At 46.8% G+C, this 285,927-nt stretch overlaps 5 protein-coding genes and 3 long non-coding RNA genes across 20 annotated transcripts; 4 read left to right on the top strand and 4 right to left on the bottom strand.

The window, feature by feature from the left end:
- Nucleotides 1–65,808: 65,808 nt before the first annotated feature.
- ARID3B (AT-rich interaction domain 3B) lies at nucleotides 65,809–122,393 on the top strand. 5 transcript variants are annotated; one of them, XM_058737058.1, is made up of 9 exons: nucleotides 65,809–65,955; nucleotides 68,528–69,159; nucleotides 101,385–101,456; nucleotides 101,660–101,732; nucleotides 114,584–114,767; nucleotides 115,857–116,137; nucleotides 116,236–116,490; nucleotides 117,885–117,983; nucleotides 119,826–122,393. In XM_058737058.1, exons 2-9 carry the CDS (start codon nucleotides 68,605–68,607, stop codon nucleotides 119,981–119,983), a joined length of 1,677 nt encoding a protein of 558 aa, XP_058593041.1. In that variant the 5' UTR covers nucleotides 65,809–65,955; nucleotides 68,528–68,604; the 3' UTR covers nucleotides 119,984–122,393. The 5 variants fall into 5 exon arrangements, with proteins under 5 accessions (XP_058593041.1, XP_058593044.1, XP_058593043.1 ...); XM_058737061.1 differs by lacking the exon at nucleotides 65,809–65,955 and adding an exon at nucleotides 66,071–66,133; XM_058737060.1 differs by lacking the exon at nucleotides 65,809–65,955 and adding an exon at nucleotides 66,117–66,138.
- A 3,372-nt stretch (nucleotides 122,394–125,765) lies between these two features.
- On the top strand, nucleotides 125,766–126,457 carry LOC131516264 (uncharacterized). The gene is made up of 2 exons (XR_009263961.1): nucleotides 125,766–125,950; nucleotides 126,148–126,457. It is a non-coding gene; the product is annotated as an uncharacterized LOC131516264 (long non-coding RNA).
- A 7,545-nt stretch (nucleotides 126,458–134,002) lies between these two features.
- LOC131516263 (uncharacterized) lies at nucleotides 134,003–143,622 on the bottom strand. Of its 3 annotated transcripts, XR_009263960.1 has the most exons (5): nucleotides 142,452–143,622; nucleotides 140,004–140,250; nucleotides 138,144–138,264; nucleotides 136,427–136,557; nucleotides 134,003–134,959 (listed from the first exon to the last, which is right to left on the bottom strand). It is a non-coding gene; the product is annotated as an uncharacterized LOC131516263 (long non-coding RNA). The 3 variants fall into 3 exon arrangements; XR_009263958.1 differs by lacking the exon at nucleotides 142,452–143,622 and having other exon boundaries at nucleotides 140,004–141,490; XR_009263959.1 differs by lacking the exon at nucleotides 142,452–143,622 and having other exon boundaries at nucleotides 136,427–136,552; nucleotides 140,004–141,490.
- CLK3 (CDC like kinase 3) lies at nucleotides 142,008–156,048 on the top strand. Of its 2 annotated transcripts, none has more exons than XM_058737055.1 (13): nucleotides 142,008–142,136; nucleotides 145,624–145,775; nucleotides 146,393–146,609; nucleotides 148,442–148,538; nucleotides 148,816–148,882; nucleotides 151,218–151,334; nucleotides 152,018–152,184; nucleotides 153,384–153,478; nucleotides 153,569–153,698; nucleotides 153,949–154,031; nucleotides 154,446–154,525; nucleotides 154,823–154,913; nucleotides 155,553–156,048. In XM_058737055.1, exons 2-13 carry the CDS (start codon nucleotides 145,624–145,626, stop codon nucleotides 155,727–155,729), a joined length of 1,473 nt encoding a protein of 490 aa, XP_058593038.1. In that variant the 5' UTR covers nucleotides 142,008–142,136; the 3' UTR covers nucleotides 155,730–156,048. The 2 variants fall into 2 exon arrangements, with proteins under 2 accessions (XP_058593038.1, XP_058593039.1); XM_058737056.1 differs by having other exon boundaries at nucleotides 142,097–142,184.
- Nucleotides 143,711–145,629, bottom strand: LOC131516262 (uncharacterized). The gene is made up of 2 exons (XR_009263957.1): nucleotides 145,342–145,629; nucleotides 143,711–144,147 (listed from the first exon to the last, which is right to left on the bottom strand). It is a non-coding gene; the product is annotated as an uncharacterized LOC131516262 (long non-coding RNA).
- A 355-nt stretch (nucleotides 156,049–156,403) lies between the features above and the next one.
- EDC3 (enhancer of mRNA decapping 3) lies at nucleotides 156,404–217,080 on the bottom strand. 5 transcript variants are annotated; one of them, XR_009263956.1, is made up of 8 exons: nucleotides 216,923–217,060; nucleotides 198,692–198,873; nucleotides 195,163–195,482; nucleotides 178,518–178,853; nucleotides 164,206–164,359; nucleotides 161,539–161,756; nucleotides 156,697–158,886; nucleotides 156,404–156,611 (listed from the first exon to the last, which is right to left on the bottom strand). XR_009263956.1 is itself a non-coding variant. In XM_058737054.1 (7 exons), the coding sequence occupies exons 2-7, from the start codon at nucleotides 198,853–198,855 to the stop codon at nucleotides 158,552–158,554; spliced, it is 1,527 nt and encodes a 508-aa protein (XP_058593037.1). In that variant the 5' UTR covers nucleotides 198,856–198,873; nucleotides 217,024–217,080; the 3' UTR covers nucleotides 156,404–158,551. The 5 variants fall into 5 exon arrangements, 4 of the variants coding, with proteins under 4 accessions (XP_058593037.1, XP_058593033.1, XP_058593034.1 ...); XM_058737054.1 differs by having other exon boundaries at nucleotides 156,404–158,886; nucleotides 217,024–217,080; XM_058737050.1 differs by having other exon boundaries at nucleotides 156,404–158,886.
- A 13,668-nt stretch (nucleotides 217,081–230,748) lies between these two features.
- LOC131516259 (cytochrome P450 1A1) lies at nucleotides 230,749–237,205 on the bottom strand. The gene is made up of 7 exons (XM_058737049.1): nucleotides 237,072–237,205; nucleotides 233,390–234,254; nucleotides 232,716–232,842; nucleotides 232,535–232,624; nucleotides 232,327–232,450; nucleotides 232,095–232,181; nucleotides 230,749–231,943 (listed from the first exon to the last, which is right to left on the bottom strand). The coding sequence occupies exons 2-7, from the start codon at nucleotides 234,227–234,229 to the stop codon at nucleotides 231,658–231,660; spliced, it is 1,554 nt and encodes a 517-aa protein (XP_058593032.1). The 5' UTR covers nucleotides 234,230–234,254; nucleotides 237,072–237,205; the 3' UTR covers nucleotides 230,749–231,657.
- Nucleotides 237,206–252,850: 15,645 nt separating this feature from the next.
- On the top strand, nucleotides 252,851–260,175 carry LOC131516258 (cytochrome P450 1A2). Of its 2 annotated transcripts, none has more exons than XM_058737048.1 (7): nucleotides 252,851–252,964; nucleotides 254,060–254,887; nucleotides 255,434–255,554; nucleotides 256,031–256,120; nucleotides 256,300–256,423; nucleotides 257,591–257,677; nucleotides 258,403–260,175. In XM_058737048.1, exons 2-7 carry the CDS (start codon nucleotides 254,069–254,071, stop codon nucleotides 258,698–258,700), a joined length of 1,539 nt encoding a protein of 512 aa, XP_058593031.1. In that variant the 5' UTR covers nucleotides 252,851–252,964; nucleotides 254,060–254,068; the 3' UTR covers nucleotides 258,701–260,175. The 2 variants fall into 2 exon arrangements, with proteins under 2 accessions (XP_058593031.1, XP_058593030.1); XM_058737047.1 differs by having other exon boundaries at nucleotides 252,859–252,964; nucleotides 254,057–254,887.
- Nucleotides 260,176–285,927: the final 25,752 nt, after the last annotated feature.

Raw genomic sequence — 285,927 nt, 5'->3', positions numbered from 1 at the left:
CTTTGTAGCTGGGTGGCTGACTTAAGTCGATGAGGCTGAGCTCTACTATTTAATGAGGAGGGGAAAGGCAAATAACATTTCATTTGAGTATCTACAACTAAAAAATTTTAATCTAGTTTATTCTTTTACAAAAAGTAGCAAAGCCCAGATCTATAGGAATAAGAAATATAAAGACTACAGAAATGGAGCCTCCTGGGTGGCTCAGTCGGTCGGGTGTCCAACTTTCGGCTCAGGTCATGATCTCGCAGGTCGTGAGTTGGAGCCCCACATTGGGCTGTGTGCTGACAGCTCAGAGCCTGGAGCCTGCTTCAGATTCTGTGTCTCCCTCTCTCTGCCCCTCTCCCACTCATGCTCTCTCTCTCTCTCTCTCTCTCAAAAGTAAGTAAACATTAAAAAAAAAATTTTTTTTAAGACTACAGAAATGAAAATAAAATCAGGTTGGTCAAAGTGTTACCTTGATTAAGTATTACCTCAAGTTTTGTTAAGTCCACTTTATTTAGAAAGAATTTGTATACAATAAAACCTACCCTTAAAACAAATGGTCCTGGGGCTGGTTGTAAAGCAAATATAAATCCTCTTCGGAGCAACACTACCAAAACCCATGCCATCCAACAAGAAAGAAGAAAGCTAAGCTGAAGATTTCACACAAAGAATTAGCAGACATTCATGGAAATGAGCCATTGTAAGAAAGAGCAGAAGAACAAAAAGAGTCACAACAACAAATACTTCAGATATTAGGAAGTCAATTTTAGAAAGGGACATAAGAGGTGCTTGGGTGGCTCAGTTGGTTGACTGTTAGTTTTGGCTCCAGTCATGATCTCAGGGTTGTGGGATCAAGCCCCATGTCGAGCTCTGCACTAAGCACAGAGTCTGCTTGGTATTCTCTCTCTCTCTCTCTCTCTCTCTCTCTCTCTCTCTCTCTCTCTCTCTTCCTCCCTCCCTCTGCCCCCTTCCTTGCTTGCTCTCTATTTTAAAAAAATAAAAAGGGAAATAAAATAAGCAAGATAACCCACAGCTACATGGTCAGCTAACTTCCGACAAGGCAGGAAAGAATTTCCGATGGAAAAAAGACAGTCTCTTCAACAAATAGTGTTGGGAAAACTGGGCAGCAACGTGCTGAAGAATGAAACTGGACCACTTTCTTACACCATACGCAAAAATAAATTCAAAACGGATGAAAGACCTAAATGTGAGACCGGAAACCATCAAAATCCTGGAGGAGAACACAGGCAGCAACCTCTTGGACCTCAGCTGTAGCAACTTTTTGCTAGACTCATCATCAGAAGGAAACAAGCAAAAATGAACTGTTGAGACTTCAAGATAAAAAGCTTCTGCACAGCAAAGGAAACAACCAACAAAACTAAAGGTCAGCCTACAGAATGGGAGAAGATAATTGCAGATGACATATGAGATAAAAGGTTAGAATCCAAAATCTGTAAAGAACTTATCAAATTCAACACCCAAAAAACAAATAATCCATTTAAGAAATGGGCAGAGGAGGGGCGCCTGGGTGGCGCAGTCGGTTAAGCGTCCGACTTCAGCCAGGTCACGATCTTGCGGTCCGTGAGTTCGAGCCCCGCGTCAGGCTCTGGGCTGATGGCTCGGAGCCTGGAGCCTGTTTCCGATTCTGTGTCTCCCTCTCTCTCTGCCCCTCCCCTGTTCATGCTCTGTCTCTCTCTGTCCCAAAAATAAATAAAAAAATAAATAAATAAATAAATAAAACGTTGAAAAAAAAAAAGAAATGGGCAGAGGACATAAACAAGATAAAATTTATTAAAGACATTAAAGAAGATAATCAAGGCTTTAAGAAAGAGTAAGACATGATGAAAAAAGAACAGACATATTTGAGAAGAACTTTGAGAAATAACTCTTGTCACTGAAATTAATTCCTTGTCAAGAATGTGTATTGTGCAGGGTACCTCAGGGGCTCAGTCAGTTAAGCATTAGACTCATGATTTCAGCTCATAGTCTCAAGATTCATGAGCTCAAGCCCCGAGTTGGGCTCTGTGCTGACAGCACGGAGCCTCTGTGGGATTCTCTCTTCTTCCCCTCTCTCTCTGCCCCTCCTGTTCATTCTTGCTCTCTCTCAAAATAAATAAATAAACTTTAAAAAAGAATGTGCTTTGCGAATATCCTTCCATTCAGTGGCTTGCTTTTTTACACACTTAAGGGTGTTTTTAAGAATTTTTTAAAAGTCCAATTTATGGGGGCTCCTGGGTGCCTCAGTCGGTTAAGCATCTGACTCTAGGTTTCAGCTCAGGTCATGATCTCATTGTTTCATGAGTTCGAGCCCCACATAAGGCTCTGTGCTGACAATGCAAAGCCTTCTTGGGATTCTCTCTCTCCCTCTCTGCCCTTCCCCTGCTCACACTGTCTCTCCTCTCAAATATAAATAAATAAACTTTAAAAAACCTTTTTAAAAATCCAATTTATGGAATTTTATTTTGTTGGAGAGTGCTTTTTATGTCCCATTTAAGAAATCTTAGCCCTAATTTTGAAGCTATTTTCCTTTTATCTTCTGTAACTTTTATCTTTCATATTAAGTCTGTGATTAATTTCAAATTAGTTTTTAGGTGGGAAATGAGATAGGAATCAAGGTTTTTATTTTCCATATGAGTATCAATTGATCCAGCACTACTCTTTTTTTTTTTTAATCCTGTCCCCACTGAATTTCAGTGGCAGCTTTGTCATAAATAAAGTGACTGTTTTGTATGGGTCAATTTCTGACTGTATTCCATCTCACTGATGTGTTTTCCTCTCCCTGTGCCAATACCACATGACTTGATTTCTGCAGTTTCTGAATAGGTCTTGATATCTGGTAGCATACATCCTCGAGATTTGTATTTGTTTTGTCTTAAGATGGATCTATTATTAACTTGAATAGTTCCCTGTATGCTCAAGTTGTCTTTGAGAACATGACTTTTTTTTTTTTTTTTTTTTGAGAGACTGAGAGAGAGGGAGGGGCAGAAGGAATGGGAAACAGAGAATCTTAAGTAGGCTTGGTGCCCAGCATGGAGCCCAATGCAGGGCTTGATCTCCCACAACTGTGATGAGATCATGACCTGAGACCAAATCAAGAATCAGATGCTTAACTGACAGAGCCACCCAGGTGCCCCGAGTTTTTCATTTTTATTTAAAAGTTTTTCTTAAGTAGGCTTCACACCCAGTGTGGAGCCCAGTGTGGGACTTGAACTCAGGATCATGAGTGAGATCAGGACCTGAGCTGAGATCAGGAGTTGGATGCCTAACTGACTGAGCCATCCAGATGCTCATTTTTATTTAAAACAATTTGAAGTTTACAATAAAGTTGCAAAAATAATACAAAATAACTTGCTTTCAACCTTCATCTAAAGCCCCAATTGTTAACATTTTACATTTACCTTTTCATTCTTTTTCATCCTCTCTAGATATATATTCTCCCACCTACATCCCAAGCCATTTGAAGGCAAGTTGCAGATATGATGCCCCATTACTCTTAAATGTTTCAGAGGGTATTTCCAGAAAACAAAGACATGCTTTCCTACATAGCCACAATACAACCCATCAGAATCAAGAAATTAATACAGTACTACCATCTAGAATTAATCCACAGATGTAATTCAAATTTCAACTGCTCCAGGTAGATGGAGGCTGATCACCTCATTGCTGTTTTCATAAATTATGTGGGAAATGTTGACAGTGTGTCCTGTCAGTCATTAATCCAAACAGCCTTGGTTTATTTTAGTAGAGAATTGTATTTAGAATCCAAGTTTAGATGCTAGGTGTGTTTATTGCCACTGGGATGTCATTATTTCTAGTCCCTCTCAGTGGACATATATGAATGTTTACACACGCAAACCTACTCGTCTATATTTCTATTTCATATAGAAATATGTGTGTGTACGATATGTAAATAAAAATTATATGGGTTTTTTTGTCACTTTTTTTTTTAAATTTTTTTTTCAACGTTTTTTATTTATTTTTGGGACAGAGAGAGACAGAGCATGAACGGGGGAGGGGCAGAGAGAGAGGGAGACACAGAATCGGAAACAGGCTCCAGGCTCCGAGCCATCAGCCCAGAGCCTGACGCGGGGCTCGAACCCACGGACCGCGAGATCGTGACCTGGCTGAAGTCGGACGCTTAACCGACTGCGCCACCCAGGCGCCCCTTTTGTCACTTTTTAAAATTAATTATTTTTTCAATTTACATCCAAGTTAGTTAGCATATAGTACAATAATGATTTCAGGAGTGGTTTCCAGTGATTCATCCCCTATGAATAATAACCAGTGCTCATCCCTCTTACCCATTTAGCCCATCCCCCCCTCCCACAACCCCTTCAGTGACCCTCTGTTCTCCATATTTATGAGTCTCTTCTGTTTTGTCCCCCCCTCCCTGTTTTTGTATTATTTTTGTTTCCCTTCCCTTATGTTCATCTGTTGTGTCTCTTAAAGTCCTCATATGAGTGAAGTCATATGATGTTTGTCTTTCTCTGACTAATTTCACTTAGCGTAATGTCCTCCAGTTCCATCCACATAGTTGCAAATAGCAAGATTTCATTCTTTTTGATTGCCGAGTAATACTCCATTGTGTATATATATGTATATATATATATATACACACATATATACAATATATATATATACATACCACATCTTCTTTATCCATTCATCCATGGATGGACATTTGGGCTCTTTCCATACTTTGGCTATTGATAGTGCTGCTATAAACATTGGGGTGCATGTGTCCCTTCGAAACAGCACACCTGTATCCCTTGGATAAATACCTAGTAGTGCAATTGCTGGGTCGTAGGGTAGTTCTATTTTTAACTTTTTGAAGAACTTCCATACTGTTTTCCAGAGTGGCTGTACCAGGTTGCATTCCCACTAGCAGTGCAAAAGATACCATCTTTCTCCACATCCTTGCCAACATCTATTATTGCCTGAGTTATTAATTTTAGTCATTCTGACTGGTGTGAGATGGTATCTCATTGTGGTTTCAATTTGTATTTCCCTGATGGTGAGTGATGCTGAGCATTTTTTCATGTGTCTGTTAGCCATCTGGATGTCTTCTTTGGAGAAGTGTCTATTCATGTCTTTTGCCCATTTCTTCACTGGATTATTTGTTTTTTGGGTGTTGAGTTTGATAAATTCTTTATAGATTTTGGATACCAACACTTTATCTGATGTTGTTTGCAAATATCTTCTCCCATTCCATCGGGTGCCTTTTAGTTTTGCTGATTGTTTCCTTCACTAGGCAGAAGATTTTTATTTTGATGAGGTCCCAGTAGTTCATTTTTGCTTGTCTCCCTTGCCTCCGGAGACGTGTTGAGTAAGAAGTTGCTGTGGCCGAGGTCAAAGAGGCTTTTGCCTGCTTTCTCCTCGAGGATTTTGATGGCTTCCTGTCTTACATTTAGGTCTTTCATCCATTTTGAATTTTTTTGTGTGTATGGTGTAAGAAAGTGGTCCAAGTTCAATTTTCTGCATGTCGCTGTCCAGTTTTCCCAGCACCATTTGCTGAGGAGACTGTCTATTCCATTGGATATTCTTTCCTGCTTTGTCGAAGATTAGTTGGCCATACGTTTGTGGGTCCATTTCTGGGTTCTCTATTCTGTTCCATTGATCTGAGTGTCTGTTTTTGTGCCAGTACCTTGCTGTCTTGATGATTACAGCTTTGTAATACAGCTTGAAGTCCTGGATTATGATGCCTCCAGCTTTGGTTTTCTTTTTCAGGATTGCTTGGCTGTTTAGGGTCTTTTCTGGTTCCATACAAATTTTAGGATTGTTTGTTCTAGCTCTGTGAAGAATGCTGGTGTTATTTTGATAGGGATTACATTGAATATGTAGATTGCTTTGGGTAGTATCGACATTTTAACAATATTTGTTCTTCCACTCCAGGAACATGGAATATTTTCTTTTTTGTGTGTGTCTTCTTCAATTTCTTTCATAAGCTTTCTATAGTTTTCAATGTATAGATTTTTCACCTCTTTGGTTAGGTTTATTCCTAGGCATTTTATGGTTTTTGGTGCAATTGTAAATGGGATAGATTCCTTGATTTCTCTTTCTGTTGTTTCATTATTGGTATATAGGAATGCAACTGATTTCTGTGCATTGGTTTTATATCCTGCGACTTTGCTGAATTCATGAATCAGTTCTAGAAGTTTTTTGGTAGAATCTTTTGGGTTTTCCCAAAAGAGTATCATTTCATCTGCAAAGAGTGAAAGTTTGACCTCTTCTTGGCTGATCTGGATGTGTTTTATTACTTTGTATTGTCTGACTGCTGAGCTAAGACTTCCAATACTATGTTGAATAACAGTGGCAAAAGTGGACATCCCTGTCTGTTCCTGACCTTAGGGGGAAAGCTGTCAGTTTTTCCCCATTGAGGATGATATTAGCGGTGGGTCTTTCATACATGGCTTTTATGATCTTCAAGTATGATCCTTCTATCCCTACTTTCTTGAGGGTTTTTTATCAAGAAAGGATGCTTTATTTTGTCAAATGCTTTCTCTGCATCTATTGAGAGGATCATGTGGTTCTTGTTCTTTCTTTTACTGATGTGATGTATCACATTGTTTTGCAGATAGTGAACCAGCCCTGCATCCCAGGTATAAATCCCACTTGGTTGTGGTGAAGAATTATTTTAATGTATTGTTGGACCCAGCTCGCTAGTATCTTGTTGAGGACTTTTACATCTATGTTCATCAGGGAAATTGGTCTGTAGTTCTCCTTTTTAGTGATCTTTGTCTGGTTTTAGAATCAAGGTAATGCTGGCTTCATAGAATGAGTTTGGAAGTTTTCCTTCCATTTCTTTTTTTTTTTTTTTTTTTTTTTTTTGGAACAGCTTCAAAAGAATAGGTGTTAACTCTTCTTTAAGTGTTTGGTAAAATTCCCCTGGAAAACCATCCAGCCCTGGACTCTGGTTTTTTTGGGAGATTTTTGATTACTAATTCGATTTCTTTACTAGTTATGGTTCTGTTCAAATTTTCTATTTCTTCTTGTTTCAGTTGTGGTAGTTTATGTTTCTAGGAATTTGTCCATTTCTTCCATATTGCCCATTTTATTGGCATATAATTACTCAATATTCTCTTATTGTTTGTATTTCTGCTGAGTTGATTGTGATCTCTTTCATTCTTGATTTTATTTATTTGGGTCCTTTCCTTTTTCCTTTTGATCAAACTGGCTAGGGGGTTATCAGTTTTTTTAAATTCTTTCAGTGAACCAGCGCCTGGTTTCATTGATCTGTTCTACAGTTTTTGTTTGTTTGTTTGTTTGTTAGTTTTGGAATTTTTTGTTGTTTTTTTGTTTGGTTGGTTTTGATAGCATTGATTTCTGCTCTAATCTTTATTATTTCCTGTCTTCTGCTGGTTTGGGGTTTTTTTAATTAATTTTTTTTAACGTTTATTTATTTTTGAGACAGAGAGAGACAGAGCATGAACGGGGGAGGGGCAGAGAGAGGGAGACACAGAATCCGAAACAGGCTCCAGGCTCTGAGCCATCAGCCCAGAGCCCGACGCGGGGCTCGAACTCACGGACCGCGAGATCGTGACCTGAGCTGAAGTCGGACGCTTAACCGACTGAGCCACCCAGGCGCCCCTGGTTTGGGGTTTTATTTGCTGTTCTTTTTCCAGTTTAAGGTGTAAGGTTAGGTTGTGTATCTGAGACCTTTCTTCCTTAGGAAGGCCTGGATTGCTATAGACTTCCCTCTTATGACTGCTTTTGCTGTGTCCCTGAGGTTTTGGGCTGTGGTGTTATCATTTTCATTGGCTTCCAGGTACTTTTTAATTCCTCTTTAACTTCCTGGTTAGTCCATTCATTCTTTAGTAGGATGTTCTTTAGTCTCCAAGTATTTGTTATCTTTCCACATTTTTTTCTTGTGGTTGATTTCGAGTTTCATAGTGTTGTGGGTATGCATGGTATGATACCGATCTTTTTGTACTTGCTGTAGGCTGATTTATGTCCCAGTATGTGATCTATTCTGGAGAATGTTCCATGTGCACTCAAGAAGAATGTGTATCCTGCTGCTTTAGCATGTAATGTTCTGTATATATCTGTTAAGTCCATCATGTCCAGTGTGTCATTCAAAGCCATTGTTTCCGTGTTGATTTTCTGTTTAGATCTGTACATTGCTGCAAGTGGGGTGTTGAAGTCTCCTATTTTATGGTATTATTATCAATGAGCTTCTATATGTTTGTGATTAATTGACTTATGTATTTGGGTGCTTTCAGGTTGGGAGCATAAATGTTTACAATTGTTAGATCTTTTTGGTGGAGAGACCCCTTAATTATGATATAATTCCCTTCTTCATCTCTTGTTAAAGTCTTTATTTTAAAATCTATATTGTCTGATATAAGTATGGCTATTCCAGCTTTCTTTTGGTGACCATTAGCATGATAGATGGTTCTGCATCCCCTTACTTTCAATCTGAAGGTGCCCTTGGGTCTAAAGTGGGTCTCTTGTAAATAGCATATAGATGGATTTTGTTTTCTTATCCATTCTGTTACCCTGTGTCTTTTGATTGGAGCATTTAGTCCATTGACGTTTAGAGTGAGTACTGAAAGATATGAATTTATTGCCATTATGTTGCCTGTAGAGTTGGAGTTTCTGGTGGTGTTCTCTGGTCCTTTCTAGTCTTTGTTGCTTTTGGTCTTTTGGTTTCAGTTTTGGGTTTTGTTGTTGTTGTTGTTGTTGTTGTTGTTGTTTGTTTCGTCTTTACCCCCCTCAGAGAGTCCCCCTTAAAATTTCTTGCAGGGCTGGTTTAGTGGTCACAAACTTCTTTAGTTTTTGTTTGTCTAGGAAACTTTTTATCTCTCCTATCTTGAATGACAGTCTTGCTGGATAAACAATTCTTGGCTGCATGTTTTTCCGATTCAGTACATTGAATATATCCTGTCACTTCTTTCTGGCCTGCAAGTTTCTGTGGATAGTTAGGTCTGCTGCAAGCCTGATCTGTCTTCCCTTGTAGGTTAAGGACTTTTTTCCCTTGTTGCTTTCGTGATTCTTTCCTTACCTGAGTATTTTGTGAATTTGACTGTGATAGGCCTTGTTGATGGTCAGTTTTTGTTGAATCTAATGGGAGGTTCTCTGTGCTTCCTGAATTTTGATATCTGTGTCTTTCCCCAGGTTAGGAAAGTTTTCCACTATGATTTACTCACATAAACCTTCTACCCCTTTTTCTTCTCTTCATCTTCTGGGACCCTATGATTCTGATGTTTATTCCCTTTTAATGAGTCACTAAGTTTTCTAATTCTTATATCGTGCTCTTTTGCCTTAGTCTCTCTCTTTTTTTTCTGCTTTATTAGTCTCCATATGTTTGTCCTCTATAGAGCTGATTCGATGCTCTGCTTCATCTATCCTTGCCTCCATGTCAGCCATTCGAGATCGCAGTTCAGTTATAGCATTTTTTATTTCATACTGACCAGTTTTTACTTCTTTTATCTCCACAGAAAGGAATTCTAATGTATTTTCAACCCCAGCTAGTATTATTATCGTGATTCTAAATTCTGGTTCAGACACCTTGCTTGTATCTATGCTGATTAAATCCCTGGCTGTCATTTCTTCCTGTTCTTTCTTTTGGGGTGAATTAATTTCGTTTCATCATTTTGAAGGAAAAAAGGAATTAATAAAGTATAAAAACATTAAAAATTAAGAACAACACAGAAAAATCAAATAAAGGATGCTAAATCCTAGGTGAATTTTGGTCTGGTTGTTGAAAGAAACTTGATAGAATAGAGAAAAAAGGGAAAGAAAAGGAAAAAAAGAAAAATGTTTAAAAATTTGAAAAAATGAATACAATAGAATAAAATGAAATGATGAAAGTAGAATAGAATTTAAAAATTTTACAAAATGAAAAATATAGTAGAAAAATTAAGGAAAAATCTTTTTTATAAAAACAGAAAATAAAAATAATTTTTTTTCTCTTTCTGTATTCAAGAATAAGAAAAGAAAAAGGAAAAAAAATTGAATAGATGGACCAGTGAACAGAATGAAATACGATTGAAATTGCATCCAGTTTCCCCTAGAAGTCAAACTATTAAGCACTTTATAGTCTGTAAGCTAAGCAGACAGAGAGATTTGTGGTATTCCTCAAGAGCGCCATTTGCCCAGTTGAGCGGGGCTTAGTGTAACAGCTCTGTTCTCCACTAGATGGCGCTGCTTAGCTTACTGGGGAGGATTGTTGTGGCACCTGTAGGTGTGTATGTGCATTTGCGGGAGGGGGTGAAAATGGCATCACCCAGCTACCCAGTCTCTAGTTTCAGAACTCTGTGTTCTCCCCAACCAGCAATCAAGCACTCTTCCTTTGTCTCCATCTTCTGTCCACTCCCTACTTTTACACTGTCCATGACCAAGCTGTCAGGCTGCCAGGCAGCACCTCCATCCCAAATTTTACCTCAGATGGGTCTGTGTTTCCCAACCCCTCACTTCTGAGGGAATGCAGCTTTGACCCGCTCAGACCCTCTGGGAGAGGGTCTCATGGAACAATGGCCAGGAGCCGGCCTGCCCCCAGGAACATTCACCTGACCATGCTGCTGCCAATGTCCAGAGACTAAGGCCAGGTGCAGCCTGCCACAGAAAAAGTTCACACAATCATGTAGCATCAGTGGTTCAGGGATTATGGTGAATCACCTCTGGGGTCCACTGGGACCTTTGCCTATGGCGAGGCCACACAACTTCTACCAAATGTCCTCTGAGCAAGGGAACCGCCTCTTCCTGTGTGGCCCCAGGACCCATGGACCTCACTCTCTACTCCTTGGGATTCACCCTTCCCACAAGAGCACTGCCAGGTATCAAGCTGTGGAGTTTCAGACTCCGCTCCCCCTATTTATAGAGTCTTAAAGGAATTTAAACCCTCTCCTTTCTCCTTTCTCCCTCTTTTGTTCAGTCCCTTGCAGCTGTTTTTATTCTTCTTCTTTTTTCCAGCTGCTTTTGGGGGCGGTGCTTTTCCTGTACTCTCTCCTCTTCTCCATCCTCTCTCCACAAGCAAAAATAGCTCCCTGTGCTCCGTGGCTTCTCTCTCCTCCAGTTCACCTCTCCACACCACATACCTGCCAAGTTCTGTGGGTCAAGTTGTGTAGATTGTTGTGTTAATCCTCCAATCAGTTTTCTAGGTGTGCAAGATGGTTTGGTGTTGATCTGGCTGCGTTTCAGGAATGAGAAATGCAAAAAAAAAAAAAAAAAATCCATGCTGTTTTGCCGTCTTGGCCCCCTCCCTGAGAAAAGTGTTCAAATTATTACTTATTGTATAACAAACACACCCCAAAGTTAAAACTATTTTTTGTCTCACACACTCTTGTGAGCTGACTAGGCTCTGCTGGGCAATTTTAGCTGTGGTTGGATTGATCAAAAAACTTGATTGGCTGAATATTCAAAGTGGCTCATTCACATCACTGGTGGCTGATGCTAGCTGTAGGCTAGGAATTTAGTTGGGGCTGTCAACTGGAGTAACTACATGTGCCCTTTCCATGTGGCCTGAACTTAGTATAATGGCTGGGCTCTAAGAGGGAGTGGTCCAAGTCGCTCAGGTAAAAGCTGTCTAAATTATATATGTTTTAACACCAATACTTCTGGAGCACCTGGGTGGCTCAGTAGGTTAAGCATTCAGCTTTGGGTCAGGTCATGATCTCAAGGTTCATGAGCTTAAGGCCTGCATCAGGCTCTGTGCTGACAGCTCAGAGCCTGGAGCCTACTTCAAATTATGGGTCTCCCTCTCTGCCCCTCCCCTTTCCTCCCTCCCTCTTTTTCTCTCTCCCTCTCTCTCTCCCTCTCTCTCTCTCTCTCTCTCCCTCCCTCAAAATAAATAAAATTTAAAAACTTTTAAAAAATTGTTTTAATAAAAAAAGATTATCGACAGATTTCTCATCAGAAATTTTGGAGGGCAGAAGGCTGATATATTCAAAGTGCTAAAAGATGGGAATGCAAGCTGGTGTAGCCACTCTGTAAAACAGTATGGAGGTTCCTCAAAAAACTAAAAATAGAACTACCCTATGACTTAGCAATTGCACTACTAGGCATTTATCCAAGGGATACAGGTGTGCTGTTTCGAAGGGACACATGCACCCCAATGTCTATAGCAGCACTATCAACAATAGCCAAAGTATAGAAAGAGCCTAAATGTCCATCCACAGATGAATGGATAAAGAAGATGTGGTATATATATATACAATGGAGTATTACTCGGCAATCAATAAGAATGAAATCTTGCCATTTGCAACTACGTGGATGGAACTGGAGGGTACTACGCTAAGTGAAATTAGTCAGTTAAAGACAAACATCGTATGACTTCACTCATATGAGGACTTTAAGGGACACAACAGATGAACATAAGGGAAGAGAAACAAAAATAATACAAAAACAGGGAGGGGGACAAAACAGAAGAGACTCATAAATATGGAGAACAAACTGAGGGTTACTGGGGGGGGTTGTGGGGGGGGATGGGCTAAATGCTTAAGGGGCATTAAGGAATCTACTTCTGAAATCATTGTTGCACTATATGCTAACTAATTTGGATGTAAATAAAAAATAAAAATAAAAAATAAAACAAATTAAAAATTTTTTTAAAAAGTAGGAAATCTGGGAGCTTAAGTGCAAAAATAAAAATTAAATAAAAACAAAGTGCTAAAAGAAAAAAAAACACCATCAGTCAAGAATCTTATATCCACAATTGCTTCTCAGCCTTTTGGCTAAGATCAAGTGAAGAATCTTATATCCAGTAAAAACTATCCTTCAAAGGTGAGGGGAAACTTAAAACATTCCCAGATTTAAAAAAAAAGCTGAAGGAGTTCATTACCACTAGACCTGCTGTTTAAGAAATGCTCAAGGGAGTCCTGCATGGTGGAATGAAGGGACACTAGACAGTAATATGAAGCCATATGAAAAAAGAAAGATCTCAATAAAGGTTAATATGAAGGCAAATATAAAAGCCAATACTGTAGTAACAATGGTTTGTAAGTCTACTTTTTGTTTTATACATGATTTAAGAGAGTAAATTTTATTTTATTTTATTCTATTCTATTTTAGAGAGAGAGAGGGAGTGCAAGCAAGGAGAGGGGCCGAGAGAGAGAATCCCAAGCAGGCTCCACACTCAGCCTAGAGCCCAACTTGGGGCTTGATCCCACAACCCCAGGATCTTGACCTGAGCTGAAATCAGAGTCAGACCGATTGAGCCACCCAGGTGCCCCAAAAGTAATTTTTTTTTTTTTAACTATGACACTAAAAGATGTATTATAACTTTGGTTTGTAACTCTACTTGTTTTCTACATAATTTAAAATGCACTAGTCTTTAAAAGAACTATTAATTTAGTTTTAGGGCACAGAATAGATAAAGATACATGTAACACCAATAAGAGGTAGGGATAGAGCTATAAAGGAGTAATGTTTTTTATGTTGTTGAAGTTAAGCTGGGTTAAATTCAAATTAGAAGTTTATAACTTTACAGTAAGAAGGGGCGCCTGGGTGGCGCAGTCGGTTAAGCGTCCGACTTCAGCCAGGTCACGATCTCGCGGTCCGTGAGTTCGAGCCCCGCGTCGGGCTCTGGGCTGACGGCTCAGAGCCTGGAGCCTGTTTCCGATTCTGTGTCTCCCTCTCTCTCTGCCCCTCCCCCGTTCATGCTCTGTCTCTCTCTGTCCCAAAAATAAATAAAAAAAAAAAAAACGTTGAAAAAAAAAAAAAATTTAAAAAAAAAAAAAAAAAAAGAAGTTTATAACTTTAGGATATTAAATGTAATCCCTGTGGGGTACACACACACACACACACACACACACACACACACACACACAAGCTATAGAATATTTAAAAAAGAAATGAGAAAGAAATTTAAACATTCCATTGCAAAAAACTACACTCAAAGGAGTAAAGCAATAGATAAAGGGGAAAAATGGGGCACCTGGGTGGCTCAGATGGTTGAGCATCTAACTTCAGCTCAGGTCATGATCTTGCAGTTTGGGAGTTTAAGCCCCATATCAGACTTGCTGCTGTCAGTGCAGAGCCCACTTCGGATCCTCTGTCCCCCCTCTTTCTTCCCCTCCCCGGCCTGCACTCTCTTCTCAAAAATAAATAAACATTTTTTATGTAAAGGGGAAAAAGTAATAAAGCATACAGAAAACAAATAGTAAAATGACAGAAGTAAGCCCCTCTTAATCAGTAATTACTTTAAATGTAAATGGGTTCAATTCGCCAATCAAAAGACAGAGACTGGCAGAATGGATAAAAATACATGATCAAACTATATTCTGTCTACAAGAGATTCACTTGAGATCCAAAGACAAACTGGTTGAAAGTGAAAGAGAGCAGGGGTGGCTCTAACTAACATCAGACAAAATAGACTTTAAATCAAAAACAGGTATAAGAGACAGAGAAGGACATTACATAGTAATAAAACATTCAATACAGCAAGAAGATACAAAAGTTACAAACACTTAGCACCTAATGACAGTCCATCAAAATATATGAAGCAAAACCCAACAAATTCAAAGAGAGAAATAGCTCCATATTAGTAATTGGGGATTTCAATACCTGACTCACCACAATGGATAGAACAACCGACAGAAAATGAGTAAAGAAATAAAGGACTTAACACGATAAACCAACTAGAGCTAATAGACATACACAGAAAGCTCCACCCAACAGCAGCAGCATACATTTTTCTCAAGTGCACATGGGACATTTTCAGGATAGACCATATGTTAGGCCACAAACTAAGTTTCAATAAAATTACAAAGATAGATACCATACAAAGCAGCATTTCTGATCACAACAGGATGAAGTTAGAAATTAATAACATACAGAAAACTAGAAAATATACAAAATTATGGAAACTAAACACATTTTTAAACAACCAGTGGATCAAAGAAGAAATCACAAAGGAAATTAGAAAACAGGAATGAATGAAAATTAAAAAACATACCAAAACTTAAGGGACACAGCAAAAGTAGTTCCAGCGGGGAAATTTATAGCTATGAATGCTATAGCTATAGCTATGAATGCTAACAAAGATCTTAGATCAGCAATCTACTTTGCAAATTAAGGGACTCAAAAAAGAAGAACAAACTAAACTCAAAGCTAACAGAAGGAAGGAAATAATAAAGATTAGAGCAGAGATAAATGAAATACAGAAGAGAAAAGTCAATGAAACCAGAAGTTGGTTCTTTGAAAAATCAACAAAATTGACAAACCTTTAGCTAGAGAGACTAAAAAAAAAAAGAGAAGACAAATTACTCAAATCAGAAATGAAAGTGAGGAGGGGTGCCTGGTGGCTCAGTCAGTTAAGCATCGGATTTTGGCTCAGGTCATTATCTCATATTTGTGAGTTCAAGCCCTGCATTGGGCTCTTTGCTATCAGCACAGAACCTGCTTTAAATCCTCTGTCTCCCTCTCACTCTGCCCTTCCCTACTTTCTCTCTCTCTTTTGTCTCAAAAATAAATAAACATTAAAAAAAAACATTTAGAGGAAGCATCTGACTTCAGCTCAGGTCATGATTTCATGGTTCATGGGTTCGAGCCCTGCTTCAGATTCTGCTTTGGATTCTGTGTATGTCTCTCTGCCCCTCCCCTGCTCACATGCTGTCTCTCTCTCTCCTCAAAAATAAATAAACATTAAAAAAATTTTTTAAACATTTAGAAATGAAAGTGGGCACATTATCACTGATTCTACAGAAATAAAAAACTGTAAGAGAGTACTGTAAGCCATTGTATGCTAAAAATTGGATAACATTGATGAAATGGACAAAATCGACCAAAACTAAATCATGAAGACATAGAATATCCGAATAGACCTATAACTAGTAAGGGGATTGAATCAATAATCAAAAATCTCCCAATATCTGACAACTTATTGGTGCTGTGAAGTTTTGAATAGCACACTTTGCTTTAAAAAAAAAAAACAAACAAAAACAAAAAAAAACAAACAAAAAAAAACTACCAACAAACAAAAGCCCTAAACTTAATGGCCTCAGTAGTGAATTCCACAAAACATTTAAAGAACTAATACTAATCCTCAAACTTTTCCAGAAAACTGAAAAGGAGGGAACACTTCCTAACTCAGTTTAGAAGGGCAGCTTTATCCTGTTACCAAAACCAGACAAAGACACTACAAGAAAACTGTAGACCAATATGTGTTACGAGCACTGATGTGAAAATCCTCAACAAAATACTAGCAAACAATTCAGTAGTATATTAAAAGGATTATACACCATGACCAAGTGCGATTTATTCCTGGAACGCAAAGATAGTTCAACATACAAAAAAAATTATTAATGTAATTTACACCACATCAACAAAAGGAAGGGGGAAAAACACATTAGCATTTCAGTATAGAAGTTGAAATGACAATTGACAATATTTTACACTCTTTCAAGATAAAAACACTTAACAAACTAGCAATAGAAGGAAACTACCTCAACAAAATAAAAGAGGCTTTTGGGGGGGGGGGTAGAGGTGAGGGTTAAATGGGTGATAGGCATTAAGGAAGGTACTTGTTGGAATGAGCACTGGGTGTTATATATAAGTCATGAATCACTGGGTTCTACTCCTGAAGCCAAGACTACACTGTATGTTAACTAACTTGAGAATGAATGAATGAATGAATGAATACCAGGCCTTTTAATTATATCCCCCTCCACTCACATTGAAATGAGTTTGGATTTTCTGAGACTACATCAGCTGGCTGGGGGGAGGCAGCCCAGAAGGCTGCTGGTTTGGAAAGGGAAGCAGAGAGGGACAGAACGAGGTGGAGATGAAAATTCTGTGTTCTCCCAGCAAAGCAATGATGGGGTGCTGAGCACTGAGTGAGGATCATGGACCCTCTGCCCCTCTCGTCAAGCGAAAGCATCTTGCCCTTGCTTATAGGCTCAGAAGCCATGTCCCCTCAAGCCAGCCTGTCCTCTGAGAACCACAGCTTTCAGGGTCCAAATCACTTAGCTGGCCATTAGTGAGTTGCCTGGCACTAGACTTGTCTGTGCCCTGGGAGAGGTCCTCCTCTACTTCTAGGCCAAACCTTTCACGGGGTGGAGAGGAGTGGATCTGAGGCCAGAGAGGGGACAGGGCCTGCCACCACTCACAGAAGTCCACAGTCTGTCTTGTACGCCTCCACCGGGGGTTCTCTTCATGGAGTTACAGGTGAGCGGGCGCTGAAGGTTCCCCGGAGACTGGCACCGCTCGTTTAGGGTGAAAAAGGCTGCGAGGGGCGTGGTGGGGTCAGGCGTTTGACTCTCCTTCCTCGCGCGGTGACCAGCCTGCGCGGGACACCGGTTTGTCCTGGCTGCTGGGTGCCTGGCTGCTGTTGCTCCAAGTACCGGGGATAACACCACCTCTGCTCAGATGCGCATCGCCCAGACTCTGCTCCCTTGACTCCCGGCCAGCGGTCTAGGTCCCGGCCTCTGCTGCGGCTGCTGCTGTTCAGGTCGGCCCGCAGCCGCCCAAGGCCACCCGAGGAGCGGCCCCCGCATCTCCGCTCTCTGGAAAGGTAGGTGGCCCCGCGCGGCTGGTGCGGCTCAGGATCAGACGCGGCGCGGGGCGGGTGTGGAGAGTGCGGCAGCGGAGGGGGTGCGCGCGCGGCTCTGCGGGTCCCGGGCTGTCCCCGCGGGGAGCGTGTGGGTCTAGCGGAGTGTGTGAGTGTGCGCTCTGGCACGCTGGAGCGTCTGTAAATGGCTCCAAGTCAGTCCCCAGCAGGGAACCGCAGGGTCGCCGGGGCGCAGGGGAGAGAGGGCCCCTCTCTCCACCGAGAGGCGTTTTATTGCCCGTCTCAGTGCTTGAGCTGTCTTCACTGTTTCCTGTGCTCCTCACAGGGAGCCTGGAGGCTGAGTGTCATTTCTGGAACTTGTCATAAAGCCAGTACGTGGGAAGGACAGCGTTCAAACTCCTGTGGTTCTCTATAAACCTTGTGGCCATGGTGCACAGTGAGGAGAACAGGAGCAGGACCCGTGGACAGCTTGTCTTTTCCGTTCCATCTTCCCCAGCTGGAAGCCTTTCACTCTGCTCTCCAGCTCAAGAGCTTTCACTGGCTCCAGCTGGCCTGTAAAGGAGTCCGCGTGGGTTTGGGTGGTTTTTGAAAAACACTGCACACCTCACCCTTGCCTGCCGGCCTCTCTGAATTTGTGTTTCATCCCCACTGCCTTCTCCTTCCCATGTGCGAGGCCCTACACTGGAAGGAAGCCTTGAAATGTCAGTTTTAGAGTCCATACTGACTAGACTGCCTTAGGTCCCTTCAGACCTAAAGTGGACCCCTTGCCTTTAGCCACTGTTGGAATGGGTGGGAGAGAGTCTCCCAGTTTCAGCTGCTGTTCTGAAAATGGCCAGGGCTTTCCAGTGAATACCTGTTGACTATTTATACAAATTCCTATTCTCAGATCTATTAGATGTTATTACCATGCAAGTCTTGTGATTACCAATAGTTGGTCCTCACCAACTTGTATTTTGGAGTTGATGGGAATACTGTTATCTCGTACATTATTCTTGTAATGATGCCATGAAAAAATACCACAGATTGAGTAGCTTAAACAATAGAAATTTATTTCTCCCAGTTCTCAAGCCTGGAAAGTCCAAGATCAAGGCCCAGCAGGGCTTGGTTTCTAGTGAGTACTCACTTTCTGGTTTGTAGATGGCTGCTGTGTCCTCACCTGGCCTTTCATTGGTGTGTGTTCATCTCTCTCTCTTTTCCTCTTATAAGGCCACCCATCCTATTGTATTAGGGACTCCTGACTTCATTTAAAGTTAATTACCTCCTGGGGCGCCTGGGTGGCGCAGTCGGTTAAGCGTCCGACTTCAGCCAGGTCACGATCTCGCCGTCCGTGAGTTCGAGCCCCGCGTCAGGCTCTGGGCTGATGGCTCGGAGCCTGGAGCCTGCTTCCGATTCTGTGTCTCCCTCTCTCTCTGCCCCTCCCCCGTTCATGCTCTGTCTCTCTCTGTCCCAAAAATAAATAAAAAACGTTGAAAAAAAAAAATTAAAAAAAAAAAAATAAATAAATAAAGTTAATTACCTCCTAAAAGCTCTACCTCCAGATAATGTCATATTGGAGTTTAGGATTTGATGTATAAATTTAGGGGGCAAACAGTTCATAGCATTTAGTATTGTTATAAATATTGTCTTTGGAAAAATTTTTAAAAAGTTCGGGGGAGGGGGCACCTGGGTGGCTCAGTCGGTTGAGTGTCCAACTTCAGCTCAGGTCACGATCTCATGGTTCATGGATTTGAGCCCCGCGTCGGGCTCTGGGCTGACAGCTCAGAGCCTGGAGTCTGCTTCATATTCTGTGTCTCCCTCTCTCTCTGCTTCCCCCCCCCCCCCTTCATGCTCTGTCTCTCTCTGCCTCTCAAAAATAAATGTAATAAAAAAAACTTATAAATATTGTCTTTGGGTTTTTGGGTTTGACCCTAGTTACTCTGGTGTTTATTCAATTCTATTCTATTCTATTCTATTCTATTCTATTCTATTCTATTCTATTTAATTTCATTTCATTTATTTTTTGAGAGAGAACACGCATGCACATGCAAGGAGAGACGGATAGAAGGAGAGGGAGAGAGAGAATCTTAAGCGGGTTCCATACCCAGCTAAGAGCCCAATGCAGGCCTCAATCTCATGACCCTGGGATCATGACCTGAGCAGAAATCAAGAGTCGGATGCTCAACTGTCTGAGCCACCCAGGCAACCCAGTTGTTCTGTTTTTAATTGGGGATCTAGAGAGATTAAAAAGCCTGTCACCCATTATGCTAAGTGAAATAAGCCAGTCACAACAAGACAAATATATGATTTCACTTATATGAAGTGCCTAGAGTAGTTAAAATCATAGAGACAGAGAGTATAAGGGTGCAAGCTAGTTATAGAGTGTTTACAAAGTACTGGTGCCCATACCTAGGTAGAATTTATTTTGCATGTAAAAGGAGCTAGTCACTTTATAATAGTCAAAAGGTAAGGCAACCCAAGTGTCCATCAATAGGTGAATGGCTAAACAAAATGTGGTATGTACATATAATGGAATATTATTCAGCCTTAACAAGGAAGGAAATTCTGACATATACTACAACATGGATGAACCTTGAGGACACTATGCTATTGAAATAATCCAGTCACAAAAAGACTGTCTCATTCCCCTTACGTGAGGTACCTAAAATAGCCACATTCATGAAGACAGAAAGTACACTCTGGAAAACAGTGTGGAGGTTCCTCAAAAAATTAGAAATAGAGCTACCCTATGACCCAGCAATAGCACTGCTAGGAATTTACCCAAGGGATACAAGAGTGTGGATGCATAGGGGCATTTGTACCCCAATGTTCATAGCAGCGCTTTCAACAATAGCCAAATTATGCAAAGAGCCTAAATGTCTATCAACTGATGAATGGATAAAGAATATGTGGTTTATATATTCAGTGGAATACTACTTGGCAGTGAGAAAGAATGAAATCATGCCATTTGCAGCAATATGGATAGAACTGGAAGGTATTATGCTGAGTGAAATAAGTCAGTCAGAGAAGGACAGATATCATATGTTTTCACTCATATGTGGATCTTGAGAAACTGAACAGAAGACCATGGGGGAAAGGAAGGGGAAAAAATAGTTACAAACAGAGAGGGAGGGCGGCAAACCACAAGAGACTATTAAATACAGAAAACAAACTAAGGATAGATGAGGGGGTGTGGGAGAGGGAAAATGGGTGATGGGCATTGAGGAGGGCACTTGTTGGGATGAGCACTGGGTACGATATGTAAGGCAATTTGACAATAAATTATATTCGTTAAAAAAATAAATAAATAAATAAATATAAATAAATAAATAAAAGACAGAAAGTCAAATGGTGGCTGCCAGGGCCTAGGGAGGGCAGGGAGAATGGAGAGTTATTGTTTTTTTTAATTTTTATTATTTTTTAATGTTTGTATTTCTTTTTGAGATGGAGAGACAGAGCATGAGTGGGGGAGGGGCAAAGAGAGGGAGAGACACAGAATCCAAGGCGGGCTCCAGGCTCTGAGCTGTCAGCACAGAGCCCGACGTGGGGCTCGAACTCACAGAGTGTGAGATCATGACCTGAGCTGAAGTCAGACGCTTAACCGACTGAGCCACCCAGGTGCCCCGAGTTATTGTTTAATGTGTACAGACAGAGTTTCAGTTTGGGAAGGTTACATTCTAGACATGGAGGGTGGTGGTAGTTGCACAATAATATGAATGTACTTGATGTCACTGACTGCACCCTTAAAAAAAGTTAAAATGGTAAATTTCATGTTATATATATTTTACCACAATTTTAAAAAACAAAGAAGACCCCCATCACCACCAACCCACCCAAAACAGGAACGCATCAAAATTTGAACGATCCCACCCATCAATCATTGGGTTGGAACTCCTCCACCCCTGCACTTGACAGGAGACTAGTCTATGAATTGAGATTATGAGCTCACTGAAATGACTATAAAATATAAAAACAAGTATTACCGGATATGTGGGGCTCTTTCTTCCTGTGGAGCCTGAAATAAATAAGACTATGGCTTAGTCTTAACGTTTATGGCTGAAAGTTAATTTCACAAGTGTTCAAGGGCCTGTTTTATGCAAGGCATTATGCCAGGAGCTGTGGTGAATGTGCAAATGAAGCATATTCAAGAAATTCATAGTCTGGAAAGGATATATCCATGTATAAATTTTTTCATGAGTAATTCAAATATGAGATAAAACATGACACATTCCCCTTTCTGTGCCCTTAAAGCACCCTGTACTTCTCTCAATTATTGTTTGTGTTTCCCGGTATTGTCATTAACTTCAAGCTTTTTTTTCTTGCACTGTGGGAGATCGTGTTCATGGCCCAATTCTCCACCCCTGTATCCATGCTCTTTACCATGCAACTGTGCAATTCCTGCCTACCATCAGTAGAGTGACCTGCCTGCCCTTTGATTCTAGTTTCCACCATTTGACTTGCTTTGGCCAGTGGAATGCTAGCAGCTCTGATGGAAGCAAAGGCTTTATGTGGACTTGAACATTGGGAGCTACCCTTTTTACACCTCTGCCATCACCATGAGAACATGCCTGGGCTGGCCTAAGGAGGATGATAAGCACATGTTGCAGAGAGCTGAATCTCCTGAACTGCCCTAGCAGAGACCTAACAGACAGCCTAGGTGGCTGTTAGATGAACCTCCAGATATGTGAGTGAGCCCAGCCAAGAAAAGTGTACAAATTATAGTTGTACAACTTGATGAATTTTCACTAAGTGAACACATCCGTATAATCACCACCCAGATCAAAACCCAGAACATTAACAACCCCTTGGAAGCACCTTGCCTGCCCCTTTCTAGTGATTACTCACCTCTTCCCCCAAAGATAACCATTAGCTTGACTTCTAACACCATAGATTAGTTTTTGCCTGCTCTTGAACTTCTTCTAAATGGAATCATACCATATATGGTCTTTTGTGTCTGGCTTCTTTCATTCAACCACATGTTAACAAGATTTTCTCCTGTTGTTGTGAATAGAAGTAGTTTCTTCATTTGCAGTGCTCAATCATACAATTGACGGTGTGAATGTAACACAATGTATTTATTAATTCTACTATTTAGGGTATTTCTTAGAACTATTAAGAATGGTACTGCAGTGCATGTTCTTATGCATGTCTTTGGATGAGCATATGTATGCATTTCTCTTGTACACATAGTTACGATAAGTATATATAGGATATATAGGATAAGTGGATATAGGATACAGGATAAGTGTATGTTCAGCTTCATACATGTTGCCAAACAGACTTCCCAAGTAGATGTACCAGTTTACATTCCCAGGAGAAATGTATGAGTCCCACTTTCTCTACTTTCTGGCAAACACTTGGTATTGTCAGTCTTTTTCATTTTAGTCATTCTAGTGGGTATGTAGTAGTAGCTCATTTTGGCCTTGTAAAAAAAATTTTAATGTTTGCTTATTTTTGAAAGAGAGAGAGGGAGACAGAGTGTGAGCGGGGTAAGGGCAGAGAGAGAGGGAGACACAGAATCAGAAGCAGGCTTCAGGCTCTGAGCTGTCAGCACAGAGTCCAACACGGGGCTCAAACTCACGAACTGCGAAATCATGACTTGAGCTGAAGTCAGATGCTTAACTGACTGAGCCACCCAGGCGCCCCACATTTTGGCTTTAATTTACATATCCCTCACAACTCATGAACGTGAATACATTTTCCTATGAATACTTGAATATCCTCTTTTCTGAAGTGTCTGTTCATGTAAGATTTAAGTTTGTGCCTCATAGGCTTCTGCTATAGGGCAGCTAGGCAGGTCATGAAGCTCCCAGCAAGAGATCCTGAAGATAAAAAAGAATTTTGCATCAGCTCAAACCCAGCCTTATCAACATCAGGAATAATATGGTAGGATTCCAGCATAAGACACTGAATGCAATGAAGCTTCAAATAAATACCCTGAGCAGGTGAAGGGTTGGACACATGACACATGACAATGGCTGGTTGCTGATAGACTCACACATTTTCAGATATCTTGGAAACACCAGGACTTCAGGGTCTGATTCTCAGCCACACAGGCTCAGAAAGAAGCTTTTGCAGACACAGTGAGTGAAAAATTAATATAAAACTCAGAATGCTGATGTGTTAGTTCACACTGTGAACCAGAATTGCCATGCATTCCAGTCTCTGATTACGGTACTCTCTCCCTATAAGAAAATAATTTGGGAAGTCAAACACAATCAGAAGCCTGCATGGCGAGCTGGAATTAGAACACCAGGATGAGAGATGGGGGCTGGTAATGACAAGAATGTGCTTCCAAGACTTTGACAGTAAAAAATGGATCTGCCATTGGAACTGGACAGGATATGACCTTGGGCCAGGCCTCCCTCTTCCCCACCAGTACTTGGATAAATGAATGCTGTCATTGTTCCTTCAGAGACTTGCTAAATTTTTTTTGTCCCATGCAGCTCCTGGGATGATTCCACCCCAAATCTAGATTTGGAGCTTGCCACCTAGGCAGAGCAATCAGCACATTCCATCCTCTGAGCCCAGGGATGGGTTTAGCATGTTAGTTGCAAATGCCGAGATCCTGATACTCTCCATTTCCTAGTGGGCATGAATGAGAAAGCCTGTAGCCCTGGGAGCCATCTGAGGACCACAAGGGGAGTCAACCTCAGATTATTCTGAGACGGAAGAAGACAGACTGGAGATCGAGCAAACACAGCCTCTGGACTTTTAGTTACTTGAGCCAAGGTATTCCTTTTCTTGTACAAACAGTTTGCATTGGTCTGGCAGACTCAGTTGACTATCCAAAATATATTCTCCTCTTCTTGCTTACTTACAGAACCAACAGTTTACTCATAGTTTAAAAATATCCATCTCCCCATATTCCCCTGGAGCTAAGGGTGGCAATGTGGCCAATAAGATGCAAGTGAAACTCACTAAGAATATTGATTCTGGAAAAGTGATTGATTTTCTGATTAAAAAAAAAAGAGGGCAGACTCAACTGGAACATACATTCTGCCTTCCTCTACCCTTCTCTTCTTGCCTACAGAGCAGATAAAATATCCAGAAAAATGACAGCCAACTTGTGATTACAAAGCCAAAAGATACTAAGGATAGCAAAAGAAGATAGAAGATGCCTGGGTGGCTCAGTCGGTCTGACTCTTGATTTCAGCTCAGGTCATGATCCCAGGGTCATGAGATTGAGCCCCACATTGAGCTCTGTGCTAAGTATGGAGCCTGCTTGGGATTCCCTCTCTCTCTCTCTCTCTCTCTCTCTCTCTCTCTCTCTCTCTCTTTCTGTCCCCCTACCTCTCTCCCCAATCTCTCTCTCTCTCAATCTCTGAAAATTTTTTAAAAATAATGATAAAATAAAAAAAGAAGATAGAAGGAGCCTGATTCCTTAAACAGTTGCACCAGCCCTGGACTACATATCCCAGACTCCTCGTAACGTGAAAAAACTAAACCCCTTATTGGGTTAGCCACTGTGTTAGTTTTCTGTGAAATGCAGTCAAATGCAATCACTTAGAGAATTCAGTCCATGAAACATGGACTCAATAGAGGGATGGAGATGGGGCCTTGGGCTGTGAGGGTACAGATTTTGCAGACTGGAATGCCCATGACCTCATTATGCAGTGGTGAAACATTGCTTTTCTATGGAAGATACCCCACATGCCAACCAAGTGTGTTGTGTTAGGGAAAAATAGAATGTTGGCACTTGCAGACTTGCAGGTGACTTCATTCCACTTTCAACAAAGTCCTGAAAGAGACCAGTGTACTAGAGTTTTCCAGGCTGAAGGAAAAAGGGAAGGAAATTCTTGTTTACAGAGCTCCTTCACTAAGGAAAAACACTCTGCCTAAGGCCTGCAAATCTTTGAAGGAGCCTCTCAGAATTTGGAGATTTTCAGGGCTGAACAAGATTGTTCTTTCTGTTCTCTAAATAGGTAGGCTGCCAAGCAATAGTCTAGAAGATGAGACTGGTGTCCTGGATCTTTCCTAAGTACCTTCCTTTAAGAAAAACCATTCAACAGAGGAAATGAGGGCTGACACTTTGTTTTGTTTGTTTTCAAAACAGTTGTTTTGTTTTGCTTTGTGTTCAGTTGTCTCAAATCAGTAAACATCAAGTTGAAGGCTAGAGGGATAGGGTAGAACACAGAGGCCAGATGGTTATAGAGGAGGAGTCTCATATTTAAAAACTGTGGCTATAATGAAGATAGATAAGATGGATAAAGAAGATGTGGTATGTATATACAGTGGAATATTACTCGGCTATCAAAAAGAATGAAATCTTGCCATTTGCAACAACATGGATGGAACTGGAGGGTATTATGCTAAGCCAAATTTGTCAGTCAGAGAAAGGCAAATATGATTTCACTCATATGTGGAATTTAAGATACAAAACAGATGAACATAAGGGAAGGGAAGCAAAAATAATACAAAAACAGGGAGGGGAACAAAACATAAGAGACTCTTAAATACAAAGAACAAACTGAGGGCTGCTGGAGGAGTTTGGGGTGAGGGGGGATGGGATAAATGGGCAAGGGGCATTAAGGAGGACACTTGTTGGGATGAGCACTGGGTGTTATATGTAGGGGATGAATCACTGGAATCTACTCCTGAAAACATTATTGCACTATATGCTAACTAACTTGGATGTAACTTGATAGATAGGTAGATAGATAGATAGATAGATAGATAGATAGATAGATAGATAGATAGATAGATAAATGCCATGGCTATGTAGGTGTTTTGGCTGTGGCTAATCTCACACATAGGACTGAATAAGAGATAAATAGACTGGAACCTTACAAAATTTTTGAGGGGATCATATCACCAAAAATGAGACTCTAAGAATCTAGCCAGCAACACCTTATCATTTTTCAGCCCAGGCCCCTGAACACACATAATATAACAGGCCTCCTCCCCAAAGTTCACTTCAGATATGACTGAGAGAGGATACTGAACGAGAAGTCCTCTGCAAAGAAGATGGAACTTGGACCATGGAGCACAATCAACGAGGGATATCTTCTCAGAGAGTTGGTTGGCTGAGTAAGGAAATTACTGTCAGGGAGGGAGTCCTGGCGACTCCTCTCTAGTAGCATCTGGTATTTGCTGTAGATGTACTTCCCATTCTTCCCTTTCCTGTGTGGGAATTGTATTTCATTCCTTCTCCACTATTATATATGGAATATGTTGGGGAAAGATAACTTGCCTTTTAGTTTATTGGACTCTGAGGATTCACATCAGGGTTACATGGAGAAAACTATTGATTGACTAGAGATCTGGGCTTGTGAGATGTATGCAATGTCTGGATGAGACCTTGGCACTGTCCCCATTAGGGAGGGTGTATATTCTACCTATGGGAGGATGGATAGCCAACAGGGTGGACTGTAGTATTGACTGCTTTTTCCTATCCAATGACTCTTCTCCTTTTCTTCTTTATTAGCAGAACCTTGAATTTGTTCGGAAAAGCAACATGCCCCGCTAAAAACAACACCAAAGTTTTCTGGCCACTGAGACATAAGGAAAATTCTGCCAAGGATATCTGGAAAAGCTTTGCTTTCTGGCTGCAGGTATCACTCTTTTTCTCCTTTTCTTTTCCCCTTTTCTTGCCTGGAACCAGATGGAAACTTGAATCTTCAGAGCATCGGAAATGGTAAATACGTCAATAAATGTCAAAGTCTCTTTATTCCTCTTGGTTTCTTTACATGCATGTGACTACTTAAATATAATGTGGGAGTTTCCCTTTTCCACATTCTGGAACATTCTAAGTAGCTTGGAAGGTTTAGGAAATTCTCCTATGAACTGATTTGGGTCTTGTGTCTTTTGAAGAGTAATCCTTTGGGGCGCCTGGGTGGCACAGTCGGTTAAGCGTCCGACTTCAGCCAGGTCACGATCTCGCAGTCTGTGAGTTCGAGCCCCGCGTCAGGCTCTGGGCTGATGGCTCGGAGCCTGGAGCCTGTTTCCGATTCTGTGTCTCCCTCTCTCTCTGCCCCTCCCCCGTTCATGCTCTGTCTCTCTCTGTCCCAAAAATTTAAAAAAAAAAAAAAAAAGAGTAATCCTTTCATTTATTTAAATTCTTTATGTTTACTAGGGTCAATTCGGGTGAATGATATTCTCCTAGGAAATCATCATTGGTTTTCAAGTGTGTTGGTCTAGACTTGGGAAAAGTAGTATCTTAAGATTTTTAATTTTTCTTTTGTTTCAATGGTTATTTCCTCCCTGTCATTTCTTATCTTCTATATTTATGCCTTTTCTTTTTTTTTTTTTTCCTGATTAGGTTAGCTAATGCTTTGTCTATTTGATTGATTGGATTGATTAGGTTTTTTTAAGAACTGGAGGTTGGATTTATTTATTCTTTTTACATATTTTTCTGTTTTCTAACTCATTAATCTCTGCTTATATCCTTAATAATCCCTTCATCCTGCTTTATGTCAGTTTACTTTTTCATTTTTAGCCTTTTTTAAACGTTTATTTATTTTTGAGAGGTGGGGAGGGAGGGAGGAGCAGAGAGAGAGGGAGACAGAGGAATCAAAGCACGCTCTGTGCTTAGGGCAGAGCCTGATGTGGGGCTCCATGCAGGGCTTGATATAAGACTCCATGTGGGTCTTGAACTCACCAGTCATGAGATCGTGACCTGAGCCTAAGTCACATACTAAACTGACTGAGCCACCCAGGAGCCCCTTTAACTGATGTTCAATTTTGCTGATACAGGTATTTCATGTAATATATTTCCTTCTAACAACTATTTTTGCAGTATCTTATAGCTTCAGATAAGCTATGTTTTCATTATTACTATTTCATAAAATTCTGCAATTTTGGCTTGTTTTGCCTCATTGGCCCATGAGTGGCTTAATAGACAGTGCTTTAAATTGGCGGGTCTTTTTGCCTTTTAAAAATAATTGTTTTTAGGCGCACCTGGGTGGCTCAGTCTGTTAAGTGTCTGACTTCAGCTCAGGTCATGACCTTGCAGTTTGTGAGTTTGATCCCCACATCGGGCTCTGTGCTAACAGCTCAGAGCCTGGAGCCTACTTTGGATTCTGTGTCTCCCTCTCTCTGCCCCTTCCCCATTTGCATGCCAGCTCTCGCTCTCTCGCTCTCTCTCTCTCTCTCTCTCAAAAATAAATAAAATCAAAAAATTAAAGCATTCTTTAAAAATAATTATAAGTAGGCTTCACGCCTGGTGCAGAGTCCAACTCAGGGCTTGAACTCATGGCCCTGAGACCAAGACCTGAGCTGAGATCGAGAGTCAGCTGCTTGGCAGGGCACCTGGGTGGCTCAGTCAAGTTAAGCATCTGACTTCAGCTCAGGTCATGATCTCATGGTTCACGAGTTCAAGCCCCTAATCACGGCTCATGGGTTCTAGCCCCACCTTGGGCTCTGTGCTGACAGGGAGGAGCCTGGAGCCTGCTTTGGATTCTGTGTCTCCTCTTCCTCCCCCTCCTCCGCTTAAGCCCTCTCTGTCTCTCTGTCTCTCTGTCTCTCTCTCAAAACTAAATAAACATTAAAAAAAAAACAGTTGGATGCTTAAGTGACTGAGCCACCCAGGAGCCCACTTTTTGCTTTTAATTTGTTATTAATTTATAATTTTATTGATTTGTGATCAAAGAATGTTGCTAATGCTATCGCTATTTTTAAAGTTACTGAAATTTTTTTGTGTGACCCAATGACTCATCCATTTAATGACTGTTCCTTTCAATTGCCCACTAGCCCATGTTCTGATCCACCAGGTGTCAGACCTGTCCTCAGTATCTCCCCTCACAGGATGGAACCCTCTCCTAGCTGATGTTGTTGGCATTGGCCTCCTCTAGGAACAGCTGGACTCCTCTCTTCCACATACCATTCCTGCCCCCCATACCTCATTGCTGATGTGAGCTCTGGAGCTGGCTTCTTGAGTTCCAGATAGTTATCTGCCCATTTACATGTAAATTGGAATTTGAGGTATTCTCTGTCTCCTAGAATGCTGTAGGTGAGAGCTGGGGTGATTTAGTTTGCTTTCATTGTGGATCTGTGTGGTTTCCGGAGGACTGTGAAAGGGTTTAGGAATCTGCCATTATTGTACAGGAGTCAGGGAGCTCTGTGCTTTCCTTTTATCATACCTACTCTGCTGTTTTTTCTTCAATCCTGCCTTCCATTGGCTTAAATATTCTCTGTTGCCCATCCTTCTTCCCTCAACATTGAAGTCACATTTCTTTTTCTTTTTTTTTTTAAGATTTATTTGTTTTTGAGAGAGGGAGCGTGAGTGGGGGAGGGACAGAGAGAGAAGGGGACAGAAGATCTGAAGCAGGCTCCACACTGACAGCAACCGGCCGATGAGGGGCTCGAACCCACAAGCCATGAGATCATGACCTGAGCTGAAGTCGGACACTCAACCAGTTGAGCCACCCAAGCTCCCCTTGAAGTCACAGTTCTACTTCCATTCTCTTAATGGTAACCGTGAAAACGGTAGCATGCACATAGCAAAGTCTAATGTTAACATCGCTGCCTTCCTTCCCAACAAGGTAAGGGCCTTAGGACGTGTTGACTCCTGTCATCTCCCTCTCATGTTGCCGTTCATTCACCAAACAATTTTGAGTTGCCATGTGCCAGGTTGATAGAATAATGAACAAAAGTTTGGACGGGGGAGAGGGTAGAATCCCTGTTTTAAAGGATTTACGCCTTAGTGGGGGAGAGAAACGAGAAACAAATTTAAAATATGTAACATGTTACATAATAATAAGTACTAAGGAGCAAGAAAAAAATTAAGCAAGGTAGGGAATGTGAAATCTCCCCTGTGCGTGTGTGTGTGTGTGTGTGTGTGTGTGTGTGTGTGTGTGTCTAGCTAGCCATGCAGGTATCTTGGGGAAGAACATTCTAGACAAAGAGAATATCAGGTGCAAAAAGCCTTAAAGGACTTCTTGACAAGGAGGCCTGTGAAGCTGAGTGAAGTGAAAGGGGGAAGAGTGGTAGGGTTTGAGGTCACAGAGCGAACAAGGAGACCAGAGTAGGACCTCACAAGGACTACAGTCTGGACGACAGTCCACATTAGGGATTTTGGCTTTTATTCCAAGATGGGCAGAGGAATGACATGGTCTGACATATGTTGTAGCAGGACCACTCTGGTTATTGAGAACAGACTGCTGAGGCTGAGCCAGTTAGGAGGTTACTGCTCCACATGAGAGAAGATGATGGCTGGCCCAAGATAGGACACTGGGAGGTGAGGAGAAGTGGTTGTACTCTGTGTGTATTTTGAAAGGTGAGCTGACAGAGTTTGATAACTGACCAGTGTTAAAAGCAAGGCAACAGGCCCAAAATGAAGTCGCTTATGCTAAGCCCCAAGTCACCAAACTGAGACTTAATTGTAGGTTTGGCCCCTCCCAGAAGTAGAATCTTAAGTCAATTGATCAGGAATCACCTGGTCGTCACTAGCAAGGTAATCTGCCTGCTAGACCCCTGTCATCCCCTAAAGGAAAGTGACCTTGTCACAGCACTCCGCTTTTTGTTGGTTCCTTGTTCCCTTCTGCCTGTAACAGTTTTTCATTTTGTGCAGCAACTTAGAGCTCCTTTCTCCCTGCTAGATGGGATGCTGCCTGATTTATGAATCATTGAATAAAGCCAATAAGATCTATAAGATTTACTCAGTTGAATTTTTTTAATTTTTTTAACGTTTATTATATTACTGAGAGAGAGAGACACAGAGCTTGAGTGCGGGAGGGGTAGAGAAAGGGGGAGACACAGAACCGGAAGCAGGCTCCAGGCTCTGAGCTGTCAGCACAGAGCCCAACGCGGGGCTCGAACTCACAAACCGGAAGACCGTGACCTGAGCCGAAGTCAGACGCTTAACTGACTGAGCCACCCAGGTGCCCCTTGAATTTTTTTAATGGCAGTGAGGTGTGAGGGAAAGCAAGAGGACAAGGATGACACCCAAAACGTTGCCCTGAGCAACTGAAGGATAGAGTTGTCATTAGCTTCCTATTGCCTGGCATTTAGTCACATGCTGTAGGAAGCTGAGTTCTGAGAATGCCCTCAATGCCCCGTGAAGTCCCTACCCTTTGAGTGCGGGTGTGATCTCATCCTGTGATCATATTTTGTTACATGGCAAAAGGAAGGCTCTCCAGGTGGGCCTACTCTAATCCCAGGCCCTTTAAAAGCCCAGCTTCCTCCTGCTGGTGGGCAGAAGAGGAAGTCAGAGATTCAAAGCCTGAGAAGGACTTGCTGTACTGATGCCGTTTTAGAAATGGAGAGGGCCACCCGAGGAGGGGTCCAGGCACCCTGGAGGAACAGACAGCAGGAAATGGGACCTCAGATCCATGGCCACAAGGATCTGGCTTCTGCCAACACCCTGAATGAGTTCGGAAGAAGGTTCTTCCCCAGAGCCTCCGGACAAGAGCCCCGCCCAGCTGACACCTTGATTTTGGCCTTGTGGGACCCTGAGCAGAAAACAGCCAAGCCCAGACTTCTGACCTACAGAACTCTGAGACAGTAAATCTGGGATAAGCTGCTAAGTTTGTGGTAGCTTTTTACACTGCAAGAGAAAATGAATCCTCATGGCCACACACAACTCATAGGGGGGCTGGGAGATGGTGTCCCCAGCTGGGCAATCACGTGCGTTGTTAAACTTGAGGCTGGGGGTGTGTGTCTATAATAAAAGAAAGAGAAGAATGAGCGCTAGGGGGATGATACGATGTTCTTGCAGGGACTGTAAACCTGCAGGGCCCAGTACAGCAGACACTGACCACAGGTGGACATTGAGCACCTGAAATGTGGCCGGTCCAAACTGAGACGGGCCATAAGTGTAAAATATCCACTAGATTTTGGAAAAAAAAAAAAAAAAAGGGAATGTAAAATATCTCATTAAGTATATTTTATATCAATTATATTTTGAAATGATAATATTTTTCATATATTTGATTAAATAAAATACATTACTAAACTTAATTTCAACCTGTTTCTGTTTACTTTAAGAAAACTAGGGGGACAGGCACCTGAGTGGCTCAGTCGGTTAAGCATCGGACTCTTGGTTTCCTCTCAGGTCATGATCTCACAGTTTCATGAGTTTGAGCCCCGCATCAGGCTCTGTGCTGATAGTGTGGAGCCTGCTTGGGATTCCCTTTCTCTCTCTCTCTCTCTCTCTCTCTGCCCTTCCCCTACTCATGCTGTCTGTGTCTCTCTAAAAAAAAAAAATTTTTTTAATTTGGTCACGTGTGTAGCTGAAAATTTCAAATTATATCTGTGGCTCCCATTGTAGTTTTATTGGGCAGTAAACATCTCCTTCATTTTCGTCACATGCCCGTGAATTTAATTTTTTAAACATTGGGTTTTTTTCAACATTACAGATTTAAAAAGGCAATGTTCCCATAAGAAATAATGGCAAAGAGAGGAGTTCCTAGTCGCATTCAGCGAACCTGTTTTCCCAGACTACACAAATATACTAGTTGATGCTTGTACATGTATGTAGGAGGTGGGATTGATGAAGGTCACGATATTCAGCGGCTGCCATCATGGAGATGGAAATATTGCTTATACCATCATGATTCATCCCTTAAGGCTGGGCACACACAGCCCCAAATAAAATGTAAGTTCTAGCAGCAAAGGCGGAGGGGTGGTTGTTACATAGGTAGGTAATCACAACCTACCATAATGGGAGGGAAAGGAAAGGACTGTCTGTCGCGGCTTTGTCTCTTCAAGACACATGTTTACAGCCCCCTGGTGGACTATGGCGGCACTTCAGTCAGGCCAGTCAGAACTCCCTACTTCTTAACCGCCTCCACCCTTGTCCAAACCATCGCCTCAGGCAAGCATTATCCTAAGAGATTCCTAATGGGTCTCCCTCCTTCCCCTCCTGTCCACCAGAATGAGCTTTAAAAACCTCATCAGGTCATGTTACTCTTCTGCTCAGAACTCAGGAGCAACTTTCCTTCTAGTCAGAGTTAAAGCTAATGTCTTCACTTCCCCTCTTACCCATCCACCCCTCACTCCATGCTAGCTGTGCAGTCTGCCTGTGCTTCCTCTGTCAGTGTAACACATCGCGCGTGCACCTGTCCTGGCAGTTGCTATCAACATCACCATATCACCTTATCACCCTAAATAAATAAGTTGAAAAAAACAAAACATTAGTCCACCATTCTATACCATTCTATATACCCCCTTAGCTGGATTCTTTTTTTTTTTTTTTTTTTTTTTGGCCGTAGCGTGTAACAACAAGTGACCTATTGCGTCTTTAGTTGTTATATTTATTATGCATTTGTTTATTACCTGTCTCCCCCACTGGAATGTACCCTTCAAAAAGGCAGGAAATTTGTCTGTTTTGTTCACGGTTGTATCCCTCCCCAGCATTTAGAATAGGGCTTAGCATGTAGTAGGTGCTCAGAAATATTTGTTAGGTAAATCAATGAAACAAGATCTGAACAATGAATAAGCATTGTATGGCCTTCATTGTTTTATCCTAGGATGATTTGTGACTTAATGTCACTTAATGTCACAAAAAAGTCCATTCCATATATTTATATATGACTTAATTATAAATGGCTATATTTATATGTGACTTAATGTGATTTAATGTCACAGAAAAGTCAATTCCATATATTTATATAACATTAATTTTTTTTAACGTTTATTTTTGAGACAGAGAGAGACAGAGCATGAACGGGGGAGGGGCAGAGAGAGAGAGGGAGACACAGAATCCGAAACAGGCTCCAGGTGCTGAGCTGTCAGCACAGAGCCTGACACGGGGCTCAAACTCACGGACTGTGAGATCGTGACCTGAGCGGAAGTCCGACGCTTAACCAACTGAGCCACCCAGGCACCCCCCTCGGGAGATACAGAATCGGAAGCAGGCTCCAGGCTCTGAGCCATCAGCCCAGAGCCCGACGCGGGGCTCGAACTCGCGGACCGCGAGATCGCGACCTGAGCTGAAGTCGGACGCTTAACCGACTGAGCCACCCAGGTGCCCCTATATAACATTAATAAAATTCCAGGGGCACCTCACTGGCTCAGTCAGAAGAGTATGTGAGTCTTGATCTTGGGGTCATGAGTTTGAACCCCATGTTGGGTGTAGAAATTACTTAAATAAAAAACCTAAAAAATTTTTAATAAAAATAAATTAATAAAATTCCAATTAGAATCTCCACAGAGTTATTTTTTATTGGACTAAATTATCTTAAAATTCATTTGAAAAGAATAAATGACCCATGATAGCCAATAAATGTAGGAAGAAGTACACTAAGGGTAACTTGGCTTCCCAGATATTGGAAGACCCTGTAAAGCTACCATAAGAAAACCCATATGATATTGGCATAAGAATAGACAAATGAGCCAGTGTAACTGACTAGAAAATCCAGGAATAGATAATCTGTTTATAAGAACAGAACATATTAAAGGCGAAATTCAGTGATAAAAGGATGACTATCTAATAAATGGTGTTGATGTTATCTACCAGGGAAAAAACTAGACCTCCATTTTATACATTTACAAAAACAAGTGCCCAGTAGATTAAATGCTGAAATGTAGTTGGTACTTAGGGAACTCTAACATAAATACAGAATTGTGTTAATTTTGTCCTCATGCCAAACGAAGACATATGGCCGATTTCACCACAGTCAGAATTTATAGTGCATATTCTTAATCCCTTTGCTTTAATAAAAAAAAATCCTATTTCATGACTGGGCTCAGGGTATCAAAGCCCAAGCAGAGTGAGGAGAGAGTCTGTGGTGGGGAGAGGTGGGTTGGTGATGGCCAAGGACAAAGACAGGGACATGGCAGTAGCCACCCAGTTGGACATCTCAGAGTCTAAGCCAGGTAAGGAGAGGGCTCATGGAGGGGCAGGACAGTGGTGACATGGAAGATACAAAAAGGGATTTATCAAACAAGTAAATATTTCAAGGATAATTAGGTAAAGGGAACCACATTTCTCACTATCAAAAACAAAAGGTCAGGGGTGCCTGTGTGGCTCAATCAGTTAAGTGTCCGACTCTCAGTTTCGGCTCAGGCCATGATCTCACAGTTTTGTGAGTTCGAGCCCCACATTGGGCTCTATGCTGACAGTGCAGAGCCTGCTTGGGGTTCTCTCTCTCTTCCTCTCTCTCTGTACCTTCCCAACTCACGTGGTCTCTGTCTCTCTCAAAATAAATAAATAAAACTTAAAAAAGTGAAAGGACAAACTTAATAATGGAGAAACTAGAAAAAGCCTGTGGTGCTGGATGGGAATTGGAATGGTTTCCATTTCATATAGATAGGTTATAACAATGTATGTATCTTGTATGGATGTATATCTAAAACATAAATTCTCTTGATCTGTCCACTGAGAAAGACTGGGAACAACAACATCCTGAAGCAAGGAGTCTTCTTAGCACTGAGATCTTTGATTCTGAGTGCTGAGAAGCCTGGAAGAGACCATCTTAACCAAGTAAATCAAGGAATCAAAACTAACATCACAATGCACCAAATTGAAATTGCATACCCCTGATAAAATGCAATGGGAGTATATTCCTGCCAAAGTGCACAACTTGAATCTAGACATGACAAAACATCAAACAAACTCAGATCAAGGGACAGTCTACAACATACCTGGCCTGTTACCATCAAAAATGGTCATACATGTCGAGGAAAGTCTGAGGAAATGTTCCAGACTAAAGGAAACGAAAGAGAAGTGAAAACCAAAAGCAGGGTGTGATCCTGAGTTGGATTATTTTGCAAGGACATTTTGGGGGCCATTGGTGAAATGTGAATGTGCTCTGGGGTTAGACTGTAGAAACATATCGTCATCAGCATCCTGGCTGTGATGGTTGTGTTGTGCTTATTTAAGAGAATGTTGTTGTTTGTAGGAAATACGCACAGTAAGGTCCTTGTGTGGGTAAAAGGGCATGTTGCTGGCAACATGCTCTTAAATAGCTCAGGGCAAAAAATGTTCTTTGCACTAGTCTCGCAATTCTTCAAGTTCGAAGTTATTTCAAGATAAAAAGAAAGGGAAAATCTTACTTTAACCACTGATCCAATAGAGGGGGAAAAGCAACATAAAGCTGCACAGGTACAACTCAAGTTTACAATTTTAGGTGCCCGTGTGCATACTTCAATACAAAATAATTGGCAACTTCTAGAAATAACGATTTCATGTATTTCTGGAAAGAAAAGAGTAACTGGCATGGAAAGCCAATCTATGGTTACCCATAGTAGTAGTCCTTATTATCCATTCTAGCATGATTCCAAATACCTGTGGCACACCACTGCTGCTATACTGATTCAATGAATTCTCTATGTCCTGGAGAATGGCACCTTATCTTTGCAGAGTATTGCCTCTGCCTTCAGCAGACTGCCCCAACACTCTATTGGACAAGCGTCTCCTTGCATCAGGTACAGCACAGGACATGACCATCAATACCATGGCCATGGGCCTATTCCCACAACACTTTCGCTGCAAAGTGGGCCCCCGACCTGATACAGTTCTGTGGGATTCTATGATAGTGGATCAAATATTTCATAAGCCCTCTGTGAGTGGTGCTGGCCAAGACCTTGTGGGGAGGACAGGCAAACCCATACCTGGAATATGTCTGTTCCTGTGACAATGAACTGTTGACACTTCTGGGATGGGAGGGATCCACTGTGCTCTGGGCCTGCTTCAGGCAGCACTCAAAGCTGTCAGCTTCTCCCACTGTAGACTGGAGCAGTATCCCTAGGTGTACAATACGTTCACTCTAGAACCCTCCAGGTGGTGTGCTTCTTTCTTTGCGGTAGATGTAAGATGGCAATAATTTGTCTTTTACATTGGAAGGGAGTCATCATGCCCTGATGACTGGACTCATCAAAATTTTATGCATGTAGAAGGCCCTGAATTTCACAGAGCTCCCTCTGGAGAGTATGTATCTTACTAAGGCCTCCAGTGTATTGTCCACTCTTGTTCATCTGGCCCATGAATGTGATGCCATCGATGTGGTGTATCAGTGTGGTACTCTGCAGTATGTCCAGATATCTGAACCTCTTCAGACTATGTTATGACATAGCATAGGAGACATAACCCGGGGGGGAGCTTTAAGTGTCTATTGTTGTCCATTCAATGTAAATGCAAGTTTTGTCTGCCCCTTTTTATCTGATTGGGATTTGCCAAATCAATGGTTGCATAGCATGCACCTGAGGCCAGACCAGTTGCTCTAGCTAATATGCCACATTGGGCACAGCAGCTGCAGTCAGGGCTACGGTACCTGGTTGAACTCATCGGAGTCTACAGTCACCCTCCAGGGTTCTGGGTTCTGCAGGGGTGAGAATCATGAATTAAACAGAGACGTGATGGAAACCAGCATCCCTGCATCTTTTCTATCCTTAAGGATGGAACTAATCTCTGTTATCCTTATGCCCAGCACTCTTCTTTGTTGACCCCCAGGAACAAACCAACCCCTATTATATACTCAGGGGCTGGGAAATGACCATTGAGTGGGTCCAAGAACCCAGTGGACCCACTGTAAGCCAAACCTAAGACAGGATTCTGCTTATTACCTGGCTCCATGTGCCTCCCCAGCTGTAACTGGGAGCAGGCAGCTGCTACTTCAGGTATCCAGTATCAATGTCAACACACACCCTGTCTTAAACAGACCTTGATATGTCAGGGTATTCTTCCTTTCGCAGTGCAGTTGCCCAGGTAAATGGCCATAGATCTCTTTGGGAGAGGGCTGGGGGAATCATTAGCATATATTCTTGCTATAGTGTTGAGGGTCCTTCCTCCTACGGGCCCAGCCACTTCTTCAGTCATGGTTTGAAAACTGCCTCAAGTCTGGACTCTGGGAAGGAATTGTGAATTTTGAGGGGAGCTAGTGCCTTCTGTCTTCCAGTCACCTACACAATTTTTTCTGCTGGTCAAGCTAAGTAGTACCCATGACAGTTACCCATCTATTTTGCCTCTAAGGATGCTTTGCTCTATTAACCATCTCCATAACTCCCTGTGGGCCAAGTCCCCCTCGCTGACACTCCAGGCTTACCAGCCATTATGATAATTGTCATTCCCTCGCTTCTGGAAGTTAAGCACTGCCACTTGGCCTTTGTCGTTTCAGGGTCCAGTTGTCCCCATTGCTGTCAGTGAGTCAAATTCTGTAACAGTCTCTTCCATCGTCAGCCCTGGTCTTTGGAGGAGAGCCATGATTTAACCTTTTTAGAGATTCTGGTGGTCACTCACCAGTAGATTTTTATGGTCTTGAAAAAGTGTGTCTTTCAGTTCTTTCCATGGAACATAATTGTCTGGTGGGCCTTCTGGTTATCCTTAGTCTATTCTGGCATACCCACTTCCCTGAGTGTTGTAATCACACTGCATCATCTTCCAGAGCAATTCTGATACTTAAGCTCTTTAGCATGGATCATCACTTTTTCCAGGCTTTTTCCACCCTGGTGGTGAGTTTGCACCATCTTCTGGTTCTTGCCAGGATATTGAATTGTGTAACTCAAGAGAGAGATCTCAAATTTATCCCTGGGTTGTGATATTTGCAAATCAATCAATGTGTTACATCGCATTAATAAAAAATGATAACAACCATATGATCATTTCAATAGATGCAGAAAAAGAATTTGACAAAGTACAACATCCATTCATGGTAAAAACTCTCAACAACGTAGGTTTAAAAGGAACATATCTCAACATGATAAAGGCCATATGTGAAAAGCCCACAGCTAATATCATCCTAAATGAGGAAAAAAACTGACAGCTTTTCCTCTATGGTCAGGAACAAGACAGAGATGTCCACTGTCACCAATTTTATTCAACATAGTCCTAGCCACAGCAATCAGACAATGACAAAAAAAAAAAGGCATCCAAATTGACAAGGAAGAAGTAAAACTTTTACTATTTACAGATGACGTGATACTATGTACAGAAAACCCGAAAGACTCCACCGAAAAACTGCTAGAACTGATAAACGAATTCAGTAAAGTTGCAGGAGACAAAATCAACATACAGAAATCTGTTCCATCTTATACACCAATAATGAAGCAGTAAAAAGAGAAATTAAGGAATCAATCCCTTTTACAATTACACCAAAAGTAATAAGATACCTAGGAATAAACCCAAGAGGTATTAATAAACCTAAGAAAGACCTGTACTTTGAAAACTATAAAACACTGATGAAAGAAATTGAAGATGACACAAATAAAGGAAAGAGATTCCATGCTCATTGATTGGAAGAGCAAATATTGTTAAAATGTCTATACTACCCAGAGCAATCTACACATTTAATGCAATCCCTATCAAAATACCAACAGCCTTTTTCACAGAGCTAGAACAAACAATCCTAAAATGTGTATGGAACCACAAAGACCCCAAATAGCCAAAGCAATCTTGAAAAAGAGAAGCAAAACTGGAGGCATCACAATTCCAGACTTCAGGTTATATTGCAAAGCTGTAGAATTCCAAACAGTATGGCACTGGCACAAAAATAGACATAAAGATCAACATAAAGATCAATGGAACAGATAGAAAACCCAGAAATGAACCCACAACTATATGGTCAATTAATCTTCAGTAAAGGAGGCAAGAATATCAAATGGGAAAGAGACAGTCTCTTCAACAAACGGTGTTGGGAGAACTGGACAGCAACATGCAAAAGAATGAACCTGGACCACTTTCTTACACCATTCACAAACATAAACTCCAAATGGATTAAAGACCTAAATGTGAGACCTGAAACCATAAAAATCCTAGAAGAGAACACAGGCAGTAACTTCTTTGATATTGGCCATAGCAACTTCTTTCTAGATATGTTTCCTGAAGCAAGGGAAACAAAAGCAAAAATAAGCTATTGGGACTACATCAAAACAAAAAGTTCCTGCACAGTGAGGAAAACAATCAACAAAACTAAAAGGCAACCTATGGAATGAGAGAAGATATTTGCAAATGACATATCTGATAAATGGTTCGTATCTGAAATATATAAAGAACACATAAAACTCAACACCCAAAAAATGAATAATCTAATTTAAAAATGGTCAGAAAACATGAATAGACATTTTTCCAAAGAAGACATCCAGATGACCAACAGATACATGAAAAGATGCTCAATATCACTCATCATCGGAGAAATGCGCATCAAAACTAAGAGTTATCACCTCACACCTGTCAGAATGGCTAGAATCAATAAAGAAACAACAGGTGTTGGCAAGAATGTGGAGTACCACTTTTTTACCACTTTTGCACTCTTGGCAGGAATGCAAACTGGTGCAGCCACTGTGGGAGACAGTATGGAGTTCCTCAGAAAGTTAAAAACAGGGGCACCTGGGTGGCTCAGTTGGTTAAGCATCCAGCTTCGGCTCAGGTCATGATCTCATAGTCCATGAGTTCGAGCCCCACGTCAGGCTCTGTGCTGACAGCTCAGAACCTGGAGCCTGCTTCAGATTCTGTGTTTCCCTCTCTCTGACCTTCGCCTATTCATGCTCTCTCTCTGTCTGTCTCAAAAATAAATAAACATTAAAAACAATTTTTTTTAAGAAAGTTAAAAACGGGCACCTGGGTGGCTCAGTTGGTTAAGCATCTGACTCTGGATCTCAGCTCAGGTCTTGATTTCAAGGTTGTGCAAGCCCCGTGTTGGCCTCCATGCTGAGTGTGGAGCCTACTTAAAAAAAAAGAAAGTTAAAAATAGAACTACCCTATTATCCAACAATTGCACTACTAGGTATTTACCCAAAGAATATAAAAATACTAATTCAAAGGAATACATGCATCCCGATGTTTATAGCAGCATTATCTACAATAGCCAAATTATGAAGACAGTCCAAGTATCCCTCAATTGATGAAAGGGATAAAAAAGATGTAGTGTATACATATATATATATATATATATATATATATATATATATAGTATATATATGTAGTATATATATATAGTATATATATGTAGTATATATGTATATACTATATATATAGTATATATATATGTAGTATATATATATATAGTATATATATGTAGTATATATATATGTAGTATATATGTAGTATATATATATGTAGTATATATATAGTATATATATATAGTATATATATATATATACACACATACATACACAATGGAATATTACTCAGCCACAAAAAAGAAGGAAATCTTGCCATTTGCAATGACCTGGATGGAGCCAGAGAGTATAATGCTAAGCGAAGTAAGCCAGTCAGAGAAAGACAGATACCATATGATTTCACTCGTATGTGGAATTTAAGAAAGAAATGAGCAAAGGGAAAAAGAGAGAGGGAAACCAAGAAACAGACTCTATAGAGACTATAGAGAAACTATAGAGAACTGAGGGTTACTGGAAGGGAGGTGGGTGGAGAGATAGTTTAAATGGGTGATGGGGATTAAAGAGTGCACTTGTGATGAGCACCAGGTGATGTATGGAAGTGTTGATTCACTATATTGTACACCTGAAACTAATATTACACTGTATGTTACCTAACTGGAATTTAAGTAAAAACTTTCCCCCAAAAAGTAAATAGTTGATCCAAAATTGGGTACATGTGAAAACAAAATGGGGGGGGGGGGAGAAAAAGAGAGAGAGAAATCCCAAGTCAAATAACCCTTCCTTTCCTGATTTTATGTTCCTTCCCCTTCCAACAAGCACCCTCAGAATCCCGTTCCACATATATCCCCTCTGGCTCCTCCAGTTCATACTGGCTAGGCCTTGCCGCTCCTATGGGCAGAGTCCCTTTCCTCTCTTTTCAGGCCCAACACTCGAATGCTGGGTTATGCTGCAGCTAACCTGGTATAGGCCTAGTGGCTAGGAGGAGAAGTGGGCGTAGATCCTGAAGGGGTACCTGTTGCTTTATGAGGGAGAGCTGCCTGCACTGCCTCCCAGTGGAGAGGGAGTGCTGGCTCTCACTAGGGAAGGGTGGGCTACTTCTGCAGGCTCAGAAGATTCAGAGGAATCTGTGGAGTTAAAATCTTCAGAAGCATCCACCCAGATATCTCCATTCCATGTGTCAGAATCTCAGGTTTTTCCAACTAGGACCCTGACTTTAGCCTAAGAGATCTGCCTTATTTGGCGATTTAACTGCCTTTGAAATCAGTCACTCAAACTATTGAGTCCTGGGCTTAGTCCTCAACTTCTCTGCTCTTCCACTGCAGGAGACGTGGGCTTTGTTGTATGGGCCAAAAGGGCCCTCTGGGTTTCATACCTGACTTTTCCTGGCTAACTGTTCACTATCCTGCGGCACGTCCGTGACACTTAGCAATAGCCATCCAATTCCATCATCCTTACGGCTACTATTTCCTCCGTACATCTCAAGCATCTGCTACCTTGTGCCCTCTAGAGCATTCCATTCTATTCGTTCACTCTCCCAATTCACCACTGGGTATGCTCCACCTACCTCTAGTAATGGGGTCCTCTTTGTAAGATGGGTGGTGACCCAGTTCCAAAACCCCATCTTCTCTAAACCCACTTTCTCGTCCGCTTCTGATACCAACTGTCGGAAGGTCAGGTTCTCAAGAGTTGAGGCTGAGTTGGAGTTTGGGATGTAAAATGCTTGTTAGAGATCCACAGCTATGAAAGGAGGGGAACGAAAGCAGGATTTGGGCTGAAGGAAGTCTGTGCTGTGGAGTCACCGTCTCAGCCAAATAGCAGTTAACCCTGGAGTGAGAAGTCCCATCAGCGTCGAGTCTAAATGGCTAGACCTTTATACCCCTGCTGTGTTCAGTCACCAGATGCAGCCTGCACCAGGAAGGGCATGACGTTAGACAAGACAGCCCCCTGCAGGCTCTGAAGGAACGGACACTGGAAACTGTCCGCTAACCACTGTCCCTGCAGCTGGGCAGCTGGCCCTTCCTTGAAACGGGATCTGGGCAATACATCGCCGTGTGTCCCGCAGTAACATAAAAGTGCATAAGTCCTGCGTGTACAGCTTGGTGAACTCACCCAGGTACAATCGGCCAGCTCAAGAAACAGAATTTGCCCGAACCACAAAAAAACCATTTATCCCTCTTAGTGTTTCTCCCTCAAGGTAACTATCTTTCTTCCATCACCATAGACTCATTTACCCGAGGTTTTTTTTTTTTTAACTGTGGTCAAACACACACCACATAAAGTTTACCATCTTAACTACTTTTTAATGTTTATTTATTTATTTGAGAGAGAGAGAGAGAGCGAGAGAGAACGCAAGCAGGGGAGGGGGAGAGAGAGAATCCCAAGCAGCTTTTGCACTGTCAGCCCAGAGCCCGACAGGGGGTTCAATCTCACAAGCTGCGAGACCATGACCTGAGCCAAAATCAAGAGTTGGTCACTTAACCAACCGAGCCACGCAGGCATCCCTTAAATATTTTTAAGGGCACAATTCAGTAGTGTTAAACATATTCACATTGCTGTGCAACCAATCTCCACAACTCTTTTCTTCTTGCCAAACTGACCCTGTCTCTCTATATGTGTATGTACCCATTAAACAACTTCCTGTTCTTTCCTCTTCTCACCCCCTGGCAGCCACCATTCTACTTTCTGTTTCTATAATTTTGACCACTCTAGATACCTCATATAAATAGGATCATACAGTATTTGTCTATTTGTGCCTGGCTTGTTTTACTCAGCATAACGTCCTCAAGTTTCGACGTTTTAGCATATGTAAAATCTCCATCCTTTTAAAGGCTGAATGATACTCCGTTGTATGGGTATCCATTCATCCATCAACAGACACTTAGGTTACTTTCACCTTTTGGCTACTGTGAATAATACTGCTATGAATGAGTGTACTCCTTTACCTGCTTTTGAACTTTATACAACAGAATAAATTAGATCATGGGTATTCTTTTGTGGTAAGTTTCTTTCCTTCAATGTTAATGTTTGTGAAATTCATCCATCTTATTTGCATATAACAATATTTTTTCTCATTGATGTATATTATTCCATTATATGATCACACCCTAATTGGCTCATCCATTCACCCATTGATGGATATTGACATGGTTCCCAGGCTTTAGGATTTATTTATGAATAGTACCACTATGCATATTCTTGCTCATGTCTTCTAGTAATACACATGTATGCATTTCTGAGGGTATAGACCTAGGAGTTAAACTGCTGAGTCATAGGTTATATATGTTCAGTGTTAACTACATTCTGCCTCATAGTTGTCCAGTGGGCTGAACTAATCTCCCCTCTCAGGAGCACTGAATGAGAATTCCAGTTATTTCACATCCTTAGCAACACTTGCTCTCATTGTAATTTTAGCCATTCTCATTAGTATAAAGTATAGCTCATTGTGGTTTTCATTTGTCTTTCCTGATGACTAATGAGGTTGGAACACTTTTCACGTTTATCAGTCAATTGCATATCCTCTTTTGTGAAGTGCTTGTTCATGTCTTTTACCCTTTTCTCAATTGAGTTGTCTTTTTTCTCACCGATTTTTAGCTTCGTAGGATTTGCCAAAACGTGTTTAATTCTCCATTGCAGATGGCGCGGTCTTGTTCCAGAACCTCAGGGATCTCTCTGGAGCTTGTCACAAATTATGCACACTATCTTCTCCCATCTCCCACCACTCTGCGTGTGTGTTCTTGATAAGTGCCTATTGTTGGATATCGCAAATATATTCTCCCTCTTTGTGGCTTACCTTTTTGCTCTCTTCATGGTGTCTTTGATGAACAGTGGTTCTTCATCTTAATAAGTTTGAATTATCAATCTTTTTCCTTATGGTTAGTACTTTTTGTGTTCCACTTACTAGTTATTTTTTAAGTTTATTTTTATTTATTTTGGAGAATGAGAGAGAGCAAGTGGGGGAGGGGCAAAGAGAGAGGAAGAGAGAGAATCCCAAGCAGGGTCAGCCATGTCAGTGCACAGCCCGATGTGGGGCTCCATCCTACCAACCGTGAGATCACGACCTGAGCCAAAATCAAGAGTCGGATGCTTGGGGCACCTGGGTGGCTCAGTCGGTTAAGCATCAGCTCAGGTCGTAATCTCATGGTTCATGAGTTTGAGCCCCACATTGAGCCCTGCTGACAGTATGGAGCCTGCTTGGGATTCTCTGTCTCCCTCTCTCTCTGCCCCTCCCTCGCTCGCTCACTCTCTCTCTCTCTCTCTCAAAACAAATAAATAAACATTAAAAAAAAAAAGTCAGCCGCTTAGCCAACTGAACCACCCAGGCACCCCTAATTATTTTAAACTATGCGTAAGAATAAATATGTAGCTATTGAAATAAGAATCTCCTTTTGTGGCCTACCTAAGGTTATGTTGTGGGACACCAGTGGTCCTCAGCGGCCCACTGGATGAAACCCAGATTGGCTAGCATGAATCACATTATCCCAGCCCTGGCCAGGCTTCCCAGGCTCCTCTCAGTGCTCCTTTCTCTGCACTTCCCCCTTCAGCTATTTGCTAACCAATTGTATCAGCAATTCTGGAAACGATGTGTCAGGAACTGTAGCAAACGCTCTTTCTCTTTCCCAACAGGACACTGACTTTTTATTTATTTATCATATTTTTAAAGTAATCTCTACACCCCATGTGGGGCTCAAACTCATAACCCCGAGACCAGGAGTCGCATGCTCCACTGCCTGAGCCAGCCAGCACCCCCCCCCCCCCCCCACAGTATCCTGATTTTGTTCAGGCCTCCACCCTCCTCCAGGTGGCCCTGTGCATCGGGGGCCCTGAGCTACAGGAGGGGGCATCCCGATTGCATAATCCAATCATGGCTCTACATTCCTCCTGCTATGGACAATGGGACCCGATTCTGGTTAAGGAAATGTGCACAGCTCCTGGGAAAGTCATCTTTGCTCCTGTCAAAGAGAACAGGAAGAGGTGCCTTATTTCTTACTTTGGAAGTTATGGGGACTCAGAGCAAGTTCCACGGGCCTTTGATGATATTGGGCACCTGTGGCCAGCATGTGCCTGAAGAACAAGCTTCTGCCAGTCTGCATTTCCTTCCGATTTAAGCCAGTTTGCATCAGGGTTTCAGTCCTTTCAACAGAAAGCACCCTGCCACATTGAGTGAATGTGAACATCCTTGGTGGATTGTGATGTGCAGGGCCAGCTTCACTGGTGTGTGACTAGCTGTCACACGAGGCCTCGTGCTTGGTAGTCCCCCTCCCCCCCCCAACCCCGCTTGGTTTACTGTTCTGTTGTTACTGTTCTGAAATTCTTTTTTTTTTTAATTTTTTTTTTTCAACATTTTTTTTATTTATTTTTGGGACAGAGAGAGACAGAGCATGAACGGGGGAGAGGCAGAGAGAGAGGGAGACACAGAATCGGAAACAGGCTCCAGGCTCCGAGCCATCAGCCCGGAGCCTGACGCGGGGCTCGAACTCACGGACCGCGAGATCGTGACCTGGCTGAAGTCGGACGCTTAACCGACTGCGCCACCCAGGCGCCCCACTGTTCTGAAATTCTTAATAACTTATGATCAAGGGGTCCTGCATTTTCATTTTGTGCTAGGCCCCCCAAATCGTGTAGCTGGTCCTAGCGATGCCTTGCCTGTAAAACCCACCAGCTTCACTGTAAAATGAAGAGGTTGAACCACTCATCAGCTCATCCTTCTGGATACTCTCCAGCACTGTTAAGAATTCAGCTTTCCCCCAACCCATTTTGGTGAGTAATGACTTTTCAGCACCCCCAAAGTGTCCTGTACAGGCAAAATCCAAGCCCCCTGGCCTAGCACTCACCATCTGATTCAGTAAGTTGTTCATGTCTCTGTTTCTTTTAAAAAAAATTTCTTTTGGGGGCGCCTGGGTGGCTCAGTCGGTTAAGCGTCCGACTTCAGCTCAGGTCACCATCTCACGGTCCGTGAGTTCGAGCCCCGCGTCGGGCTCTGGGCTGATGGCTCAGAGCCTGGAGCCTGCTTCCGATTCTGTGTCTCCCTCTCTCTCTGCCCCTCCCCCGTTCGTGCTCTGTCTCTCTCTGTCTCAAAAATAAATAAACGTTAAAAAAAATTTTTTTTTTAATTTTTTTAATGTTTATTTACTTTTTGAGACAGAGAGAGACAGAGCACGAGCGGGGGAGGAGCGGAGAGAGAGGGAGACACAGAATCCGAAGCAGGCTCCAGGCTCTGAGCCGTCAGCATAGAGCCTGACACAGGGCTCAGACTCAGGAGCCATAAGATCATGACCTGAGCCAAAGTCAGATGCTTAACCGACTGAGCCACCCAGGTGCCCCATGTGTCACTAGTTCATCCTCGACTTCCATTACTCTCCAATGGGAATCATCTACTTCAGTCAAAATGAAAACAACAGGGGGTGCCTGGCTGGCTCAGTCAGAGGAGCGTGTGACTCTTGATCTCAGGTTGTGAGTTTGAGCCCCATGTTGGGTGTACAGATTACTAAAAAAATAAATAAATAAAAATTAAAAAAAAAAAGGAAAACAACAACAATAATGAAAACAAGGCCTGTGATAGTGGTTTACAGACTACATTAACACATATTGTAACATTTGGTCCTTGCAATAGTTCTGTGAAACGTAATTTTAAAATTACCCTGTACCTTCATTCTATTACAACTAGAATCTGCTGATCAGCTTATGTGTAGTGCAAAAGTCCTCAAATTTAATTAGTATAGTTACTAGTCACTTTTTTTTAACTTTAAAAAAAATTTTGGGCGTGCCTGGGTGGCTCAGTTGGTTAAGCAACCGTCTTCAGCTCAGATCATGATCTCACGGTTCACCAGTTCGAGCCCCGTGTCGGGCTCTGCGCTGACAGCTCAGAACCTAGAGCTTCAGATTCTGTGTCTCCCTCTCTCTATGCCCCTTCCTCTGCTCGTGCTCTGTCTGTCTGTCTCTCTTTCTCTCAAAAATAAATAAAAAACATTTTAAAAATTTATTTTTGAGAGAGAGAGAGCACACACTCGAGTGGGAGAGAGGGAAAGAGGGAGAGAGAGACAGAAAGAGAGAAAAAAAGAGAGAATCCCAATCAGGCTTCCCAGCACTGAGACCACCACAGGGCTCAATCCCACAACTCTGGGATCATGACCTGAGCTGAAATATAGAGTCAGATGTTCACTGAGCCACCCAGACGCCCCAGTTACTCATCACTTTTAATGACTTTTTATTTTGAGAGAATTTCAGACTTATAGAATGGTTTCATGAAGACTACAAAGACCTACCACATACCTTTTATTCAGATTCCCAAAATATCAACATTTTATCACATTTGCTTTATCATTCTTCATATATATATATATATATATATATATATATATATATATACTCATACACATATATATTCATTTAGGGGGAAAAAGGCTATCTGCAGTTTATTCTCAAATGGTCAAATGGTTCAGGAAATAGTTATATAATTATATATATTATTAGTTATATTTTTATATGTTTAAAGCTATGTATATATATATATATTATACATTAGTATGTTAATATATAAAAATGTATTCGTTTCATTATCTATATGTTTCCTGAACCATCTGAGAGTAAATCGCAGGCATGATGCCTTTTTACCCCTAAATACTTGAATATTTCCTGAAACAAGGTCATTCTTGACATAACAATAGAGCAATCATAAAATCCAAAACCTAACATTGATACAATAATATTATCTAACCTACAGATCTTATTCAGATATTATCAGTTGTCTCAATGATGTCCTTTAGAGCAAAGAGGGAACAAAGGATTTTTCTGGTTCAGGACGCGATCCAGGATTACATGTTGTGTTTAATCGACAAATCTCTTCAGTTTCCCTCAGTCTAGAATAACTCCTCAGTCTCTCTTTGCCTGCCGTTAGCTTGTCACTTGCAGAATACAGGCCAGATATTTTGGACAAAAATCATTCCATTAGGTTGTTTTCCTCGTGATTAAGTTCAGGCTATTCATTTTTGGCAGGAATACCACACACAAAAAAATGATGCTGTGTTCTTCTCAGTTAATCAAGAGGCATGTGATGTCTATTTGTCCTATTACTGGTGGTGTTAATTACCTCTGATCCCTTGGTTAAGATGGTCAGGTTTCCCACCGTAAAGTTATTATCATTCCATTTGTAATTAATTAATAAGTATCATGTGAGGAGGTATTGTTATCCTTTATCCTATCCCTCATAAAGCTTTCACCCATTAATTTTAGTATCCATTGATGCTAAAGTTTCTAATTCTATTTTTGTAGGATTTTATTTGTAAATGGTCACACCCCACACAGGGCTCAAACCCACAACCCCGAGATCAGGAGTCACATGCTGCACCAGCTAAGTCCCAGTCACCAACCAGGTGCCCCGAGTTCCTAATTCTTTTAACTGGAAAAGTATCCATGACCCAATGGTTCAAAAGCTCCAAATAGCATATGAACATCGTGAACAGTACAGTGAAAAGTAAGTCTTCTGAGATTAGATTTCAAGTTTAATATGTGGCGACAACATGATTAGTTTATCCTGGTAAAAATTTTCTTAAAATGTTCCTCGTGGATTAAAAATACGTATTTATGCATCATTTTATTGCCTGTAAGTCGGTATATTATGAAATATTCTATATCTTCCTCTTCTTACCTAACAACACCTTTGAGATTTTTCTACATCAGAATGTATAGGTCACTCTTTTGAAGAGTTAGGGAGTGCTCTTTTCTGTGAATGTACTTAAATATATTTGCAAGGTCCCTTTCTTCAATTTAAATTTCTGAAATAGCTACTGCATACATATCATTTGAAAGCAGTTCAAAGAGTATACGTGAAAAATTCTCCCTCCCACGGCTTCCCTGAGCCAACACATTTCCCACAAGAGGTAACCAGTATTTCCTGTTCCACATGTATGCTTCCAAAGATACGTCACACATAGGTTGTGTAAATGAAGCTTACGTAGTAAGTCTCCGGTTTGTCTCAGATCCCAAAACAATAAGGTCACATTCAAAGTTAACCTGCAAATCCACCACCACAGGATTTACAGCGGAAGATTGTAGAAAACCAGTTTTTCACTCTCGGTTCCCCCCCCCCCACCTCCACCCTATAAAAGATGTTGGAGAGGGTGAATCAAACAGGAGATTCAAGGTCTTTAGAGAAAGCTGTTGGGGTCCTGACTCACTGCCACACCCCTAACCTCATCATAAGGAACATGTGCCCATCACCTCACACTAATGGAAGGAGTTTTGCTGGAAGCACCCGGCAATATATCATATGTGTGTTCCTTCCAATCTGAGAGACACAGTGGCCAGTGTCTGAGTTATGCCTGGAGTATGTGAAAGGTGAAGGGCTGACTCGGGCATCCTGTGGGGTAGAGATGAGACTATGGTTGGGGGTGACCCAACAATGGGTCAAATGAACATGTTTTGTCTAGTGTAGATATGGTGCCTACATGCAAGGGGTCCAGAGATGCACTGTCCTGGATCCTGTTCAAAAAACGCTGCCCAGAGGGGCGCCCGGGTGGCTCAGTCGGTTGAGGGTCCGACTTCCGCTCAGGTCGTGATCTCGCGGTTCGTGAGTTCGAGCCCCGCGTTGGGCTCTGTGCTGACAGCTCGGAGCCTGGAGCCTGCTTCGGATTCTGTGTCTCCCTCTCTGCTCTTCCCCCACTCATGCTCTGTCTCTCTCTGTCTCAAAAATAAATAAACATTTAAAACAAAAAACAACGCTGCCCAGAGAAGTGACTGGATTTCAGCGGGAGGAAGGTGGAGACACATCACCGGAGGCCCAGAGCCTTGAGAAATAATTAAACAAACACCTGTAAAAGCAATACACTCATCTCCATGAGAGAAACCGCAGAGGTGAGATCCCCACTGATGGAATGAGGGAGCTCTCAAGAACTAAGGAATACAGTCCCTTCCTCAGAAAGAGCAACCTTAAGTGTCTGCGAACTCCAGAGAATGCCAATGCCACTCGTGACAGCGCTAGTCAAAGGCAAACTTGACTGTCTGGCCTACTGCTTCCTCCACATGCTCCAACTTCAATAGGCCTTATGGTTGTGCAAGTTGAAAGGGGTACGAACTGGGGGGCCGCAATCCAGCCTGCTTTCCGTGCTCCAAACCATACGCCCTGGCAGGGGGCGTGTCTTCTGGGAGGAAGAATTGCCTTTTTCTTCTTTACGCAGAGGCACGGTACTCTCCCCACAGGGTTGCACCCATCCACAAGGGGAACCGCTTTCTGATCTGCACCGAGACCGCACTTGAACCGGCAGCCACCCAGCTTGGAGGGCTCAGAGGCAATCGCTAGGGAGACGAAGAAGGGAATGGAAGCATTGACTGAGGAAGGACTGGTCATACAGTCCTTTTCCACGGGAGGCGACCCACCTCACAGAGGCCCAAGCTGGAAGGGAGGGAGAGGCCTCAGTTTTAAATCATTTTTTAGAAAAATGTATTTATTTATTTTGAAAGAGAGAGAGCATGCACATGATGGGGGGAGGGACAGAGAGAGAGGAGAGAGAGAATCCCAAGCAGGCTCTGCACTGTCGGCACATGGAGCCCGATGCAGGGCTGGATCCCACCAACTGTGAGATCATGACCTGAGCCGAACCCAAGAGTCAGATGCTCAACTGAGTGAGCCACCCAGGCACCCCCAAATCAGTTTTTGAGTGATGGCTATCACAGGGAGCTGGGCATTTTTCTTGCTTAACTGATGCTGTTTGGGAGGACTTGTGACACGTAAGAGTGACCAGCAAAGTTGAGGGACCTGACCAAGAGTTTATCGAAAGGGACAGTAGAAAACTAGAACCCCAGGGAATAGATTAAAGGGCCCGTGGAAAAGTTGTACCCTCTAGCTCCTTACCAGTACACATTGTCTCCTTCAGGCACAAAGCGAGGCAATACCTCCCAGTGTCCCTTGCAATCAGGTAGACTCTTTAGACTAAATTCTCTCCAATGGAATGTGGACAGGTGAGGGTTAATCTGATGGGCACCACCTCCAGGACTGGCTTAGCAACAACCCCTTCCCACTCCCTGCCATGAAACTCTTTTCTTTCCTCTTCTGCTAACTAGATACAGATGGTGACAAGGACACCAAGGGTGATGGACAGAAGGACCTTGGGTCTGTGTAAAATACTTACTAATTACAAAGGGACAAAGAATGACTTCACAGTGGAGAGAACTGGCAGACAACCACCTTAGCCAAGTGGTCAAAGTTAACATCACCATACTCTGTGCCTGCTGATATAATGCACTGAAAACCAACAACACCACCTCTGCGGTGTTCCTTCCAGAAATGCACATCCTCACATCTGATCAGGCAAACCCAAACTGAGGACAATGAACAAATCAATGGGCCTGTACTCTTCAAAAATGTCGAAGTCATCAAAGACAAAGACTGTAGATTAATTATTTAAAGGGAAATAAAGAGACTTGACGATTTTAAATGCAATGTTTGACCCTGAACCAGAAAAACAAGTTTTTGTTTTATTTGGTTATAAAGCCTATTTGGGGGATATTTAAAAAACTAGGAGTACGATCTGTAAGTTAGATAACAGTATGGCATCAAAGTTAATTTCCAGATTTTGGGAATCATACAATGGTTATGTAGGAGAATGTACTTGTATTTATGAAACACACACCAAAATATTTAGGCATAAAGGGATGTTGTGTCTGCAAATTACTCTCAAATGGCTCATAGAATATAGTAATAATACGTATACAGAGAGGGAAAGAATGGTAAGGCAAATGTGGGAAAATGTTAACCTTTGCAGAGTCTGGGGCAGAGTATATGGGAACTCTTCGTACTAATTTTGCAGCTTTTTTATAAGTCTGAAATTATCACCAAATAGTTTTTAAAAATTTTTTAAGTTTATTTATTTCGAAAGAGAGCGGTCGGGGGAGGGGGGGTGGGAAGGGCAGAAAGAAAGGGCTCTGTCGGTGCAGAGCCCTACTTGGGGCTCGAACTCGCAAACCATGAGACCATGACCTGAGTCAGAATCAAACAAAAGTTGGACGCGTAACTGACTGGGCCACCCAGACACCAAATAACTTTTAAATTATATAAACCTGAACACCTAGAATGGAAAATTCTGGCCCCTAGGATAGAGAACAAAAGCATGGAAAGCAGGGCATGTCAGTGAGCGGTTCTCGGGTAGAGGCTTAGCACTTCATACAGTCATCAGCTTGCTGCAGGGTTCTTGTGTTCAGTAGCAACTTCTAAGGGTCATCTGCTTTCTGGCAGCTCTCTAGGAACTCGAGTTTAAAATTTCCAGTAAGTGCAATTTTCTGATTTTTACTGCTGTATAACAGATAATGTCATCTTAGCTGAGTAACATGAATCCAAAGATCAATCCTTTGGAGTTTGACTGCTGTGATAAGGCCCTCTTTTCAAGCAAGGTTTAAGTTTCTCGGATTTTTCCAAAACGCCCAATCACCTGGTCTAATAAGGGCATTTAGAAGAGGGTCAGTGGCTGGCAAGGGCATGTGGCATGTGCCTGTTTACTGATCAGACTAAGTTGATTCGGTTAATCCTTTACAACATGCAGCCAGCTCTGCCTCTCAGAGGTTAGAATCCACTATAGGTAGAGAGATTCCTAGTCACATGGGCCTGCCTACCAGGTACCACTTCGTAGGAAGGCAATCTGTGAGTTCCTGAATGGCAAGGACATGGAGTCTTAAGAACCAAGGACAGTACTTAAGGCCATGGGAAGTCAAGCGTGTCCACTAATTCAACTAATTGAAGTATCAATATTCGTTTTGTTCTCTCTTCTTTTCTAGGTGATTAAGAGTGATAAGGGCAGTGAGACTTCTACGTGAGAGGTGATACTTGACAAAACTCAAGAATAATTGCCCCAGTGAAATATGTTCCTGTGTCATTAAACACCAAGCTGGAATATCTTAAGCAGTGACTGCAAAGTGCAGTCAAAGTGCAGAACTGTGAGCGCTGTGGCTTTTTGACAGAGGCAGGCTTCAACTCACCCAGAAAAGAAACACATGATTACCATAAGTATCCATAACTCATACAGGGAGGTAATTGGGTGGAGTCTCTTTGGAAATATTCCAAGGATCTCTCAGGGCAGGATTCCAATATATGCCTCACTCTTTTTTTTTAATTTTTTTTAACGTTTATTTATTTTTGAGACAGAGAGAGACAGAGCATGAACGGGGGAGGGGCAGAGACAGAGGGAGACACAGAATCGGAAGCAGGCTCCAGGCTCTGAGCCATCAGTCCAGAGCCCGATCCGGGGCTCAAACTCACGGACCGCGAGATTGTGACCCGGGCTGAAGTCAGACGCTTAACCAACTGAGCCACCCAGGCACCCCTATATGCCTCACTTTTATAAGGTTTCCTGGGTTACCTTGTTCACAGGTGAGGCGTGCATTGACCATGTCTTCTCCTGTCTCAGGTAAGTTTCCCCATCCATGTTTAATATCACGGCCACTCTGTCCCCTCTGTGGTGTCCAGTGTCCATCTGAGGTGTTCTGGTGTTATTGGAGGCTGGCTCCCTGGATCCTGCAACCAACCTTTTTCATGTATGATGGCATTCTTGAACCTCTCCGTAGGCTCCTCATCCTGTTTTTAAAAGAAATCACTGTGTAAAGACTTCAGTTAGAACAGCTTGTGAGCATAATGATTTATAAAGCATTTCCTCTAATTTGTGTATGTGTGAGCCTCTACTTAATGGAAGTAATTTCCAAGACGTCAAGAAACTCGCTTATTTGGTGTCCATTTTTTTTTTTTTCAACGTTTTTTTTTTTTTTTTTTTTTTGGGGACAGAGAGAGACAAAGCATGAACGGGGCAGGGGCAGAGAGAGAGGGAGACACAGAATCGGAAACAGGCTCCAGGCTCCGAGCCATCAGCCCAGAGCCCGACGCGGGGCTCGAACTCACGGACCGCGAGATCGTGACCTGGCTGAAGTCGGACGCTTAACCGACTGCGCCACCCAGGCGCCCCTGGTGTCCATTTTTAACAAGCACACCTGAGGAGGTAAAAAGAAGAAATACTCTCTTTCTTTCCATGGTGTTCTGAAATCATGGGCCGTGAGTCAGAATGTCAGAATGTACTGCTTGTTCCTTGCTGTGTTTAACAAGATATTGTAAGAGGTAAGCTCAGGCTAGAAGGTCCTGGTTTGCAAGCAGAAATGAAAAGGAGCCGACAGAGCCCAGAAGTAGGGCCTTACGCCCGACCAGCAGGAAAAAAGACGGAAAAGGTTTTGAGAAACAAAGGTCCACGAAGATATTTCAGTTAAACAGAGGAATTTTTCAGCACTAGTGCGAAGAACAGCTTCAAGGCTTTCCTCCCACCTAAGCCTCTCATTTCATATGGCTTCACTGTAACTGCCATTAAGTTGGGAAAGAGGCATGGAGTAAAGAAATAAATGAAAGTTGATACTTCTATCTTGAAAAAAAAATCTCTTGGCCATGATTTCTGGCACAAGAAGCTGCTTAGAAGCAAATAGATCTGAATTTTCTGAGGGAGCTGTATTGCCAAAAACCCACAAGGCTGGCCTGAATAAGCAAAGGCAGAAAACAACCCTTGGATCTCCAGACTTGCACCAGCAGGAAGCGGACTGTTGAGGCTGTAATGTCCCCAAGGAGGGCATGCTCCCTGCTTCCTATGTAGCCAGGGAGAGCGATGGCTGAGGGCAGTACCAGGGTACAAAGAAAACAAGGACAAGAGAATTTTCCCTAAAGAGAAAAATTGGGTCTAATCTAGGAACTTCTTTCACTGCCAGGAAAGGGAGTCTTCACTATGTAGTAGGATTCCACGATTGCTCTGCATGTGACTTCGTGTTTCCCATTCTCCCTTTTCCAAATAGTTTTTATTGCAGTTTTCCTGCCCCCTCTGTCACTGTGCAGTGGGGTAGTGATGAAGTGGCAATAACTTGGCTTTTAGTTTGCTTTTTTTTTTTTTTAAGTAGGCTTCACACCCAATGCAGACCCAGCGCAGGGCTTGAACTCATGACCTTGAGATCAAGACCTGAGCCGAGATCAAGAGTTGGATGCCTAACCAACCGAGTCACCAGCCAGCCCCAACAACTTGGTTTTTAGTTCATACGTTGTTAGACCATGAGGAAATTAATCCAGGTCAACTAGAGAAGACTGCAATCCAGATTTTGATATGAATGCCATAATTGGATGGGACTTTCTGTCATCTCCCTTAGGGGAAGGGTGAGTCTATTTGGTGGTCAGAAAGACTGACTATAACAGAGACCTCTTGCTGTCTTGTGCTCTGTAGAGCACAAGATGGAAGGGGCCTAGGGTCCAGAATGATAGCAATGAAGGAGCCACCTCCCTGACCTGAGTATCTGCCCAGGACTGTTAGGGTGAGCAAGAAATAAGCTGTTTTGCTGAGTCATGTTTGGGATGTAGTTGTTGCAGAAGTTTAGAGACCTACCCCATGAGTCATGCTTGTTCAACATAATGACCACACACGGACACCGTTTGTAAACACAATTATTAATGGTAACATACTAAACACCCTGTAACGAACCTTGCTTTTTTCATTTAGTGTCCTGGAAAGCGTTCCATATCAGTACATCAAAGACTTCCTCATTTTTCTCTTTCTTCTTTTTTGCTTTTTGATAGCTCAGGTACAACACTATTTAACCAGTTCCCTGCTGGTAGACATTTGGGCTGTTTCTGATCTTTTGCTAGTGTCACATGCTCAAGTTCTTTCCATTGGTACCCTGCAAACACAAGATACAGATCAGCCTCATGTCCAGCATGATCTAGTTTCATTCTCTGATGCATGACGTTACTTAGTTTCTTTTCTCCAAATTGCAGAGCTAATTATGTGACAATGTTGATTGTCTGTGGTACACTTATAAACTGTACATTGAAAAATACACTCTGGGCACCTGGGTGGCTCAGTCGTTTAAGCGTCCAACTCTGGATCTCGGCTCAGGTCTTGATCTCTGGCTTATGAGTTCAAGCCCTCTGTTGGACTCCACACTGGGCATGAAGCCAACTTAAAAGAAAGAAAGAAAAAGAAACTCAAATGGTTACAAGTCAAATATTGACACCGCTGGGAGGAATATGGCATGGTGGTTACCAGCATGAATTATAGTCAGACAGCCCTGGGTTTTAAATCCTAGCTCTGCTCTCTATAACATGTAACTTAACTTGGGGCAAGTTACTTAACTCCTGTGAGCATGTTACCTCACTTGTAAAATGGGGCTTATTATGAGGATTAAGTGAGAAGGTAAGTGAAGTGCTTAGTATACAATAACTACTGGTAAATAAATACTGTAGATTTTTTCTTAATACAGCATTTTTCTAATTCCCAAGGAAAGCAAAAATTAAACTTGAATCTAAGGTTAGGACATGCATCCTAAGTGTCTTTCTTCTTTTTTTTTTAAAAAATTATTTATTTATTTATTTATTCAGAGAGAGAGAGAGGGATAGAGAGCACGTGAGCACCAGGAGAAGGGCAGAGAGAGAGAGAGAGAGAGAGAGAGAGAGAGAGAGAATCTCAAGCAGGTTCCACGTTCAGCACTGAGTCCAACGCAGGGCTTGATCTCAAGACCGTGAGATCATGACCTGAGCCTAACTCTAGTTGGATGCTTAACTGACTGAGTCACCCAGGCACCCCATTAAGTATCTTTATTCTTTTTTTTTTTTGAATGTTTATTTTTGAGAAAGAGAGAGAGTGGGGGAGGGGCATAGAGAGAAGGAGACACAGATCTAAAGCAGGCCCCAGGCTCTGAGCTGTCAGCACGGAGCCCGACGCAGGGCTCGAACCCACAAACTGCGAGATCATGACCTGGGCTGAAGCCAGACACTTAACTGACTGAGCCATCCTGGCACCCATGAGTATCTTTAGTCTTAAGGTGGGAATTGGTTTTCAAAAGATTAAATCATCATTCGATTTTTTTTTCAAAATGATTTTCTTTTACATACTTTCCTGCAACTTGGTAGTTTCTTTTTAAATTCTACCACTGACATCTTCCCATGTCAGTAGAAAGTATTGACTTCATTGTTTTTAGTGGCCATAACCATTTTTTTGATAGCTATTCATTTTTTCATAAAGAGAAAGCCCTCAAATCTTGTGACCACTTATTTGAGTTTTCTATCTAACTATTAGAGTTCAATTACATTGGGTCAAGGCTTATATACTGCAGGTTCAGGAAATTCACTTGTTACCATGTCATAATTAACGTTAAAACAAACAACACAGAGGCCTCATTGCTTTGGGGAGTGAGAAAGAGAATGGTAGAAAATGCAGGCAAGTGTAAATGCCATTCTCCTAGCACTTGAATTCCAGAAGTGAAACTGGAGGGCTGAACTGTCCATATTAGGAAATGACTGGTTGCTTGATGGCCAAACAGTTAAGCTAAGTGTTTTGCTTTTGGGGGGTGGGTGATATGGAAGAGAATTGGTTGGGAGGATATCAGATCAGTTAGCTTCATAACCGCCCTATTCTCTTTCAGCATAATCTCAGTGGTTAGAAGCATTATAAAATCAAGCTTTCGCTTTAATTGGAGAGACTTGAAAACCCAGCTCATTTTTTAAAGATGACGTTTCTGCATCAGTTTCCTAAATGAGGTTATGTGTTATTGGCTGAAATTGCAGCAGGTTAAAAGCCCAGGTTTGAATCGGGGCACCTGGGTGGCTCAGTCAGTTGAGCGTCCTACCCTTGATTTTGGCTTGGGTCATGGTTCCAGGGTCATGGAATTGAGCCCTGTGTTGGGCTCTGAGCTGAGTGTGGAGCCTGCTTGGGATTCTCTCTCCCTCTGCCCCTCTGCCTTCTCCCCCACTTGCTCTCTCTCTCTCTCTCTCTCTCTTTCAAAAAAAAAAAAGACAGGTTTGAATCAAAGCATTCAACACACGCTTTTGCTATGAAGTCGTAAATGAAGGCCTAGGACACAGACAATCCTTTCAACCTCTCTGGCATTGAATGTATTTCACCCTGATAAAATATCAGGAATCCCCATTATATTATACTCAGTTTTCTTTAGCTAAGAGTCAGGGATAAAAGGGCTGTAAACTGGCAATGGGAACATGGCTGTGCCATGTGCTTTGTGGGGGCAATAAAGACATGATGAGACCCAAACACCTCAAACCTAATAAAACAAGTGCTCTCCACGGTCTGCTTGAGAAACTCCTTTTCTCCACCCTAGATTTAGGAAACTTCTTTTCCACTGAAGTTTCTCTATGATACCTTGCATCCTCTGAGCCCGTGTTTCCAAAATACTTACCTCCGTAAATTCTCTATACTTACGTCCTGAAATTGACTTTTTTTTCTTTAATTCAGAGAGGACAAGAGTCCTGGTCGACCTTAACAATAGGAAAATGCACATTACTGCTCTTGGTAATTCAACATTCAGTGTTGGTGCTTAGAAATAAAGATTATTTTGATGGATGGAAAGCCCCTGGGCATGTGTAGGTGTCTGTGGACACATTTACAGCAACCGGTTGGCTCTATGATTCTCCCAGCCGACCAACTTCAGTTCAGGCGCCCTCTCCTCTTAAGACTCGCTAGCACTTGACAGTGTCTGGCTTATCACAGCTCTGTCGGGTGGAGGGCCAGATGGCTCCCACAAAGCCCCGACCAGAGGCACAGACCTGTGACCAGATATCTCGTTCTGGGACGGATGGCTTGAACTGCCTCTTGCTGCCTTTTGCTCTACCGGTCTGCGGGACTGCCGAGAGCTAGAGCCACCAAAGAAATCTGGATGGAGTTTGCAAAGACAGCTTTCAATTAAGTATCAAGGAGAGTGAGATGATCTAATGTTTTCAAAGGTGAGTGAGTCACTTAGGGATTGGCCTTTTTATTTGCTTTAGAGGTCTGACTTGTTCCATTCCCAAGTGAGGGAAAGAACAAAATAGTCAAGGCAGTTTATCAGAATGTTGGCAAAACCCAGAGCCACCAGATTGGAAAGGACTTTTGCAGTGGAAGCAGGTCGAAAGGGAATGTGGCAAGACAGCAGCTGCCAGCAGGAGCCCTTATTACTTTGAAGAATGTTCTCAAAGTTCAGCTTTAGGCCTCAGTGATTAGGTGCGGGCAGTCTCCCAGGCTTGACTGGCTTATGGAAGCTGACACGTCATGTAACCCAAGTCATCAGACACCAAATAACCATTTTCTGATTCAAACTATAGAACTATAGAAACAGTTCTGTAAAAGAAAAGCCTGAAGAGTCGGCCTGATGGGCATCCCCCCACCTCCCATAGGAAAATCCAGTGGACAATGAAAGCCCCATCAGGCTGCAGACAACATCACTGGTGCCTCCACCTCCGTGATGAGGTCCCCTCAGGAATGTGTGGATTTGATCCACCTCCTTTCACACCCTCTTGGCCAGTCACGCTCTTTCTTTACACACGTTAATAACATTTACTCAGCAGAGGCTGTACACGTGCTCATATATAGCTCCTGAGGCTATACCTTGATCTCAGGACAAGAGGAAGCCTTAATCATCTGGTTACATTTTAGTTGTCCATGGCATTAAAGGTACAGTCACTGCAGAACAGTCCCCTCCTGCCTTACTGGTATCATTGTGTCCCCGCCCCCCCCCTCTTGTGGGGCCAATGCAAATTGGAAATGTAATCACTGGTAATTTCAATGGGAAAGCATTTTATGTTTCTTGAGTCCCCAGACTGACACCCACTCATGCTAAAATACCAAATCTCATTAAGAGAGACACAATTACGTCAGTCATTAATATTGGCTATCAGAAACACAAACTGAAGCCATTCTTCCCTTTACTAGTCATGACTAATTACATTATTATTCTATAATATGACCATTTCTCTGTTGTTTCTTAGTTTTTATGCCCTGTACATTTAAGATTAAATTTCTAACAACATATACATACAAATGATACCCAATATTTATACAATTCAACCTTTATTTTTAAAAAGAGAGTAATAAAATCAATGAAAACCAGGCGAATGTTATTAGTTTTACCGAATGAGTTGAAATACAACAGACAGGATGCGTAAGATCACCCCTGCTGTAAATAAGCAAAACAATGAGAAATTAGATGGGAGAACATAAGGTAACATAGACTAACTAGGTGATGATGATGCATGATGGCTACCTTCTGCAGGTGCTAAGCAGCTCCAAGAAGTACACCCAAACAAATCCAGCCCAACAGATACAAAGAAATGCCCTGGGTATCTGTTATCTTTTATTGCAAAACAAACCACTTCACAACTGATTGCTTTAACTTTAAAACAATAAACATTATTTTTCACTGGTCTCTGGGTTCACTGGAAGTTTCTCCTGGTCTAGGCCAGCACAGCTGGACTTGGATAGTCTACAATGGCCCAGCTCACGTGTCTGGTGGTTGGCAGGTTAGTCGATCCAATGAGCCACACTCGTATGTTTGGCAATTGGTTAGACATCAGACAAGGTGTTGATCTCGTGTTTCTCATCACCCACCCATCAGGTTAGCCAAGAGTTTTTCACAAGGTGGTGGAGTTACCAGCACTGAGAGAGCAAACTGCAATCGGAAGCACTTTTTAAGAATCTCCTTGTACCAAAAAGAAGAAGAAGAAGAAGAAGAAGAAGAAGAAGAAGAAGAAGAAGAAGAAGCATCTCCTTGTATCAGATTTGCTAATGTCCCATAGAACAAAGCAAGCCTCGAATGAGAGACTAGGGAGAGACTATACCTGTTGATGGGAGAAGCTAAAAAATACCAAGGCTATTTGCTTCAATCTACTATACCTTGGAAGCCAAAATAGAGAGATTGAATGTTATTCTTTATAACCAGAATAGATGGTTATCTCAGGGTTGAAACATATGTCTATGGGGAGGAGGACTTTTCTGTTTTAACTACTGAGGTCATCTAGGAAGTCTGCCCTCTTGGGTCTGCTACTACACCTGAGGCGAAGAGATGAAACCAAAGAGGTAGCAGAGGTTAGGGCTCTGTAGGCCACATGAAGGAATTTTGGTCTTGATCCCAAGAGCAATGGGACCCTAGAGCACTTTAAGGAGAGATAAGATCACTTGGGCTGCGGTGAGGACAGTAATTCTAGAAGCTTTTCCAGGAAGGGGAATAGTGAGATAAGCCGTTCGTCATAGAATATGGGGTCAAGAGAAAGATTTTTTTGTGTTTTGTTTTTTTTGTTTTGTTTTAAGCAAAAGATGTTTGAAACTAGAGCTTGCTTGAATACTGTTAGAAGGATCCAGTATTCAAGAGGTTAGAGGGAGAGCCCTGAGAATTGAGAAAGGAAACTCGAGCGCACATGCAATGTTTGGCTTTTAAAAAATCATATAATAAAATTGACTGTATTTTTTTACATACAGTTTCTATTTTCTATTGTGTAGTTCTGTGGACGTTAACACCTTCACATAACTGCCACCACAATCAGGATAGAGGAGTTCCATCTCCCCAAACCCAAACCCTCCTTTTTGCTGTCCCTGTATTATTTTATTTGACAGAAAGAGAAAGAGAGACAAAGAGAGCTGGAAAGAGAGGAGAGAGAGGGAGAGAATCTTAAGCAGGCCCCATGCTGAGTGTGGAGCCCACCTTGGGGCTTGACCCCACGTCCCTGGGATCATAACCTGAGCCGAAACCAAGAATTGGATGCTCAACCAAGACACCCAGGAACCCTTTGTTGTCCCTTTATAATGACTCCTCCACCTCGAATTCCTGGCAACCACTGACTTATTCTCCACCACTGCGTGTTTATCTTTCAAGAGTGTCATTTTGAGACTAGCTTCTTTCATTCAACGTAATGCCTTTATCATTATGTTATAATGCCAAGTTGTTGGGTAGATCAACACTTCACCCTTTTTTGTTGCTGAGTAATATAATATCCCATTGGGGTCAGCTTCTGATAGCATTCCCCGGGTCAGTAAATGGTTTCACCATTCTACCAGTTATGTGGGCCAAAAACCTTGGCTTCATCCTTGATTCTCTTCTCCAACCTACACGTCCAATCCATCAGTAAATCCTGGTGGCTTTACTTTCAGAATAGACCTGGAATCTGACTACTTACCAGCTTCTTTGCTGTCATCTAGTTCAGGCCACCAGCATGCTCTGGAGGACAAGTGCTTCCACTCTTACCCCTCCACCCTCAGTCCACTCTCCACACAACAGCTAGAATGAGCCTTTTAGAGGCTTAAATCTGATCAAGCCACTCTTGTGCTCAACTCGCCAGTGGTTTCAATGTTAACAATCCAAATTTGTCACCATGGCCTAAGGCCCTGCATGATTGGGCCCCTGGCTGCCTCTCAGATCTCTTTTCCTGCTGCTTTCCCCCTCATTAATTGTGTCAGTTATAGGAGTCTCTTTGCCATTCGGTTAGCAAGTCAGGCATGCTCCTGCCTCAGAGCATTTGAATTTTCTGTCTCCTCTGGAACACTCCTTCCCTAGATATGCACAAGTCAATTCCAGTTTCTGCTGATCAGTCCTTCTCTGACTGACATGTAAAATAGCAGCTTCATGACACCACTGTCTAACCCTTAACTCTGCTTTGTTCTTCATATAGCACATATATATTTGTTTTTCTGTCTTTCAACACTAGAAAAATCTTTTAGGACAAGGAATTTTTTTGTTCGCCACTTAACAAGCACCTAGAGGGGTGCCTTGCCTGGCAGAGAGTGGAAGTTCAACGAATATGTATTTTTCAATGTTTATTTATTTTTGAGACAATGCGAGAGACAGAGTGCAAGCAGCGGAGGGGCAGACAGAGGGAGACACAGAATCTGAACCAGGCTCCAGGCTCTGAGCTGTCAGCCCAGAGCCCGACGCAGGGCTCGAACTCACGAACTGGAGATCATGATCTGAGCCGAAGCAGGACACTTAACGAATGGAGCCACTCAGGTGCCCCTTCAACGAGTATTTTTTATTTAATAAGTCATAGGCAGAAAAGACAGAATGGAAACACCTGTAGATCTCTAGATTTTAGGACACTCTACATTTATTTCATTTTAATTCCAATATAATTAAAATACAGTATTAGGTTCGTTTCAGGTGTACAATACAGTGATGGAACAATTCCATACATCACCCAGTGCACATCATGACACATGCACTCCTTAATCCTCATCATCTATATCATCCACTCCCCCACCCACCTCTCCTCTGGTAGGCATCAGTTTGTTCTCCATAGTTAAAAGTTTGTTTCTTGGTTTGTCCCTCTTTTTTTCCCCTTTACTCCTTTGTTTTGTTTCTTAAATTCCACATATGAGTGAAATCATGTTGTATGTTTTTCTTTGCTTGACTTATTTCATTTAGCATTATACTCTCTAGTTTCATCTGCATTGTTGTAAGTGGCAAGGTTTTCTTTTCGTGGCTGAATAATATTCCATCGTGTGTGTGTGTACACATACCATACCATATCTTCTTTAGCCATTCATCTATCAATGGACACTTGGCTGTTTTCATAATTTGGCTATTATAAATAATGCTGCAATAAACATAGAGGTGCATGTATCCCTTTTAATGCTTCTGTATTTTGGGGGTATAGGGCATTCTACACTTTGTGACTTACACAGTAAGATAATCAGGGGAAGGTGTATGGGAAGCGTAGGGTTACAGATTTGCAGAGCTAGTGGACAGCGAATTAACTAGAAAAATATTATAATGAAACTTGCAGGCACTAAAAAATTTCAGAGCCAATTTATGGTTGAAATTAATAAGCTAGTGATGGCAGTCTGTTCAGCAGGACAATTTTCTATGACCAGCTACAGGAATAGAGAGGCATGTTGGTCCACCTAGGGTGGAGGACTTAGTTGGAGAAAAAGGGCATGGCAGGCAGGTTTAGTAGTAAGAGCCAGATTGTAATGGTACACCCTTGTACCTAAGACGCATAAGAAGGGAAGTGAAGAATGCAGACTAAGTGGAGGCTTTCAACGGATTAGAGGTACTGATAAAGTGAAAAAAAAGTTCTGAACAAGTTCTTCAGCAAACTGAAAGGACATCAGGTTGCAATTGGAAGGATGTTCCAATTACTAATTTGTGACACAACAATGTTTCTGGTGACAAGGTCCAGGCTTTATGCTAAGATTGGGAGGCTGATGTCAGGGTCGCTAAAGATGAGGCCCAAGATGGTTCAGGGTCAGTTTCACTTTAATTATCAAGATGGAAGATAGAGGAGAGAAAATTAAAACACGGAGCTGGATGCACAAATAAACAGATGGTTTCTAAGAGGCGGTTACATAGGTGGCAAAGTCTTAAGTGTCTGAGAAGCAAGAGTTTTTACAAGAGGTGACCGGACTCGGCACATAGCCCCCCACCTTTTGAACTTCGGAAGTGAGAATACTAATTCATGGGAGGGGGTTCCAGAGGATGCAGCATCCTCGGAACACAACCAGGTCCCAGTTCAAGAGGTTCAGAGAAAACTGGTCTGGAAGAGGGCATCTCAGAGGCAAATCGGTTTGAAAGCAGGTGGTTGGGAAGGGGACGGAAGCAGAAAAAAACACGGACACCTCTCGTCCTTTATTTACCTTCCTACCAACCTGACGCCGCGCCACACCTCCACAAACAGAGAACACAGAGAAGACTGAATGCAGCCCATCTCTTTTCAACTCCGCGCGGAAGCCCTCACACCGGAACGCCGCGGAGTCCAAGCTCCCCATTGGCGGAAGCTTCCGCCAGCTTCCATCCGCTTCCGCCAACGACTCAGTCGGGCGGAGCCGTCCCTAGAAGTCACTTCCGCTTGACCCCGCCCCCTCGTTCCCATTTTGGCTGCTTCCGGCCTCGGGCCCCGCCCCATCCAGTGTGGCCCCGCCCCGGCCCCGCCCCGGGCTCGCGGTCCCGGCCCCGCGGCGCCGCTTCCGGTGCGGGCCCCGCCCCGGCTGTGGCCCCCGGCTGCGGAGGAGTCCGAGAAGCAGCTGCTGCGGCGGGGCCTGAGTGGCTGCTTTCACCCCCCCCGGCCGGACCCGGAGAGCTGCGCACAGGTAAGCCGCGTGGGGCCCGGCTCCCTCAGTCGCGCGGGAGAGGGGGCTGTGGCAGGTGGAGGTACGCGAGGGGAGGCAGGTGTGTGGGGGGGAGACGCGAAGGCGCGGGCCGGCTGAGCGCGGGGCCGCGGCGGAAAAGTGAGAGCGCCGGGAGGAGACCCGAGGCGCCCTGCAACCAGTAGGGTGATTTGAGATAAAGAGATGGGAAGAGTAAGGGGCCCCCGGGAACTGAGGGCGAGGATAGGTGGGGTTGGGGCGATCGAAGAAGAGCCAGCGGATTGGCTGAGAGGGCTTGGTGGAGGTAAAAGTGATAGGGTGCGATTGGGGGTATAATGAAGGGGGGGGGGGTGTGCTGGCGTAACCAGGGAAGGAGGTGTGGGGCTTGAAGGGGACCGGGGCCAGAGGGATCCGGCAGCGAAGGTAGCGGGAATGGTAGGGGAGGCCGGGTTCAAAGCTACAAGCGGTCCGTTGCGCCGGGCATGGTGGTCCGGGAACTTTAGTGGAAATGGGGGAGGGGGCCGTGTGAAGGGATGAACTGGCTTAGATTTCTGAGACACAAGTTTTCTAAATACAGGCAGGTGGCATGATTGTTTGGATCTTTCTGCTTAGGGACAGGAGGTTGATGGGCTCTTGGGGGAGGGTGTGTGTATTGAGTTGTGGAACTGAGTCATTTCAATCTTACTAAAGAGGCTGTGAGACACCTCCCCCTCTGCTGGGGACAGCATACTAAGAAGATGGTGCCACAGGACAAGAAGCAGTTGTTCAATGGCTGGCAGGACTCAGTCGAAAAATTATTCTCTTGTAACTGATTGACTGCAGTGATTGTAAGGAAAATTAAAATGACCACCGAATTATTTGCTTTATTCTTTTGTTTAATTTTTTTTTACGCCAGTTTTTATCCTAAATGCATACTTTTGCCAACTGGATTTAATGTGGGTGTAAGTCTTTTCATGTTCTGTTAACTATAAAAAGGGCTAAAGCTGCAGGCGTAACTCACACTTTCTCAAGTGCCAAGAGAGGAAGTAAAGGCAGTAAGAGGCAAATTGGAATTTGAATCTTCCACCAAATTCAAAAGGCAAAAGCAGTGCTTCTCGGATAAACCGAAAATGAGAATTCTTATCTCTGCTTTTTTGCCTAGCTTTAAAAATTGTACCTTTTTCCTCTAACCCATTAAAAAATTAATAACACCACACAGTTTTTATTGCTAGGGATGTGATTACTTCCCCATGAATTTTTGAAAACACTGAAGGCATTTAGTTTTTTTTTTTTTTTTTAATCTTTATACTCCGTTCTAAAACAGTGAAACAATGCAAATATCAAGTCCCAACCTGTGCGAAGCAGCTTCTTCTTTCATGTGATGACAACATTGTACGCCATGTTGCGAGTCCTGTTACCTAAAATTTGCCCGTGCGTAGTAATTCAATCAGTTATGGGGAAACATAACTCAAGTGAGGTTTGTTGGGGGTGGAGATCTGGAGAGGAGGACAGGAAAGAGGGAGGGAAAGAGGGAGCTAGCGGAGAAGAGGGTGTGAAAGGGGGATGTGTTTGGAGACGGATTGGTAAGAATGCTGATAAACCTGTCCCTAGAGTACTTTTGGCCTGAAAGCCTTTTCTTTTTGGTATTTGTCTTAGAATATCATAGTAGAAGTGAATCAGAAAAAAAAGAGATGTGAAGAGATTTACTTGGTGGTTTATAAAAAAGAAGCATTACCTTGTTGTTGAGACAATATTAATATCTGTTTCAATTTAATTAACTGTAAAATCTCCAGAGGAATTCCCCCACTGTTTGTTTTTTGAGTGACGACTGCAATTTGAAACTCTTGCCTCCTTGTGTATTTCTTTCATGTTGTTGAAATTGGATTCTTTTTGAGGCCATAATGTACAGTTAACATGGCTTAGCCCACTTGAAGAGCAGGCTGGCAATTTGATCTGGGAAATTTGAAAAGTTTAAACCTAAAAGCCGTTTGCTAGGTTCTGTTTTGGTACGAGAGAAATCATTCTGTCTTCCTGATTGCTCTGCGTCTGGCTTGGATGGTACTTCTTTCTCTGATGGGCCCGGGAACGTAAACAGTGTTCCCTCTTTTGTAGGCAGGACCTTCTTTCCTTTATTCTTGAGGTTTTCATACTCACCACCTTTGTACAGTGCAAACCCAGTTGCCTTTTCAGTAATAAACTGGCTAATGTTCGATAATGTTGAGAGAGAGAGATCAGAACACAGAAGTTCACAGTAATAAACTGGCTAATGTTTGATAATGTTGAGAGAGAAAGGTCAGAACACAGAAGTTCACAGGCTAGGTATTGTCTGGATTTACTTCTTTTTAAACCCACGGTAGTCCACCTCTGCTGAGACTCATCCTGTCTTCACACCGTTCACTACGTCCCCTCCAACCTCCCTCCCCCCAAGTCCACTCATTCCTCTTAAAACCCAGGCTTAGGAGTGTATGTTTAGTGTTCAGAACTTTTCAGAACACTAAAGTGTTCCCTTTAGTGGAAAAAAGAAAGTCTTTTAATACCTGTTTTACATTTCCCCCCCTTGTCTCTCCTTCTTTGTGGTTTCTGTTGATCACTTAAGGTTCAGACCCAGTGTGCCCACTGGGCTGTGCCCAGGTTCAGAGCCATGCCAATCGGTGGGTGAAACTCGAGGCAGCGATGGAGCCACTGCAGCAACAGAAGCAGCCGCCGCCGCCGCCACCGCCACAGCCACCACACCTGGCTCCTCTGCAGATGGATGCCAGGGAGAAGCAGGGACAACAGATGAGGGAAGCCCCATTCTTATATGCCCAGAAGTTGGTCGCGCAGCAGACTCTCCTTTCCGCCACCCCTGGGAGGTCTTCTGGCAGCCCTGCCCTGGGGCCCTTAGCCAGAGTTCCACCAGCCACAGCAGTGGCCCGAGTGTTTGAACGGAGCCACGTGAACTCAGAGCCTGAGGAAGAAGAAGGAGGTCTGGAAGATGAGGATGGGGATGATGAAGTTGCAGAGGTGGCTGAGAAAGAGGCCCAGGCTCCTTCAAAGTATTTTCATGTGCAGAAAGTGGTTCGCCAGGACCCCAGAGCAGCACCCGTGTCCGGTCTGCTTCCAGCGCCGGGGCTCCCGCCACGGGGACAGCAAGCTAAAGAAGACCATACCAAAGCTGCTTCCAAGGCCCCACCTTCCGTCTCCACAGCTGGGCAGCCGAGCTGGAATCCGGATGAGCAGCTCAAGCAGGTCAGTCTTTGTGGTGCAGGGGGTCATTTGTCCTTCCTAAAGGCTGGCTGAGAGGGGTACTGCCAGGGCCGGGGTCTCCCCCAGCGTGTGCCTTCTCGCCCCGCTTCAGTGACCCAACGGTCTCACCGTAAATAGACTTTGAATTTTTTTTCCCCATACTCGTTTCTTGATTACAGCAATGAAGTGTGTCCTCCGAATATAGTTTCCAATTGGATGTGAAAGAATGTCAGTACAATCTCTTTTTTTAAAAAGGAAGGATGAGGTTGCAACAGTGTTCTGAGGGATATCTAAATATATGCAACACGCGACCCTAATTACAGTTCTTGTACATTAGTAAGAGAACAGTCTTGCCTAAGACCATTTCATAGCCCCAGGCTAACCCAGGATCGTACTCTTTAAGGACAGTTTTGTTGTTTTGCAGTTAAGTGTAGCTGACAAGAAGCACCTGTGTTGTGTGTGTTTTCCAACGAAGAGCACTGTAGACATGATTTCATTTCACCCTTATACCACCCCCTTTGAAACAGGAAAAGGTAGACCTCAAAATTCCAATTTTAGCCAAGGTAAGCTGAAGTGATTTTCAAGTGGCGTTTGTTTGTTTGTCTGTCTGTGACAGGGGTAGGGGCAGAGAGGGAGAGAGAGAATCCCAAGTAGGCTCCACACTCAGCACAGAGCCCCACATGGGACTTGATCTCACAGACGTGAGATTGTGACCTGAGCCAAACTCGAGAGCTGGACACTTAAACGTCTGAACCACCCAGGTGCCCCACGCGCAGGTGATTTTCAAACGTGGCTGAGCATCACAGTTATTTTGTAAGCTTTAAAAAATACAGATCCCAGGGTCTTAAAAAATTATATTTGGGGGGCACCTGGGTGGCTCAGTCAGTTAAGTGTCCGACTCTTGCTTTTGGCTCAGGTCATGGTCTGTGAATCCCAGCCTGGCGTTGGGCTCTGTGCTGACAGTGCAGAGCCTGCTTGGGATTCTCTGTCTCCCTCTCTCTCCTCTTTCTCTGCCCCTGCCCCTGCTTGCATGCACTCCCTCTTTCTTTCAAAATAAATAAACATTAAAAATAAAAATGAATTCTATTTGGGTGGAGCCCAAGGAATCTGTGTTGTCAACCAAGCCTTTGGCTTCTGATTCCTCTTCCCTTTCTGACCTGCCATGCAGTTTTTCCTCACCAACAGAATGGGAGTGTTGGTGGATTGTTCCAGGTTAAGTGACTTGCTGGGGCTTAGGGAGTTGGTGATAAAGCTGGTAGTATCTGGGTACTCCCCACAAGTACATGCTCTTCATGCGGCCCAGTGGTGCTTTGCTCTTTGGAAATAAGTTGTAAAGAGCTGTGGGTGTTCACAGGGCAACTGAGAAGTCCTGTAAGAAAGGTCCTTTGGAACCTGAAAAATCAGTGGCTTTGAATACAGGAGCTCTGTGTAATTGATCTGCGTTTGACCCCAGCAGTGTTTGCAGTAGATTCCAGAGCTAGCAAAGTGGGGGGTTCAGTTCCCATTTCTTCCATTTATTACCCTTGTGATCCTTTAGTAGGGCTCTCAGTCTGTGAGCCTGCATCCTTTCGTCTGTGAAGTGAAAACAGGCGTACCTCCCAAGGGTGTTGTGAGGATTGACTGAGCTAGCACGGTAGGTAGGAGTGCTCCAGACGCTCTTTTATGCACCGTCCTCCACCTCCTCCACCGCAGCCACACAGGCCCCGGAGCAGGCAAGAAGCCGAGGTGCACCGAGGTTTTCCCTCAGATCACCAGGAGGTAGTGGCAGAGCTGGGACTTGGATCAGAGAGTCCCCGCTTCCACGACAGCGGCAGCCTGGCCGCCAGCCCAGACCCGCCTCCTGGCTGATTGCTTTGGTTTAGCAAAACATCTGTGAGTTGCCTGCAGCCCCCGCGCTGCCTTGTGGCTGGCAGAGTTCCATGCCGGCCGCTGAGTCAGCTCATAGCGGGATCCCGCCCTGACAGCACTGGGAAAGTTCAGGCCCGAGGCGGCTGGGCTGCCCCCGCCTTGGCAGCTGGCCAGCCTCTGCGTGTGTGCGGTCGTTCCTAGAAAGTGCAGCCGCGTGCGAGGAACAAGTGGAGCTCCAGAGCCTGTCTGTCTTCAGGAAGTGTAGCAGGTGTTGAGGTCAAGCCATGAGAGCTTTGAAAAAAGAGACTCTCCCCAGCCGGCGTGTGCATGCACACACGGATGCACGGTAGCGGGCACCCAGCGCCGTGTTCTGGGCGGAGTGGCCCCAGGACTACACAGCTCAGTGCTCAGGGGCTGGCTGATGGTTTCTGAAACCCTTTGAGTTCGTTTTAAGTTTCTGAGGCACACTCACTAATTATAGACTGCCTGGCAGAGAGCACCTGCCAGGATGTTTTATAAATGCCCGCGTAGCTGAGGCCTAATCTCACGCCCCAAATTTCCCTTCCCCTTGGATTCGGAGACCAAGAACTGGGTTGGGGAAAACCTCAGATGCACACCTTTTCCTTTAGAGTTTAATTTTAGAAAATTGCTTTGGTCTGTGCCCTCCTCCTCTTTGCTTGTGCTCCTGCCAAGCAAAAAGAAAGGAGACAGAAACAAGAGTGTGAGTGGGGGAGAAAGAGAGAGAGAGGGAGAGAGAGAATCTGAAGCAGGCTCCAGGCTCTGAGCTGTCAGCACAGAGGTGGACGCGGGCCTTGAACTCACAAACTATGAGATCATGACCTGAGCTGAAGTTGGATGTTTAACCGACCAAGTCACCCAGGTACCCTTAATCTTTTAAAGAAGTAAATAATGTGCTTGGGATTTAAAAAAACAAAACAAAACAAAACAAAAAACAAAACAAAACAACTTTTAAACAGCTGTGCTTAGGAAGGGGGTGCTGAAAAACTATACTTGGGGAGAGCCTATAGGAACCATCACAGAGCATGAAATTAGCTTTTTTATTGTTCACAGTCTTCTGTTTCTGATGCAGTTGACTTGTAGAGAGCAGGAACGGGGTATCCTTTGCTCCAGCAATAGTTACAGAGATCTTCTACAGGTAACACAAAATGATCTCATTGTTAATGTGTTGCAGTATCCATTTTGGTCTTTTACACAACAGACTTTGTAAAAGGCTTCTTTGCAGGGAGGGACTGGGCTCCATGGACTAACTGTGGGCTTCCCTCTCAAGATGCTCACAGTCTAAGCAGAGGCCATGTGGAAACCTCCAGGAGGACTGGGGCTTGGGCGGCAGTAATTTAACTCTGTCCTAAGTCAGCCGAAGCCCAGCTGCCCAGTCATAGCAATGCTGCAGATATTTTAAACGAGGTTTTGTTTCGGACATTCGCACACCAAGGTAAAAAAGTTAATTTTGACAACAGCATGGCTAGCACAGCTTGGGAAACCAGCAGGAATACTCAAGTTATTTTACAAGACTTTGGGGACTTGGGTCAGCAGGCATCTGCCAAGCAAAAAGCAAAATTTTAAAAGCCTAAGGATTCCACAGATTATCTTTTGTTCTGTAGCACTTTTCTTAGAACATGGGAAGTCAAGATAATTTTATGGATTCTCCTTAAAGAAACTCTTAGAAAAGAATTGCTTCTTAAGGCCTGGATCGTTAGACAGAATGTAGTATTCTCTGACACCAGAGTGATGGGAAAATAGATAATGCCATTGAACCAAGCATTCTAAAGCCCATCAGATTTCGATAGGCAGAGTAAATAATTGTAAAACAAGGCAACAGACAAAGAGCTGAGTGTCCCTTCTCTCAAGGGAGATCAGTAGAGCCCTGTCAGCATACAACCAAATGGGGGGTGTTACTGGCCTATTAGAGGTGGTCTTCTGCCCTCCTGGGAAGAGGGTAGTTCAGGCAATACAGGCTTTGTCTGTCTTGAGCCTGTTAGTGGAGCCAGAAGGTTTCCAGAAGGGTGTAGACTCCCTGCCAGAGAATAGAAAGATGAGGAACGGCTTGGTAGGCATGGGGGAGCCGAGTGTAGGTGTCTGATTTTCGGCCTGCTTTGCTGGTCACCTCGGTCACCAAGTGTGGGAAGGAGGAAGGATGGCTGACTGCTTGGTCTGTAAAACCTATTACTAAGAGTTCCTCTAAGTAGTAAGGTGCCGTTTCTTGGACTAGGCCTACTTTTCTCGGTACATGCTACCTGTCCTTGGAACATTTGATGCTTTTTGTAAAGACTGTGCAAACTGGTGCCTGAAAAAAATAAGGTCATAAGCTTTCCTCGCTTTTTTTGTAGGTCTGTCTTGTGTGCCCTTAGCTTCTGCCATCACAGTGGAACCAGCCAGTGGTTGGTTCTGAATTGAGGTCAGTCTCCCTCCACCCTGCTCCCAGAGGTTGTTTGACAACGTCAGGAGACACGTTTGGTTGTCGTGACTGGGGTGTGGGAGATGTGCTACTGGCATATAGTGAGTAGAGGCCCTACTACTAAACATCCTGTACTGCACAGGACAGTCCCCCACGACAAAGAATTTCCTGGTGCAAAATGTCACTACTACCGTGTTGAGAAACCCTGCTTTACGTTGTGTGATTGGAAACAGAACGTACGCCGTGCCTTCCTCGACGCCGCCCTAGACTCTGTTTCTTTGCGTTTTGGTCTTGGTCTCTGAAGAGTTTGTCAAACTTAAAGTTTTTGTCACTTCTACTTTCAATGTCTGTGTTGAGTTCATGTCTTTCCCCACAGTCACCTGGGAGACCAAACTGTCACGGAGGAGAGGATTGAGACCCAGAACTTGTACTGTCTCATCTATTTCTACCAGTGGTGCTTCCAGCCTGGCATTCCATAATGTCTAAAAATGTCTGTGGTGATTTTTAGACTTGGTTGCCCTTTTATACATTAACCCTGAAAGGTTAAGCCATAAATATTCAGCAAACTTGTTAATTGGTAACAGATTTAATTAGTAAATCGGTATTGGTTTTGGAGCCAAAAATGTGGCTTTAGATCCTAGCTTCGCTGCTTGCTTGGGGCAGGTGTCCTAGCCTGCCATTCTGAACCCATGCATCCATCTATCCCACAGGATGGTAATCCTCTCCTACTGTGTTCAGTGAGCAATTGTAAAGACATTACCAAGGTGGGCAAAGAATAGAAGTGAGAGACCTTTGTACAATTTATACCGTCATACAAGGGTTGGGTCAGATTGTCATTAGCACTGAGATACTTTTGTTTTTTTTAATGTTTTTTTTTTTTAATGTTTATTTATTTTTGACAGAGAGAGAGACAGAGCATGAGCGGGGGAGGGGCAGAGAAAGAGGGAGACACAGAATCCGAAGCAGGCTCCAGGCTCTGAGCTGTCAGCACAGAGCCCGACGCGGGGCTCGAACTCACAGACCGCCAGATCATGACCTGAGCCAAAGTCGGACGCTCAACCGACTGAGCCACCCAGGTGCCCCTGCACTGAGATCTTTTTGAAGCTGTAATCCTTTAGTCTTTACTACCCGTATAAGTAAGATGCTCCATAAATCTTAGATACTGCTCTAAAACAATTTCTTTTCAAGTTTCCTAGAGCTGTAACCAAACTCTAGTATTCTGGAGTTCTGTGAAACATTTCAGGTTTATGTCAGCTGAAACCATTGCACTTTTTTTTTAGTCTGCACCTTTAAAAAATTTTTTATTTTCTCCTTGTTGAGAAACCATTGCACTTTTGAAGCTGCTTCTTTCCACATTAAAATAGGGATATGTGGGGGGACGCCTGGGCAGCTCAGTCGGTTAAACATCCAGCTCTTGATCTCAGCTCAGGTCTTGATCTCAGGATCGTGAGTTTGGGCCCTGCGTTGGGCTCCACATTGGGCAGGGACCCTACTTAAAAAAAAAAATAGGGATATGTGCATATTTCTTCTTTAGGTGGAACTAAGCTTTATTTACATTGAATTCTTATAAAGGCATGGTCGCAACTTAAGTTAGTTCCTTACAGTTCTTACCAAACATTGATCCCTTTACATGTGTCTGAGATCCCATCCCCTCCTAATTCTCAGGGACTTGCTCCATCAGAGAAAGGACTATTTCTTGGGACCCACTGGCTTCTGAAGCTTTTTTCCACATTCATGTGCATTCTGCTATCTCCCAAATTTAAAAACAACAACAGCAAAAAGCTCCTTTAATCAGTAAGTCTGTCTGATTCATTTGTTACAAGGGAATGAGAAGTCACTTTTTAAAAACCTTCCCTTGACTGGCCATCTCCTTCCTGCTTGGTCCTCATTGTCTCCCCTCCCCACAACAGAGCTGCTCAGAGGAATTGTTGGCACTCCCCACCTCCACTTTGTCATCTCCTGCTTACTCCTCAGTGCACTTCAGTCTGGGCTCTGTCTCTTCCGTGTCCCTGAAGTTCCTCTTGGTGAGGCCTCCCAGTGACTGCCATGTTGCTAAGCCCAACCTACCCTCACCTCACTTGATTTCTCAGTGGTTCCAAATACAGTGGACCCCTCTCCTTGAAGCATTCTCTTCCTTTGCTTTCCATAGCCCCTCCATTGGCTTATTTTCCTTTCTCTTCTGTGCGACTGCTAGAACCCCAAGTTACCCCGGGCTTGGGCTTAAACCTTCTCTCTATAGGCTCCCCTGAGCAATTTTCTTTCACTCTCATGGTTTTAAATACTGCCCACAAGCCATGGACTCCCGTATGCATTGTTTGAGCCCATTTTTCCATTCTGAGCTCAATTGCTGTATCCCCAACTACATTCCTGAAATGTCCACCTAGGTATTTTCCTCGCATCTCTTGCTTTCCAACCTACTCCCCTATAATTACTTCCTCCTTTATTTTTCCTTCTCTGAAGTGACATTTCTCTCCACTTGGTCTTCATGTCAGAAACCTCAGAGTTGACCATCTCTCATACCTCCTTACTCTGTCACTCCATTTGATAGCCATCCAGTCCAGTGCCAAGTCTTACCAATTCTCCCATTGAAATGTCTAGAATTGTGACTCTTTTCTCCTTCTCCACTATCACCTACCTAATCCAGGTAGCCTACCTACTGCTGGAGCTATCCACAAGTTTCTGTCTTCCCTCCCCCATTCTAATCCATTCTCTACACAGCAACTAGAATGATCTTCTAAAAAATAAATCCGATTATGTCACTCCGTTAATGCCATCCAAGTGTGGTGTCAGTTGCTCCAGTTGCAAAAGCCAAAATCTTTATAATCTGATCCCTGCCTGTTTGTCCAGCCTTATTTTTGTGAATCTCCTGATCTATCATTCTACTCCAACCACGCTGGCCTTTTCGTATGCTAGTGTTTCTGCCTAGAACATTCCTCTCGGCTCTTATCCCGCCTTCAGTTCTCACCTTAAACATCTCTTTCTCAGAGGCACTGTCTTCACCTTTGCTGTAAATCAGGTTATATGCTGTCATTGAACATTATACTTTTATATTCGTGTGGTTGCTTTGTTTGTTTGCCATCTGATTCCTATACTAGGTGTAAGCTATAAGAGGACAGGGACCATATCTGTTTTGCTTATCATTGTATCTCTGTACCTAGCAGAGTGATAGCAGATAATAGGTGCTGAATAAATATTTGTGTCTTCCACTGTCTTTTAGTTTGCCCTGTTTTTGTTTTTCTTTTTTTTAACGTCAGTGGCGTTATTTCTTTTTTTTTTTTTTTAGAGCAGTCTTAGGTTTGCAGCAAAGCTGAGTAGAAGGTACAGTGATTTCTTGTATAGTCCCTGCCCCAACCTACACACAGCCTCTCCCACTGTCAAAATTCCCCACTAGAGGGGTACATCTCCTGCAATCGATGAACCTATATTGACACATCATTATCACCCTAAGTCTGTGGTTACATAGGGTCTACTCTTAGTGCTGTACATTCTGTGGGTTTTGACAAATGTATAATGACATGTATCTTCCACTGTGGTATCATACAGAGTAGTTTCACTGCCCTAAAAATCCTCTGTATTCCACCTGTTCATCCCTCCTTCCCTAGCAACCACTGATTTTTTTTTTTTTTTTAATTGTCTCCATAGTTTTACCTTCTTTAGAATATCATATAGTTGGGGGAGCCAGGGTAGCTCAGTAAGTTAAGTGTCTGACTTGGGCCTAGGTCATGATCTCACGGTTCGTGAGTTTGAGCCCGAGTCGGGCCCTGTGCTGACAGTTTGGAGCCTGGAGCCTGCTTCGGATCCTGTGTCTCCCTCTCTCTGCCCCTTCCCTCCTCATGCTCTGTCTCTCTCTGTCTCTGAAAAATGAATAAAGTTTAAAAAAATTTTCTTTTTAATAATTTAGAGAGATCTCTGTACACTTTGTCCAATTTCCTTCAGTGGTAATATTTTATAAAACTGTAGTATACTCTCGCAACCTAAGTATTGACAAAGACTTTATCCACTGATCTTAGATTTTCTAAATTTTACTTGTACACTGTATGTGTCTATTTCATTTTTTTTTATAAGTTTATCTATTTTTGAGAGACAGAGAGCAAGTGAGGGAGGGGCAGAGAGAGGGAGACAGAGAATCCCAAGCAGGCTCCACACTGTCAGCGCAGAGTTCCATGTGGGGCTTGATCTCACAAACTGAGATCATGACCTGAGCCAAAATCAAGAGTCAGGACGCTTACCCGACGGAGCCTCCCAGGTGCCCCTGTGTCTATTTTGTTTTTAAGGCTAATTGATTTTATGTTTAATATAGCTTCTGAAATTCTTGTTAATAAATGCATTTGAAGCTGTAGATTTCTCCCAGGGTTGCACTTTTGCTGTATTCCACAAATGTTGATATGTAATGTTCTCATTGGTTAGTACTAAACACTTCATTATTTCAGTTGTAATTGCTTCTTTAACCCATGGGTTGTTCAGAAGTATTTTTTAGTTTCCAAGTATGTGGGTTTTTAAAAAATACTAACTTATAGCTTAAGTATGCCACACATCCAGTGTGGGGCTTGAACTCACAACCCTGAGATCAAGAGTTGCATGCTCTACTGACTGAGCCAGCCAGCCACCCTCTCATTTAGCTTGTAATTAAGTTCTAGCCATTGTGGTTACAGAACTGGCATGATACTAATTTTCTGGAATTTTTTATGATGTCCTTTGTGTTGGCCTTATGTATGATCAGCTTCTAGATATTCTCCATGTGCTTGGAAGGAATGCCAGTTTTGTTTTTGATAGATGTGGCGTTGTGTATCTAGTGGATCAAGCTTATTAATTGTGTTATTCAGATCTTCCTTATCCTTACTAAGTTTTGTGTGTGTAATCAGTTTCAGAGAAGTAAATTAAAGTATTCCAGTGTAGGACTGGCTTGCTTTGGACTAGTGTTAGTATGTTTTTTCCTCACACAGCCCACAATCTTAATTTTATTTATTTATTTTGTAAATGTTTTATTATTTATTTTTGAAAGAGAGCTGGGGAAGGGGCAGAGAGAGAGGGGAGGAGAGGATCCCAAGCAGGCTTTGTGCTATCAGCACAGAGCCTGATGTGGGGCTTGAACTCATGAACTCTGAGATCATGACCTGAGCTGAAGTCAGATGCTTAACCAGCTGAGCTACCCAGGCGCTCCCTGAGCTGAAATCAAGAGTTGGACGCTTAACCAACTGAGCCACCAGGTGCCCTTGACACATTCCAATTTTTACATTTTAAGACCACATATAAACAGGGCGTCTTAAGTGCCTCAGTCGGTTAAGCATCTGATTTTCTATTTTGGCTCAGGTCATGATCTCACAGTCATGAGATCAAGCCCCAAGTTGAACTTCACTCTGAGCTTGGCATGAAGCCTGCTTAAGATTTTCTTTGTCTCATGTGCCTGGGTGGCTCAGTCGGTTAAGCATCCTACTTTGGCTGGGGTCATGATCTCACAGTTTGTTAGTTCAAGCCCCGCTTCCCTCCCTCCTTCTCTCTCTCTCTCTCTCTCTCTCTCTCTCTCTCTGTCTCTCTGTCTCTCCCCCTCCCTCTCCAACCCTCCCTCCCTCTCTGTCTGCTCCTCCCTTGTGCATGCTTGTTTTCTCTCTCTCAAATAAAATAAATTCTTTTGAAAAGACCTATAATCTCTGCCTTTTTATTAGCTTTATTTGATCCATGTAGTTATTAGGATGGGTGATACACTTGGATCTATTTCTACCCTCTGTCCTTGGGTCTTCAGTTCGACCATAGTTTTTCTTTGCTTGTTATTTTTTTCTCTCCTGTCTTTTGTTATTTGATTGGGGTTGTTTTTCTTTTAATATTTTTTTTAATGTTTATTTATTCTTGAGAGAGAGACAGAGCATGAGCAGGGGAAGGGCAGAGAGAGAGACAGACAGACAGACAGACAGACACAGAATCTGAAGCAGACTCCAGGCTCCAAGCTGTCAGCACAAAGTCTGACGTGGGGCTGGAACTCAGATCATGACCTGATCCAAAGTCAGATGCTTAGCTGACTGAGCCACCCAGGTGCCCCGAGGTTTTGTTTTTGTTTTTTTTTTTTAATTTATGTATTTTCAGAGAGAGAGAGAGAGAGAGGAAAAAAAAAAAAAATGAGTGGGGGAGGGGCAGAGAGGGATGGAGAGAATCCAAAGAAGGCGCTGTCGGCACAGAGCCCTACGTGGGGCTCGATCTCATGAAATGTGAGATCATGACCTGAGCCAAAATCAAGAGTCAGACGCTTAATCAACTTAGCCACCCAGGTGCCCCTTGATGGAGTTTTTAAAATTCAGTCTTTGTCGGGGCGCCTGGGTGGCTCGGTCGGTTAAGCGTCCGACTTCGGCTCAGGTCATGATCTCATGGTCTGTGAGTTCGACCCCCGCGTCAGGCTCTGTGCTGACAGCTCAGAGCCTGGAGCCTGTTTCAGATTCTGTGTCTTCCTCTCTCTCTGCCCCTCCCCTGTTCATGCTCTGTCTCTCTCTGTCTCAAAAATAAATAAACGTTAAAAATAAACGTTAAAATTCAGTCTTTGTCTCATCTACTGGTTTAGAAATTAATTTCTGTTTCTGTTCTTTTTTTGGTTATGTTTAGCTTTTAACTTGCATTCTTGACTTTTTATACTATCAAAAAAAATTAGCACCTTCAAGATTCTAGTTTTAACATTTATTCTCCCATCTTCCAGTTTATTGTGTCTAGTATTTTAGTTGCAGTTTGTTCTAACCCCTCCCCTAAATTAATTTTTTCCCTTAATGATAAGTATTTATTTAGACTTCCCAACAAGCCTATCCTTTTCTTTCCTCTCCATGACTTCTTACAGCCCACTCTTTCCCTTTGGGCTTGGTCTTTTTTTTCCTTTTTTTAGTAATTCTTTTAGCAGAGATTTGTATGTAGTAAAATCAGCCTTGGTATGTATGATAAAAAGTTTTTAATTTATATCTTCATTTTTCCCATACTCTTGTATGATTGTTCATAGTTTTAAATTCTAGATTGACCTTGATTTTCTTTTCTTTAGGCTCCACACCCAGCATGGAGCTCAACGCAGAGGTCAAACTCAAAACATTAAGACCTGAGCTGAGATCAGGAGTCAGTCACTTAACCAACTGAGCCATCCAGGTGTCCCAGACCTTGATTTTTCTTAACACTTTGATGATATGATTCCATTGTCTCCTAGCAGCTATTTTTCCGTTGAGTAGTCTATTGTCGGTCTAATTGTCACTTTTGTGATTCCTTTTTCTCTCTTGTGGCTTTTAAGTTTATTTGTTTTGTTTTTTTTTTTTTTTTTTTGCCTCTGCTATTTTTCACTTGTACTTCAGTATTCTAGGTTTGGACTTAATTTTTTTTTTCCACTTGGGCCTTTTTCTGCTCCTTCGACCTGATCTGTCTCCTTTTTTCCTCTGGCTGCTATTTTTTTTCTTCACTACTGTTCTAACAGAAGTATTTGGACCTTCTCAATCAGTATTCTCTGTATCTTTTCTTGTATATAGCCTTATCTCTTTATGTCATTCTCCTGCATTCTGGAACATTTTCACATTCTATTTTCCAATTTTAAATTCTGTCTTCAGCTCTGTCTATTCTACTTAATAACTTAAAAAATTGTTTATCTTACAGGGCACCTGGCTGGCTCAGTCGGTAAAGCATTCAACTCTTGATCTCAGGGTCATGAGTTGAAGCCCCACAAAGGGCATGGAACCAATTTAAAAAAATTTTTTGTGTGTTTATCTTAATGTTTAATTTCTGTACTTTTTTTGGCTTTTAAAAATCTGCCTGTTTTTACCAATTGGCTTCTGTTCCTTCCTTTGAGCTCTTTGAACATCTTGAACTTTTTTTATTAATGTTTCTTTTTTTAATGTTTGTTTATTTTTGAGAGAGAGAACTCATGCCCAAGTGGGGAAGGGGCAGAGAGAGAGGAAGACAGAAACCCAAGCAGGCTCCACCGTGTCTGCGCAGAGTTCAATGCGGGGCTTGAACCCACAAACTGTGAGATCATGACCTGAGCGAAAATCAAGAGTGGGACTCTTAACCAACTAAGTCACCCAGGTGCCCCAGACATCGTTAACTTTTTAAAAAACTTTACATTATGGAATTTTTAAGACTTTTTATTACAGAAATTTGCAACATGCAAAAGAAAAGAGAATGGTAATGAACTGCCTGTGTCCTTTACCCAGCTTTCACCAATTACTAACATTCCGCCATTCTTTTTTAAATTTTTTTTTTTTTTAACGTTTTTTTATTTATTTTCGAGACAGAGAAAGACAGAGCATGAACGGGGGAGGAGCAGAGAGAGAGGGAGACACAGAATTGGAAGCAGGCTCCAGACTCTGGGCCATCAGCCCAGAGCCCGACGCGGGGCTCGAACTCACGGACCGCGAGATAGTGACCTGAGCTGAAGTCGGACGCTTAACCGACTGAGCCACCCAGGCGCCCCATGCCATTCTTTAAACATGCTTATTTTAAAGATGCTTTTAGATTATTCTGTTATTATCTTATCGTTGGAGTACAAGTTCTTTTGTTACTCTCCCATATGATGGTTTATTTCCTCTTATGGTGTTTTTGTTTTCCCAGTGGAAGCTCATTTTGAGTTGGGATTTGTTTCCATGGGAGTCCCATGTGCTCTGGATTATGGAGGCATTCCTAAGGGGAGTTTTGTTTTCTCCTCTGCTGGGGCCCTGCGAGTTTAGCTAGTTGTCATTACTTTGGAGTAATGTGTATTTGGAGTCTCCATCTGTGTCTGGTGAGAGTCTGGGCTTCTGTTTCTTATGGACTCTATTTTTCCATGAGGGCCCTGGCAAAAGGCTAGTTCCCTTACTTCTCCAGGCTGGTGTGCAATTTTTTAAGCCCCATCTAATGAGGGGTGGAAATGTATTCCTTCATGGCCTCTGGCTTTATGCATGTATCTCAGTTCTGGTTCCTGTCATGCAAGGGACCTTCAGCCCTTGGGACTCCTCTCCCTTGGGATTAAGTCCCCAGCCCTCAGCCCTTAGATGTTAAGAACTATATCCAGCTTCCTTTTCCCTTGAGTCCTACAGCTTTGGCACCTGCTCACTGTTGGTTGATTCCTTTTTGTTCCTTGCACTGCAGGTTCGGCTTTCACTCTTGGTTTCAGCTTAGCTATATGTGTAAGGAGTGGAGGGTGCTGACTTTTATCTAGCATTTCTAGGTGAGGTTTTCTTGTCAAAGGAGGGAGGTAGTAGAGTTCATATCAGACTGTCCTTAATCATGGTTTGTTTGCTGCTTTTGTTTTTTTTTTTTAAGTTTTTGATTTTTAATAGCTCAGACTTTTTGACTTCTTGTATGCCAGGTACTTGCCTTATTTCACTGAGTTGTGTGAGGCAGGCCCTGATATCATCACCCTTTATGTGTTTGTTTTATAGATGAAGAAAGAATTGTGGAGTGGGCTCCTTGTAGTCTCACATTTGGGAAGCTGGGCTGGGGGTTCTGACTTCAGCCTCCATGCTTTACCTCTTCCCGTGCTCCCTCTCACTCCTTTCCAGATGGAGCAGGGCAAGGATAATCTTCCTTCAGTGCTCCATTACTTTGAAAGTAACTTTGATTTATTTCTTCTGATTGTCACAGGGATTCGCATTCATTTTAGAAAACATGGAAAATATAAACATTTGTAAAGGAGAAAATAAAGTCACCATAACCACATAACATAGGTGTAACTGTAAACATTTTCCTGTGTAGTTGACCCTTGAACAACACAGTTTTGAACTGGATGAGTCCACTTATATGTGGACTTCTCCCCCATAAAAACAGTACAGTACTACAAGTGTTATTTTTTCTTCCTTGTGATTTTCTTAACAGTTTATTTTTATTTATTTGAGAAAGAGAGAGAGAGAGAGACCGACCAAGTGTGAGTGGGGGAGGGGCAGAGAGAGAGGGAGACACAGAATCTGAAAGCAGGCTCCAGGCTCTGATATGTCAGCACAGAGTCCAATGCAGGGCTCAAACTCATGACCTGAGCTGAAGACGGACGAACAGTTTCTATTCTCTAGCTCACTTTGTGTAAGAATACAGTATATAATACATATGCATAATATGTGTTAATCAACTGCATGTTATCAGTAAGGCTTCTTTTGAGAATCAAAAATTATACTCAGATTTGCATGCGGAGTTGGCATCCCTGACCCCTGTGTTGTTCAAGGTTCAACTGTATTTCCTTTGTGGGTTTTTTTTAATAATTTTTTTAATATTTGTTTATTTTTGAGAGAGTGCAAGACAGTGCAAGCAAGGGAGGGGCAAAGAGAGAGGGAGACACAGAACACGAAGCAGGCTCCAGCCTCTGAGCTGCAGCACAGTGCCTGACGAGGGGCTCATACTCACAAACTGCGAGATCGTGACCCAAGCCAAAGTCAGAGGCTTAACTGCCTGAGCCACCCAGGCGCACTATTTCCTTTGTGTTTTAAAAATAATGCCTGCGATAGGTATCTTATATGTAATTTTGTGCCCACCTTTTGTCACCTAGTAGACTATGAGCAATTTGTATCATTAAAATTTATTTTAAAGGATAATTTTAAAATGGTCTAAAATTTTAAAAACGTATTACAGAAGTGCTATTGACTAAAATAATTTTAGAAATATAAAAATGTATAAAATAAAAGCCTGACTTTCAGTTAGTCTTTGTTAACAGTTTGGTGCTCTATACTTTTTCAGAACTTTTTTTTCTTTTCAGAAACATTTTGCTTGTTTTTAACAAAAAATAGGTACTTTACACATTATTCTGCAATGTATTTTTTTAATGTTTATTTATTTTGAGAGAGAGGGGGAGAGAGTACACGCACGTGAGCAGGGAAGGGGCAGAGAGAGAGAGAGGTTGAGAGAATCCCAAGCAGGCTCTGTTAGCGCAGAGCCTGGCTAGGGGCTCAATCCCATGAACCGCAAGATCAAGATTTGGGTGGAAATCAAGAGTCAGATGTTTAACCAACTGAGCCACCCAGGCACCCCTGCAACATATTTTTTTATTCAATGTTGTGGCTTTCTTTCCATGTGTGTTCATAATGATATATTTTATAATCATTTATCTCAGAATTACACCAGCAGTATGAACGGATGCTCAGGAAAATTAAAACCACCTAGGAAAATGCAGAATAAAAATTTTATAGTTTAAAAAAATACAGTGTTGTGTTGCCTATGCTGCACCCACCCACCTATCCCACCTCACAGGAGGCCACATTTGGCATGAATCAGCTTGTAGGGCTGTTTCTGTATATTTACCTACTTAACTGTGTAGTTACAGAATGTATTAGAGAGTGTATGTATGTGTGTGTTTAGTATAAATGTAAACTATCTTTGTAGATGCTCTATAACCCCTTGTCCTTGTGTCTGTATTTCTATGGCAGGTTACAGTATCCGAGAGATTGAATTTCTTGTATCAGAGGGTATATGTCTATTATTATCTTTTCATAAGTTTGCCTTTTGTATTTGTTCTTATCCTGCTTGTAGCCTTTGTCCATTTTTCTTTTTTTAAATTGTGAAAAACATATAAGATTCCCTCCTAAGAAAATTGTAAGTGTATAATGCATATTGTTAACTACAAACACAATGTTGTACAGAAGATCTCTAGAACTTTTTCATCTTGCATGACTGAAACTTAAACCCATTGAGCAGCCATTCCATTTCCTTCCCATCCCCCAAGGCTCCCAGTAACCATCATTCTGTTTCTGCTTTGATGAGTTTGACTACTCTAGATACCTTATAGAAGTGAAATCATGAAGCATTTGTCCTTATGTGACTAGTTTATTTCACTTTAATTAGATTTATTTGACTTTTTATTGAAATGTATACAGTCAATATTTAACATCTTGCTCACCAGGTTCATCTACGTTATCACATATTACAGAGTTTTCTTTTTTTAATGAGTGAATAATATTCCACAATTGAGTATAGTTGAGCCACAAAGTTCCATTAGTTTCAGGTGTACCACATGGTGCTTGACTGAGTCTGTACTTCATGCTGTGCTCACTATAAGTGTAGCTGCCATCTGTCACCATGCAACAATATTATAATATCATTGACTCTGTTCCCTCTACTGCACCTTTTATCCCCATGACTTATTCATTCCATAACTGGAAACCTGTATCTCCCACTCCCCTTCACCAATTGTGCACATCCTACTGCCTCCCTCCCCTGTGGCAACCATCAGTTTGTTCTTTATATTCGTGGGTCTGTTTCTGCTTTTTCTGTGTGTGTATTCATTTGGTTTTTTTAGATTCTGCATATAAGTGAAATCATATGGGTTTTGTCTTTCTCTAACTTATTTCGCTTAGCATAATACCCTCTAGGTCCATCCATGTTGTTGCAAATGGCAAGACCTCATTCTTTTTTATGGCTGAATAATAGTCCGTCGTATATGAATACCACATCTTCTTTATCCATTCATCTATCATTGGACCCTTAGGTTGCTTCCATATCTTGGCTATTGTATTTTTTTTTAAGTTTATTTATTTATTTTGAGAGAGAAAGAAAGAGAGCACGAAGTGGGGGTGGGGGGTGGAGAGAATATCCCAAGCAGGCTCTAGCTGCCAGCACAGAGAGCGGCACGGGGCTCGATCCCACAAACTGTGAGATCATGACCTGAGCCAAGGTCAAGAGTTGGGCCCTTAACCAACTGAGCCAGCCAGGTGCCACTGTATCTTGGCTATTGTGAATAATGCTGCGGTAAACATAGGAGTGCACATGTCTTTTCGAATTGGTGTTTTTATTTTCTTTCAGTAAATACCCACTAGTAGAATTATCAGATTCGTATCATATTTCTATCTTTAATTTTTTGAGAAACCTCCTCACTAAGAGTGGCTGCATCAGTTTGCATTCCCACAAACAATGCAGCAGGGTTCCTTTTTATCTACTTTCTCGCCAACACTTGTTATTTCTTGTCTTTTTTTTTTTTTTTTAAGGTTTTTATTTTTAAGTAATCTCTGCACCCAACATGGGGCTTGAATTCACAACCTGAGATCAGGAGTCACATGCTCCACTGGCTGAGCCAACCAGGCACCCCTTGTCTTTTTGATTCTAGCCATTTTAACAGGTGTCAGGTGATATCTCATTGTGATTTTGATTTGCATTTCTCTGATGATTAGTGATGTTGAACATCTTTTCTTGTGTCTGTTGGCTATCTGTATGCCTTTGGGAAAATGTCTATTCAGGTCTTCTGCCCATTTTTGAACCAGATTATTTTTGTTTTTGGTTTTTTTGGTGGTGAATTGTATAAGTTCTTTATATGTTTTGGATATTCCTTATTGAATGTATCATTTGCATATATCTTCTCTCATTCAGCAGGTTGCCTTTTCATTTTGTCGATGGTTTCCTGTGCTGTGCAAAAGGTTTTTATTTTGGTGTGATCCCAATAATTTATTTTTTCCTTTTGTTTCCCTTGTCTGTTGAGACATCTGAAAAAATGTTGCTAAGGCTGATGTGAAAGAAGTTCTGCTTGTGTTCTCTTCTAGGAGTTTTATGGTTTCAGGTCTCACATTTAGATCTTTAGTCCATTTTGAGTTTACTTTTGTGTATGGTGTAAAAAGTGGTCCAGTTTCATTCTTTTGCATGTAGCTGTCCAATTTTCCCAGCGCCATTTATTGAAGATACTATCTTTTCCCCATTGTATATGCTTGCCTCCTTTGTTGTAGATTAATTGAGCATATAAGTTTGGGTTTACTTCTGGTATACCACATTTTCGTTATTCATTCATCCATCGATGGACGCTTAGGGTTGATTCCATATCTTGCTTATTGTAAGCAATGCTGCAGTGAGCATGAGAATGTGGATACTTCTTCAAGATCCTGATTCTAATTTTTTTTTTCCTTAGTTGTGACAGATGACTTTTTATTCAGTATTTAAGCCATGTACACTTGTAGATGGTAGGATACGAAGGCTATAACAGCATTCTCCTTAAGATGTAAAGTTTAGTGTAAACATTGGAAATTTTACACATAGCACTGAGCACAATACTTGAATTCTTTTTTTTTTAGTTTAAATTCAAGTTAGTTAACATACAGCATAGTATTGTTTTCAGGAGTAGAACCTAGTGATTCATCACTTCCGTTAACACCCAGTGCTCATCCCAACAAGTGCCCTCCTTAATGCCCATCACCCATTTAGCCTACCCCTCATCCAGCAACCCTCAGTTTGTTCTCTGTATTTTAGAGTCTCTTATGGTTTGCCTCCAACTCTGTTTTTATCTTCCTTCCCTTCCCCTATGTTCATCTTTTGTGTTTCTTAAATTCTATATGTGAGTGAAATCATAAGATATTTGTCTTTCTCTAACTGTCTTACTTTGCTTAGCATAATACACTGTAGTTCCATCTACATTGTTGAGATGACGAGATTTCATTCTGATTGCCGAGTAATATTCCATTGTATATATGTATATATACCACACCTTCTTTATCCATTCATCAGTCAATGGACATTTGGCTTTTTCCTTAAGTTGGCTATTGTTGATAGTGCTGCTATAAACATTGAGGTGCATGTGCCCCTTTGCTAATTCTAATTCTTTTGGATAAATACCCAGAACTGGGATTGCTGTATTATATGGTAGTTCTGTTTTTATTTCTTCAGAAACCTCCATACTGTTCTCCATATTGGCTGTACTATTTTACATTCCCACCAACAGTGCACAAAGATTCCAGTTTCTCCATATCCTCTCTGATACTTGTTATTTTCTCTTTGTTTTTATAATAGCCATCCTAACAGATGTGAGGTGATCTTCATTTCCCTATAATGATTAGTGTTGTTGAGCATCTTTTCACAGATGTCCTGGCCATTTGTATGCCTTTGGAGAAGTGTCTGTTCTAGTCTTTGCCCCTCTTGTAATCAGGTTGTTTGTTTCTTTTGCTGTTAAGTTGTAGGAGTTTCCTATATCTTTTGGATATAACCACTTGTCAGATATATGGTTTGCAAATATTTTCTTCCATTCTGTATGTTGCCTTTTGCTCTGTTGATTGTTTTCTTGACCGTGCGAAACCTTTTTTGTTGTTGTTGTTGTAGTTCATTTGTCTATTTTTACTGTTGTTGCCTGTGCCATTGGTGTCCTATCCAAGAAATCGTTGCCAAGAGTAATGTCACAAAGTTTTCATCCTATATTTTCTTATAGGAACTTTATAGGTTCAAGTCTATTTTTAAGTCTTTTATGTATGGTATAAGCTAAGGGTCAGTTTTCATTCTGTGCATGTGGATATTCAGTTTTCCCAGCACCATTTGTTGAAGAGACTATCTTTTCCCCATTGTTTATTTTGGTACCCTGACAAAGATCAGTTGCCCATATGTGTGTGGGTTTATTTCTGGACTCTGTATTCTATTCCATTGGTATATAATATCTGTCTTTATGCCCATATTGTTTTGATCACTATAGCTTTGTGATATGTTTTGAAATTGGGAAGTATGAAGCCTCAGCTTTGTTCTTTCTCAAGACTGATTCAGCTGTTCAGAGTCCTTTGTGGTTCCACATGAATTCTAGAATTGTTTTTTCTTTTTCTGTTAAAAAAATGCCACTGGGATTTTGGTTGGGAGATGCATTAAATCTGTAAATCTCTTTGGGTAGTATGGACATTCTAACAACGGTAAGTCTTCCAGTCCATGACCATGGGTTGTCTTTCCATTTTTCTGTATCTTCTTTAACTTCTTTCAGCAGTATTTTGTAGTTTTAAGTGTACCAGTCTTTTGCCTCCTTGATTAGATTTATTTTATTCTGTTTTATGCCATTTACGGGATTGTTTTTTCTTAATTTCCTTCTTGGATTGTTTATTGTTAGTGTATAGAGACACAACGGATTATTTTTTATTTTTTATTTTATTTTTTATTTTTTTAAACATATTCATTTTTTGTCTCTCAGAGAGAGACAAAGCATGAGTGGGGGAGGGACAGAGAGAGAGGGAGACACAGAATCCAAAGCAGGCTCCAGGCTCTGAGCTGTCAGCACAGAGGGTCAGCACGGGGCTCAGACCCACAAGCTGTGACATCATGACCTGAGCTGAAGTCAGACGCTTAAGCAACTGAGCCCCACAACTGATTTTTGTATGTTCATTTTGTATCCTGCAACTTTCTAGAATTCACTTACCAGTTCTAACAGGGTTTTTGTGTGTGTATGTATGGAATCTTTAGAGTTTTCTACATACAAGATCTTGTCATCAGCAAACAGATAATTTTACTTCTCCCTTTTCAATGTGGATGCTTTTTTAATTTTTTTCTTACCTACTTGCTCTAGCTCGGACTTATAGTACTGTGTTGAATAGAAATGTTAAGAGTAGGCATCCTTGACTTGTTCCTCACCTTAGAGGAAAAGCTTTTAGTTTTTCACCATTGAGTATGGTGTTAGCCGTGGGCTTTTCATTCATGGCATTTAAAAAAAAATTTTTTTTTAATGTTTTTATTTTATTTTTGAGAGAGTGTGAGCGGGGGAGGGGCAGAGAGAAAAGGAGACACAGAACCCTAAGCAGGCTCCAGGCTCCAAGCTGTCAGCACAGAGCCCCACATGGGGCTCACACCCACAAACTGTGAGATCATGACCTGAGCTGAAGTCAGACACTTAACTGACTGAGCCACCCAGGTGCCCCTCATTCATGGCCTCTAAAATATTGAGGTAATTTACTTGTATTCCTAGTTTATTGCGCATCTTTATCATGAAAGGATGTTAAATTTTGTCAGATGTTTTTTTCTGCGTCTATTGAGATAATCATGTGATTTTTACCTTCTATCTGTTAACGTGGTATATCACATTGGTTGATTTTTGTGTGTTGAATCATCCTTGCATCCCATGGAATCAATCCCATTTGGTCATGGTAGATGATCCTTTCAGTGTGCTGTTGATTGTGGTTTGCCAGTATTTTATTGATTTTGCATTGTATTCATCAGGTAGCTGTCTTGTAGTGTCTTTTTCTGTCTTCGTTACCAGGGTGATGCTGGGCTCAAAACATGAATTTGGAAGTGGTCCTTCCTCTTTAAGTTTTTAGATGAGTTGGGGAAGGGTTGGTGTTAATTCTTAGTTAAATGTTTGGTAGAATTTACTTGTGAAGCCATCTGGTTCTGGGCTTTTCTTTGTTGGAAGGTTTGATTCTGATTTAATCTTACTAGTTATAGGGCTGTTCAGATTTTCTATTTCTTCATGATTCAGTCTTGGTAGGTGTAAGTTTCTAAGAATTTGTCCTTTTCCAATTTGTTTACATATAATTATTCAGAGTAGCCTCTTATAATCTTTTTTATTTCTGTGGCACTGATTGTAACGTCTCCTCTTTCATTTCTGAATTTAAATAAATTTTAGTCGTCTCTTTTTTCTTAGTTTAGCTGAACGTTTGTCAATTTTGTTATCGTTTCCAAAAACCATCTGTTAGTTTAGTTCATGTTTTTCTGTTGTTTTTTCGAGTGCCTGTTTTGTTTGTTTCTGCTCTGATCTTGATTATTTCCTTCCTTCAGCTAACTTTGGGCTTAGTTTGTTCTTTTTCTAGTTCTTTGATGTGTACAGTTAGGTTGTTTGACATTTTCTTTTTTAACGTAGGCGTTTATTGCTATAAACATCCCTCTTAGCACTGCTTTTGTTACATTCCATGAGTTTGGGTATGTTGTGTTTTGTTGCCTTAGCCCATTTTTTATTCTGTTATCTTTGTCACATTGAGCTGTACTAGCTCTTATGCATAGGTCCTTGTCTTTATGTTGCAAGCATTTTTCAGTTGTTGGTCTTTCATCTTGTAGTCCTTTCATCAGGTAGGAGTTTAAATTTTGATGTAGCCATATCAGTTGATCTTTCCCTGTATGGTTTCTCTATTTAAAAAGACCCTGTCTCCGCAGAATTATAAATATATATGTATATAATTATTATTTTATGATTATGTTTTTATTTGTAGGAAATATATACCACATCTTCTTTATCCATTCATCAGTTGATGGACATTTGGGCTCTTTCCTTAATTTGGAATTAATGGGAAGGATATGAAGTGGGGATTGAATGTTTTAATTGCACGACGTCTGTCACATGGATAGCACCTTCACGAGTTGCCTGTAAATGTCAGATATCTAGGCTATTTCCAATTTTTTGCTATTATAAATAAAACTGACTGTATTTCTGGTTATTTAGGGTAGAATTGGAGAACAGAATTCTAAGATCAGGAGGAGACTAGATAGTGAAGCAGTTAAAAGCAGAGACTTAAAGATGTGTTGCCTGCATTTGATTCTCGACTCCTCTGTTCCATTGCTTTGCAACCTTCTACAAGGTGTTTCCTATACCTTCCTTATGCCTTGGTTTTCTCATCTGAAAAATGGAAGTAATAATAGTACCCCCACTCCCTCAGAATTCTACTGAGGCTTAAATGTTTAATACACATGAAATACCGGAACAGGGCCTGGCACGTGGTGAGTACTCAATTACTGTTAGCGTTAGGGTTTAAGTTTATTTATTTTAAGAGAGAGAGAGAGAGAGTGCGTGCATGTACACTTGAATGGGGAAAGGGCAGAGAGACAGAGAATCCCAAGCAGGCTCTGCCACTGTCAGCACAGAGCCTGATGCAGGACTCATACTCATCAACCGTGAGATCACGGCCTGAGCTGAAATCAAGAGTCAGATGCTTAATGGACTGAGCCACCCAGGCACCCCGTGATGGCATTTTAAGACAAGTGACTTTCTGGAAAAGTCCTGTTGTTTTTATATTTGTATTATGGGAATAAAGGAGATCCCATTGCCCCAACCCCTTGTTATCATTGAGTTTTATCATTAAAAACAATTTTTTTAATGTTTATTTATTTTTGAGAGTGAGAGAGTAGGAGAGAGACAGAGGGAGACAGAGGATCTGAAGCAGGCTCTGCACCATCAACACAGAGCCCGATGTGGGGCATGAACTCACCAACTGTGAGATCATGACCTAAGCCAAAGTTGGATGCTTAACCGACTGAGCCACCCAGGCGCCCCAAATCTTATCATTTTTTAAAGTTTTGCTAATTTGTAAAATTGAATATGTATAATGGGCTCTTATTATTTTTTTTAATGTATACACTTCTGTTTTCCTCTTGAACCTTAAAATTAAACTGCTGACTTTAGGAAATGGTTTCTATTGCCTTCTAGGTCCCTTTTTTAGAATTACATTTTTAGAACTTGAAGCCCACCTTCTTTTAAGTATTTGTTTCCCCCCAGTTCATCACTTAGCCTGTGGGGATCCTCCTAAGTCTATGCCTGTGGCTTGTTCTTTGGGCACTGACATTCATTTGAGCCCCTGCCACCTGCCGGGCCCTGTGCTGGTGCCCTGGCCTCACAGAGGAGCAAGTTGCTGTGTATGAGAGAAGACAGCTAGGAGAGGTGGCAGGCAGCACGGGGCAGCGGGCATCAGAGTCAGGACGTGTACACATCGTGGTGCCACCCCCCCCCCCCCAAGATGGGGCTGTGGGGTTGGGAGAACCTTAGGAGGAGTTTTCAAAACTACACGTGGGGCCGACTTTTGAACACAAAGTGCAGCTGCCTTTGGTGTGAGGAAACCCACTCCGTGGAATACCAAGCTTGAAATGAAAGAAGTTTTCTTTTTTTTTTTTTTTACTTTATAAAATAATTTGTCATAGCATTTTTAAAAAATGTGTTCTTTCTATACATTTAAAATATGTTGCTTGGAGGCACCAGGCTGGCTCGGTTGGAGCGTGCGACTCTTGATCTCAGGGTTGTGAGTTCAAGCCCTGCATTGGGTGTAGAGATGACTTAAAAACAAAATCTTTTTTTTTTTTTTAATGTGGCTTTAGAGGCTCCTGGGTGGCTCAGTCAGTTAAGCGTTCGACTCTTGATATCAGCTCAGGTCATGATGTCACAGTGTCATGAGTTCAAGCCCTGCGTCAGGCTCTGTGCTGATAGTGCCAAACCTGCTTGGGATTCTCCCTCTTCCTCTCTCTTTGCCCCTCCCCTGCTAACACTCTCTCTGCTCTCTCAAAATAAATAAACTTAAATAAAATAATAAAATTAAATTTAAAATGTAGCTTGAAAAAAGTTTCATTTAAAAAAGCATTTCTGAAAGCACTGATCTTGGGTATGTTTCCTAACGTCTTCAGATCTCAATTTTCCCTTCCATTAGGAAGGTCAGATGAGGTGTTTTCCTCCATTCACAACACTGCTGGCTGGCTGAGCTCTGTGGTTTAAATGGATGGCAGGAGCCAGTATGGAAGTTCAGGGGGCAGATAGCTTACAGGGCGGAATGAGCGTGCGGAACTCTGCTGAGAAAAGGAGCTGGCAGTTGGCTCTGTGGCAGACTTAGACTTGGCAGGGCCGGTCCGCTCTTTGGCATAGGGGTATCCTCATCGCCAGCACCGCACTTCCGAGTTTCTTCCTCATTTTGTAGGAACACCCCATTTCTGGGCACTCTTAAGTATTGCCTGGAGGGATGGTGTGCCTAGATGGCAAGGTAGGACTGCTGCCCTCTCCCCTCCTCCCCTCCTCCTCCTTTCTACTGCTTAATCAAGAAAGTGACCCTTAGCTCTTTTTCCAAGCCACCGACTTTCAATTGATCTTTGCTGCTAGTAAGAGGAGGGGAGGTACTTTCTGGTTCCTGCTAAAGTTACCTGACAGCGGAAGGTGTGCATCTGATAATTATAACTCTGGTGTTTCCAAGGCCTGAGCGATTTAGCTAAGAGCAGTAATCCTGATCTTATCAGGAGGGTTTTGTAGTCCAACAGTGTTGCTTATAACAATATCTGTTTTACTTCCTGGGGCTTCAATCTCCTTTTAGGATTCTCGTATAATCCTGCCCATTACCCCCTTGTGCATGTCTCATTACCTCCTGGAACCAGTTAAAACTGGTGCGAGGGCAAAGATGTTTTTCTTTTCTTCCTACCAAGATCTGGGAATTGAGCTTTTAACATTCCAGCAACATCAACCTGGCCAGCAGTAGAGCAGTCACAGTGAGCATAGATGATACCTGCAGAGCCAAGGGCTAGCCAATGAAAAGGTAAGTTGCTTATTTAAAAAAAAAAAAAAAAAAAAAAAAAATTACAATAGTAACAACAGCAATATTCAGCCCAAGTACTTTAGTTACATTTTATATTTCAAAGCAATTAAATAGTATCCATGAGTTTTTGAGATCAGCCCCTTTGAAGTCTAGTTATTTTCCTAATGACTACCTTGAGATTCATCCCCCAGGAATTTGCCCAGATCCTTGACCTTGGGGTTCAGAATCTATTAGATTATAGAGAGTAGACAGAAAGGAAACACATTACTGTTCTGTGTCTTTAGAGAACACTCAAGAATCTCTGCAAAAGTTATCTGAAGTATGTATGAAGGACATGACAGTTTCTTGGAGGTTTCAGAATATGGGGAGCACAGATGAAGAGTTGGTGACTTAGCCTCTGCACTTTAAACCTGAAGGAAAGGGTTAACTCTTGCCTTGGGGAGGAGTGAGGAATGGGAACTAAAATTGCTTTGGACATCTGAGCTGTGCTTTAATAAGATATTCCAGGTGGTCAAGGAGTAATCCTAAAATAGCCTAGATACTTAATTGCTTTTAAAGTCAGGCGCTCCTGTCTCTGGGGAGGTACAGCTCTAAGGAATGTAGTGCTGGCTCCTAAGATCTTGGAGGCGTGGTCTGGTTGGGCTTTTTTTTTTTTTTTTTTTTCCTTCCTTCTCCTTCCAAATCCCAGTAAAAAGAAAGGCTCAAGGTAGCCTTCTTGGGTCAGGAAACACTGGTTGAATTTCTCCCTTTCTCCCCACCAGAAGCTGGCTCTTGCTGGTGCCAGCTGCCATAACCTGGCTTGTTCCAGGGTTGTGGAATATTCTCTGTCTTCTCTCCCCTCCCCCCACCTTTCTTTCCCGCACACTCTCACCACCAGCACCAGAGATAGTGGTCTATTCCTGTGTGATTACTTGCCCAGCGTCTTTCCATTCCCATTAGAACCTTTCTTAGGATAAGGTTCACATTTATCCTTTCCCTTTTGTCCCCTTAGTCCAGATCCAGTTAATTCTCTGACTTGGCTGCTTCTTCCCAAGACTTTTCTTTTCTCCCTGGTCCTGCTGTCCCCTACCCCTACCCTAGGCTCTCTGCATGGACTACCACACAGCCTGCCACCCCCTGTGCTGGCTTTCCTCTCCGGTCTTCCGGGCATTTTACAAAAGTAGTGTATCTGCATTGCAAAACGTAATGCGGGCCAAAGCATATTTTGTTACGTGAAGAGTCATACTGCCCCCTTACTAGAAAGGCTAAATATTGTGAAGGTGTCAGTTCACTGAACTATTCCATAATTTCAGTGCAATCCAGATTTTCTTCATTGGGGTCAAGGGAGAAGGGGGGAGAGCAAGTGATGGGTCTTGCTTGACACATCATTCAAAAGTTAATCTAGAAAAAATAAACAATTGTTTTTTTAATCATCTCTCCCTCTCCATTAGACTGCAAGCTCCAGGAGGTCAGAGGCTCCTAACTGTCTTGCTCTTTTTGCCTCAGAACTTTACACAGTTTCTAGCATATCCTAGGTGATCACATGTTCGTACGGGAATGATATAATGAAAAATTGGAAAGTGAAAATCCCGCATAGTCTCAACCCGATTAGGTGTCTACATACGTTTTTAGATTTCTATTTTTTCCCAACCAAAGTAGGCCATTAAAATCTTCTAAAACACTGGTTTAATCATTTATGTTCTGCTCAGAAAACATCACTGCCTCCCTCCTGTTCACAGTTCAGAGTTTAAATTTCCTCCTGGTATTCAAGGCATTTCACAGCCTGTTCCCACCTCAACTATTCAGACTTGAATCCTCCCTGCCAAAACATGCCTTGTTTATCCCCCCACTCTGTGCTCATTTACACTGTAAATCTCCCCTCAACCCATTCTTCCATGCCGGCTTTATCTCCACCTCTGAGGAGCTCTCCTTTCTTCCACCTCCTGGGCACTTTGTGTTTTGGTACTTTGACTTGCTCTGCTCAATGCTCTGTGTGTCCAGCTTGTTTTTCCAACTCCATGGTAAAACTCCCAGCAGGGAGAATCACTTTTTGGGGAGTAGGGGTATTCTCAGCAGCTTGCACAATGCTCTCCCTGGGCTGGGTTCTCAGGAAATCAGTGTTGAATGAGTTTGTCATAGGGTCTTTGCTGCTCAGGACAGAAAGGGCCCCTAGAAGCCCTCTCATCCAACCCTGTCCCATGTTGGATTCCACAGCGTGACGTCCCAGACAGATGGCCATCCCGGGACAGGAAGCTGCCCACCTCCTGAGAAGACCCCCTCCGTTACTGGGCAGTTCTGATTGCTAGAGAAGTCCTTCTTCTGTCGACCTGGGTAATTTCTGCCCCGTAACTGTAGTTCTGCCCTCTGGGGCTTTCTGGAAAAAAGGAAAAGAAAAACAACAACACCTTGCGTCCTCTTCTCCAAGGCAGCCTTTTAGATTTTCAAAGAGTGAATACATTGTCCCTCTGTCTTCTGGATCTTCCAGGTTGAAGTGTTGGGGAAGCACTGTTTTAATTTTGAGGAGCAGTCAGGTTAGACTTTGATTCATTATTGTTTGAAGGCCTTTTATGTGCACGTTCACAGTGCTAGGTGCCATATTCTGCCGCCCTCTCTTTCTCTTTCCCCTGGTGTCCTGTACCCTGGGGGAAGATGGGTCCCTTCCTACCCAGGATGTTCTGTTTTGGAGGTAGTGGTGAAAGGTTAGCAGTTCTTATCCCAGTACCCCCAGATAAGTCCCCCGGGCAGGTGATGCCTGAGGGCTAGTTTCCTGGCTGGCTGCACTTGCCAGGTGAAACCTAGGAGATGGGACTGGGACTAAAAGGGCCATGACTTGGCAGTGTAGGCTTCTGTGACCAGAGGATTTTCTTCTTCTTCTCCTCCCTCTCTCCTTTCCCGATGTCACACCCGGAACACTCTCTGCTGTTTCTTCCACCCACAAGGCAGGACGGCGTGACAAAGAGAGCCAGACCTGTGTTTGCATGTTGGCACTGCCACTGGGAAGCTCTGAGACCCTGGGCCACTTAAGCAGCTTGCTCTCTTTGAGCCACTGTTTTCCCATCTCTAAAATCACTACCCCTACATCATACAATTCAGTGAGAAAATGCTTGTTAAGCCCCTGGCCCAGTCCTCGCTGCACAGAAGATGCCCAAACATTAGCTTCCCTTCCTTCCCCCAGCCTTCTTCCACTCCCATTTTTGAGGGATTTAAAAGCACGACACTGTGCTTCCCTGGGAAAAATAAACTGAATGTGGATATAGCAACCACAGCTAGCCTTGGATGGGTATTTGGGAACAAACTGTCAGTTTCCTGTGAGCTCCTGGTGAGATCAAAGCTTTTAAGAGAGGTCTTAAGTAGGAGAGGCTGGGAAGGTTGTAAATGGCAGTAAGTGACCACTCACTACTGCCTGCAGCCCTCATGGTAACAGAGCCTGTTCCCCTGGCCGGTAGCCTTGCATGCAGCGGCCCTTCAACTGAAATGCTTTTCTCGGGGACCCCCCTAAACTGTGGAGCTAGCTCCTTTTGGATGTGTGTCCCCCACGCTCACCTCTGCCACTCCTCACTCTCCTCCCCACCATGCTCAGCATCCAAGACAGAAGGCATCACTGGGCTTCGAGCAGTCACACCCACAGCCTGGTGAGAGGCCAAGAAACCCACACGTCAGCTTGAAGTGAGCTATGTTTTTACAGTAGTTGATCAGAGTGCTGAAGCCTGCAGTCCTCCCCATGAAAGGAGGAGAGAACAGAGGAGTTGTGGGGTTGGAGGTCCCATGGGGGAGCCCATTCCTGCCTTTCAGTAAACGTGCCCATGCTTTCTCTGTACTAGAGGCTGGGGATACCCTGATGGGATGTGCACAGACTCGAGGGGACACACACAGACTGGGGATGTAGGCGGGACACAAGTAACCAGCACATCCGGTGATAGCCCAGAGGAGAAAGGCATCAATTCTGCCTGGTGGGCAGAAGCGAGAGTCTTCGTGGAGGAACAGCATTCAGGCTAGACTGTGAAGGGCGGGCAGAGCCAGGAATTACTCTCACTGCAGCCAGAAAATCTTGTGAAGTAGGGTTTAACTGCCCCAAGACCAAGAGAGTCATGCAAAGAGAGCGGACATTTTCTCCTCAGCCCCAACTGAATATTTTAAATTAAGTAATGACCCATCCCAGCCTCGGACAAAAGAAAACAACTCCACTCCCCTGGGGGTTTTTTTGTTTTTTTGTTTTTTTGTTTTTTTATGTTTATTGAGAGAGAGAGCACACACGCATGCTTGCACATGAGCGAGCAGAGGAGGGACAGGGAGAGAGAATCCCAAGCAGGCTCCCTGCTGTCAGCGCTGAACCCGACATGGGACTCGATCCCACAAACCATGAGATCATGACCTAAGCCAAGAGTCGGATGCTTAACCAACTGAGCCACCCAGGTGCCCTTCCTGTGCTTTCTTTAAATCATAACTAAAATTCCTATCTGTGGAATGGGTCAAATGGTAGCATTGCCCAAAGAGTTGAGTGTCCTCTTTCCGTCCCGTTCTGGCAAATTTCCCTGTCTTCTGTGGTCACTGAGCTAGGGGTGTTAGGCTAAAATCCCATAGCTAAGCAGATTTGCAAGTGTTTCATATTTAGTGAGCCACAGCTAGTGCGAGGTCTGATTCTCCCACCACTTGGGTTCTGATGTCTAAGCAGAGCTGGAGAAAGCCAAGGGGTCATGACAACCCCCAACCCCCACCCTTCTCCTCTGTTCCTGAGCTGAGCTCTCGCACTTGGGTGTTTATTTTCACACGTAGTCACACAGTGGTTGTACTGATGTGCTTGTTTTTACACTCCTCTCCTGCTGTGGAAAGCCCTGTCTGAATTCTAGGTTGTGGATTCTGTCCTCCTCACCCAGCTGAGTGTTAAATAGTTTCTGAGTGAGCATTCTGAGTGTCTGGAAGTTATTGTAATTAGCAAAAAACTGTGTTTTCATCTCTCTTGGTGACTGATAGAGAAAAAATCCTCCTGTGCTTCAGATCTCTAGCTGGAGAGAGTTGGGAATTGAGCTGCCACAGTAAACAGCTGACATAACAGAAGCGGCAATGATCCCCCATTAAATGTCTTTCAGCCGATAGGGGCTCCCGGGATAATTGACTTTCCAGCAGGAATTACTGGCTCAAACAAAATCACTGGGCATTAGGGCAACCTACTGCATCTTTTGAAAGGGGGACTGTAACTCTGTCTGGGTTTGCTGACCTGACAGGCATAATTCATCTTGATTATTCATTGTGCTGGTTCCCACCAGATGATACCAGATTTCTGTTGACTGTAATTACAATGTGGGGCTGAATCTTAGCTTTTTTTTTTTTTTTTTTAAATAGTGTTTCTCCCGCTTGGTTATTGGCTTCCCTGAGCCAAAGAGCTGTAGAGAGATCTCTAACAACGTCTGCCTGGGGAGATGATGAGTGCACAGTCAGATAGCATTTACTGAGCACTTCCTTACACACATCTTTTGTGAGATAAGCAGGGAAACAATTTGGTGTAGCCTGTTTCATTTCAGCTGACAGAGTGTCACTTCTTCTTGGTTATACTTACCTCACGGTGTACTAAATTGCTACTGTCAGGAAGTGGGTCTACATCTCAGAGCCCTCTTTGAGTAGGGGAGGCAAAGTATGGTCCCAGAATATAACTGAATAAATAATACCTCCTGCTTTCGGGCAAGCTTGATTAGAGGGGAAGATAGAAAAGAAGGGAATTAGACCAGGCTTTTATGTTACTGACAAGGTTTTACAGCGAGATCCCTATGCAGTCCAAAGAATGTCCTCCCAGGAAACCCCTGCTCCCCATCCCCGGATGCCCCTCCCCAACCATTTACATGCCCCAGTGCCTGCGCATGCGCCCGAAGTCCTCCGGGAGAAATGAGAGAGTGACAGGCTTGGTGCATCCAGTCCCATCCACTGGGTCCTCCACTGACCAGTGTAGACTTCTACTGTGACATTTCATATTCCCCACTGGCAGAGGGCCTGTTTGACTCTTCTGTATGGTATGTGTGTATATTTTTTGAGGAGGTGCCTAATTGACTCAAATAGCCAGTTAAGGCCTTTTAGTAGTGATTATAGTTCATCAGGCATTCGCTGGGGCCTGTTAAGTGCCAGCAGTGTGCTCTATGCTGGGGGTACAAAGATGGATGAGAAACTTTTGCTTTCAAGGAGCTTACGATAGGGTGAGGATGATAGATAATTCCAAAGTATGTTAAATTCTAAGCTCAAAATGTATAGCGATTTCTTCCAGAATACTTAGCGCAGCCGAGAGTGAAGGGAAGGCTTCCCCCAGAATATGTTGCCTAATCTAAGGAGTAAGAGTTACCCAACTGAATAAAGGCAGGAAGCAGGTTCCAGGAACATAAACAAAGGTGTATTTGCTATTTCCTCCTAATTGGCTGAATGGTGTTGGTTTAACCCAATCAATTAAATTAGGATTAGGTTTTCATTATTTCTCTAATGGAAATGAATTTCATCCTAGGGGCACAGTCTGTATACCCTGGGAATAACGTCAAACTCTGAAGGCTGTCCTTTCACTAGGGAGTTCTGGTCACTAGACTTCCAGCTTCCAGTGGTGAGGTTTAGTGGAGAGACCAGAACTTCAGGGCCTGCCATCTGTGATCCTTTATCCTCCACTTCGAGTGGTCACGTGGCTTTACAGCATGCTATGTAGTATACAAACGTGCCATAAAATCATACAAACACACATGCCGTGTAGAACCTGAAGAAAAGTGGGACAGCTCAGAGTGATGGCTTCGGGAGGATCAGCTAGGGATGAACAGATTCTCAGAAAGTTGGGCCTTTGTCTCCTCCTCTTCTAGGATTATCAAGGATAAGTAACACCCACCCTCCTCCAACAACTGGACCTGATTCTTCCACCTGACTCCCTCTTACTTTGGAACCATTACTGAAAGCGAAAGAACAAGATGTCCCTGTAAGAGCAGCAGAGGCGGTTACCTGAGGAGTCTTTTACAGTCTGAGCCAAGATAGCACAATTGCTCAGGGTCTTCATCTTTGCCCTAAAAGATTGCCTTGTCCTCCATCACTCTCCTATTCCCTTCTGAACTCTGTGCTTTGTTCTCCTTTAGAATGGTGGTTTGGCCTGGAGTGATGATGCAGACGGAGGCCGGGGAAGAGAGATCTCTCGAGATTTTGCCAAGGTCTGTAATGTCTCCTTTGTGATAATGAATGGGGCAGCTCTGCAGTGGGTTGTTAAATCTGATCCCCAAGGAATAAGGACGGGAATGGCCCGTGAGTCACATTTGTAGTCATACAGATAGATGGTTGTGTATCTCTGGTGGAAATCTTCCTGCATTAGACGGAATTTTTCATTGTGTTTTTTTCTGGGGGACCGGGATTGCAGCTGTATGAACTGGACGGTGATCCGGAAAGGAAAGAGTTCCTGGATGACCTCTTCGTCTTTATGCAGAAGAGGGGTGAGTGTGCAGTCTCCTCAGTTTTTCAACTCCGTGAATATTAATTGAGTGCTTACTGTGTGTAAGTCACTGTTAGCCATTCTCCCTGCAGAGTGCTGGCATCTTAGCCCAGGAGAACAAGAGGCACTTACTGCTGAGTGGTTCTGACCTAGCAGAGTAGTCGACAACCAGATCGAAGAGGACAGAGAGGGCCTTGGCAGAAAATAAATGGAATGATCCATCTAAATTTGGTCCTGCCTTATTTTTGTTGCTCTCTTCTGATTAACCGGCCTCTCTGGTGTTATTTTAAATTCAAATGTACTTTTTTCTTAGCCTCATAGCAACTTTGGGCATCACTTAAACTAGTATGTCAGGTTTCCTCTTGGTGTACCTAGTCCTGCAGACACTGAGAAAGGCCAGTAAAAGACCAGAGGTCCCTCGGGATTTGTTGAGAGGGTCTGAAATGATCCGTGAAAAGGAAAGGCTAACTCGTTTTTTCTTATCCATTGGCTCTGGTTTTTGCACCCCGTGGCTTGGTTTGGGGCGCTCTGCATGGGCACCTACTTTATAATGCGCCTTCTCACTTCTCTGTCCTTCTCTCCTTCTCACTCCCACTCCTCACCCCAGCCATCTCCACTTTGGACCCTGGTGGGACTGAGTCTTGAGCCCAATGACTCAACTTCCTGGCTTTATGTCCTGTCATAGCAATGAGTTCACCAGCCAGGTTAGCCCTCAGGAAGCATGGCCAGAAAGCCAGCCTCTCTAGAAGGTCCTCAGCAACCTGTGTAGTTCCACCTTCATCACCCTCAGGACAGAGCCACACAGCACAGCTGTTCCCACCAGCCTCCTGCCTGGGACCCTGCCTATGTCTGATTGTGTATCCCTTGGTTTCTGTGTCTGCTCCTTTATTGAGACCCGGGAATGAAATCTTCCTCTTTATCCTAGGCTAAGCTATAATGGCAGCCCCCAGCAGGTACTATTCTGCGTTAACTCCTTCCTCTCCCTCTTCTCCCCCGACCCCCCAGCACACCCTTCCCCCTCTCTCCTCCTTCCTCTTCCTTTACCTTGTAAAGCCTCACTGCTGTCCTAGTAGCGTGCATGTTACTGCTGGTTTGCTTACAGAGGTAGTAGGAAGTTTGGTGTCTCCGTGTCCTCCCATCTCCAAGCCTCTCAGAGCCGTCCAGGCAGCCCACAGTTTACTCCTCCAGCTGCTATCTGGAGCTGCATGTGCCAATGCAAAACAAGAATATAATCCCCAAAGATAATGTGACTGGCAGCAGTGAAACTCCCTGGTTGCCCTGAGAGCGAAAAATCCACTTAATACTTTGGTCTCCCTTCCAATTACCTTTTAATTATTTACAAGCTCCACAAGCCCAGCTGGTGCAAACCCAGGAGCTGATCTCGTCTCAGAGGGGCTGCCACAGCAATATAGATTTTAATCAGCAGTGTGGCTCCACTGCTTTCTTTTCTACTTTATTGTCTCCCTTCCCAGAAGGATTTTTAAAGGAAAATGGAAGTTAGATCATCCTCGCCAAGAGTGAATGTCGGAAATTATTTGTTTACTACTCTGTGTCCCCAGTAGACTAGGAGCTCCTTGAGGACAGCCACTTTATCATTTCTTTGTGTCCCCGGTGCTCACACAGGACCATACAGGGAGGTGCTCAAGATGTGTTTGGCGTGCAAGCAGTCCTAACTCAGGTTTTCTGCACTTAGCTGGCCCCACGCAGGAAGGCTGAGCTGCCCCGCTCTGGGTAGCCGCCCTGTAATCTGAAGTCAGCAGTAGAAAGCAGCGTGTGCCGAGAAGCCTGCCATGCTGTGGCAGCTGGGGACTGCCACAGTGCCATCTAGGATATTTCTCAGGGACCCTGAAACAGGGGACTGCCACACTGCCATCTAGGATATTTCTCAGGGACCCCGAAGCAGGAGTGAGTGACTCCCTTTGATCGTGTCAGTTTATGGTTATTCAGGCTGGGCAAATCTTTTTCTTCTTTCTTTCTTTTTTTTTAATGTGTATTTTTTGAGAGAGAGAGAGAGAGAGAGAGGAGGGAAAGAGACAGAGCATGAGTGCGGAAGGAGCAGGGAGACACAGAATCTGAAGTAGGCTCCAGGCTCTGAGCTGTTATGACAGCACAGAGCCCGACGCAGGCTCTCACAGTCCAGAAGATCATGACCTGAGCCGAAGTCGGGCGCTTAACCGACTGAGCCACCCAGGCGCCCCTGGGCAAATCTTTTTCTGTCCTCACCACTTACGTTAGGTATTTCACTGTTTGCTGGCATCACCTGTAGGAAGGAAACAGTGGAGTCCATTTTGCAATTTGTTAGTTACCCAAATACAAGGTTTCTCAGCCTCAGCATATTTACTTTGGGGACTGGACAGTCCTTTGCTATAGGGGCACCCCCCCCCCCCCAAGTCATGATAACCAAAAATATTTCTAGATATTGTAAATGTCCCCTGGGGAAGAAAACCACGCCTTCCCCATTGAGAACCACTGCTAGAAAGATGGGAAAGAGGGTGAAGTTCTAAAATTTCCTTCACAGAGAAATTCTTTATGCAAATCGTCTTCCCTCCACTCGGGTAGCCCTACCTGAGGGTGGTGGGGGCCTGTGCCAGGCAATATCACAGGCGCCCCTCCTGTGGCCAAGTGCCGGAAGAGTGCGTGCCGGGCCCCTGTTCTGGGCTGGGGTACAGGGGAGGCCTCTGCACCTCCACCGCATTGGAGGTAACAGGTGGAAGACCCACACAGGTGGAGGCAGAAGCGTGGTGGCACCCATGGGCCAGGCACAGCTGGAAGAATCCTTCATTGTCTGTGGCCTGGGTGAGTCAACTGACACCAGATTGTGAAGAGCCGTGGCTGGCCGAGAAGTTAGCACTTTAGTCTGTGGACATAAAACATGGGGCACGTCACCAGAGCTGGGCCTTCAGGAAGCTTGCCGTGTGTGGCAAGCAGGGGTGATGGGGGCAGAGAGGGGAGAATGAGGCACAGAGACATTATGGAGGTTGTTCCCTTTAAACTCACAGTGGTCTCCTCTCTGGAAAACTAGCATCTAAGGCTATAAACTAGATTGTGTGGCCCAAGACGGCTCGGAGCAGATCACAGTTTTATTCATGTGACGCTTGCCGTCTTCCCTCTTCACACAGTGGTGAGACCAAGGGCCCTTAGACATTTGTGACTGGTTTCGTCACTCCCAAATCGGAGTGTCTGGGACACTCGGGAGCCAGGTATCGTTAGCTGGGTCGGAGGAAAAGCCTCAGAGATCCCGGCAGCAGGGCAGCGACTCCTCCTCCAGGGCCAAGGGGAAGGACAAACATAGATTTCACAGGAGCCACTGAAGATGGCCTGGGTTTGAAAGGCTTGGTGACTCCCACCTGGACAGTGAGTGGGGCCGGGCAGCTTTGACACGGCAGGCCGCACTGCAGGGGAAGCAGACAGGGCTGCAAGGGAGGCAGCGCCCAGCAGGCTGCCCAGCGAGTGCAGCTGCAGGTGATAAACGGCTGTCCAGCGGCAGAGGGGCCAGGCCGTAACTGCTGCTTTGTGCAGCGTCTCCCTCGCTTGTTAACGTGTTCGGGTGAATTGACTGCCACAGATGGGCCTTTCAGCTCCGGGCACCTTGGTTTCTGGGCCGATGGTCCCCTCCCCCACCAGCAGAACAAGCTGCCCCAGAAGGAGCCTGAGAAGAGGCCGAGGCAGCGCCGCGTTGTCGGGCTGTCTCCTGCCTGCCTTGGGAAACAGCCGCTGTGGCCCTGTCGGCAGGCACGTGTCAGGGGAAAGAGCTGTAGACGGGGTGCAGGGCCAGGCTCGCGCCCCACCCATCTCCATGATCGGGAGCAAAGCATTCTCCTTCTGGGGGCCACAGATTCCTTATGTGTAAAATGTGAGGGTTCAATTCGAGTTAATCTGGAAGCTTCTTCCAAGTTCTGTGTTTTGTATCATGTCCATGATTGTGTCTTTTGCACTACCAACAACAGGTCACCCTCACTTACCAAAAAGATAGCAATTTTCTGTCGAAACAGTTGTGTAAAAACAATACTGAGGGGGCGCCTGGGTGGCTCAGTTGGTTAAGCGTCCGACTTTGGCTCAGGTCATGATTTTGCTGTCCATAGTACGAGCCCCGCGTCGGGCTCTGTGCTGCCAGCTCGGAGCCTGGAGCCTGCTTCGGGTTCAGTGTCTCCCTCTCTCTCTGTCTCTCCCCTGCTCACGCTCTGTCTCTCTCTGTCTCTCAAAAAGAAATAAATGTTAAATTTTTTTTAAAAAGTATTTAAAAAAGAAAACTATACCGAGGACCCCCCAAAAACAAGTACTTCTCCCCTTTCCATGCCTAAGCCAAATTGAATTAAACAAGTTGCTTTTGATCTTGACCCCCACCCGTGTTTCTCTGGAAAGACGGGTTAGATTTCAGAGTTCTGATGCCCCTTCTTGCTTATTACCTTTTGCTGTGTGCACACACACACGCCTGTCTATGTAGAAAATACACACGCGTTTCTTTGCAAAAAATAAAGCCAAATCATTGTAAGTAAAATTCTCTGGCTAATTGAACTGACTATGGATGGTTTCTGAGATCTCATTCCGTGTTAGATTTTCCAGGGGGAAGTCTAGGTAGGCTGGAGGGGGACTAATTTGGAAGTCTGATAAGCAAGGGCTTATAAACAGTTCCATTCTCCGACAATGAGGAAGAAAAGCTTGTTCCCTAGGTGGTGAAACAGAAAGAAATATGTCATCAAAGAGGAGAAAGAGGATGATTTTGCTGTTATTTTTATTATCCCATGTGTTTTATAGACCCCTTTCAACCCATTTTCTGATCTGCCGCTCCGCACAGCTCTAGCTCTGAGGGGTAGCGAGAGCAAAAGTTACCAGGTTAAGTGACTTGCCTAAGGTCACAGAGCCGACTTAGCACTTGTCCCCCAACTCCAGGCCAGTGTTCTTTCCCTCTCTTGCAGCGCCTTTGAGAAACAGCCCCTTGTGCCAGCAGATCCGTCGCTTCCTGTTCAGGCAGCGGGCAGGCTTTGTCTTGCTTTCAGCCTTCTGAGCCCCACAGAGAATGCTGGTCTGCCTCCGCAGGCCAGTGTGTGGTAGAGTCTGACAGCATCTAGCTGATTAACACGGGGGTAGGACTGTTCGCGTGAGAGAGGTCTTCATCTCAGGGTAAGGCCCGCCTCTCAGGGAAGGGCAGATGTGACGATTCACAGTAGCACAGAGGCTGCCATCTGTCAAGGCAGGATGGGGGGGTGGGGGGCACGGGAGAGGGAAGGTCTAACGCATCTTACACGCACCCAGAGCACCCCCGAACAAGGCTCTGCTCTCCCTGCCCTAGCCAGGCACACCAGGTAAGTGAGCTGCTTAGTCACATAGAGGACGAACTTTGTCAAGCCCTCACCCGGAGAACTGCCCTCCTCCCCCAACTAGTTCTGTTCAAGGCTGCAAACTGACCTTGGTTTTCCCAGATGGATTGTTGAATCTGTTTTTGATGTGTATATACAAAGAATTTACTGTGGGAAAAGGGCTTGGTCTGCCTCAAAGTGCGATTTGAGTGTTTTTCCTTCTGTTGTGTGCTTATCTATCCATCTCAGGCAAGGAAATGTTCATGACATATATCGCTCTGCCTTTTGGTGGAAGCAGTTTCTCATATATTCTTTGTAACTTGCAGTAAATGGTCTATGCCATGGACACTCTTCCTGATAGACTAAAATACGTGTCTCTGTCAGATGAAATAGGCTTTGGGGCTTCGTTTTCTAACTTTAGCACCAAATGAAAGTCTAAAATGCAAATATTTGTCTCATGATTGGCCTTTGAAGCCAAATCTTTTTCTCTCCCCAGGTGTTCCAACTATTAATATACTGGGTTTTTTCCCCCTTTTTTTCCCACTTAACAATAGTCATTTAATATCCTATATCTATTCAGTTATTCCTAATAATAGGAAGGGATCCTGGTTTTTGGAGGGCATGATTAATTTGAAGAGCCCAATTTTGTCATTAAATTCAGCCTCTTCCCCTCCAGATCTTTTACTGATACTTTAGCACTTGGTAAAATTGAGTTGATAGTTTGCCCTTCTTTGTTCCAAGTGAGCTAATACTTAATACCTCATTCAAGGGTTGATGTAGGAATAGTCTAAAGCAAGGATTTGGTCCACTTACATGGTGAGAAGATCTACTGAGCATTGAGAAGCCAGTGGCATGGTTTGGCAATAGGAGACAGTCATGAACTGCCTAGGCCAAAAGGCCCTTGAGTTCTTGTACCTTTCCCCAGCCAACTTTTCACCCCCTCTCCTGGAGACACCAGCTAGGTCTGTTGGTCAGCAGCAGTCAGAGAAAGCAGAGAAGACATGATGATCCACCTCCTTCTAACTCCTTGACCAACTTCTCTGAACATAGTTTTTAAGGAAGGAGACAGCACGGCCCTGACCTTACAAGCCATAGTAGAACACAGCATTGCACATTGAACTTCACCTAAAGCAATTAGCCTGAGCTAGAGTATCAAAAAGGGTGAGGAGTTTGGGGCACCTGGGTGGCTCAGTCGGTTAAGCGTCCTGAGTCTTGATTTTGGCCCCAGGTCATGATCTCACGGCTTGCGAGTTTGAGCCCTGAGTCAGGCTCTGCACTGATATAGCTTGTGGAGCCTGCTTGGGATTCTCTCTCTCTCTCTCTCTCTCTCTCTCTCTCTCTCTCTCTCTCTCTCTCTCTCTTTCTCTCTCTCTCTCTCTCTCTCTTTCTCTCTCTTTCTCTCTCTCTCCCCTTCTCCCTGTCCCTGCCCCCTTGGCCCTCCCCTGCTCCCACATGCATACTCTCTCTTAAAACAAATAAACTTTTTTTTTTTTTTTTTTTTTTTTTTTTTTTTAAGTTGAGGAGTTTAACATTTAACCTCTCAGGTTGTGGTCCCTCCAGTACTCCCATGCGTTGCTGCTGGCAATATAAATGGGCATAACCACTCTGGAAATTTATTTGGTAGTGTTTACTGTAGCTGAGCATATACCAAACCCTGTCATTCATTAATTCCACTCGTAGGTGTATTCCCAAAGAAATGAATGCTGTGTTCACTGAAAGACATCTCAAGAATATTCAGAGCAGTACCATTTATTAGAGCCAAAAACTGGAAAGAACCCCAATGTCCATCAGCAGTAGAACGGACAGATAAATGGTGCCATAGTCACACAGTGGAATAGTGCGCAGCAATAAAAAGGAACGAACTGCTGTACGCACTGGAGGGATCTCATAGGCCTAATGTTGAGCAAAAGAAGCCAGAGACACAAGGGTAGATATTACGTGATTACACGTATGTAAAGTTCAAGCATATCACCTGTGGTGGTGACACATGTCAGGGTGATGGCTACCTCCTGGGAGAGAAGAGGTGGGGAATGCGTATTGATTGGGAAGGGGCATGAGAATTTTCTGGGGTGCTGGAAATATTCTGTATTTAGATCTGAGAAGTGGTTACAGGGGTGTACACAGAAGAAATCCAGTGAGCTGTGTATTAAGATGAGCGCACTGTGGTGTGTATCTGCTGGACCCACTCGGTGGGAAACCAGAAGTAGAGCTTAAAGATACCTGTCAGTCCAGGACTGGGACGCTTGAGCATCTTGCCTCTGCTCTGTTTTGGGGGACAGTCAGCCACACGCTGCACCGAACGCTGCCAGACACGGCTGCCCCGTCGCCTGGCGTGAGGTATTTTCTACATAAACAAGTTGGGAGAAAAATCACCCGTCGTTTCTTTGCCTGTTCCTGGGCGGCAGGACCAGAGAAGGAACGAATATGCAGAGGAATGGGCAGGAAGCCTGTCCGTCTGCCCGTGCACAACCCCGCTTAACACGGGCCTTAATTCTTTTAGGCTCTCCAGTCGACCGCCCGGCTCTCTTGACAGGCAGTGGAAATGATTAATGATCATTTTCAAAGCCAGGAAAAAACAGCGAGGGTCCTTGGCAGGGCCACGTCCTGGGTCCTGGGCCCTCACCCCTGATCAGCGGGCGGGAAGGCAGCCATGTGACCGTCTGGGGTCCCCGCCCCTGACTGCGTCTCGTCTTCGTTGGAACAGGCCCATTTTCTGTGGTGGGGTGGATGTGCCACCTCCCATCTTTGTCTCCAGCGCCCAAGGAGGCTGTCTCCTCCCTCCGCCCTCACCCCTACCCCTTCCCCCTGTCTCCGCAGTCTTGAGTGGCAGGAAGGAGAGCGAAGTACCAGGGAGCAGCTTTTCTTTGGCTCCATGTGTCTGGAAGTTCCCAATGACAGCTTTGGCCTTGCTAGTGCCGTGCCCCAGCAGCGTTCCCACCACCCAAGGGTTAAAGCCCCAGGAGCCCCACAGCCTCTCTGGGTCCCTGGCCCTCATAAAAGCCTTTCTGCCTAGTCCCTTGGGCTGCCTCAGGCTCCCTGGCTGAAATCTGATAAGGGCCCTCTTTGTTGGAACTGTCAGTCTCCTTTATTGAGGAGGGAACTGGAGACCAGCGGCATTTCTTGGGGTACAGATAAGGCCCTGGATTCCTGTCAGAGGGAGCATGATTAATTACCCTCAATCCTAGCTCCTGCTTTGATAGCAGTGACTGACAGTACACAGGCTCCCCCATCAGGTGCTCACGCCCCCTCTGGGAGGCCTGATGGGGGTGGAGATTCAGCCTCCTGCAGGGCCAACGCTAGTGACCCACGAAGCGCTCTTGCAAAGGCCGTTTGCCTCCTTCCTGGTTCTCTGCAGGTTGTTTTTGCTCTTATTGTGGACAGAGATCTGTTACCTTCCAGGTGAAGAGCCTCCTTAGAGGAAGATATAATCCAGCCCAGAGAGCAAGCCAGAGACACCCCTCTTCCCTGCAAGGCTGGGGGAAGAGCGTATGGCCGTGGTCCTTAGCCACACAGGGGCCTCCATAGGACAAGTTCCTAAACCATCCACCTAAAGTCACTTGGCAACATTATTCCATAATTCAGGCAAGCTCCTAAAACCAACTCACCCTCCCTTCGGCAATAATCACAACTATCCATTTTTGTTTTAAGTTTTTATTCATAGACTCATAGGACTGAAAGGCATCTAGCCCAAATTCCTCATTTCACAGATGGAGACACTGAGACCCGAGTATGTCAGTCCCTCGTCCCCACTCCCCAGTATGATATATTGGTCCTCTTTCTTGTTCAGAAGGTAAACTCCACTACAAGGCCTTCCCCCATCTCTCTTCATAGCTGAGTCTCCTTGAGGCAAGGGAGATGGCTGCCAGGTCCGTTAAGCACAGGGCAGCCTGCAGAGACAGACCAGTCTGAGGGTCCTGTTTCTGTCGTTTGTCTTGAAGCCAGCGCAGGTTTTGTGTATGGATTGTCTGGACAGTGTGAGAAAACCATACCATCCTCTACAGCTAGCACTCAGAATAGTCTCAGCTTTGTTTCTGACAGTATCGGGGTGCCTCCTACCCTGGGAACTATTTTCAGCAGTTTCACCGAGGGCCAGACTCTGGGAAGATAGCACCCTGCCCCCTTACCCACTCGTCTCTGCACCAGGGTGCCAGCTGTATCCCAGACCTGTGCTTTCTCCCCAGGGGTGCTGGGACGAGGTCACTTTTTGGTTAGATTTACGGCCTATGACTTCACATGCCACCGTGCCCCTTTCTTGTCGCCTCAGCTCCTATACCTACCTCTGTTTCCCCTGCCCTGAACAGTTCTCAGCCTCATGCAGTCACATTCTGTGTGACTATCAAAACGCTAACTTTTCATGAAATTTCTACATCTGTAATGTTGCCTCTCAAAGAAGCCATGTCAAATGGCTAGACAGTCCAGTGATGACTAGGGAATAGCCTCCAGAGGCCATGTGAGCTACACCTGAGGACCTTTCATGGTTCATAGCTACACCTTATCTTCAAACAAAATCAGTATAAACAGCTTGGTCACTTTCTATTCTCCTGGCTTGCCTCCATAAATGACCGTATCCAAAAGTACAATACACTGTTTACGTTTGAAGATTTACCAGCATCGGAGATTGTAATGAAAATCGTGTAAATTATGAAGGCCATTTGCAAATGGATTTCGAAAACCAGATACATAGCTCCCATCTGTGACGGTTGGAGGACAGCACTCCCATCAGCTGGGCAAGCCCTGCCTTGTGGTTGGTTACACACTCAGCCGCACCCGTCTGTGTATAGCCCAGACCCGGCTGCCCTCCACTCTTTAACACATGCTGCCCCTTCTCTTTGACCCCACTGAACGTGTTCATGGTCTCTTTACCTTCTCAAAACCACCCCCCCCCCCAACTCTCCATCCATCCTTCTGCTGCCTGTCCACTTTTCGTGGGACCTGGACGCAAAGACCTTAATAACCCTGGGCTTCCATTCCCCCAGTTTGTTTACTAAGGGTCGTGACCCTAATGAGCCCGCTGGGACCTGAGGAGACAGTGACTTCTGTTCAGGGTTGTCGGCCTCAGACACCTGACTTGATGCTGGTGACAGGTCTGGCGCGGGCGCACTGCAAGCATTACGGAAATGCATCTGAGATGCCAAGTTGGGTAACCCAGAGCTAGTAGCTATGACTCTGAGGAGCATTTTTTTTTTTTTTTTCCAACCTGCACAGTAGTTTAACTTATTACACACTATAACATTTAAGAGATGGTGAAGGAGAAACAGTCTCTGCCTTCACAGAGCTGACAGTCGTCCTGGGCTACCCAGTGAACATAGGTAAAATGATCAGAGACTAAGTATCGCTGAACTTGTAGGCGTCATAACAGGAATTCGGAGAGAGAAGAAATCCCTGTGAACTAGGATAGCTAGAAGATTCTTCCTGAAGGCCACTATGGAGAGGACTTGAGCAGAGGCAGGTCATGTTAGGCTTGATGAGGGAGAACACCAGACAAACCATGGAGGAGACATGGGCCTGGTTTGGGGAGTATCATGAGGGGGCCCAGCTAGTGAGTGAGAGTGAGTTGTTGGGATGCTTGAAATACTTTGTAGGTAACCTTTTAAGGGGTGTTGGGGCCCCAGGTGATGAGACTGGGCTTGTGGGGCGGGATGGGCAGGCACAAGAGTCTGTAGGTGTTGAACAAGGATGCCAGGGCTGTGGTGGCAGCCGTGCTCAGGGTGAACGCATGGGTAAAGAGGCCGCCGTGGGCTGGGAAGGCAGATACGTTTGAGAAGTGCCTCAAAAGAAGGATCAGTGGAGCCTCCTAACAACCTCAAGAGGGGCGATAGGGGAGAGAAGAGGAGCCGGTGCTGCCCAAGACTTCAGAGGATGATGGTGGTGCTGGAAGGAAAAGGAAGTGATGGGAGAGGACGGGCTGGCCTGGGGATAAGGGTAAGCTCAGTGTGAACATTCTGACTTGGAAGGGAACGGGTCACTGTGAAGATGTCCAGGAAGCTTCTGCAAATGCGAGGGGGCCTTGGGAGTGGTCCTTCCAGAGTCTGGGCGATGCCATGAGGGTGTGAACTCACCTGGGCCATGAGTGTGCTTCGGCAGACAGGCCTCCCGAAGGACGTGGACCTTAGCCCTGTCCTTCCAGGAGACCAGTCCTGCCATACCAGGCTCTCGTGTTTACGTCCGGAATCAGGTTCACTGCCCAGAACACAGGGAGAAAAAGTGAACCAACACAAACTATGTGTCTTGGCAGTGTACCCACAGTCCTCTGCATATTTTACCTGTGAATCTTTGGATCTAACACTATGACCCCTTTTGTTTTGACCCTCTAAGGACCAGCTGATCAAGACAAAAGTTCTTCCAGACCTCCTGCCCCCTCCCCACACTTAGAAAAGAGGCCTGGTGCTGCCGTCCAGCTCCACATACATGTTCGTGCTCAGGCTGTTTGCTCTTCGTGCCTCTAGCTTGCATTATCCTGTAAAAGAGTTGATGAGGCCAGTGTTCCAGGGCTAGGAAGAAAATGGCATTCCTTGAGGGGAAAGAAGCAGGAAGAGCTGAAATAAACAGCACTTCTCGAAAACCAAGCTGGCTCACCGTCCCCCAGGCAGGCAGTGAGAGCTCAGCAAGACTGGGGCAGCGGGAGGGGGCCAAGGCAGAGGAGAGCAGCCTGTGTACAGTAAAAGGAGTTTGCCATCAAAAGGCAACAAGTCTCATACCCTGCCCTGGACGGTGACCCTTCCCTGCGGAATTCTCCCCTCTGACCTCCAGATCATTAATCCTGAGGCTGCCAAATGACAGTCATCCATCACGCCTCCTGACGAGCATCCCAGCCGCCTGTGAAAGGACCCCAGCCCCGCCCTCCCTGCCGTCCCCTGGTGCTCATTAGTGGGCCTTCCTGCCTGGTGCCAGGTTTCCTAATCAAGTCCCTGGCTCCTCTCACTTCCCTTCGGGGCCAGTAGCGGAAGCTGCTCTGACCCTCCCTCTTGCAGAGGCCAGGGAGGGGGTGGAGTGATTAGTGGGGAGAGAACCATTGAGTGGCTTTTTATCCCCCTGGAGACTTGTGTGTCCAGCGGCTCCTTTGACTTGGTGGGGACCCAGGAGAGAAAACATTTCTCCATCCTGCCACAGGAGAGGGGGAAGCAGGCAGTATGCAAATGAAACACTGTTATAAAGTGCATGTAGAGCTACGAAAGAGACACCCAGGGAGCTGTGCAGGTAGGTGGTGGGACAGCCGAGTGGCTTCTGAAGGCTCGAGAGGACTGTGAGTGGCCACATCATTAGGAAAGAATCTGGACTCATCTTGGTAGCCAAAAAAATAAAAATAAAGGGAAAACATACCCAGAAAGACTAATGTCTTAAGCAAGACCACAAAGCCTGTGAGATGGACCTGTCTGCTCATCCCAAGGAGAACTGGCAGCTAGTCTGTCTGATAGCTTCCAGCTTTGGGAGTTGGAGTCAGATTAAAGCAGATTCGTGAACATATTTCTAACTCAGCAAAAGGTGGGCCCATGGATATGTCTTCTTTCTCTGTTTGATAACACAACTCTCTGTTTCTCTATTTGGACAATCACAGGGACTCCCATCAACCGAATCCCCATCATGGCCAAGCAGATCCTGGACCTTTATATGCTGTATAAGCTGGTGACGGAGAAGGGGGGCCTGGTGGAGATCATCAACAAAAAAATCTGGCGGGAGATCACCAAAGGCCTGAACCTGCCCACATCGATCACCAGCGCCGCCTTTACCCTGAGGACCCAGTGAGTGGCCAGGGCCCTAGGGAAAGGAAGCTGAGGCTGGAGAACAGGGATGTTTTAACCTAGAGGAGAGGAAGGAAGGAAGGAAGGAAATTCCACTGTACAGTGAGCAAGATGAGAGGAATTCCCAACGCAGCCAGGAACTTTCTGAGAGGAGTCCCTCTCTAGACCTAAGTAAGGATGAGAGCCACCATTTCCCAAGTATGTTCCTAGGCTACTTTGCCATTCTCTTTCTTTCGGGCCTCACCATTAACTCCGTGAAGTAGGTGTTAGGCCATTTTTCAGAAAACAAAAACAGTCTCAGAGATCATAGTTGAGCTGAGATTCACCCCTGGGCTTCTGGCCCCGCATCCACTCCTTCCGGGACATCGTCTCCCCCACGCACCCCCACCCTAAGCCTTAGCCGTTCCTACCTGACATTCTGCGCGCCTGGCCACAGAGGACCGGGATGTGGGACCCGTTTTTGCAACCGTGTGAACTGATTCCGAGGGTAACAGGAGCAGGGGAACCAAGAGTAGCCTGAGGGGCATCGATTCTTTGGAGCATGCTGGATGTTGCTCTCTAAAGAATATGGAATGAGCATCTGTGAGTCAGTACGTCATAGCCTTGTTGAGAAGTGGGAGGGCTTTATCTTTGGAACTCTTCCAGCAGGAGTCGGGGACAGCACTGTAACCAGTACAGCGGTCCTTCTCTTGAGGCTCTTGGGACATCTGATGCAAGGACGGACAGCACTTCCGGGTCCACGCACAGTGGGACAAATCACTCCTATCCGAGCAGCATGACTCAGAATGGTTAGGACGTCCCAGGAGCCAGGAAGACATTGCAAAACCTTTCTCCCAGGGTACTAACACAGCACCAAAACACACATGAAACATGAGTGGAGATATGCTTTATTTCCCTGAAAGAATGGTGCCTCTGAGTGGAGCAGAGATCAGGACAGGGTTGAGTAGCAGCTGACGGGCCCTGGACCTTTCTCTTCTGCCAAGTGACCCTGTGTCCTAGAGGCCTGCCCCACAGAGACCCAGAAACTTACACTGGGCGGCGTCTGGAGCCGTTTTGGATTATTCTCCTCTCTTGCTTCCTCTCCTCCAGGTACATGAAGTATCTCTATGCCTACGAGTGTGAGAAAAAAGCCTTGAGCTCCCCGGCCGAGCTCCAGGCAGCCATCGACGGCAACCGGCGGGAGGGCCGGCGGCCCAGCTACAGCTCCTCCCTCTTTGGCTACTCGCCTGCTGCTGCCACTGCTGCCACCGCCGGGGCCCCCGCCCTGCTCTCCCCACCCAAGATCCGCTTCCCCATCCTCGGGCTGGGCTCCAGCAGTGGCGCCAATGCCAGCAGCCCTCGGATATCCCCAGCAGCCACTCTCAGGAAAGGTCTGCAGGGGCCAGGGAGGGGGGAGGAGGGGGACAGGGAGGGAGTGGGAGACCCGTCGTCAGGTGCGAGGTCTGTGCCGCTCTGGTGCCTTTGCCAGGTGATGGAGTCCCAGTGACGACGGTGCCTGTGCCAAACCGCCTGGCTGTGCCCGTGACCTTGGCAGGCCAGCAGGCCGGGCCCCGGACGGCCGCGCTGGAGCAGCTGCGGGAGCGGCTGGAGTCAGGGGAGCCCCCGGAGAAGAAGGCCTCCCGGCTGTCGGAGGAGGAGCAGCGCCTGGTGCAGCAGGCCTTCCAGCGCAGCCTGTTGAGCATGGCGCGCCAGCTGCCCATGAAGATCAGGATCAACGGCAGGGGTGAGCCCCTCCTCCGACTCCACTCTCCACTCCCTGCCCTCCTGCTGAGGGCCCTCCTCCCGGCTCCACTCAGGCCCACCACGCCCCAGGACTGGGGTGGGGGCCCCTCCGGGTTCTGCCCTCCGGGTACCCGGAAGGGTCTCAAGGCCAGAAAGCCACACGGGGCTTTACCTTCACCAAGCTGACTAAAAACTGCCGCAGGCAGTGCCCTGTTCTCTGTCAGAAAAGAAAAGCATTTGTTCAAGGGGGAGGAGCCAGAGACCTTCGGGCACAGCTGCTGTGCTTCTCTTCCTCACCAGCCTTTTGATCTGTCTAAATTAAAGGGCTCAGCCTTCACCCTGGTACCTCCCCGGATGTAGATCTGGGCGGAAGATGGCATCTCCATTCTGAGCCTCCAGGAGCCTCCGGGAGGGCCCAGGCTGCCTGTGACCCTTACAGAGGAAAGAGGAAATACCAGTTTGGCAGCATAATTGACATCTTTCCCTTCCCTTCCTCATTTTTCAGGTGCCCTACCTTCTGGACTCCTGAATCACACACTCCATGCCCCTTGTTCCTTTCTCCTCTCCCCCCACCCCCCACGTTTTCTTGGCCATTCTTGCCCCTATTCTGTCTCAGAACAAACTTCAGCCAGCATGTGGTGGGAAGTCAGGTGTGAAGGGAGCTGTGTGCATTCGAGGGCAGCACTCCCTGCCCCACTGTCCCCAGGTGAGGAGCAGGACGCTGGGGGCGACAGCCCAGACGGCAGGGCTCTGCTCTGTTACCTGCACAAGCCAGACACTAATAGCAAAGCAGCTCACCCGGAAGAAGTACTTGGCTGCGTGATGAAAGGGCAGAGTGTAGGGTGAACGAGGCAGAGCCAGAGCCTACAGTTTTCTACAGACCCCGGGTGGTCAGGTGGAGATGGGTGCCAGGTGCCGGGCCACATGCTGGGCAGGTAGACCCTCTACCTGAGGACCACCCAGCCCGGTTAAGGGCAAGAAGAGGTTAAGGGCAAGTCCTCAGAGGCAGGGACTGGGGCTTGCTGGTCTCTGGTTCCCCAGCCTGATGGATAGTGGATGCTTAGTTAGCATTTGCTGAAACACTGAAAGTGGCGGTGCACAGCTGTGAGTCAAGGTCAGTCTTTGCAGCCTGTGATCCCTTTCGTGGGAGAACAGAGGGAATGGGGGAAGTGAGTGGCTAAGCAGGGAACAGAGAAAGCCAGCGATAGGACCTTGGCAAGCCTGGGTTCTCCTGCTGCCTGACCTTACGCTCAGGGGAAGGTTATCCAGATACTTTCTAGAACAGTGGGAGGCCTCGCCTGCTCTGGTCAGTCCGGGAGAGTGGGAGAGCCTCGGAGAGGACACTGCAGTGTTGGAAGTCCTAATCAGGCCCGCTGTCTCCCTTGTCCCTAGCAGAAGACAGAACAGAGGCCTCGGCCGCAGCGCTGAACCTGGCCACAGGCAGCATCGGGAGCATCAACATGTCCGTGGACATCGATGGCACCACCTACGCAGGTGAGGCTCTGGGAGCCCCGAGGGAGGCCCACAGCCAGGGCCCCTCCTGTCACCCTCCCATCTGAACAGCTTCCCAGGGGTGGCTCTCTTGTATGTAGTCTCGAGGTTCCAAAGGTTAAGTGGTTTTTCCAGACTGGGAGAGGCTGAGGATTGCCAGCAGGATGATGGATCCCCCCCCCCCCCCCACCTTCGACAGAATGGTGGAGACCCTTCATCTAACCCTTTTGGACCAATGGTTGACTCGCTCGCATTTGCTGTCATGGACCTGTGGCGCACAGGGCTCCTTGGAATGGTTCAGCTCCACTCTCTCTAAACATTGCCTGTCATTGCCTTTCTTTAAAACGGACCAAGGACTGACACGCAGGCAAAGGAATCTGAGTGTAGCGGAAATCCGCCTGTTTTTACGATTCCGCCCAGTCCTTTAAAGTTATTGCTGTCTACTTGAGCAGTAGTTTGTTGGCTAGTTGGGTTAGCATCTCTACCAAGTCTTTTCAATTGCTGGAAACCAGTCCTTTTCCCGCTCCCATTTCTTTGGTTTAGGGGTGAGTTTGGGAACAAGCCCCACCAAGTCTTACTAGTAAGCACGGCTTGCTGAGTGCGGGCCCGAGAGCCCGAGGGGTCCAGAGGAGGGGCTTTAAAGGTACACCTTCCATCAAACTGGTGCTCCTGTTCTGGCGGCGCCACCCTGTGGGCCTCACGCTCTGGCTCTGCCGGCCACCAGCTGCCAGCATCAGGGTTGCAGCCAGGGAAGGGACGGAGTTCCTGGAAGCAGCCTACGGAGAAGCAGCGATGCCACATCACCTTACCGGCCACCACATGACTGGTGCTTTGGAGGCCACATTGAGAAGTCTCAGCCTGACATGGGGGCCTCTCAAGGAGACCAGACGAGACAACAGGCAGGGCCTAGGTGCTCTTTGCCATCTGGTGGTGCTTGACGGTCTAAGAGGATTGGGGGCTGGGGGTGGGTCCACGGAGAAAGCAGGGAAGGACGAGATCAGTGTCTGGAAAGTGGGAGATAACGCCTCCTCACAACATGGGGAGCAGTCAGAAGGGAGGTGAAGGCACCCCAGACCTCACCTGCATCATTCTTGTCCCACTTGTGCCCTTTCTTGGTGGGCGTGCATGTCGCACAGGCCAGGAACTGGGAAGTCGTTCCCAAGAGCCCCTCACCTCTGTCCTCACCCCCGGAGCTGACAGACCCCGCTCCTCTGCTCTCTCCCCTTTTCTGCCACCCCACAACCCCGCTGCCCTGGTTTGGGCCTCTTTCCTTGTGGGCCTCTGTCGTCCCTGTTCCTCCCAGCCCCGTGGAGAGCATTTTAAAACCCATATCTTATCGTGTCCCTCCCCTTCCTAAAAGCTCCAGGGCCTTCACGACCCACGCAGGGTAAAACCTGCCTCCTAAGAGGCACACAGGCCTCCCTTCCCTCATCTTCCCATCCGTCCAGCCTCACCTGCCATGCCAGCCTCCAGCACATTGCCACCTCCCTGCTCCGGCTCTTCCTTTGGCCGCTCTTTCTGATAGCCCAGGCATGCTCTCCCCCTGAGCCTTTCCTGACCAGCTTGCCCCTGCCTTCCACCACCTTCTCTTTGTTCCCACAAGCCCCTAGAGGAGGGAGCAGTGCCCACAGAGCACTGGTTACATCTCCTCAAAAATCACGGTTTACGTTTCTGCCCCCTGGCCGGCCTGTCAGCACCTGAGGCCGGACAGTATTCAGGACTCTGGTCAGCGGCCAGCACGGTGTCTGGAACGGAGCCTTATACAGGGCTGGGCACCCGTAGCGGGGACAGAGTGCAGCTGCCCGAGACTCTTTGCTCACGCTCGTTCCCCCCCTTCTCCCCCAGGTGTGCTGTTTGCCCAGAAGCCCGTGGTCCACCTCATCGCAGGGTCTGCCGCCCAGAGCATGGGCGGCAGCGGCAGCGGCAGCTCTCACTGCTCAGCCAGTCCTACCTCGTCCCGGGGCACCCCCAGCGCCGAGCCCTCCACCAGCTGGTCCCTCTGAGGGGCAGGACCCAGCTCCCCATGCCCCGCTCTCCTGTCGAGAGTGAAGGAGGTTGATGCACAGAATTTACCTCATCTCACGGAGCCCACGTCAAACACCATGTGGCCAGATGTTGAGAGTTTGGACATGTCCGTCTGTCCGGGCTCCGTTTGGGTCCTGCTGTACTCTGGGGACAGGGAGAGGCTGCAGGGGCAGGACAGGGCAGCGTTGTCCAATCAGGGATTGTGCTGGAGAACTGGGCGGGGTCTGTGGGCAGCCAGCTTCCTCCGGGGTTCCCAGGCCACCTCCCGTCCCGGGCACAGTGTATCGACAATCTGTAAGCCGGCACAGGGCTGGAGGCCCTCCAGAGCCCTTCCCCTTAATTTATTTCCCTTCCCCTGCTTTCTGCCGTGACCCTGGGGTCACTGGCCTCTTCCCCTGCTCAGCCCTTCCGTCTTTAACTCCCATGTTGGGGCTGCTAGGGGCCAAGACAATGCCTTCATGGCCTTTCTCTGCTGAGCATGGGATGGGGCCCTCCTACCCACCTCACCTACCATGTTTGGTTCCAGGGGTGTGGGTCCCTCATATTCAAGTCTCGAAGCTATCCTCAGGGCCCCATGTCCCTCTTTTAATGGTCCCAAGAAAGGACACACGAGGGCAGTCCTCAGGCCCCAGAGCTTACTGGGTACCTGCTGAGGGAGAGGCAGAGCCTCAGGGGGCTGCCCAGGCAGGCCCTGGCACCCGCTTTCACACTGACCCTTTTCTGGCCCTCCCAGACCTCACGCTCTCACTCGCCCTTTTGGCCACCTCTCCCAGGAACAGCCCACTTGTCCCTCGGGCCCTCCCTTCTCATGGGGTCACCTCAGCCCCAACATCCCCAAACCTGCTGATGTCAGGTTCATTGAAATACCTCAGATTTGTAATTGTTGATGTTTGATTCTTCAGGAAGTATTTGCATCTCTGATATCTTTTATATGTGTTTTGCTGACTTTTTTGTTTTTAATTTTTATTGTTGTTATTGTAGCACCAAAGAAATGAAAGCAGATCACCCCTAAAGCCGAGCAAACCTTTGGTACCCCAGCCCCTCCGGCCCTTCGCTAAGACCCCAGTGACGAGGCGGGGAGGCAGGCAGGGCAGATGACTCAGGGATCACGGTGGCCGGGGAGACGGTGAAGCGAGAGGCCCTTGCTCATGCAGGTCAGGTCCGGAAACCACACGGTTCTGAAGATGGTTCCTGACCCATTTGCTGCCAGAGCAGGACTGGTCCCACACCCCTACCCCCAGCTCCCCAGGGTGGGGACAGAATGGCTCCCCTTCACTCAGCATTGCCACCTCAGGGCAGGGGCAGGCCGGGGAGGCCCTGGGCCTTGTAGAGGCCTTGTAGAGCCATCCCAGGGATAAGGGGATGCCGTGAGCTCCGTCCTCCCTTGGGCCTCTGGGCTGGAGCCGGCCGCTCCCATGTTGGGAAGATGGGGTGATTGTCACACCAGGCTCATCTCTGGTTGAGTCCACCCTGCAGAGCTCACAGAACACTGTTCACTGTGACGTCATCGGGCTGTGGTGGTGACAGGCCACGCTGGCACGAGCTGTCACACGGCTAGCATTCGGCCCTGTCTGTGAAAGGAAAGGGAAATCAAAAGCTGGAGCACAAAACAGCTCCCTCAGCCTGGTAAGCTGCACTCTGCCGGACGCATCTTCTCACTCCCTCCCCAGCCTTCCACACACTTGCTCACTCACACACACACACACACACACACACACACACACAGCCCCACCCAGCGGGGTCTGACCCTCTTCTGGCCTCAGGAGCCTTCCCGCCTTACCCACCAGGTAAGCGCAGGAGGTGGGCAGAGAAGAGTGTCTGGGATCCGGTGCCAGGAAGGGCCTGGTTGGCTGGCGCTGGGCCCACTTGAAAGTGTCGCAACGTTTGGCCAGTGTGTCTTTCTCAGGGGTTTGGTCACGAAGGATGGACTCTTCTAGCCGGAGGACACAGGGACAGTGCACTGTGGCTTTCTGGTCATTGGATCCTCACCCCTTCCCCAGGCAGCTTGCCCAGCCAGCTTTGCCCTCTCAGCAAACCCTTGCTGCCCTCGAGGACAACAGCAGGGTCTCAGCCCAGAAGCCCAAGAGTCAGGGATGCCAGCAGGTGCCCCAGGAGCAGGGCCCTGGGCAAGAGAAGCTTTCCCTGAAGGTGCAGTCCTGAAGGCCACAGGGCAGGCGGTGGGCCGGGGCTGCTTCGTCCCCACCCCTCCCTCCCCTCCCCATCTGTGTACTCTGACCAGGAAAATGTGCTAGCACATGGATAGCCTAGGCAGTGGATAAATACCTCAGATGTCCTCTTGCAGCAAGTGTCTGTATATGTTGTGGTTATTTTCTATCTTACATGTTCTCGAATGTTTATATTTCAATAAACCTCTACCTCTTCACACAAGCAGGTCTCTCAGATGCTTTCAGTGACCCTCCCAGTGGGCAGTGATCGGGATGAGGGAGCGGTGAGAGCCTTGAGAGTAGAAAGGACCCGCTCCTCTGGATCCCTGGGTTTTCCTGAACCTTTTGCCCTTTACTGCTTATCCATTCTCCAGAGTGCTCACTCTCAGCCTGTTTCTGGCTTGGCAGGAAACCCTAGGTATTGCCTGACCACCAGGACCATCTCCAGTGGTTCCGCATCAGTGTCCTGGCAGGCACGGGGCCAGGGGACTGCCTCCATTTAGCAAGGCTTTTTTGAGCTCCTGCCGAGTAAGTATGGTCCCCGTGCTTATGGAGCTCACAGTCTTGTTGGGGAGGCACACACAATTATTCAATCAAAAATTGAAATGCAGTGTGACTGGGACAGTAGGCCATTGATGGCAGATGGATGCTGGGGCAGCTCACTGGGGCATCTCTGGAAAGCCTCCCAGAGGTGGCGATCTTTCAGCTGGAAGAGTGAGGTTGCCAGCTGGAGATGTGAGGAGAAGCATTCTCGGCAGAGGAACTGATCTATGGAAACTTGGTGGCCTCAGAGGACCTGCCCTTGGGGAATTGTGGCCAGGACCTGAAGTTGGAGGGGTGAGGAATTGGGGAGAAGTATGGCTGGGTCCAGGATGGATCCCAGGCTAAGGGATGTGGGTGCCATCCTTTGAGCATCAGGGCACTGCTGACACGTTTTAACCAGGACCTAGGCTTAAAAAGAGGCTTTTCTGGAAGTGTGATCTGGAGTCAGGAGACATTCTGGACATTAGACCTCTGGGATGCCACCGCTGGAACTCGGGCCTGGACCCAGAGTGCCCAGCCTTTTTTTTCCACCATGATGCACATCCTATGGCTACAACCCAGTTTTGGTGAAACCAAGAAAAGTGGGCAGAGAGGAAAAGCACTGGGGATTTGTAATTGCCCTCCTCCACAACAACAACGCCCCTCCCCAGTCTGTGCAGTCCTCTGAGGCAGGCAAATGCAGACCCTTTGCCATGCTGAAGTGCTAGCAAACGAAGAGTGACCTTGGGACAGGCTTGAGCCTCTCACTGGTCTCTAAACACCTTTTGAAAGAAATGACCAGTCCTTTAGTAATTTTTTTAAGTATTCTCTACACCCAACGTGGGGCTCAAACCCCCCAATCCGGAGATGAAGCGTCACATGCTCCACTGACAAAGCCAGCCAGGCACCGCTAGCCCTTAGTGCTTTAGTAACTGGTAACCAGTAGTTGGTATCACACCTCACAGCTTCCTGTGGCGCAGCAGGGGGCCGCCACACGGAGGTGCAGCAGGCCTAGCCCATGGGGGTGTCGGGGAGGTGAGGAGAAGCAGGGTCTAGAGACCTCTGAGGCGGAAACGGTGCATCGTGACTGCAGGGGGTGGTGAGAGGAGAAAAGCTCCCGACGGACGTGGAGAATCTAGGAAGAACAAGGCACCAGGCCGCTGCAATTCCTTCCCGTTTCAGTTTAACAAGACCTATAGGAGAATATCTTCCAAGACCTCGAGAAAGGGAAGAATTTCTCCAACTAGACCCTCCAAAAGAGTTTATCAAAAGATCCTGGTATTTTGGGATACCTGGGTGGCTCAGTCAGTTAAGCATCTGACTCGATTTCAGCTCAGGTCATCATCTCACAGGTTCGTGAGTTTGAGCCCCACATCCGGCTGTGTGCTGACAGTGTGAAGCCTGCTTGGGATTCTCTCTCCCCCTCTCTGGCCCTTCCCCCTCAAAATAGACAGATACAGGTTTTGGGGGCACCTGGATGGCTCAGTTGGTTAAGCTTCGGACTCTTGATTTCGTCTCAGGTCATGATCACACGGGTTGGTGAGATCGAGCCCTGCATTGGACTGTGTGCTGACAGCTTGGAGCCTGCTTGGGATTCTCTCTCTCTCTCTCTCTCTCTCTCTCTCTCTCTCTCTCCCTCTCCCCCTCCCCCCCCCCGCCCCCGCTCACGTTCTCACATTCTCTCTCTCAAAATAAATGAACAGTAAAAAAAAAAAAAAAAAAAAAAAGATACTGGTATTTAGAAAGACACACTGGGAGAGTCCCCTGGATGGCTCAATTGGTTATGCATCCAACTCTTGACTTTGGCTCAGGTCATGATCTCATGGTTAGTGAGTTTGAGCCCTGTGTTGGACTCTGCACTGATGGCACGGAGCCTGCTTTGGGTTCTCTCTCCCTCTCTCTCTGCCCCTCCCCTGCTTGTGCTCTCTCTCTCTAAATAAATAAATAAACTTAAAAAAAAAAAAAGAAAAGAAAAAAAAATAGATGATACTTGAAACATAAAACTAACAGCCAGTGTGTGTGTGTGTGTGTGTGTCTGTGTGTGTTAATGCTTATTGTTAAAAGCAAAAGGGGGAGGGGGGGTTGGAAGAGGGGGCCAAGTCATGAACAGCTGTTTTGCAGAAGAGGAACTATAAATGGCTGGAACTCACTGGGGCCAGGGAAATGCACAGAAAACCATTCCACACCATCAGATTGGCACACACTTTGGTCTTACAACACCAGGTCTTGGCAAGGATGGGGAGCAATGGGAACTCTTGGAGACTGCTAGGGGAGTGTAAATTAGTCTAACCACTTTGGAAAACACTTGGGCATTACCAAGTGGCACATGCAATTCTCCTAGGTTTGTACCCCAGAGGAACTGCATGTGTGCTCCAGGAGACCTGACAGCACTTAGCTATGAAACTATCGATTTCTGAACACTGGTGTGGACCAGGTGCTGTTTTAATTTCTCTGTGTTAATTCCTTGGATTCTCTACACATATGAGATGGGACTATGATTCCCATTTTACAGATGAGGAAACCGAGGAACAGAGAAGTTGAGTTACTAGCCTGAGGTCCTATAGCTAGTGAGAAGAGCTTAGGGGTTCTAATTCGGTAGCTAGGGAGTCCAGAGTCTGCCCTCCCAGCAAGTACTAAGCATTCTATACACGCTTACTTCCACTCCACCCACACCCCTATGAGGCAGTAACTTCGTTCATTTTACAGATGCAAAAACTGAAAAGCAGAAATGTGCTCGAGGTCACATATGTAGTGAATGGCAGGGCTGTGAATGGACTCCAATCAGCTGCCCTAAACTCTCCTGCATGTGCCTCCCTTCAGTGAGGGGCAGGGGCGACCCAGCCCGGTGACAGAAGGAAGCAGAAGTTGGAGGGGGTGTCTGGTCGTCCCAAGTCTTCGTTCGGCCCATGTCCCCCTTGCTGTGCAGTCGGGAGTCACTTGACAGTCCTGAGAGGATCCAAGATTCTCCTGGACCAGCCTTCCCGGCTCCGCGCCACGCCGCAACCTCCCCCCACCTCATTGGCCAGGACTGGCCACGTGCCCTCCGTATAGCCAATGGGGGGGGAGGGGGCGGGGCGCGGGAGGGAAGCCCGGACGCCTACTGCACCTTCTCCTGGGAGTCTCCGCCCTGAAAACGGGAGTTGGTGGCTTGCGGCTTCTGAGAGATCGGAATCACCACTGGAGGGAAAGGAAGAAGGAACCGACCAGAAAAGCAGGACCGGGACGAGTGCGGACCTTGCTGCGCTTGGAGACAGAGAGGTACCGTCTCTCTGGAGGGGGGGGGGGACGCCATCTGTGCCAGGAAGCAAACAGGAGCCGGCCTGAGGGAGTGAGCGGCTGGAGGGTGGGTGCCCGGCCTGAAGGGAGGGCCCTCCGGGGAGGGCAGCGCCCTGGTTTGGAGCGCACTGGGGATGCGCCCTGGCAGGGGTCCCAAACCACTCATCTCATGTGAGCAGAAAGGAGAAGAATTTATTTTCGGAGTCTGGGGGAGCCCAAGGACAGCGGGGCGTGGGACTGGCCTTGGCAAGTGCTGCCCTTGGAAGGTACTCCTTTCCTTCTGAAGACCAGCTCACCATGCTGCCCAGGCCACAGAGCAACGTGAGATGACCATCCTAAAGGTCAAGTTTATGTCTTCTCCATACAAGAGACCTCCTGGGATGAGCTAAAGTATCTCCATCCAATTCCACGTCCTGGGACCTGTCGGCTCCATTTGCCCTCACTGAAATCCAGCTTTTGACACCAGGAAAAACAGGGAAGTTAACAGTTCCCAAGTTTTCCGTGTCCAGTCTTCAGCCCCGAGAGACTACGATTTTGTCTCAAGTCCAGTGATCAGGACAGGGCCACTGGCTCTGTTGGGCTCAGGACCCAGTGCTGGACCCATCAGCTGGGAACTCTGCAGCTCCCACAGCAGCTGTGTGAATGGCAGGGAGGGCAGAGAACATTTTGCAGGAGACGATGCTGGAGAAACAATCTGAGAGCTGTTCTGTCCTTCCATCCTGCCAGGGTCCTCCTCTGCCAAACTCTGCTTAAGTCAGTAGATGGAGGGAATGTTCAGTGACAGAGTTGAGGGAGTTTCTGGAAGCACGTGGCCCAGCTGACGGAGCTCTGTAGGGGAAGGAAGTACACAGCAGGGTGGGGAGGGAAGTTCAGAAGGAGAAAAATGGCCAGATAACCTCAAGGGGGACAACTCTAAGCCAGCCTTGCCTGTGGCCATCAAAGATGGCCATTGTATCAAGCTCAGAAACGAGAAACTACCTTTCTGGAACAGGTTAAGGGACCAGGGGGCTTAGCTGCCGTTTTGCTGTGTGACTTTGGGCACATTACTGCCTTGTCTGGGCAAGTTCCCTGTGAAATAGGGACTATAGAGTGATGTGAGGCACAAATGTATCAGAACTCACTTTGAAAAGTCTAAAGCCCAATACCCAAGGCCTTCACCAGTAAGACAGAAGGTTTGTGGTCATCATTGTGCTGGGACAGGGCAGTGAATGGACCAACCAAGCCCCACAAGGACCTCAGCGCCCCACTGGCCGCTCTCTGCCCAGATCTACTTCTAGCCACAGGGTCCCTCTGGGAAAGGGCAGGTGGCCTCGTCCACTAAGAGTCAAGAACCTTGTACTAACATGGGCATTTCAGGCAGGGGACAGGGAGGCTTCTGACTGCAGCCACCTATGACAGGTCCCCTGCCTCAGGCCTGACAGAAACCCTAGTGGGGGGGGGGGGGCGGGGGGGGGCCTCCACTCTCCCCAGGGAGTCCTTGCCCACCCTTGGTTCTTGAAGCCTGACAGTCTGCTGTCAGCTCACTGGGGGCAAAGGGCTGACCTCGGTCTCTTGTGCAGCAGAGTGAGGCTATAAACCTGGACCCTGGTGGCTCTGGGCCTCAGTGGGCACAACACCTTTCTCCTCCAGCTAGGGCACTGCCCCAAGTGCCACCGTTTCTCAGATGCTCCTCTCCTCCATGGTTCTTGGGCTATGGCTGACACCTGGGGACAAATGAAGCAGAAGCTGACCCCACAGAGGGCAGAGAGGCAGGGCAGGTAACCAGGTATGGAGTAGTTCCGGTTCTAGCCAGGGAAAGGGAGGCCAGCTGAGGAATCCATTCAGAATCGCCAAAGGCCCACGCTGGAAGGAACTTGTGGGCCTCTGTCTCCCCCCACTCTGGCTTGCAGATGGGGAAACAAAGGCAGAGAGAGAAACAGGGTCTGGGTCACACAGGGAGGCAGGGGTTACTCTGCCTGTTCCTCTAGGGAGTCCCCAGGTGTCACCTTCAGGGGTTGAGAGATGGCTGGAGGCTCCCGCCCTCCCAGTGCTAGAGCCCTCGATGCTCAGAGCTACACCAGCTCCTCTCCCTGGGGACACAGTTCTCAGCCTGAGAGTCGGAACTCTTGGAGTCTCCCAGGTCTCACTGGCAGATGTGACCCCATTCTCTAGGGGTCCCCAGAGAGAAGCTCAGGCAAAAGATAGAAGTCCGCACCCCATCAAGCTCCTCCACACAGGGTCATAAAGATGAGGACCCGCGTCAAGGTGAAATGGTATTCAAGCCTAAAGCAGGAGCTGTTCCAGGCCGTGGAACGTGCTATATTGTCCATCACTGGCGGCCCACTTTGTCTCCTGAATATATTAAGTGCAAATAATGCCTCATTGATAGAATACCGGACAAATAGACTTTGCGACTAAAGCCCTATAGGCAGGTGGTCTTGGGCCCACCTCCATGGTTTTATGACTTTAGTACTTACTCACTCTAACTGGACCCCAGGTATAGGGAAACTCAGGGCCACCAGCCAGGCACACTGTCTCGTGTAATCCTCACATCATCCTTTGAGATAGGTACGATAGGCAGTCCCCCTTTTACAGAAGAGCAAACTGAGGCCCAGAGAAGGCAGACTTGCTCACGCTCGCTGAGCTGGTCAGTGGTGGAGGTGACTTGAGCATAAGAAGGCCACTCTCCTTCCATCCATGACCCCAGGCCCAGGAACCCAGAGGTCCTAATCCCTGTGCCTCCAGAGCCCACCCAGCCATGCCCCCTCCTGCTTCTTCCCCGTGTTCCGTTCTTCTGAGAGAATAAGGCAGACCAGGAGATACATCAAGTTCCAGGCCTGGCAGTGTCCCCCCTGGGATTCTCTTAGCATGTCCCTAAATGCCCTCTCCCATCTACCCCCAAATCCTCACGGGAAGGGGAAGAGCTGTGAGGGTCTCTGTGAAGGAAGGTGGTTCCTCCCCACAGAGCCCCTCAGATCCGGGTGCCCCTCACTCCATGGTCCTCACTTTTCCACCAGCTCCTGCTCAGAGCCCTCAGCTGCTTCCAGCCTCAGCTTCTCAGCAAGCCTCTCTGCCACCTTGGGGAGGAAGGCAGAAAGACAGTGAGCACATTGTAGGGCCTGGGCTCTCCTGGTGGCAGTGCGAGGTTGGGAGGGATTTGACTGAGTCCGGGGAGGGCAGGTCAGTGGCACTGGGGACTGGGCACAGGGAACCGTGCCCCCCCCCCCTGAGGCATGCAGGCCTGGCAGAGGCACAGAGGCAGAGGGATGCTGAGCACCTGGTTCTGGGCACCTCCGGGGCCGGCTGGTGAGCCTCCAGCTCCGGGTCCCGGATTTTCTGGAGCCCAGCTCGCATCTGGGCCAGCTCCAAGCCTGCCTCCTTCAGGGAAGTCTGGGAATGGGGGGAGAGTCTGAGAGGGAGTCAGTCACTGGCTCCTACCCTGATCTGGTGCTTCAGGACATCGCCCACCCTGGTTCTCGCGGGGGCCTGCCTGGGACTCTGCCTTGACCCAAACAAGGGGCATAATAGCTGTCGGGCAGGGAGAGGCAGGTAGAACAGCACTTGGAGGAGGGAGCAGGACAGCCTCTGCCTATCCACACCGTACAGGTGACTACAAATTCCCCTGAATACAAAAATATGAATGGGTGATACTCCCTCAGTGCTCCCTATGGGGCTACGCTGCTCAGCCCAAGGGCTCCCCGAGGGCAGGCCAGGTCTCCGAACCCTCTCCATCTCCAGATCATCCCCTGTCTCCCTGCATGGGGTCCCTGTGCACTTAGCCCTCGTGCACTTGCTTTGCATTGATTGGTGAGCCTGTCCTGTGTGCCTGGGCTCCTCCCAGGGCCACCCTGCAATAGTACAAGGTCAGGGCCGCCTGGGGCTCCAGCCTAGAGTGGGTCTAGGCTCTGCTCTCGGCCCTCAGTGAAAACACCCTGATCCTGACTCACGGGCTCCAACAAGTTAGGCACCTCCCCTCCCCACCTTCACCTCCCTGGGGGCCCTTGGTCTCAGCTCCTCCCACCCCTGGTCACAAGGGCCCAGTGTGGGATCAGAGCCTTGTCCTCTGCTTGGGAGGCCCCGTCTCTAGCCCTGCCCCCACCTTGATCTGAGGGAGGGCAGCCAGCACCCCAAGCTAGCTCTCACCTCCTGTGGGGGCTGGAGCAGCTCCCACCCTGCCTGCCCGTGAGCTCTCCCCTCGGCCTCTGGTGGGGCCCACGCTCGACACTCCTCTGGCTCCTCTGTGGTCCTTGGCTCTGGCAGCTCCTGGGGCCTGGTGGGGACAGCAAGACCTGTACCTTCATCCCCACCCCCATTCTAACATCACTAGCCCAACCAAGGCGAATGGGCCACTCGGCTGGGGCATCGGCCTAGTTCTTAAAAGCTGGAGAGAGTGCGACCCAGGGACAGTAACCCAGTGGGTACACCGAACAGGGTCATAGGACCAATGAAGATCAGAACCCCTGAGTACTGCCAACACCACTCCCAGTCTACAGATGGAGACCTGAGCCAAAACAGCAAGGGCCACCAGGCCACCATCCCATCTGTGTCCTTTGGAACCCAGCTTCCTGAGAGGCCCAGGGAAGATTCCACAGTGGCCTTCCCCACAGGCTGTGTCTGGAGGCCGAGGGAGTGGGCTTGACTGGTGCCCACTCAGTAGGTGGCAGTCTGGTCCCCAGACTTCCACAGGGTGGGGAGCCCACCCTCCACGTGCAGACTCTGAGAGCTTGCCTGGGGACCCTGCTGGGGGAAGAGGGTGGGCGGCTAGGACTCTGGGACTGCTGGCCTCCCTTCTAGGCTGGCTGAACTGTCCAGGTTCTCGTCCTTGTTCTGGGGTGTGGGCAGGCCCAGGCCTCGCTGACCCGAGGGCACCTGGCCCTGCGGGTTCCGGTGTCAGCTGCGCCCAAAGTCCTAGAGCTTCCCGGCATCCAGCTCAGCCAGGAGTGCAAGGCTCTTGTCCATTTGTGGACAGATGGGCTGCCCAGGGCCCCACAGCCCCGCCCCTGAGCCCCTGGGTACGACAGGGGCCAGGGCAGGGAGTTTGGGACTCTTTGGGACAGGGAAGCTGAGATCTCTTGAGGGGAAGTGGCTGGTAACTGGCAGAGCCTGGGCCTCCCACTCTTTTGCACCAGGTTCCTGATCTCGGGTTTGGGAAAGACTCTAGGGTCATCAGGAAGGGCTCCTTGGGGGCCCCGATCCCAGGTGGGCCCCATATCATCCCAGCCTCGGGCAGCCTCCAGCTCCTCGCCACCTGCCACTTCTACATCCTGGCAGCAACCTGGCTGTTTTCCTTCTCCAGAGTCTGCATCTTGCTCTGTTGCCGGCCAGACAGAGGGCGGCCCTCACCCCATCTTCTCATGCCCACAAACACTCACACACGCTTGTGTGTGATCTCCATCCTGGCCCCTCGCCAGCCTCTGCCACCCAGATGCGGACAGGCTGCCTGGGGGCTCACTAAACAGTGCCCACCCCTCCTCACAGCGGCCGATCCTGTGGCCCCTCCAGCCTTTCTGCAGCCGTGTCAGGGCCTTGGGGCTAAATGAGGGGAAAGAGAAGACGGAACAGCTGGGTCCCCGAGATCCCAAGTCCTACCCAACCCACCCGACAGGAAGGTAGCAGGATGCAAATTGGGAGGTATAAGCTATGTTTGTGTTCTAACCCCTAGTACGTCAGAATGTGACCTTAGAGATAAGGTCTTTACAGAGGTAATTGGAGAGAGCTCTGATCTCATCTGGCTGGTGTTCTTACAAAAGGGAAATTTGGACACAAACACGTGCATAGGGAGAGCACCCTGTGCACGTGGAGGCAGAGGCTGGGGTGATGCGTCCGCAAGCCAAGGAACATTGGGGACTGCCAGCAGCCACCAGAAGCCCGGGGAGGGGCAGGAACAGAATCCCCCCCTCAGGGGGATCCACCCCTGCGGCACCTGGAGCTCAGACTTCCAGCCTCCAGAGCCGTGAGACAGGAAGTATCTGCTGCCGAAGCCCCCTGGTTTGCCCCCTGGTTTGCGGTACTTTGTTCTGGCAGCCCTGGCAGACTGCCAGAGGGCAAGTGACATGGAGCCCCAGTGGATCCCCGGTTGGAAAAGGCGATTTTCGCCGCAAAGCGGCCAGGCCAGCAAGCAGCGTGAAGTGTATAGTAACAGGAGCGAACATTTCCTGGCTGCATGCCGACACTGCTCTGAGCCTTCTACATGCGTGTCCAGTTTACCCCTCTTAGTGGATGGGGGAGAACCATAACTGTTCTTGGTTTTGGGGTTTCTTCCTTACAGATGAGGCCCAGAGAGGTAGAGTAACTTGCCCGAGGTCACGTAGCAATACACTGCGGAGGCAGGATTGGAGCCCAGTACTCGGGCTCTGGGGCCCACGGTCTTAACCACTGATCTGGGGACAGTGCAGAGCACAGAATCCTGGGCTGGCGCAGAGGAAGAGAGACTGAGACAGAGACCGGGAAAGGGTCAGGGTGGAAGGAGCTTGAGGTTGGGGATGAGACTGTAGGTGGAGAGTGCCGGAGGCCCCGGGAGCCCCTCGCACCCTCCTGCCAGCCAGATGTTGCCCAGTTTCCCTGAGAGCCCCGGGCCCTGCTCCCCAGAGGACCCCTGCCCATGGCCCAGGGTGGAATTCTAGATCACCCTCCCTGGACAGGCGCAGGGCCTGGGGCACCACTTGCTCACAGAAGGTGAGTCCAGGCCGGGCCTCCCTGGGGACTGGGGAGAGAGAAATAGCCTGGGCAGTCCCTGAGAAGCAAAGGACTGGAAGGCCCTCCGGTTGGGGCCCAAACTGACACTGGTTTACGGGTCATTTGCACGTTGCTTTCGCAGGGCTCGCTCCGCACCACTTCCTTCCCGGCACCTGAATCTGCGCAGAGGTCCCAGCCCTCAGTCACCACGCTTTCTCGCCGGAGTTGTCCGCCCGCAGGCCCCCGTCCTGACTGGGGTGCACACCCCATAAAGAGTAGTGTCTCTCCAGGCCCTGAGGAGACAACCTCCAACCCACAGGGGTCTGGGTTGATAAACAGACAAAAACTGAGATTTCTTTCTGTACAAATGCGCAGTTGCAGACGATCACTGCAAATCTGCTTCCTTGAGGAGCTAACAGCCCTCATGGAGCAAAGCTCTGGACCCCAGTTTGAGACACCGATTTAGACCAACTCCACCTTTCGTGAGGCCTAAGGCCAGCTAAGCACTGCTGCTGAGACCCGCTCTCACGCTCCTTCATCTCACGCAGACGAGCCCCACTGCGGCAGAGCAGGACCCCCCTCCTGGGTCCCTGCAGCTCCACATCCCTGGGCCTCCAGGGCGCCTCCTTGCTGACTCTGTCTGTGTCCGTGTGCACACATCTGGGAACATGTGCGTGTCTCTGGGTGAGTGTCTCGCGTGTATCCTGGTGGGGGGGAGGGAGTGTCCACCAGTCCGTCTGCTTGTGCATGTACACGTTTGCCCTAGACACTAAGGGAGGGCACTGGCTGGGAGGAGGCCGTCACCAAACTGGACTCGAAGTCTGGTGGACATGGCCCGGGACACCCAAGCCCTTGCCCTGGCCCCTGTCCCACCATTCACCCCCTTGCCCTCTCTACTCCTCATCTGGGTCAGGGACTGTTCTCACTCTGCCACCTCCACATCTGTCCTCTCTGGGCCTCTGCATGTGCCCCTCTCTCTTGCTGAAGTGCCCTTCATTCTTTCACTGAGGATGCCCAGTTCATCCTTCAGGGATGGTTCAGAGGCTCAGAAACCCCTTCAATCGGGAGGATTCACCTATCCGCTGCCCCCCTCCCCAACTCCTACAGTGCCTTTCCCCTCATCAGGCATATATTTTTTTTAATGTTTTTTTAATGTTTATTTTTGAGAGAGAAAGACAGAGTGTGAGCAGGGGAGGGGCAGAGAGAGAGAGGGAAACAGAATCTGAAGTAGGTTCCAGGCTCCACGCTGTCAGCACAGAGCCCATTGCGGGGCTCGAACTCACAAACCATGAGATCACGACCTGAGCCGAAGTCGGATGCTCAACCGACTGAGCCACCCAGGTGCCCCTAAAAAAATTTTTTTAATGTTTATTTTTGAGAGAGACAGAGAGACAGAGAGACAGAGCGTGAGTGGGGGAGGGTCAAAGAGAGAGGGAGACACAGAATCTTAAGCAGCCTCCAGGCTCTGAGCTGTCAACACAGAGCCCGACACAGGGCTCAAGCTCACAGACTGCGAGATCATGACCTGAGCCAAAGTTGGACGCTTAACCAATTGAGCCACCCAGGCGCCCCAGACATATATTTTTAAATGTTGATGTATTTATTTTTGAGAGAGGAAGAGAGAGAGCAAGCAGGGGAGGGGCAGAGAGAGAGAGAGAATCCCAAGCAGGCTCCGTGCTGTCAGCATAGAGCCTGACGTGGGGCTTGAACCCACAAACCATTATCATGACCTGAGCTGAAACCAAGAATCAGATGCTCAACTGACTGAGCCACCGAGGTGCCCCTCTCCTCATCAGACGTATTAAATTGTAATGGCCCACTTGATGACTATGTGGCCCCAAACCATAAACTTTTGGGGACGAGGAGTGGTCTGATCTGACTTTGGTTCTCCTGCACACAGAAGAGGGCCAGACATGCAGTAGATGTTCAGGGAAGGTATGCTGGGTGAACGGGGGGGATGGAAAGAAGGATGGGTGGGTGGGTGGATGGAGCGTAATGAGGAAGAAGCAGGAGAAAGGAAGGAAGTGTAGGATAAAGCTAGTGGGCAGCCTAAGAGCAGAAAGACCCTAAATGGCTCGCAGTAGGAAAGACTGGACAGTGGGGAAGAGAAGGAGGAGAGGGGGCACGTGGGGAGGGAGAGGAAGGTGGGCAGAGAGCACCCAGCTGGGGAGACCAGGCCTCAGTCTCTGTCTGGGGTCTCTGCAGTTCTTTCAATTTCAGAGCAACTACCACCTGGTGCCAGCGTGCCTTCCAGCACTCAGCCACCTTCTCTTGAAGCCTGGGATGTGATTCTTCCTTTTCTAGCTCTTTCCTTAGGGGCACTGGCACCTCCTGGACCTAGAGTGTGCTAGTAGAAATGGACACAGTATGGGCCCCAGATGGCCCCCAACCCATTTTCAATGGTTTCTTTCCAAGTTGCATGCACGTCCTCACGGTGTCTTACTGGCTGGGATGGGGACTGGGGCAGAGACGCCTCCTCTGTGGCCCCTACACACACAGAGCCCTCTGTCCTGGGCACTTCCACTCCCAAGCATCCTGACTTGAGCCCAGCAGCTAAGGTCATCTTGCCTCCCCCCAGCCTGGCCCTGGGCCAGCAGGAAAGGTTTGGCCATATGTGGCAGAGACAGGACTTGTGGAAGCTGAAAGATTTCCCCCGTGCTCCCCTAAAAGGGCCAGAATGGGACACCCAGGAGTGTTAATACCCAGGGAAGGGAATCTGGGAATTTGGCCACATGATTCAGGATTTGGGGACAGAGGCTGGCCCACCTCCTGCCCACAGGGCCATCTCACCCAGTGTGAGACGATCTGAGGGTGGGCCTGAGTGGCTACTTGCCAGGCCTCCGGGGGGCACCCCCAGTGCTGCTCGCCACACCACCCTCTCCACACGTAGCCCTGGTGCTCTGCCCCCGGGGCCTGCACGGGGCCCTCTGACACCGTATGTGCTTTCCTAGAGGCTGTGGAGACCAGCCTCTAGGCTGCTCTAAGCAGACCACTGGTCACCGGGGGTTCTGCCCAGCCCTTCTGAGAGTCTCCTGCTCACTTGTGAAGACCCCCCTTCCCCCCACTCATGGCTCGGCCTCCACCAGGACTGTGGGGCTCACCTGGCTGGGATCAGTCTGCTCAGGCTAGCCACCAGGCCTTTACCCTCTCCCAGAGCCCTTTTTTCCCTCATCCTCTGGGACTCAACTCTTCCAAGAGGCCTCCTCTGACCTCCCCAGCCCCCAAGGGACTTCTCCAAACCCCAAGCTTTCAATCTGGACCAGACGGGTTAAGGCAGGCTGTGTACCACCAAAGGGCGCTTTCTGGGGCCACAGTAGGAACAGTACATGCTGGAGTTGCGTTGTGTGGAGGCCCTGCTCCAATCTGTTCCTCCTGGGCATTCCCTTTTCCATGGTGTCCCTAGGCCCCTCACCCAACTTTGGAATCCCCAAGGTCAGGGCCTAGAATCCCCTGTTTCTCTGCCCCCCTGGTATAGGTGGGCACAGGCTGGCTCAGCTGGTGCCCTGGATTCCCTGGGGGGGGGGGGGCACGATCCTGCCAGCTGTCTTGGGCCACCTGACCCAAGGATCAACAGCTGCTCCTGCAGGAAGGCTATATCCTGAGCCTGGGCAGGGGTCTCGGCTGCCCCCATCAAGACGTCATCCGGGCCCTAAAGTGCCCGGGCCCTGTCCCCATCGCAGCTCAGCTCCTGGCCCTGCAGGCCTGACACCAGCATCTCCTGCAGGTACATTCGGTCCAGGATCCTGAGGTCTCCTCACAGCCTCCAGACCACATTGTCTGGAGCCTGAACAAGTTCTTCCCTACCTTCTAGGCTTTGTTTTCCCATCTGGACCCAGAGGGGAGTAGGCCGGGTGATGGCAGCGTCTTTCCCAAATGTTGAGGGGGAGGGAACTGAACAGAAATCTTCACACTGCCCTCCTCTGCCAGCTGCTGCTCTAAGAAGGAAGACCAAAGAATGAAGTAGAAGGCAGGCCCGGTGTTCAGCGCCCTGCCAGGCACCCACTTAGAGAAGGGCTCTGGCCCACGGGGCCCCTGGCTCCTCTGGTCCAAACACAGCTGGGCTTTTTCCATTTCCGTCTGCAGTAGCACGATCTTGCCCATCCTCTGCCACCATGCCCTTCACCCATAACCGGGCGCCCTGACCTGTCTTGTGTGACCCAGTCTGGCCTCCACTCCTGTCTCTGGGATCCCTGCAGCTGGTGCCTCTCCTGCGCCAGGTGGGCCAGGGAGCTTTCCACCTGTTGCCAGGAGGGCTGAAGGCAGCACAGAGCCCCTGCAGAGAGCCATCCCTGTCCCCAGGCCCGGCAGTGTCTGTAGATTTTGATAAAGCAGGCAGACTCCACAAAGCCCACAGACTCCACCGCTGTGATAAGCCCCACCAAGGGCCCGGCTGCTAGCCCAGCACAGACCCGAGTCCTGGCTTGTACGCCTGGGACTGTGCCCCACAGCTCTGAGGGGCTGCTGTAACCACTATAGGCTCCAGACACGTAACCCTCCACCTCCAGCTGGACCTGAGACAGCACTCCTCCACACTAGCTGCTGATGGCTTTGGAGCTCCAGCAAAAGGAGTAGGGATGCTGTCATGGAATGCTAGAGAGCTGGGAGGCAGGAGCAGACAGGTGGGTCCCCAGGGTCACCCCCAGCATGGTAGGGAGCAGGAGCTCTAGGAGGGTCAGCTGTGGGCTGAGACCCCCGGTGACTAAAAGCTTAGGAGCCTAGGCCATCGCAGTGTGGTGCTGCCCACATGGGGCAGGGGTCCCGGGGGCCTCCCCTAGAATCTTCAACTTGCATGAACCTTCACCTTCCTCACTCCCTGGGGATTGCAGCTTTCGCCAGGGGCAACTGGGCCTTGGAAACTTTTCTATCCACTGAGCTGAAACCAGCTGCCTCCCTCCCTCTGACTCTCTGGCCGGGGGGTGGGTGGGTGTCACAGGGACCCTGGCCCTTCCTTTGCCTCCAATCCAGTGCCCCCAGCCACACCAGATAATGCACTGCACACCTCCAGGGGCGCCATCACAGAAATGACACTATTCACAGAAGCTCTGTTGGGGGACTCGATTCCTGTTTCGTTTGGATGCCCCAGACCTTGACAAGCCTTCCTGAGAACATGACCCCAGATGTGGGCAACCAGCCCGGAGCATTCTAGAGCTCTCGGCCTGGGAAGAGGATTTTCTAGCTCAGGGGTGCTCCCTGGGCCTGCAGATAAGCAAGGAAGACCAGGGAGAGAAGGACGGGAACCTCACTATGTGCCCCAGAGTGAGGAGCTCACAACAGGGCCCTGCAGAGTCCCAGCTCGCATCCCTGCATCTGCGGCGCCTGTACTCGCTCAATAGGGCCTCCAGCGCCGTCCACAGGTGGTCAGCCAACGCTGCCAGCTGCGCTCTGCCAGCCATACCCGCAGGTCCTTCTCTGACGGCCTCCAGTCCTGCTCCAGGGCTCTGTCTGAGCACCTGCCAGGAAAGAGGAGCCCAGCCTCGGCTTGGGCCTCAGGGGCTGCTGTGCCCACCTTCCCCACACTCACTTGCACCCTTCAGTGGGGCTTGGTGAGCAGGCATAGTCCAGTGGCCAGAAGTTACGGGAGTGCCAGGGAGAGCAGAAGGGGCCAGGCATCAGGTCCACGGGGCTCTGCCTCAGTGTGGGTCCTGAGAGCAGGACAGATGGGAAGCCCTGGAGTTGGGGCAGTCCTGCCTTCCCAGAGCATCAGCTTCTGAGACCCCTCTTCAGACATGGAAACTGAGGGCCCGGGGCTGAACATGCACCTAAACCTGTCAACCCCAACCACTTGGCCTCGACTTTTCCCTGATGATTCAGACTACAAATAAACACCAGCCTCAGCCCCCCTGAAGTTTTCGGTTCCAACAGCTTCTATGAGCTGTGATGCTGACCATGGCCTGGCCGCTTGCTAAACAACCAAGCTCATCTGGCGCTCTCCATCTTGGACAGGGGGAGCTGAAGCTCAGAAGGGCTCACCCGTTGCCCCAAGGTCAAGAAGGGAGTCCACTGTGAACTGGGCCCACACTCCCCCACCCCTGCTGCTCCCCTTCCCAGTGTGGGAGTCTGGAGATGGCAGGGGACAGGGGAACATCTGGGGGACATGGTAGTTTAGCTCTAATGTGGGGGTCAGAGCCCTTAAGCCAAGTTACTGCTTCACTGCCCTCTTTGGCTTCTATAGCCTCAGCTGTAAGGTAGGGGCCCTGAGCCCTAGGCCCCACCAGTTTGGTTAAGGGGCCTCATGGGGTCGATAGGGGCTGCACACTCCACTTGTCCTTATGCCCACCCACTTCACCTCCAGGGTTTGGGCTTCAGAATCCTAGCACTGTCTCTCTACCCACACCCTTGGGCACCAGGCACCCTGCCCCAGCTCTGTGCAGGCACAGGGAGAAGGTGCTCACTGAGGACAGCGTCACTGGGCTGAGCTCCCCCACCCCCTAAGTGACTTGCTCACTCCTCACATTCCCAGACCCGCCCCCTGTTCAGGACGGCACTGGCACCCACCAGCCCTCTCCCCTCAGACACCTTGCCGATCTCCTCTCCCGTCTCCAGACCCACATTCTTGCAGCCCCTCCGGAGCTGTCTCTCCACATTTCCTCTCCAAAATGGACCATGAAGACTGGCCACCGCCCCGCTCTCCCAGGCCCTGGGGAGCACCCACAACTCCCCTCCCGCTGGGTGCCCTGTCTTCCCACTAAAAACAGGCGCTCCCCACGGTAGCCCCCAGCGCCCCCTGAGAACCCGAACTCTGCCTGGCTTGGTCGTGGAAGGGCTCGTGGTCTGCCGGAGTAGGGAGTGGCACACACCAGATGTTGAACTTGCAGAGCCTGTGCAGAGGAAGGCACGGCCCTCAGTGCTGTGGGAGCACAGGGAAGGGGAGCCTGACTCCCCCTTGGAGCACCCAGGAAGGCTTTCCAGACAGGTGATCCTACAGCCGAGGCCCAAAGATGAATTAACAGCCCCAGAGAAGACAAAGATGGATGTGGCAGTCAGGGTGGGCAGGACAAGGAGGGGATCAGAGGAGCTGGGGCCTGGAGGGGGCAGCACGCTGAGCTAGGAGCCCAGCAGGGCAAAAGGGACATCAAGAGGGACAAGAGTTGCTGGGGGTGTCAGGTGGCTGGCAGCACGGCACAGGGCAGGGGCATTTCCCTGGGGCCTTTGAACCAGGCTGCAGTTCTCAGCCCACACGGAAAAAGACTTGGTGCGCACAAGGGTAGAGGCCTGGGGAAAGAGGCTGGTCCTTGAAGGTCAGAGGATGTGGAACAAGGTTCCTGGAAAGGCATGGAGCAAGGCTCCTGGAGACGACCCACTGGCTTGAGCTCCCCAGGCGAGTTCCCAAAATCTCAGCCTTGGAGGGATGAGCTGAGAGGGTTGGGGGTGGGAGAGTTACCTTTACTTCACCTCAGGTCAGATCTTTTTCCAAGTGCCTGATACTCTGCCTCTTTTTCTTCTAGGTGTGATTTCTTTCTGGAACAAAAAGACAAGCTCTAATGAAAACAATGAAGCTCTGATGGTAGAATCTGAGGCACGGACAGCTACTGAACTGCAGATTTTGGAGAAGGGGCTGGGAGATGGCTCCTGTTCCATTTCAGAAAATGAGATTGGCTTCCTTACTGGGAGGCAGGGCTCCTGGGTTCCTAATATGGAAAGGGATGGTGGGAAGATGGGCCGGCTTAACCCTTAAGAACCTGGCTCCCAGGGCAGGGCTGGAGACGGGAGTTCCCCTCTCAGCTCCTCCACCCTCAGCTGCCCACGCGGTCCTGGCTTCCAGAAGCCTTGGAAACCGCGGGCAACGCGACGCGGTGCGGGGAGGAGACACAGAGTCCATTCACCTCGTGTGAGTGGATGAAACCCCAGACGAAACCAGGCTGGTGTGGCTGCGGCCTGTGGCCAAGCACGGGGGCCGGGCAAGAATGGCAACTCATTGCCTCCAGCCCTGAGGCAGGATTCTAAGGGATCGGGGACAGCAGGGCTCTCGGTGACCCACAGCACAGTCGAAGCACCTCCTGAATTTCTGTATTGGGGAGGCGGGTGCCTTTGGTTGGAAGGGGACCGGGAGCCGTTTTGAGGCTGCGTTAGCGTAGCAAGCCTCCCGTTTTCCCCTAGCTTCGGTTGTTTACTTCGGATGGGGGGGGGGGGAGAGCATCTAACATAGAATTGGGGGGATTAAGCAGCCCCTCGAGCCACGCCGTCAGTTTAAGGGAACGCCAGTGACAGAAGGCGAGGTGAAGCACCGCGCCTCTGGGAGGGGTGGCTCCGCAAGCACGGCGCCTGCGGGGGCGGGGGCGCGACGCCTCGCATCAGGGGCGTGCCCAGCCCTCATTGGGGAGCGGGCGCGGCCTGGAGGCGGGAAGGCGGGCGGCCCGCCCTCACAGAGCCGTCCCGGGAGGGGCGGGGCATCGTGCCGTTCAGGCCCTGGCGTGGGATGGGGGCAGTGAGGGGCCGCAGCCTCCCGCTTAGCGGGGCGACGCTAGCGAGGGCCCTGGGGCGCGAACTCTCACAAACCGTGAGGTCTCCTCAAAGGACCACACCTCGGTTTTTCTCCCGTGGAAAAGTGGGGTCTCGTCGTCCCGCCCTCACCAGGGGCGGGGCAGCGGGTGGGAGGGCCTTCAGCGATCCTGTCCTCGCGACCTCGGCCCAAGGGGGCGTCGAGTGATTCGCAAAAAAAGGCCAGCGGGGCTTGGCCGCGGCCGGGCGCGGGCTTTCCTCTGGCGGGGGTCTATTAAGCGGAGACACACTGCGAGTCCGCTCACTGCGCCGCTCAGGGAGAACGAGACTCCCTTTCCCCCAGACCCCGTGCCTCCAGAAGCCCCGCCGACGTGGCTCTCGGCTATCTTCCGCGAATCTGCTCTACATGCACATGGGAATGTGGGCGTGCCGCATGTCTTTAACCTCCCCGCACCCCCCCCCCCCACCCGCCACACACACAAAGAATAAGGTCTCATTTGCTTCTTCCACAAAACCGAGAGTCGCGACCGCCTTCCCGAACCTCGGGACACAGACTTCCGTCATCTCTGGCGCCCTCCGAGGTCCCGGGGCCAGGCGGGCGCTCAAGGCCCGTCCGATTTTCACTGAGGCGTCAGCGAAACAATGCCCGCTTCTCCGCGCGCAGGAAAGGGTTGGCGGGCACGGGGGGGGGGGGTCGGGTCCGACGAGCAGGCACGATCCCCGGCCGGGTCGGGGCTCCCAAAGCCCGCAGCGCGGAACGGCACCCTTGCGGAGCCCTGGGGCCTACGTGCGTCGCGACACGGCGGGGGGCGGGCCGCAGTCGGGGACGTCCCCTCTGCCCTCCCGGAACCAGTCTCCACTGCTGTCGCCTGGACCAGGACGGCGAAGACGGGTCCTCCAGAGCCTTCGAGTCGGGGGCTAGAGCGACCAGACCACCGAGCGAGGTCGAGCGAGGACTGGCGACGGCTGCGTCACGCGAGGGGCGGGGCCGCCGCGGGCGGAGGCCGGAGCCGGAAGCGGAAGAGGCGCTCGGAGCGGGGAGTGGGGCCTAGCCGCAGCCGGATCCTGGGAGACGGTGAGTGTGGGCCCAGGCCCGCGACGGCGGCGGCGGCAGCGGCGGGGGGTGAGTTGGTGAACAGGACGTGCTGGGTACGGGTCCCCGAGTTCCCGGTTCGGTCTCGGCCTACTCTCTTTCTTTCTCCTCGTCGGCCCGCCTCTGGCCGCGGCCCCGACCTCTCACCCCTGACCCGCCGCTTCTCCCCCGGAGGGGCGGTCACCACAGACCCCAACCTCTGGATCCCGCGGTGTCGGAATCTGAGCTGCCTCTGAGGCCCCTGCAGGGATCCAGTTTCGGCCCTGCACCTCCCGCGGAATGGGGTCGGGGTCCTACCTGGGAGAGCCTGGAGGGGCCTTCAGACCCCTCCCATACCCTTGGCTCGAGGCTGGGTCTGTAGACTCCTCCTCCCCGCGCGGCCTGGAGTTTGATTCTGGCTCAGGCTGGCCGTCCGCCTGCCCCCGGAGTCTCCCCTGGCCGCCACTGGCGGCGGTTATGGGGGAAGGGGCTCAGGTCTCTAAGACCCAGGGCACGTCTGGAGGGGACGCGAGCGAGAGCCGCGGGCCTCCAACGCGTTTTGTTGTGATGATGGAGCCGCTCCAGCCCGGGGGAGGGGCCAGCCCAAGTTGACAGTACAAATGCCCGGGCTGCTCCCTGGTCCGGGAGTCCCTGTGTGCTTTAGTTCCGGGTGCGGGTGCCCTGGTGTGGACCTGGGGTGGGAGTTGCCTGAGCCAGGCCCCCGTCGAGGCGGAGTTGGCGATCTTCCAGCTTCCCTCCTCCATGCCCTTGAAAAGGAGGAGCGTTTCACCCGGTGGTGGCGGCTTGTAAGGTGGCAGGTTTGAGGTTGCAGTGGTGGGGCAGCGTCAGCCAAAAATAACCATGGGGCGCTGGAGTGGCTGGGAACCGGGAGGGCAGACGCTGACCTGGCTGGCTGCTCTTCTCGTCAACCCAGTTCTCTGGCCAGGAACAGCAAATGAGAAGCCGACTAGGCCTATGCTTAGAGAAAAGCTGGCATCCTTGGCCTGGTTTCCTTTACGTTATCTCTTTCTTCTTTGTGTAAGAGTAGAGCCTTCCTGAACACAATTGTGACCCTTAACCTCTTTAAATAATCTATAGGCTGGCATTTCAGAGAATCAGAGGTAATTGATGAAAAATGGGACCTAGAGCCCTGACTAGGAAGATAATGAGGGATATCTGGTATTTCCAAAATTTCAGCTGCTCAGAATGTGTTAAGGGAGAAGTTATCTCTGCTGTGATTACTTTATGTGGTACTTAATAGCTCTCATACCTGTCATCTCCTTTGCCAAGTTGGCTGGGAGGTGTTATCTCCAATTTTCAGGTATGGTAACCGAGGCCTAGAGTGACTTATGTAAGGTCACAAGGCCAGTAAGTGGCAGCACTGGGATTTAGTTCAGGGTTTTCTACCCAGAGCTCTCTCTCTCCTTGGAGGAAGGGTCTTAAGAGGGAAAAAAAAAAAAAAATCCTTTATGCCCTAAGGCATTTAACATAGACCCAGAGGTGTTACCTTGAAGTTTTTTTTTTTTTTTTTACGAAAAAGTTGACTTCAGTAAAGCATTTGACCTGAAAGCATGTGCTAGGCATGTTAAAGAAGTGGCATGATTTAATCTTTGCAGAGCCCTGTAAGAAATTACTATCCCCTTGTTGCAAGAGGAAGTTGAAGGTCAGAGTAGTTTATTAATTTGCCTGAAGGCACACAGCTAGAAGTGGCACAGTGTCAGGATTCAGCCTGACATCTGTCTGACTCTGAATCTGTGCTCGGTCTACTAACATGAACACGTGCGGACCTAAGAATCCTCTAGGTCTCAGGAGGGAGTCTTTGGCCTGGTGCAGACCAAACCACGTCCCTCCTCCAGCTCTGGCGCTTTGTCCACCCAGCGAGGATGGGCAGACTTCTGCCTGGCCACTGGAGCATCTTCCGTGTCACTCAGTGAGGTGTGAGATGCTGCCTTCATTCCATAATTTGGGCACCTGACCCAGGGTGATTGCAGGAAAGCAGTGAAACATTAGTCACCTGATCAAAACAGAACAGCAGTTTAAGCTTGGGGGAGCTGCTGGTAATTTTACATAGTATTTACCTCTAAGAGTTGCTGCGCCCTGGGCTTCCAGGTGGATAGGGGAAGAAACCTGCTGGTGGGGAGATCGAGGGCAGTGACTTTCTCAGGATCATGGAGAAGCTTCTGGGGCTTTAGTCAGATATGCCTTGCTGCCCTGCTCATCTAAGGGGAGCGGTTGCGTTCTGCTCTCCTGATAGACCCTTCTCAGGAGATCGGGCAGCTGCAGTGGGTTTGTCCAAATGTGCTTAGCCAGGCAAGCCCAGGACTGACCACCATTGGAGGTTGGCTAAGGCCAAATAAAGGGTTGGGAGGAAGGCTGGCCACGGTCTCTGGCCCAGCCTTCCAATGGAGCCAGTGTCAGAGTTTTGGGTGTGGGTGGAACAGGGAGCTGCTCTCACACATCCATCTTTCCCAGCTGGTGTCTGATCTAGCCTGGCAATTTCCTGTGGTGGATTTAAGTCTCTGCGGAACAGGGATAGTGAGGTGGGGCCCTTTTGGCCTGCCACTCCAAGCTCACAAGCTTGCCAGGCACTCAGCCCTCCGGCTACTCCTGAGATGAGCACAGGAGAAGGTACTGGAACAGGGAATCTGGAAGGGGGCAGTAGTGGTACAGTTAGAGGGGAGGCACTGCTTGGCATGGCACCACAGGTGGCCTGAGGGGCCTTGGGCAAGAAACTTGGATGCCCTGAGGATGCTGACATCATTTACTGGTGCTGAGACAGAGCGTAGAGCAGCAGCAGGGGCTGGCCAGACCCCCACGTCTGTTTGGCCAGACTCTCAGATGGGCTAGGGAATGTCGGAGAGGCCCTGTGCACCTCCTTCTCCAAGGGCTGGTCTTCTTGTCTCTGCCTATGGCTCCTCCCATTGGTGTGTGGTCTTTGCTCCCTTGAGTGGGGTCCAGTTCAGGGTTTCAGCCAGGCAACTTGGCTTTAAACTTGAGGGTTTTCACCCTTTGCTCCTGTGTGTTGGCTTCCTGCCAACAGCCCTTTGACTCTGGCTTCTGGCTTGCAGACCAGTCGCTTCATACAACCCCACAGACAGGAGGGACTTGAACCCAGGAGGCTCTCCTTTCTCCCTGGCCTTGATCTCCTGTGATGGTGCTCACCATCACCCCCTACCCACCCCCCCAAATCCACATTCTATCTCCGCACCTGTGCTGGCTCCCCTGGTGCCCCGAGTGCTCAGGACGACGGTGCTGTGCTGGGGAGGCAGCTGTTTGTTTGTTCACTGGTGGAGAAGGGTGTTGCCCATTGTCTGCTGTTTGACCAGTGTGACCTCAGAGTTCTTCTTCACTTCATAAACCCCTGGGAGGGGCTGCCCCCAAACAGAACAATGGGCCTCTTCTTCAGGAGCTCCTAGGCTTCCCGAGCAGCCCTGTGGCTAGAGGTGGCTGGCTGCGTGTTTAGCAGGGCTCTCTGTTCCTTGTGGCCTAGATGCATCACTGTAAGCGATACCGCTCCCCTGAGCCAGACCCGTACCTGAGCTACCGATGGAAGAGGAGGAGGTCTTACAGTCGTGAGCACGAAGGGAGGCTGCGGTATCCGTCTCGAAGGGAGCCTCCGCCCCGGAGATCTCGGTCCAGAAGGTGACAGGGGATTAGGTGGGAGGAAAGGGCTCCTTCCCTCACTGGGACCAGCGAGATGGCCTGGAGGCGTGTGGCAGCCCTGGGTCCCATCAGCTGCCTGCCGCCTCTGCCCTGCGGCACCTTGCTTACTGCCCCTGACCTCATGCGTTTCTGGGCCTCCGTATTCGCTGCCGTCCTTGCTGCCCCTTTGTCTATCCTTGAGTCTTTTTTTCTCCAGCCGCGTCCCCCCATTTTCAAAGCCAGCATCTTCCCTGCTGACCCCTGAGCCTTCCTCGATGGGGTTAGGAACACAGTGTTTGTCCTTTCCGGAGGTTGGTCCCTTGGCCCTGTCTTAGCAGCCACGGGGAGTTCTGGGGCGCTGGGACCCTCTGAAGCCCTCTCGCTGCTCACCTGCCCTGGTGCCCTGCCGCCTGCACTGGAGAGTTGCCACCAGCGGCCAAGGTCCTGGAGGCTGGACTTCACACATACACCCTCTCTCCCCTCCCCTCAGCTCCAACAGGCTGCCCTTGTGAGCTCTGTGTAGGGGTCTCCCCACATGGCTTCGGCCCAGAAGCAGAAACCTGGCCGGTGGGAGGAAGGTCCCCATCTCACCAGTGTCTTCGTCCCCCTCCTGGCAGCCACGACCGCCTGCCCTACCAGAGGAGATACCGGGAGCGCCGCGACAGTGACACATACCGGTGTGAAGAGCGGAGCCCATCCTTTGGAGAGGACTGCTATGGATCTTCCCGTTCCCATCATCGTCGGCGGTCGCGGGAGAGGGAGCCGTACCGGACCCGCAAGCACGCCCACCACTGCCACAAACGCCGCACCAGGTCTTGTAGCAGCGCCTCCTCGGTGAGTGGTGGCCAGAGTGTGCCGGCTGGGGCTTAAAGGCCTCACCTCTTTCTAGCCTCTCTCAGGCTGGCTGGTGTGGGTGAGTACTGCCAGCCCCGTGCACGCGCATTTGGTGTGTGTGCGCGTGTGTGTGTGTGTGTGTGTGTTGTCTGGTCCAGGTGCAGGGCTGAGCAGCAGGCCCGGCTCCTCTGTCTTCTGGCCCAGTGGCAGTGATAGGGGCTCTGGTTCCGGCGCTGGCTGGCCCCCGGCCTGTCTATGTCTCCACACGGCTCCAGGCACAGGCCACGTGGTGCGAGTGGCTAGGGACACGTAGAGAACCTGATAGGGTTGCCGGTCTGGAGCTGCGTGGCCTGGTCCTTCCCACCCAGAGATTGCCCGCACGTGCAGCCGCGTGTTCTGACTGGTGTGGACGGCACCCACCTCCACGGTCTCGTCTCAACACCCCTCCCGAAAGGCCTGGAGGCTGGAGTGCCCGCGGGTAGGGGACGTCTGCCTGTCAGTCGGCTCAGACCGGGAGCTTCCCCTCCGACCTCCAGCCAGGCCCTCTTCAGACCAGCCTCTTCCTGTGAGAGGCGGTCAGGACGAGGGGGACGGGCTGCCTGTGTGATCGCGCACCGGAAGAAATGGCAGAAAGGCCCGCAGCCCCAGGCCTTGTCCGCTCGCGGGCCGCATGCCAAGAGCGGGGCCTGGCGGTGTTCTTAGCATGGAGGTTGTATAGCTCTCTGCCGAGACTGGGAGCCCCCGCGGCACTCGGGCCCCTGCAAGGAAGGCCACTTGTGTGTCTCTCAGGTTACGTGCTGTCTTCTCTTCTCCTCCCCACCCCTCTTCCCTCCCGCCGGCCTGAGGAGTAGTGGCGGAGGACAGGCAGCCAGGCATCTTCTCTGCACAGCTTTCCTGGACTTCCTTGAGTGGCCACGGGTTGAGGGTTGACTGCAGGTGCCCTGCGTGGCCTGGTGGCCTCCCGCACACTGCCACACGCTGCTGCAGATGGCGGTGCGGGTCTGTGGCTCTGCTGCTTCTCTTTTTGGTGCCTTCTGTCATCACGAGGCTCAGGATGGCCTGGCCTGTGAGTATCACGGGTGTCAGGGCAGGAGCTGGCTTGGGGCCTATGTGGGCCATCGTGGTAGGAGGCCGGCTGGCCCAGAGGATCCCGGGCTCCTTCCCCGCTCGAGGCCGGTGGCACAAGGGCTGCTGACAGAAGGCCATTTCTGGTGGCGATGTGAAGTCTGGCCTCGGATGCTGTCTGGGGGCAGGTAGCAGCTTGGCTCTGAGTGGCAGCTGTCGGGCACGTGCAGGGCTGCGTGTGCAAACAGAGGCAGGCAAGGACGGGCTGGGCGTTCTGCAGCTGCCGCCCACGCTGGACGATCGGACCTGGGCTGAGCCAGCCACCTTCTTGCGCCGTTCTCGCTGCGTCTTCGTCCCGGCCGGAGCCATCACGGGAGGGCCCGGGAGGGGGACACTCAGTGGAGAAGGGAGTCGGGGCCGTGGCTCTCTGCGTGGCCCGGCCCCCCCGGCAGCAGAGGCTGGTTGTCTTTCTGAGCGTTTGCGGCGCCCTTCTCTTAGATAATGTCCGAGTTTTCTTTACATACCTGTAGCTGTTTTTACTTTTCTGTTTTTGAAGTCAGTTTGTGTCTTGACGTGTCCCTTGCAATATCCCTATCGTTATATATGCTGTGTGCCTTATGAAATGCTGGGATCTGGAAAATCCAACCAACCAACCCACCGGCTCCTCACCGTCTCCACCTCTGCCTTTGACTGACACCTCAATCTGTCAATCGGAACCGCCTACCATGCGATTGGTCGGATGGCGTTTCGGGGGGCGGTGCATGCAGAGAAGCCAACAGAGCAGTAAGCGCAGCAGCCGGAGTGTGGAAGATGACAAGGAGGGCCACCTGGTGTGCCGGATCGGCGATTGGCTCCAAGAGCGATGTACAGCCACCTTTCGTAAAACTTTACCTCTCTACTTTCTACCCCCCTTGTTAGACGAGACCTCTCCTGCCCGGAGGGGCCTCTATTGCGCGTGGCGCCTTAGCGGGGCCACCAGTAATTGCCTGAATGACACAGACGCTAGCAACTTCTGTTTTTAAGAGTGTAGCAGTGAGAGAGAAACCTTTTTTGTTTTTGAGAATTTGAATGCTGTGAACTTGCAGGAGCTGCCGACCCTCTGCCCTCCAGACCCTCACGCCCCGCTTCTTTTCTCTCCTAGATGAGATCGTGGGGAACCTGGGTGAAGGCACCTTTGGCAAGGTGGTGGAGTGCTTGGACCACGCCAGGTGAGCCTTCCTCCTGGGAAGAGCTAGCCTGGGGCTCCTGAGGGTGGCGGCGATCGGTTTATCCTTTTGCTTTTAGAAGGGTAGCACCATAGCAGGGTGCTGACCTGCACGTGTTGGGGTTCTGCTTGTCCCCAAAGGTCGGGAGACATTCCTGGGGTTCCGCAGGCACGTGCATCCCTGCCCAGGTAGTGCCGGCCAGTGAGCGGGGCTGCCCGTGTTGCCCCACGTCTTCAGGGCCGTGGTGGTGGGTGTTGGAGCAGGGCCAAGGCCCTGGCCCTTACGTGGTCTGGGGCCGCGTCCTGTGATCTCTTTTAGGGTTTGGGCCTGGCGGGGGGGGGGGGGGGGTTGACATATTGCTGTGCCCACACCAAGCATGGGCCCCCACCCTCGGAGGCCTGCCTGAGAGGCCGTGCACGTCCCAGTCGAGAGAGACCTGGGCTCTCTTACGTCACAGGCCGTTGCCTCCCCGGAGGTGGCCAGGGTTGATTGCGGGTCCCTCTGAGTGTACTCAGGTAGAGTTGGGGGTATACCTGTGTGTGTTCGGGTGCTTCGGGGGAACCTTGCCGCCTTCTAGGCTGAACAAGGAAACGCTCTCGTCCCTTTGCCGTTCCTCAAGGCCAGAACTCTTACCTTAGGCTGGGAGGCCACCTCCCTGGGGCCCGTGGCCTCCCTTAATGGCACTCTCTTTGGTTTGGTGTGCTGGCTACAGAGTGCTCGTGTCCACGCTGTCTCACTTGAGCCACATGCCACCTGTCCCGACCCTTCCACGGTGTTAGAGGTGAAGAGACACACTCGGGGTTTACCTGTACCCCCAGTTGTTGAGGGCTGGCACCAAGAACCACCACACGGGGAGCTCAGAAAGGACAGTTAGAGCCAGCAATCCAGTTAGCCCTGTCGTCCCCAGTAAGATGGTGACGGTGACTACAAGGAAACCTCCCTGGGCTCCCAGTTCCTGTTTAAACACCCCTTGGACCCAGTGGGGCCCAAAAGGTCAGGGCTGGGACCAGTGGGCCTAGGGATGGGTAGACCACACTGGCCAGAGAGACATGTGGCAGATCTGAGAGCTGTGGCACACGGGGGCAGCTGAGCTCTCTGGGCTGTGGCATTCTGAGCAGCCGGAGGGAAACTGAGCCAAGTCCCTAACGGGCAGGCACAAGGCTCAGGGGACTTTCAGGGGCTCCAAAGGGAGTTGGCCAGTGGGGGTGTTATGAGGAGGTGACCTCCAGCTCAGCAAAGGGAAGGGCCTTATCCCCAGAGCCCTCCAGCCCTAATGCTGGCTGCCTGTGGAAATGATGAGCTCCCTGTGTTGAAGAGGAGAATGCCATTGAGGGGTCCTGTTCTAGGAGCCTGGAGCAGGGTAGCCTTTCCTCTGAGGTCCTTCCCTGCCCTGGAAATCCAGGAAAACGGGATAGGGAGAGAAAAACCAGGTGTTCTCCAGAACATGCCTCTGCCCTGGGGCCAGGGAGACTTTCCTTAGGCACCATGGCCAGCCTCCCAGATACCTCACGGGGTCACGTCCTTGTGGACCAGGGCTGTGTCACTCCCGTCCCCCACCAGGCCTCTGAAGTCTGGCTGTCCCTCCCTGATAGCCATTGGGCCCGGCCGCCAAATCTCAGCAGGTCTCCTGCTCTGCTGGCATCCTGCAGGCGGCCCAGGGGCAGGGCCCAGGGGCTGGGAAATGCAGAGCAGGAATTGTTAAAATCCTCACTGGACACCAAAGAGGACTCCTGGCGCTCGGTGGTCTCTGAGAAATGTTGTGGCTGGTTGGTAGACAGGCTGGTGGGGCTGCAGGGAGTGTGGTAAAGGGAGTGATCCTGGGGCTCCCAATGAGGTGCTCCCCGGGGCACCCTTCTACTGGCACCCTTAACCTTCTTGCCAAGGGTTCCCCCCTAGAACCCCCACCCCAGGGGGAGCTGTTTGGAGATGTGCTTATTAGGAAGGTCAGGAAGTGCTGCAAGAAAGTTCTGGGTGGGATGGCCTGGCCAGGGTCAGGGCTGACAGGCCTACAGGTTGGGTTACTGAGTGAGCTGGTGCTGGTCCGTGGGCTAGGCCTCTGCTCCTCTGCCCACTGCCCTCTGGTTGCTGGCAGCTGGCTGACATCAGATAAGCCTAGGCTGGCACGGATGCCAAGAGCGCTAACTCACAGATGCCAGGGGAGAGTAGAGGTCTGGTGTCACCTGGGTGGCAGGGGTGTCTGGTGTCTGCTGTCTTCAGAGCAGGCCCTGTTCCTGGAGTCCTGGATGGTATTTGCCAGGAGGTGCCGGGTGGGGGTGGGGGTGGGGGGAAGGGCTGGGGCGCTTCTCACAAGAACTTGCACTTCCTTCCCTGGTCCCAGAGGGAAGTCTCAGGTTGCCCTGAAGATCATCCGAAACGTGGGCAAGTACCGGGAGGCCGCCCGACTAGAAATCAATGTTCTCAAAAAAATCAAGGAGAAGGACAAAGAGAACAAATTGTGAGTGTCGACCGGGAGCAGGAGGGAAGCCTTCAGTGGGGACGGTGTCCCCTCCAGCCCCGGGTGCCTAGACCCGGGGGCGGAGCCATGTCCTCTCACTGGCCCTAGGCCTTCTCCCAACTCCCAGAGCCAGGGGAGCTGGGCCAGTGAGTCTCGCCGAAGGAGCCTTTGGATTTCAGTCCAGCCTCCACCCCAAACATTTCTGTGTTCCCAGGCAGTCCCCCAAGCCCACTTCTGTGAATAGGGGCCTTGGGGGTCACGGCAGGTGTAGACAAGACGCACGCCTGAAGCCGTTGGGGCTCTGGCATGGTCAGAGAGCTCCGAAGGAGAGCCACCTCCGCGCGCACACAGGCTAAGCAGCTCCTCTCCCACAAGCACTGCGCTGAGCCCTGCAGACTCGAGAGGCTCAGTTAAGGGAGCTGGAAAAAGTGTGTGATGCCATCACTCTCTGAGGTGTAGGGATTATGCCCAGGTCATAATAGATGGGGCAGAACACCTAGGACCGGAATTCCCCCTACAGCAACAGAACTTTAGTCCTTGCCCTGAGCTGGTCTGGGGGACTTCTGTTGGGGAGACGTGCCCCAGTGGCCCGGAGTGGGGACTGGCTTCACCTGAGGGAGGGGCGGGGAGCCAGCCCCCGCCCCCCCAGCAGAGCCTGAGCCCCACCCATCGTCCTTCTCTAGCCTGTGTGTCTTGATGTCTGACTGGTTCAACTTCCACGGTCACATGTGCATCGCCTTTGAGCTCCTGGGCAAGAACACCTTTGAGTTCCTGAAGGAGAATAACTTCCAGCCTTACCCCCTACCACACGTCCGGCACATGGCCTACCAGCTCTGCCACGCCCTTAGATGTAAGTGACCACACTTCACGGGGCGTGTGGGGTGGCAAACTCGCCCGGCGGTCTTACGCTCCCCCGTTCACACCAGCACGCCATCCTACGGGGCCTGAGAGACACCAGGGCCCCTTTAGTTGACAAGCCTTCAGGTGGGAATCTCTGGGAGGATGGAGAAGCTTCAGTCCCCTCCAGGGGCCTCCTGAGCCCGCCTGTGCCACAGGCACTCGGGAAGGAAGGAGAGCGGCTGTAATCAGTTCGGCTACTAGTACCTTCTCACCTTCCCACAGAGGATGAAAGGTCAAAGCCTGCCCTGGCAGATCCCACGCCCAGGCGCTGCCCACACGGACCCCCCCTGTCTGGCCATCACATCCCATCTGCCCGCCAGCCTTTAAGAGCCTCTTTGGTGGCACACGTGCTCAGCACTGCGGGATTTGTGGGCAGCGCAGGACAGAAGCTCCTCGGAGAGGAGGTAGACAGGCCTAGGGCTAGGCTGTATGCGGTCCGCACAGATGGTGGGGACGGGGACGGATACTCCAAGCAAGGCGAGCAGCGCAGTGAGGGCCCAGAGCCCGGCACGTGCTGAAACTCACTCTGAAGAAGAGAGGGGCCCGTGCTGGGAAGAAGTGGGTCACAGCGTGCTGAAGGGGGCCTGGAGCCAGAAAGTGAGAGGTGGCGGGTGCCACCGTTGGTGGGGCAGGGGCCGGAGGAAATGGTAGGTCTATGTCCGCTCAGGCCTAGGTTGTGCTTCGCGGGTGGCCCCGTGGTTAGTTGAACGTTGTTCCCGCCATCTTGACATTCTTAATGACTTTTGAATCAAGGGACCTGCGTTTTCATTTTGCCCCGGGCCCTGCAGATCGCGTAGCTGCGCTGGGGAGAGGGACCCATGCCAGGGCTGGTGCTGCAGCTTTGGTGAGAGAGGCTCAGGAGGCCAGGCCCCCACAGAGGAGGTGAAGGGAGGTTTTCTAAGTGGGAAAAGTCTCCCCTGCCCCTCTCATAGAGTGTCAGGACCTTCCAAGGCCCCAAGCACAGAGGACCGTGGAGAGGGAAGCCGGTGTGGACGCAGTCTGGTATCCCTTGGCCCGCTGCTGAGGTTAGGGGTGGGCAAGGCCCTGGCGGGCCGGTTGTGGAGGAGGGAGCCGGCCCGGAGCTGGCGGGAGGAGCAGAGAGGCGGCCAGGGTTCTCAAGTTTCTGCTTTTTTCCTCCCGCTCTCTCAGTTCTACATGAAAACCAACTGACCCACACAGACTTGAAGCCAGAGAACATCTTGTTTGTGAATTCTGAGTTTGAAACCCTCTACAATGAGCACAAGGTATCGGTCAGGGCGAGGCCGAGGCTGTGCTCTGGGGTGGGTCGCCCATGGCACGGACTCCTGACCTGGCTCGCCCCCCTTGCCTGTCAGAGCTGTGAGGAGAAGTCAGTGAAGAACACCAGCATCCGAGTAGCTGACTTCGGCAGTGCCACCTTTGACCATGAGCATCACACGACCATCGTGGCCACCCGTCACTATCGCCCACCTGAGGTGATCCTTGGTGAGTGACTGTACAGCCCCCGGCCCTGATCCAGTGGACAGCCGTTGGGGGAGGGTACGGATAGAGACAGTGCCCGCCACCGGGGACCGATGCTGGAGTCACTGCGGTTGCCGACTTGGCCTTCCCGAGAAAGGGTTTCCTGTTGAGGTTGGGGCAAGAGTCCTGCCAGCCGGAGTGGCCGCTGCCCTTTGGCCTCTCGGCTGGGAGCACAGGGCTGAATCTCATGGTTTCTCCCCATCTTGGCTTTCAGAGCTGGGCTGGGCCCAGCCCTGTGACGTCTGGAGCATTGGCTGCATCCTCTTTGAGTACTACCGGGGCTTCACCCTCTTCCAGGTGAGGCCCATCCCGCGTCACTGCACTGCCCCGCGCGCTGCTCCCCTGGCAGGTGGCGGGGCCGGTGCGGGGAGCCCTTCAATTCAACCACCCACCAGTCGGGGAGTCTGGTGCTCAGCCTCGGGATGGAGGGCCAGGGCGGGAGGAGTGAAGGGCAGAGATGGGCCCAGGCAGGGCACGTTTTGGGAAGAGGTGTGTGGTGATGGAGGAGTCCACCGAAAGGCTGAGGGGTGTGAGCCTGACCTTGAGGGAACAGGCTGGCAGGCTGCCACCGGGTCACAGACCGGGGCTGCTGTTCCACTGGTGGATTTGCCTCTCCTGGGGCAGGGAGGGTACCTGCCCATCTTTTCTGTCCCTTATTTTCTCTGAGGCTGGTACTGACCCCTGCTTGCTCTATCCACGACCTTCCAATAGACCCACGAGAACCGAGAACATTTAGTGATGATGGAGAAGATCCTGGGGCCCATCCCATCGCACATGATCCACCGTACCAGGTAAGGAGCCGGGTAGCGCCCTTGGGGCTGGCCTCTGGGGCCTTTCCGGTCTTGGCAGTGGGTCACGAGCCTGTCTTTCCGGGACAGCCTGGCTCCTCCGGGCTCACAGCGGCCTTCCCTGCTGTACACACCGAGAGCCTCGGCGGACTGCTTGCCCTGCTGGGTCAGGCTGGCTAGGAACCCCCACCCCCACCTGGCTTTGCTGCCGTTCCAGAGTGCCGCGGTCTTCCCCGACCCCCACCCGAGACTTGTGGCCCCCTCCCCACCCCTACCACTTGACCTTTCCCTCACTTTCAGGAAGCAGAAATATTTCTACAAGGGGGGCCTGGTTTGGGATGAGAACAGCTCTGATGGCCGGTATGTGAAGGAGAACTGCAAACCTCTGAAGGTCAGTTTCTGGCTTCCCCCAGCTCCTCTCAGGCCGGGGAGACCCCAGGCACTGGGCAGACACACAGCAGAGACAGGCCAGGCCGCTAAAGGCGGCCTCCTCGCCCGGGCTCTGCCTGGAGCCGCACCTGAGGCTGCTGGGTGCCGGCACGGGGCTTCATGCAAACTGCCCCAGAGGGGCCCTGAGCCCTACCCCTTCCCCAGAGGGTGGCTATGGACGTAATTGGGGAACAGCAGAAGAGCCAGATGTCAGAAACCTTGTTGCCTCCTGTCCCTCTCTCCTCTCAATTTTGGGAAGAACTAGGCAGGACAGAGGTGAGGGGGAGGGGACACATAGACACGGCCCGGAAGCCTCTGGCAACTGCATTTGGTGCTCGGACAAGCGAATTCTGCAGAGGTGATTTCTACCCACCTGTCAGGACTTTGCATGCGGGGGCAGAGGCACCAAGCCAGCAAGACACCCAGTAGCCTGACAAGTTCAGAGCAAAACGCCCTACACAGGCATGAGAGGAAAAGAGCTGCTCACTGTCCAGGAGGGGAGACGTAGTCCTCCGGGGAGGTGTCACTGCCTCCTTGACCCCTGCAGCGAGGCTTCCCACAACCCTGCCGTCACACTGAGGCACCTTATGTCCCTGAGCAGAGTTACATGCTCCAGGACTCCTTGGAGCACGTGCAGCTGTTTGACCTGATGAGGAGGATGTTAGAATTCGACCCTGCTCAGCGCATCACACTGGCGGAGGCCCTGCTGCACCCCTTCTTTGCCGGCCTGACCCCCGAGGAGCGGTCTTTCCACACCAGCCGCAACCCAAGCAGATGACAGACGCAGGCCACCACGTGCGATGGAGAGCGGGACTGGGCTGCCCGGCCCCTCTTCTCCAACCTCCACCACCACCAGGCCCCAGGGCCAGAGCCACCAAACGAACAGTGCAATGTGAAGGAAGGCAGGAGCCCGCAGGGGAGGGGACTTGATACCCGGCTGCCAGAAAGCACAGATTTGACCCAAGCTATTTATATGTTGTAAAGTTATAATAAAGTGTTTCTTACTGTTTGTAACCCCTGGTACCGGTGTGTCCGTCTCCAGGCTCCTTGCCTTCTCCTCCCCCTACCTGATTAATAAAGTCTTTCTTAGCAGTTCAGCTTGTGGAGAGCTAAGTGTGAACTGGGCACGGAAGGGCTAGCCAGTGGAAAGACAGAAGCCAGGGGTCCCTCTGGGCCCAGGAGAAGAGCCTCAGAAGCAGGGGGAACCTGCTGGAGGGCACCTGCTCCCCTCAGCCCGTGCAACCTAGGGGAAGTGGCCCGCTGCACCTGGGCAGGGGCACCTAGTGTTAGTATTCTTCCAGCCCTGTCACCGGCTGGCACTTGAGGCCCCATGTGCCTGACAGCTGGTTTCCTGGAGGCTGTCAGACATGAAATGATCATGCTGGGCTCCTACGGCCCGAGTGGCGGTACCTCACTGCAGCCTACACAGCAATTTACCACAGAGCGCAGGACTCCATCATTCAGCTTTATTTTAAGTGCTGGTTTTTAGTTCCCCAAGAACTGCAGGAGTGATAGTCGACCACCTGACTGGGGCCCCTTGGGGACTGGGCACTGGGGGGCAGGAGGCCTCCGAAAAGAGCCGAAGATAGAGGAATCATGCTTATCTTTAATACCACTGGAGAAGGCCCGGGCTGAAGGCAGGAAGAGGCTCCAGAGCCACCTGCAGGGAGAAGACGGAGAGGCTTGGGCATAAGCTCCCAGTGGTCCCTTAACACGGTCCTCACCCCAGGGCCACTGCAACTTACTGGAGCAAGCAGAGTCCGTTGGGCTGGGGTTCCTCGAGCTCTTCCTTCCACTGTACCCAAGGGGGGGCCTAACTGCATTAACAGGCAGGCACCCAAAATCTGCTTAATGGTTGCTTACAACATACAATGCCTGTAATCCAGCACTGCTCCTCAGATTATGGCCCTGCCTCTAAAGAGACGGCCCCATCTTGGGAGCTTCTTGGCCCTGAGAGTGAGCAGAAGCTCAGGGAGGATACACACGACAAGGCTCATAGTCTGGCTTCCTCCCACTACTGGAGACAATTTGAGGGAGGATGGGAGGAAAGGAGGGACCAGCCCTCTGCCCTGCCTCATCTGCTCCTGGCTATGCTCCTATAAGAAAAGTGATAAGTAGCCTGAAACCCAAGGTACCAGGGCCTACCCTGTGTCCACGATCCTTGGCGAGCCCTCCCACTCGCCGCCTTAACCAGAGTGGGTGGGCAGAGAACAGAAGGAAGCCTGAATTCCTGAAAGAGGCTTTTAAAAGCACGAGCTTTTTGCAAGGGCCCTTGCCAGGGACTCCAGGGCACAGCTCCTGTTCTGAAACCAGCCTCCAAGGCCTAAGCCTGTGAAGGTCCAAGGGCTTTACTGCCTTAGGACCTGAGCAGCAGTATGTTCCTATGGCTGAGCCCCACCAGCTAGCTCATCTAGAACTAGACTCATTTTGGCATCTTTGAGATAGGGGGCTGGCCCCAAGCCTACTCAGAACTAGAGTGGACAACCATAAAGGGTTCAAAGCCCAGACACTAAGAACTGGGGTGGAGCCCAGACAGGGGAGGGGCATGCACCCTGCTCTGGGATGACAGCTGCAGAGGACCCTTTCAGGGGAAAGATGGGGGGGAGGGGGGGGTAGGGCAGAAGGAAGTTGGGGTACATATGCAGGCAAGGAGGTGGGGGTGGGATAGTGGTAGCCTAATACAGAAGCACCAGGGAGCCTCTTCTGGCTCAGCACCAGGCTCCCCCAGGGACCTCCCCAATACTGAACATTAAAGCTGCACCCTGAGGGCTCTGGCCCCAGACTAGGCAAAGGCTCTGCCCCCAGCTAAAGAGAGTATGGGGCTGGGGGGCACGGCTGGCAAGATGGGCACTGTGGTTCTACAGTAACATAACCTTATACTACCTATGCTGAAAACAGAAAAACAGTATAAAATCCCAATACAGTAAAACCATCCTGATGTCACCCCCTTCCCTGCCTCTCGGAGTGATGGGAGTGGAAAGGAAGGACCCCTGAAAGAAATCCCAGCATAAAACTTGCATCAGCTCAGGAGAAAGGGTCAAAAGCCCCCAAATCAACTTGTGGTGGGGCTCTGGGAAGGAAGGCCTCCTCAAAGCCCTCAAAATGAATGCAGAGTGCAAGTCTGCCCTCTAGCGGGCAACTACAGCACAGCCAGTTCGACATGATCAGAAGGTGGGGGCTGCCCGGCTAGGGAAGCAGGGGAGATGAAGCCGCAAGCTCCGGCAAGGACGGGCCCCCAAACAGGACCCACCCCACCCCACGAGGTGCTTGCCCAGGCCCCAGTGACTGTAAACCTGAAACACGGGTCTGTGAGCTGCCTAAGTCTGTAAACAAAGCCCCACCCAGCCGCGAAGGGGGCCAAGTGTAGAGATGCCTAGAGCCACTCAGCCTGCCACCCACCCCGCACACCCAGTGGGAAAGCCTTCCCCGGCTAAGGGCAGGTGACAGGTCATTTTTAAATATGATCTGTTCTCTCACAGAAGTAACAAATCCAAAAGCGAAAAAATTTAACAAGGTCCATGAAGCTTCACATCCTTAAGGCGTTCGTTGTCAAGTTCAGTGTGTCCGGAGCAGCAGGGGACTGCAGCGCCCAGAGCTCCTCTAGGCAGAGTGCAGTGGAATGACAAACTTGCAGCCAAAGGGTGAGTGGTAGCTGATGCCCACCTCCTGGAACACCTGCTGGGGGAGGCCGATGTCACACAAGTAGACGCGGCCCGCACGCTCCCCCAGTGGTAGAGGCAGGCCCAGAGCCAGTGACCACTTGGCATCGATGCCCTGTTCGCCTTCATGCACAGGAGGGTCTATGCTGAGCACCGGTGCCCGGTTCCGATTGGCCCAGGCGACAGCTGCCTTGTACCAGGGCTGGTCCCGCAGGAAGGCATTCTCGGGGCAGTCCAGGCAGTTGATCACTAGGTCCACGGGGCTAGTGGGCAGATCTGCAGGTGGAAAGAGCACCATCTGGGAATCGCTTTAAGTAGAGAGCAGCCCAGGTAGAGACTAGAGCCCATGTGGCCCCAAGGGTACCTTGTTCTGACACCACTCCGAGCCTCGCCACAGGCTGGCTTTCTCAAGACTGGGTCAGGCTCCGGAAATTCCAAGGCCTGGCTGGGCTGGGCACCAGAGACCAAGGGCACATCAGCCCGACGGACCACTGACCTCTCACAGACCCCCAGGCCGAAGCACTGTCCTGATGGCTGTGCAGGCCACCTCTGGGCACAGGAATGCACATCCGACTAAGCTCTGAGAAGGGGGAGCCCTGCCCAGAGCCCAGCAGAAACGGGCTGACTGGCCCCAGAACTGCAAGCAGGCCAGAAGAGAACACGCTTACTTATTCTGCCTTGGGCTAGCCTACTCACACCTCAGGAACCAGCTGGGCCTTGCTCATCCCGCCCTCCCATCTCATGGAAATGGGCTGTCCTTCCAGCCCAATCTTAAGAATGGAGAGGGAAACCTATCACTTCTCCAGGCATTTAAAAAAGCTTCCCTGCTCAAACCAAGCCTCTGGGACAGCATAAAAACAGAGGTCTCAACAAGTATGTTAAGTCTTGACGAACCTAAGAGGATAAACTGAGAATAGAAGAAATCAGACCAAACTCAGACCATCCTCAGACTTAGCTTCTAGAGTTGAAAAAGGAAGGCTTTTTGGGTAGCCAGAGGAAGAACTACCTGGAAAAGGGCATCATGTTACAGATCTCAAGAGGGGGAACCCACAGCAGGCCCCCTTCCTGGCTCTTGGCCTAAAGAAATGATATTTCTCAATTATGGACTCATGGCTTCCTTACTTAGAATAAGCCACCATGATGAGGGGTCGGGGGATGTCCCTGTGGGCCATTAGGCTCTCAACAGTAAGAGTGCTGTCTTACGTTCTATGTGCACACAGGAGCCTGGCCTGATAGGAGACTGAGGTTCTGGCCCAGGGTCTGGCCCCAACTTGCCATCTGACCCCTAGCAAAGCTCTTTCTTCCTATTTCTTCTCTCCACTCCTCCCCAGCTCACACTGAAACCCTCTCCAATCACTTTGCCCCCCCCCCCCACTTGAAACTGCTCTGGTCAAGATCATCAGGAGCTTCCACACTGCTAGATCCAGTGGTCGATTACCAGTCTTCGTTTGAGCCTAACCTAGAGCTGCTTGCTGGCAGAGCTGACAGCACCACACCCCTGCTTTTCACTTACCTTCTAAGTGCCTAGCTCTCCTGGTTTCCCTTCTCCTTCACTGACCACTCTCCTAAGCTGGTCTCTCAACTCCCTGACTTTTTTTTTTTAATATTTATTTTTGAGAGAGAGAGAAAGAGAGAAAGAGAGAGAGAGAGGGAAAGCAGGGGGAGGGACACAGACAGGGGAACAGATGATCTGAAGCAGGTTCCGTGCTGACAGCAGTGAGCCTGACGCAGGGCTTGAATTTGCAAACCATGAGATCACGACTTGAGCCAAAGTCAGGACGCTTAACCTGACTGAGCCACCCAGGCACCCCCTCCCTGACTTCTGAACAAAGAACTCCCTACCTGTTCTCTCTTCCTAGGAGATAGCTTATCCAAGCTCATCAGGGCTCATTCCCACCTATACACTTGGCCCTCCAGGCCGGACCCCTTCACCCACCTGCGGACCCATCTGTATCAGTCAACATGTCCACCTGCATATCCACTGAGCACCTCTACCTGAGCTTCTGCTCTTCCTGCCCAAACCTCTTCCCACAAATCTTCCCATCTCAGGATGGCACCTCCATCCTTCAGGTGACTGAAGCCAAACACCTTGGAGTCGTTCTTAACCCTCCCCTGTCACATCGCATATATCCAATCTGCAGCCTCTAGCTTAAAAACTGATTTAGAAACCAACCACCCTTCACCTCCTCTACCAGAATCACCAGTCTGTGTTCCAGTGTATCATAGGAGCCTCTTAACACCTCTCTTTGTAAACCTCTAGTCTACTTCCAAACAGCAGCCAGAATGATCATTTGGGACCTGAGATGGATTCTATCTTCCTTCTACTTATTCCTCCAGTGATTCTCCATCTCACCCAGGGTTAACATTCAAACCCTTATAGTGATCCACAGGTCCTTTCTTTACAACCAGACCCTAAAAGGTCTATGCTACTCTCTATCCAGCTCTCGAACACTCCCAACACTCTCTAGCTCCCTTCCCTGCTTTGTCTCCGTAACACTTACCACCATCTGACCTAATGGAAACGTTACTTATTTGTCTCTTTGTCTGTCCTAACCAGAACCTAAGTCCATGAAGCATGGATTTAAAACAAAACAAAAAAAAATCTGCTACATCCTCAGTGTCAGGAGTAGTGCCTGTTCTGTAAAATGAACAAATGGGTCCCCAGCTCTCCATATGAGAAGTGGGAGGGAGGACAGTGAAGGGATGGGAAGTAGGCAGGTCAATCAATACCCTAAGTACTTCCTTTATGCACGAGAACTAACAGGCAGAACAGACTTTACACCTGTGGTGTTTTTCCACATGCCACCACTGGGCGGCAGCACCAGACCACCAAGCTCCAAGAGGGGGCGGGGCAGGGGTGGGTGGGTGCGGGGGGGGGGGGGGGGGGGGGGGGCTTGCCATATTAGCCCAGCCCTAGCAAATGCTCACCTTTGAGGTTAGATACTTGTTGGCCTTGGGTCTTGCTGAAGAGAGACAGCTCGTTGGTGATGGACTCCAGCATCTTCACAAAGTTGGGCAGGAAGAGGATGACCTGGACATCGTGGTTGGCTAGATGCCTTCCACAACTGATCCCCTGAGCCCCTTTCACATGGGGGCCACACAGCAGGGCCACTGTAGGCCTCTGGTGAACATTTTTGGGATTCAACCTGGAACAGAAGGTAAATAAGCGCTATCAGCTGCAGACCTGCCAATCCCTTGCACCCTAAACCAGACGAGAGCACCCGTTGCTCTCCGAGTTTTTTACAGTCCCAGGTCCCGAGGGGGCCAAAATCCACAGCATCCCAGGTCTACAGGATGGCACTGGCCCTGTCCCACACATCAGTGTCATTTCATCTGCTGGGTCCTCTCACTAGGCAGTTCACCCAGATCTCGTTCCATATAACACGGTTGCCAGAACACTGCTTTCCGATCAAACCACTGAACTGTTCTGTGTCCTGTGAGGTCCAAATCCTGCTTAACAAAGACGCTTCTCTACCTCTACAGCTTTCACTCTTCTTCCCCAACATGCTGTTCCACTGAAGCAAGGCTGGCCCCACTCTGTCCTGTACCTGTAAGGCTCCTTCCTGCTTCTCCTTGTCAAATTCTGACCCACGTTTTCTTTGAGATCCAGCTCAAGGCCCACGTCTTCCAGGATTACTCTGGCTCAACTCCTAAGAAGCTCACAGCAAGTACTGAAAATGGCAGTTCTAAATCATCCTCAATCAGTTGCCAAACCAAGTTCTCTTTACCAAGCTGCCAGTAAGCTAATAAGGGCAACACCGTAGGTACGGATGGTACCTCTTCCCTAGAATGCTGTGTGGATCAATGGAGGTATAGACAGCATTTAAACAGGGCCTGACACATTATAGCACTGGTCACAGAGGAGGCAGCAGGCTCGGGGCTTCCTGGTCTCCTAGGCTGGCAGCTCCCTTGGATACCCACTTCCTGACGAAGTCATTTCCAGCTCCTGCCATTCAAAGCTGAGCCACAAGTAAGGAGGTTTGGAGGATTCACTCTGGAGCTGTTCCCAACCCACAGACAGTACGCTCTGCCTCCAGGGCAGAAGGCAACTAGAGACGGACAGCAAAAAACAGGCTCAGGTCCCTGCTTAGCAGTGACCGTCACCTGCTCTCCCAAAGGGAGGAAGATGACAGACGCTGTTCAAGTCAAAAAGGAAACATCTGTCCTCCAAATAAATTCTAGGGAATTTAACAATGCACTCTACCTATACACCAAACCATTTCATTTCCCCCATTATGTCTGCATCTTAAGGAAATACGACAAGTACTTCTCCCTTCGGACAGATACTGCTGCGCTGTGGCGTCTGACTCACCCGTGTCTGTTCCTGAAACGGACTCTTCCTCTCACAGAGGCACCCTGTCAGGACTCAAAGCAGACCATGGCACCGCCTACCCCACGGCAGGGGGCAGAGTCCAGGCCTAGTTGGGCGGGAGACCCGGCTCCACCAAGTACCAGCAGTGTCAACGTGGCAAGTCTTACAGCTCTGTGAGCCTCAGCCTGCTCAGCCTCAAACACCAGGCTAGATTTACCTTCGAAGTGAAGTTATGAAGATCAAATTCAACACTGCTGTGCAAGCACAGTGATAAACCATATGGGACCCCACACACATGACAAAGATTACTGGCTGTGGTGATCTTTCTCAAAGGAAAACCAGCAACTGCTGCAAAGGAGCTGGAGATGGCCTCCTGAGAGTTCCAACGCAGGGAGAAGACAGGCACAAGGACAACCGGCCCCAAGAAGCCAGCTGGAGAGGAATGTGACCTGGTGAGGACATCCGCACCCTGCCCCCACACTGCTGTTTCTTCGGCAGCTCCCGACTGCTCAGCTGGTCCAAAGCCCTACTTTCCAGCCACACAAGAGTGACTTTCCAGATCCCGGCCACTCCCATGCCCTCAATTCCCTCTGCCCTCGGCGCCTTCCCTCCCTCCCCACACCTGCTCCTGCCCTCCCTTCCTGCTTGCCCCGGTGAATTCCCCCTTCTCCGCAAGACGCAGCTTAGATGCTGCTGCTCCAGGTAGGACAACTGACTTGCCCAGCCTGGAGTAGGACTGTGGCTTCCTGTACGTTCTTGTTTCTTCTACCACAGCATCGTACTTTCTGGAGACCTCACCAGCCTTCCGGAAGGCAGGAGCAGTATTTCATTCTTCTTTGTGTCCCTAGTCCTAGCACAAGGATTGACGCATGATCTCAGTAAATGACCACAAATAAAATTAAGCACTGCTCTTGATATCTGGGCCCAAGGGCAGGTAGGAAGGCACCAAACTCCAGCTCTCACACCCAGTTGTCAGGGTGGCTCCAGAAGTTCTCAGATATGGAACTTGGGGTTGATTTGTGTCCCAGTCTGTCTGAAGTGAATGACAAGTGCCAAAGGCTGCGTCTCTAAAGGCTCACAGAAGGCAGGCCTCTGGTGGCCAGCAGGAGTGTCATGAACCAGCTATTATCAGGGAGAGAAAGGGTCAAAGGGTTAAGAGGGGCAAAAAACCCCTCGCAGCACCCAGGAAAGTGACTTCACAGAGGGACTCACACTGACAAACTCCTCGGTGAGCAGCACCTGCCCACATTCTGTCTCCTGCCGGTCTGGAGGCATTTATTTACCTGTTGGGTCCTCCGAGTAGGGTCAATGCCATCTGACTGGCACACACCCCTGTCATCTCCAGTCTCCGCTCCAGAGTCAGCCCGTGCTTCTCGGCCACAGACAACAGCTTTTTATGCAGCTCATAGGAAACACTTGGGACAACCAGGCCCGAGTCTGCAGTTCAAAAGGAGGTGAGGAGAGAAAGGGTAAGTGATAATAGGAAACCAGATCCACAAGTGGGTGTACTCAATCCAGGATTCTGTGAAAGCCCAGACTCTAAGACCGACCCTCCCCTGGCCCATCTGCCTGATCAGGACCGGGGTGTGCTATGCAGCCCTCCAGGGCTCAAGTAGTGGACAGGAAGGGAGTAACAACTTGTTCATGTTACCAAAGAGCAGAGGCGAGCTTCAGCGCTCTTAGCAATTTAGCTTTAGGCATAAAAGCCAAGTCTACCAAGATCAGTTTTGTTACTACCCAGAAAAGGCGGCACAGCCTGTAACAGCAACCTATCGGCCACGTCAGAAGGGAACACGTTTTTCCCAAAGTGGGGGGAACGCCATCCCTGGCAGTGGGGCTAGTCCTCACAAGCAGGCCCCTCCCTCCTTCTTCCCCAGAAGTGGAACAGACTCTAAGCCTCCTGACACTCTGCTCCCTGCTGCTCACTGTCTAGGCCAGATGACTTGCTCCCATCTGCTCCCTCCCCCTCCCCCTCCCCCTCTCTTCTACTCTGTCCTTCCTCTTTGCTTAAGAAATTCAACGAGCAACTTGTTTCCTCAAATAATTTGTCATTTTCTCCCCATCTGGGGTTGAGTGTAACCTAACACTTCTCAGGGAAAGAGTACATAGAAAAAAGCAAGCTACTGAGAAGAATCTTCAACATTTTATTTGCCATAAAGAAAAAAACTCAATAAATGTTAGGGAGAATCACAGTCACTGAAAGTACACCATGGAAAGTATCTGGTTTCGTGAGGCCGAGGTCTGCAGTAGCTGGTACACTTGAAAGAGTCTTACCTGCATCAGTTCCAACACACCAGGAGCTGTTTCAGGGCCCAGGAAAACCAGGACAGGAAAGAAATGCCGAAGTAAAAAACTGTGATCTGTAATGGGCAGCTCATCTTGACAACCTATGCCACCTTACAAATACTAGAAGCCACTGGACTGGCCCCAAGGGAGCAGACTTTTGCCAAAGAGTCCCATCTTGGCCTTACAGACCAACAGACTGATACACACAGACTCCAACTGGCAAGGCATCATGGGATTGCAGGTAACTAGTTTTGTCTGGCTGGATCAGGTGCCTTTTTAGATCCTGTGTCTTCATCTATACTGGACTGTAAACTCCTCAAAGCAGGGAAATAAAACCTTTCACTTCTTTGGCCCCCCACCTCTTCAACTTGTCTCAGCAACATTCATCAACAGAGGTGGGTTCTCATCAAGTACTCAAACATACACATGATGCAATCCTGGTGCTATTTCTGGTCTGGCCTAACTCTATGGTAGGAGTTGTCAAGAAGTTCATCATTATCCTACTGATTCCAGAACCCTCTACAGAAAAACTTGTCTTCCTCACTGATCATTTCAGGAATAATTTCTTGAAGTTCTACCAGAGATCCAGTCCTGCCTACACAGATTCTTAAAACCACACAGAACGAGACTGGTACATTTGAACAACAGGAACCCAAGCACAAAGACTGAACCCAAAGCACCAAGGTCTACATCCTCTCAAGGGAAGGTGAAATAATAATTTATGTAATGATGATAATACAAGAAGTCTACACATCCACATTGACACTATCCTGCGGGTTAACCGAACCCCTCCACCTGCTTGAGTCCTACTCCCGCCTTGGCACAAACAGCGCCATTAGGAACACAGGCTGTCTCCTCTCCCACTCTCTGAAATGTCAGTTCTAGGGAGGCTGCAGCCTGACCTTGCATGTCAACAGCTGATTAAAACAGTCATTTTTACAGCCTGCTCCAGACACGCACATATTATCAGAACTAATTAGGAACCATTGATAGCGGTGTGAAAAGGTCCAGTGAACTCTCAGAGTCATAAGTCACTAACAACCCTAACCTGTCAGACAAGCCATGCACCCGCCTACTACAAACCCCTCTTTACCTGCAAAGTCACGCAAGAGAGAGCTTTCCCTCGAGCCTGTGCACTTCTTCACCCAGTTATGTGCTTTCTGTTGGATCTGAAACGGATCGAGGCAGTGAGTCTGAGCCTGCCACCCTACAAATCAAGCTTTCTCTCTGGGTCTACGTCGTGTGCTGCGTGCAGGTGCACCCCCTCTCCCATTCTGAGGGCTCTCTGGAGGCAGACTGAGCATTTTCTGCTACCTGTCTCCTCGGCACTTAAGGGTACAGAACTCACAGTACAGGGAGAGGAGAGCTTACCCCAAACCCTGGCTGGTTAAATGCTTCAGCAGAGAGCTGCACATCAATGACCAGCCTCTCACGGATCTGGGCCGGGGAAGTGGGGTGAGGGGGTCACCGCTGACGAACCGGCACACTTTGTAGCCTAGGGAAAGACAAGGCCGGGATTCCTTCCTGCTCAGTCTGCCAGTTACAGGGTCTAGGATTCCACCATACCCTACTCAGTTTCTCTGAAAGGAATGTGCAAGCACCACAAAATGTTCCTTTTCCACATTCACACACAAAGTCCAACCAGTCAGACTGGCTTATCAGAAACAGGCAGAGGGAATAAAATAAACTCCAAAGGAAGGGAACCAAGAACATAGCGTGTAAATTGCAAACAATAACACTGCCAAACCTGAACACGAGCCAAGCCTAATTATGTTTGGGTTGGAAGGTGGATCCTTATTGTTCAGGAACCAAAGCAGTAAGATCAGTTGGTAGGGTTTCTCTTAGTATGTATTTTACAGCTGTCGGCGAAACCAGAAAGGGGGACAGGATTATAGCCAGTTCGTGACAAGAAGAGCACATCTTAGGATCTAATTAACCTTAAGGTATCAAGGAAAACGACTCAGGCACACCCCATACAGGCTAGGAGCTCACTCTGCAGCATAAAGCTGCGAGAGCAATACAGCCTCGTTGGCCAGCAGCCCGGTGCCTGCTGTGGCCTCCCCTTCTTCAGGCCTTTGTCACTTCCACACGGCTCCTTCCACTACATACTATTTCAGGCCTCTGCCTCCCTTATGGACATATATACACATTCTCACACCCTCAAGCACCATGTCCAAACCTTCTCCAGCGGCCTCTACATGTACATCCCTCCCTGTCCCTCAAACCTCCCAGCCTTTCGGTTATGTAACAAGGCTCCCACCACAAAGTGTCATCTCAGGTCTAAACTCAATCCTCACACAGACATGGCCCTTTGGTTAGAAAGGCTGTGTGCATCCCAGGTCTTATCAACGAGGAGCACAGCTCATTAACGGGCATGGTGATTTCTCCGGGGCTATGAATGCTGATTCCATTTTGTGGTGGTCACTCAACTGTGGGGCAATATCACACTGGTTGGGTTTTGTTTTGAAGTTCTTATTTTAATCACCCAGTGCTCCTCACAACAAGTGCACTCCTTAATCCCCATCATTCTACTTGACCCATCCCCATACCACCTCCCCTCTAATAACCATCGGTTTGTTCTCTATAGTTAAACACACTGGTTCTTCTTTGGAGTACAAACTACCGGTAAGTTCATACCCTCAGACCCACAGTGTACAAGAAAGCCCCTGTAGATTTACATTAAAGCTACCACAAAATGAAATTTGGTGTCCAGTGTATCCCTGAAAAAAGAATGTGTTACAGGAAGCCTAAATACTCTTAATACTCTTTATTAGGGCCCATGATCTGGGCCCTGTTCACTTTACCCCTTTCACCTTAAATCCCAACTCCCACCATGCTCCAAGGCACCTTGGCTGCCTTTTGGCTCCTAAACACCTCAATTCCCTTCTGGCCTCAGGAAGCCTGTCCCCTCTCTGGGGCCTCTCTTCTCTCTTCCAATGCTCTACCCACACTCAAGGCTGGTTCCTCATTCTTCAGGTCTCAGCTTAAAGAGCCCTCAGTCTCAGCATGCTGTTTATTTCCTTCACTGTGCTGAATACAACTTGTAAACAACTGGGGTTTTTTTTGTTTTTTGTTTTGTTTTTTGTTTTGGACTATCTACTTTGCCAGACTGTAAACTCCATGAAGGCAGGGACCATGTATGTCTCATTTGCTGCTGTAACCTGTTCTTCTTTGTACCTTCAGTGTTAGCACGGGGCCTGGTGGAGGGTCTACATCAATAGGTGTTGAATTAACGAATGAATGGGAAAGGACACCTATAAAACAGCCTCAGCGCCTTCCATTCTGCAGCTGGACAACAGCCCAGCTGTAACCAAAGGTTAAGTGTGGGTAAGAGGTTTTGGATTCTCTCCTCACGTCTTCCTTCCTCCATTTACAACAACTAGACCAACGCCCTGTCCACAATGGACCTCATTCCTTCAGGTTAAAGCTCCACTGGAACAAGCCTTGGACTCAAGGGTGTAGAGGACTTCCTGACAAGATTACTTCTTAATTATGAAGGGGAGAAGGAGCTTTATGAAGAAGATATCCAGTGGACAATACCTTACCAAGTGATTAAGTCAGCCCCAGTGGTGAGACAAACTGACACTGTCTATTCTTATGATGTGATACCCTGAATAGAACAGAGCCCCACCAAAATCCTGGGAAAAATGTGTTAACACGAATCACATCAAGAGGAAACAATCAATCAGTAAATAAAACTAAGGAGTATACTGCAAATCAACCGGCCTAGACTCTTCACAAATGTCCGTATCACAACAGACAACAAAAGTTGTGGGAATCGTCCTGGTTAAAAGGAAACAAACGAGAGATGACAACTAATTGTAATGCACCACTGCTGACTATAAACACAGCTACGAAGGACACTACTGGGACAACTGGAAAGTTGTGGATATGGAGTGAACATGAGGACACGTTTGGGTTAAAAGTTTCCTGAGAGCCATCTCACCGTGTGGTTGTACACACAGCACCGTGCTGAGCGCACAGGGAAGCAAGCAGGGGTAATGGAAGGAAGTAGGAGTGCTCCAACTAAACCTCAAAGGTTCAGGTGTGTACGTGTATTTACATACAAAGTAAATGTGGCAAAATGTTAAGTGAATCTAAAAGAAAAGTGCATGGTGTTCGAAAAGCGCATTGGTGTTCATTATACTATTCTAGCAACTTTTCTGGAAGTTTGAAATTGTTTCCAACATAAAAAAGTTGGGGGGTAGAAAAGAGAAAGTTAATTAAGTGCCTTCAAATAGGACCAACGAATGTGGGCAGAGTAATAACGCATCAAGCCAGTGGTGGGGTGGGGAGTGGCAAAAGACAGAGTAAATACAAAGAACATGAAAAAAGACCCTGTTCCCACAGTCTTATGATCTAGCTGAAAACAAAAAATATGTGCAGATACCAGAGAATACACAGACTGAACTGTGGTCTTGAGCACAAGCGTAATGTATCGATTTCAAATCAGGGGCTGCAGGCGATAGGTATCAATTCTCAATCTGAACTATGCCTTGAAAGACAGGCAGGATTGTAGCCAGAATAACAGGAGAGAGAGTACTCCAGATGCGGTGGGGAGGAACCATGAACAAAAGTCCAGAGGCTGGAATCTGTGTGACACGTGCAGATGAACACTTCCCTTCCTGCAGCCCCGGTGCTGATGTGAAGGCCGGCTTAGAGTAGCAGGCGGGCCCAGAGTTCAGAAGGCTTTAAAGGCCAAGTTGTTTTATGCAGGGGGAAGTTAACGAAGACAGAAAGACTATGTGGAACTGGTATCAGATGACACAGGGAACCTGCAGGGTAGCACAAGAAACTAAAAAGCCATGACCATTTCAATGGGCGACTCTGTAAGAATAGGAGAGCCTGAAGCCAAAATGAATACTGAGGATAAACAAAAGTTCCTTGCCAGGGCTGCTACAGAAGGAATCACTACATCTGCTATTAGGAAAAAAAAAGGATGTGAGGGCACGTGGGCTAATGACATCTGTCACCCCACGAATCTCCAGAGTTGATTTGGCTGGTCTGGCTGGCTAGGCAGGTGTCCCCTTTCTTCCTCACCTTTCCATGTGCATCCCTCCTGAAGCTGCGAGCTGGGTGAAGAGGACGACCTTCCCCAATAGAGGAGGGCCGTTCTTGGGTCAAGGGTATACGGGTGGCTCCCCTGCTAGAGCCTCCAAACAAGCTCTCAAGGTCCATTTGTAGGAGAACATAGGGGAGTCAAGCTTTCGAGACCAAATGAGGTGCTGCATGTTACAGTCTGCCTTCAAGAAAGAAAGCAAGAGAGAGAGAGAAAGAAAGAGAGAGAGAGAAAGAAAGAGGGAGAGAAAGAAAGAAAGAAAGAAAGAAAGAAAGAAAGAAAGAAAGAAAGAAAGAAAGAAAGAAAGAAAGAGAAAGAAAGAAAGAAAGGGAGAGAGAGAGAGAGAGAGAGAGAGAGAGAAAGAAAGAAAGAAAGAAAGAAAGAAAGAAAGAAAGAAAGAAAAGAAAAGAAAAGAAAAGAAAAGAAAAGAAAAGAAAAGAAAAGAAAAGAAAAGAAAAGAAAAAAGAAAAGAAAAGAAAAGAGGGGAGGAAGAAAAATGGCCTCTGGGATCCTTTCTAGTCATGAATTTTTATGAGAAGGAAGAGGCAAAGGTGGCTGCAAATTTTATGCCAGGCACTTAAAGAACGGCGACTGCACTGAAAGGAACAGGAATGGGAAAGAGGCAAGGATGCTGGGAAGGGACGACTGACTTAGCTGCGATACGTTGAATTTAAGGAGGATGGTGGATGGTGCATATGTTGAAATCAAACTCCTTCCTCACTCTGGCTAGACACCTGTGGCTCTGAAATGGGAAGACGATACATATTGGCAAAGTGGTCACATTCACAAAGACCAAATCATTTTCTAAAAAAAACAATAAAATGACCAACTGGCAGCTTTTGATATATCAAAGCTCAGTTGTGAGGTCATAATATATACCAAGTTTCCGGACCCTCCAGGCCTTAGTTTAAATTTTAAATTTTAAATTTTAAATTTTAAATTAAGGGGCACCTGGTGAAATTAAATTAAGTGGCTTGGTCAGTTGAGCATCCGACTCTTGATTTCAACTCAGATCATAATCCCCGGGTCATGGGATCAAGCCCCGCATCGGGCTCTGCGCTGAATGTGGAGCCTGCTTAAGACTCCCTCCCTCCCTCCCTCCCTCCCCCCCTCTCTCCACCCCCCCCCACTTGCACTTTCTAAAATAAAAAAATAATAAATTTAAAAAAATTTAACTAAAATAAATTCTTAAATTAAAACTCTTGCAAAAGTTGTCATGAGACCTTTTCCCATGCAAAGACTGTAGGAGGCACAAATGTTCATTACTGGGGGAAGGGTCTAGCCAACACACCTGTCTTAACAATACTGCTCTAAAACCTCATGAGATTGCCAATGACTACAACGAAGCCCCTCAGGCCTAAGACAAGTATCTACCTGATTACCCAGGACCCCAAACTCTGAAGGACAACATACTAAAGGGTTTGACTACTCCCTCAACTCTGTTAGAATCTAAGGTTCCTAAAATCAACCAAGTCACTGTCGAGAAGTCTGCTAGCAGAGACACAATTTTTAAAAACTAGGTTCATCAACTCTGTTCAGTGCAAAATTATGGTGGCACTTGGCGCAGCACAGGTGTATTAGTGCAGGTGTTTTGATCCAGAACATTTCCTAGAATTTACTTCCTGATGTGTCCCTGTAGCTCTCAGGAGCACAAGCGCTGAAGGAAGTCTCACTACCCTTATGGTAAAATTCTTCAGTGGCCACTTCTAAACTCAGAGATTTATTTCTTCCTGAATTCCTACTGAACACACATAGAAACCCAAAGCAGATTTCCTGTTTACCTGTTCTTCAAGAGAGAAGAACACTCCTGGTCTTCAAAGGATTAGAATACTTCTTAAGGGACTCTCAGTGACAAGAGGCAGAAGCAGGCAGCCAGAGCTCAGAGGCAGAAATGGAACGCCGGTGTGGAAGACAACTGCCAGCCTGAAATGCCGAAGGTCAAGCTTGTCCTGACAGCAAGATACATCCCCACTGAAGCTCAAAGACTCCGCTAGCCAAGGTGGGAAGAGTAAAGAGGCAAGCCATAAAGCAGCAGGAACAAACCAACTGTGGCTTCACCAGCAGCTCCCCTTCGAAGTAGGAACCAGAACTGCTTTTACCAAGACACATGGGCATGGGTAAGTGGTAATGGACGCAAAGGGAGCTCAGACCAGAGAGCCCCACTTAAACTTTGACTTGATCGTTTTGCAAGACAGTAAATAGTAACTCGTTTCCGGTCATCCTCCTCATACATTTGCTGTTCCTCAAATCTCAGTGGGCAGATAGTATGGTGGTAAAGAAACATCCTTCAGACAGGGCAAATGGGACAACTGCAGAGATTCGGGGCCTGCACCAACAGCCCCCCCCCCCCCCCCACTGCCTCCCATCTGGGCTTCTAAATACTAGAGGGCTGAAGGAGGCTACATAGTAGAAAACAAATGGCAGAAGTTAAATAAGAATTCTACCCAATAGGAAGGGTTCTTAAATAAATATACCCAAGAAGAATTTATTAGAACTCAGGAAATGAAGAATTCGAGACACTTTAAAGTCATTCCTGACTGAAAGGTTTACTGGACCACTTAATGCCAACAAAATGGGGATAATAACAAAACGAGGAGAACAGGGCAATCTCACAGATGTGCTGTGAAAACTGTGACAAGCACGTGAAGGACTCAGAATGGTGCCCGTGACACAGTCATCATAAATACCCAATGAACTTTCAATACTATGACACTGATCACAATGATGTTGCTTCTCCTAAAACAGGTCCCCACCATCCCCTTTCTGCCGCCTCTAAACCTTGTACACAGTTCTATTATTTGTTTACACATTTAGTTACTCCTGAGGCCCCTGAGGTGGCAGACAATGACTAATGACTTACCCAGAGGGTCTAGAACGGTGCCTGGCACGTGGTAGAAATTTTATAAACGTAGATGCTTTGAAATAACCTTACTGAGGCAGACTTTGCAATTCTATTTGAAGTCAAATACTGACTAACGATCACAAGCTGGGCATTGTACTAGCTGCTTTGCCACATGATCTCATTTAATTGACAATTTTATCCCACTTTACAGAGAAGGAAATAGGCTCAGTAGCCCCTATTTGGCTCTATAACTCTGCTCTCTGACTCTACAGATGCCTCCTCACTGAAGCCTGCATTAACTCCCTGACCTCTCTCTCAGTGAGGTAACTCTACTGCTTGTCTTTTCTGAGCTGAGCCACAAAGCACTGCGGGCAGAAAAATCACAAAACCATGCAGACTTGGCCCACTGCAGACTTACACAGTCTAACTACCACTAGACGCTCACGGCCATTCTTCCTGCCCCACGGGCTTGATGCCTTTCAACACTCCCGCCCACTCAACCCTTTTCTACCTGTTTCCAACCATCACACTCCTCTGTACCATTTCTCTCACAGCTCTTTCCTTCCACTCAGAGCCCCAAACCTCTGGTAATGAGTTACGTCCAGAGCTCAACCAGTCTTGCTGTTCTCGTCCCTCTGTCCTCCCACTGTACCCTGAATTCTACCATGAGACCAGTCTTCCTAGACTAAAAGTCTTCCTAAAAGAGATTTGAGATAATGTCATTTTCAGAACCCTTAAGCTGCTCTCTATGGCACAGGACAAGGACAGCATATGCACACAAGGCTCTGTGCTCCGGTCCAAAGTATTTTTAATTCCTGTTAGTCCCCCATGCAAACTCAGTGCCCTGGCCAAACCAGCCAATGGCCAATCTCCCATGGCTCTTTCACACTATTCACCAGCACCTACCAGCCCACCCACGCATCTCCTCTTGCTCTCTGCCTAGTGAAGACTGCCCAGTGCTTCAAGGCTTCTGTCCTGCTCCCTTTGTGAAGCCATCCCTCATCAGCCCAGCCTTCAGGACCTCTCCTGCTTCTCAATATCCAGTGCAATTAATGTCCACGCTCACAGGACTCTAGGCATATATGGTATCTTTCCATTTTCTGATACATTTTAATAACGAATGCAAGGTCTTAGAGTCACTTACACAAAATAAGCACAGTATTCTGACCGAATGGTCATAAATATTTCTTTTAGAGTATTATGAATGTTGAGCAAAGATTCTTCTTCGAAGCCTTATCTCTCTCCTAACTAGTGTTCTTTGGGGACCGCTTACCACCGAACACAGAGAGCGCACACGCATCTCACACTATTTATAGTCAAACTTAACACACAAGTGTATGACTCCTGGATATCGTTATTTAGCAGGGTAAGTCCAAGTGGAGGAATATCTGACAATCTGTGACTGTTGGAAACAGCACTATCAAAGGACTCAAAAGGCTTTCCAGAGAGAAAAGATTTGGGTTAAACAAAGAGCTAAATTTAGTTGCTTCCTGAACGTGTTTTCCCAATCAACAGACCTTTTAGAACACTGCCCCCATCTCTCTGTCTCTCTCTCTCTCTCTCTCTCTCTCTCTCTCTCTCTCTCTCACACACACACACACACACACACACACACACACACACACACACACACAGTTGGCAGAGGACTGCCAAGAGGAGTGTAAGCAATGACAGCATAACGGCTTAGAAACAGTTGACACCACTTAGCATGCAGTCAGTGTGCTGGATACCAGCAGCAAGCTGTCAGAATCCCAAAACCCAAGCCATCACCAAATGGGTAAACATGTTGTTGCTCTTTTGCTACCCTGGGGATTAGCAGAAAACAAGGTATTTGGGGTTCTAGGACACGAATGCTCAAAGGCTAGTTGGGGAGCCAGCCAAGTCACTCCCCACAGAGGCTGATCTAAGCTGGCCCATTCCTGAGGGAATACTAAAAAGAAACGACTGCAGTCTATTTTGCTATTACATGCCCTTCTCTTCTTATACTATATTCTTCTTCCTTTTTAACGTATCCACGTTTGGAAGATAAAATGAAATTTAACAGATAAGGTTTATAAGAGCCTTTATCTCTCTGGGTCTCAATGTCCTCATGTGTAACATGAGAAAATCATACTAAGTGATCAAGTAACTTAACACTAACATTTGATGGTCTTAGGTTATTCCCCCACCTATTCCAGATAGTCTGCCTTATTCTAACTGTAACATTTGCATAGTAAACCCAAGTGTAAAAGTGTCCCCAGCCGTGCACTATCTGAATAACAGTAAAAACCTACTTTGAGGGGCGCCTGGGTGACTCATTCGGTTAGCGGCCGACTTCGGCTCAGGTCATGATCTCACGGTCCATGAGTTCAAGCCCTGCGTCGGGCTCTGTGCTGACAGCTCAGAGCCTGGAGCCTGTTTCCGATTCTGTGTCTCCCTCTCTCTGACCCTCCCCTGTTCACGCTCTGTCTCTCTCTGTCTCAAAAATAAATAAAAAACGTTAAAAAAAAAAAATTAAAAAAAAGAAAAAAACCTACTTTGAGGCTTGTCTCTTGTTCCTGGAGCAGAGTTGAAAACCACCTGCAGGAGAAGCTGCTCTGCAAGGCAACAGCTTGCTTGCTCCACTTCCAGCATAGACCCTGCTTGGCAAAAGGGCTTCATTTGCATTCCTGATCACTATTGATGACAAAGAGGAAAACCAGATGGCATGAAGCTGCAGGGCCTCTCCTCCTCTGTCATGCCTCAGTCAGGTACAACTGGTCACTATACACAAGCCGCCATACTGGAGTTCTTGGCTGAGGACCAGCTCATGGGGTTTGTAGTATGTTTGTTAATGGCAATTCTGGAAAAGTTTCACGTAAGAGAGGGAACTTTTTACTTCGGTCATTAAATTAAACTAGGTGCAAAAATCAAGTTAGGGAGGTGGAATGTATAGTAGGCAAAAACTCCCACCCCTCCCCTTTGCCTACTCTAGCAATGTTTTCTCAGGTTCTTTTTAGATCTGAGAATCTTTCCTGAGTCTATCATTCCCTCCCTTTTAGCCACTTCATTCCAAGGCAGTCTATATCTCCCCAGGCTCAGGGATTTCAGGGAAATGACATACCGCATGGCCCAACCACCTCAGCTCAGAGAGCCACCAGCAGAGGCAGCTTATTTTACAAAGGAGGGCAGTAAAAAAGGGGAGCCATAGGGGTAGATAAATAGCAGAATCTGTACTATCAGACCTGCTGGATGACAGCTGCCTTTGAAAAGTTTAAAATCTGGCAAATTAAGCCTGATTCTGAGCTAGGCTGTTTGCCTATGCATAGGTGGTAAAAATCAAAGGAGTTCAGCAAGTTACACTGTCAGTGCCACTTAGGGAAACTACCTTAGTAAAGAGGCATGCCCACCAGAATCTGCCAGTGACCGATGGAAAATAACTTGGTAATCTCTCTTAGCCTGAGAGTCGGCTTATTTTTTGTTTTCGCGTGGAAAGCACATGCAAATTTCTATACAGCAAACCAAATACATCAAAACCCTATTACTGTCTACAAAAAAGCCACACCACATCTGATTTTGCTCCAAATGTAATTAAGTCATCTCCATAATACTTCCTATAACTGCTACTACTGTTCTAGATTTATATTCCCTATATTCAAACCCTCAAACCAAAATGAATATTGTACTTAGTTCCTTCTCTACTTAATTAAAATGATTATGATTCCTCCTTTGTTCTTTAAGATCCTTCAGTAACAATGGTTTTCAAACTGTATTCCCAGAAGCCCAGATAATAATGTGGTTTGGGGTGGAAGGGACAGGGAGAGGGGTGAAGAAGACCACTTCTCCACAGCTGCATTTATCTGCCTCAAATGCCACGTTTGAAGAAAAGATCCTAATATTAAACAAAAAACAAAAAACAAAAAAAAAAAAAGAGGAAATACAAATCAAAACCACACTGAGATATCACCTCACGCCAGAGTGGCTAAAATGAACAAATCAGGAGACTATAGATGTTAGAGAGGATGTGGAGAAACAGGAACCCTCTTGCCCTGTTGGTGGGAATGCAAACTGGTGCAGCCACTCTGGAAAACAGAGTGGAGGTTCCTCAAAAAATTAAAAATAGATCTACCCTATGACCCAGCAATAGCACTGCTAGGAATTTATCCAAGGGATACAGGAGTGCTGATGCATAGGGGCACTTGTACCCCAATGTTTATAGCAGCACTTTCAACAATAGCCAAATTATGGAAAGAGCCTAAATGTCCATCAACTGATGAATGGATAAAGAAGTTGTGGTTTATATACACAGTGGAATACTACTTGGCAATGGGAAAGCATGAAATATGGCCTTTTGTAGCAACGTGGATGGAACTGGAAAGTGTTTGCTAAGTGAAATAAGTCATACAGAGAAAGACAGATACCATATGTTTTCACTCTTATGTGGATCTTGAGAAACTTAACAGAAGACCATGGGGGAGGGGAAGGAGGCAAACCATAAGAGACCTTTAAAAAAAAACTGAGAGGGGGGGTGGGAGGGAGGGGAAAGTGGGTGATGAACATTGAAGAGGGCACATGTTGGGATGAGCACTGGGTGTTGTATGGAAACCAATTTGACAATAAATTTCATATAAAAAAAAGAAACTTGGGGCACCTGGGTGGCTCAGTTGGATGAGCGTCTGACTTTAGCTCAGGTCATGATCTCAGTTTGTGAGTTCGAGCCCCACGTCAGGCTCTGTGCTGACAGCTTGGAGCCTGCTTGGGGTTCTGTGTCTCCTTCTCTGCTCCTCCCCCGCTCATGCTCGCTCTCAAAATAAAATAAACATTTAAAGAAAAGAAAAAGAAAAAGAAACTTAAAAACCACTGAGGTAATAGACTAGACTACCCAATATAGTGACCTAGGTGACTACCCAGGCACTAGTTGGTTACATGAGAATTAGGACTAGCCAAACTTCCAGATGACCAGGGCTCTCAGGAGATAAGGACAGCAAAGTAAACAAATGTAATTTATTAAAACCCTAATTTTAGCCAATGGTGTCAACCATCCATCTCCAACTGTTTTTTTACCCCAACAAACAACTAGTGAATCAGAGTTGAACCTCTGGTAAAATGTAAAGGCAGTGTAATAGGCAAGCCAAAGTGAAAAGTCAAAGATCTGATTAGTTGGCCCCTATGCCTTTAGTTGTTAATCACAACACACTAAATAAAGAGCAGACCAGGTTCTGTCAGATGTAGGATATAAATGGACATGAAATCAGCCCCCTACCCTATGCTGTGATAGGTAGGATGCTACATTAGCCACAATTCCCAAGAGACAATGATAATAAGCCAACCGCAAAGCCACTTTAGTTAATTCCTACTGCAAGCCTCTGATTCAGAATCTAGGTCATTGTGTTTCAGGCATAATGGAGAGGGAAGAGCAGCTGGTGGGAAGCGGACCTGGTGCAACTCACCAGTGCAGAACTCCTTGCTCACGTTGTGGGGCACAGTGATCCGCCGGTAGACAATGGGCTCCGACTCCAGGATGTTCTCATCGTGGCGGTACCGAGTAGGCCTTTCATTTGGGATGCCCCGGGAACGGGTACCAGTTCTCCTCTCGTAGGTATCAATCTCTTCAAACACAGCTGCCTTGTCAAAAAGGGCCAGGTTCCCTTCAAAATCAAAATCTGTGTCTGGGATCTCCTCGATATCATCCCCAAAGCACTCGTCATCTTTATTCTTCATTTGGCCATTCTTTAATCCACTTTTCTTTGGAGTTGCCTGATTTGGGTGTCTGCTACTAGATGACCCTGGAGGGAAAAACAGGGACTAAGGTCAGTATGCCGACAGTAAGTGCTCAGTGGAAGTGGAAAATACATTAGTGCTTTATGGAGAGTGTTACAGGAATCAAAGTGAAGATTGTAAAGAAAGGTAAGCTATTCCTAGATCGTATTAAGTAGCACAAACTACCACAAATCTCCTGGAATAATAGATTTCATATATTACCTAAGTAATAATAAATATAAAATAAGTACAACTCCTGGAAATCCTAACCAGTTCTACCCTTCACAAGGAAACTGGTAATGACAGAGGCTTTTTAACAACTGAATGTCCAAAAAGTGGAAGGGTGCAATCCCTATCAAAATAACACCAGCATTCTTCACAGAGCTAGAACAAACAATCCTAAAATTTGTATGGAACCAGAAAAGACCCCAAATAGCCAAAGCAATCTTGAAAAAGAAAAGCAAAGCTGGAGGCATCACAATCCCGGACTTCAAGCTAAATTACAAAGCTGCACTCATCAAGACAGTATGGTACTGGCACAAGAACAGACACTCAGATCAATGGAACAGAATAGAGAACCCAGAAATGGACCCACAAACGTATGACCAACTAATCTTTGACAAAGCAGGAAAGAATATCCAAAGGAATAAAGACAGTCTCCTCAGCAAATGGTGCTGGGAAAACTGGACAGCAACATGCAGAAAAATGAACCTGACCACTTTCTTACACCATACACAAAAATAAACTCAAAATGGATGAAAGACCTAAATGTAAGACAGGAAGCCATCAAAATCCTAGCAGCACTTCCAACAGATCCTAGAGGATCCATCAAAATCCCAGAGAAGAAAGCAGGCAAAAACCTCTTTGACCTCAGCCACAGCAACTTCTTACTCAACATGTCTCCAGAGGCAAGGGAAACAAAAGCAAAAATGTACTACTGGGACCTCATCGAAATAAAAAGCTTCTGCACAGAGAATGAAATAAGCAGCAAAACTAAAAGGCAACCTACAGAATGGGAGAAGAGATTTGCAAACAGCATATCAGATAAAGGGTTAGTATCCAAAATCTATAAAGAACTTACCAAACTCAACACCCAAAAAACAAATAATCCAGTGAAGAAATGGGCAGAAGACATGAATAGACACTTCTCCAAAGAAGACATCCACATGGCCAACCGACACATGAAAAAAATGCTCAACATCACTCATCAGGGAAATACAAATCAAAACCACAATGAGATACCACCTTACACCAGTCAGAATGGCTAACATTAACAACTCGGGCAACAACAGATGTTGGCAAGGATGTGGAGAAAAGAGGATCTCTTTTGTACTGCTGGTGGGAATGCAAACTGATGCAGCCACTCTGGAAAACAGTATGGAGTTTCCTCAAAAAATCAGAACTACAATATGACCCAGCAATTGCACTCACTACTAGGTATTTATCTAAGGGATACAAGTGTGCTGTTTCGAAGAGGCACATGCACCCCAACACTTATGGCAGCACTATCAACGATAGCCAAAGTATGGAAAGAGCCCAAATGCTCATCGATGGATGAATGGATAAAGAAGATGTGGTGCACACACACGCACGCACACACAGGGGAGTATTACTCAGCAGTCAAAAAGAATGGAATCTTGCCATTTGCAACTACGTGGGTGGAACTAGAGCATATTATGCTAACCGAAATTAGAGAAAGATAAATATAGGACTTCACTCATATGAGGACTTTAAGAGACAAAACAGATGAACATAAGGGAAGGGAAGCAAAAATAATATAAAAACAGGGAGGGAGACAAAACATAAAAGACTCTTAAATATAGAGAATAAACAGAGGTTTGGGGGAGGGGTTGAGGGGGGATGGGCTAAATGGGTAAGGGGCATTAAGGAATCTACTCCTGAAATCACTGTTGCACTATATGTTAAGTTGGATGTAAATTAAAAAAATAAATTAATATCTGAAAAAAACAAACAAACAAACAAAAATGAAAGTGGAAGGGCAAGACCTTCCCACAGGTCTGAGTGGTTTGACCCCAAATGTCCAGGAGTAAAGAGAGAAATACCCCCAGAGTAAAAGAAGATCAACTCTTCATAACCTGAAGTTCACAAAAAAATACTACTCAACTGGCTCCGAATTCTATGCTTCCCAAGCAAACAACCTTCTAATTTTTAATGTGGTCTTAGCCTAGAACCCAGCAGGAGGGAATCTCTGGTTTAGAGAGATTCCAGATCTTGAGCCAGATATACATCTATCACTGTAAGTTGTTATTTTGACTTATAAACCTGTTTTTAGATCTCTCTCTCTTTTTTAATGTTTATTTATTTTTAAGAGAGAGAGAGAGAGAGAGAGTGCGAGCAGGAGAGGGACAGAGAGGGACAGAATCCAAAGCAGGCTCCAGGTTCTGAACTGTCAGCACAGAGCCTGACTTGGGGCTCAAACTCACAAGCACGAGATCATGACCTGAGCCGAAGTTGGACACTTAACTGACTGAGCCACCCAGGCACCCCTAGATCTCTTAATGTGATCTTTTCTCAGAATTTAATACTTGTAGGGAAGCAATTTCTGAACCATAAACCGACAAGGATCATACGGACCTGATTCTACAGTGACCACACCAAGATGCACATCAACACCAGAACAGCAGACACTCTCTATCTGGCCACCACACATCAGTCAACTACTTTTCTAGCAGCCAGGACAGAAAATCCCACAGAATTCTCCAGACCATCCACTCCTAGAGAATCCTGAATTGAGTTTATATTCTGACCATCCTGAAAGGGTGGACCAGGCTAACGGTATGCCAAACTGAACCTCCAATATGGTTTAAATAAATGTGATGTGCTTCCCTTTGAAAGATTGAGCTCTTTAATTACTGAAAATACTTAAATAGAGGTTAGAATGATCACGAGCAAACTCCTTCACATACAGCATCCCAACGATACTGCTCTAACTTCTCACAGCAACTCCCTTCTACCCCATGGAGGAGCCAGGACACCTAGGCTCCAGCTGCAGTTCTCGTTAACATGTTACATAATCTCAATTTCCTTGTATGTAAAATGCTCACTGTTTTATCCCCAGCAGAGTTCCTAGCACACAGCAGGCAGTCAATAAATATTTGTTTAACGAATTAATCAACATTGGCAAGATCAATTGCAATAATTATTCTAAAAGATGTGTACTGTGCAAATATAACTCGTGTCCCCAAGTCTTCCTATTGCCAAATATTGGTATAGAAAAGGGCTGAGCTGGAAGATGAGATTTAGGCCTCTGAAAATAACTAAGCTTGGCCAAAATTATAAAGGAGAGGAAGATCTAGCTGAGCCACCATCAACAGCTTGGATTATAAAACAATGACAAGATTGTCAAAATGTGGGTTAAGTTCTAGTTCCAGTAATCTGACAAAATCATTTAGTGAGAGCATGCTATGTGCCACAGCCAGGTAAATAACCAAGACATGCTGCTCAAAAAGGAAGGAGGAGAGGGGTAGCTGGGTGGCTTAGTCAATTGAGCGTCCAACTCTGATTTCGGCTCAGGTCATGATCCCAGGGTTGTGGGACCAAGCCTTGTGTCAGGCTCCGTGCTGAGTGTGGAGCCTGCTTAAGATTCTCTCCCGGTCTGTCTGTCTGTCTGTCTCTCTCTCTCTCTCCCCCTCCATCTACCCCTCTCCTCCGCTTGCACTCTCTAAAATAAATAAATAAATTTTTAAAAATTTTAGTAAAAAAATAAATTCTTAAAACTCTGGCAACAAGTTGCCATGAGACCTTTTCCCATGCAAAAACTGTAGGAAGCACAAATGTTCATTACTGGGGCAAGGGATTCTTGATTTCAGCTCGGGTCATGATCTCATGGTCATGGAATCGAGCTCCTTCTGCTTGGGATTCTGTTTCTCTCTCCACCCTTCCCCGCTTCGTGCTGTAACATAAATAAACTTTTTTTTAAAGGAGGAGTGATATATAAGCAAGCAACTAAAATACAACGTGGTAAGAATTATAACAGAAATTTATATAAAGTATCACAGAAATGTGGACGAAAAAAGCAGAGCTGGATTAGGAATGGGAGTGCAGGCATGAAAATACAAGGTCAGGGTAACACCCTCAGCAATAGAAGCAGGCAGGGGAAGAACTAGAAAAAAGTCCAGTATACAGGACTAATGTTCTGCCTCAATATAAATCAAAGCATACTATTAGAAAACAGGTCTCTGGCCCTGTGGTCTTGGCATACCCAGGAGTGTAAAGAATGATCCACTGGGATGAAGGGAGAAGATATTTCATACTCTATTTTTTCTTTTAATTAAAAAGAATAAGAAATTAGGCTTTATGAATTTAATGTTCAGCTAGAAATTGGCACCCTTATGAGGTTTCATGACAGCCAATCACTGCCAGTACTTGAGATGTTGGAAGAAAGAGTGATGTTCCATAACAGGACGTGTATCCGTGCAAATGGACTTGCAACAATTTTTTTATGGTAAAATGTATGTTAACATAAAATTTACCATTTTAACGACTTTTAAGTATACAGTTCAATGGCATTAAGTACATTCACACTGTTGTGCAACTATATACATTTTTAGCTACTAAAGCATACTAAAATGAGTAAGTGGCTTAAAAAAGATTCCTATAAACTATGCATTAAAGATAATACTAATAATGCAATCATAAGTGAACAAAAGAATGGCAGAGCTAACACCTCTCCGATTCCTCTTACAGGCCTTCGTTAGCTAGAATGAAATTTTTAAAAAATTGATCAGATCTAAGAAGACGGTCTCCCAAATTCAAAAAAGTATCAAGGTTATTCCAAACATGAATCCATATGGACTATCATTGATTAACCTCACCCTAAGTGTATATTCTACATCAGGAGTCTGCAAACTGTTTGGCGCTCACCAAATTCAGCCCACTGCTGTTTCTGCAAATATGTTTTCTTGGAACACAGTCACACTCATTTGTTTACATACTGTCTAAGCCCACTTCTGTGCTGCAAAAGCAACGTTGAGTATTTGAGACCGAGACTTCATGACCGGCAAAGCCTAAAATATTTAACATCTGACCCTGTACAGGAAAAGTAGGCCTCTCAGAGAGAGGTATTCTTTCCAGTTTTGCCTTTTTTTCAGCTACTACCTTTCCAGCGATGAAAAAAATTTTTAATTTCTTAATTAACTGAACCCAGGACCGGCTCTTTGAACCTCTGTTTCATTCAAAGTGTTCAGGGTATCACTTATTAGTCTTTCAACTCCACACTCAGTCTCTGTGGTGTTGGGCTGGGACTCCACAACTGCATTTCTCCTCCTGTCAGGTCCCACTACCAGTAGTAGACATGTGAAGAGAGTGGAAGGAACAAGGAAGGAGGAGTGACACGGGACGGTCTCCTTCTTGTTCGCTTGCTGTTCACACCAGCATTGCCCTGGCAGTCGGTTCCGGTCTCCCGTTTTCCTTTCCGCCTCATGCAGACAGAACAAGCTTCAGTGCAGCTCCCTAGAACTAATGGCACCAGCTCTGAGAAGCCTCTTCTCTGAACTTCAAGTTTCTGGTAACAGCAGCCTGTTCCCGGTTTCCCCTCCCTCAAGGTCTCTTTTTGCTTTTTTGGTCTTCTAACACCTACTTAACCAATTCTATTAAATTTCTTCTGAAATAACTAGTATGGTTACTATTTTCTTAAGTGGTATACCAAGATTTAAGAAAATGAGTGACTCACAGCTAATCACTCTGTTCTAACCAAGTATTGATGTTTAATAAGCAAAAAAGTTTTGAACCATTAATAAAATATTCCTTTAAAAATATTTCATGTTTATTTCATCCCTTGTAAATTGTAAAGGTAAAGAACTTTCTGAATTACAGACACACAGATATACACAGAAATAGTGCTTACAGCTCCAACCCTAAAATCTCAGACATGGGCCAAGATTAAACACAGACCAGTATAGATGTTAAAGGGCCCATCTTCTCCCAGTGGGGATGAAAATCTTAATTGACTTGAGCTCAAAGTAGACAAATAGAACAGACTAACCAGATTTGCTGTTGTCTCTCACCCAACAGAAAGCAGGTATCTAGAAACATTAATTCCCTTAAACAGATCAAGTGATCAAACCATAAAGCCAAACCCCTAATCACTGCTGCTACCAATGGGGAACAGCTTAGCTATAGACAAAGCAAAAACACAAAATTAGTAAGGTAAAATACTAAAGAAATAAAGTCAGCCAAGGTCCTATTGCTGCCCTGGATTCAGTCCTGGGAGCCAAGAGAAGATGCACCTGGGCTTCATCTCCTCAGAGGGACAACACTGATTTTTGTTTTTATAGCTTTACTGAGGTTTTATCAGTACACAAAAACCTGTACATACTTAATGTATACAATTTGATGAGTTTGGACATATGCAAACACTTGTAATACCACGACCACAATCAAGGTAATAAATATCTCCACCTCCCCACCACCTCCAAAAGAATCAATGACTCACAGTTATTCACTCTGTTGAAAAAGCAAATATTAATTTTCCAATAAGCAAAACATATTTTGAACCATTAAACCAAATTTAAACCAGTATTACTGTGAAAGTTTACTTCGTGTTTATCTAGTCCTTTTTAATTTGTTCCTCTGTTTCTCATATCTCATGTACATAGCATGTATGTATCGTAGAAAAAAAGCCAATCAATTGGTGAGCCCATCAGGAGTTGTGTCACAGAAATGTTTACTTTTACAAAAGGAAGTAAAAGAAACCTAATGAATTAATAACATCAATATTAGAAGTCAAATACTTCATGCTTATTTTAAGGCACTATTTAGGCCAAAGCACAATTTCCCTGAAGCTGAATATAGTTTATCTGAAAGAAAGGAATCGGGGTGGTCTCCAGGAGTCTCTTCATGTCAGCCAACTGTACCTATAATCATACCACTGTTCACTGAACCCAAAACACACTTCACATTTCACCAGGACAGAATTCTGATCAGTATTTTTCTATATTCATTTTTAAAATTTTCATTAAGCATCTGCTATCCACTAGGATCTGTGTTAAGTGCTGGAGAGTCAACGGTGAACAAGATCAATATAGCCCCTGTCCTCACCTAAAGTTACTCTCACCCCCCTTTACTACCATTCCCAATCACTTCTGCAGACCCAACAGTCAAACTGCCTGTATCTTCCACCATGACACTTGCGATAGGCCCTTGCCACAGGTAAGCAATTTTAGAGTTTTTTGCCCTGTAAGCAGATTCTGTTGTTGCCTATCTAATGTCCAGATCTCTTCCTCAGAACAATATCCATTTTTGTTCAGATAGATACCATACCCTCCTCTCAGGGGAGGGAACAGGTAAATTTCTAAATCAATCATGGTGGTTCTCATGCCAACAACTGATTTAAGCATGGGCACGTGAAGAATACTGGTCAAGAAGACAGAATGGGGTGAAAGGTGGAGAGTAGATCTTACAGCAGTTTCTAATAACAAGGTTTCCTCATTCCTGAAGAACTTTTGATTCTCAATCAGGGGCACTATTATGCCCCAGTGGGACATTTGACAATGTCTGGAGGCATTTTTGGTTGTTACAATTGGGGGTGGTTGGGAAATATTCCTGGCATCTAGAAGGTGGAGTCCAGGGATGCTGCTAAATGCTTGTCAACTTGCAGAACCTATGCAGCTGGCACCATCTTAGGCTTTGATACGCACATTATCTCAGCTATCTTCAGACAACCCAATTAACCTTAGCATTCTACCAATGAGGAAACTAAGGATGTTCCAAACCGATATGTCTAAGTTAGGACTTGAACTCTGATCGGTCAGATTCCAAATTCCATGGTATTTGTGGAGACAAGAATAAGGAAACCATGTAACTCTGACAGACCTAGGCAAAGTGAAAAGAACTAGCAGAGGATCATGTCTAGAAAATGAGCATAGAAGGCAAAAGCAAAAAACCTATTCAGTACAGCACAATGGTAAAAAAGGAATTCAAAAGCAACAGGAAACAAGTATTCCTTTTTTAGAAGTAACTTTTTGTTAATATATGTTCTTAATAGTGCATAAAATATACAGAAAATTGCAAATATTCACTTAACTTTTTTAAAGTTTATTCTGGAGTGGGGGGAGAGAGGGAGAGAGACGGAGGGAACACTCAGGGGAGGGGCAGAGAGAGAGGGAGGGAGGGAGGGGGAGGGGCAGAGAGGGAGAGAGAGAGAGGGAGAGGGAGAGGGAGAGAGAGAGAGAAAGAGAGACAGAGAGAGAGAGAGAGAGAGAATATCCCAAGCAGCCTCTGCAATGTCAGCATGGGGGCCCGATGCAGGGCTCAAACTCATGAACCATGAGATCATGACCTGAGCTGAAGTTGGACGCTTAATTAACTAAGCCACCCAGGTGGCCCGAAAATTGCAGATATTCACTTAACATTTTGATACGTTCCCTTCTAGTCAAAAAATATGCATCCATCTTATAAAGTTTTGTACCTTGCTATCTTGCTTAGGAGCTTCTGTTTCATGAATGATTTCTCCAAATATCTTTTTATAAGATTTTTTTATAGGGGCTCCTGAGTGGCTCAGTCGGTTAAAGCTTCCGACTTCAGCTCAGGTCATGATCTCATGGTTTGTGAGTTTGGGCTGACAGCTCAGAGCCTGAAGCCTGCTTCAGATTCTGTCTCCCCCTCTCTCTGCCCCTCCCCCACTCACACGGTCTCTGTCTCTCAAAAATAAATAGTAAAACATTAAAAAAATTTTTTTGAAGATTTTTTATAGACTATACCCTATTGATGTATACCATGCCTACTGATGAACTTTTAAGCTATTTCTCATTTTTACTGTTACAGACTCAGCCCAAACACACCATCTTGATGACTCCAACTGAAAGATCACCCCCATCTGACCACCTGCAGCAGTGTGGGTACCGTTCATCTAGCACTTGCCCCATACTACCTACTTTGTTCTGCAGTTATCTGTGTTTTTACTCTAACTCAAGGACAATGTAAGCAAACAGAGGGCAGAAATTTGTCATTCAGACCTGTCACCCAATTCTATGCCCTGTCTACCATAAATACACAAATCTCTGAATTCATAAAAACAACCATCTAAAAAAACAAAAAACACCCCATACAAACAACAAAAGAGTCTAAAGAAGTCACTAAAGAAAAGGCAACTTGAGATGAACTATGAGAAAGAAAGGTAGCTATCAAATCTTTGCGTGACTGAAAAAGACAGGAAGATGAAGCTGTCAACAATAAAAGAGGGGGTATGAGGCAAGGGCTTCAGAGGAAAGGAGTTCAGTCATGCCCAGTATGAACGGACAATGAACTATCCTGAATCTATCACAATGACAGATGAAGACAAGCAATTATCAGCTTGACAGAAGACAGGGCAAAAGCAGCAAAATAGGAAGCCACTTTGGGGTCAGCCTTAAGATTCTATAAACATCACTTGCAACCAAACCAGAGTGGTGTCTTCAGAAGGTATCAGGTATTTTCTCACACTCTGAATACAGAGCTTACATTCACTCATTTGACAAATATACACCAAGGATCAGCTATGTTCCAAACACTGCTAGGAAAGTAGACAGCAAAAAAGGTTTCCAAGAGGAAATACTGACATCATAGGTCAGCAAGAAAAAGATAAGAGATTATAAAGTAAATGAAAAGCAAGCCAATATGCTCAGTTGTCTCTGATTCTTCCTTTTCCTCATACTTTAATACAAATATTGGGAAGTCCTGAGTGAATCGGCTGTCTCAATACTTGGCTTACTCAGCCCAAGTGCCTGGCTCTATGTTTAAAATGGCCTTTGGCAAATAATTAAAACGTGTTTGTTTGAAATATAATATATATAAAACTAAACAGCAAAGCTCTTATTTAGAATTTAAGATAATAAAATATTGGGGGGGGAAATAAAAAAATAAAATGGACTTTGGCCACTAGGAGAGAAAAGCGCTTCCCTTGGAAAAGATAAACAGTGCTTCACAGATTTCTTTACCTTTCAATTACAAAGGCCAAGTATGTGTTAAGACTAGAGGCTGGCCGCCTTCCTGTGCCATTTTGCTGCCAGCCTTTGGCACAAAAGCCCTTTGGCCAGGATAACTTACAACAAACCCATTGTTGTGTAACCCTCAGTGCCACTTATTTATTGGTTTTTGTCACACACACATTGTAAAAGGGAACTTTGTCCTGCACTTTTAGCACGCTAAAGGGCACCTGAAGGTCAATGGCAAATGTTTTAATGTCAGACTCAATGGGCTTCACGAAGAGATAACTGAGAGCATCTGGAACCTTCTTTTCCACTCCCCAACTTCTAGGCCTTGGTAATAATTCAACTTCTTGGGCTCCAGCACCAAGAAGGCACATCCAGGACACATCCAAGGAGGTTAAGAAGTTATAGTAGGACCTCGGATGGTGGGATCATTGGTAAAATGAACAGACCATACACAGACCTGTATCCTTAGCCAGTCTCAAATGGTTTCCCTCAGCTTCCGAGGACTAATATTCCATTCATCTACTTGACAAATATGGAGCATGTCTGGGATTCTCTCTCCCTGCCACATACACACTTGCACTCTCTCTCTCTGTAAAAAAATATATAATTAATTAATTAACTTAGGACCGCCTGGATGGCTCAGTTGGTTGAGCATCTGACTCTTGATTTTGGCTCAAGTCATGATCTCCTGGTTCGTGAGACGAAGCCGCACGTCAGGCTCTTTGCTGGCAGCACAGAACCTGCTTGGGATTCCCCCCCACACACATACCCCTTCCCCACTTGCATGTGCACACATTCTCTTTCTCAAAATAAATAAACCTGTAAAAAAAGTAAATAAAATCGCTTGTGCGAAATCTCTCACAAATGTTGGATTAGGTAACTATAACTAACAAATCCCTCAACAACTGATCACTAACCTTAACAGAATACTTAAAAACCAGAACTGAAGAGGGGTGCCTGAGTGGCTCAGTCAGTTAAGCATCTGACTTCAGCTCAGGTCATGATCTCATGGTTCGTCAGTTCAAGCCCCGTGTCGAGTTCTGTGCTGACAGCTCAGAGCCTGGAGCCTGCTTCAGATTCTGTGTATCCCACTCTTTCTCTGCCCCTCTACAACTAGCACTCTGTCTCTGTCTCTCAAAAATAAAATAAAAACGTTAAAAAAAAATTCTTAAATAAATTAATTTTAAAAAAACAGAACTGGAGATTATATTCCTACAGTTTACCAATCTACTAGTTTCAACATCAATAAACATATACCAGGAAAATTTCTATTTACATATATCTAATGAGAAAAATACTTAATCTCTATTTCTTTATCAATGAAAAAAACAATGATAATCTACATTACAACTGCAGTGGGAAGAAACCAATCTATTTTCTTGGAATCCTTAAAATCCTCTGGCAGACCTTTCTACTCATCTTACAGCGTTCACTAAACAAATAAATAAATGCAACTCAGTTAAGCATCTGACTTCAGCTCAGGTTATGATCTCACGGTTCGTGAGTTCGAGCCCCACGTCAGGCTCTGTGCTGACAGCTCAGAGCCTGGAGCCTGCTTCGGATTCTGTTGTCTCCCTCTCTCTCTGCCCCTCCCCCGCTTGCACTCTGCCTCTCAAAAATAAACATTAAAGAAAAATAATAAAAACAAATAAATGCAACTCTACCTATCACAAACCAATTCCAAGCCACATCTCATCATCAAATTCCCAGGTCACAGACATTTTCCAAACTAATCTGGATTCAGAAGAAGTTCTCTGAAAGAGGATAACTTTTTTTTTTTTTTTTTTTTTTGCCATGATCCCTTTACCCTATTTATGTGCACTTAATAATCTAGGGAACAGACTAAACAGCAAAAACAGAAGCATCATCCACCAGGGGATACTTTTTGAGAGTGACCCAACTTTTTTACCAGAGTGACTTGTTAAAGATCAAATAAATTACTTGCTTGACGTTAACTGCACTCTTTCAAGAGAGTTGCTATAATTGTTGGTAAGGGGAAAAAAATTCGATAGCCTTACCATAACATCCAGCAATCATACTCCTAGGTATTTACCCAACTGATCTGAAAACTATGTCCACATAAAACCTGCACACAAATGTTTCTAGCAAGTTTTGTTCATAATCATCAAAAGTTGGAATCAGCCAAGATGCCCTTCAATAGGTAAACGGACAAACTTTGATACATCCATACAATGAAATATTATTCAGCAATAAAAGGAAATGAGCTATCGAGCCACAAAGACATGAATGATTTTTTTTTTTTTTTTAGTTTGAGGGAGAGAGAGTGCGAGTGGGAGAGTGGGGCAGAGGGAATCTTAAGCAGGCTCCATGCTCAATGTGGAGCCCAACACAGGCAGGGCTCAATCCCACGACTCTATCAAGATTCAGACACTCTGGGAATGCAAGCTGGTACAGCCACTCTGGAAAACAGTATGGAGGTGCCTCAAAAAACTAAAAATAGAACTACCCTACGACCCAGCAATTGCACTACTAGGCATTTATCCACGGGATACAGGTGTGCTGTTTCGAAGGGACACATGCACCCCCATGTTTATAGCAGCACTATCAGCAATAGCCAAAGTATGGAAAGAGCCCAAATGTCCACTGATGGATGAATGGATAAAGAAGATGTGGTATATATATACAGTGGAGTATTACTCGGCAATCAAAAAGAATGAAATCTTGCCATTTGCAACTACGTAGATGGAACTGGAGGGTATTATGCTAAGTGAAATTAGTCAGAGAAAGACAAAAATCATATGACTTCACTCATATGAGGACTTTAAGAGACAAAACAGATGAACATAAGGAAAGGGAAACAAAAATAATATAAAAACAGGGAGGGGGACAAAACAGAAGAGACTCATAAATATGGAGAACAAACTGAGGGTTACTGGAGGGGTTGTGGAAGGGGGAATGGGCTAAATGGGTAAGCAGCATTAAGGAATCTACTCCTGAAATCATTGTTTCACTATATGCTAACTAATTTGGATGTAAATTTTAAAAAATTAAAAATAAAATTAAAAAAAAAAAATGATTCGGACACTCAACGGACTGAGCCACCCAGACACCCCAACATGAATGAATGAATCTTAAATGCACTTTAAGTGAAAGAAGCCTGTCTCAAAAGGCTACCTACCGTGTGATTTTAATTATGTCATATTCTGGAAAAGGTGAAACCTACAAAGATGGTGAAAAGATCAGTACTTGCTGAGGCAGGGGAGAGGTCATGGAGGAAAAAGTGGAAAGACTAAACTGGTGAAACAAGGGATTCTGTATAATACTGTAATGATGGATACAAGGCACTGCAGGTTAAAACTCAGAACCTGAGAGCACAAAGAATAAGCCTTAAAATACGCAAATTTTTAAAAATTCATTGAGGTGGGAGGATCCCAGAATGGGAGGCAGAATGTGACAAAACAATCTGTTACAAATGCATAAAACAAGTCAATGAAGGGAGTGTGGTACAGGTTAGTAATTCTGATAGTGCTATACCTGTGCACTGGAACTGAATGATTTAAGCCCATGGACAACAGATGGTAGGAGACCAGTCTTTCACTGTTAGAGTGAAAGGTGACAGATGAGAAAATAGAGGTGGCTAGAGTGACGCAGGTAGTGATGGATTCAAGCTGGAGACATCAGTATGAACTCATGCTTAGCTTCATATAGTACAGAAGATTACGTATAAAAATAGTATACATGTATATACACTGGTCAAGTATACATATATCTATTTCCCTGCTCTGTCAGCCAAAAAGAGGGGCACCTGGGTGGCTCAGTCTGTTGGACGGCCAACTTCAGCCCAGGTCATGATCTCGCAGTCGGTGAGTTGTTCAAGCCCCACATCAGGCTCTGTGCTGACAGCTTGGAGCCTGCTTCAGATTCTGTGTCTCCTTCTCTCTCTGCCCCTCGCCTGCTCATACTCTGTCTCTCTCAAAAAATAAACATTAAAAAAAAATTTTTTTTTTTTTAAAGGCAACACCCAGCAGCAATGAGCATAGCTAGCACCCAGGTAATGGCTTATAATACCACTCTCCAATAAAATAAACAGGGATCCTTGGAGACATGGCTGATTCTAGGGGTAGGGCAAAAAATACAGAAGAAAATGTGGCTCCTGGGTGGCTCAATTGGTTGAGCGTCCGACTCTCAATTTTGGCTCAGGTCATGATTACAGGGTTGTGGAAGCGAGTCTTGCATCAGGCTCTGCACTACGTGTGGAGCCTGCTTAAGACTCTCTCTCCCCCTCCCCTCTGCCCCTGTCCCACCTTCATGCTTGCACTCTCTCTCTAAAATAAACATTTATAACAAAAAGTGATTAGAAGATAAACCTGGAGCATCTTGTAGGGCCAGAAAGTAAAGAAGTACTGGGGAAAAAAACCTATCCACAATAATGGGGGAAATGTCCAAGGAAAACAGGAGCTAACCAAAACAGCTCCCAGTGGCCAATGCCAAGCACTAAAATAAAGCAGTGATGAATTATAACCTAAAGTGTAAGATAAATACTTATAAGTCCATACTGATAAAAATAAATAACTGAATAAACATGGGAGAAGAGACAAATCTCTGGTGCAGAAGAATTCCAAGCAATGTATACAGATACTCTGCATAACTTTCTACTTAGAGGTGTGGGCTGCACACTGACTTCCTTCCAATATAGGAGGAGTGGGGAGAACTCTACAGAAAAATGTGACATACACACTTCCCTCAGCCAGGTGATCAAGGTCAACATCAAGTCATAAACCATGTTCACAGTACATACCCTTGATATGAAGTGATGAAAATAACTTTTATCACTGTAGTCTTCCACCCTAAACACATAACCCCAATCTAATCACAAGAGAAACATCAAATCCCAATTGAGAATATTCTACAAAATACCTGACCAGTACTCGTCAAAACACTCTAGGCCACCAAAACCAATGAAACTCTGAGAAACTGTCAGATGTAAGAGGAGACATGACTATTAAATGTAATGTGGTATGCTGGATGAGCGTCTGTAACATGGACATTAGGTAAAAACTAAGGTAATCTGAAGAAAATACTTTACTTAATAATAATGTATCAATATTGGTTCATTAAAACTGTAACAAATTTACCTTAGTAAGATGTTAATAATCAGAGAAAAAAATACTAGGAAAAATGCTAATGAAGGTTATCTCTAAGCACATGAGATTATAAGCTGCTTGACTACATTAACTTTAAACAAACAAGTCAGTGTTTTCAGTAAAGAAAAAAAAAGAGCTTTAAGTGAGAATAAAGCAAAGCAGAGAAGGTTAAAGTCTAAATGAAAATAGTAAATTTCCTATCCAAGCATTCTTTAGTTTTTCAAAAGATGTGGAAGTAACAATTCAATTTTAGTCTCAGGTTTTCACTGTCAATTCAGACAGTTACTTAAGCAGTGAAGGAATGAGTCCTGAAATACATTTTTTTAAGTTCCAAAATTTCAAGAGTTTATTCATGAAATCAGGGCATTTTCAAATGTAAAAATGTTGGCCCCTAACACAGATGCCACACAGATTCTGGTGAATCTGTTATAATTCATTTTTATAACATTATTCTAGTGAATGCATTAAAAAGCATACCAGATTCTAGTGAATTAATTACAGTTCCATAGTGAGTACATGGCATTCAACAATTTGTTAGTGCCAAACACAACTAGGCTATCAACACACCAGTGCATATTTTCCTTTATGTGTTAGTAAGGACAGTGAATATAGCAAATTTAAAATTGTAGTCTGTCGGAAGGGGTGCCTGGGTGGCTCAGTCGGTGGAGCATCTGATTTCTGCTCAAGTCATGATCTCATAGTTCATGGGTTCGAGCCCCACGTCAGGCTCCGCACTGACAGTGAGGAGCCCGCCTGGGATTCTCACTCTTTCCTCTCTGTCTCTGCCCCTCCTCCACTCACACTTTTTTCTCTCAAAATAAAAAAAATAATAAAAACAATTGTAGTCTGTCAGAGACCGTCCGATCACAGACATGTATAAGCCAATCCCTTCCTTTCCTCTGAGGATGGGAGCCAAATCACAAGTTAGCCAAGAATTTCCTGGAACAGTCAAGTGTAGACTCAACTCAGACATCACCACCACCATCTGTTACCAGATTGAAGACAATAATCGCTTTCGTCCACGTGAACTCCAGGCAGGTTACTGACTTTTCTTGAAGGAAGTTAAGTGGGGGAGAGGGTAAGGAGCTGGTATGAGTCTCTAACAGCTTATTTTCTCTCCCTTAATCTCCTGAAGGGGTAGACCTACAATAAGAGAATCATGCTGTATTTTTGAGAAGCTTTACCAGCATCCCTTTTTACTAGGGTAACAAAGAATTTGTTTACAGAACAGCAGTGGATAAAACCTTATAGCCCTGAAACACAAGGGTAAGAAGAAACATCAACTTGATCCAACTTACAAGAGTTGTGCCGACGACGGAAACTTTTGGACTGACTCAAGGATTCCGTGTGCCTGTCCACATAGCTCTTTGAGCACTGCTGCTGCTGTGGGGAAACGGCAACATCTTGGCTCTTCACATCTGTCCTCTTAGGGATATTCTGAGGGGCACTGCTGGAAGAGGTTGGCTTCTTCACCAGCTTGCCTGTGCCATTCTGATTGATACCCACTTGGTACCCAACACCAGAGGGGCCTAATTCTGTCTGATGAAGGTCTCCAAAATGTTGATTTTCTCCAGGACCTGGTATCTCCAGAATTTTTAATTCTGTAATGTCACCTGCCCTGAAACACACAAAAGAGTCCAAGTCTCAAAACTAATAGTGCCATACTCATGTTCATAGCAGTATTCTTCCCAAGAGCCAAAGGGTAGAAACCCGAGTGTCCACGGTAAGATGAAAGAACAGATAAACAAAATATGGTACAGACTTACAGTGAAATACTTACTAGGCCTTTAAAAAAATTTTTTAATGTTTATTTTTTGAGAGAGAGGAAGGCAGAGTGTAAGTTGAGGAGGGACAGAGAGAGAGGGAGACACAGAATCCGAAGCAGGCTCCAGGCTCTGAGTTGTCGGCACAGAGCCCAAAAAGGGGCTTGAACTCACAGACCGTGAGATCATGACCTGAGCTGATGTTGGACACTTAACTGACTGAGCCACCCAGACACCCCACCAGGCCTTTAAAAGGAGGGAAATTCTGACACATGGTACACCATGGATGAACTTTGAAGACAGTATGCTAATAAGTAAAATAAGCTATCACAAAAGGACAATTATTAAATGATTCTACTTATAGGAGATATTTAGAATAGTCCCATTCATAGAAAAAGAAGGTAAAAAATTGGTTACCAGGGCTGGAGGAAAAGGAGATTGGAGAGTTAGTGTTTACAGGGTATGAAGTTTCACTGTGGGGTGATGGGAAAGTTCTGGAGATGGATAGTAGTGACAGGAGGCAAAGCTGTGGAGGTAACGGGGACCAGATCATACTCATATTACATTTTTCTAGTGGCTGTAGGGAAGGTGGAAAAGCTAGCGGGAAGAACACTGAGTGAGGAGATCAAGCAAGAAATAGAGGCAACGAACAGGGCAAGTGACAATGCAAATGGAGAGGGGAGGATGAAACCAAGAGACATTTGGACTCCATAGGGTTTGGTGACTAAGCATGAGGATCAAAGAGAAAGAATTTACAATGATTCCTAAGTTTCTAACTCGGAAAGGTATAATTAGTTACCGATTAAGGGTAGACCTTTGAAAGAAGAAACCTACAGATAACATGATGAGTTCAGCTTTGAAAATCTTAAATTTAAGATATTTTGTGGGAGCAGGGCGCCTGGGTGGCTCAGTCAGTTAAGCGTCTGACTTCAGTTCAGGTCACAATCTCACAATTCATGGGTTCGAGCCACATGTGAAGCTTCATGCTGGCAGTGCAGAGCCTGCTTTGGTTTTCTTTCTCTCTCCCTCTTTCTCTACCCCTTCCCCACTCACGCTTTCTCTCTCAAAATAAATAAATTAAAAAAAAAAAAAAAAGAATATGTGAGCAAATTTCACATATTCATTAAAAAAAAAAAAAAAAAAAAGATATTCTGTGCAAGGGGTGCCTGACTGGCTCAGTTGAAAGAGCATCCGACTCTTGATCTCAGGGTCCAGTCCTACACCGCGTGTAAAAACAGAAAGATATTTTGTGGGACATCCACCTGGAAATGACCAATAGACAAAATAAGTGTCAGGAGTTCAGATAATGGGTCTAAATTAAAGATCTGGGGTCTCAATGTGTACGAGGGTACACATGAAGTGGTCGAGAGAGATTACAGACAAAGAAAAGAATCAAAGACAGAACTTTGAGTAAATCAATCTTAAGTGAGTAGAAGAGGGGCGCCTGGGTGGCTCAGTCAGTTAAGCATCCAACTTCGGCTCAGGTCACGATCTCACAGTTAGTGAGTTCAAGCTCCTCATAGGGCTCTCTGCTGTCAGCACAGAGCCCACTTTGGATCCTCTGTCTCCTTCTCTTTCTGCCCCTCCCCCACTCACATACTGTTTCTCAAAAATAAACAAACATTAAAAAAAAAGTAGAAGAAAAGGAACGTGGTGTCGGGGATGTAAAGGAATGGAAGAATACATGGAAAGAAAACCCAAAGGAGTGACAGAGGAACTAAAAGACAACACTTCAACAGGCGGCATCTGAGTTAACGTTAGAATGAAGACACTGCTGCAGAATTTGGCAATTAGTTCATTTGTAACATTGAACTAGCGAGAGCTAGTTTAGCAAGACGGTAAAATTAGAAAAAAAGACAATGGTGGGGAAAAGAAGAACTAGAGAATGAGGCCACAAAGGGAATGAAAACAGACTATTTTGCTCTGAAAAGAACCGTGGGTATAAAGAGAAAGGAAAGGACGGGCAATACCTAATGGCACATGCAAGCTGTGGGTGGACGTGGGTGTTGGAGGGTGTGAACTGTGGGGGAAGGCTGGGAATGTTGGAATGCAAAGAGGAGAAAGACAGTATAGAGGCTGATAATGAAGACACAAAAGACATGGAGTAGGGTGTCAAAGGAGACAGAAAAGGATAGTATGTGAAGCGTACAGGACAAGGGTAGCCCTGAACACACAGGGTATGTCTTCTATTGAGATTTTAGAAGGGGTTAGAAATAAGAATTGAATACTCCTAAAGATTACGTGAAGGTACTTTTTAGAGAGTCGAGGAAGCTCTCATATGACCATTCTGTTGTTGCTCTAACCTAAGAAAGGGAGGCTGTATGACAAACTGGTGAAAAGAGAGATGTGAAGACAACAACTGAACTTGCAGACAACTGAACTTGAGATCAGTTAAGCATCTGACTCATGGTCAGTTAAGCATCTGACTCATGGTTTTGGCTCAGGTCATGATTTCATGATTCATGAGATCAAGCACTGTGTTGGGCTCTGCATTAACAGCTTGATCCTACTTGGTATTCTCTCTTCCCTTCTCTCTCTGCCCCTCCCCTACTCATGCTTGCTCACACTCTCTCTCAAAATAAGTAAATAAACATTAAAAAGAAAAAAAAAGAAAGAAAAATACATTTCAGTAACTAAGGACCTCAGCTACTGGAGACAGTGTGCTTCTGGAGATAAATTACAATACAAATCTAAAAGAGAGATACATTTATGCAGTGGGGGGAGGATCAATAAAGGCCTTAGATATAAAAAAATACAAATAATAAAAATCTGAGAAAGAAAATAGAAAGATTATTCTGAATTTGACCCACTTAAATAATATTGAGTGCTTGACAGAGATGAGAAAAATATTTGACAAACCCCGATTCATTGGCTGAAAGTTAATTATGACACAACACAAACTCTATGCTGAAACAGCAGCTAGACTAGAAGAGTTAAGACTTCAAAATCTCACCTGACAAGACTCTCCTCAAAAGCAGCCCCATACAAGAGAACGTCGGCAATCGGACCTAGATCCAAGCTCCACAGACCACGAGACTAGATTTGAAGAAATCAGGACACTCACCTGAAGGTGACTTCTGGCACGAGGCACTTCACTCCATTGTGGAAAGGCCGGGTGAGAGAAATGGTCTGGCTGATCTGATCCACTGCTGACACTCTTCCCTGATAGACCCCCAAGCTATCACCACAGTTGATGGACACAATACTGCCCAGCCAATCCGTAGCCATGTTGCTGATGTGAGACCACTGTAGAGAGAATGAGCCATTCAAATCTTGAGAAACAGACAAATCTTTAATTAAAATCAGCAAATATTATGTCAGGCTCTGAACCAGGTGTTGCTTAATAATACATATTCTGTCACATCCTTAATTGAAGTAATAAAGCAAAAAAAATAAAACTTTTCTGTGGGGGGGAGGGTGCCTGGGTGGTTCAGTCAGTTAAGCGACCGACTTCGGCTCGGATCGCGATCTCGCGGTTTGTGAGTTCAAGCCCCGTGTCAAGCTCTGCGCTAACAGTTTGGAACCTGGAGCCTGCTTCAGATTCTGTGTCTCTTCCTCTCTCTGCCCCTCCCATGCTCATGCTTTCTCTCTCTCTCAATAATAAATAAACATTAAAAAATTAAATAAAAAAAAACTTTTTTGGTGGGAATGCAAACTGGTGCAGTCACTACGGAAAACAACACGGAAGTTCCTCAAAAAATTAAAAATAGAACTACCCTATGATCCAGTAATTGCACTACTGCATATTTACCCAAAGAACAGATGCGATGTTTACATACATACATACACACATACATATACACACAATGGAATATTACTCACCCATAAAAAAGAATGAAACCTTGCCATTTGCAACAGCATGGATAGAGCTAAAACATATAGTGCTAAGCAAAACAGGCCAGTCAGAGAAACACAATTATCTTATTTCAATCACATGTGGAATTTAAGAAATAAAACAAGCAAAAAGGGAAAAAGAGACAAGTCAAATAACAGACTCTACAGATGGATAAAGATGTCACACACACACACACACACACACACACACAATGGAGTATTACTCAGCAATCAAAAAGAATTAAATCTTGCCATTTGCAACTATGTGGATGGAACTAGTGGGTATTATGCTACCTGAAATTGGTCAGAGAAAGACATGTATATGACTTCACTCATATGAGGAATTTAAGAAACAAAACAGATGAACATAAGGGAAGGGAAGCAAATAAAATATAAAAACAGGAAAGGGGACAAAAACATAAGACTCTTAAATATAGAAAACAAACAGAGGGTTGCTGGAGGGATGTGGGAGGGGGGATGGGCTAAATGGGTAAGGGACATTAAGGAAGACACTTGCTGGGACAAGCACTGGGTGTTATACACAGGGGTGAATCACTGGAATCTACTCCTGAAATCATTGTTGCACTATATGCTAACTAACTTGGATGTAAGTTAAAAAAAAAAAAAAATGCTGAGGGGATATATATATATAAGCAAAAAATAAAATAAAATAATATAATAAAATAATAAAATAAAATAAAATAAAATAAAATAAAATAAAATGACTCTTAACTATAGGGAACAAACAGATGGTCACCAGAGGGGAGGTGGGTGGGGGGATGGGTGAAATACGTGAAGGGATTAAGAGTACAACTCATCTTGATGTTCACTGAGTAATATATAGAATTGATGGGTCACTGTACTGTACACCTGAAACTAATATAATGCTGTAGGTTAACTATACTTGAATTACTTTTGTTTGTTATATTAATGAATAAGCAATATAATTTAATTTATAAAGATATTATAATTGTTTTAAAGAAAAAACAGTAAAGATAATATTTACCTAGACATCTAATCACACAAACTACAACCTTTTTATAACTAAATCAACTTTGACAGGAAAATGGGAGGCATCAGTCTACCCAATTTCAAGGCTTATTATATGGGTATGGTAATCAAAACTATGTGGTATTGGTGGGAGGAAAGATATATAAATCAATGGAATGGAATAGAAAACCCAGAAACAGATACACACAAAAATGCCCCAAAATGATTCTGACAAAATGCAAAAGTAATTCAACCAAAGTAACATAGTTTTTACAAATGGTGCTGGGGCAAATGGATATCCATCAGTAAAAAACTAAACCCTGACCTAAGTCTCATAATGCACACATTTATTAAAAATGATTACAGACTTGGGGCACCTGGGTGGCTTAGTCGGTTGGGCATCGACTTCAGCTCAGGTCATGATCTCATGGTTTGTGGGCTTAAGCCCTGTGTCGGGCTCTGTGCTGACAGCTCAGAGCCTGGAGCCTGCTTCTGCTTCTGTCTGCCTCTCTCTCTGCCCCTCCCCTACTTGTTCTCTCTCTCTCAAAAATAAATAAACATTAAAAAAATGTTTTTAAATAATTATAGACTTAAACGTAAAATGTCAAACTATAAAACTTTTAGGGAAAATATAAGAGAAACCTTCAGGATCTGGTGAGGCAAAGAGTTCTTAGACCCCAAAAGCACAATCTATAAAAAGAGAAACAGATACACTGGAGTTCTTCAAAACTAAAAACTTTTGTTCTATAAAAGACCTTGTTAGGAGGATAAAAAAGACAAGTTACAGAATGGGGAAAATATTTTTCCAAACCACATATCGGAAAGAGACAAGGGACTAGTATATAGAATATATAAAGAACTCTGAAAACCCAGTAGAAAAAAAATCCATTAAAAAATGGGCAAAAGACACAAAAAGACATTTCAAAACAGAAGATATACAGACAGCAAACAAGCACATGAAAAGATGTTCAACAGTTCAACATCATTAACCATTAGGGAAATACAGTTTAAAATTACCATGAAAGATCACTACACATCAACCAGAATGGCTAAAATAAAAACTAGTGACAACACCAAATCCTGGAAAGGATGTGGAAAAACTGGATTCCTCACACACTGCTGATGGGATTATTAAATGGTATGGCCATTGTGGAAAACAATTTGGCAATCTATAAAAAATATTAAAAACATGCAACTATTACATGACTCAGCAACTGCACAACTGGTCATTTATCCCAGAGAAAGCAACACTTAAGTTCACACAAATAAGCCCAAACTAGAAACCAAGATGACCTTCAATGGGTGAATGGCTGAACAAACTGCGGTACCATAGAGAAAAAGTAAAAAAAAAAAAAAAAAAAAAAAAAAGCCAACCCCATCAAGTTACATTCCATCTGATTCAATTTGTGTTAACATTTCTGAAATGACAAACTACAGAAATGGAGATGAGTTGTTCCCAGGGTTTAGGGAGGGGCTGAGGCAGGAAGGAAATAGGGATGGCTATGAAAGGGCAACAAAAGGTCTATAAAAGGGATCCTTGTAATAATGGAAATATTCTGTATCTTGACCACATCAATGTCAATATCTTAGTAGTGATACTGTACTACAGTTTTTGAAAATGTTATTACCAATGAGGGAAACCGGGAAGGGTATATGGAATGTTTCTGTATTGTTCCTTACAAGTGCATAAGAATCTACAATTATCTCAAATAAAAGGTTTAATTTAAAAAAATCAGGGTCCCCTGGGCTCAGTCAGTTAAGTGTCTGACTTTTGATTTCAGCTTAGGTCATGATCTCACACTTGGTGAGACTGAGCCCCACATGGGGGGGGGTGGGGGGTGGGGGCTCTGTCAGCCCAGAGCCTGCTTGGGATTCTCTCTCCCTCCCTCTCTCTGCCCCTCCCCTGCACTAGCACACACACTAGCTCTCAAAATAAACATTACAAAAATAAAAAATAAAAAATTTTAAAACATCAATGTCTCCTACCACATTAACAAAATAAACAAGGAAATCACATATGATATCAATAAATGCAGAAAGACAGGGGTGCCTGGCTGGCTCAGTTGGCAGAGCATGTGACTCTCGATCTTGGGGTTAAGTTTAAGCCCCACATTGGGTATAGAAACTACTTAAAAATAAAATCTTTAAAAAATAAATAAATACAGAAAGATAATCAGAAAAAATTCAATATCCATTCATGAAATCAAAAAGGGGGGAGTGAGGGCATCTGCAAAACAATTATAGTGAACACCATATTAATGGTGAAATAATGAATCTTTTACCCCCAAAGACTGGGACAAGGCAAGGATATCCACTTCCATCATTTCTACTTCTAATCAATACCATACTATAGGTTCTACACTGCAACAAGAAATAAGAAGCACAAATTGTGGAAAGGAAGAACTAAAAATGTCTTTACTTATAAACCATATGATTGACTGTGTATGTAGAAAACCCTAAGAAATGTACCAACTAAAAAAATCCTACTAGAACTAATAAATTAATGTAGCAAGGTCACAGGATACATGCTCAATTTAAAATAAACTGTACTCTCAGTTTATTTTAGCAACAAACTGAAAATAAAATTTTAAAATACTATTTGTAGTACTATTAAAAACCATAAACTTTACTTAGGATTAAAAAAAAACCATTACTTAGGATAAATCTAATGAAAAACATGCAGAACTTCTACAACGAAAAATATAAAAGACCACTGAGGAAAATTAAAAGAGGATCTAAATAAATGGGAGAGATGTACCACCTTCATAAGTCAAAGAGCTCAACGTTGTCAATTCTCCCCATTCAAATACAAATATCAATAAAAATCCCAACTGGTCTTTTTGAAGAAACTGAAAAACTGATTCTAAAAGGCATATGGCAATGCAAAATACTTAGAACAGCCAAAATAATCATGAAAATAAAAAACAAGGCTACATGTTTTATACCACCTCATTTTAAAATTTACTATAAAGCTATAGAAAATCTGTGGTGTTGGTGCAAGGCTAGACAAAGAAATCAATGGAACAGAACAGAGCCCAGAAACAGACCCACACTGACTTCCAAGCAAGGTACCAAGATAAATCAATAAAGAAATTCAAGTATCTTTCAAAAAATGAACTAGAATATACAGGAGGAAAAATAACCTTGTATTCCTATCCCATACCAGATACAAAAAAATCAATTTGAAACAAACTATCTAAACATAAAAGCTAGAACTATTAAAGCTACTAAGAAAACAGTATCTTAGTGACCTTGGGTGAGAAAAAGCTTAGACAAAACACAAATAAGTACTAATCATAAAAGAAAAAAAAAATCTGATGAATTAGATTTCATCAAAATGTAAAAGTTCTAATTATCAAAAGTCACCATAAAGAATATAAATTGGAGGGGCGCCTGGGTGGCTCAGTCGGTTAAGTGTCCGACTTCAGCTCAGGTCACGATCTCACGGTCCGTGAGTTCGAGCCCCGCGTCGGGCTCTGGGCTGATGGCTCAGAGCCTGGAGCCTGCTTCCGATTCTGTGTCTCCCTCTCTCTCTGCCCCTCCCCCGTTCATGCTCTCTCTCTGTCTCAAAAATAAATAAAACGTTAAAAAAAATTTTTCAAAAAAAAAAAAAAAGAATATAAATTGGAAAAGATGCAAAAAAAAAATATATATATATATATATTTTTTTTTTTTCAGTGAGACCAACTGGGAGGCAACTAGAGCAGAGCATCTGAGAGCTGATGGTAAACTGTAACAGATCAATGGAGATGGAAAGAAGTTGACCTTTCATATAGGTGGTCTGAATCTAATGATGGTTTAATATGATAGGTAACAGAAAGGAAGGGGAAAAAAACTACCGCTAAGAAAATAAAAGGTGAGTGGAACACACATAATCCCACAGCCTTTATTTTTTTTTATAGAGTCAACACCCGTTTATTGACCACCTTCTTTTTTTTTTTTTTTTTTTTTGGAACAGAGAGAGACAGAGCATGAACGGGGGAGGGGCAGAGAGAGAGGGAGACACAGAATCGGAAACAGGCTCCAGGCTCCGAGCCATCAGCCCAGAGCCTGACGCGGGGCTCGAACTCACGGACCGCGAGATCGTGACCTGGCTGAAGTCGGACGCTTAACCGACTGCGCCACCCAGGCGCCCCAATCCCACAGCCTTTAAACACATACCATCATGTTGTGCAACAGCAGCAGCAGCACCCAGCATTTACTGTGCATTTAGTATGACTCAGCCAAAACTTTAGGGGCATTCTTCCCTTCAATCCTCATGACAATTCTACGGGGTAGCTACTTTACTATCCCATTTTATTTTTTAAAAGTGTTTTAAAAATGCTTATTTATTTGAGAGAGAGAGAGACAGAGAGAATGAGCAGGGGAGTGGCAGAGAAAGAGGAAGAGAGAATCCCAAGCAGGGTCTGTACTGACAGCACAGAGCCCAACATGGGGCTCAAACTCAAGAACCTTGAGTCATAACCTGAGCCGAAATCAAGAGTCAGATGCTTAACCAACTGAGCCACCCAAGCACCCCACTTAGTTTTCTTATTGAACATTTAGAGAATTCCATCTTTCACAATTATAATTAATGCAGCAATGATCAATTTCATATAGTGCTTGTCCTAAATTATTTTCTTAGGATAACGCCCCAATCAGTAAAAAGGTAAAGTCATCTAGCTTTGATTACAATGTCCCAGAGCAGAAAACTATTTTTTTCCAAGTCATATTTTTTCAACTTCTTTTCAAACCAAATCATTCTCTGAATGGGGTTAGTCATACATTTAAAATAATGGTAACGTAATAAAATATTTAAGAAGATATTCCACATAGTCTAGCCACATCCCAAAATCACTTCTTATGGAGGCTACCTCCCAGACTTGGCCAAGCCAAGCATTTCAAGAAGCAAAACAATGGTTCTTTCTTCTACTATCGCCCAAAACAAGGGGGGGGGGGGGGGGGGGGGAAGGTAAAGCCAGTCAAGAAGAAAACATTCACAATCAATATATCTGATAAAGGACTTGTATCCAGAATACATAAAGAATATTTACAAATCAGCAATAAAAAAGGAAAAACACATTTTTTAAAAACGGGCAAAAGAAGTTATCTGAATGACCAATAAACATACGAAGAGCTGCTGAACATCATTAATTACTGGGGAAATGCAAATTAAAACACAACGAGACAACTCAAACATCCATGCTGGGTGAACGGATAAACAAAATGTGGTATATACCTAGAGTGGAATATCATTCAGTCTTAAAAAGAAGTTCTGATATATGCTACAACACAGATGAACCTTGAAGACATTATGCTAAGTGAAATAAGCCAGATAGGAGTTTCCTACAGCAGTCAAGAGACTACCCGACACAAGAGACTATTCTACCACAGAGACAGAAAGCAGAAGGTGGCTGCCAGGAGCGGGGGGAACAGGGAATGGTAAGTTATTGTTTAATGGGTACAGAATTTCAGTTTGGGAGTCTGAAAAAGTTATGGATGGTGGTAATGGTTACACAACAATGTGACTGTACTCAATGCCACTGAACTACACACTTAAAATAGTAACTTTTATACACATGTATTTTACAACAATAAAAAATAATCATGTTGGAAAAAACACCGTAAGATACCATTTTGGTATCTTGGCTTAAAATTTAAAGGACGGTAGGTGACACCAAATATGTGTTATGATATGGAGCAACTGGAACCCCCTTACACTGCTGATAGTGTAAAATGATACTACGACTTTGGGAAAGAGTTTAATGATTTCTTACAATATTAAACACATACCTATGACCCCAAATTTCATTCCCAGCATTTACCCAGGAAAAATGAAAACATGCTCAAAAAGGAACTTGTACACAAATGTACACAGTAGCTTTATTCACAATAGCAAAAACTAGAAACAAGGACAAGAGATAAATTATGGTATTAACAACAAAACACTACTCAGCAAAAAAAAGGAACAAAAAACCTACGCTACAACAAAACTATGAATAGCTAATTCTATCTTGTCTTTCTGGTATCTGCTAAAATGTCACCACCCCAAAGAGGCCTTCCCTGGCGACCCCAATCTAATGTCACTACTCACCATCACTCTTCAACACCTCATCTTCTGTTATGGTCTCAAAATTAATCACAACACGAATTACTTTATTAGTTTATGTTGTATCACCCCACTAAAATGTAAGCTTCATGAGGGCAAGAGACCTTTTCTGCCTTGTTCAGCCAGTAAGAGTGTCCAGAATTAAAAAGAAATGCAAATATTTAATCAATGAATGAATTTACATGTCATAAATCTGACAGAAGTTAATCACTCAAAATCTAGAGTATATAAATATTTATATTTAGATGCCTTGGCCCTTCTTGGAAATAGTTCTAAAATCAGAATACCTGTTAAGCATACTCTGTGCAAAATCCTACAAAGATATGAAATCCAGCATTGCCCTACATACAGAAGGAAGTCAGGAAATAGCAGGTAAGTATAAATATAACATACAATATTAAGTACAAAATGAAATACTGCTTGGCATTCTCCATGAAAAAACAGAAAAGAAAGAGCATTTCAAGCTGTTTTCAAGTATTAATTTCAGAAATACACCTACATAAAATATACAGCCTAAAAAAGGAAAAATAAAAAACACTCCTGTGGTAAAAAGAGTATGTCCCATCAGAAACACAAAACCTAAAGAAAAACTCAGGGAATTTTCCAGTGATCTAAGTAAATATCAGAAAACTATGCTGACAGAACAGAAAATAATGTGTTAGCAGGATCAACTGTTAGATTTTTTTTTTTTTTACATTTTACAAAAAATTTCAAACATACACAAATGTAGGCAGAACAGCATAATGAACCCCACATACCCATCACTGAGTTACAACAATTATCAATATAAGCATTTAAGAAATCAGGTGAATTTCCGATGCAACCCAATTTCCACAACACTGATGATGGTAAAAGGCACAAAATACACATACTTTAGGCTTATTTCCCATGTCCTGACCAGCCTTTGTCTACTTTAGTATCACAGAAGTATGAATTTCCTCTCCCATCATTTATACTCCGTCATAATCCTACTCTGATGCTTGTATTATTAGCTGCAGAATGAAAAGCTGTAGTAACAAGAATTTTTTCAACTACCAGAAATTCATGAGATGTGAAAGACTTTTATTTCTTCTTTACCCAATATATGTATTTAAGACACTGATGTTGTCTTTAAAAAGCTTTTGCACAACAAAGGAAACCAAAAAAAGGAAAAGGCAACCTACCACTGGGAGAAGATATTTGCAAATGATATATCCAATAAGGGTTTATTTTTTTTAATGTTTATTTATTTATTTTGACAGAGAGAGAGTATGTGCACAAGCAGAGGAGAGGCAGAGAGAGAGGGAGAGGGAAAGAATCCCAACCAGGCTCCACACAGTGCAGAGCCTGATGCAGGGCTCGATCCCACAAACCATGAGCTCATGACCTGAACTAAAATCAAGAGTCAGACACTTAACTGATTGAGCCACCCAGGTACCCTCTCCAGTAAGGGTTTAATATCCAAACTGTAAAGAACTTACACAACACAAAAAAATAACCCCAATAATCTGATTAAAGATGGACAGAGGACCCAAATAGACATTTTTCCAAAGAAGACATACAGATGGCCAACAGACACATGAATAGATGCTCAATATCACTAATCATCAGGCAAATACAAATCAAAACTACAATGAGATAGCACCTCACATCTGTCAGAATAAGCAATACCAAATGGACAAGAAACAATAAATGTTGGCAACGATGTGGACAAAAAGGAAGCCCTGTGCAGTTGGTGGGAATGCAAACTGATACAACCACTGTGGAAAACAGTATGGAGCTTCCTAAAAAATTAAAAATAGAAATTCAAAAAAAAAAAAAAAAAAGAAAGAAAGAAAAAGAAATGGAAGGAAAGCTTTCAAACTCATTCTATGAAGCCAGCATTACCTTGATTCCAAAAACCAAAGACCCCTCTAAAAAGGATTACAGGCCAATATCCCTGATGAAGCTGGATGCAAAAATTCTCAACAAGATACTAGCAAATCGAACTCAACAGTACATTAAAAGAACTATTCACCATGATTCCTGGGTTGCAGGGCTGGTTCAATATTCATAATCAATCAACATGATACACCACATTAACAGAAGAAAGGATAAGAACCATATGATCCTGTCAATAGATGCAGAAAAACCATCTGACAAAATACAGCATCCTTTCTTGATAAAAACCCTCAAGAAAGTAGGGATAGAAGGGATACCTCAACATCACAAAAGCCATATACGAAGGCGCACAGCTAATATCATCCTCAATGGAGGAAAAACTGAGAGCTTTCCCCCTAAGATCAGGAACATGACAGGGATGCCCACGCTCGCCCTGTTGTTCAACATAGTGTTGGAAGTCCTGGCCTCAACAATCACAACAAAAAGAAATAAAAGGCCTCCAAATTGGCAAAGAAGAAGTCAAACTTTCACTCTTCACAGATGACATGATACTCTATATGGAAAACCTGAAAGACTCCACCGAAAAACTGCTAGAGCTGATAGATGAATTCAGCAAAGTCACAAGATATAAAATCAATGCACAAAATCAGCTGCATTTCTATACACCAATAATGAAGCAACAGAAAGAGATATCAAGGAATCAATCCCATTTACACTTACACCAAAAACCATAAAATACCTAAGAATAAATCTAACCAAAAGGTAAGAGATCTATATGCTGAAAACTATAGGAAGCTTATGAACGCAACTGAAGACACAAAGAAATGGAAAAACATTCCATGCTCATGGAATGGAGGAACAAATACTGTTAAAATGTCAACACTACCCAAAGCAATCTACACATTCAATGCAATCCCAATTAAAATTGCACCAGCATTCTTCTCAGAGCTAGAACAAGCAATCCTAAAATTTGTATGGAACCACAAAAGATCCCAAGTAGCCAAAGTAATGTTGAAAAAGAAAACCAAAGTGAGAGAAATCACAGCCTTTAGCCTCTACTGCAAAGCTGTAATCATCAAGACAGTATGGTATTGGCACAAAAACAGACACACAGACCAATGTGCATGAGAACCCAGAATTGGACCCACAAATGTACAGCCACCTAATCTTTGACAAAGCAGTAAAGAGTATCCGATGGAAAAAAGACATCTCTTTAGCAAATGATGCTAGAACTGGACAGCAACATGCAGAATGAAACTGGACCACTTTCTTACACCATACACAAAAATAAACTCAAAAGGAATGAAAGTCCTAAATGTGAGACAGGAAACCATCAAAACCCTAAAGGGAAAAAAAGGCAACAATCTCTCTGACCTCAGATGCAGCAACGTCTTGCTCGACGCATCTCGAAAGGCAAGGGAAATAAAAGCAAAAATGAACTATTGGAACCTCATCAAGATAAAAAGCTTCTGTACTGCAATGGAAACAATCAACAAAACTAAAAGGCAACCAATGGAATGGGAGAAGTTATTTGCAAATGACATATCGGATAAAAGGTTAGTAGCCAAAATCTATAAAGAACTTAAACTCAACATCCAAAAAACAAATAACCCAATGAAGAAATGAGAAGACATGAATAGACACTTTTCCAAAGACATCCTGATGGCCAACAGACACATGAAAAGATGCTCAACATCACTCGTTATCAGGGAAATACAAATCAAAATCAGTCTGATTCCACCTCACACCAGTCAGAGTGGCTAAAATTAACAACTCAGGAAACAACAGATGTTGGCAAGGGTGTGGAAAAACAGGAACCCTCTTAGAACTGTTGGTGGGAATGCAAACTGGTGTAGCTGCTCTGGAAAACAGTGTGGAAGTTCCTCAAAAAATTAAAAATAGAATTACCCTACAACCTAGCAATAGCACTACTAGGAATTTATACTACTAAGATACAGGAGTGCTGATTCATGGGGCACATGTACTCCAATGTTTATAGCAGCACTTTCAACAATAGCCAAATTATGGAAAGAGCTCAAATGTCCATCAACTGACAAATGGATGAAGAAGATGTGGTTTAGATATACAATGGAACACTACTTGGCAATGAGAAGGAATGAAATCTTGCCATTTGCAATGTGGATGGAACTAGAGAGTATTATGCTAAATGAAATAAGTCAAAGAAAGACAGATATCCTATGTTTTCACTCATGTGGAATTTGATAAACTTAACAGAAAACCATGGGGGAAGGGAAGGGGAAAAAACAGAGAGGGAGGCAAACCATAAGAGACTTAAATACAGAGAACAAACTGAGGGTTGATGGGAGGGGTTTGGGGGAGAGGGGAAAATGGGTGATGGGCATTGAGGAGGGCATTTGTTGGGATCAGCACTGGGTATTGTATGTAAGCGATGAATCATGAGAATCTACTTCCAAAGCCAAGAGCACACTGTATACACTGTATGTTAGCTAAATTGACAATAAATTATATTTTTTAAAGACAAATAGCCAAATTATGGAAAGCGCCCAAATGTCCATCAACTGATGAATTAAAATGATATACACATTCATACATACATACATACCTACAGTGAATACTACTCCGCAATGAAAAAGAATGAAATCTTGCCATTTTGCAACAATGTGGATGGACCTGGAGGGCATTATGCCAAGCAAAACAAGTCAGTCCGAGAAAGACAGATATCATATGATTTCATTCATATGTGGAATCTGAGAAACTCAACAAATGAACATAAGAGAAGGGAAGCAAACTGTAAGAGACTCTTAAATACAAAGAATAAATGGAGGGTTGCTGGAGTGGGGGAAGGCAGGGGGATGGGTTAAATGGGTGATGGGCATTAATGAGGGCACTTTTCGGGACAAGCACTGGGTATCATACGTAAGAGATGAATCACTAGAATCTACTCCTGAAGCCAAGACTACACTGTGCGTTAACTAACTTGAATATCAATTAAACAGAAAAGAAAAGAAATACCATACAATCCAGTAATTCAACTACTGGGTATTTACCCAAAGAAAACAAAACTACCAGTGTGAAAAGACAGGTGCGCCCCTATGTTCACTGTAGCTTTACAATAGCTAAGAAATGAAAGCTAACCTAAGTGCACACTGACAGATAAATGTATAACATGTGGTACACACACAGGAATATTACTCGGTCGTCAAAAAGTCTGAGATCTTGCCAAGTGTGACAACATGGATGGACCCACAGGCCATTATGCTGAGTGAAATAAGTCTGATAAAGACAAATACCATATGCCTTCACTTACATGTAAAACAAAACAAAGAATCATAAATAGAGAAATGGTGGGTGCCAGAGGGGATGGAGTTGAGGGGATGGAGTTGAGGGGATGGGTGAATTAGGTGAAGGGGATTAAGAAGTACAAAATTCCACTTACAAAATAAGTCACAGAGGGTGAATTAGGTGAAGGGGATTTAAGAAGTACAAAATTCCACTTACAAAATAAGTCACAGAGATGAAAAGTACAGCACAGGAAACATAGTCAATGATATTGTGACAACAGTGTATGGTGACAAATGGTACCCATATCCATCATGGTAATAAGCACAATGTGATGTACAGAATTACAGCTGAAACAAATATAAGATTGTACAGCAACTATAATTTAAAAAGATGTTGTACATTCAAGTTTATATTGGTAATAATTGAGAACTTTTAATAGCTTTAAAACGTGGACTGCCAGTTCTACAATAGAAACTTTTTAAAAAGTAACCACTCGACGTGTAACAAATTGCCCTATTATCACAAACTTCCCTCTATGTAAAATACATTAATGCATTATCCAAAACTCATCAAATAGGCTCATTCTATAAAGAAAATTGCTCTATTAATTTAAACCAGTAAATCTAAAACCAGTGAGTGCCATCTGGGTTCCGAATCAGATGAACACACTAAGGAAGGGGGTTTCATCAATCAGAGGGCTAGCATCTTCGTGTCAAAAGAAGAGCAACAGCTGAAGCAGAAGGAGATCTAGAAGCCACAAGGAGACCAATCTTTGATGTCTTTTACTTTCTACTTTTCTATCAGGCCTAATATACATAGTAAGCCTACATATTTTAAGTGTACAGCTGCATGATCTTTTGCATATTAATTCACCCACATTACCACCACCTAAATCAAGACACAGAATACTTTGAACTCCCACGAAGTTTCCACTGTGTCCCCACAAAGGTAGCCATTATTCTGATATTTAACACAAAGGATTGGGGTAGCCCTTTTTTTTTTTTTTTTTTTTTTTTTAAATATTTTTGAGACAGAGACAGAGTGCGAGCGGGGGAGGGGCAGAGAGAGAGGGAGATACAGATTCTAAAGCAGGCTCCAGGCTCTGAGCTGTCAGCAGAGCCCAACTTGGGACTTGAACTCACAGACCGTGAGATCAGGACCTGAACTAAAGTCGGATGCTTAACTGAGCCACGCAGGCACCCCTAAATAGCCTTTTTGAACTTCATATAAATGGAATCACAAAGATTCTTATTTATTTTTTTATTTATAAAGGTTCTCTTTTGAAGTGTTTGGTTTCTTTGCTCAATTTTACATCTGTGAGATTCATCCTTATTGTTGTATGTAGCAATAGTTCATTCTTTCTCATGACTATATAGTATTCTATTATATAACTATGCCTCAGTGTATTTACCCATCCTGTTTGGGGGGCTATTATGTATAAGGAATTTAACATTTTTGTATTTGTCTTTGTTGGGAACAAATGTGCCCATTTATGCTGGCCAATTACACACAGTCTTAGAATATGTATGGACTAATCTGCTCAAATGCTAAACTATCACTTTTTCCCCATTAAGTATGAGGCTTTCCATATCATCTCTTATAAGAGGCCTTTAGATAATAAATTCAGGTAGCCCTAAATGATCTTCCACCCATTATGCAACTGAGGCAGCTGCCAAAACAATTTATAAACTACAAATGAAGAACTTGCCAGTTACAAACCAACTAACTTCCATTTCCTCTGCCACATCAGACAGAACTCACACTATTCAGATTGAAACAACTCTGGTCAACTAAGGACAGTTATAACCAACAGCTGAGGATGAGTAAGTGGTTACTTATGGGCTTCTGAAAAACTAGGTATTTTTCCATGCATTTATCTCGAAAGCTGTTTAATCAAAATCTTGGGAATGGCAGGGTTGCCTGGGTGGCCCAGAAGGCTTCACTAGTAAATTCTATCAAACATATGGAAAAATAAACAATCCTACACAAACTCTTTCAGAAAACAGAAAAGAAAGTAACATTTCCCAACTCATTTTATATGGGTACTATCACCCTGATACTAAAGCCAAAGACATAAAAAAAAAACTTCAGTATCCCTCATGAACACAGACACGAAAATTCTTTTTTTTTAATTTTTTGTTAATGTTTGTTTATTTTTGAGAGAGAGAGACAGAGCATGAGCAGGGGGAGGGGCAGAGAGAGAGGGAGACACAGAATTTGAAGCAGGCTCCAGGCTCTGAGATGTCAGCAGAGCCTGACGTGAGGCTCGAACTCACGAACAGTGAGATCATGACCTGAGCCAAAGTGGGAAGCTCATCCGACTGAGCTACCCAAGCTCCCCATAGACACGAAATTCTTAACAAAATATTAGCAAACTAAACTCAGCAACATATAAAAAAATATTATACACCATGACTAAGTGGGGTTCATTCCAGGAACACAAGATTAATTTAACACCCAAAATTCAAGTAATGTAATACACCATTTATACATATCTTACACATATCTCAGAGGTTTAATACAAAAAAGGTTACTTGTATATTTTAAAAACATCAAGGGGTGCCTGGCTGGCTCAGTCGGTGGAGCATGCGACTCTTGATCTTACAGTCTTGAGTTCAAGCCCCCACATAGGGTGTGGAGCCCACTTAAAAAAAACGAATAAAATAAGAACATCAAATTGCATATTTAGATAACTTTGTATGGATCTTCTAGAAGTCAGTATTTACACGCCAAAACTTACATCCTAAATTATTTAAAATGTTTAAACTACTGAAATTTACGGGGCGCCTGGGTGGCTCAGTCGGTTGGGCGGCCAACTTCAGCTCAGGTCATGATCTCACGGTCCGTGAGTTCGAGCCCCGCGTCGGGCTCTGTGCTGACAGCTCAGGGCCTGGAGCCTGTTTCGGATTCTGTGTCTCCCTCTCTCTCTCTGACCCTCCCCCGTTCATGCTCCGTCTCTGTCTCAAAAATAAATAAATAAATAAAAGTTAAAAAAAAAATAAAAAAATAAACTACTGAAATTTACAATGACCAATTTCAGATGCCAACTTAAATGTGTAAGAGATACATAGACTTTCTAATGTTTTGGACACTAAAAAAAGTTTTAAGACCCTGAGTAACAAGGGAAAAAGAATCACTCATGTCAATGCAACTCAGACAACCAATAAAAAATTACTTCAGACAAGCAACAAAAAATTACTTTTGAAATTTTGACAAATTCCAACGACTTTTAACTTGTACCCCCAAATAAATTTACTCTTTTAGAGTACCCAGACATAAACCTTATATTCCAGGAGAGAGCTAATCAGTGCTAAGGTCAATCTTCCTTTCTTGTCCTAGATTCTATGTTCTCCTAATGCAATCTGCCACCACAGTCCCACGAGTTTTTCTCACAACCTAGCCATGCCACTGATTCAGATGATTGAAGCTCCACTTCTTTTTATCACATGAACCCCTTCTAAGTTACATCTACCTTCTTTTTTTTTTTTTTTTTTTTTTACATCTACCTTCATTACCTGGTATAATTGCATTTTTTGTAACCTAACTGAAATTTCTCACATTTGTATAACCATTTCGTTTCCTTAAACTGCACTGGGCAAATCTTGAGATTAACCAGATGATATTTTCTCTCTTCACTTCAAAAAGGTAAAAAAATCTGATAAGCACACCTTTCAGATAAGGCTTTAAATACACACTGTATATAAAGAAAGCGATATAGCCTCAACTCACCAGAATCCCAACTGTAAGTTGTATTCATAAATCAAACCTTTCCAGACCTAGAGGCTCAAAGTCATGACTCCATCTAACTTTACCACAATCTGGCAAATTCCCCTATGTCATCCACCAGGTCATCATAAAAAAGATGTAATGAATGCCCTCTAAAATCCTGACACACTATCACTACATTCCTTTGAGACACCAATTTGAAGTTCCTGTCCTGTTGTTCTGGATGAATTTATAACTCTAGCAACCCTGCTCCTCTGGCTAGGATACATTTCCACTTTGAATTCTCAGAAGTCACAAATATCTTAAACATTTTCTAATCCAGTATTTTTCAAACTACAGGTCTTTGGCGGTCAGACCTGTTGGCAGTCAATTTAGTGAGTAGCAATCAACTTTTTCTTTCGATGAAATAGAAAATGTCAAGGAGCATCATAGTAAAAAGGGTAAACTTTTGAGGGGTGTGTTGTGTGTACTGTGCCCATGCTGGGAGCACACACGGAGTCATGATGTAGATTGTATCTAACTGTGGGTCCCAGGTCAAAAAAGTTTGAAATACCCTTTGCTAGTCCCACAGCCCTACCCCCACAAGGAAGTTCCACCAAAAAATTCTTAGTGATAAAAAAGTTACGTTATTTGTAACCATCTTTATTTCATAGAGAGAAACCAACAGATAGGAATTTTGAACTCAGTACCCCTAATCTGCCATTCATAAAAAAAGACTAGAATCCATCTGAGGTTTCCAGTTGAAATAGTGACCTGCTCACAGACAGTCATTTGTGTTCTGATGGTCTTACTAGACCGATACCTGACAGCGGACCGAAATCAGTGTAGTCTGTGGCTAGGTAAGAGTAGAAAAACCATTCCAGTTCCTCATCCGCAACCACAGGAGAGGATTGTTAGGACTCCTCCCAGCTCTGGAATTGGAAGATTCATTGAAAGCCAACTCGCCAACCAGGCGAGGACTACGCCTCGCACACGCCAGAACACTTGAACCACTCAACAAGCCAAATGTTGATAAATTCAATCAACAGCACACAAAGGGTAGTTAAAGAAGCTCAGGCTTAACACCTACAGCTGGAAAGAACCAAGAGGCTGCGCCCCGGCGGGTATCGTTAACTTCTCGGCCACCTTTCCCTCTCAGACCCCAGTTCACCTCTGTCCTCAGGCTATCAGTCACGGAGGTGGCACCCGCGCTGTTCCATGCCACCCTACTCCATTGTGCAAAAGGACACTGAGGCGTGGAGCAAAGAGTGGGCTAGCTGCCCCGGCCATCAACGAGGCTACACCAACAGCCTAGGCCGCTAATGCCTCCCCCCTCCCACGCTTCCCGGGCTGTTTAGAATCCTGCTGCCCTCCGCCGCCCACCTCAAACCACACCCCCTGAGGCAACCCCTAGGACCTGGCCCCCGGCTAGCGCCCGCCTCTATAAAAGTCTACAAGGCCCGGAACCCCGAAGCCTAAAAGCAAACCCGCTTGGCAACCCCGGAACCCCCCTCCCGCGAGCGCCCGTACCCCAGCCGCCCCGCCAACTCCCACCTCCAACGCCGTCTGCCTGTCGCCGCCTCCGCACACCGCGCCAAGGAGACCCCGCAACACGAGGAGACCCAGAGGCTGATAAGGGGCTTCTCCGCACCCACCCCCACAGTCGCGGCCGCCGCCGGAAGCGCCCCGCGTCTCCACGCCACCGCCGTGAGGTCACTTCCGGCGCGACGCCTTGGAAACCGGAGGGCAGGCAGTTGAGGGGCGGAGCTCCCGGGAAATTTGAGAGCCTGGAAGAGCGCGGCGAATGCCCGCGCTGCGGCCTCCAGAACCGCGCCTGGGCGTCCATTTTGCGAGCCCTGCCTGCTCACGCGGGGTAGGGGCCTGGTTGGAGTTGGGACCCTGACCCACTTTCCGGCCCAGTTGTGACGAAAAGTTCCAGCTTTCTCTCCAGACCCCTCGGGCTTATCGCCGCAGAAGAGCTGAGGACTTTGGGGAGGAGGGGGTGCCTGGTGGCGTGGACGTCGGCGTTTGATCAGTTGTAGCTGTGGGACGCAATAAGTAGGCCCCCGCAACGGATTAAAGGAAACAGATTCCCCTTGCGGTTGATCTTCGGAGTGGAACCTGCTTCAGCTCATTTTGGAGTTAGTGCTAGCCAATGTGTACTTGAGTGCCACTCCCCGCCCACACATCCCAGTACTTGATACGTGGATAAGTGCCACTCTCCTTGCGGCATTTTAGAGCATTGGTAGTCTTGGTTTTGAAAAAAAAAAAAAAAAAAAAAAAAAGTAGGCGTTTAAGACCACGACTAAGTATAATGAGGGATTTTAGACCTTTCAAGTTTGCAAGGTCATCTTAAAACCTGATGCCACGTTTGAGAACCACTGCTTGGGCAGGTAGCAAAGAGTAGGACAGTGGTTCCAAACACGGCTCTACAAAATCAGTTGAGGAATTTAATAAAATTTTCTCTCTCCAGGGAGTGCCTTCCCCTCCCTCATCGCAAGAGATTCAGTTTTCATAGGTCTGGAGGAGCTCTGACATGTATATTATTTTAAACGTTCTTTACAATCAATTCTTTGCACATCCCAGATTTGGGAGCCATTGCTGTATGAAACTCAGGGTTGAGTTTTGTTCTAGCTCTACCTGTTGTTTTTTACATATATCATTTTTTAACGTTTTATTTATCTCAGTAATCTCTACACCCAAGGTAGAGCTTGAACTCATGACCCCAAGATCAAGAGTTGGATGCTCCTCTGACTGAGCCAACCAGATGCCCCTACCTTTTGTGTTTTTTTTATAACAGCTGTGTAACTGAGATAAACTGGAGATAATAACTTAACAAAATTGCTGTAAAATTGCACCCGAACATGATTGGTATTCCTAAAAAAAAAAAAAAAGGTGGTTAATTCTCTTGTGCCTTCTTTTGGTTAAGCGTTCTATAGTCCACTTGGAACCATCTTTTAAATTCACAGGTGAAGTCAGTCGTAGAGGCCACTTTTAGGCAACAGGCTTGAGCAATGGAAACCTGAGTAAGGTACAAGGTGACCACCCAGCTGAATGCAAACAGGCACATTAGGCAACCAACCTCAAAACAGCCATAGACCTCAGCTGACTAATGGGCTACTTGCAACCAGGCACAGGTACCAAAAAGGGAAAATTCTGTATGTTGTCATACTTCCTCACTCCCTCCCCCTTAAGTGCAGCCCCCCTCCACTGCCTTCTGACGGACAGTCTCTCCTTTGCTGTCCTGCCCGCTGCTCTCTTGCAGTGTATTCAATAAATGTCTATCTCCTTGTTCTGCCTTGGGTGAATTCTTTCACCTCCTGCACTGCCAGCCTCCACCCAATCTGGAGGCCCCACATCAGCCTTCGGTCATGTGGTTGTTCTCTGCTGCCCCATCATCCTGCACAGTGCTTGCCAAGAGTAGGTGCTAAAATAAGTGTCTGTTGAACGAAAGAAAGAATTGTCCCAAGACCCCCTGCATAGACTGCCTAGAGCTCAAACTGGGAAGCTTTTAGTAAGATCTGAAGCGCTATTTGGTCAGACATTAAACTTTGGAAATGAGATCAACTGCCTTAATTCCTCTGCTGAATTGCTCTGCTTAGCAAAAACAGTGTATTGTTTTTGAACTTTGACCTCATGGAGGGATCAGTCACCCATCTTTTAATGCTTTTAAACATTGAGTTTCTCATTTGGCCTAACTGGAGTGGCAGATACATTCAGAATTGTAAAGGGGAACTTTGTTTTCTCTAAACCATGTCTTCATTCTTCTTTCTCTAGGGCTGGTTGTCTGAGAACTACAAAGATCCTCTCTGAGAAAGGGATTGTTTCCCTTCCTGACCTCAGCACAGAGAAGTTGCTTTCATTGAGTTCTTTCAGAAACCACAAACCAGTGGCATTGGGCAAAGGTTGTTTAAAATACACATTCCTAAGTCTTACTCTCAGTCTAATTCACTGACTCTGGGGTAGGATCCAGTAGTCTGTATTTTAAAAGATTTTTTTAAGTTTATTTATTTTGAGAGTGTGTGCAGTTGAGCCAGGGAGGGGCAGAGAAAGACGGGGAGAGAATCCCAAGCAGGCTCCAAGCTGTCAGCACAGAGCCAAAAACGGGGCTCCATCTCAAACAATGAGATCGAGACCTGAGCTAAGATCTAGAGTGGGATGCTCAACCCACTGAGCCACCCAGGTGCCCCCAGGAGTCTGTATTTTAACAAACTCCTTAGGGAGTTCTGATGCTGGTGGCTAAAATATCATACTTTTGGAGGCACTAAGTTCTTTGCTTAATGTTAGATAGCAAAGCCTCCTAGCACCACCCTTCCCTCCCCAAGCCTCCGACCACCACCCCAAGCCAAATCACACAGAAATTGACAAGGTTTACTCCTCCAAAGCTGAACTTAGTTCTTTCCTTTTTCATCTTTCTCCTTCTGCTCTGATGGTTCGTACACTAATGCATATTCAGTGTTACACAAGAGGTATGTTCTCTCAATAGAATCTAGAAGTGGGGGTGTTCATTAATTATAAAATAAATTCAAATTAAAGATTATAATGTTACATAATTAGAGGAGAGGGGAAGTCCTGCTGTAACACTGTTCCAAACACCCTGTTTTTGCTACAACCACCAGCTATACAGATTAACTCTCCATGTGCTAAATTGAACACTAGTTCGGACAAGACATACCATATACCCAGAACATCTTGTGGTACAAGAAAGCACGGAAGGTATCAGACTACTAGGTTTTTGCTAATAGAACTTGGAAGCCAACTTAAGAAGCTCCCACTAGGGACGCCTGGGTGGCGCAGTCGGTTAAGCGTCTGACTTCAGCCAGGTCACGATCTCGCGGTCCGTGAGTTCGAGCCCCGCGTCAGGCTCTGGGCTGATGGCTCGGAGCCTGGAGCCTGTTTCCGATTCTGTGTCTCCCTCTCTTTCTGCCCCTCCCCCGTTCATGCTCTGTCTCTCTCTGTCCCAAAAATAAATAAAAAACGTTGAAAAAAAATTAAAAAAAAAAAAAAGAAGAAGCTCCCACTAGTCAAAAGTAGGACAACTGAGCATCGATGAGAACAATGGAAATTCATCGAATATATTAAAATCTGTGTGTTACTAATGATAATTTTATTTTTTCAAGTCTTATTTAACTTTGAGAGAGAAAGAGAGTGCAAGCATGGGAGGGCAGACAGAGAGGGAGAGAGAGAATCCCAACCAGGTTCTGCACTGTCAGCACAGAGCCCAATGCAGGGCTTGAATCCACAAACTGTGAGATCATGACCTGAGCTGAAGTCAAGAGTCGAACTCTTAACCAACGGAGTCACCCAGGAGCCCCACTAATGATAATTTTGAATAACTTAATTGGAACCATACTAATCACACACCTGGCACTCCTATTTACTCAAATGAAATTAAAGCCTGTATTCACATAAACACTGGTACACAAAAATTGGAAATAACCTAAATGTCCCTCAACTGGGGAATGAATAAACAAGCTATGGTAGACCCATGCAAACAATAAAAATATATGAACAAAATGAATGAATCTCAAATGCATTATGTTAATTTAAATTCAGATTCAAAAAGCTATATACTGTATAATTCCACCAGACAAGGAAGTAGGGGAGGGGGTGCTAACAGTAAGCATGGGGTTTTCTAGATATAATATCTAGGCTGAGATATAAAGAATGAAAAGGGAATTATTAGGTGATATAGGAAGGTCACTCCAGTAAAGGGAGAATTATATAGAAAGCCAAGGAAATGTGAGTGAATCACAGCCCATCCAGGGAAATACAAGTCGCTCAACTTGAATGGAACATATATGTAAAGGGAGGAAGTGATGATAGATTGATCTGGAAACGTAAGCAGAGCCAGATTCCGAGGAGCCTTCTATGCCATAAGGAGTTTGGATTTATGCTAAGGGCAATGGGAAACAAATGAAGAATTTGAAGCAAGAGAGTATCCTAGTCAGACTTGTATTATGCAACATGGACTTGAATGAAAACTGGGGAAACTCAGATGAGAAATGTTGAAAAGCCATGGTAAAGCACCAGCAAGTGGGGCTGATGAGGTGACCACAGACAAATTATAAAGATGCTCAGGAGATCAACCGCCAGCTTTATGGTAAGGCAAAAGATTGTTTGGCAGTGCTATTTGCTCAGATATGGACTCGAAGAGGATGAAGAGGTTGTGGGTAGGCAATAAGAGAAAAGGGGGAAAAGATAGAGGATAAATTCAGGTCTGCGTATGTTGAGTTTAAGGTGTGTGAGAGCAGTGAAAATCCTGAGACTTGGGAAATTGGGAGCCTTGCGCTAGACTCCACACTTTAGATGGTCCACACTCTGGAACTCCTTAAGCCAAACCTTCCTCTCTGGGGCTAAGAGGGCATGACTACCCAGAGCTCACACACCCCTCTATCAGCCCTGCTGTATTTCACATTCCTAAGATTCCCAAATTCCTTTCCAAATGGCCTGAGTCCACTTTCAGCCCATAGATAAGCATCTTGCCCAGGTGATCCTGATGGTGGACCTCACTGCCATGGTGCAATACCCCTAGGCCCAAGGAGTAGACAAAAATGTGGCTGCTTGGGAGGGGTGTGGATGGAGCTTAGAAATTCAGGCTGGAATGTTCCCCCATGTGGATCTGAGAAACCCCTCATAGCGTGGGGTAGAATAGGGATAGGAAGAAAAGGGAAACAGTTCAGGGATCTCCATGTGTGTTAGGAGTGGGCCTGCTGTGAGGCATCTGGTAGGAAATGTGGATCTGGGGCTCAGGAGAGATAGAAAAGATTTGGAAGTCATCAATAACCAGGTGGTACTTAAAGACCCAATAATGGATGATGTGGTCCAGGGATGGCATACAGCAAGGGAATAGTCAAGGGCCAAGGACAGAACTCTGATGAACACCAATATTTAAGAGGTACACATAAGGAGAGAATGATTCAGAGGAAATCGAGAAGCTGCAACTAGGAATACAAAAGAACACTCAGCAGTGGGTAATGCCAAAGAGACCGAGAAAAGTGATCATTTTTTTTGAAAAGCGAGAACTTTAAGAGAATAGTTAACAGTGCTAAGTACTGCAAAGAGCTTGAACCAGAGGAAGACTGAAAATGTCCATTAGATTTAATAACTAGGAGGTCCCTGGTCATTTTGACAGGGGCTTTATGAGGGAGTGAAGGGGCCAAAAGTCAAATGTCAGTGGATCAGGAGAGAATGGGAGATGAGCAAGTGAAAGCAGTGAGGGGGGACAATTTCAGGAAATTTGACTATGAAGGTAAGAAGTGAGACACAATAACAGTAGTGGCAACTGAAAAGAATTATCATTCAGCGACAGAATTTACTACTCACCGAATCCTCTCGAAGGCTTCCCAAGTTCCCAAGTTATAGAACTCCACCAGGTACTGCTGCTGGTTGGAGAGAGTTATCTGAACTGGGTAGACCTTACCTGACCAGCAGAGTCAAATTTCTGGGAGCCATTGTAGATGGCTCAGTGGGCAGCAGCCACTTGCCTCTCCCAACATATGGAAGGGAGTTTTAACAAGACTTACTTTGCCTTATTGCCCTGTGGGCCACACTAATAATCTCTAATAAAGGCATCAACCAGTAGAGAATTAACTCTTAGGTCAAGAAGAGCACAGCACTAATCTGCAGTTTTTGACTTGACAGTATGTGTTATGGAAGTCTAGAAGGGTAACGCTGAAGGGTGCCTGGGTGGCTCAGTCAGTTGTTGTTTTTTTTTAATATTTATTTTTGAGAGAGAGAGAAAGAGTGTGAGCAGGGGAGGGACAGAGAGAGGGAAACACAGAACCTGAAACAAGCTCCAGGCTCTGAGCTGTCAGCACAGAGCCGGAGGCAGGGCTCTAACTCACGAGCCAGGAGATCATGACCTGAGTGGAAGTCAGATGCTTAACATACTGAGCCACCCAAGCGCCCTCCTTGTTGTTTTATTTAAAATAACCTAGGGGGTGCCTGGATGTCTCAGTTGGTTAAGCGTCCAACTCCTGATCTCAGTTCAGGTCTTAATCTCCAACGTTTTTTTTATTTATTTTTGGGACAGAGAGAGACAGAGCATGAACGGGGGAGGGGCAGAGAGAGAGGGAGACACAGAATCGGAAACAGGGTCCAGGCTCCAGGCTCCGAGCCGTCAGCCCAGAGCCTGACGCCGGGCTTGAACTCACGGACCGCGAGATCGTGACCTGGCTGAAGTCGGACGCTTAACCGACTGCGCCACCCAGGCGCCCCGAGTTCAGGTCTTAATCTCTGGGTCATGGTTTCAGGCCCCGCATTGGGCTCTGCGCTAGCTATGAAGCCTACTTGAAAGGAAAAAATAAAGGGGCGCCTGGGTGGCTCAGTCGGTTAAGCGTCTGACTTTGACTCAGGTCATGATCTCACGGTTTGTGGGCTCGAGCCCCATGCTGGGCTCCATGCTGACAGCCCAGAGCTGGGAGCCTGCTTCCCATTCTGTGTCTCCCTCTCTTTCTGCCCGTCCCCTGCTTGTACTCTGTCTCTCCCTCTCATAAGTAAATGAACATTAAAAAAATTTTTTCAAGAGGAAAATAAAAATTAAAACAACCTAAGAGTTTAGGAAAAGGCAGCTGGGAAACAAAAATTAGATTTTCAAGAATTGAGGGGGCATTTACACAGGTGAGGAAAAATATAATTTATTGTCTGAGTAGAGTATGCAGAGGACAAAGGATATTATTTAGTTCTTCATCTCTAGAACAAGCTGTATATTCCAGGCCATAATATTCCTTTAGGAAAAAGTCCCCTTTTTCCTACCATATTTAAATTGAATATTTTAAACTGACACCATTATATGAATACATTTAAAGATTTAGTCATACCCTACAATGTTGGAAGACAATATTAAAGTTTCCATTTTTAATCTTAAAATATGATTGATTTTATAAACATATTATTAAGTAATGTATATCACATTAGCTTTGCTATTTTTTTAAGTTTTTTTTATTTTGAGAGAGAGGGGCAGCATGAGTGGGGGAGGGACAGAGAGAAAGGGAGAGAGAGAATCCCAAGCAGGCTCCACACTGTCAGTGCAGAGCCCGATGTGGGGCTCCAACTCATGAACCATAAGATCAGGACCTGAGCTGAAATCAAGAGTCAGACGCTTAACTGACTGAGTCCCCGCCTCCCCCACGGCGCCCCAGCTTTGCTACTTTAAGTTAAACCTGTACAAAGTAAGGATTTTTCCCTGACAAACAAAAGCTGAGGGAATTCACCCCCACTAGACCTGCCTTGCAAGACATGCTAAAGGGAGGTCTTTAAGCTGAAACAAAAAATGCTAGTTAGTAACATGAAAGCATATGAAAATATACATCATACTGGTTAAAGGTAAGCACATAGTCAAGTTCAGAACACTAATACTATAATATGGTGGTGTGTCAACCACTTAATTCTAGTATAAAGGTTAAAAGGACATACACTTACCGTGATGACTACCGAGTAATGTATAGAATGGTTGAATCACTACATTGTACAGCTGAAACTAATATAACACTAATTACATTTAATTCTACTGGAATTAAAGAAAGAAAAAGGTTAAAGGACAAAGTGATTAAAATAGCTATAGCTACAATAATTTGTTAATGGATACACGATATAAAGAGATGTAAATTGTGACATAAAAAAACAAAAGCAGGGAGTCAAAGAAAGAATAGAGATTTTGTGTGTGGTTGAAGTTAAATTGTTATCCAAGTAGGGGCACCTGGGCAGCTCAGGTCATGATTTCGTGGTTTGTGAGTTTGATCCCCATGTCGGACTTGCTGCTGTCAGTCAGTGCAAGAGCCCACTTTGTATCCTCTTTCCCCATCTCTCTCTGCTCCTCCCCCAATTATTCTCTCTCTCTCCCCCTCATTCTCTCTCTCAAAAAATAAATTTAGAAAAAGCGCTAAAAAAATAGTAAATTGTTATCCACATAAAATAGACTGTTACAAGATGTTTTATGTAAGCCTCATGGTAACCACAAATCGAAAACCTACAGTAAGATTCACAGAAAATGAAGAGAAGGAAATCAATGCATACCACTATGGAAAATCATTGATTCACAAAGGAAGGCAGAAACAGAGGAAGAAAAACACAAGGGAACTACAAAATAGCCAGAAGGGTGCCAGGGTGGCTCAGCTGGTTAAGTGTCCAACTCTTGATGTCAGCTCAGGTCATGATTTCAGGTTGTGATCTCCTTGAGGTCATGAGACCTAGCCCCAAGTCAGCCTCTGCGGTGGGCGAGGAGCCTACTTGGGATTCCCTCTCTCTGCCCACCCCCATCCCTCGCTCTCTCAAAATAAATAAATAAACATTAAAAACAATAGTCAGAAACCAATTAAGAAGATGGCATTACTAAATCCCTGTCGATAATTATTTTCTTTTCCTTTTTTAAAAAAATTTTTAGTGTTTATTTATTTATTTATTTTGAGAGACAGAGCATGAGCAGGGGAGGGGCAGAGAGAAGGAGAGAGAGAATCCCAAGCAGGCTCCACTCTGTCAGTGCAGAGCCCGATGTGGGACTCGATCTTACAAACCATGAGAAAAGAATCCTGTACCCATTGGCAGTCACACCCCATTCCTCCCACCCCTCAGCCCCTGGCAACCACTGATCTGCCTTCTTTCTCCATGGATTTTCCTATTCTGGACATTTCATATAAATTAAATCATATAATATGTGGCATGTATGTAATATGTGTCTGGCTTCTTTGACTTAATGTTTTCAAGGCTCATCCATGCTACAGCATGTATAAATGCTTCTGATACAATCCTTTTTATGGCAGAATAATATTCCGTTGCGTGGATATACCACATTTTATTTATCCACTCCCCAGGTGATGAATATTTGAATTATTTCCAGGTTTTTTTAGCTATTATTAATAACACTGTTATGAACATCCATATGCAAGTTTCTGTGTAGATATATGTTTTAATTCTCTTGGGTATACACCTAAAAATACAATTGCTAGATTATATGGTGACTCTGTGTTTAACCTTTTTAGGAACTACTTCCCAAAGTGGCAACATCATTTTGCATTTCCACAGCAATGTATGATTATTTCTTTTCTTTTAATTGGAGTATAACTGACATGCAATATTCTATTAGTTTCATGTGTAAAAGACAGTAATTCAACATTTGTATACATTACAAACTGGTCACCACAATGTTTAGTTACCTTCTGCCACCATACAAAGTCAATGCAATGTTATTGATTACATTCTCCTTCACCATGTCATACCCCTAACTCCTTTCCTGTCTGGCAACCACTACTCTGTTCTCTCTGGAGAGAACAGAGGAGTCTGGATTTTGTTTTGTTTGTTTCCTTGTTTTGTTTTTTAGATTCTGCTTATAAGTGAAACATTGCAGTACTTGTCTTTCATTGTCTAACTTATTTCACTTAGCATAGTGCCCTCAAGGTCCATCCATGTCATTACAAATGGCAAGATTTCATTCATTTTCTTCTATTCTCTCTCTCTCTCTCTTTACACACACACACACACACACACACACACACACACACACACACACCTTCTTTATCCATTTATCTGTCAATGGACACTTAGGTTGCTTCCATATCTTGGCCCTTATTAAGTAATGCTACAACAAACATGGGAATGTATATTTTGAGTTAGGGGTTTTGTTTTCTTCAAACAAATACCCATAAATGGAACTAACAGATCCTATTGTATTTTTTTAAGTTTATTCATTTATTTTGAGAGAGAGGTGAGGGGCAGAGAGAGAGAGAGAGAGAGAGAGAGAATTCCAAGCAGGCTCCACACTGCCAGCACAGAGCCAAACACAGGGCTCGAACTCCCAAACTGTGAGATCATGACCTGAGCCAAAATCAAGAGTCAGATACTTAACTGACTGAGCCACTCAAGCATCCCTGTTAATTTCTTAAAATTCTATACACTTATATTTTTTTAAGTAGGCAGCATGGAGGCCAACATGGGACTTGAACTCAGGACCCTGAGATCAAGACCTGAGCTGAGATCCAGAGTAGGACACTTAACCTTTAACCAACTGAGCCACCTAGACACCCCTATACATCCTTGAAGTCTCTTTTAATTTATAAGTTTTCCCTCCAATTCTTTCTTTCCCTTATAAATTTTCTGTTGAATACCCCAGGCCTTCAGACCTGTAGCATCCCAAGGTCTGAAATTTACTGATTGCACACTTATGTTTCTGTCTAGCATGTTTCTTCATCTTCTACATTAATTGCAAGCTGGAAGCTGGATAAAGCTAAGTTATTAGACTTTTGTTCAATCCCTCTGGCAATACAGTTAGCAGTGTTGGGTTCTTTCATCAGGAAGCACATATTCTGGTTTTCTTTCATTTTTAGGATGCTAGCAGTTTTTCGGTGCAATGCCCAGATCCATTAATTTGTTGGTGGCTGTAAAGTAGTGACATCTATTATTTGTTTTTCATTTATCAATTGGAATACTTAAGAGACGCTTCTTATCTACTATTTGGTTGTCTGTAAGTATAGGTCACATAGGAAAGGTAGGATAAATACTTAATATTTTGCCTTTGTTTCTCTCTTGTTAAAATACTGAATTGGTTCCTCCGAAGGTAGCCAGCTAATTAAAAAATAGATACATAGATGCTTATGAACTCGTGGATTCAAACACATCTGATAGATTTTAATCAATGGTCATTATTGTTGTTGACACTCAAATTGCCCTATCTTTGGCTTGCTGGAGCCTTTTCAGTTGGCTCCTGAATAGAATGATCCACTCTTGGTAGTCTTTATGGCTTTTGCTGTCTGGTATGAGCAGCTGTTCCGGGCTCATTTTTTATATTTCCTGCCTCAAATCTGTAACCAGCATTTCTCCAAGAAGTGGAGATTACCTGAATGGTAATCTAAGCATCAGGGATGCTCATTGCTATGAGTTGGTCATTGATTCTAACACGTAGAAATACACACACACACACACACATACACACACACAGAGTTGACCCTTGAACAACAGGAGTTTTAACTGTGTGGGTCCACTTATACATAGTTTTGTTTTGTTTTGTTTTTTATAAATACAGTACAGTACTGTATTTCTCCTCCTTATGATTTTCTTTTTTTTTTTAATATTTTTTTAACGTTTATTTATTTTGGAGACAGAGAGAGACAGAGCATGAACGGGGGAGGGTCAGAGAGAGAGGGAGACACAGAATCTGAAACAGGCTCCAGGCTCTGAGCTGTCAGCACAGAGCCCGACGCGGGGCTCGAACTCACGGACCGCGAGATCATGACCTGAGCCGAAGTCGGCCGCTTAACCGACTGAGCCACCCAGGCGCCCCTCCTCCTTATGATTTTCTTAATAACATTTTCTATTCTGTAGCTTACTTCATTGTACAAATACACTATATAATACATATAACATACGTTGACAGTTTATGTTATGGATAAGGCTTCTGGTCAACAGTAGACTATCAGTAGTTAAATTTTGAGGAAGTCAAAGTTATACACAGATTTTTTACTGCATGGGAGTCAGTACCCAGAACCCCCGCATTGTTCAAGAGTCACTTGTATATGTACATATATATGTATATGTATACTTAACATTTTCTATATTATATCTCTACCTTCTTTTTTTCATTCCAAAAATCCTAAGTCTTGAGGATACATGAATAATGAATGACGAGTGAGAATGCATGAGGATGATGAATTTAGATATCTTCATTATTAATTACTCATTTATTTTACCCCCCCCATTAAACTATAGTCTCAAAAAGAAATACTAATATTACCATTAGCAATATGATTACTGAGAACAGTTACATAAATTGTTTTTCATATGCTATCCCCATGTCTCTCACTTTTCTTTTAGAACAAAAGTCAGAAAACTTTTTCTTTTTTACTGTTTTAATCATTTTAAACTGCACAATTCAGTGGGTTTTAGTATATTCACAACATTATACAACTCTTACCACTATCTATTTCCAGAATATTTTCATCACCCCTAAAAGAAATGCCTGTACCTTCCATCTCCCCCACGCCCTCTCCCCAGCAACCACTAACCTACTTTCTGTCCCTATAGATTTACATGTTCTAGACATTTCATATAAATGGAATCATACAACATGTGGTCTTTTGTGTCTGGCTTCTTTTACTTAATGTGATGTTTTCAAGGCTCATCTATGTTATAGCATACAATACGAGTTATTTTTTAAGTAAAAAATAAGTCAATAAGGGGCACCAGGGTGGCTCAGTCCTGCTTAAGCGTCCAACATCCAACTGTGAGGTTCGGGGGTTCAAGGCCACATCAGACTCTGGAGCCTTTTGGCAGCTCTGAGCCTGGAGCCTGCTTCGGATTCTGTGTCTCCTTCTCTCTCTGCCCCCAACCCCCACTCGTGCTATCTCTCAAAAATTAATAAAAATGTTAAAAATAAAAATAAAAAAATAAGTCAATACAAGTAAGATTGGACACCAAATGCCTCATTTCCCTACATAAGCAGGCTCTCTCCGGCTGACTTCAGCTTGTCCCTTGCAGTAGCCTGAAGCTTTTGGTACATTGGCTCTATCTACTCCTGTATAGCAACTGCTGGTTGCTTGAGGACAAAAGCTAGGCTGGAGGTCACATCTTAGGATGTGTTATCCCTCAGTCCGTCAGTCAGAACAGCTCCTGGTTATGTGGGTCCAGCCTCTGTCCATACTGGGTACCACTAACTACTCTGACATCCCAAATGGACAGGGACTTTCAGTGTTGAAATCTGGGCCACAGCCTGCTTGTGGGGCCCAATGACCAAAGGCCTCGTTTTCCAACTGTGACCAGCCTTGGGTTCCAATAAGGCAGCAGGACCTAAACCGGGCATGACTAAGTGAGGAGCAGACCACAGCTTCTGAGCTGAGAACCTTCCTTCTCCCCCCACACTGTGACTAGAGTCTTCCCTGTTGGACTTGAGAATCTAATGCCATGAGACCCAAGTGAGATTGCCTCTCATTCTTTGAAGAGGGATCTGCATAGATAGCCCCAAGATGTGCAGCAGCCCCTCTCCACACCCAATGAGCCCCAGCTCTGAGCCTCACCTTCCTGGGTGATCTGTCTGATAGAGCTGTAATCACAATGAATTACATGATGTGTTTGTAAGTTTGTTCTTCTAACCAGTTTTGGAGGACTTTGAAGGCAGAGACCATGTTTTATTTGCTTTATACCCCCAGTGCCTGGTCTACAGAATGTACTTCATCAACGTGTGATCAGTTAGAGAAGGAGGAAGACAGTGTAGGGATAGAGTCTTGTGCCCCAACTGGATTGCAAGCTTCCTGAGAGCCATGGCTTCACCTCTTCACTGACTCCTTTTCCTTTTCTTTCTCCCACACTAAAATCCAACATGAGCCTGGGCTCAAAGTGGGCATATAGAGGAGTGATGGCTTCATTCCAGATTCAAAACATTTCCACCATAGGACTTCTGGATAATATCTTTATTTAGCTTAGGTAGAAATTTCTTACACATTTCTGGATACTTGGGTTACAATGTTCTCTATTGCACTCAATAAATTGTTCTTAAGCTCTTACGTATGATAAATGAAGGCATGCCAGTACAATGCAGGCTAAAATATAAAACTTCTTGCATATAAACATTTTTTAAAGGCATTTTAATATTGGGCATAGAGAGCTGACTCAGGTGCCTGAATCTGGGCACTCCCTCTGTTCTCTGCTCCTCTTAGGCACAAGCCCCCAGCCCCACCTGGACAGGAACAGGGTCCTTGTGAGGCCAGGATGCAGCCCTGTTCCTGCCTGCAGGGAGAACAGAAGAAGGCATCACAGTGTCCCAAACCCATGTGGTTAGACTGCTCAGCCTTATTCAATCTGGGAGACCACCTCTGTGCCTAAGCTGCCTCTTCCCTTCACTCTTGGCAGCTCCCAATTGTCAAAGAGATTAGACAGGCCCTGATGTGGCCTGCTCTCAATGTTTCTCAAACCAGTCAGTCCCCACAGAAAGCCAGCCAGCCGCTGGGTTTAGAGGCTTCTAGAGAATTCCCTCAAGGTTTCCAGGGGCCTGAGGACCTCCTAACCCTTCCAAGCCTCCTGCCTCAAGCACAACTCTGGAAGGCTCCATCTGCTCCTTTTTTGGCCCCTGCTGTGTCCATTGTCTGTGGTCAATATGCAAAGGAGCAAGTCCAGGGTGGGGGGCAGGCATGATCCTTCATGCTTGCCTGCAGCCCAGACAGCAAAACTCAGCCAGACCAATATCTGTGGGTTTCAGGCCAAGGTTTAGATCGCCCTCTCCCCACCCAGACCCCAGGTCAGCCCCCTGGCCTGGCTGCCCAGACAGGCCAGGTAGATAGAGTCTAAGCTGCAGGGCTCTCAGACCCCTAAGTGCGCATCCGCACTTGGAAGTGCTCACACCGGGCATGCTTCATGGTCAGCCCATAAATAGGGGTCATATCCACCTTCGTGCCCTGTGGCACACTGAATTCCACCTGCTGCAGCAGGATGGCCAGGAAGAGAAAGACCTCCAAGCGGGCAATGGTCTCACCGATGCACTTCCTCTTGCCCAAACCAAAGAGAATCACCTTCTCACTCAGTGCCTTGTTGATGGTGCCATCAGGAGTGAGAAATCGTTCTGGTCGGAACTCAGATGGGTCACCCCATAGCTTCCTGTAATCAGAGACAGGCAGCTGAAGTGGTAGCCTGGGGGCTCCGAAGCATCAAGTGGGTTGAACCCCAGCCCCAAAGAGTAGGAGATGGGCAAGTGGCCCAGGGACAGCTTGGGACAGGGTAGGGTTTCCCCTGCCTCCTCTCAACTTACTGGTCATGGTTGATCTGCCACTGGTTCACAAAGACACAACGCTCCTTGGGGATGTAAAAGCCACTCAGACTTGTGTCTTTTGTGGTACTGGGGAGGAAGGAAGCTCAGTCAGGCTCAGGGCTACAAAGAGATCTCCCTGCCCCCCATACATGTCCTTTCCACCAGCCCTGATCAGGTACATGGTCTGGAGGAAGGGCCAGGATCAGAGAGCAGTGGATGCACGGGGCCTCACCTATGGGGGATAGTGAAAGGGATGAAGGAAGTATGTCGGAAGATCTCCAGGATGAATGCTTCCATGTAGGGCAGCTGGAGTCTGTCAGAGAGCCGGGGCTGCCGCGCCCTCCCAATCACTGTGTCTGTAGAACATAAAGGACCATGGATGAAGGGGCTGCCTGGAAGAGGCAAGACCCTCTGTCTTGTTAAAGGAAGCCACCACCTACCCAGCTCCTTCTGGATCTTTTCCTGTACATTGGGGCTCGTCACCAGGTACATGAGGCACCAGGAGATGGCAGTTGTGACTGTGTCAAATCCTGACCAGGGAAAAACAAAGGGGAAAAGAAATCAAGTGCTTGGCAGGTCAGGGCAGTTGGGCACAGGAAAGGACAATGGGGTAGCTCATACCAGCTCCGAAGAGGTCCGAGACAACATTAACAATCTTCTCGTCGGACAGCTGGATATTGGCATTCTCGTCCAGCCTCTTGTCCTGACAGTGCTCAATCAGGCTGTCTGTGATATCCCGAATGTGACCCTGGGTGGGGAAAGCCCACAGATGAACCAGATCCCAAACCCAGAGCTACCTCTCCATCTGGGCCTGGTTCCTCACCATCCCTAGTACCTTTGTTCAAGAGGTGACTTCTGTGCTCCTAGGCTGCCGTCCCAGCTTCCCACACCTCTTCAAGGCTCCCTCCTGCCCAGAGTACTGGTGGCCCCAACTCAAGGGACACTTGGGACAGAGGTGTCCTCTGGATATGCTCTTTACCCTTCTCTCTCCCATGAGGCCAGGAGATCAACTTTTTAACTCTCCCTGGTCCCCAGAACAACTGGCCTAGGGTTCTGCACAGACTGGCTGTTCAGTAAATATTGCTGTCTGACAGAAGGAAAGAAAGGCTAGCCAAGGAAAAGTTCTAATTCCCCACCAAGGATGGAGTCCACTGTACCACTGGCCTCAAAACCCCAGGGAGGAAGGTTCCTGAGAGCCTACCAGACCCCCCCCCCCATTGCTCCATTTATCTCTGACCTTCTGGCCCCAACCCTACCTGCTCCCCACCATCCACCCACCTCTCCCCAGCCTGTACCTTCTCAAAAGTTTTGTAGTGTTCCTTGACCATCTTATGCATGAAGATGGAGAACTTCTCATTCACGTCCTTGAAGAAATCCAGGGCAGGGTTAGGTAGGTATCGAAGGATGGGGAAGAAGTCCACAGGGTTCCCAGAGGCAGCGCCATCCCCGAACTCATTACTCAGGTTGACTAAGCTAAGCAGCTCTTGGTCATCATGGTCATAGCGCCGGCCAAAACACATGGCGCAGATGACATTGGCCACTGACACCACTACATATCTGTAGGGGTCAAAGTGCCCAACCTTTGCCATCAGCTCCTGGAACTTGCCAATGAGGTACTCAGCCTCCTTGCTCACATGGTCTTCCAGGTAGCAGGAGGATGAGGAAGCCGGGTCTGAAGCAATGGAGAAACTCTTCAGGGCATTCTGGGCCAGGCGCCTGCGGGCAGCCCACACCGGTCCAGAGTCTGGGCTGAAGGTCATGCTTTGGCCCTCAGAGATCAGAGTGAAGCTGTAGAGATCGGGCCGCCCCTTGAAATCATCACCCTGACGCACCAGGGCCTGCCGGATGGTGTCCAGGCCACTGAGCACCAGCACGGGTGTGGAGCCGATGCGGATTTGCAGCACGTCCCCGTAACGCTGGCTCAGCCTTGCCAGCACCAGATGTGGGTTCTTCCCCAAGGTCAGCACGTGCCCGAGCAGAGGCCAGCCCCAGGGCCCTGGTGGACTCTTCAGGCCTTTGGGAACCCGAGGCTGCCAGGCCCTGACCACCCAGAACACCAGGCAGAAGGCAAAGGAGGCCAGGAGAAGCTCTGTGGCCGAGATGGGGACAGAGAGTCCAAACACAGACAACATCATCAGTGTAGAGATCTCAAGATGGCTGCTGAGAGGTGGGGCGAGAAGAAAAGATGAAGATATCAGAAGGGGGGATGTGAGGAACCAGCGTCCGAAAGTGTCAGCATGCTAGTCAAAGAGAGGGGAAATCTTCCTACCCAGAACAGCCAAGTGGGCATGAAGGAAAGGAGGAGAGGAGAGAAGCTGTTTGTTGAGCTGCCACTGTGTGCCAAGAATTTCACTGCCATTCATTCAGTCCTGGCCACCGCCTATAAGGTGGACCACAGTGAGGCTCAGAGAAGGTAAGTAACTTGTACAAGGTCACACCGTCAGGAAGTGTTGGATCCACACTCCCAAGTGCCCAATTTCAGAATCCCGCTGCACCACCCGCTGAATGGGTTTTCCAAACATCAGTCTGTGATTCCCATATGGCACCTGTACTGTTATTTATTTTGTGCTTTTCTTTTTTTTTTTTTTTTTTAACATTTATTTATTTTTGAGACAGAGAGAGACAGAGCATGAACGGGGGAGGGGCAGAGAGAGAGGGAGACACAGAATCGGAAGCAGGCTCCAGGCTCTGAGCCATCAGCCCAGAGCCCGACGTGGGGCTCGAACTCACGGACCGTGAGATCGTGACCTGAGCTGAAGTCGGACGCCTAACCGACTGAGCCACCCAGGCGCCCCTATTTTGTGCTTTTCTAAAACCAACTGAAGAAAAACAATTTTTATTAGTTGGCTCCATGCCCAGCGTGGAGCCCAACGCTGGGCTCAAACTCACGACTGTGAGATCAAGACCCTGTGGTCAAGACCTAAGTTGACATCAAGAGTCAGATGCTTAACTGACTGAGCCACCCAGACACCCCGCTAAAATCAACTTTAAATCTACCCACTGAGCATGATTCCACATACAGACATCTGCGTGAAAGAACAGGTTTGATTTTTCCCCCTAATTAAGCGCATAATCAATATACGTCACCCCCAATCCCCTTGAATACTACCCACCACACTTGGGGAAACACTGCCATCAGGAGAGTTAGAGATCGTGGGCTTCTTTTGCCTCATTTCACATTTGGGGAAATTGACCTCCAGAGGGGTCATTGACTTGATTAAAGTCACCCAGCACTCACCGACAGAGCCAGGACTCAGACTTCTTATGGAAAGTTCCCTGGTAAGTTTTCAGCTCCTATCACAGAAACCTCCCTTTGAAGAGTGGCCAGATTAATCAATGAAAAGGTGTTTTTGTTTTGTTTTGTTTTGTTTTGTTTTGTTTTGTTTTTCAGAACCCTCAGTTTTTTTACTGCTCACTCCCAGGGTCTAGGGAATCCTGCCAGACCAGACCTTGGGAGGGGAGAAGGGACTGGAAGACCACTACCTAAGCCACACTACTAAGCCTCAGCTCTCTGAGTTCAACTGACTCATAGTTTAAAAGCAGTTGGAGACAAGCTACATTGAGGTTGCTGGTCATAGAGGTCCAGGCCAGGGTTTTTGTTGGGCTCAGTTCTCGATAAATGAGTAGTCTCAGCCTCCCCCACTTACCAGTCACCAGAGAGCAGAGAATAAAATGGAAAGCCCCCACCAGATAAGGGCTGCAAGAAAATGCTAGACTGGAATAAGGGACATTAGGAATCAATCTAGATTTAACAGAGGTGGAGATAATACTTTCTCTCTAGGCTTGTTCTAGAAAGGGTGCGCAAATTCATGGAGGATTCTCCTCAAGATATTGGCCTCTGACTGGGGTATCTGCCAGGTGCCCTGGACTGGAGATGAGGAGACTGAGTACTCCAGGTTCCATGGCATGGCCTTGGACTTGTCATTTTGTCTTTCTGGGCTCCAGTTATATCACCTGAGAGAGGGGGTAGGATATGATCTCTGGTTCAGGGTGCCCAGCTAGATCCCAGAGAAAGAAAACCCACATCTGACCTGCGGAACCTCACGGTCTGACTAGTGAGGTTTCCCCACAAGAGAACTACCCAGGATGGGAAGATTGTCTGGATCCGACCTTACCTATATAGCCATCTCTCTAGGGCGGCTCCCTGGAGGAGCTGGATCTCAAAGCACACTCAAGCCCTGACTCTGAGTGAACGAGGGATGAGCCTTGGTGTGCCACAGTGTTCCCTTCTGCTCACAGGTGCCCCAAGGACCTCTAGCCTTAGTGAGATGGTAAGAGGCCAAGAGAGATGTGATTGGTGAGTTTTCAGGGACTGATAGTCCAGCTCTCTACAGCTAGCAGTCTTTCACACTGATTGCCCTTGCCCAGTATAAGCCAGAGAAGGCAGTCAATGAGATAGGGAAGGCCCGGGGCAGTGCCCGGGACTCCTATTCAGATCTGCATCTTTTGTACTGGCCAGCACATCTTGGCTCTAACAAGCCATGCCTTGGGAGGGTAGAGACAGCCAGGCGTAGCTTACAGACAAGGCAAGGTACAGCTGGTAAGAACCCAACCTTCCCCTCCATCCACTCTGACCACCCAAGAAGACCTCTCATCACACCGCCTGACAAAAGGCCTGCACATGATCCCAGCTTTCCACAGTTGTGTCCGTATCCCAGCCTCCCAGGTGACCCTGATGGGGAAGCCCCAGGGCATTCAGGGAGTCAGTGGGAATGGAGCTGGAGACTAAATCCTGGAGTCCTTGGAGGGGGGCCATCTAATATCTAGAATTCTGGCACCAGCTGTGGGACCTTGGGCAATGCCTGCCCTTCCCCCTGGCCTCATTTTTCCCACTACGGAGCTGGAGAGCCTGGTCACCAAGGATCCTCTTAGCCTCCTTTTTTGAGGTGCTAGACCGGTGGCCACCTAGGAAAACCTGGAGGCATCAAAATTTTCTTTTTGTTGGGAAAGGGCAAGCCATAAGCTCCCAGCACTCACCTGTGGCTGTGAGGAGTACTGAACTCAGCTGAGATGCGTGGTCTCTTAAGCCAGGACCCCAAAGAAGATCAGGGAAGACTGCTAGACCTGTCACCTTCAGGATGAGGGTGAAGTCACTTCGACCTTTATAAAACAGCTTGCACGCTTGGCCACGCCCTCTGAAGCTCGGACAGAGGAAGGGGCGGGCTGAGGGGGGGGGGGAGTGGTCGCTCTAGGATGGAGGGAAAGGAGGGAGGGAAAGGGAAGGAAAGGGGGATGGTAAGTGGGGGAGAAGACAGGATTGGGGGAACTCAGAGGGACAGGTAAGAACCCACTATGGGCACTCCTCATCCTAGTGCCAGCACGTAAAGGGGTGAGGGCTGGGGACACCTGGGACCCCAGTTCCAAGGTACCCCATGGACAGCACAGAACCCCGCTGAGGTGGGAATTTGAAGGAGAAGTCCCAGGACACCCCGAAGACACGGTATTGGGACCCCTCACCCTAATTTTTGCATGCACTGGAACTTGCAAGTGCTTGCAAGTGCCTCCCCTCGCTACTAGTTGACAGGGGCCCGGCAGGCGGGGCCAGGCTGCCGTGTGATGACCTCTTTCCCCCGGGTTACTGACTCCGGGCTCGGGCTCGCGTGAGAAGCGCGGCGACCCCAGCCTCGAGGTTACCGGGGCCGGAAGGCCAGAGGCGCCGATGGGCTGGCTCCGTTCGCCAAGAGCCCCCAGAGCCCGGGCGACTAGTTGAAGTCTGAGCTCCCGGACAGACCGGCAGGAATGCATGGAAACCTGCGGTGGCAGTCTCACTGAGGGCTCACTGGCTCTCACTAGCTCTAGGGCCACTTTGGAATACTGCAAACCAGAGGTACTTCCAGCCGGGACCCACCCGCCCTCGAGGTTCCCTCTTGACTCCCGGGGTTGCTAGCGTGTTGGCGGGGCGGAGAAATCGGGAGGCGACTGGGGCTGCGCGGCTAGCTCCCGGTGGCCGAGGAAAGGAGGACCCTCGGGCCGGGCAGGGGAGGGGGCCCAGGGACCGAGGAGCCGGGCGCCAGGCGCAGATGCCTCCCCAGGCTAGCGTGCACGTGTCTGGTACATCCCTCCAGGGGGCAGAGGTCACGCGGCCCATCCCTGCCCCACCTGGCCGGGGGCACGATGCCCGGGAGTTGCGTGAGAAGGGCTCGGAGACCTGCGCAACCACCCAACAACCCAATTCCCAAGCTCGGGTACCGGCAAAGTCACGCGAAGGGGGCGGGGAGTCGAGGGCGGGGCTCTTAAAGAGCCAGTCCCTGGCGAGCTTGGAGGTGAGGGTGGAGCGGCAGTAGCCGCGAAGCCTCGGGTGCGCGACCGGATTGGGGGGCGGGTGCGGTGCAAAGGGCCCAGGTTTGCGTGCGGAGCTGGGCTTTTGCCTCCAAGCAGGCGCCTGCGTGTGTCCGTATTCGTGGCCCACGCCTGGGGGCAGACACGCAGACCCAACGCCTGGCTGGCTGCCTCGAACGCTGTCCTCGCCCTTGCCAAGCCTCCCTCCATAGAATGTGCAGGGAGAAAAAGTTGTATTTGCGTGTCTAGCTCAACCTGTCCCAAACTAATCACGTCACCCGCCCTCCCCATCGTGCTCCCAAACCCAGCAAATGGCACCGCCATCCCCTGGCCCAACCAAAACCAGAGCCTCCTCCCTTCTAAGGTTCCCTCACCTTGCGCTCTACTCACGCACGCATTGGACAAATATTTACCAGACCCCTACTATGTGGCAGGCGCCGTTTTGGATGCTGGCGACTGATATAAAAGTGAACAGAACTGACACCGCTCCTGCTCACATGGAACTTATGTTGGTGGCCCCCGGAGTGGGGTGGGGTCGGTAATGCACAGAGAATGTCAGAGGGTGAAAAGTAAAAGAAGGGGTAGGAATCACGTTGAGGAAAATTGCCATTCAAAATAGGGTGGTCAGGGGCGCCTGGCTGGCTCAGTTGGTGGAGCATGCGACATTTGATCTCGGGGGTTGAGAGTTCAAGCCCCATGTTTGGCGTGGAACCTACTTTAAGAAAAATAGGGTGATCAGAGAAGACCTCACTGAGAGAATGACACTGAGCAAAGGCAGGTGTGTGGAATCAAGACTCAAGACGCACCGATATCTGGAAGCAGAGTGCACGGGGCTGAGGAAACAGCAAGTTCAAAGGACCCTAACGGTGGTCTTTGGGAGGGAGCAGTACCAGGGGCACTAGAAACGTCTCCTCCATGTGAGATGGACACATTGTGGGGTCTGAGACAAGGAAGATCACTCTGGCTACTGTACTGAGAATAGACTACGTGGAGGACACACTTCTCCACCTTAACATCTGTCCAGCCCTGCTGTGTGTCTTTGGCCAGGACCCCAGCATTGCTCCCTATTGTTAAAATGGCCTCCAGGGGCGCCTGGGTGGCGCAGTCGGTTAAGCGTCCGACTTCGTCAGCCAGGTCACGATCTCGCGGTCCGTGGGTTCGAGCCCCGCGTCAGGCTCTGGGCTGATGGCTCAGAGCCTGGAGCCTGTTTCCGATTCTGTGTCTCCCTCTCTCTCTGCCCCTCCCCCGTTCATGCTATGTCTCTCTCTGTCCCAAAAATAAATTAAAAAAAATAAAATAAAATAAATAAATAAATAAATAAAATGGCCTCCAAACCTGGTTCCCACTTGCCTGTGGCTCCCTCCGATTCCTTCTCTAGCCTGTTGGATCCAGAATGGTCTTTCCAGAAATGGAAAATCTCATTGTCACAACCATGCCCCTTCAGTAGCCCCCATCTGAACAAACCCCAGAATCTTTAGCAGAACCTACCTGGCCTGCACCTCGACTTCTAACCTCCCCTATTTGAAATCTCAGCTAAAACATCACTTTCTTTGGGAAGCCCCTACCCCACCCCAAATCCTCCCCACAGCTATTTTGGGGTCTCCTGATCTGTGCTTCCAACATTCCCCCACCCCCGTGGTGATTCTCAGAACACTTGACCCCTGCTAGGACCCCAACCCAACTCGTCATTCCTGCCTCCATGCCCTAACACAAGACAAACACCAACCTGGGAGAAACAGAAGGCTAAGTCAAGGCCTTGCAAGATATTAATAATTGGTAAAGGAGTTAGATCCACTGGGTGATATTTTTTCTAAATTTTTTTCCAACGTTTATTTATTTTTGAGAGACAGAGAGAGACAAAGCATGAGGAGGGGAGGGGCAGAGAGAGGGGGAGACACAGAATCCGAAGCAGGCTCCAGGCTCTGATCTGTCAGCACACAGCCCGATGCAGGGCTGGAACCCACAAACCATGAGATCATGACCTGAGCCAAAGTCAGACACTTACCTGACTGAGCCACCCAGACGCCCCTACCTGGGTGATATTGAGCCCTAATGCTATAATAGTGGAATTTAAGCAAAAGGACAGGCAGGAGACAAGGGAGGTATGGGCTTCCATTCTGCCTAGCATCCTTCCATTCATTCCACCTTTGTACCGCTGGCTCAGCCTGAGGAGCTTCATGGCACCCAGTAAAGGTCTGTCCTTTAATCTCAGTTGGAGCTGGAGCAACAGAGAGTGGAAAGAACCCATATGGAAACTGTGACAAGGGAGCAAAGAGCAAGGCACCCCCAGATCCCTATCCTGCTCTGCAACCCAGTCTCTCCCTTTGGCTTCCCAGAATCCCCACCAATGCCCTAGCTCTAGAAAATCATGGGAGCCTGCTCATCACGGATGGAGACTGTCTGCTGGGGCTCCTGACCAGGGAGCCAGCAAACTCCTCTTGGTAGAAGATGCTTTGCTCACATTCTCTAAGGGGCTCTTGACCCCAGAGAAATTCATTAGCTAATTAAGCCAATTTCTTTCCCACTTCTCAGGCACTTTGAGCTGGAGAGACTGACACCAGAACGAAGGCCCAAGGACATGTGGCAAATCAGAGTCCAGAACTCTGGCCTCTTCCTTCCTGGCCAGGGCTCTACCCACCATGATTTATTATCCCAGATTACCAGCAAAGCCTCAGGGGTCCAAAGGTGGACAGGCTCAGCCCCTGGATCAGGGGCCCCCATTTCCCCATACTCCTGGACAAGAGTCTGGAGCACTGGGGTGACAGGAGGCATTGCACTTCTCATCAGCAAGCCCTGTCTCAGTGAATAGCCCACAAGACAAAGGGGCCTCCAAATCACCAGGCAGAGAAAGAGGGAGGCAAGGCAGGTGGCTAGAGAGCCTTGGCATGGAGCTGAACAGCCCATCCTGGGTCAAAGTTTACATGCCTTTGCGTGAGAAGATCTTTGGCTAGGATTCCCTAGCAATCGATTGGTCTGATACCAGGAACATGGGGGCAGGGGGGGCAGTGAGGAGGGGGAAAGGGCTCTGGGCTGAGGGTCTTGGTCCAGCCAAGAGTGTTTGGTCAGCACTGCTGAAGGCAGTGTAGTAGGGGGATGGGACAGCAAGACTCACAAGAAACCCCTACCCCATGGTGGAGACGGGGTTGATGCCCCAAACATAGCCTGTGCGGAATCTGGAAGTGCTCCGGGAGCTGAGAAAAAGTTGAGACCCTGGGGTGGGGGGCAGGTAAGGGGACTCTGCTGGAGGATAGAGTAAGAAGAGTAGAGGAGGGGTATTCCTGGCCTGCGGAGGGGACATAGCACCAATGAGGCACGGTAGCGGGAGGTTGGGGTGAGGCTGTGGAACAAGAGAGGGTGTGAGTGGATGTGGAGCCCAGAGACTTGCCTCCCAGTGTGTCTTCGCCCTCGACCACACTGAGCTCTGAACCCTAAGCACCTTCACCTCTCCTACCTGTGCCCCGACAGCCAGACAGACTTGGTTTGCAGGATCCAGGGCTCAGATGGGGCAGTGCCCCCTGGCTCCCTGGCCCTTGGCTACTCTAGTTTGGGTGACAACACTTTCCCACAAAACCTACTGAACTGGTATGACTACTAAAAGTGCCCTCTCTCACTCTCCTCTCACTCTCCTCTCAGAGACTTATGGCTTGGACCATAAGTCATATGATTACCCCAGTGTTAGTGGATATCTGAGGGGTTTTGTGTGCCCAGCATCCATTCTCTCTTCTTCTGGAAGTACCACTTTGATTGTTCTTTGAGGACTACCTCACTTCTATTCTTAGCCAGTAGGTTTGGCCATCAGTCTGGCACATGACTGAGGCCAGTGAGAGCGTTACAGAGGTTTTTATGAAATTGCTGGAAAAGAGAAGTTCTCTTTCTGCCAGGGGTGGCCAAGCTAGTAGGAAAATAAGTCTGGGGCTACCAGTGGCCATGCTTAAAGGAGGCCTACTTTAGAATGACGTCCATTCAGGGGAAAGCAAAGCTGAGAGATGAGGAGAGATGGCCCAGGTCAGGCATCCTACCATATGCTCCCTTCACTTCTGTCCAGGGCCAGCATCTGGGCAAGGCCACACTGCTGGCCACAGGGCCGCGATCACCAGAAGTCCTCACTTTCTTTCAGTTTCAAAGCCTCCTGGCTCCTCTCAACAGGGCCACAACCAGGCCCCCCCAATAATCAGCAGAAAGCAGGCTCTGTGGGGGCCCTCCGCAGAGATAGACCTCTGCAGGATCAGGACAAGAGATCTCCATGTTTTGATAGATGGGGAAAGTCTGGGAAGGTACAGACCCTGTGACACTGCACAGAGAAGGCTGGGGGTGGGGGAAGGTGCCCAGGGGTTCCGGGCTAACTCTGGAGGGCAGTGGAGATGAAGGCAGCCCTTCTTTTCGCCTTTTTCTCTTCTTCCTCCAATGGCATCTGATATGATTAATTTAGATCCATATTACGTAGCAGAGCTTGACTAATTCTACTCAGCTTGGCAGTTGCCTTTACTGCTAGGGGATGTTTGCCAAGCCAGTGCATTGTGAAAACAGCCTTGCAGGGAAATGTTTGACTAGCTAAAGGGCATGTTCAGCACACTCAGGGAAATGCTCTGATCTCCCGTTAGAGATGCCCTTTGAATAAACACAGAGGTTTGCTGAGAGCTAACGTTCTTGTCCTCTTATCAAAGCAAGGCCTCTGCTTCGTCAGCCAGATGTTCCTGGATGACCTCCCACTGTCTCTGCCAAGGAGGAGGTCTCATTCAGACCTATGGGGCACAGCCCGGCTGCATCGCTAGGCAGAGACAGGCCACTCAACCAACTTAGCAACCCTTTCCCAACTGCCCCGCCTCTTGTAGGCGCCCAGTAGCCACTCTTCCCACCTTGAGTTTTCCTCCTTTCTCACACCGCCCCCAGCCCCAGTTTTGTGCAAGTACCCTTCCTCTTCCTTTCCAGAGCTATGTGCCTCTGGAGGAGGCTGACCCTAGCCCCCCAGCCGCGGGTACTGTGTCCAGGCTGCTTTGAACCACTCATTATGGCTCCAGTTGCCTTGCTGGTGATTGGATTAAACACAGATCTGTACTATGATTCTGGTTAATGAGATCTGGAGAAATCCGGTAAATTCTAGGACTCCATCTGGTGAAGAAAGACTGGTTAATGATAACAACGCATCTTCAATAAAACCTTCAGAAAGAAAGGAACATGTTTTGTGGACCATTTGTGTTGTCTCGTGTATGAAACAAGGTCCAGTAGAGGTGGCTGTCAAGCTGTGGCCTACTGTAGCGACTTTGCTAGGCTGTGTGAGAAAAAATACCCCAGCCTCACTCTCTTGCCACCCTCCCATCTCAGGCCAGCACCTCCCATTGACTGAACCCAACAAGGAGCCAGAGGATGGTGGTGGGAGGAGGGCACTGATATAGTCTGCAGTGGTTAACCTCTCCGTGCACAGAGCAAGGGGGTGGGGGTGGGTCTGGAGGACAAAGAGGAGTTTCAGTGAGTCTGCGATGATCTCATTCCTCTGTTTGCCTGCTTGTTGTCAGTCTCCTCTGTGAAGGCAGGGGGCCTGTCTTCTTCACTGCTGTACATTTTCTCCCAGAACAGGAGCCGGCAGCATGATCTATGCTCAATAAATATGGCCGAACATCCGCTAATGACAGGCACTGTACTAAAAACTGAGTTGTCTGGTCTAGAAAGGAAGAATGAAACCAAGCAATGTGACACCAGGGTATTAGTGCCATGGAGAGTTTGGCCCAAAAGAGGAGGATCCGAACCAGAGTAAGGGGTCAGGCTGGCCCAGAGGAGGTGGGGCTGGAGCTAAGGTTTGGAGGATTTGCTCTACTGGAGAGATGAGAATCCTTTGTCATTAATGCATCACAATATCGTAATGAAAGTAAGCATTTCTAACCTGGAAGCAATGCTTTTCCTGGAGGGTGTTTGTTGGATGGGGAAGAAGTGGTTGGAAGAGGATAGGGTGTTCCAGGCAGAGGGAAGAGCATGTGTGAAAGCACAGAGGCAGGCAACAAGAAGGATAAATGGTACCTCTGACTGGTGGGAAAGACGCCTAAGAAGGAGGGGACGGTGGGAAGTGAGGAGAGGAGTGAACAGAAAATGGCTCACATGCTGAACTGAGTTTGAAATTTGTTTCAAATGTCTTAAGAAATTACTAAAGGCTTTGGGGGCACCTGGCCGGCTCAGTCTGTGGAACATGCAGCTCTGGATCTCCGGGTCATGAGTTTGAGCCCCATGTTGGGTGGAGAGATTACTAAAGAAAAAATTGAATAGGGATATAACACGCTCAGACCTGCAATTCAACAAGTTCACTTGGGTGGTGGTATGGAGCTCAGACTGGAGGGATGAGTCGAGGAGGGAGCCAAGAAGGGTGCTGGCCAATACAGCAACCCTGAGCCACATGCGGCTACTTCATTTAGAATTAAATGGAATTTTAAAAATAAATAAATTAAATTAAATTAAATGGAATTTAAAAATAAATTAATTTAATGGAATTAAAAAATTAATTAAATTAAATTAAATGGAATTAAAATTCAGTATGTTAGGGGTGCCTGGGTGGCTTAGTCAGTTGAGCGTCGGACTCTTAATTTTGGTTCAGGTCATGATCTCACTGTTTGTGAGACTGAGCCTCTCATCAGACTCCACAGTAACAGCACTGACAGTGCAGAGCCTGTTTGGGATTCTCCCTCTCTCTCTCTGCCCCTCCCCTGCTTGCGTTCTCTCTCTCTCTCTCTCTCTCTCTCTCTCTCTCTCTCTCTCTCTCAAAAATAAATAAATAAACACTTAATAAAAAAATAAAATTCAGTATCTCAGTTGCACTAACCACATTTCAAGTGCTTGATAGCAGCATGTGGCTCGTGGCTACCCTATCAGATAGCACAGACGCAGAACATTCTACCACCACAGAAAGTTCTGTTGGACAGCACTGGCTTAGAGGCAGTGAGATCAAGTAGGAGATTCCCGCAAAAGCGAGGGCAGGAAGTGGTGTGGACAGCCTTCTGCAGACAGTGCCACAGTAACAGAGAGAAGGAGCAAGGCTTAAGAGGTATTTAGGCAGTAGGATCTTGAGAATCCAGCTGGTGGTGAAGGATTCCTGAGTTTCTGGCTGGGCTGATGATCCAGAGGGAAGGTGTGTGGGCAGGGAGGTGACATGATTCATGTGGGCATGATAAGGGTGCTGTGGGAGGGGGCTCCTGGGTGGACCCATGCAGCAGGTGATTGGATGTCCAGAACTGAAGCTCCAGATCCATATCTCATAGATCGTGAGACTCCCTCCCTAGATTTCATTATCCACCTGTGTCCAGCAAGGTCTCCTTCTCTGCCAGATCCGGGCACAGAGATGAATGGGACTCAGCCCCTGCCTTCAAGGGGCCCACAGTCTCTGCTGGAGTTTAGGTGAGATGACGGGCCAGCCAAAAACTACAGCTCCTTGTGGCCAGAGCTGTGGCAGAAGTGAGAATGGGATGATGAGAGGCACAGAGAAGGACTCACCCCACAAGGAGCAGAAAAGGGGCTGCCAATTGCTGAGTCCTGACCACCAACCAGGCTGATGACTGTGCACTGAACAAATTTGTTGAGTGATGGAGGAGTGCCCTTCACCCTTCCCCTCACCTTAACCTTAACCACACTCTGCACTTTCCTGGAATCCTTTCGTCAGGATAGGACTGCTGTGAAGCTAAAACAGAGACAGCCAACATTAAGTATGCAGCACAGAGCCTGGGCCATAGTAGGTGCTCAGCAAATTTTAACTGTCAGGATTATTACTTGAAACTTCCATAAAACTGATGCAGGAAATGCCCAAAGCAGAGTGTTCACAAAGCTCTCATGCAGGTTAGCACTCTTACTTGTGAACACTAATGGATTCAACAAATCTTGTTCTGAATACATGTTGTGTGCCAGTTTTGGTGCTAGAAACTAGAGGTAAGGAGAAAAGCAGAGGCTACCTCGACCCTTAAGCTCACAGTCCAAAGGGGAGACAGCATGAAGGGAGCTGTCAAGGAGAGCAGTGTGAGGCCTGTGGGAACTCAGAGGAGCAGTGTGGTGACAGCTCAGCAGGGTATAGAATGATGAGCAGGAACTGGCCAGAGAACACGGGGTAGCCGTGAGTTTCGAGCAAAGGGATCAACATATGGAGAAAGACAATGGAGGTGGGCTGGGGGTATGCTGGGGGCTCATGGCAGCAAACAGAGCCATAGAGGTGAGCAACAGCTGCCTCTGAAGCCTTTGGGTGCTAAGCAAAGGAGTCTGGTTTTTATCCTGAAATCTGAGAAACATCAAGGGATTTTAAAAAGGGAAGTAGTCAATACGCTCTCCAGAATGGACAAAATGAAAAATGTGAACAGTAGTCCATGGTGGTGTGTGCATGAGAAGTATGCACCCTCACACACAGCTGGTGGACGTACGTACTGGTTCAAGTACTTTGGAAAATTGTTTGGTAGAATCCACTAGCACGGAACCTATGTCTAGCCTATGATGTAGCATGTCCTCTTATGGCTTTCTACGTAGCAGAAATACATACAGAAATATGTGTAAGAACGCTCTCAACATTCAGGCTCATCATAGTCCGAGATGGAAAACAACCCAAACATCAATCAGCAGTTGAATGGATAAATAAATTGCGTGTTCATGTTATAATGGAACAGCATACAGCAAGGGGAACGAACTACAGCCACATCCAACTTGTGAATAAATCTCATAAATGGATGGAAAGGGACGAAGGTAGATACAAAGGAGTACGCACTGACTGCTCAGTTAGACACTTAAAAGTGGTTGGAATAAGTTTTATGATTTTTTATTTTATATTTTACCATAATAGAAAAAGTAAAAACAAATTCATAGAACCATACAATTCATAGAGCAGAGGTCACTCTAATGTAAACAATGGACTTTAGTTAATACTTATGTATCAGTATTCGTTCACCAGTTGTAACAAATCATGCTAATGGGAGGTGTTGATCATAGGGGAAAGGGGGAGTGGAGGTAGGGGGGTATATGGCAGTTTTCTCTACTTTCCACTCAATTTTTCTATAAAGTTAGACTATTATAAAAAATAAAATCTACTGGGGGTTCAGTCAGTTAAGAGTCAGACTCTTGATTTCGGCTCAAGTCACGATCCCAAGGTTGGGGGATGGAGCCCCACATTGGGCTCCATACTGAATGTGGATCCTGCTTGGGATTTTCTCTCTCTCTCTCTCTCTCTCTCTCTCTCTCTCTCTCTCTGTCTCTCTCTCTCTCTCTCTCTCTCTCTCACTCTCTTTCTCTCTCTCTCTCTCTCTCTCTGTCTCTCTCTCTCTCTCACTCTCTTTCTCTCTCTCTCTCTCTCTCTCTCTCTGTCTCTTTCTCTCTCCTCTGCCCCTCTCCCTTTCTCTAAAGAAAATCTATTAACTAAAAATATTACAGGACAGGGGCACCTGGGTGGCTCAATCAGTTAAGCATCCGACTCAGGTCATGATCTCGAGGTTCATGCATGCTGACAGCTCAGAACCTAGAAACTGCTTCAGATTCTGTGTCTCCCTCTCTCTCTGCCCCTCTCCCACTCACATTCTGTCTCTGTCTCAAAAATAAAATAAACATTTAAAAACATTTTTTAAATATTCCATGACAAAAAAAAAAAGAGTAGACACAGCATAATTTCATTTATATAAAGAACAAACACAGGGGCACCTGGGTGGCTCAGTTGGTTAAGTGTCCAACATCAGCTCAGGTCATGATCTCACAGTTTGTGGGTTCAAGCCCCGTGTCAGGTTCTGTGCTGACAGCTCAGAGCCTGGAGCCTATTTCAGATTCTGTGTCTCCTTCTCTCTCTGCCCCTTCCCCAGTCGTGCTCTGTCTCTGTCTCAAAAATAAACATTAAAAAAAATTTTTTTAAAAAGAACAAACACAGACAAGACTAATCTGCAGTCTTAGAAGTTGGGGTGATGGCTTCCCTCAGGGTAGGAGCACAAGGGGGTTTCTAGGGTGCTGGTAACGTTCTGTTTCTTGATTTGAGGGCTGGTTACATGGCTTTGTTAAATCCGTAAAAATTCATCAAGCTGTACACAATATCTACACTTTTCAGTGTGGATCTTATAATTAATTAAAAGTTTTAAGATTTTTATTAAAAATAAGATAGCCTGTTGCGTAGAAGTTCAAATATTTTATGTAGATACTCCATCCTCAAGGTTGGGGGTGGGGAGCAGAACTCTCCACTCTGGAGGTGTGGGCTGCTCATAGGGACTTCTTTCCAAAGAGCACAGTACAGAAGTGGGGTGGGGGGGAGGAGTGACTCACCATGGAAAAACTTGACAAACTCCACTTCAACCGGCTGATCAAAGTCAACATCAACCATCCTGAGCCAAGCTGACAATATGTAGCCTTGACATGATGTGACAAAGATGACACTTTTCTTCTGTGGTCTTCTACAAATAACCCATGATCCCAGCATCAAACAGATTCCAACACTGGGCCTCCTGTGGAATAACAGACCAGTACTCCTGAGAACTGTCAAGGCCATCAAAAAAGATACTCTGAGAAACGTCACAACCTAGGGGAGCTTAACGATGACTCAGTGTAATATGGGGTCTTCCTTGATGGGATAGTCGAACAGAAGGAGACATCAGGCAAAAACTAAGGAGATCTGAATCAAGTATGACTTTTTAATTAAAGAATTAGAGTGAGAGAGATGGAGAGGGAAATAAAGGTAGAGGGGATGAGGAAGGAAAGGAAGGAAGGAAGGAAGGAAGGAAGGAAGGAAGGAAGGAAGGAAGAAGGACAGGAGGGAGGGAGGAGAGACACCCACAAAAAGAGAGAAATATTTAATTTTCTGTAAAACTTAGCCTAACCTCAAACTTTAATCTTTCTTTTTAGTGTTTATTTATTTTTGAGAGAAAGCATGGGGGAGGAGCAGAGAGAGAGGGAGACTAGAGGATCCGAAGAGGGCTCTGCGCTGACAGCAGAGAGCCCAATGCGGGACTCGAACTCACGATCCTTGATATCAGGACCTGAGCCAAAGTCAGACACTCAACCGACTGAGCCATCCAGGTGCCCCAAACCTTGATGTTTTTATTGTGTAAGCTGAACCCAGTAGAGATACAGACAGAAAACCGCTTTCCTTTCTCTCAGCCATGGATCTTCAAACCCTCTCTGCAGTTGTATCAGACTTCTTGACCTTGGCCCAGCTTGACCACACAGCTTTCCCCAGTTCAATCTAAATCAAAATTTGCTACGGGGCACCTGGGTGGCTCAGTCAGTTAAGCGTCCGATTTTGGCCTGGGTCATGATCTCACAGTTCGTGGGTTTGGGCCCCGCATTGGACTCAGAGCCTGGAGCCTGCTTCGGATTCTGTGTCTCCCTCTCTCTGGCTCTCCCCTGCTCATGCTATCTCTCTCAAGGAATGAATAAACATTAAAAAAAAATTTTAAATCAAAATTTGCTTCTCACGTCCAATTTAGGGTGTGTTCCCAGCCTCTTGGGGACCTGGCCAGACCCCATGAGAAGGAGAGAATGTTGCTCTGTTTCTGTACTCCTTCCTTCCCCTGCCCTGCTCTTTACTGACCTCTCCACCAGGGAGGGCAAAGAGGGAAGGTGCTGGAAGAGAAGCCAATCTCTTTGTATTTGCTGGGTGCTATTTATCTTCTCTCTTGGCTAAAGACGCCCTTATGTGTAGCAGATACTCCACTGCCAGCTTTGCATCGGGTGGCTTAGAGTCCCAACTGTCCTCCATATCATAGAGTCCCTAAGTAGCGCATGGACTCTCTGGCTGACCTCTTGCCCGCCCCCAGCTCACTCTCACAGGGTACATTTGCAGCCTGTGGCTGCTGACGTCCCCTCCCTTCTGCAGTGAGGTCCCATGATGCAGCTTATGTCTAATCCCTTCAGGATGTCTACCCAGCCCTCAGGAGACTCATATCCTGGTATTGCACCCCACTCTGGCCATGCAGACTGCCCTCTGCTGCCCCCACCATCACAGCTGCTCCCCCAAATCCAGGGACACATTTCCAGCAGATGTATAACATGTTGGTCCGGAGTACAGTCTTCTGAAGGTTTGGGTCTCAGCTCTAATACACTCCTCTGGAACCTACAGCAAATTACACAACTTGTCTGTGCCTCTCTTACTCCACTGTAATATGAGAACAGTATTAATTTCGATTCCATGGGATGACTGAGAATGTTTTTTGTTCATAGGTGAAAAGCTCTTAGAACAACTGAGTCCATAACTATCAAGCTCTATAAAGTATGTGATAAATATGCAAATGGCACAGTCCTCCTCACCACTGTCCAACCCACCTGGACTCTTGGCCCGAGAAGGAGACGCCATTCTCCCCTCCTTTTTTTTTTAAAGTTTATTTATTTTGAGGTGGGGAGGAGCAGAGAGAGAATCCCAAGCAGGCTCTGAACCATCAGCACAGAGTCGGACACGGGGGCTCGAAACCACAAACAGTGAGATCACCACCTGAGCCGAAATCAAGAGTCAAACACTCAACCCACTGAGCCACCCAGGGACCCCAACAGGTATCCAACTTTCAAACCTTGGGTCTTCTGGACCCTCCTCACTTAGCGCTCTGAGATGGAGAGTTCCTCCTGCCTTCCCCAGGGAGGGAGAGCGAATCACGATGGAAATCCTCACCAAGCAACAGCCCTGTTGCTACCTTAAAGCTCCTTGATAGTCAGTGAACACCCACATACCTTCCCCTAGGACCTTGGATAGCTAACATTTGCCATATCTACTGTCTCTCCTCTCTATATACATACACCCAGAGACATACATTTTTCCCCAATTTCTTTTTAATGTTTATTTCTTTATTTTGAGAGAGATACTGCATAAACAGAGGAGGGGCAGAGAGACCATCCCAAGCAGACTCCTTGATGTGAACACAGAGCTCAAGGTGGGGTTCAGTCCCACAAACCGTGTGAGATCATGACCTAAGCCAAAATCAAGAGTTGGAAGCTTAACCGACTGAGCCACCCAGAGGCCCCTTAGACATTTTTTAACAGAATTATTTAAAAGTTGAAAAAATCAGGGGCACCTGGGTGGTTCAGTTGGTTAAGTGTCCAACTTGACCTTAGGTCATGGTCTCACGGTTTGTGAGTTTGAGCGCCACATGGGGCTCTGTGCTGACAGCTCGAAGCCTGGAGCCTGCTTTGGATTCTGTGTCTCCTTCTCTTTCTGCCCCTCCCCGACTTGTGCTCTGTCTCTCTCTATCGAAAATAAATAAATGTAAAAAAAAATGTTTTTAAGTTGCAAAAATCATGACACGTCACCCCCAAACACCATAACATTAATCTCCTAAGAAAATTTCCTCCAATACCCTGCCACATAACCACGATGCTACATTCACATCTAAGAAAATTAACATTAATTCCTTAATATCTTCTAATCTCCAATCTATGTTCATGTGCCTCCGGTTGTCCCAAAAATGTCTTCTGTAGCTTTAAAAATTTTTTTTCTTGGGGCGCCTGGGTAGCTCAGACGGTTGAGTGTCTGACTCTTGATTTCTGCTTGGGTCATGATCCCAGGGTCATGGGATCGAGCCCCCCATCAGACTTTGCACTGGGCGTGGAGCCGGAATGTGGAGCCTGTTTGGATTCTCTCTCTCTTTCCCTCTGCCCCTCTTCCCAACTCACACGCTCTCTGTAAAATTTAAAAAAATTTTTTTTCCTTTAAATCCAGGGTCCAGTGAAATTTTACATATTGCATTTTTTTTTGTTTTTTTTTAAATATATTTATTTACTTTTGAGAAAGCACAAGAGGGGGAGGGGCAGAGAGAGGGGGACAGAGGATCCAAAGCAGGTTCTACACTGACAGGCTGACAACAGTGAGCCCAATGCGGGGTTCAAACTCATGAACCGCAAGATCATGACCTGAACTGAAGTTGGACACTCAACCAACTGAGCCGCCCGGATGCCCCTACATATTGTATTTGGTTGCTTTGTCTCTTCAGGTTCTTCACTCTAGAAAAGGACCTTTTTTTTAATGACATTGACTGTTTTGAAGCCAGTTGCCGAGAGGAACCGCCCACAGCATGGATATTCTTCATTTGATTTTAAATTTCTTATCATCTCTTACCAGGAGGGAGGAGGGCAAAGGGGTCACCCTTCAGAATGCAGGGTCCTAAATGTTTTTCAGATTAAAGATTTGGGCTGAAACTCGGAGTTGGCCAGAACACGCCCATTTCTTACGGGGTTTTGCAGCTTGTTGGAAGGGTGCTACAGATCACCATTCCTGAGAGGAGCAGATCAGCCTGGACCAAGTGCCCAGGCAGGGTGCCTCCTCATGGGTGCAGTGGGAGAGGAGACTGAAACAGCCCAGGGGTCTTTTGCTCCTAGACCCTGACCTGCCCTTGAGAGAAAAAAAACATTTTGACCCTGGAGCCTGAAAAGAGCTGGACATTCCTCCCCAGGGACATGACAAGACCTGCCTTGGGCCCTGGGTAGCAGGTGCAGCTGAGGGATCCTTGCCCAAGGTCAAGGGCTGACCCTTCTGACTTCATTTGATGACATTGATATCAGGTGACCAGGATGGCCAGGCCAATCTGACAGAGGGTGATGTTTATAAAAGGCCCTTCACCCAGAGACAGAAGCTCCGTGCCAGACTCCATAATCCTGCTGATCTCAAGCACCTGCCTCTACAGGTACCTTTCTTGGGCTCACTTCCCAGTCCCTGGGAAATATCTTGGGAATGAATGGAGAGGAATAGACCCTGAGTTAGGTGTAGGAGGCCTGAGTTCTGGTCCACCCTGACCAGTTCCAGACCTCAGTTTCTACTTATTTATTTATTTATCTTTAGAGAGAGAGAGACAGTGGGGGAGAGTTACAGAGGAAGAGAGAGAGAGAGAGAGAGAGAGAGACAGAGAGAGAGAGAGAAAATCCAAAGCAGACTCCATTCTCAGTGTGGAATCCAACACGGGGCTCAATCCCACGACCCTGGGATCATGACCTGAGCTGAAATCAAGAGTTGGAAGCTTAACCAACTGAGCCACCCAAAAGCCCCTCTCCATTTTTATTTTTCAATTTTCTTTCTGTCTCCATTTTTAAATTAGCAACTTGGACTGGGCCATCTCTGATTAGAATGGAGAGATGGGGAGGGGTCCCCACCTGGCATGAGGGCAGCCCTGGCTGTGGCTTGGTTGCAGCCCAGTCTCAGTCTCCAAGACTGTGAGAGGGTGGGGACTCATCCTCAGAGGAGGGACTCTCCTTGATCTGGTAAGAATGCCCCAGGGGAGGAAGCATCACCAGTCATTTGCATGAGCCCTGGGACCCTGGCCCCCTCATTGTTTGTTGCTGGGTGGGAGCTGTTCCCCTTTCCCTGGGTAGGAGGAGGTATTGGCAGGAAGTCAGCATCGGCAGGGACCCTTTGGCATAATGTCCAGCATAACCTTGAACTGGGGGCTGGCAAGGGTGCTTCCCTGTTTTGAAGTCGTCAATTGCCTCCACTCCAGGCTCAGAATTGGAAATTGAGGTGATGGGCAGATGGGAGCATCAGGGGTAAGAGTTCAGACACTTAGGTTGGGAATTTTGAGTCTCCTTTCCAGGCCTCAGATTCGGTGATGCTCTAAGAGTAAGCTCTTGGGACATGGGACCTACGGTGGATACACTTAAGTCTTTCTGGCATCTAGCTAGGAGCCAAGTACCAATCATGTGCCAGTGTTTATTGACTGAGTGAGTGAATGAACGAGTGAATGGCTCCATCTTGATGCTCAACCTGGCTCCTCCTTCTTCCCCAGTAGTTGATACAGATGGCAATATCCCCAACGGCCACAGAGCTTCTCCTGGCCTCCTTTGCCTTCTGCCTGGTGTTCTGGGTGGTCAGGGCCTGGCAGCCTCGGGTTCCCAAAGGCCTGAAGAGTCCACCAGGGCCCTGGGGCTGGCCTCTGCTCGGGCATGTGCTGACCTTGGGGAAGAACCCACATCTGGTGCTGGCAAGGCTGAGCCAGCGTTACGGGGACGTGCTGCAAATCCGCATCGGCTCCACACCCGTGCTGGTGCTCAGCGGCCTGGACACCATCTGGCAGGCCCTGGTGCGTCAGGGTGATGACTTCAAGGGCCGGCCCAACCTCTACAGCTTCAGGCTGGTCACTGATGGCCACAGCATGGCCTTCAGCCCAGACTCTGGACCGGTGTGGGCCGCCCGCAGGCGCCTGGCCCAGAGCGCTCTCAACACCTTCTCCATTGCCTCAGACCCGGCTTCCTCATCCTCCTGCTACCTGGAAGACCATGTGAGCAAGGAGGCCGAGGCCCTCCTCAGCAGGTTGCAGGAACAGATGGCAGAGGTCGGGAGCTTCGATCCCCATAGCCAAGTGGTGCTGTCAGTGGCCAATGTCATTGGTGCCATGTGCTTTGGGCAGCACTTTCCTCAGGACAGTGAGGAAAAGCTCAGCCTCATACACAGCAGCAATACATTCGTGGAGAATGTGTCCTCCGGGAACCCTGTGGACTTCTTCCCCATCTTTCAATATATCCCCACCCCTGGCCTGCAGAGATTCAAGGCCTTCAACCAGAAGTTGGTACAGTTCCTGCAGAAAATTATCCAGGAGCACTACCAGGACTTTGACGAGGTGAGCCCAGGGTTTTGGAGCTGCAGGGCCTGGGTGCCATCCCTCTCACTCAGCTTCAAGGTACACACGCAGCTGATATGCTGCTGCCAAGGCCTGGGAAGGCTCTGGAACACCCTGGACTAGCTGTGGGACCTGGAAACAATCCCTTTCCCTCTCTGGCCTCAGTTTCCTCATCCCTCCTGCCTCTCTTTCAGGGTGGCTTGAAGCCCCAGAGATATTTGGCTGTGAATGGGCCCCTGGCAGAGTCCTGCAATGTGGGGGGTTGTTGTCTTAAGAAGGCTTTTGTTCTGCAGGAATCTGAATGCTGACAGAGGCTAATCCCCAGCTCAGGTGGCACTTTGCTTCCCAGTACTCACCCCAGCCTCCTCCTTGGAAACTGGACCCTTGGGGTTATTGGGAGGAAGGGTCCCCAGGGCTGCCACCAGCTCCCACTGTAAGCCCAGCTTACTGCCTAGAGGCCAGGGGGAGGTGCCATGTGGAATGGGGCAAGGTTCAGTGGTTGGCCCTGGAAGTGCCAGGGTTGTCCCTAAGCTTGTGTCCTCACAGAACAACATCCAGGACATCACAGGCGCCCTGTTGAAGCACTGTAAGAAGGGCTCCAGAGCTAATGGTGGCCGCATCCCTCACGAGAAGATTGTCAGCCTTATCAACGACATTTTTGGGGCCGGTAGGAGTCAGACCCTTGCTCCTCCATCCATCACTGCCTGCTGTCCACCCACAGACTTGTTCAGCCCCTGAGTCCATCAGATAACTTGCCAACCACATACCAGATGGGTGCAGGACACGCAGACACCTGGCCCATGTTCAGGGTCTGAGTCCAGGCCATGCCAACAACTGTCAGTGGAAATTCAACCAAACCCCTCTCTGCCTCTGGGCCTCAGTTTCCCTACCTGAATAATAAAGGGTTCTCTAGCCTGGAAGTCTGGGTCCCTGTAATTCCAGAAACGAATTCTAAAACCAGTGACCAAATTTGCGGTGAGAAGATCTGTCTCTGCCCTCAGAAAACTCATGGAGTGGGTGGAGAAGGTAGGGGGGAAGAAGGCAGAGAAAGCAATGCTTTGTACATTCATGCTGGGTGTTTGGGGAATGCCGGTTTCTTGTTCTTGGCTTTCTTACTTCCTTACCTTGCACCATGCTGCCCAGGATTTGACACTGTCACAACAGCCATCTCCTGGAGCCTTATGTACCTTGTGACAAATCCTGAGAAACAGAGAAAGATCCAGGAGGAGCTGGGTACGTGGCAGAGATGCATTGGCTGAGAGAAGCCTTGGGATCCCCAGGTGATTTGTTCGATCTACACGTGGCCGTTATGGGCCTAACAGGGGATGTAATAGGGGACATAATAGGGGACGCAGATGCTATGGAGCAATCAGGACGGCCCTAAGCCCTGTTTGGTCTTCCGTGTTCTACAGACACAGTGGTTGGCAGGACACGGCGGCCCCGGTTGTCTGACAGACTCCAGCTGCCCTACCTGGAGGCCTCCATCTTGGAGATCTTCCGACACTCCTCCTTCATCCCCTTCACTGTCCCCCACAGGTAAGATCTGTTTATTCTGCCCTGCCGCCTTTGAAGTCCTCACCATGTCTCTTCTTCCCATCTTCTCAGCCCTGGCCCTGGCTCAGATCTCGGCATCTCATTTCTGGCCATGTCACCAAGTTCCTCACAGACTCTCAGCCTCTAGTCTGTCCCCCAGCCAGTCCAAGCCTGATCAAACTACCCCACTTTCTTTTTTTTTTTTTTTTTTAAATTTTTTTTCAACTTTTTAAATTTATTTTTGGACAGAGAGAGACAGAGCATGAACGGGGGAGGGGCAGAGAGAGAGGGAGACACAGAATCGGAAACAGGCTCCAGGCTCCAAGCCATCAGCCCAGAGCCTGACGCGGGGCTCGAACTCACGGACTGCGAGATTGTGACCTGGCTGAAGTCGGACGCTTAACCGACTGCGCCACCCAGGCGCCCCAAACTACCCCACTTTCAAGAGAAAGTCACATTCTTGACCTCAGCTCTCACTCACCTCTGCTCACATTCCCTCCCTGCAAGTACTCTCAGCCCAGCCAGGCTGGCCTCACTGTACCTCACCAGCACGATGAAGCCAACCTCCAATCCTGCTGATGCTGGACCTTCTGCCGGGAATGCCATCTACCCTCTTCTCTGGCTACCAGAATCCCGTGCTTGCCCAAGGTCCATCCTGACACAAACTTCCCCTTCGCTAGCAGTCTTTCTTGACTCAACTGGCTGGCACAGATTCATTCTCTGATATCTTGCAGAACTTTCAGCCGTTTGTCTTTGATAATGTCCTGGGATTTTTCACAATGTCAAGAGAGTTAGTGAACATTTACTTCTACCCGTATATTGGTCTAGTCATTCCTGGAGCAAGAGGTCTGACTCCTCAGCCAAGCTGGGAACTCCCGCAGGGCTGGCCCGGACTGCCTTCTTCTTGGCTCCAGAGGATGGCCAAGCGCACAGCCAGATGCACAAAAAAGTTTAGTAAACACTTGCTCGGCTGAAGGTGAAAAACAGGCACTGAGGAAGGGGAAGGATAACTTCACCGCTTCCCTGCACCTGACATTCCCTCCCAGTGTGGGGTATGGACACTGTGGCGAGCAAGCTATTGGGCTGGGGCGGAAGTAGGAGAGAATATTTCCCAAAGACATGCCCCAGTTTTCCTGCCCTGAGCCTGACTGCCCCCTCTTCCTTCCTCAGCACAACAAGGGACACGACACTGAATGGCTTCTACATCCCAGAGAAACACCTTGTCTTCATAAACCAGTGGCAGGTCAATCACGACCAGTGAGTATACATCTCCCACTAAAAAATACCTGAGGCTCAGCAGTCAGGAAGGCTGTCTGTCCCCCTGGGAACTGGTTATATAATAGAGGAATGGGGCCTTGATTGCTATACATAGTCTGTTCTAAGTAACAGACTTTAGGTCCATGTTTCTCAAACTATAGTGCACATAGGAAATGACCAGCAGGTTGGTTAGATTAGGGTGCCTCATCCCCCAAGATTCCACTTTGGTAGGTAAAATGGAGTACCTCAGGTGATTCTGATGGCAATGGCCTGGTGACCTCTCTTTAGAAAATCCCACTCTAGTCTGTAGGTAGGGGGACCATATAATTTACCATTTAAACGGGGGCGCTCCTGAGTGTGAAAAGGGATACTGCCAACAATTCCTCCAAAGCAATAAGCATAAACCAGGATGTACTGTTGATTCCCCTTATATATTGAGTAGGATGGAGATAACATTTTCCTTCTTTTAATTTCTTGTAATTGAAGCATTATTTCTTTAAAATAACAAACTAATATTAAAAAGCACCATTTGCAAGGCCAATCATTTTAGAGAGAGATTTGTAAAAGAAATAAGCATCAAAATACGGGTTGGCCGCTTTCTCCACTCTCTTTTCATTACTCTCGGCCTATTCTAACACTTGTACCATCAACAGAAGTCTCCCCCAGGTCTTTCCTCCCAAGGTCTCCCCCACCCAGAAATCCCATCTCCTCTGTTCCTCTTGCAGAAAGGTGTGGGGAGATCCATTTGAGTTCCGGCCAGAGCGATTCCTCACTGCTGATGGCACTGCCATCAACAAGATCTTAAGCGAGAAGGTGATGATCTTTGGCCTGGGCAAGCGCCGGTGTATAGGGGAGGTCCTGGCCAAGTGGGAGGTCTTCCTCTTCCTAGCCATCTTGCTGCAGCAGCTGGAGTTCAGCGTGCCAGCGGGTGTGAAAGTAGACCTAACTCCCATCTATGGACTGACCATGAAGCACGTCCGCTGTGAGCACGTCCAGGCCCGGCCACGTTTCTCCATCAAGTGAAGACACCAGCATGCCAAGGCAGAGGGAGGGGTGAGGATCACCCATGGGTCCCCAGCCCTTGTTTTTTGCCTTTTTCTTAAATGAAAGCTTTATTGAGGTATAATATACATACCATACAATTCACTTTCTTAAAAGTAGACAATCCAATGGCTTTTAGTATATTCACAGATCTCAGGGGGTTCCTGGATCTAGTTTCAACATGGGGGGTCCCCACACATACAACACCAAGCAATTCTTGGACACCAACAGGGTGTCCAAGAATTCAACTCAATTCTAACACTGTCTACCCAGAGATAGCATTACACTTCACAGGTTAAGGGCTCAATCCTACAGGACTGCCCCCCACCCCCCACTCCTGACTTTAGTTGCTAGTCACAAGCCCCAGGCTGCTACTTGTGCTTCTGACCAACCAGCTTCAGACTGGGGGTTCCAATGACCTCCCCCTCCTTAGGTTCTTTAATTTGCTAGAGTGGCCCACAGAACTCAGGGAGACACTTACTTATGTTTACCAGTTTATTAAAAGATATGATGAAAGATAGGAATCAGCAGCCAGACAAAGAGATATACAGGGCAAGGTCTGGGGAAGGGGTATAGAACTTCAATGCCCTCTCCAGGCACGTCATTCTCCCCAATCTCTGGGTGTTCACCAACATGGAAGCTTTTGATCCCAGTCCTTTTGGGATTTTATGGAAGTTTCATTGCATACTCAGGACTGACTAAGTCCTTGACCACTGTCTCATTGAACCATCAGCCCCTTTCCCCTCCCCAGAGATCAGGGAGTGAGACTGATCCAACACTCTAATCACATGGTTGGACCTCCTGGAAACCATCTCCCAAAGTTACCTTCATTAATGCAACAAAAGATGGAGTGCCTGGGTAGCTCAGTCGGCTCAGGTCACGATCCCAGGGTTGAGCCCACACTGAGCATGGAGCCTGCTTAAGATTCTCCCTCTCTCTCTCTCTCTCTCTCTCTGCCCCTCTCCCTTACTCACTCACTCTCTCTATAATACATATATACTTTTTATATATATTAAATATATATTAATATATATTATATATTATATATAATAATATATATATACATTTAATATATACATATATATAAACAAAAGACACCTTCATCACTCTCAACACTTAGGAACTTCCAAAGGTTTGAGAAGCTGTGAGCCAGGATCTGTGGACAAAGACCAAATATATATGAGAAATATGTTTGGTCATTCATATGACCAACATCTATTTCTCATAAACCACAAATTGCAACAGAGTTGTACTACCATACCATAATCAATTTTAGAAACTTCTCATTGACTGGAAAAGAAAGCTCATACCCACTGGCAGTCACTCCCCATTTTCCCCAACCCTCCTCTGAGTCCCACCAGTTCTAGGCAACTACTAATCTACTTTCTGTCTCTATAGATTTTCCTACTTTGCACATTTCACATAAATGCAATTATACAACAAGAGGTCTTTTGTGACTTTTGTGACAAGTGGTCTTTTGTGACTGGCTTCTTCACTTTACTATACATTACTAGTGTAATGTTTTCAAGGTTCATCCATGTTATAGCATGTATCAGTATCAAATGTCTTGAGTACTATGAGTAGGCCCCGGTTTGTTTCCTCCATCACTGAGGGTACATTGTTCACTGCTGTCTTCTCTCCTTTCCTGTTTGACCCAAGTCTTTGAACACTTGAAGGGAATATGAAGGAAGGGACCCAGGTTTGTAGACCAAACACAGATGGCTGAATGGGGGGAACTTCATGTCCCATCCTCAAAACATCTGACTTCTCACAAGACCTTCATTTGTTCATCTACAGCTAGGGGAGGACAAGTTCCCCAGAAGTCCTCAGGTTATCTGCAAGAGCCCAGGTCTCATCAAAGGGAATTATCAAAGAGTAAAAACATAAGCCATAGAATGGGAAAAAAGATTTGCAAATCACATTTGCAAATCATATATCTGATAAGGGATTAATATCCAGAATACACAAGGAAATCCTACAAATCAACAAGAAAACAAACAACCCAATTTAAAAATGGGAGAAAGACTGGAATAAAGGTCTCTAAAGCAAACATGCAAATGAACAATAAGTACATGAAAAGATGCTGAACATCATTAATTATTAGAGAAATGCAAATCAAAGCCACAGTGAGATACCACTTCATACATACTAGAATGGCTATAATAATGATTTTTAAAAACCTAGATGGTTATAAAAATAATTTGTTATATAAATATAAATGGTCATTCCATTGTAACCATAAAGCAAAACCCTATGGTAGATACACAAAAGAGAAAGAGAAAGGAATCTAAACACTCCACAACCAGATGCACACACATACAACACACATTTTTTATAAGTAAAAAAAAAAAATACAGAAAATGAGTAATTGTGGTAAGTACTACAAACAAGACTGTCCACTCACTGTTAGCTGTGTTAATACCTATAAATGGATAAATAATTGAAAGGAACTTCACATGGTAGACATTTTTGTTGCAATTTATCTAGTATCAGATGTGGTACTGGTCTCACACTGTTTAATTTTGTTAATATATAAATTCTGCTAGTAATATATCTTGGTCCAAATCTGTAATGATAGAATATAGAGTTTGGAGAGTAGCAGACATTCGAATGTTTGCCCACAAGTACATTAGTAAGACCAGACAATAGAAAGGTACAGGCTGGGGCACCTCAATGGCTCAGTAGGTTAAGTGTGCAACTTCAGCTCATGCTGTGATCTCCCAGTTCACGAGTTCCAGCCCCATGTCAAGCTCTAGGCTGATAGCTCAGAGCCTGGAGCCTGCTTCAGATTCTGCATCTCCCTCTCTTTCTGCCCCTTCCCTGCTCACACTCTGTCTCTCTCTGTCTCTCAAAAGTAAATTTAAAAAAACATTTTAAAAAAGAAAGGTACAGGCCAATTTCTTTTCATACAATCTAGTTTAATGGGGGTATTGAGCCCTTAAAACGTGGCTAATCCAAATTGATATGTGCTGTCAGTGTAAGTTACACTCAAGATTTTGAAGATGTACAAAAAATGTAAAATATCTCAATTTTGTATATTGGTGAAATTATATGTTTGGTATAGCGTGTTAAATAAAACGTTATATTCAAAATTAAAACAAAACAAAAACAAAAGGGGCACCTGGGTGGCTCAATCAGTAGAACATCCAACTCTTGATCTCAGGTCTTAATCTCAGGATTGTGAGTTCAAGCCCCATGTTAGGTGTGGAACCTATTTAAAAACAAAACAAAAACAAAAATAAATACACCACTACAGAAAATAATCAAATCACAAAGGAAGAGAACAAAAGAAGAAGAGGAGCAGGAGAAATACAAAAGAGACACAAAACAATTAACAAAATGGCAATCACTACATATCAATAATTATTTTAAATGTAAATGGACTAAATTCTCCTATCAAAAAACATAGAGTGGATGAACAGATTTAAAAAAAACCCAATAACTATCTATACACTGCCTCCAAGAAACTCATTTCAGATGTAAGGACACACAGACTGAAAGTGAAGGGATGAAAAAAAGATATTCCATACCAATGGAAACCAAAAGGAAGTTGGGATCACATCAGACAAAAAAGAGCTTAAAACAAAGACCGTAATGAGACAAAGAAGGTCATTACATAATGATAAAGAAGTCAATCCGACAAAAGGATATGACACTTGTAAACATTTATGCAGCCAACATAGAGACCCCTAAATATACAAATACTAACGGACCTAAAGAGAAAAATAGACAGTAATACAATACTAGGGGACTTTAATTTTTTTTTAATGTTTTATTTATTTTTAAGAAAGAGAGAGAGGCAGAGAGAGACAGAGCACAAGCAGGGGAGGAGCAGAGAGAGAGGGAGACACAGAACTCAAAGCAGGCTCCAGGTTCTGTGCTGACAGCACGTGGGGCTCAAACTCAGGAACCATGAGATCATGACCTGAGCTGAAGTTGGACACTTAACCGACTGAGCCACCCAGGCACTCCTACCACAATTTTTCTAAAAAGCAAGTAACACAATGAAATATTGCACGCGGTAAAAAGAAATAAGCTACCAAAGTGACAAAAAGGGAGGAAGCTTAAATGCCTATCACTAACAGAGAGAAGCAAATCTGAAAAGGTGACCTACTTTATGATTCCAACTGTATGATATCCTGGAAAAGGAAAAATGGTGGAGACAGAGAAAAGATCCGTGGTTTCCAGGAGTTTAGGGATGAGGTGTGGGGATGGGGGAGAGATGAACAGGTAGAACACAGCACTTTTAGGGCAGTGAAGCTATTCCATGTGATACTATGATGGCGGATACATGGCATTATACATTTGTCAAAACTCACAGAATGGACGACATAAAGTGAATCCTAATGTAAACTATGGACTTTAGTTAATAATAAGAATCAATACTGGTTCATTAATTGCAAAATATGTGCCTACTCATGCAAGACATTACTAATAGGGAAACTGGAAGCAGGGCAAGCTCATTTTCTAAACCTAAAACCGCTTTAATCAATCAATTAATTAATTAAGGCCTATCTGGGGCGCCTGGGTGGCTCAATTGGTTGGGCTTCCAACCTTGATTTCAGCTCAGGTCATGATCCCAGGCTCATCCCAGATTGAGCCCTGCGTTGGGCTCAGTGCAGAGCATGGAGCCTGGTTAAGATTCTCTCATTCTCATTCTCTCTCTCTCTCTCTCTCTCTCTCTCTCTCTCTCTCTCTCTCTCTCTCGGGGCGCCTGGCTGGCTCAGTCGGTTAAGCGTCCGACTTCGGCTCAGGTCATAATCTCATGGTTCGTGAGTTCAAGCCCCGCGTCGGGCTCTGTGCTGACAGCTCAGAGCCTGGAGCCTGCTCCGGATTCTGTGTCTCCCCCTCTCTCTCCCCTCCCCTACTCATGTTCTGTCTTTCTCTCTCAAAAATGAACATTTAAAGAAAAAAAAAAGATTCTCTGCCCCTCTCAGCTCTCTCTCTGAAATAAAAAAATGAAAGTTTATCAATTAAAAAAAGACAAATAACACAATAATATATTGCCAGAACATTAAACAAAGGTCCAGGCCTTTCCATCTCTCCACATAGCTCTGGGGAGCGGGGGGAGCCCCCATTTTCCACTCCGGTGCCCCCTGATTTCACCACCAGTGTTTCCACCTGCAGAATGGAGGCAGAGTTGGATTAGTTGATCTCATAAGAGCCCTAGGTTCTAAGTGTATAAGAAGTTTGCTTTGTTCTTTACAAAAAGAGAAAGCTGTTCATCATCTTTTATCCCCTCCCCACTGAAAAACAGAAACAGGAAACTAGGGGATGCCGAGATTTGGGCTTCCCCCCTTCCCCCACACACCTGAATGGCCACCTGACTCTTTAATGCCCCTCTGGCCCCAGGCTCTTTCCAGGGACACACCTTTATGCCTGAAGGGACCAACTGACTCCAGAGTACCCACCCAGGTGTGAGTGGGATGGAAGAGAGAAAATCATGGAGGAATCCTCAGGGCGGGCACTTGAAGGAGGTCGGACACAGAAAGAATGGCTGTGCCCCTCCAGCTATTATGACCCCCTGCTTTCTGGAATAAACTCAGCCTCATCTGTCCTACAAATTACAATTCTCCGAGATGAGACGAGATGAAATGAGCCAGACCTTCATTTCTGAAGTGTTCATCTAATGGCACAACGGCCCCCAACGTTCTGGAAACAATTGTGGTCATCTGTAGCTTTGAAAAGGTTGATACATTTTAAGAAGGAAAATCAGCTGGAGTCTGTGCTAAAAGCCTGAAGGGAGGATGCACCCCACCTGGGTTCCAGCCAACTGTGCCCACACCTGTCCTCAAACCTAAAGCAAACTCTCCAAGGAACCTCCATCTGAGAGAAAACTCAGTTCACCTATCGGATGGAAGAGGCACAGCTCTGCCCTAGGGAACACCAGCCTGAGGAGGACTACAAAGTCCTGCCCTGGGGACTTGAGACTTTTCTGGACATCCCAAACTGAGGGGAGGAGACACAGCCCTGGGGGCCGGGGGGGGGGGGGGGGGCGCTCCACTCTGAGGGGGAAATGTGCCTGCCCTGAGAGTCCGGGTCTGAGGATGGGGGTGGAGCCCAGCCCTGGAATCTCAAGAAGCATGGCCTTGTCTGAAGAAGGAAACATTGCCTTGTTCTGGGAGCCCCAGTCTGAGGGGAACATGGTCCAATCCTTCAGATCCTCTCTCTCGTGGAAAACTCCATGGATGCACCCTTGTGGCACACATGAAGACCCCATCAAGCAACAAACAGTGCCATACTTTCCCAGTCTGAGATTCCAGCCAGGTCCCAGCTGACTTTCAGGCTCACAGGTCACTCAGCGGTCACCACCCTGTCCTGCTCCCTGTGGTCAGGAGTTGGCCTGAGCTTCTCACGCATGCCTGGCCAATCTTTAACTCACCCAGGCTGGCCTAGGGCTCACCTCTGGCCAGAGCCAAAGTTGGAGGAATTAGACATAGAGACTCTGCAACCCCTCACCCCTGCTAATCATCCCTGCCCCCCACAGCAGGCTGGAGGCCGATTGGAACAGTCATGTCCTGCCCCTTCCTGGGCAGGTGTGGGACACACATCACCGCAGGGTGTTCTCTCAACTCTAGGAGGTAGGCACCATTATACCCTGCTTGGAGACAAGGAGTCCACGCCTGGGAAAGCATGTGCTGGAACCGGTGGGGGAGGAACTCAGGGCTGTGTCACCTGTGCAGAGCCTCTTTCTCTGCCTGCTCCTCCCCCCCCCCCCCCCCATTAGCCAGGACTGTCTGGCTGGAACAGGGTGGCTCTCGAAATGCAGTTTGATCAGTGAACCCCGTGGAGAGTTGGAAAGGGCACTCAGTGGGACGGTTGGGAGCCCTGAGCTCAGGTTCCAGGTGTGGGTGACCTTGGGCACGTCCCTCCCCATCTCTGGGCCTCAGACCCCTGTCTTCAACCACCTCTGATGTCTTCTCCAGCACTGTAAACCTGAAGCCAGGGCCAAGAACAATATCCCTGTTCTGCCAGCCTCATTTCAGGCTGTGGGCAAAATCCCATGAGGCTCCGGCACACCTGGAGGGGCAGTGCACAGGGGAGGGCTAATTCTGGTGAACACAGTGGGAACCCCGCCTCTGCCTCAGGGGGAAAATGAAATGACTCTTTGGCCTCCCAGCATGTGCAGTCAGATCCCCAACTCCTTTTATCTCAAGTATCATCCACCTACTAGGTCTTAGTTCATGTTCTTGGAGAGGAATGTGATGGGCTCAAGCCATCTTTTCCACCAAGGCCTTATGGGTGAGAGGTCACAGGTTAGCCAGTGATTGGGTCACCTTGGAGCAATTGCTCACGTCTGATCCAAGTGGTCTCAGCACACTGGAGAGACGATGGCACAAGAACTCCCATCTGTCACTTTCCTGCCTGGCCCACCCCTCCTCATACCCTCAGTGCAGAACAACCATATTCTCCTTGATACTCCAAGCCTGGGCCTTCTGATTAGGAAAGGAGAAGGACCATCCCTGTTCTTACTCCAAGGCAGCTCAACCCATCTCTGAAGGGGCTATAGTGATGCTGAGCCAGGTGGTCCTGCCTTGATCCTTTGTCAGCAGGGTGACCTCTCTCCCAGGATCCCCTCGGTCCCGATGCAAATGAACCCAGATCTGCCCAGATAAGTCTCAGTCCTAAGGCAACTTGCTCCCCAAGGAAAGATTTTCCAGTTGACAAAGAAATCTGAGGGACAGGGCAGACTGAAACCAGGGTGGTGGGTGCACGTCTGGGAAACCAAGCAGAGGCTAGATTTTCCTACTCCAAAGTTTATCTGGCTTAGAAAGTCAGTCCCTGAGTCTGTCCTCCACCTCATCCTTGCTATTGGCTCTTGTGCCCGAGAGGGGGCTACCAGCAGAGTTCATCACACCCTCACCTGAGTGCCCCACCTTGCAATGATGCCCTCCCTCAAAATTAGCCCCCAAGCCCCTGCACTCTGGTTATGCCTCTACCATGACATAACACCAGGTTCGCAGGGTCCCCCTGGAGTTGGGGCCAAAATTCAAAGATGTGCAAGGGTAGGAGAACTTTGGGGGAAGGAGACTGCCCTGTGCAAAGCCCTCACCTTGCACTAACGAGGGGGGCCGTCTCTGGTCCTCTCTGAGGCCACCTGCACTCTCCCTGGGGGCCCTGGGGGCCAGCAGATTTCTCTGGTTTTAGAAGGATAACACAGTGATACTCGATACATTTCCCCACACTGCCCCTTCATGTCTGCCCCTCCCACTTCCTTCTGGGCAGGTAATTGAGGATGGGAGTCCAATCCCCAGCAGGGCCTGGGAAAGGGAAAGGAGATAAGGCAGAAGGCTGGCTCACAAGGAGAGGTCCAAATCCCAGCTCACCCCTGGGCCAGTTGTATAACCTTTCTGAGTGTAGCTTTTCCCATGGTGCGACTGGGGATGACAATCCTACCCCACAGGGCTGCTGGGAGGCTTGATGAGATACAGGGGGTAAAGTGCCAGGTATTATTTAGGTCAATGCTCAGCACACACACACACACACACACACACACACACCAGGAAGGCTGGGAAGAGAGGTCTCGGGGCAAGACCAAAACCATGACACGCATGCTGCATTTGCAGCTCTGCATATGCCAGGCACACATGTGTGAGCCAGCATTCCCGGGACCCTACACCCTCTCATTGGGGTCTTGCCAGGGTCTGGGCTCAGCCCACTTCCTTCCACTGCTCCCCCCCCTCCCCGCCCAGAAGCTGGGAAGGGCTGGGGGTGCTGGCGTGCCAGGGAACAATAGGCCCCCAACCCCTTCCGGCCCATTGCGTGAGAAGGAGCTGCCGGAAGGAAACTCACCTCCCGGTGGGACAGGCCGCCACCACCCTGACGCCTGCTCCAGGGAAGCCTGGAGACCCCCATGCTGCTCAAGGGGAGGGCCTCTGTGTGCTCCAGGCCTCTCCCTCAGGGTGCATTCTGTCCCTACCACCTGGACTGGCTTCCTGTACTGCTCTGGCCAAGGCATCCCTGCCCCCCTCCACAGGAGCCCAGGACTCCGTTGTCATTCATCCCTGTGTCCCTTAGTGTGTGGCCCGGCTGGAGCAGTCTCCATGAGTGTTGACCAACTAAGTGAGCGACCGAGTGCAGGAAGCCAGTCCAGGGATAGTCGGGGGCCCAGGGCTGAGCCAGGAAAGATGAGAGAGAGAAGGATCCAGCTCAGCCAGAACTTGCACTGCAGATAGCGATGAGGCCAGGGCCCCAGAAATCCCTCGAGAGAGCATAGGGCCCACTGCTGGGGGCCAAGGGTTCTCTCCCTCTCCCTCAAAAGTCCTTCCACCATACAGGGTTTCGTTTGTAGAGCAGTTCCTTCACCTACAACCCCAACTTTCTCACGCACATCCCCCTCACCCCGGGTGGGTCCAGTGCCTCCTCCTTCAGACTAGGGGCTCTCTAAGGCCAGGGAGGAGGGTGGAGGGAAGGGGGGCGCTCTTCTCCCACTCTGCCTGTCCATACCCAGCAGTACGTGTCAGAGGGTTCACACCAGGGGGGCTAGCCACCTGAGGCTCTGGACAGCACCCCCATCTAGGCACCGGTTTCCCCACCGAGAAGCCGTGTGTGTATGAGGTGTGGACTGGATGAGACCATCCCTGCTGCGGGGCCCTCCTCGCCTGGGTGTGCAGATGCTGCGGCCCAGAGCGCAGCCTTGTCTGATGTGCGATGGAAGCTGAGGTCCGCCTGGATCTTGCCCCAGCTACTTGTTTTCCCCGTGTCGCCCCCGCCCAGAGCTCTGGGCAGGGTCTCAGCTCCCCTGGCCAACAGGTCCAGGTCTCCAGGTTCTCAGGTGCGACCACTGCCTGTGAGCAGGAGGAGCAAACACATACTTCCCAAACCTGCCTAATTACCCTGCCAGCCACCTCCCCACAGCCACCCCCACTGCGGAGGAAGCACTAATCTGGGGACTGAGAGATTCCTGATTCTCACGATTCTCAAGGCAAGGACTCAGGCACGCGAGCGGGCAGCTCCCGTGGCCCGGAGGGCACAGGAGATGGCAGGCACACCTGCGAACACACGCCTGGCTGCAAGCACGCACATACTTGGCCGGTGTGCTGATTCACCTGAACACACACCTGGCAAACTCACGCACGCAAATCTACCTGGCCACTCCAGGCCCACACTCGCCCGCGTGCACCCACCCACCGAGAGCAGGTGCCCCCCACCCCATCCGCAGCCTCTTACACACACCCCCAGGACTAGTGCTCGATAGGCGTGCCCACGCCTACCGCCACTCCCCACTGGCCCACTGGTGCTCTCGGGCCACCCCCGGACCTACATCTTCTTGTGGACCCCACACTATGTCCACTTTGGAGGTTCAGAGGACACTAGGGGCGTAAAAGGGCTTTGGAGATGAACCCCAGACAGAGCCAAGGGATAATGGCGGAGGTCTAGCGCTGTGTAGCAAGTGATACAACAATGAGTTTTTGTTTTCAGCAATACTACAGATTCACTCATTCATACAAGTTATTACAAAGCATCGTTTCCAACCAGTGTGTGAATCAATGGTTCAACCATTGAATCAATGATGTTGGAAAAAACCAGATACCTCCCTCCGTCCTAACACCAAAATAAATTCAAACAGATCAAAAATTTACATGTTGGTAATAAAACCATAAAAGGCCCAAAGAAAATGGAATTAATGGATTCTTGAAAATAATCTGAGAGTGGAAAAAGCCTTTCTAAATTTGACACAAGTCCAAAAGCTATAAAAGATTGATTCTGCTACATAAAGATAAATCATTTCTTTTTTAAAAAAATTTTTAATGTTTATTTATTTTTGACAGAGAGAGGGAGACAGAACGTGAGTGGAGGAGGGGCAGAGAGAGAGCGAGGGAGACGCAGAATCCAAAGCAGGCTCCAGGCTCCGAGCTGTCAGCACAGAGCCCGATGCGGGGCTCAAACCCATGAACTGTGAGGTCGTGACCAGAGCCGAAGTCAGACGCTTAACTGATTGAGCCACCCAGGCGCCCCCAAAATAAATCATTTCTGCATGTAAATGAATCATAAAGCCAAAAGACATGCAATGAATGTGTCTTCCATTTTGCCCCTGCAGATCCCCCTCTCTACCCTTCTCTACGCTGCTCTTTGTCATGGGAAGGCGACCTGCAGGAGCCTCCCCCACAGGCTCTCTTGCCCTCTGCTTTCTAGCTGCATACATGGAAATTAAGCTGTAATGGAAGATGGGGGATGTGTCCTCTCAGACCTCCCTCCCCATGCAGCTCTCTCCCTGGGGCTCAGCTGTTCCCTCCAGCAGCGTCCCTCAGACAACTGAACTATCCCTCGAGCTCCTCCCTATTCCCTGCCTATGCCCTTGTAAATAATCCCTGTATTAAACCTTCCTCAAATTAAACTTATTTAAGAATGCCATCTGGGGGCATCTGGGTGGCTCAGTCAGTTAAGCGTCTAACGCCTGATTTCAGCTCAGGTCATGATCTCACCGTTTGTGAGTTCAAGCCCCACATCAGGCTCCACCCTGACAGTGTGGAGCTTGCTTGGGGTTCTCTCTCTCCCAATCTGCCCCTCCGCCCTCCCTCCCTGTCTCTCTCTGTCTCTCTCTCTCTCTCTTTATATATATATAGATCTATAGATATCTATCTATTTATATAAATAAAAAAAAAAGAATGCCATCTGTTTCCTGTCGGAACCCTGCATGATACATAGGTACATGATACATAGGTACATACATGATATGTAGGTAAAAGGTTAATTTCCTTAATATGCAAAGAGTTCCTACAGAAAAACAACAATCTAATAAAAATGGACAAAGAACATGAAATGTTAACAGAACAGGAAAATACAAATGAATTTTAATTATAAAGAGATACTTGGCCTCACTTGTAATATGACTTTTTTTTTACTTGAGAGAGAGAAAAAATGCAAGCGGGAGAGAGGGGTTGAGGGAAAGAGAATCTCAAGCAGGCTCTATGATCAGCGCAGAGCCCACTGCAGGGCTTGATCCCACAACCCTGGGATCGTGACTTGAGCCAAAATCAAGAGCTGGACGCTAACTGACTTGGCTACCCAGGTGCCCCCAAAAATATAACTTAAAACAAAAATGACAGAGGGGCACGTGGCTGGTTCAGTCGGAAGAGCATGCGACTCTTGATCTTTGGGTTGTGAATTTGAGCCCCACATTGAAGGCAGAGATTACTTAAGTAAATAAAACTTCAAAAAAACCCTAAAATGACAGACATTTTTTCCCCAATCATATTGGCAAACATGAAATATTTGATAACACTGTGTTGGCCACGGGATTAAAAACAGTCACTCATATTCATTACTGGTGAAAGTGAATTTTAGTTAAAAAATAAATCTCTAAAAATGAATTTTGACAACATTTGTCAAAAATTTTAAAGCATAAGGCCACCTGGCTAGCTCAGTTGGAACATGCAACTCTTGATCTCAGGGTTGTAAGTTCGAGCCCCACGTTGGGTGGAGAGATTACAAAAAAAAAAAAAAATTCTTAAAAAAAATTTTTTAAGTATATACTTTTGGAGGTACCTGGCTAGCTCAGTCAACAGAGCAAGCAACTCTTGATCTTGGGGCTGTAAGTCTGAGCCCCACATTGGGTGTAGAGATAACTTAAAAAATAAATTAAAACAATTTAAATTAAATTAAAATAAAGTAAAATCTTTAGGAAAAAAAGTGTATACCTTTGACCCAGAAATGCCACTTCTAGAAACTCATGCTTCAGTTAAGCTGACACAAATGACAGTATTTTCAGTGATTTTTTTTGCAGCATCTCATTAATCCTAATAACCTGGAAATGACTACATAAATTATAATAGACCCATACAAGACAATATGTATGATATGGAAGATTCTCCAGGACAGAATATCTAGCTTTGTTATCATTGATGTTTTTTTTTTTTAATTTTTTTTAACGTTTATTTATTTTTGAGACAGAGAGAGACAGAGCATGAACGGGGGAGGGTCAGAGAGAGGGAGACACAGAATCCGAAACAGGCTCCAGGCTCTGAGCCGTCAGCACCGAGCCCGACGCGGGGCTCAAACTCACGGACCGCGAGATCGTGACCTGAGCCGAAGTCGGCCGCTCTGGCTCAGTCGGTTGAGCGGCCGACTTCGGCTCAGGTCACGATCTCGCGGTCCGTGAGTTTGAGCCCCGCGTCGGGCTCAGTGCTGGCAGCCTGGAGCCTCCTTTGGATTCTGTGTGTCCCTCTCTCTCTGCCCCTCTCCCTCTTGCTCTCTGTCTCCCTCTCAAAAAAAATAAATTAATTAAAATAATAAAAATAAATTAAAATAATTTACAAAATTAAAATAAATAAAATAAAAACCATCTACTAATATGTGCAGAGAGTGTCCTGCAAAGATGTAAAAGAACAAGTAAGGCTCTTCTCTAAGGAAGGTAACACACATCTGGAGGACATGGGTTTGAGAGATTTCATCCTTTTGTAACTTTTGATTTCGTACCATGTATATAGATTTCCTATTTCAAAAAAAAGGAATTTATGTTATGTTGATTGAACGTCTATTATGTACTACTAGGTGCTGTGCTGGCTGGTAGAGAGACCACAATAGACAAGATTAGCATGGTTATCTTCTGCTTTCATGGAATTTATTATCTACTAAAAAGGCAGATACTAAAAAAGTAAACATACAAATAAATACCCAGTTATAAATTATAATGAGTGTTATGAAGAAGCAAGTGTGCTATAAAAAGACAAACAGGGATGACTTTTTCTGTTTATGTATTTATTTTCAAGAAAGAGAAAGAAAGAGTAGGAGAGGGACAGAGAGAGAGAGAGAGAGAGAGAGAGAGAGAGAGAGAGAGAGAATCCCAAGCAGGCTCTGTGCTGTCAGTGTACAGCCCGAATCCACAAACTGTGAGATCATGACCTGAGCCGAAATCAAGAGTCAGATGCTTAACCGACTGAGCCACCCAGGTGCCCCCAGGGATGATGACTTTAGATGGATTGATCAAGGCAGGCTTCTCAGAGGAGGTAGGTAGAGTAAAATAGGAAGAGCTGAGGAAAGACGTTCTGGGCAGAGGGACCAATGTGTGCAAAAGTCCTGAGGCAGGAAAGGGTTTACTCTATTCCTATGGGCAAATTACCCTACCACTCCTCTCAGAAAAGGCATAGTGTGACCCGTAGACTATCATTTTAGAGATAGAGAGACAGAGGCTCAGAGAGGGGAAAACAGCTTCCCCAGACAAGTTGATGAGCAGAACTAGCACCTAGATGTTTCAGTCCACAAACTCAGTACTATTCTGGCCATGCATTTGAGGACCTTTTGCAGGATCACAGAACCAGGAGCAGAGATCAAGAGGGGAAGAAGTTTGCCACTCCCCTGGCTCTGCCCTGTCTTCCCACCGCCACCCTGGACCATCTCAGGGACTGAGGAACAATGACAGGCATGTATGCACAAGCATATATACACATGTCATGAGCACTGACCACAGCCCTCAGACAGCTAAGCTGCTGACTTACTATGGCCATCTTAGGCTCGGAGTTGGATCCTCCCCCACTTTGCCCCAGTCTCTAAAATGTGCCTCTATTAAAATGCTGCCTGGGGCACCCCGGGGGGCTCAGTCGGTTAAGCCTCCGACTTCAGCTCAGGTCATGATCTTGCGATCCATGAGTTCGAGTCCCGCGTCGGGGTCTGTGCTGACAGCTCAGAGCCTGGAGCCTGCTTCAGATTCTGCATTTCCCTCTCTCTCTGCCCCTTCCCCACTCTATCTTTCTCTGTCTCTATCTCTCAAAAATAAGTAGATGCTAAAAAAAAATTTTAGGTGTTGCTTATTTTGTACATAAACCTCAGTTCACATGAGTGATCGCTATGCAAATTCATGTGCACAGCCCTCTGTATTTATACTGAGGACAGCAACCAGTCCCCATTTTTCTCATTGGCTAATAATAATCCTATGAGGTACACACTATTATTTACCCCTTTTTACAGATGAGGAAACTGAGGCCCAGGAGACATCACATAAATTGCCCAGCAAGTAAAGCGGCAAAGGAAAGAGTCAAACAGAGGGAGGTAGGATGGCAAATCCCCTGTCCTTAATTGAACATTAAATAAACGTGCAATGAATAAGTTAATAGGTGATCCTCATGGCACAGATAAGGAAACTGAGGTCTAGATAGGCAGCCAGGAAGCTGGCATTTGGGCAAGGTTTAAAACCTGGATTTTAGGGGCACCTGGGTGGCTTGGTCAGTTAAGCGTCTGACTTCGGCTCAGGTCACGATCTCGCGGTCCGTGAGTTTGAGCCCCGCGTCGGGCTCTGTGCTGACAGCTCAGAGCCTGGAGCCTGTTTCGGATTCTGTGTCTCCCTCTCTCTCTGCTCCTCCCCTGTTCATGCTCTGTCTCGCTCTGTCTCTCTCTGTCTCAAAAATAAATAAACGTTAAAAAAAATTTTTTTTAATAAAAAAATAAAAATAAATAAAACCTGGATTTTAATCGGCCCAGCATAGCCCCCTCTCAGCGCCGGCGCTGCCAGCTCCGGTCCTGCTCCTGCCAGGCTCCCCCAGCTGGGACTGGGCAAGTTCTCCTATTTGCCATCCTGGGGTCTGGCTGGACTCTTTGGCCCCTGCCCTGCACCCCCAACTTGGAGCCCAAGAAGGTCCTGGCCCTCTCTGACCTATACTTGGTGAATCTGACAAGGAGCTGCCTTCTCCTCAAGCTACTCACCAACACCCCCCCCCCTCCGCCATCTCCTTCCCCAGAGAGGGTCCCAGCCCCACTCTCAGGGGAAGGTGGAATCCTGAGGCCTTACCCACTGCCGTGCCTGTGCTAATAAGCCAGGGAGGAGCGACCTGGGAAGACCAGTCCCGAACACCAGCACCCCTTCCAGCCTCCTTTCTCTGCAAGGTGTCTGCAAGCCGGATATGCAAGCCCGGGAGACTGGAAAGCCAGCACCATGGTCTGCCCACCCAGGGGATGATGAGAGGCACTCCAGGCACTCCCTGCCAGCTCACCGCTGTGCCTGCTGTCCCCCTCCTCTATGCTTCCCACCTGGGTGTGGGCACTGCCCTGGTTGGGGGGTGGGGGGTCCTCTCCTCCTGTGCCCCACTCCCAGCAGCCACACTCTCCTGTTCTCCCTGCCACACAGGAAGGGTAATCCATTCCTAGATGCCCAGGCTTCCTTGAAGCTTGCCACAACAGTGGTCTTCAAAATTTGTTAACTTTTTCCAGCACTAGGGCTCATTGTTCAAGGAGATCTTCCCACATGCCCCGCCCCCAAAAGTCAGCCTTGTGAGCTGCGGGAAGGCGAGTGGCCCTTTCTTGCACCCCCGCATAGGCAGCTGTCCAACTCTGTAGCCCTCTTCCTGCCCCCAGCCAGGTTCTCAGCTCTCAGGCTTAGATCTGACCCCCTCACCCCTGCCGGGAGCTGCCGCAGCGAGAATGCAGTCTGGGCCGCCCCCTCGTGGCCACTCGGAGAAGAACAGGCGTCCCGAAGCCGCGGAAGGTAGGGGGCAGCCCTGACGACCCCATCCGGGATGGACAAGCGAAGGAAAAGCAAGTTTATTTTGCAAACGCAGCCTCAAGACAAGTCTCAAGTGCTTCCCACTCAGAAATTCTGGAGAAGCCACTAACAATGGCCAGAGGCAAACGGATGGTTGCCAGAGGGGGAGATGGATGGGCAAAATGGGTGAGGTTTGGGAATGGGAGATACAGACCTACAGGCAGGGAGTAAGTCACGAGAATAAAATACATGGCATGAGGAACATAGTCAGTGATATCGTAGTCGTGTTGTAGGTGACATTTGTGAGCACAGCATAATGTATAAACTTGTCAAATCACCATGTTGTACACCTGAAACTAACATAGCACTGTTTGTCATCAATACTCAAATTTAGACATTTTTTCTAGAAAAAAACAATGGTCAGAGGATGCTCTCCCCCTACCCCCCTCCTCCATCATTCCTGGCACGATCTACATAGATCTGCCTGAAGTAGAAATTCCTCGTCCAACTCCCTGCCAGGAGTTCAATTCTGTTCTCTTCTGGGTTCGGGGAATCATTACCCCCAAGGCTGACCCATCATCTTTCCCGTGCTGGGGACACCAGGAACACTGATGGTGTAGACCCTTCCTGACTTCCAGGGACTCACACTGCTACTTACTGGAGCAACAGGTGAACAAATGAGGGTTACAGGTGCACTGACAGGCCCAGAGACAGGAGCGGCCTGTTCTACAGGGACCTACACCTTCACCCACCTCTTCTCAGAGATCTTCTATCCAAAGGGGTTAAATGCTAGAATGTGGAAGATGTCCAGATGCTCCCCTGATTCTACTTGAGAATCCGCCTGAGTTTCCTGAGCACTTGTTTTCTGCCAGGTCCCTCCTGCTGCTTTCTTTGCCCACTTGGTCCTCACGGCACTCTGTGAGGGCAGGGTGCTCATGCCCGCTGGGTGCAGAAGAGGAGGTCCCTTGCCTAGGATGACACCACTAGTCATCTACAGAGTCAGACTTGACCTCAGCTTTGCTTGTGACTCTTGCAGCTCCTGCAGAAGTCCTGGCACCAAAGCATGCCCCCGGGGCCCACACCAGGCATGCTAAGAAAGCTCACGAGTGACCCCCGTCTGCCCCCTCATGCCCTCCATCCCAGCCCTGCCTCCACCAGTGTCCCAGCTCTGCCTCCCATCTCGGGGTCCAGGACCATTCAACCCAGACACTCCTACCTGGACTGTTTCTGGCAGGAGATGGCTCTGAAGCGGCAGCTTCCTCTCTTCCTCAAGGGAGGCCTGGCAGGCGGGGTGTAAACATCTCCCCCAGCTCACTGCCAAACAAACCTAGGACGTTGGGCCGGCCTCTGGAACCGCTGTCTGAGAGCCTCTCATGGGGTAGAAGAGAGAGCCCAGGCTTTGGGATGGTTCTGCAAATCAGAGAACAATCAGAGCTCTGATCAGAACAATCAGAGGCTCTGTGAGCCTCTCTTTTGCTGGACAGATAAGATCGAGATGCTACTATTTCCCTTGAAGGGAAATGAGATCGAGTGTACAAACACCCAGCACACGATAGGTGTTCCACAAACGGTGCCTTCCTTCTGTCTCACCCTCCCTTGCTCCTGTTTTGTTTTGTTTTTTAAGATTTTATTTTTAAGTCATCTCTATCCTCAACGTGGGGCTCGAACTCACAACCCCGAGATCAAGAGTCGCATGCTCTTCCGACTGAGCCAGCCAGGCACCCCTGCTCCTGTTATTCAGGAGAATTCCAGTGATGTCAGCAATGCTGAGGCCAGGCCAGATGCCCTGAGTGTGGTGGTGGCCTTGGAATCAGAGAGCAGCCCGAGGTCAGGGACCCTGGGGAATCCTAGCAGCCTGGTGCTGATCTGGCTGTCCTTCACTAGCACCCCATCTGGAAAAAGGCCTTCCAGAGCCAGATGGAGAACGGCTAGGAGTGGTTCTCTGAAGGGCTGACTTCTGCCTCTCTGTGAAGGGATGACCAACCCACCCATGTTTTCCGGAAGTCACCTTCTCTCTTCCCCTTCCGGCTGCCCTTGGTTCCCTTCCCTCATCTACACGGGCCAGCCTTGCCCAGAACCTGCCTTGCAACACTCCCAATTGGAGAGGGTCAGCTCTGGCTCTGGCCCTAGTTGAGTCCGGGACAGGGTCCTCTCCAGGCTCCTAGCAGACAACTATTTCCAGACATGCACCTGCTCTCCAGACGTGGCTCTGGGGCTGCTGGCCAGAGCCCTGTGACTGCCCTGCCCCTCCAGCCCCTCCACCTTCCCCTTCCCTTGGGATCTCCTCTCTGGCCACCAGGAGGCGCTGTTCCCTCTCAGACCTGGTGAGACCACAGGCCAGCACCATCAGAGACCAAACTCATTCTAAAAGAGAACAGAAGGCAAGTCATTGCGAGGAGTGCAAGGGGAAGAAAATGACCTTTGTCTGATTACTGTTATGAATCTGACACTTCCCACGCAGGACCTTACCTCATACTCCTGCCACAACAACGGGTATGGGCTCAGGGTGACTGCGGAGGGTTCTAAGTGACAAACGGAAACTGACCTCTGGCTCACATAAGCAAAAAATAAACGTACTGTTCACAAAAGTAGCAGAAGAGACAGAACACGCAGGGGAAATGGCAGTCATCCAAGGAAGACGGCCACAAGGAGACAGCTAAGATCAGGCTCTCAGTGCGGTTTGAACAGGATGCTGCCCCCGGCCTCTCGGCTCCCAGCTGCCACTGAAAATAATCTCCAAGGGTTGCTGGTGTTTGTGGTACTGCATCCTTCTGTCACACACCCTCACGCTAGCTGACATGAGGTCTGGTGTTCTCTGCACCACAGCTCAGGGGAGCAACCAGCTCCTGCCAAGCTTTGGTCACTTTCACCCCAAGCTTAATCCTTCACTCATTCAACCAACACTAGGTCCCTTGTCAACATCAAGCACCAAGGACCTTGGCTCCCAGACTCAGGCAGGCCTGACTTCTCTCTAAAGCTGCCACTCTCACTGCTGACTGGCCAGTGGAGCTGGGGATTGAGGTCTGGCGACACCCTAGCTGCTGAGGAACTGGAGTTGCATGGCCCCCTGGGGCGGGGGGAGGTCTTTGGGGAATAAGAGGGCCATCTTTCCAACCAGAACTGGCCTGCCATGGGCACTGTGCTCCCCCATGGACAGACAGAGGGAAAGAAGCCAGCCCCTGTCCTCAGAGAGCTCACCTGTCCCCAAGACACCCACAACCCAGAACTCAACTCTGGGGGGCTTAACAACCGGAGGGAAGGAACACTTTCCTCCAGGCTCCCTGCAGCCCACTGAAGAAGGGCCCTCCAGGCCTCATTCCTGACTCAGGTGGCTTCTAGAACCTCCTTCAGCTCAAGGAGGGTTCCCTCCCTGCCCAGCTCCACTCCACTCCCAACCAAAAGAGGGGTCTTTTCAAAGCTCCCCTAATCCCCCACAGGGACAGGTGTTGACACACAGGTGTATTCACAGGTGCAACAGGGCAGGAGGATTTGCATGTGATTTGCAAAAGCTTGACCCCCAGCTGCTCTCATCTTGCTGCCCAAGCCAGGCAAACCTCCTGCTCCTTCTCCTTGCCAGTCCCCACCCTGGGCCACGTTTCCAACCTTTGCACCTCAGAGAACCCCAGGATGCTTTTTCTTGCTTTCACCCAAACAGTTCCCATGAAGAACCCCCAACAGCACCAACTGGGGCTTCCAATCTGCGAGGCAGAGCCTGGGCACTTCTGGGTGGGGGTTGGTTCAGCTCAAAGATGACACCTGGCAGGTGAAGCTCTCTGGGCAGCACTGAGGGTAGGCATCAACCTGTAAGAGGGTTTGTGAGCCCAGCACTCCAGGAAGCTTTGGCCCTGCCCAACCCCAGGGGCGCCAGGGCCTGGAGAGGAGTAAATACATCCTCAATATTTGGTGAATGGATGAAGGAGGGTTTGAATGTATCAGCCACTCTGTAGCCAACCGTAGGGACAGGCACAGACAAAAGCCTCAGGGCGGTGCACTGAATACTCACAGGACAACAGGAGAGGGCCAGGACTACACAGCCTGTTTCGGGACTCAGAGCAAAAACTCTCTTCTGCCTGCCAGTGAGCGAAAGCATGCTTTGTGCCAAAGCACTGTGCTAAATGATCAGCTTTACATCGTCTCCCGTTAGCATCACAAGTACCCTGTGAGGTGGGCCTCTCATCCCCATTTTAGAGATGGGGAAACTGAGGCTAGGAAAGGTTAAGTGACCTTTGCTTACAGTCACACAGCTGGGCAGGAGTGAGGCCAGGACTCTAACCCAGACTTGTTAAAATAAATTGGGTGATAATGATGCGGTGGCATTCTGGATCCTTCCTCCCCTACCCAGGATCTGGTGACTGAGTTCCCTGACAGAATCCCTCTTAAGTTTCTGTATCTGCAAAACAGAGATAATGATGATACTTACTTCAAGAGTATACTGCAAGGATTAAATGACTATTAGGACACGTAAAGTGCTTAGGATATTGTCTGGCACATTGTCAGCCCCATATTAGTGTTGCCTCATTATTGGTTTTTTTAATTATTATTGATTGAAATTCACGTTATTCATCCCACCAACATCTGAGAACACTGCATTTCAGCCTCCAAGAGCAGATCAGGAAATCCCCACCAAGGGCAGTCAGTGAGTGCTGACAGGGCCTGTTGAGGGGCCCAACAGAGGGGAGTGGTCTAGCCTTGGGATCTGGAGAAGGTCATTGCAGGACAGAAAGCAAATTCTCCACCTGTAAGCAGGAGTATCTCTCTCTTTTTTTTTTTTTAAGTTTATTTACTTATTTATTTGGAGAGATCAAGAGTGCACGTGAGAGCAGGGGAGGGGAGAGGGAGAAAGAGAGAATCCCAAGCAAATTCTACACTGTCAGTGCAGATGTGTGGTTTGAACTCACGAACCATGAACTATGAGATCACAACATGAGCCGAAACCAAGAGTCAGAAGTTTAACTGACTGAGCCACCCAGGCAACCCAGGAGTGTCGTTTAAAAATTCAAATGCAGGGGTGCCTGGGTGGCTCAGTGGGTTGAGCGTCTGACTTTGTTTTGAGTCATGATCTCGTGGCTCGTGGGTTCCAACCCCGCATCGGGCTCTGCTGACAGCTCGGAGCCTGGAGCCTACTTTGGATTCTGTGTCTCCTTCTCTCTCTCTGCCTCTCCCCTGCTCACGCTCTCTCTCGACTTCAAAAATAAGTAAACATTTTAAAAATGTAATAAGTAAATTTTAAAAAATTCAAAGGCAGGACACCCAGAGGCTCCTGGGTGGCTCAGTGGGCTAAGTGCCCGACTCTTGATCTCTGCTCAGGTCTTGATCTCAGGGTTGGGAGTTCGAGCCCCACACTGGGCTCCGCACTGGGCCTGAAGTCTACTTAAAAAAAAATAATAATAATAGGGGCACCTGGGTGGCTCGGTTGAGTGTCCGACTTCACACGATCTCACAGCTTGTGGGTTCGAGCCCTGAGTCAGGCTCTGTGCTGACAGCTGACAGCTCAGAGCCTGGAGCCTGCTTCGGATCTGTGTCTCCTTCTCTCTCTGCCCCTCCCATGCTCACACTCTATCACTCTCTCTCTCTCTCAAAAATAAACATTAAAAAAAAATTATTTTTAAGAACAATAAATAAATAAATAAATAAACAAATAATAAAATATTCAGAAACACACAAATGCACAGCTGGACCATGGTAAAACCCTCAAAGAGCCCAGTGTCTCTACCTGGGGAGGAGCTGCACAGACTCTCAAGGTCTGCTCTGCTTCAGGGCTCGGCCACCCTGCCCTGCCCCTCACTCCATCCTGGCCTCCTTCCCCTCCTCTCAAGTTCAGTTCCTTCCAGCTCCAGTGCCTTTGCTCCTGTCATCCCCTCTGCCTCCCCCCAGGCTGGGTCTGAACACTCAGGTGAGGAGGGCTCCTCTGCGCTGAACCCACGGCACATCTGCACATCCTCTTGGTAACGCTCGTCACCTTGCTCAACATGTGTGCCCCCCCAACCAGAACATTCCAAGAAGACAGGGACCGAGGAGGAGAGAAATCTGTGCCATGAGGGCGGCACCGAGACGGCTTGCAGGGATGACAGTAATCTTGGCCAGTTCATGTCATGGACTTAGCTCTGCATTCTCCCACTTCAGGGAGGTTCTAAATCAGGCAGCCCAGTACCCGTGACCTTTGCGGTCAGGGGACTGGCCAGTTAACCCCTGTATAGCGGGGGAGGACCTGTGTGTGGGTGGACTCAGGCCACAAGAGTGGGGTCCTCCAACTCCCCAGCGGCCTTTCAGTTGGCCAAAGCCACAAAGCCACCAAACTGCCACCACCAAGACTTCTACCACCATCAAGTCAGAAACAAAGACTAACTTCCTAGGACATTTCCCTTGAGCAAACTGGTGCCGTGAAAGGAAGAGACCTTAATCTGACATCAACAATGCTTGTGCATAGTAAGTGCTCAGTAAATTTTAGCTGTCATCATCAGTAATGATAATGAAGTGCCTGGCACATAGTAGGTGCTCGGTAGTTCTCTGGTCCCAGGGGGTCACCAGTTGGAGGCAGTCGGCAGCCACCTCCCCTCATCCTCAGAGCCTACACTTTTGCACAAGGAGTCAGACCTGTAGGAGACCCCCAAATGTAGCCCTTCAGCACATAGGTGGAGAAACTGAGGCCTAGACAGGGAGGACTTGGCCAAAGTCGCAAGCAAGATCTGTCCCTAGAGCCTGGGTTTCCCAGGCCAACACCTCATCCTCATGATAAACTCTGCAGCCCAAGGAAGGAGGTTTTCAACGTGTGACACCTCTAGATTCAAGTGGACACTGCTTACTCTCAAGGACAGCTTTGTAAGGGTGGGAGTTCAGGTTCAGGCACAAGGGCTTATCTGGAAAGCCAAGGCTTCAGGCCTACATGAGGCAGGTGCAGCTTTGTGACTTGATGGAGCCCATGGAAGCCTGCTCCCCTGTGGGTCAGGAAGGGAAAGAGGCCACAGGCGAGGCCCATCCTGGCCCCTGGTTCCCTGAGCTTCTAACAGCTATGGATATCAGCTTGGCCATCCGGCCAAGCAGCCCCTGGCTTTGAGATATCAGAGGCCACTGTGGCTTTTTGCTTTCTCCTGGTTTCTGCCCTTCTTTAGGTACTCCCAGCCACTGCCATTGGTCTGGTCTCTCTGGTCACTTTCCCTCAAGCCCCCCTTTCTACTGCTTCCACCCCTCAACCCAGCCCTCGGGTCTGCGAGACCCTGCAGCAGGGCAGTGGCATTCACATCAGGCCTGAGTGACCCCAAAGCCATGCCTTTTCCACCTGGTCTCATTGCTGCCCAGGTGTCCCCAGGTGCTATTTCCTGTTGGTGCCACTCGGCCTCTTTCCCAGTGACCGTCCCTTCCACCTTCCATAGCTCCTTCTGGAGGAGGCTCATTCCCCAAGGGCCTAGCAGGACCTCCCCAGTGGGGGTGGTGATGACAAGGCCGAAGCATATTCCCGAAGCAGGAGGCCACCTGAGGTGCTGTCAAGCAAGGGCAGCTGCTCACAGTCAGCTTGGCCTGAGCACCTGCTCCACAGGAAGTGCAAGGGGACTTTGCTGGAAATCTGCCTTTAATCTTGGCTTCCTGTTTTCTGCCCTGTGGGACCGCCCAGAAGTTCTGAGTTTCAAACTATTTCACACCAGCTTCTCTAAACTGTCATCTCAGAGCAAAGAGGCTGGGGGAGGGGAGGAGGCAGGATGGAGGGAAGAGAGAGAGAGAGAGAGAGAGAGAGAGAGACAGAGACAGACCCTTCCCTTCCCAAGGGACCGACCCTGGGAACACAGCGCAGTCTGCCCATAAAGGTGGTTAAGCTCTGGACTTCTGGCAACCAATGACCTACCCATCTGTGCATAGCGCTGGTCTAGCTCATACTGTTAAGTCCAGCCCGAAGTCCTGACCTCCACCCTCCACATCCAGGAGTCTCCAGCCTCTCTTCTCTGGACTCCCTCCAGGGTGGCGACAAGTAGCCCATCCTGGGACAGCTAGCAGGAGCCTCCCTGGCTATTTGCCCAGATGCTCCAGCCACACCCAAAGATCAGGCCTGCTTTCTCCTGTGGCCTTACTCCCCACAAACAGCACCTAAACAAGAGCTGTCCCATGGCTCACCTTTGTCCACAGAAGCCCAAGCCCATCACCACTGGCTCCCCATTGGCCATATAATAAAATCCAAACTCATGTCATAAAACACCTGGCCCCCAAGGACCCCCAGGATCTGACCCCTTCCCTGAATACCTCCCTCCCCGACCTGCAGGCCTCACCACCTTGGCCTCCTGACTGTTCCTGAAGCTGCCGAGCCTGTGTGCCTGGCTCCCATAGCCTGCTCTCCTCCATCCAGAATTCACTGCCTTCCTGCCACAGTGTCTGATCGCCCTATTTGTTTATCCTGCTGGGCAAGAACCGCGGTGGCCTTGCCTACACCTTCATCTCCAGCATCCAGGACGGCGGCTAGCACTTAGTAGGTGCTCAATAAGTGTTTGTTGAGTGAGTCTGTGAATGAATAAGTGACTAAACATTGACTGGCTCTTCCACTAGAGAGGACACCTAATAGGGCAGAGTACTTATTGATCTGCCTCCTGGGCCTAGGGTTCAGGGAAGTTAAAACACGTATTTCACTGTGCTATGGAGAGGTGGAGCCAGGATTCAAATGCAACTCTATTTGACTCCAAAGTTCACACTCCTTGCCACAGCAAACCAGGGGAAGAAGTCAAATGTGTTGGAGGCAAAGGAAGATGGGTCGGTAACCAAACTGGGACAGGAATTAGAGCATTTCCCCCAAATGCCCACAGTCCCTTCCCCTTTTGCCAGCCGACTCCATCAGAGGAGGGGAGATGTCAACTTCTCCCTTTCAGAAGCCTTTGCAGAGCTATTGAAGGGCCTTCCTTTAGGCTGAGAGAAGGCCCCATCAGGCACTATTTTATCATTCCATCTTGACCTCAGAGGAAAGAAAGGGAAACCAACTGAGCTGAGAACCCTCCCCAACCCCACGCCTAGAGCTGTTATCTTGCTGAATCTGCAGCATCTCTCATGAGCAGAAGTATATTTTGAGCCTGATCTTACAAAAGAGGAAACTGAGCTCAGAGACCTTAAGTAACTAGCCCAAGGTCACACAGCTAGTAAGTGACCCGGCTGAGATTGAACTTTGAGATCTGAACCCCCAATCCATGCTTTTTTTGCATTACACCATAGCAATCTCTGGGACCTGATGTCTCCTCAAAGGGTAGGAGTGGGACTACTTCTTCCCTCGAGGAGCTAGTCCCTCACTGGGAAGCTGGCCCAGGGGTGCACTGCGTCACAGAGCCAGGCTGTGGTTTGTCTGGGGAGTCACACCCAACTCCTGCTCCTGGCATTTGAGGCTCTATGCAAACTGCAGCCACACTGTCTCTCCAGCCCACTCTTCGACGGGCCCGTTACTGTCCCTCCCATTCCGTAGGTCTGGGTGGACTAGCCTTTGTCAGTATACCTCATTTCCCCCACCAGACAGTGCCCCTCCTCTCTGCCCACCCAGCCCTGTCCCTAAGAAGTGCCTTGATGCCTCCGACCTACACCGGAGTCTCTGGTCTCTCCTCCATCAATAACCTCCCCCCACACCACCGCCACACACACACACGTCTGCTCCTGCAGCTGAGAGCAGACCACTTCCCTGCTCCTCATTAACCATGATATGTAACAGTGATACTTAACTGAGGGCTGATCAGGTGCCAGCCACTGCATACTAAGCACCTTAGATGAATTAACTCATTTCCTCACCACAGAACCTTAAGAAATTGGTGCTATTATTTTCCCCATTTGGTAACCATAGGACAGAGTTTAAATAGCTTTCCCAAGGTCACAAAGCTACTGACGACTTCCTCATTGCCTCCAGGCTGAAAACAAAGCTCAAGAAAGTCCCACAAAGTTCTTTGGATCTCTCTCGTCCCTGCACCTTGCAGGGACCCCGTCTCCCACCACTCTCCTGAGCCCACACTGCAATTTGCAGCCATACTGAGCTATTTTCAGTTCCCAGAGCCGTCAAGGCTCTCACCATTCTCTGCCTTTGTTCATGCAGTTCTCCTGCCTGGGGTCCCAGTTCTATGAAGTCTTCCCATTAGCCCTCTCCTCTTTTCTGCTTTCTGTGGACCTTGTACACCACGTCTCCACGTTTATCAGTTGTTTCTTTGCACTTGTGTGTTGGCCTGTCAGTTATCCCACGGAGAACTCCCTGACAGTAACCAAGTGGCCCTACTCGTAGACTTCAGAGCCCGTCACGCTGTCGGAGCCAGGAAATGTTTTTGAATGAATGCTTACTGCTGCGAAGGAGGCCCGCTCTCCACAAAGAGATCCGAGGAGAGAGGCCCAGGTCAGGCCTCAATTGCTTCTACAACGGGGGAGTCTGCGCCCAGAGAAAGCTCGGAGCAGGCTCCAAGGCGGCCGGGTCAGCCCTCTGGGAGGGACCTTGGGGAGACTTCAGCGCTGACCCGCAGGTGGGGGCAGGGCGTGGGCGCGGACACACCCCCCACAGTGCCCCCGGCGCCCGGCAGGGGGCGCCGCTCCTCCGGCCCACGCCCCGCCGCGCGCCGGGCAGGCCCCCTCGCGCAGGCGCGCTGCCGCGGGCGGAGGATCCGGGCCGCGCTTCCTCTCGCCAGGCCTGCGAGCTTCCTCCCAGCGGAGCCCCGGGCAAACGGAGCTTGGCCGCCGCCGCAGACACCGCCGCCGTCCTCCCGCTCCCGCCCCACCCCGCACCCTGCCCGGGGGGCCTGCCGGGGTGGGGTCCGAGCGGGGCGACCGCCCGGCCGCGCCGCCGTCGGGGCCGTCCCCCGGC

The sequence above is a fragment of the Neofelis nebulosa genome, chromosome 7 (genome assembly GCF_028018385.1).
Source record: "Neofelis nebulosa isolate mNeoNeb1 chromosome 7, mNeoNeb1.pri, whole genome shotgun sequence".
NCBI lineage: Eukaryota > Metazoa > Chordata > Mammalia > Carnivora > Felidae > Neofelis > Neofelis nebulosa.
The sequence above is the reverse complement of the archived record's forward strand: the minus strand, read 5'-3'. Positions and strand labels throughout refer to the sequence as shown.

What these genes read in the sequence shown, in the direction of transcription:
- ARID3B (XM_058737058.1), top strand. Translation starts at nt 68,605, where the DNA reads ATGGAGCCACTGCAGCAACAGAAGCAGCCGCCGCCGCCGCCACCGCCA. An exon ending in CGTCTTTATGCAGAAGAGGG is followed by an intron (nt 101,733 to 114,583) that starts GTGAGTGTGCAG and finishes GGACAATCACAG; the next exon opens with GGACTCCCATCAACCGAATC. An exon ending in AGCAGCCACTCTCAGGAAAG is followed by an intron (nt 116,138 to 116,235) that starts GTCTGCAGGGGC and finishes TGCCTTTGCCAG; the next exon opens with GTGATGGAGTCCCAGTGACG.
- CLK3 (XM_058737055.1), top strand. Translation starts at nt 145,624, where the DNA reads ATGCATCACTGTAAGCGATACCGCTCCCCTGAGCCAGACCCGTACCTG. An exon ending in AAGGACAAAGAGAACAAATT is followed by an intron (nt 151,335 to 152,017) that starts GTGAGTGTCGAC and finishes GTCCTTCTCTAG; the next exon opens with CCTGTGTGTCTTGATGTCTG. An exon ending in GGGGCTTCACCCTCTTCCAG is followed by an intron (nt 154,032 to 154,445) that starts GTGAGGCCCATC and finishes ACCTTCCAATAG; the next exon opens with ACCCACGAGAACCGAGAACA.
- EDC3 (XM_058737054.1), bottom strand. Translation starts at nt 198,855, where the DNA reads ATGGCTACGGATTGGCTGGGCAGTATTGTGTCCATCAACTGTGGTGAT. An exon ending in GAGCAAGGAGTTCTGCACTG is followed by an intron (nt 164,360 to 178,517) that starts GTGAGTTGCACC and finishes TTTGAACTGCAG; the next exon opens with ACTCGGGCCTGGTTGTCCCA. An exon ending in ACAAGTATCTAACCTCAAAG is followed by an intron (nt 158,887 to 161,538) that starts GTGAGCATTTGC and finishes TTCCACCTGCAG; the next exon opens with ATCTGCCCACTAGCCCCGTG.
- LOC131516259 (XM_058737049.1), bottom strand. Translation starts at nt 234,229, where the DNA reads ATGATGTTGTCTGTGTTTGGACTCTCTGTCCCCATCTCGGCCACAGAG. An exon ending in CTCGGACCTCTTCGGAGCTG is followed by an intron (nt 232,625 to 232,715) that starts GTATGAGCTACC and finishes TTCCCTGGTCAG; the next exon opens with GATTTGACACAGTCACAACT. An exon ending in AAAGATCCAGAAGGAGCTGG is followed by an intron (nt 232,451 to 232,534) that starts GTAGGTGGTGGC and finishes TATGTTCTACAG; the next exon opens with ACACAGTGATTGGGAGGGCG.
- LOC131516258 (XM_058737048.1), top strand. Translation starts at nt 254,069, where the DNA reads ATGGCAATATCCCCAACGGCCACAGAGCTTCTCCTGGCCTCCTTTGCC. An exon ending in CAACGACATTTTTGGGGCCG is followed by an intron (nt 255,555 to 256,030) that starts GTAGGAGTCAGA and finishes CATGCTGCCCAG; the next exon opens with GATTTGACACTGTCACAACA. An exon ending in TGGCAGGTCAATCACGACCA is followed by an intron (nt 257,678 to 258,402) that starts GTGAGTATACAT and finishes TTCCTCTTGCAG; the next exon opens with AAAGGTGTGGGGAGATCCAT.